This window comes from Anolis sagrei, chromosome 2, assembly GCF_037176765.1.
Source record: "Anolis sagrei isolate rAnoSag1 chromosome 2, rAnoSag1.mat, whole genome shotgun sequence".
NCBI classification, from domain to species: Eukaryota; Metazoa; Chordata; class Lepidosauria; order Squamata; family Dactyloidae; genus Anolis; species Anolis sagrei.
The window spans coordinates 239,005,734-239,294,091 of NC_090022.1; positions in this window are offsets into that span (position 1 = coordinate 239,005,734).

Genomic DNA, 288,358 nt, shown 5'->3' on the forward strand with positions numbered 1-288,358 from the left:
TGGGTTTGGTCAATTGGGTGCAGGTGGATCTCATTGCTGCTGTTATAATGGTTTGCATCTGCCTGCAGTCTTTAGGTATTGGTCTTGGATTTGGTTGGAGGTTTTTGTTTAGGGTCTGATGTCTGATTTCTGAGTTTCCACTATGAAGCTATAATAAAGTAAGCTTCTGCTATAGTATTGTTATTTTTTATTTGATATTATAACTCTGCTGACACCTCATCTCTGATTAAATGGCTCAATGCTATGCAATCCCAGAATGTGTAGTTTGGTGAGGCATCAGCATTCTTTGGCAGAAAAGGCCCCAAACCTTGTCAAACTACAGCCCTCACAATTCCTTAGCATTGAACCAAGGTAATTAAAGTGGATTCATTCCAGGGTTTTCCTTTCCATTGCTAGAAGCTTTGGTCTTCTAACTCAATTGTTTATAATGATGGAATTCTAAGCAGCTAGCAATAGTAATGTATACCTTTTTTGGTTAAATTACAAAGATTTACACTTTTGCCACTGTGGATTACATTCAGCAGCAAATACTATTTTGTTTCAGGATTTTGAAAATTGAGGTGTGCATTAGATTTGATGGCGCATTTGACTCAAGTAAACATTGGTAGGTATTTGTTTAAAATCCACATATGATTGGAAAACTATGCACAAAGGTTTTCTGCTTTGGCTATGAGGAACACTGATATGAAGCCTGGAAATCCTATATCTAAGGGTATAGTAGCTTGATTTGATAAGGATGCTTTGAGACTACAAATGCTTAATGACAATGTATTGTCAGTATGGAGATAGCTGTAGAATTTTGCCTTCATTTGACCATCCCATTGAAAAACATCACAAAGCCCCAATTTCATGAAAAAAGGAAGAAACCATACTTTTTTTTAAAAAAAAAACAAACCCTCTTCCTTGCAAAAAAGCTAAATAGTTATAGGTAATGTATGTTAGGTAAGTTTAATTCAATGCAGCATGCTTGCCCATGTTTGAGAATCTTATTTTTCTGCTCTCTTTAAGAACTGTAGGCAGCAATCCTCCACTGAAACATAATTCTGCTCATTGGATGTTTCAGACTTTTCCCTGCTGGCCTCCTGTGATTCAAACTAAGATAAAGATCTTCATTTCTCAAACCTGGTAAGCCTCTGGAGCCAAATGTAATTATGCCTGAGCACATGGTGGGTACCTCTATTAGCAATCCCGTTCACCCAAATTAACAAGACTTCTATTGATAAAGGACTATTTTTGTCAATCAAGAAGAAACATAGTGAACAATTACATTCCTTCCAGGGACTGAAACTATGTTTGTCTTTCTGGAAACTAGCTGGCAGCCAGTGACTAAGGAATCAGCTCCAGTCCAGGGACTACCAAAATTAGTTACATTGTTCTAGATGGTAGTCTTAAAATCTTTCCTTTTCACAGACTTCATCATAAAGATCTATAGCTATGTATTGCGTTACTTACCAGAGAACCCATTGCATTGGGAGAAGCATCACTGCCTGGCTTCCTCTCATTGGCCTGAAGGCAACATGGAAGCTATTTTTATTGCTGAGGCGGTGGCATGGGTCACTTCGTCTCCGCTTTCCTGATGGAGTCCAGCCAGAAGTTGGTGTATGTCATGAAATGGGATCTGACAGGAAAGAGGAGAGGAAGTGGTGTATGATGGAAAAAGGAGCCCATCCAGTGAGGTGTGTCTTGCACATATTTAATAGGGATGCAATCGGTAAAAAAAAAGTTTCAAAAGTAATTACAAAATTAGGGGGAATTAGCATTTTGTTTCTAAAGTGTTTTGAAAGTATTGTTAGTAAAAAAATTGTTACTATAACAAAATTTTGATACTATTTTGTTATTTCATGCACGGGGGGCTTCCAGGGCTCCTTTCTCCATCATAATTAGAGCTATTGGGGTGAAACTTGTTACAATGGTAGAACACATTTAACACTGTTACCCCACCCCCACGCCAATTTTAGAATGTTTCACTCATCTATTGATTTTGGGTTTTTTTTTGTTTTAACCAAAAAAAAACCTTTTTAAAAAACCATCTACACAAGCTATGTCCTGGAATTTCTCTACAATTATACAACATAACCAGGGCATTATTCCCCTCAAGTTTCAGAAATATTAGCACATCTCCTTTTTGGGGGGAATTATTTATTTTTTGTCAAGCAAAACTTTTTTTAGTTACTATGGCTGGCAGGAGTGCAGTGGGTTGGGATTCACACTTGGAGGACAAGACACATTTTCCACCGCAAGCAAGCTCATCAAGTGTCAGAACATTTGGGTCATTCACAGATTTCTTTTACCAAGATGGTATTATTTTAGAACAGATGGAATATTCCATTTTGGAACTTCAGGGAGGGAGGTTTTCTCTGCCCAAACAAAAGCCCTTGTTTATTTTCTCTAGTTTAATTATTCAACTTCTTAAATTTGATCTTCTTTTCCTAAGACTTGGGGGCATCACAAGTCTCCAACATTGCTGATCTCAGCGATGAGAACACCTGAGTGACACTGCACTCATTTGTTCCCAGGAATGAAGGAATCAATATAGAGATGACTTTGCCCTTCTTTAGGAGATTGGCTCACACCGTCTCACGGGGCTAACTCCAACCGTCCAAATGCTTTGGTCTTTTTTAGTTGAGAAAGTCACTCCTTTTTGAAGTTAGTAACTGAATGGTGGAAAAACAGCTAAGGCAACTCGTGCCAGGGTTAAACAAGTGGTTGTGTTCTTTTTTGCTGGGTTATGCACACAGAGATCACCCTAGCAATCGAAAATGCTGCCAAGACAAGTTATGACTGGGTGAAAAAAGTATTGTGTGCTTTTTGGGTCTATGCACACACAGCACACAGAGAGCCCAGGTAGTAACCATCAAAGATTCCCTGAAATGCAGCAAAAATATAAGTCATAAGGCATAAGGTTCCCACCCACTCCAAAAAAGAATAAACAAGCCCCTGCCTGCCAATGCCTGTCTCGGTGTCTCTACAGCATGTCTCTCTCCTTCTCTTTCCCCAGTGTGAAGAGTCAGCCTCAGCTACAGTTAGCTAATAGCTTACTGTAGCTGAGGCTGATTCTTCACACCTAATGGTGTCTCCTTCTCTCTCTTCTCTGGTGCAACCCTTCTCTGGCCAAGAGGCATGGCAACACATTTCGCTTCACCTTCCACCTCTGTGAATTAAAACTATGTCACTGAGAGTTATGACATTTACGCAACTTACGAAAAAATACTAGACTAAAGTTTGATTCACAATTTTTTGGTACAGACAACACCTGCGCATCTGATAACATGCCGTAAGTATGAATCTAACAAATTTAATCCAATTTATGGCTAGATACAAAAATTTTGCACAGCCTTAATATTTAAGTATAAGCTTTTTCACAAACTTACCACATCTTTTTCTGTGTTTATATTGTGTTCATATTGCAAAAATATTATAGTCTCTGGTTCTTTTTCTTTCAGTTTTAGCCCTGAAAGTCTTCTGCACTTCTGTGCATCTGCACTTCCCACAAAGCCTTTTCTATTCTGTATGTCACATATTTTGGGTTTACTGTGTTTTGGCCTTTTTCACAATTTTTTCATGTCACTTTTTATCGGCAGGACAAAATGATGAACAGCAGTAGACCTTGAAAAAGTAACTTTATGGCCTCCAGTTTTCAGAATCAGCTGGAAATTCTGAGAATTCAAGTCCAAGAATAAACTTTTCTAAGCTCTCTTAGGACATATTTGGGATTTATTTTTTGCTGTCAGAGCTTTTTAGAAAAATATTTAGATATATATATATATAGCAGTTTATGATGAGGTATATAAATTATACTAGTGCATTTGAACAACTGAAACCTAAAATGACTTTCATTTAAACCTTGGCACAACCTTGGATTCACAGAACATTCTTGACCAAATTGCTATCTTTGAGCCTCAATGATCCATAAAATGATTGTAATAATTCCACCTACATCGGTCACAGGAGTTAAATGGGACATCACACTATGGATATAAAAACATGGCATATGTGAATTCATTGAGGCCAACCAAATGTGCATCCAACTATTAAACATTTGTGCTGATGGTACTTGCATAACATTCTGGCATTACATCAATGCTGTCCCAGCTTAATGTTTTGGATGATTGAACTGATGTAGGGATTGTTATTTGCTAGCACAGCAAATCTTAGAGTTGTGTGTAACAGAGATGAACATAAAAGGAATTTTAAATCCCTTTCTGAAACAATCAAGCATTTAAAATTGCCCAAATAGTTAAATATGGGTGTTGAAGGAAAAGTAGGAAGAGATGAATGGAAGCCTAGTAAAGTCAATTGAGTATAATTGTCTTGAATATATGGATACTACTACTACTTCTAATAATTTGTATTTCATTTTTCTCCCAATGACTCAAGAAAGCATAACATTTAAAAATAATAATATGAATAAAACATACAAAAGATTGACATTAAAATGGAATTAATATACAGTATTAAAACCGTTCAAAACAATATTTAATATAATAAAATTAAAAAGATTTTTAAAACTGTTAAAATGGTTATATTTTAAACAATGTAGCATCCCTTAATCATTTCAGAACAGCAATACCATTTTGGCCCCATTGGACTGAGATGTTACCTCAGATGTCCCCACTATTGCTGCCAGACAGCAATGACTTCTCCCTCCTTTTCCCTGGTCATGCAAGCACTTTAAATGTCTTTCTCTCAGCTAGCCTCAAAGGTGCTTTGTATACGAATCCAGAATATCATGGCTATGTCTTTGAATTCCATTCAATGATTATGACCACCCTATTGACTGTCACAGCTATGCCTTTTCCCATGCTTTTTACTGAGCCTCAGAATGGGTTAAAACACTTTACAATGGCCAGTTTACACAGAAAAGTAAAAATACTTTCCGAAACAATGATTTTTCTAAATCATTGCAATGTATTGACTGTGATAAAAGCTACCGAATACTGAATGGTATATATATATATTTACTGGCAAATATATATATATATATATATATATTTGTATTTCATTTTTCTCCCAATGACTCAAGAAAGCATAACATTTAAAAATAATAATATGAATAAAACACACACACACACATATATATATATATATATATTTGTGGGATGATATATATATATATATATATATATATATATATATATATATATATATATATCATCCCACAATGGGGGGAAAGTGATGGAATAGTGTGGCATTCCACGATATTCTGTCTTTTAAAAAGATGGAGAATTTACTCATTTTCATCTTTTAGGATCACCCCTTCCTATTTCTAGCTCAAGCATCTGCTTCATTTTCAGTCACATGGATGAATTTTTTCTCCTCCCTTGCCAGCATATTATTAAAATACTTCTCTTCATGGGATCTCTCCCCCCCCCCCATTTTGAAGCCCTTCTCCCAAGAATACCCACACACTTTTAAAAAGACCTGCTTCAATGGGACTCACATCCTCTTTAAACTACTAATGACATGGAGCATTCAGGGGCATTAGCGGACTACCCACATGAACACCCACACCAAGGACAATACCACATTAGGGCCCATTTCCTTTTTGTGTGACTGCTTCCTGAAGAATTCTTGGAAATGTAGTTTCAGGTAAGAACTTGTGAATTCTCAGTCAGAGATGTTCTCAGCTTCCCTAAATGACATTTCCCAGAATTCTGCAAAAAGCCGCCATACAATAAGAAAATAGGTGTTTCTGCTTTAAAACGTTAATGTGATATCATCTTGAAACATCACAAAATGGAGTACAAACTGACAAATTCACCACTTCCCAACCCAAGGAAAAAGTGCCATTTTTAGGCATGTCTATGTGGAAGGAGAGGAATGGAGTTGATTCCTGCCTATCTTTTAAATCCTCCTGATTCTACACACTGCAGAGACTAAGGGCCTGTCCAGACAGTACCTTTATTGCAATATCTATTGCAATAAAGGAGGGGCTGTCCAGACAACATTCTGGACAATCCCAAATTAATTTGCTACAAACCTGGAAAAACCTGCTTTGTAGTGAATTAATTAGATAGTGGATTTATTCTGTACCTTCTTGGAAGGTGCAGGATAAACCCACTATTTCCAGTGTCTGGACTACAGTCCAGACACCATTCCCAGAGTTTATGGGCTAAATAAGCCCGATAAACTGTGGGAATACCCATCTCCCTTCCCCGAAACCCCCAGACCCCTTAGAAAAGTAACGAAAACTTACTTGGCCTCCATTACAGGCTTCGGCCAGCTCTCCTGGCATTTAGAAATGAAGCACCAGGAGGAGGTGGTTTTCTTCCCCCCGCTCTCCTGATATGTCATTTCTGTGTGCTGGGAGAGCTGGCCAAAGCCTGTAATGGAGGCCGAGTAAGTTTTCGGTACTTTTCTAAGGGGTCTGGGGGCTTCAGGGGAGGGAGGTAGTCCTCCAGATATTCTCTTGGGCTAGTCCCAGCAGAACATCTGGACACCCACCCCAGAAAGCACACACATTCTGGGGTGGGTGTGGACAGGCCCCCAGAAAAATCCGTGTTTTTAAAATGTGGACTATCCTGGAAAAAATTTATTTATTTTATTTACAATGTTTATATACCACTTTTCTCACCCCTGGGGGGACTCAAAGCAGTTAAAGGCCTGTCTGGATCCACCCTGAGTCCCGTGAGCAACCACCGGAAGTAGTTCTGTATCATTTAATGGGCTCTGTGAGATTCTGTCTTTGAGGTGTATACAATGAAGGGAACCCTGAGTCTGATGAGGTCCTAACATAGACATGTTTATGTGATATGAAAAGTCTTCATAGAATGTTAGCTGGCTGCATAAAATAGTTGTTTACTCAATTAATATGAAAATAATGATAAAATTGAGTTTGTATTCTCATTATATATACATGTACTGAAAATTTAGATCTAAAGATACATTGAAGGGGAATGCTGCTATGATTTACCTTTTATTTATAACCTTAAGAATTCAGGTAACCAAAATGGTAAACTGTAAAGAAATCTAGTTAGGTATATATTAACAAGCATATGAAAAAGATAATGCAGTCTTTCTACAAAAATCCTGATACCACTTTAGCTGCCATGGCTCAATGCTATGGAAGCAGGAGAGTTGTAATTTTACAAGGTCTTTAGCCTCATCTGTCAAATAGTGCTGAACTACAACCCAGGATTCCATAGTACTGAGCCATGATAAAGTTGTGTCAATTCTATAGTATGGATGGACCCCAAGATTCTTCTTGCCAGGATTTTTCAACTTTCAAGTAGCAAATCCTTCAACCATTTTTAGATATTGCCAAACACTCTCCCATTCTTTACCTAATTTTAGTTATCTTCAGCCCTACACTTAAAACTTTGGAGATAATAAAATTAAGTTTTCTTCTACCTTGTTGCAAGTGTCCAGAATAATTTCCAGTTTTCTCTATAAACTTGCACTAGTCTGTTGCATTCTTCTGTTGTAAATACCAAACGTGCTTGCAAATGAGTTCTAAGTTTCTGATCTCAGTGTTTGTAAAAGCAACATTTTATGGGGCAAAACACCTCAGCATTAGCGCAGTGTCAGTAATTGTCTAGTAACTGTGGTATGAAAAGAATAAAACAATAAAAGAACGGAACAAGAGATTTGCTGTGGATAGAACTGTATTGTAATATTATAGATATGGGGAGTTGTGTACTCTTCTACCAAAAAGAGAAAACACATCTCTTGAAGACAATGATCTCTAAATGGTGAAGACAACTCAGGAGAAGAAATAGCCTTGGGTGACTGGTGCTCTTCTCTCTTTTCATTGTTTTGTAAGAGATTACATGAGGTCAACTGTAGACACTAGACAGTGTTTACCTTTCATTGAACTTAGATATTTGAACAGAATTAAAACAATTTCAGAACCAGTTAAAACTTTCTGCTAGAAACTGAAAACTGGAATTCAAAGATTTCCTTACCAAGCTACAAATCCAAGGATTTTGCTCCAGGATCTTGAGAACTACACTTCATATTAGTGAAAGTCATGCAAGATTGATATCACTGGGTGATGAAACCAGCCTCTATGAAAGTGTCTAGTGGGGCGATACTATTATGGTGATACCACTAAAACATACGTTATAGAGTCAGTGCTATTAAAGTGCTAGTGCATTTAGGATAGTAGAAAAACAAGAAGTAGAACAGAAAGAAGGAATAGGGATGTCTCAAAATTAACCTTGAGCAGCATCCACCAGTGGTGTTTGGATGGTGGAATAGTGAGATCTACTGAGATCTAGAGCCAATTTTTGGATAGATAGAAAGAAAGAAATGAGGGAGAGAAGATAAAGTTTTGTAGTGGCTATAAGCCACACACTGAGAACAGTAATTGAAAGCTATAGTGCTTATTTTCATTGGAAAAATGAAAATGGCGCTGCTTGTTCTACATATCCAGACTTCATCATTATCAGAGATGAGATAGTGAAGGATTGGATGAAACAGTGGCTTTATCCGCTAACACTACTCTAACAACAACAACAACAACAACAACAACAAACTTTATTTAATACCCTGCCACCATCTCCCCAATGAGGACTCGGGGCGGCTTATATGAGGCCAAGCCCAACACCATAATACAATAAAGTAAAACCAAAACACAATAACAACACAGTAAAATACATACAACATATGAGTACAAAAACAATGAAGCAAAATCATACACAATAAGATAACATAACATAACAATGAGCGGGCTGCATGTGCAAGATAAAAACTAAGACACTAAAAATACTAAAATCAGGATGAGATAGGGATGGTAACTTCATCAGAGATCAAGGTTATTCATGGAAAAAATGGTTGAAGGGCATGAATTTAAAACAAATTGAAAGATTAAAATGGGTTTGTTCAACCATAAAATTATTAATTGGGTTGCCTTGTTTTAAAAAATGCTCTACAACTTCATTAATGTCAAATAAATGATTTGTTGTTTTGTGTAGTAAAACTAGTCACTTGAAGCAGTGTGGGTGTACAAATGAATGCTATTAAGTGATCCAATTTTCATGAAAAATACTATCTATATGGCTCCTGTCACACTGCATGTCTAGAAGGATTTTAAAATAATACCAGTAATACATAGAAATCCCATTTTGATCCTGCTTCTCCAGGTTTGCAGCCCCAACACAATACTACCTTAAGGACAAAGGTGAAAAGTTCTTCAAAGGTGTAGAACTCATTTTGCTGATTGCCAATTAGTATATATAAGGAAAATGGTTTAGGGTCTACATATATAGAGCTATGATTGGACCTTAACTATCATGGCAACATCTTATAGACTCCTGTATCTGGTGAAGCACTAGAACTCTCAGGTTAAGAATTCCAAGTATCATTCCTCAAACTGCAAATCCCAAGATTCCATAGGATATTGCCATGGCAATTAAAGTACAACCATGTATTGTTAAAGGTCCCCTATTCAACAAGAACAGTTAGGAATGAAAATTTGAACCCTCTTCATCCATTACTTTCTACTTAAAACTGATTTTTAGAAATGATTTTCCCCTCCTAGTGGGTCTTGATGACAGAAACGTTTTTTAAAAAACATCTCCCCACTCCAAACCCACTGTTCCATATAAACTTGGCAGCAAACTCTGCACATGTTTGAATTCACCTACTCCAGAGTAACCAAATTAATATTCATTATTCAACATGGGCAATTGTTCATGGCCAAGTATAACTGCCTTTCAGAGATAAAGTCTTGGCAGTGGACCCATAAGTGATTGTGAAGACCTATTCTGGATCCATGTGGTCTTTAACAATGAGGTCTTAGATTTCCAGATGGAAGGTGGCCACAATAAGGATTTGCTTGATGTGCTTTCCTCTTGCCACGTTTCTTCCTTCTGCCCTGTATTCGTGCTTTCTCAAACTCCATGGCACCATTTGTAATAGCTGACCTTCAGTTACAACACTTGCGTGACAGGGCTTCTCGGTTCTTGGTGTTTACACCACCTTTTTAAGGTTAGCGTTAAGCCCATCTTTCAATCTCTTTTGTTGTTCACCAATATTCCAGTGTCAGTATTCAGTACTATTCTAGCACTGTGTGTGTGTCTTCAAGTTGGCTTTTCACTTTGCCAACTCCATGCATTTCATTTACTTAGACAAGAAATCCACAGGAGTGTTTTATCAGTTACTTCTTCTGAAATACAACTTGTGGCACCTTGTATTCCTTGGTGGTCTCCAATTGAAGTGCTAAGGGACTAGCCCTGCTTAACCTACTATAGAAGGGACCCAAAAAGATACCACCTCAAGGAATCCTATACTTAGTTACATAGTATACCTTGAAGTACTCTTCTACTCTTTTTGGATTCACCTTGTAGTACATAAGTGTAGAATCATAACGTTAATGAAAAAAAGTGTGTAGAATCTGAAGGAAGTCATTTCAGCTGTATTTTAATACAATTTTTGTGCATGTTGGAAATAAAAGGTTTGATATTGGTTAACCTTACACATTAAATGGTCTCATTGAATTTCTGAGCTATAATTTCATGTGGCTCCGCCCAATACTCTACTCTTTGGAAGGAGGAATGACCTGGCTCTGGCCTTTCAGTAAATATTTGAAAGGGAAGTTTATACATACAGACAGAGACTCCCTACCAAATAAAATTTCTGCATGACTGGACATTCTAATTGAATAGAGAGCTCACCCAAGTACAAGTGTGCATTAGTTGAATTCATATGCTAATTAAATATCAGAGGAAGGCAAAACTGGAAAAAAAGTGTTCCTAGAAATGTGTGTGATGATGCTCTGCTATTTCACTCATTCTACAATTTTCTGTAAGCAAAATTTGGCTAATCCAATTGTAGCCCAACAGGTTTTATAACTTGTTTAAATCTCTGGAAAGTCATATTGAGTCTTGGGGCTCTTCTAGACAAACCTTAATCTTGAGAGGAACTGGGTTATTTTAACACAGTTCCTCCCAGGATTAAGACCACACCTTCCAAACCCCAAGATTTCCCCAGTGGAGTGGCTATATGCTCTCCCAGGTTAACCAGATGTTGACCCAGGAGGCAATTGAACAAGTCCCCACACTTACATGAGATGTTTGTGCTGCTAGCAGACCTGTCCAGAGAGCTCAAAAATGATGCATCAGAAGATGGGGGGAATCCCCTCCTGACACATCATTTTTGAGCCCCAGGAGAGCTCTCTGAAGGAGCCTGTGCTGCCAGTAGGCCCCTCAGGTAAGTTTTTGGGGAAATGGGGGCTGGGAGGATCCTTAAGGTCTCGATCTTTCCAGGTGTTTTATTAGTCTTGAGCAAACTGGGAAATTCCAGTTTTATTCAGATTAATTTAGTTTTACCTGAGGCATCATTTGGATCCCTCAGGTAAAATTGAGACAGGTCCCATATTTTGTGCCTGTCTGGAAAACCCTTAGTGGATGTTGTCATTTGTCTTCATCTGGAGACATAGCCAGATATACTTATCTGGCTAGTCATCGCTACCTGTTGCCATGTCATGGTGGGGAAACATACCAACTAAAAGGTAAGGTTGTGTTGCTAAATATTGTGTAGATATGCTTGCAGACATTTTACATATCCCTCTGCAGTACCAGATCTTGGCTCCAGTATATTTCATGGCTCATCATGGACTTGAATCTGCATGGCCAAAACTCTACCTTATCACTGTAACAAACGCACGATGCTGACCATGAATTATTATGGAAAGGGATTCAAAAACATGAGCAGGCAATTGAAATTATGGGTTTTTGGAAAATGTGACTCATCTGTTGGGACAAAGTGCTGGAATGGGCCTGTTTTTCTGAGTGAGGTGAAGGTTCATCTTGCTTCCCTAGAGTGCCTTTGCCTTCCAAGTACTTCTTTGTATTTGTATTTTATGACTCACATTGTTCATGGAGGCATTTGTTTCATCAAGCTTGAATGCCAGGCCACAAATGCTGCAGGATTGCAGGAATTGACTCCAAGCAGATTTTATAATCCTTCAGTTTCCACTAGAATCACAGGCTATTTGAGTATCACAAGAGCCCCTAGGTACCAAGAGAAGGAGAATTTGCTGCTAGAAAACAAAAAAACCCCACTCAGTGCTACAGGAAGATTTCCCTTTGAATTGTTTTATTCTCGGGTCTTACTGTGTAAATGGACCAGGCGGGAACAAGTGAGACAATGATGATGGTAAAATTGCCCAGAGATAAAAGATCCACTTCTGTATTCCAGCAACCATTTGAAATGGACAAATTCATTTCAGACACTTATGGTTAGCTACGGGAGACTCAAGAAACAGTGTTCAGAAGAACAGAGATGAATAATAGATGTCTAGAAGCGTTAGCATGGCTAATGCAAATCAGCAAATATAGAATGCAGAATAGCCCAGCTTTTAGGGCTTTTTTTCTTTCTTTTTTGGCAACCACTTAGTCAACTATCTGCCATCTGTTCAGCATGGAGTGGAATAAATGCCTTTTGATATATGTTAATATTGTCCCTGGATCGATGCAGCAATGGAAAGCAGGATGGATGCAAAGCATATTAAAGGGAAACCATAAAACAGAACAGGCTGCAGCTGAATAATCTCAGCAGTTCAGACAGAAAAAATTCCTCAGTAAGGATGGATATGGTTGAAAGGATGCAAGTCTCTCATTGACAGCAGTCACATTCTATGTTGTTACACTTTTAAATGATGTTGTTTCCCTCCTGGCCTTTGCTATGAGCATAATCCATGTGGAAAAGATACCTTAGATAAGAGTGGGTTAGGATGAGATCAGCAGACAACTTCTCTGAACACATCAGTCATTTTCTCTAGGGATGATCAGACTGAAAATGCGATCACTGGAAAGGCCAAACAGAAAAAGTGGAAAGAAATAATTCAGTATGCCCATTCCCACTTTGCATGCTTTATAAACTGTACTCAGTGTTTTAAACATCCTTATATAAGAATAAAAAAGGAAAGACCCTTGTTTATTTCACTGAGCCCACAATGGAGTTTATGTTGTGAACTCAAATTCTTGTTTTCAGAATTTGGATTATTATTATTTATTAAATGGGAGCATTTAAAAAATATTTCTGGGCAACAACTCCCAGAACCTCCTGGGCATGCTGGCTGGGGAATTCTGGGAAGTTGGAACACAAAAGAAATGTTTTGTCCTTTTTTGTTTTACTATTCAGTACCACCAACGAAAATGTAGAAAAAAAATCACATGCACATTCTAGCACTTGGGGTTGCTTCAGTGTTTTAGCTGCCACTGTTGACAGAGGCTTCAAGTTTCTCTTTTCTTTTGTTGAGGAAATGAAAGGGAGTGCAGAGATTCAATGCTGTAATTGAATGTTCTGCTTCAGTTTGTCTGGGTGTGGTCCAAACACTCATAAAATGTAGATCTTATTTCATTAACTTATGGGATTAAAAATGTTTGCTGTTCGAAGGGCGAGCCACACTTTCCACACATGTCAAAATATATCTATTCATGGAGTGTGGGAAAGTTCAGCTCCCAAAGAATCCTGCCTGTTTTTCTTTTCCCAGTGCTTTCTTTGCTACACATCCCTTGACCTTTAACACATTACAGCTGTGAGGGATGTCCCTATAAAGCCACCATACAGCTGTAAACCTTAAATCCCAAGAGGGTGAGATAAAGTCAAAAGTGTATGAGCTCAAACAGAACAGTAAAGCAAGTCCTTGGAGGTCTGCCAATAGAAGAGTGGGCTGTTTCTTTTCTATTTGTATGGATCTTTCTCCACACTGAGGTCAAGAAGAAGTCCATAATTCATTTCAGACCTTGTCAATGTTTAATATACAGTTGTATTATCTACATGTTGCGGGAGCAGGAGGGTTTATGCTGCTTCTATAGTACAGATTTTATATCGCGCTCTTACAGCACTGCCTCCTGCGGAATTGGAGAACTGGGATCCAAGGGGGAGATACAGGGAATGAAAGTAAATACTTCTTCACATGTTAAACTGGAATTCACTCCCACATGATACAGTGAGTGCTGCCATGTATATCATGTCGAAAATGGATTAGATAATCTAATGGCCCCTAATGGCTACTTGTTTTTATTATCTTGAGATTATATATGTGTGTGTATGAATGTATTAGAGGTGTGCAAAATGCCAAAAATCTGTTTTGTTTTGTAGGTGTTTCTAAACTATCTTTAGGTGTCTGTTTTCAAAACCTCAAACATTCGTTAATATTGTGTTTTGTTAATCTGCCCATTTGCACCAATGGGAACACTTCCAGGGCTCATTTCACTGTGATTTTTATGGCGATCAGGATGAAACTTGCTACACTTTTAGGACACATTTACCACTGTAAGCCCCCCCCCCCAAGTTTGAAAATGTTTCACTCATCTAATTTTTGAAATTTTTAAAACATTTTTACAAATAACCTTACAAATACCCTACAAGAGCTATCCCCTTGAATTTCTCTACAATGACACAACATAACCAGGGTATATTCCTCCAAAGTTTCAGAAAGATTCATATATACATAATTTTTAGGGATTTTTTTTTCAGTTTTGGCACATTGGCCAAGTCATTCTCAAACGAATTCTTAGTAAATGGACCCCCCTACCCAAATGAACAATAGTAAAAGGAAAAAGCCCACACATGCAAAAAAAAATGATCCTAAAAGGATTGCTGTGGCTGGCTGCTAGCCTAAGTCTAAATTAGTAATGAAAAGCAATAGCTTCAAAACCAAATACAATGGAGCAAATGCACACTATCCCCTTTCCCTCGGAATGGTAAGAATGCAAGCTTTGCTGGCAAAAGATGCCAGCCAGGGCCCTGCCTCCTCTTTCCCCCTCAGCCATAGAAAATCAATCATGATAACTATATTTAAGAAGCTAGAGCTGATGCGGTCTGTCCAATGTTCCAAATAACCTCAAGACACCTAGATTTTTTTTGTTGCATTGTGTAATTCATTATAAGATTCTGGGATGCAAAATATGAACATTTCAGTTTCTTTTTGATTTTGGTGTGAAAATAAAACACAAAAATCTTAAATGTATATATTGGCAAGCAAAATCAATTGCTCTTAAGGGTGCTAAAAGGTTGCTGGATGCCACATCTTCTAGGTCATTGCTTTCTCCTGTACTGCTGTACATTTTAAATAGAAACCTCCTTGTATTTATATCACAGTGAATTACTTAGTTAGCCCTAAGGAATCTTGGAGAGGGAGCAGAGTTTGTTAATGCTTATCATATTTCTGTCCTTTGATTGTCAATACTACCATCATTTCCTACCATGCTGTTAACCTTTACAAAGTACTGTGAAAACTTGGGAAGAGACTGACTCCTGCTCTGCTCTCTTTTCTGAGCAAAGACATTTTTATTTGAGTGGGCATTTGAGGCTTAATTGGTTGCAGGGTTTCCTTTTTTATGGGGCATGTGTTGTATTTGTATCTTCACTATTATGTTTTCAAATTATTATGCACCTTTTAAAATTAATGACATTTTAATATGACCTTATTAAAATATGTTTGAACTGGTTTTATTTTCAATCGGGATTTTAGCTTGTTTGTTTTTTTAGCCTTGTTATAAGCTACTGTGGGTCTCAGGTCAGGGAAAAGGCAAAATGTAACTGAAAATAAAATATAATGAAACAAATAAAACATGTTCAAGGAAAATAGCAGCAGCTCTATACATACTCCCCCGGAGTTTGGACTGGTGCCAATAACTTTCTATTAATATAGAAGACTTTATGGTATATGTATACATTTTCTAAACATATCTAAATGCAGCCATAATTTCTGCACCCACATCTGTATCTCTAACCCCTCCCAAATTTTCAATGTTTAGATATCTGAAGTCCTCAGCTGGCATTGCTCTGGTGGAGTGGAATCACTCCTTCCTTTTTGTAATGTTCCAGAAGGTACCACAGTGGCATAAGACCTTGTAAATCTCATGAGTGGTGTAACTAAGGCACGTGGACCGTACTGCTAGAGGAAACACTTTCTGCAGCTACTGCACACAATTCTTATCTCTGTTTGGATTTGAAAAATGGATGTGCTCCAAGACTTAGAATTGTCCATATTATCGGGTTCATTGGGTTTTACCATATTGTGCGGGGACATGAGAGAACCCTCCCAAGGATGATAAAAAACAAACATCAAATCATCCGAGCGTCCCCTGGGCAACGTCCTTGCAGATGGCCAATTCTCTCACACCAGAAGTGATTTGCAGTTTCTCAAGTTGCTCCTGACACAACAACAAAAAAACCCACATTGTGAGCACATTTACCCAGATTTTCCATATGAACATTTTCAGAATCAACTGACCAAGAAACCATTCCAGTACCCTCATGGCAAACCTTTGTTTGCCTGCCTGTCTTCTGTGACATCCCATGGATCTACTCTTAGGGTCTGCTTCTGTATCTCAAGGGTTCACTTTGTGGTCACCAGTTTTCCTGAAGTGTCAGAGAAGGGGAACATACTGGCAACTCTCTCTGACAATAGCCTGCCATTGTTTATTTTATTGCATTGTGTTTTTAATCTATGTTTGGGTTTGTCCCCATGTAAGCCGCCGTGAGTCCCTTGGGGAGATGGAGGCGGGGTACAAAGATAAAAGTTCTTATATTATTATTGTAAAGACTTTCCACTTTAGACAGCAGTTCGTGCATCAGTTAAATGGACCTTCTACTCCCTATCAGTTTTCATTATGCTGTCATTATAATGATATTCTATTGTTCTTGAGCTCATTGGAGGAGAAAAGGAAGAAAGGATCTAAATTAACAAATGAAGATTTTCCATCATATTGCATGAGTGCTCCCCATTGTTATTAGCCCTCCCAACTTATGTAAACATATGAGAAAGATAGAACATACATTTCTTAGACAAATAATAAATAAATAAATAAATAAATAAGAGGGAGCAGGAAAAGCTTGATTTAACATATATTGGTTGAGATTCTACCTTGTTGGGTGTAGAGTAAGAGTTCTACATGTGGAACTACGCTGTAGTTCTCCTGCACTCTATACCAGGCTCATAGTTTTGCTGTGGTAACCTCCCTCCCCCCAACTTGACCATTCTATTACTGGTAGAGAGTGGGGAAACTAGAGAAGCATCTGGTATGTCCCCATAGACAATAGCCCATGTTTACACTGGCCGGTAGATCTGAGGTGACAAACACTCTCCCGAACACCCTCTATACAGTCCAGCTGGGCTGAGATAGCATTGGTCCCACTGGGCTGTGACTTAACTGTTTGTATCATCAGTGTCATTCCCAGATGGCTGCAGTGCTCACATGGAGAATGGGACTGAGTTCATCATTTGATGCATGTAACAAACAGGAGCTTACACTAAGCTCTGCAACTGACTGAGAATGGTCATTGCAACATGGGTATGATCCATGTCCTTTTCCCTGCATTGATTAGTTAAAATGTGATGATGGTGGTATCCTGTGTAGAAATCTTATCCAGGACACTTCACATGATGCCAGACATGTTATTCTTTGTCACTCACTAGACAGAGTTGTGAATTTGGTGACGTATTTTATCAAGCAAAACAACTGTTTTTAATGTCATAGTAAAACTGTGCTGGATTTTATGGTTTCTGTTATTGTACTATCCTTTTTGTTTTTGTCACTATGATTTTTATGGTAATGTCATTATGTATTGCATAGTATCCTACAAATGTTCCAGAAGAATTATATGTTTCACTGCTTGGAGTGAACCCAGTGTTGAACTGGGTTCACTCCAAAGTCCATCAACTTCACTAGTATCAATGGTGACACAAGAAAGACCTAATAAGAGTAAAATGGGGCTGATTCTGAACTTGAATTCAAATTCAGACTCCCCCATCCCCAATTATGTCCAGTTTTAGCAATAAAAGAAGAGAATTACAAGTTGGAAAGGATGTGAATGACAGTTCCAATTCATGATCTTCTCTCCCACAGTGCTACTGTAAAGTTGCTGTCAAATAAATCACTGTTAAAATTATGCCATTAGCAATACAAGAAAAGTAGAAAGCTTTCACTGATGGCATTCTGACATTTGGAGCTATCGTTCACTAATTACTTCCAGAATCTCTTGTAAAACAGCTTGAGTTTTAAAAAAAAATGTCCAGCAACATTGTCCCCAAATATGATTATACTTTTTCAACTTCATTTATTCCCTATTCTTTTCCTGGATAAACACACAGATATTTGAAAATGTGTTTTCCAGTTCTCTGCATTGATTGTAAAAAGGGTGTGTGTACGGGGGTGGAATAGTAAATATGAGACATGTGGGATATGCTTGCAGGTTTGTGTGTATACATATTGTTGTAAGAATACAGAATACATACACGGCTTTTCAAATCGTTTATTTTGTGTGACCTTCAAAGGGCCATTGTGCACCAATATAGCAATCCTGCAAAGATCTGTTGGGAAGGTATTTACACAATAGTTAATGTATTTTCCCTTGTGCTCTGAAAAAAAAAAGCTTTTAAAAATTGTACAGACCTTTTCGAATACCCTTTTCTCTTTGCATGATTACCTCTCCCTCCTACACTCAGCTTTGTCTTCGGCTGAACACATTCTTCTTTTCTTCCCTCCAAGGGATTATTTGCATGGAAATTTGCATTTAAATGGATGCAGGAAGTGCATTAACACCACCTTCACTAACAAAGCCACACACATATCTCCCAACCAAAAAAAAACCACAAAAAACCCCACAAAAAACAAACCCAGTAACATAATCATGAGAAATACTTTGACTTGGTATTTATGGATGCTGGAATATCCATATAGAAAAGCAATACTCATCACTTATGATTTTAGGAGTAGTTTCCCTTGATAAATAAATTACTGGCTATTCTTCAAGCACTAAATTAGTGTCAATAAGCCCAGTGTGAAAAGGATCACTAGATAATACAGTGTGATATATACAAAGCAATTGGTTATATTCTGGGAACTCCAATAACAGATGGTACAGAAGTGTTCAAAACTCCTTTAGATATATGATTTGTACAGTTCCAGGAAATAAAACATATAGAATCGTGCCATGCATTTTGTTCTTCCTGGGAAATATCTGACAATGGGAAATGACTTCAATGTAACGTGGGAGGCTCTGCATGTTTGGAAGTGAAATAAATCAGTTCTGACTTGCCTAAGAAGCAATATTATGGTTTGGTTTTATGAGTGTAAAAATGAAGCTGGACTTGGCAACAGGATTCTACTGCAGAATAATGTGCCTCTTTTATTGTTAAGCATAAAATAATTACAATTGTCTGCTCGAATGTATATTATTTATATAGTGATACATGATTTAACATAAATAATTTAGTCAGGATGCAAACTTAATTTCTAATTAACTCTTAGCCCTGTTAGCTTGTAAAGCTGTTTTAGATTAAAAAGCTCTCTATTTTCTATGGAGTCCTTGAGAGGGAGAAACCAAAGTAATTATAGACATTCATTTGGAACATTTTTATATCTAGTGTGGGGAAAGCAGCATCAGTCCAAAATTAGAAACAATAAAAAGATGGAAAGTTAGCAGGTTTGGGGTTATTGCCATAAAGAGCGCCATGGGTGTTCTGTTGTGTTCAGGGAGCTCCCATATCTACAAGGATTTCCTAGCTGACCAAATAAATAAAGAATGTCTCATTAAAAATAGCCAACACAATATGGTCATGTAAAATATCTAGTAAAAATGCAAGTAACACACACTAAAGTCAAAAACAATAAAAAAGAACAAAAAGCAGTATCCAAGAAAAGGGAGCCAACACTTAAAGCAAAATGCAAAGCTGGAGGCAAGTAACTGAAATATATTATACATTTAAACCAGGTGCAATAAAACAAAAGCTAGGAACCAGTGACATACCAACACTGTGGCTCTCACCAGAATAGATAACCTTCCCTTCTCTGTCTCCTTCTGCCCCCCTCAGCATATTTTGGATGTGCAAACAGCTGTTTTGTAGAGGAAGGGAGAAGAAAATCCCAGGTGCTGAATAATCAAGTACATAGTTGAATCTTGGCCTAAACCCATTACAAGAAATGAGTTTGATGAAAAGCATATAAAGAGGATTCCTGACGATTTTCAAATGGAGCCAGTGGACACAGAAGTGGTACTGGGAAAAATTGGCAACTCCCTATATCAGATTGCTAGAGACGTGCTATGGTATATAATTTCATTTGATTAACAGGTCAGGCCATTGGTCTATAAAACAAGTGGAACAGAAAATGGGACAAATTATTAACTAAACCACGAGATCTTAAAATGTGCTTTTGATCATGCCTTTTAAGCTACATCAAACCTTCTGACAGTCAATGGAGAGAGAGAAAAAGACTGGCCTCACTGTCACCCTCAGATATATTGAGAGTATAGGTAATGCTAAGAAAACAATTGCTGATTGTGCAACAAAGCAGGTGAGATGAAAGCAATGTCTGATCTGAATTGCTGTCACTTTTCTGTGCATTTTTTGTCTCAATAAAATAAATGCATAACTGGATGTTATGATGGAACTAGCAGCAATGTGTCTCTTTTAAATACTTTGCCTCAAAAAATATGAAATGTGCTAAATAAAAATCTATAAGCAGCAAAGGAAAATCACCACCACACTCCCTGCTTAATAGGATGAAAAGTAAAATCTATATGTCTCTATCTGGTAATGTGACAAATGATCAAATTAAAGTAAACATCTTGCTTCCAATTAAACATGCACAGCAGTGTTAGAAAAATCTCATTTCACACCTTCAGGATGATAGAGTCCTCCAGATTGAAGTTTCAAATAAACAAGTTTCAGTATATATGTTGTGTCTCCCTTGGACATATTAGCAGGACTGGAGTGCTAGCCTTAAGGAGAGGTTTGGCACACCTGCAGCTCAGTTGGTGCAGCCCAGCTGTCTACACTTAACAAACAGGCTCCCTAGATAAGGTCAGCAGCAAACATTGTATATTCTCTGGGAATCAAGATGATCACCCACTTTGTGAACAACATTCAAGCCAGTACAGAGACCCTGCTCTGTTCTTTAATCCAGACTACTCTTCTATCCACATCCCTGTCACTTTTAATCCACCATCTTCTGGTTTATTCCCTTACTCTTGACCTCTGGACTGCTAATCAACCAAACAGCTGCTTAGTTCCCCCATGTGAATTATGACTATATATATATGAAATAGACTTTGATCCAGAGCTGTTTTGGACACAGCAGCACTAACAATTACATACCATGACATGTACATAGTTTCCCCTTCCCAAACAGGCCTGCCATCAGCGTTCAACAACTTTGATCAAGGTTCCTCTGCCATTAAACTCACCTTTATCAGCATGGGGAAAATATGGCCAACAAGGCCTCTCCCAATATTTTGAATTTTAAAAAGAAAGGTTTATAATCTGTATGACTCCCAAGGGATGGGATAATATGATGGTATAATTTCTTCATGTTTTTACTTGCTCTACTTGTATTTTCTGTCCAAGGGCACATCTACACTGATACATTTTCCCAAAGAAGGGGTGAATCAGTTCTGTGGCTGCTGGATGACAGATGGAGCTGATTCAGCCTCATTAACAAAAGTGACAAGTTGCTGTGAATTCTCCCCAAGAATCTGGATAAAACTGTTACTTTGGACCTGTGTAAGCAGTTATGCTGGCTGTGAGAAAGACTTGGCCTCAACTGTTTACACAGCCATCGATAGGCTTGGGGATGTTGGTTGGTACTTACCATCTCCTTCCCACCTTATTGTAGCAATAGCCAGTGAGGATGCCTAGATAATCAGAGTAGGAAAGGGGAAAATAGAGGGTGATTCCTCCTTTCCCTCTTCTCCCCCTCTACATTGCTCTGGAGCTTCAGCCAATGTTACTCTGGGCAACAAGTGTTAGACACTATCCATGTTGTGTCTATTGGCTGCCATGGGTGGCTGTCTGGCAGTGCTAAATTGGGACACTGATCTTAGCTGCAGCTGAGGGGCTAGTGGTCAAATCAATTCTGGGGCCAGTCAGGAATTTGACACTCTGAATCATCCCTGAGATAAAGTGGCAGCGTAGATATCCCCCAGGAGATACCATGTTTTCCCTTGTTAGAAGAAAAAGCCTCTTGTGGTCCTCAAACAGAGATATCTAAAAGCATGGAGTGTCCCCCATGCCCCTGGGGTTCCTCTTTTCTATTAAACAGATCATATTTCTGTAAAAACAGATAATAAAACAAGAATTATATTCTTAAATAAAATAAAAACACATCACATATAATCTCAAAATTAATAATTTTCTAAAACCTGATCATAATAAATGTATTAGCCATAATATGTCCTGCTTTTTCATATGCAAAAAAGAAGATACCGCTCCTTAAATTTGCATGGGACCTTGAAGAACAAATAGCATGAGAAATATTGTTGGCAAAAAAATTAATAAGGACACAGATTACCATAAAATTATCTAATAAGCTATTTGTGCTGTTAGTGTTTCAATATGTGCAATATTGTAGATATTAGGGCTGGGCGGTTTCGTTTCGTAATTTCGTAATTCGTTAAAAATTCGTTATTTTTTTGATAACGAAGCGATATTGAACCATTCAGGAGCAACTAAAAAACGAAACGAATTTTTCCAATTCTTTTCGTAATTGTTTCGTAATTGATTCGTTATTGATTCGTAAATGTTTCGTTATTATTTCCGCATGTCTGGTGCAAGTTTTAGGGTTGCTGTTTGTTTTCTCAGTGAAAAAAAATATAATTATCACACCAACAGTCAATAACAGAGGGAGAGGGAAGCTTCAGAAGTTTTTTTAGCGTATTGCGCGATCATGGCCACCATTAACGAATCGATTCGTAATCGATTCGTAATTGTTTTATGATTTCCAAAATTTCGTAAATATCGAACTTTTTTTAAGGAAAATTTCGGAATTCTTTTAAATAACGAAACGCAAAAAAACCCCCTAAAAACGAATCGAGTTTAGAAACAAATTTTTCCGTGTTTGGACAGCCCTAGTAGATATGTGTATGCTACTGATTTAATGATAATCCTTTAAGATCTTTCCATATTGAGATGACGTGGGCATATAATAAGATCCTTGTATAAAAGTTTTTTGTGATCATTGAGAAGGAGAGATAAAGAGACAGGAAGTACCAGGTCCATAATTTTACTAATTTCAGATGACCTGACAGACTTTTGCTGTATCTGGGCTTTTAAATCAAATATGGATGTACCAGTTTCTCTATATTCTCACCAAAGGGGGTCTTTCAAATTAGGATTGATGTAACATATATATGGTTTTCAAACATGGTTGACAATGAACAGAAGCCACAGATTTAAATAGAGGTGCAGTCTACAAGGACGGGTCCTCTTTTTGTTCTCTTTTTGGGTGATGCATATATGAAAATCCAAGGATTTAAAGAGGCTCTACTATAGCAGTGTGGTTGTAGCTTGGTAGTCCCACTTGAAATTATCATGGGCCTGTTGGGGCACAGCAAACAGTTTGCTGGCTAGAAAGAAAAACAGAGGGTGAGTCCATTTTCCCTCCACTACAGACTGCAAAACTCATCATAATGATCCCTTTTGCCATCTGTGCCGAAAGGAGGAGGCGTGGAAGGGCTGAGGAGATGAAAACTCCACACTCAGTGAATCAGGACGGCATTGGGAGCCCAGCATATGTTGCTGTTTTCTTTCAGCTGTCACTTCAACAGCATCATTTTGCAAAAGAAAAAAGAAAAAGAAAAGGAAGGCAGAAAAAAATACACAACACAAGTAAACATTTATAAGCCCTTTTCAAGCCACTTTATGGGCAAGGATAAAAGGAGTTATTTTTCTAAATCAGAAAGTATGAGCAATATTTTTTTAAAAGGCTTTCTACTTTCAAACAGATCAAATTAGCAAGAATTGACAGAAGAAAAGGCAGCTATTATAAACGGAAACCATAGTCCTAATAGGATACACATAGCTGTGGAAATCATTAAATCATTCCATTGATTTTTTAAAATACTTTGGTATTCACTGAATGAAATATTCATGTTGAACAATTTGATTTTGTAGGTGCTTTCTGAAATTCTCATCAGCAGCATCTATTTTGCCACAATTCCTTGTGGTTGATTGTTGAAGGAAAAGATAGGTACGGGTGGCCTTGTTCGAGGAGTGACAGGTGGTTTGACTGTTTGTTAGTGATCTTTCATTGAAGAAGTCTTGATGCACATCTTAAAGAACCTCAGATTTTCCCCAGCAAATAGCTTGAAAATACAGTCTTTTTTTCAGGGAGTGGGCATTTGTGGATTTAGAGCATTTGGTTTAGATCCATTTCAGAGCGGTAGTGTTCTAGAGATGGATGAATTAAGCCACTGTTTAGAAAGAGGGCAAGAACTGTTATGTAATTGGAAGAGGTTTAACTTGGAATGAAAGCAGATCCAGTGTTTATCACTTAGTGAAGATGCATCTGCCGTAGATAAGCATTTCACACTACGCAATGGCTTGCTTGTAAATATGTGCTGTCCAATTGTGTCTAACAGCACTACAGTGTTTATCAGGGGACTTCAGATTTAGATTAAGCTGTTACGATGATAAGGTTAAGGTCATATACAAGGATGCAGACAGCTGGAGATCTACGCAGAAACAGCATATCAGTGTCCAATGTCGCAGTCTGGTAGAAAGAGTGCTGCAGTTGTCAGTTTAGGTTTTTTTGTAATCAGATCTGGGTTTTTTTTTAAAGGCTGGCTACTAAATTCTCGCTGTCATGCTCCAAGGCTAGTTATCTTTTGGTTTAAAGTTCAGCAGGTTATATTGCAATTATTTAATTTATATACAATGTTAGATAATAGGATGAAACGAAGGTGGCCTGATACTAGAGTCAATCATGTTTCTGCATTCATTAGCCAGGATTACACTGGTTTAATTCACTAAAGTGGGTGACAGGAAAAAGAAAGGAAGGCATGAGATAAATTAACAGAGTGTAATTGGCAAATTAATTAAAGATAAGATTTTTTTTTGAAAATGTATAGCTCATTTCATTAACGTAAACCATGAATCACAGCATATCAAGGGCATGTGGAGCAAAACTCAAAGAATCACAGATGGAAAGGATTAAGAAGTTACCTAGGCCATCCCCTGCTGCCAAAGAACACAAGCCACTTATGATGAAGGGGAATATTGGATCGATGGTGATTTTCCAAATTAGTGGTGACAAACTCTATCGGTCTAGGTTAGTAATATTGAATGCTTTGTATCATATGCAATACTGTGAAATTTAAGCATTTTTAAGTTCTTGATTTCTAAGGTAATGGAAACATGCTTTTATCCATCTTTGCTGAAATGACTGAGAAGGCTAGATGCATCAGTTTACAAGATTTTCCAAATAAGTCATATTGAATTGTGTTCATTTAGGGCAGAGGTCATCCAGTTTTAATAATAAAGCCCCACTTTATCTCTCCCAAAAGTGACTCAAAGTGGCTTAAGATAAAGCATTACCTTTTAAAATATACAAATATGCAAACATTAAAACAGAATTAAATCTAATTAGTATTTTTAAAAACCACAGTCCATTAAAACGTATTCAAAGTTAAAAATGAAAGCTTACAAGCTTAGGATTTGTGGAAGCTGAATTCCAAAACACCTGGAGGACCAAAGGTTGGGATTACAGATTTAAGAGAACAAGGTTTTACCAAAGGACTGGACACAGCCTTTCCTTCCATTCATTTGAGTGGTCTACATTATATTTGGTAAACATAAAAGTGGAGGAAAGGCAGGAACTTTCCATTTTCCTCCCCACTAAGGGGTATAGTACAGAACTAAGGTACAGTCACTACTATTTGCATTTAAGAACTCCATTAAATCTTGGGAAATATTCAAGTTTTGTATTTGATCCCCCACCAATCAATTGTGACAAGCAGTTAGCTAATACTATATATATAAGCAAGTTCTTATTGGCATTATTGAATTTTGCTGCAATAAATAAGCTCTGTCTCTCACTAGGAGAGCAAATTCCAATGAGTTAACGGTGGGTGATTTTCCAATAATACTTAATATCATTCTGAAACAACTTCTGAATTAAGATTTATGTCCTTTGTTATCCTTATTCATTGTGCTACTGCTATAATACAGCTTGATTGACAACCCCAAGCTCAATGGGTATTTTATGCATATATATTTTTTAAAAAGAATAGAAACCACAAGGAGTCTTTTTCTACATATATGTTTTATTTATTTGCTTTAAACATATATAGAAAGCAGCTGTGAAAGGGCTTCTGTGAATAGATTAAACATTTAGATGTGATATTTCAGAAACCACAATTAAGGTCACTTGCTAAAGGCTACAAAATTCTCTTTTAAAGCCTTTTAAATTTTTAATATGATATATGTGTTCAATGGGACTTATTATCAGATAAGTGTATAAGATACTTTCTTAGTATGCATACATAGAATGGTTTTTGCAATTGCCTTCTTTCCTGGAGATTTTAAAACCAATTAATGTGTGTACAATGTAGATAAGTACTACTCAAAGTGGAGGTTCTTGAAGCAGTGTCATTGTATACCATTGGCAGTCTGCCTGCCTGCAAAACATTTCTAAGAAAGAAAGAAAGAAAGAAAGAAAGAAAGAAAGAAAGAAAGAAAGGGTTATAATCAGGACTTGAAGGCCTGAAATAGACGGCCAGGATATAAAAGAGTGGCTGTGGAGGTGTCAAATATTTTATAAAAAGGAGATTCTTTGTTAGATGGGCAAAAGATGGATATTGATATTAAAAAATAAAGGTTTTAAAGGTTCACAGCTGATGGGGATCTGGAGCCCAGCCAGCTACTAGTAGTACTTGGCCTGCTTGGCTTAATTGGGAGATGTTAAAAATGTTAATATAAAATTGGCACAGTTTCCCCTTTGGAATGGCCATGGCTAATTGCTCTGTATACTTATGTATAAGTCTAGAAATTTTGGACAAATATCAACCCCAAAAACTTGGAATGACTTGTCAACAGGTAAATGTGAGTACTGTATCTTAAGTCTTGTAAAAAAAGGAACCACTTCCTTCTCTGAGTACAGTAGCAAGAACCTAATTCAGGCATGGGCTAACTTTGGCTATCCATGTGTTTTGAATTTCAGCTCCCAGAAATCCCAGCCAGCTTACTGGCTGTTAGAAATTGTGGGAGTTGAAGTCCAAAATACCTGGAGGGCTAAAGTTGGCACATGCTTGGTCTAATTCATCCCATGAGAACCAAAAAGAAGCACTTGCCCTCTCTATTCTCTCCATAATGAGAGAGACGAGAGAGAGGGCCTTTCTTGGTGGTGGCCCCCACTTCAATGCCCTCCCAAGGGAAATAAGACAGGCCATGTCTCTCTCCTCTTTTCATAAGAGCTTGAAGACTTGATGGTTTCACCAGGCCTTTGAGAACGACTAGGATGAGCTCCAGCCCCTGGCCACTGTTAGAATCTGACTTTACGCCCCCTATTCATTACCCTGGAGAGTTCTCCAATAGGCCCTGGAATTGAGCAGTCACAGGCCCCACTATTACTATTGTTGGGGCTGGTTATTGCACTTTACCCATTCCCCTGCCCCCCCCCATTGTCTTGCCTGCACTAGCCCCGGTCCGGCCCTCTTAATTCACCTAAGCCTATTCTAAAATCCTGTCCTGAACAGTAATTTTGCATGAAAGAATATGGTAAGATTGATTATTTATGTATATGTGTTGTTTTGATAATTATATGCTATGTTTTGCTTACTCTGTATGATTTCATGTTTTCTTAAATGAAAACCTCTGTGAGTCCCCTAGGGGAGATAGAACGGTATATAAATAAAGTTTTATTATTATAATGACACCACTTTCAGCCTTTTTGAATACCCAGGTAGGGAAATGTTGGTGGTGGCAGGGGCAGCTATCCCCCTGAGTCGGCATTAGTGCCGACTCAATGACTCTCAACTTATCTATGTATCATATTAAATGACTCTCAACTTATCTATGTATCATATTAAATTCCATACTTTTGATCCCCTAACCTGCCCCCAAATTATACATGAGGTTGATTTATGCATAAGTATATAAGGTAGATTTTAAAAAAATGCAACAAACCCTTTCCTCTAACATTATCCCTCCCTTCAACACAAACAGGCACACACCCACACATTGTTGACAGATCACTGTGAACTGATGGAACATAAAGCAGCATCTTGATAATAATAAAAAAAAAGACCGTATAGGCAAAGTAGTGCTAAAAAATTTAAGACACTCAGAGCAAGCAATAAATTTAGTGCTCCTAAAATATGGATTGAAAAAAGCTTAGGTATAAAAGTAAGAGTTCTTTCTATTATGAGGCACTTGCTTTGATATAGCACAAAAGGTCCCTTAACACCACAAGAACCCAATTATGTAGAATATTTTTGGCTACACCAGCATTTTCCCTTAGCTTTCTGAGTGCACCCCAAAGTGAGACTTTACATTTTGTAATGCTAGAGGACAAACTGTCAGCATTTCTGTAGTGCTGTGAATTGGTACTCCATAGAATTTTAGTGACTGGAAGCCATAGGAACGTATGCTGATGTTATCACCGGATGTTCCTAGGAGAAACAAAGAGGCTGAAGCTATCACTTTAGCAGGCTGCGTAGCTCTTTGCTGCCAGTGAAAAAAGAGTTCAAAAAGGCATTTCCCTCTGTTTCACCCCACCATGCCACCAATACTTCTGCCCATTTACCATAATCCTATTGACATCTTAAGCATGCATATATTCCCTTAGAGAACCCATTATACATTTTTCTCAGTGAGGAACAAAAGCAGAGGCATGCATGTTCTGCCAACACACAAGTGGATGTGTCATGGAGTGTAGCTTGGACCACAGATTGGGTTGCACTTTCAATTGCATTTTAAGCCTGCAAAGTTGTCTTGCCCAGTTGTTGCTGTGCAAGATTGTGTAACTCTGTATTTGGAAATTTATGCTCTAGGACCTTGGCACTGTTTTCACCCCACCATCTTGGAGTCCTGTAAGCAATGTAGCAATTAGCTTTGACTGTGGTGCCAAATATGATCACTCCTAGATAGAGTGGTACTATGATGTATGGTAAGAGTATGTTGAGATACTGTCATGCACTTTAAATTGGGCATTATGGTTGTTGTTGTTGATTGCAGCTAATGCAGAATGTAGATATTGGGTAAGCACCAAACTATGCGCATGTTACAAGCATGTACATATAACACTAATAGTTAGCAAAGCATTTTCAAAGTTTTGCTGTCAATATAGAAAGGTGTAAATATGTGGACACCAGGATAGGTATTAATTGTAGAATGGCTGGAATCATGGCTGAAATCACTGGGTTACTGTGAGTTTTCCGGGCTGTATGGCCATGTTCCAAAGGCATTTTGTTGTATGGTTTTTTTCGTTTGGCAATTGAATGTTTAGCCTTATGTTGGAAACTTCCCTGAGTCCTCTTGGGAAGATAGGGCGATATAGAAATGAAGTATTATTATTATTATTATTATTATTATTATTATTATTATTATTATTCTCTCCTGACATTTCATCCATATCTATAGCAGACATCCTCAGAGGTTGTGAGGTCAGTTGGAAACTAGGCAAGTGAGTATTATATATCTGTGGAATGTCCAGAGTGGGAGAAAGAACTCTTGTCTGCTTGTCTGCAATTGGCTATCTTGATTAGCATTTAATGGCCTTGTAGCCTCAAAGCCTGGCTGGTTGCTGCCTGGGGGATCCTTGGTTGGGATATGTTAGCTGGCCCTTATTGATTCTTGTCTGGAATTCCCTTGGTTTTTTTTTAGTGTTGCTCTTTATTTACTGACCCAATTTTAGAGGGTTTTTTAAAAAAATACTTGTAGTCAGATTTTGTTCATTTTGATGGTTTCCTCCTTTCTGTTGAAAGTGTCCACATGCTTGTGGATTTCAATAGCTTCTTTGTGTAGTCTAACATGGTAGTTGTTAGAGTGGTCCAGCATTTCTGTGTTCTCAAATAATATGCTGTAGAATAGCTTCCCTGAAATTAGTCAATGGGATCTTCATTTGGAAACTTCATTGGTTGTTTCAGAACCATAAGAATGGTAGTATCATGAAAATGGACTTTCTCAGCCCTCATCATTTGTATTTTCCTTTCCCGAGAAGTCCAACACCGAGTTTATCCTCAAATTCCTATCTATAAATGGGTCTGTTTATAAAAGCATTCCCTGGTGGATAATTCTTCTCAACTGTGTTTCTTCTATTGATTGATTTAATTATTTATTATCTTTAAGTGTTTTAAATTGTTTTCATTCATATTGTTTTTAGACCTATTTAGAAGGGTGACCCCCTCCTCCCCTAGCATTCTAATAATCTCAAGTGGTATATCAATAAGCCATAAATAAATAAAATAAAATAAAACAAAGGCAAGGCTTTCTGATAAGGCATTAGTACAGCAAGAAGCCCACGGTATCTAACAGCATCTCAGCTGCATTTTTCCAATCAAATATACAGATGAAAGGCACTGGTAAGGGTTAGGATTGTGCAGCCTCTCCTATCTTGTGAAATCTTTCTCACAAATCCTTGGGCTCATGTGTCCCAGTTTTTCATCTCTGAAATGTTGGGAGACAGGATGGACAGGACAGGACAATGTTGATATATATGTGCACTGCCTAAAAACAAAGAATCAATGCTTCCTACTGTCCATTTTTCTACCCACATATAAATTCATGCAAACTCAGTTGAGAGATTAATCAATTAATCAAAACAATATACATAAGAAAACTAATAAACTACAACTAGGCTTCAGGGTTAACGTAAATTCCGGGGGGGGGGGGGGGCAAAGCATGGATTTCTGTGATGCTCTTAAGCCAGTTTCTGAAAACAATTATTTGCATATATTACATGAACATTCAAATTAAAGGTCTTCCAAATCCTGCTGTAAAAAGCCTGGAAATTATATGCCCTGATTCACTAAGGCTAACCTTTTATGCTCTCTGCAAGTAGAAGTAAATGTGTGTTATATAATTTCTTTTTTGTGAGCCATTTGAACTGATTATTTGTAGGTTGCTTAATAATCAGAAGTAATGTTATGCTAGGCAGAAGTTATATTGTTGTGAAAAAAATGTCAGTCATATAGCAAGGATCATATTAAAGATGGAATGAATACCTTTAAGCTAATGGAAATAAAACCAATAAGCCCTGAAAACAGCAAAGGAAACATTAATTCAGCTGGTGCCCTTTCAGTTCTCCTTAGGAATCATGAATAGCAAATCTCAAATCCTGTTTTGCTCTTGGGAAAAATGGTGCCTGGAATATGATATAAACCATACTGATCAAATAAAAAGTATAGCCTAAGGCTAAAGCAGAAAGAAAGAAGTTACAACAAAGAAAAACAGTGAGTTCTATGAAATGGCACATTTATACACTAACAAAGTAAAATTAGAATTTTCCCCCTATTAACTTATACTGGCAGCAGAAGAAAAAATAGCTATATTATAGACATAATAGAGAATGGAACTAATGGTGAACGAAGGTATATCTGATTCAGACAAATAGAGCTTTTGCGTGTCAATATAATATTTTGCGTTACTGCTGATGTAAAATGCATGCAACAAATACAGAGATATAAAGTGTGTGTTAATGAAAAAAACATAAAATATCAAAACAATCTATAGTGATTTTGCTGCCCTTCAAGGCAAATTGTAATATCAAAGGAGATTTCAGCTGTTTGAAGCCTGATGTCTCTGATAGGTCTATATCGTAAGTACTATTTATTTAAAGAACTTGAAAGAATTCCAAAATATAAGTAGCTAAGAATATCATACCAACCCAGAAAGGGAACAACAGGGACGCAAAGTGAAGGTATTGTTCACCTAGTAAGAATTCTACAATTCTACATTAACATATGTTTTGGACCCAGTCAGGCATGTCAGGTGTTGCATGGGGGCCCGAGGGTTCTCCCTGCCATCGCAGAGGGACTCTCCACTGCCCAGGGCTGTCGAAAAATGGTTTGGTGCCATGGATGGCCACCCTAAATGTCTCCCCAACATGGCACCTACTTTCCCCCCATTGCTTGCCCTGATGTCAGCCAAAGTGACATTGCATTGAGATAGGGGAAGGGGAAGGAAATTGAAGGAAAAAGGAAGAGATCAAGGGCAAGATGGATGGATGGTATCCTTGAAGTGACTGGCTTGACTCTGAAGGAGCTTGGGGTGGTGACAGCTGATAGGGAGGTCTGGCATGGGCTGGTCTATGAGGTCACGAAGAGTGGGAAGCAACTGAATGAATAAACAACAACAAGGGGAAGGGGGAGAGGAGCAAATTCCCCTTCTCTCCTCTTTCTCTCCCAGTACTTCCTATTGTTGTGACTGACATGAGGATGAGTGATGGAGAAAGGATATTGCAACACAAGGTGCCCCTAAATCCTGTCCATTTCAGTTCGCTGACCTCCAGAATGTCTATCTTTAGTCTTGACATCTCACCAATAACAATATCCAGTTTGCCCTGGCTCATAGTTCTTACATTCCAGGTTCCTATAGTGTGTTGATCTTTAGAGCATTGGATTTGTCGTTCACCTCCAGCACCGTCGGCTGCTAGCCTTCCTTTCGGATTTGAGCTAACTGCATCATCACATCTGGGGCTAGTTGAACTTATCCTCTGCTCCTCCCCAGTAGCATTTGGCCATCTTGCGACCTGGGAGTCCTATCTTCCAATGGCATACTGACATATCTCTGGTTGTACTGGTCCATTTAGTTTTCTTGACAAGAATACTGGGGTGGTTTGCCATTGCCTTCCCCAGGGATCGTGCTTGGTCTGACCTCTCTGCCATGACTGTCCCGTCTTGGGTGGCCCTTCCCGGTTTCACTCATTACATCATTGAGGTGCTCAAGCTCCAGCGCCACGACAAGGCAGCAATCTTTTGCTGGAGTTGATATTCTGCCTTGATATTCTGGGTTATATGGCTGTTTGGAAGGAACCTTTGAGGGCCCTTTCAGACAAGCCCTATATCCCAGGATCTAATCCTAGGTTTTCTGTTTATCCTAGGTTATCTGGCAGTGCAGGTTATCTGGCAATGCAGACTCATATAATCCAGTTTAAAGAAGAAAACCTAGGATCAGATTCTGGACTGTCCCACATGTCATTTTAAATATTGTATTTGTTCCCTTTTTAAACTTCAGAATAAGATATGTGCAGTGTGCATAAGAATTTGATCATAAGTGTTTTTTTAAAAAAAACTATGGTCTGGCCCTCCTGACCCCCTGTTTAAAAAGTTTGAGGGCCCCCATTCTAGTGTGATGAAGTACTTATACAGGAGCAGTCCTGTAGCGGGGGGGGGGGGGGGGGTAGGGATTCACCCCCCCCCCCGAAAATTTTCAGGTTAAAAACATTAACCTGGTTTACTTATGAATTTTAACTGGTTAAACAAATCCCCATGCTAAGTCTATGAGACACAAAACATTAAGAGCCCCTCCAGAACTGCAAGCACTATCTCAAGCAAATATTGGCAATTTATTCACACTGTCATTCCTTGCAGCAATACCCGATGTAGTGAAGCAACCAAGTTGGGGGGGGGGGTGTTGAATGCTCTCATTAAGGAGGCCTGACTTGGTGGAGGTGGTTGACAGGGGCAGAGCTGCAGGCTATTGAAGGCTGCTCTGCCCCCTGCTGCACTCTTTGCTTCAGTGTGAGCTAGGAGGCAGGTTTCAACTCCCCCCCAAAAAAATTTCAACCCCCCTTCCCCCGAAATTTTCAAAATCCCCCCCCCCCTGAAATTTTCAACCTTCCCCGAATTTTTTTTTCTGGCTATGGCCCTGTACAGGAGTATGTACAATATATCTCCCAATGCAGGATTTTGACCTAGATTAGACATAAATATCCATTTTAGATTTAAGTAGAAAAAATATTATTAGTGTCTAAGAGCAAATATGAGTTTATGATTTTAGTTCATAAAACGGGATAGTGGGAGGTGTATGGACAAAAATCATTAATCAAAGATATGGAAATTCCATTAATCAAAGGTATGGATATTTTATCCGAAAACAAATATTTTAAAAGCCTGATTGAGCATAAACAACTTTCCTTTTTCTGGTCATAAAATATTAGATCAGGAAAAAAATTCACATCAGTCTTATGTCTTAATCAGAAAAAGAGATGGAGAACTTTAACGGAGGGTAATAAAAATGAACAATTTGTTGATTTCTGAAAAATCTTCCTTTTAAAGTAAAGCTGTTATAAAAGTATCCGAACTTTATCTAGGTAATATGCAATACCCAAACTCTTTTCCTGGGACATTCTGAAGTGAATTATGAACAACAACAATGATTACCAAGCTTATCTTTAAACATTCCTCATCCACCTTTATCCCTGATTCATGAATGCTTTCTACAGTCACACTGATTAGCTATATAAAAGTTTTATAGCCTAACAAGCTTTGTGAGTAGGAAGGGTTAGAGGAAGAGGGTAAGGTTATATTTCTTCACATTTGCTATAGTTTCCAGTGCTATTGCCAGCATCAAAGTTCTCCATCTGAGTGGGAGAAAGCTCTTCTGTTTGGCTTAGCTTAAAAGATGAATTATTTCTGGAAGATTCCCCTCACATCCTTCTTGCTTATCAGCCCCTTGGCTGAAGAAACAATGTTCATTTATTTGCATGTTATCACAGTATGGATTCTTATTGTAGCATGCCAGAATAAAGGTGCTTTTGGCTTTTTCAGGCAGTGCTGGGAAAGAAAGAGGCAGGAATGCCTGAAGAATTCAATTTTTGTAAACTCTTATACAAATTGATTTCCATCTTCCAGATTAATATGTGAACTTTGACACAATAACCTTCTCTGAATTTTGCTAGGCAGTTTTTGGCTCAAGACACAGCCCATAAGTTATTTTAGAATGGTAATTTTGAGATTAAATATATGTATAAGCATATTCATTCAGATATTCTTAAACAATGTATACATCTGATTTTAAGTAAATGTTTGTATACAAAAATATGTATTGTAATTCACCCGTTAATGTGAAAATGGGATGGAATGAATGTATAAATAAACTGATCTGTCTAATGCAGACAGACCTGGGAAATAAAGAATCAAGATCACAGAATTGGATTAAACTGTGGAAAGCATATATTTAGCTGAAGTTTTAGAAATAATCTGCACAAAGAAAAGTGCAGGAAAGCCTAAAAGTTGAATTTAACAAGGAACTTTGTTGATCCTGCCATGGATTTCTTGCCTTGAGTGGTGGGGCACTGGGAATGTCAAATTTACCATTCACTGCCAGGGCCTTGCTATTGTTGATCCAGAGCCAGAAATGGCATGATGCAAGACCAATAGCTCTGTGAAATTGGAGATGGATGTAAGGATAGACTCCACAGTTCTGGATGGACGGGCCTGGTAACCCACAAAGATCATCCAGATGTAGCTGAAAGAGCCCCATAATCCATGACCAATGCAATTTTGGAACAGTTATTCAGATAATGATATGCCCACTGAAGTTGTCCATATCTTAACTATTTCACACTTTTACACCCTATGGACCTCATCACATGATGAATGTTTAGAGTCCTAATATGCTTACTTGTCAACACTGGAAGGCTCCTGTGTTGTGCTAGCTCCAATAGAGCCAGCACACTTATTTCCTGGTTGAGCAATACATCCCCCATGTGAAGAGGGAAGCGTCGCTGTGCCAGAACGGCATGCGGGGCAACGGAGTTGCCCCACTCCCCTGCTGTCTCACTATATTTACAGACAAAATGGCACAGGGTGTGTGTGTGTGTGAGAGAGAGAAATAAGGTCGTTACTGACAACATAGCAGATCTGTTAAAATTGAGGCAGTATACTTGGATTTGCCTGTGCAAAGTAGGCAGAAAACAAACAAATCCTATCAATCATCTTTGCAGATGAGCCAAAGATCTTGCTTGGCCCCAAGAGTGCCTGGGTAGTTCTTCACAGAGCCTGATGAAGACCAGAAGAGGCGCTGCCAGATATGAAGAGGCCCACAATGGGATAAAGCTGGCCTAAGCACTGCACCTCAATGACAGCTTAGCAATATCTTTTTTTCCCCCTCAGGCTAATTCTGAAATCTCCTGGCCAGATCTGGTCAGCCCAGTGAAAGCTGGAATCTCAGGTTCAACACCTTGAATGTACTTTTTTCAGTGGTTCTCAAATTTTAATTCATCAATTGTTTTAGACTTCCATTCACAGAAGCCCTTGCCAGTTGACCAATAGTAATGAATTCTGGGAACTGGAGGCCAAAACATCTGGAGTATCAAAGTTTGGGAGCCATGGTTTCAGATAAACCTTTTGAGATGTTTGCAGTCACACATTGTCCTATAATACCATGATGATCTTTTATTTTTTTAAAAAACTTCTCATGCCTTCTTGCCTTGAAGAACTTCTCAGGAAGGCTTACTTGAAGTGACTAACTAATCAACAGACTACATAAAGCTTTATGTAAGTATAAGTATTTAAATATATATGTATATGTGCATATGTGTCTATATATGGCATTTGTTCAAGTCACTTTTCATCATCTTTTACTAATTCAGTACAATAATATTGACATTATCTGAACTGGCACATGGAGTGCAAAATATCCCTTGGGAAACTTGCAGACTTCCTGTTCTGGCAGCGTCTGCAACATTAACAGAACTATAAGCTGAAAAGAAAAACCACTTAAAGAGTTTTCCTTTCTGACACCTGTGCACTGGGCCAATGCTGTTAGTGCTGATGTGTATTATGATCCCCTTTAGCAAGGGCTCATGTCCAAAAGTAAAAGAAATAGAGGGGACTGAATTTTGAGGAAGTCTGTTGGCAAGAAAGGAGGATATAATCTGTGTTTGTACATCCCATGCAACTGCCAGGAGAGAAGAGTTATATTCAGAGGTACATTTCATTGAGTTAAGTGGAAGTTATTTCCAGGGAAGTATGTTCATTGTAGCAGCCATAGAGATGAAAAAAAAAGGCAAATCGGCATCTCAAACAAACACATCAGCTCATGCTCTCCATTTAAGTGGCCTTCAACTCCACATCAGTTCTCCAAAAACCACAACCTTCCTGTTTTTAAATGAGTGTTTTAAAAGGATGGCAGTGGATATAGCTTTGAGCACAAAGATCTTTCCCATCATGTTTTATTTTCCCCCTTTTCTATTCTTCTATTGGAATAAATGTAGAACAACATTGTGTGATTATACAAGGTGAACTAGACAGTGTTGCCTTTTGTCTATAAACATCCTTTGGCTTCTTTCTGCTTCTTCCATCATTTTTTACTATCAGAATAAAATCCATTAAGAAAGGAACAATGGAAGAGGTCCACAATGCCTTTTGACTGGAAGTATGAGGAGCCATTGGCCTATAGGCACCCTTATATTTGGTACTAATTCATCCATAATGATCTGAGCCTGGAAGCAAATTACAACTTTCCCTGGCTGGAATGTTTAAAAATGAACAAGAAAAATCTCATCGTTGTTCCCATTGGCAACAGAAGATCAATATATTTAATTTCCATCATTTAATACAATGTTACTGACTTTTAGAAGAGACCTTAAATTGGAAAGTATTTAAGAAAAAGAGCAGACAAGCTGTAATATTTTCCCATGGTGCAATATTTCAAGTATTTAGTCAAATACGAAATCTGTAGCCACATTAACAGGGTTTCTGGCAACTTCACTGAAGACACATGCTAATGCAAAACTGGACTGGAGTAATGGAAAGCTGCTAATATATAATGACTTTGATTCCATGTTATTTCTGGAATTTCACTGCCAGCCATGCTGGCTCCGAGTCAGCAATGTTTGTGACCACATTCAAATAATGGATTAGGTTTGGCACTCATTCCAAACTGCTGTCTGCTTCCATGCTTCTTATGTTAAGAATTTCTTTTACCTTGTAAATCCTTTGGCTGTTCAAATTAGCACGGCATAGCACACAACCTAGTCATTTTAAAAAAGAAAAGAAAACCCATTTGAGACAATAGGACTTATCTACACTGTTCCAAATTTGGCTATTCAACATCAAACTGCAACTTCAGGAACTTCTGGGGAAAAAAGTTCAATATGTTACAGGTGGTTTGTGTGCTGCTTTGTGTGCTGCCCACACACTTGTCCATCTCTTCCCTTCACAGGTGGGAGTTTCTGCAAGCTGTCTAATGGTCCTGAAAGCCTGAGGGACTTGCATAAGGTCCATAGCTAAATGTCAAATATATTTTATATGCTCCAAAGTGTGTCAGTGAAAACCACTCAATTATATCCCAGGACTTTTGTTGACGCTGAGGACCCTTTCACACAGCCATATAATTCAGAATATCAAGGCAGATAATCTACAAGGCAAGGGAGCAAACCTGTAGTGGAAACAATGATGTTTTGGAAATAATACATTAAGCAGTTGGGTCCAGGGGGAGGTAGCACCTTTCTTTATTTATTTTGAAGAGCTTATTTTTGAGATCATATGTTAAAACTGGTAAAATAAAACAACATTTAAATATTAAAAATAACCATCATTCACACATGAACACAACAATGGGAGGCAGAAGACTATCTACATGGGCCAAATGAGGCGGGGTAGGGGTGGAACTCTGTGACATCATCATGAAGCATGGGTCTGTTATTCTGTGTTGGAAAAAGTCTTGGGATGTTCTGGAGCTTCCCTGAAACTCCAGAGCTCACCCATACTTTATTCCAGTGTGAATAATTACGCTGCTTCCTATTTGGAAGTGAACATGGCTGTTCAAACAGTCATCCTGCTTTCCATGGGCTCAGGTAGCCTGGAGACATTGAATGGTACTGACCTTTCCCCTGGTTTCATGTGTGGTGGTCACCACTAAGGCCAGATTGATAAGGGGAAGGTAAGGGTGGTAATTCAGTGGTGTTGAACCCATGTGGATGTCATCCAGTTGCCACCCCAGCTTGATGCCACATAATATGGACACCCGTCAGACCCCAAGCTGCCTCAGTGGCTGGCTGGGTGGACTTTGGAGGCGCTCATCCAGAGAACCCTACTCAGGATCAGCACTACCATTTCTGGCTCATGGAGATAGCCTCTCAGTCACAGAGGTCCCCCGCATGGGAAAATGTCCCGAGGTTGTGATCCTGCAATTACATATTTATAGTGCAGTGATGGGTCTGCCTCACCAATTGATTTGTACAATGGATAATTGCATTTCATAATGGATATTGATACACATTCCAAGTTTGTAGTGTGAAAAAATAAATTGCTTCATAGTTGGATTCTACCTATTTTGCTAGATGTAGGTAAAACAGAATATTTTGCATTTGATAGTTTGACTGCAGTAGTTGAATTTTCATCATGACTGCTCAAGGCAAAGATTAGAATGAACATGTTCATTTTATGTAATATTCTCTCCCCCCCCCCCCCCCCCAATATATATCCATGTTGGTGAAAGCAAACTGTAGTCATATCTTCAGGGCTTGATGCTATGGAACTCTTGACTCCTGACTTCTCATATAAACATGCTTATAATGTAAAATACTGTTTTTCATCTTGTTCTTTCATAAAGTACCATTTGGGATTGCTAAATTGTTTCCTCTTGTGCATTCCGTACACCGATGGTATACAAAGTTTGACTCTTTTTATTCATTTTGTTATGTAGTAACATTTAATCTCAGAAACAGCTCAAGAAATCGAAAAGCATAAACAGACAGGTGATTTTTATTTGTTTTATTCCAGAATGGTATTTACAGGACATTGGGAAACATGGTGACCTTATGATATAGTCAGAGCCTAACAGCAAATACTTTTGTTTTGCAAGTTTGCAACAAACAAAACATATCTCTAATCACTACCATACCCAAATATTTTACTCTGATTTGCATGTAATTTTTAAATTAAAATGTCCAATTTTTACTTACATTTGCAATGAACATTTTACCAAATTATAACCCTACGCCTGTGTGTGTGTGTGTGTGTGTATGTATGTAGATGAGAATGAATCAAAACAAGTATGGAAAAAGTTCCCCTACATTTCATTGCCACATTTGCTTTTATTTGGAAAGGATTCTCTCACACAATTTAATATATAAAATCCTATCAGTATAAATGCAAAGTTTGGTTATGAAGAGAAAAAAAGAGACGTCAGCAAATTGATCATGTAGTTGAATGATGTCTATGTAACTACTTTGCCACTGTGCACTAGTATATCTGATTTCTGTTTTTATATGAAAGCTGGGATTTAATTATTTACTAATTTTATCCTTGAAGGAAATAATAAATAATTTTATAAATTTTCTTCCCACTGCCAGCCTTCAAAGACCATGGAGTTTCTTCTTCGTGGTGTCTGTTGAAATAAGCACATGTGATATTTGATGCACCTGTGCAGCAATCATTGGAAAACTCTGACAAGCTGAGAAGGCTTGTGGCTGCCTTCCCTGCCCCTCTTCCCCATGAGGCAATATAAGCCAGATGAGGGGCTGAAGGTGTAGTTCCTTTTTTTCCAGCCGCCTAAACAGCAGCATTTGGGAACCTCTCTGACTATTTATTTATTTATCGTGTTATCAGCAACCATACCATTGTGTTACAATTCTAACAGAACAAAACAAATACACAGATTAAAAAAAACACAAAAAATACACAGATTTTGCAAACTTGGTAGTTGGTTAAATGTCCTTTGACCAGTATCTGGCCACTTGGAGTGCCTCTGGTGTTGCCGCAAGAAGGTCCTCCACTGTGCATGTGGCAGGGCTCAGGTTGCATTGCAGCAGGTGGTCAGTCGTTTGTTCTTCTCCGCACTCGCATGCTGAGGATTCCACCCTGTAGCCCCATTTCTTAAGATTGGCTCTGCATCTCGTGGTGCCAGAGCGCAGTCTGTTCAGCGCCTTCCAAGTCGCCCAGTCTTCTGTGTGCCCAGGGGGGAGTCTCTCATCTGGTATCACCCATGGATTGAGGTGCTGGGTTTGGGCCTGCCACTTTTGGACTCTCGCTTGCTGGGGTGTTCCAGCGAGTGTCTCTGTAGATCTAAGAAAACTATGTCTTGATTTAAGTCGCTGACGTGCTGGCTGATATCCAAACAGGGGATGAGCTGTAGATGCCTCTGCCTTGGTCCTTTCACTATTGGCTGCAACTTCCCGGTGGATGTCAGGTGGTGCAATACCTCTCTGACTGAAATTTCCTAATACGACTTGGTTAGTTTGACTATTCTTCTTTCTCCAACCCTGACTTGGACTGAATACTCGATTCTCCTACTCTCTGGCGCCCTGACGTGGTCTGTATATCATGGCTATGTTTAAAGTGTGTGTCTTGTGGGGGGAACCTCCTTGATACGGATGCTCACACTGTGTGTTTACTTTGTTTGGGAGAAGCACACTTTGTGCAAACTTTCTCTGCCTGCAAGGCTTTTACTCCTCAGGCACGGAAGACCAGAGAGAAGCAGCTTAAAGCTGCATTATGTGAACAGGCTCTCCTCCCCTCTACTTCGCGTGGCAGTCGAGGAGCCTCGGAGCCTCCTCAACTCTCCCTTGGGGACGCGCAGCCACTTACCTCCAAGAGGAAAAGTGTGCCTGCACGGAGCTCCTCGCCGGTGAAGACGGGGGGAAAGAAGAAGCAAAAGACGTGCGGCGTCTCTGCCTCCCGTCGCTCTTCTTCGCCTGGCCGCCACTCTGCTTTGGCAGTGCCGCAGCCTCCTTCTTTGGAGCAGGCCTTGCCGCCGGCGTCCTCCGCTCCTGGCCTGCCCCAAGCTCCCTTGGACGCCCACATGGCACAGGTGCAGGAGGCACTTCTGGTGTCGGCCGGAAGTGCGGGCGGGGCCTCCCTTCCTCTACCGGAGCTGACGCCCCAGCCAAGCCGCCATACGCAGCCCTCCTCAGGCTTGCTGGCTCCAGCGGCGCAATGGGTGCTTGGCTTGTCCAGCCCCAAGCGGGCGCTCCTCCTCCCGGCCGCTGTGCTGCCGCAGGAGTCGAGCAGGGCACGGAGGTCTCCTTCTTCTGCCTCCCGCCACTCCTGGCGTTCGCGTTCACGGAGCCCTTCTCCAAGTCAGCTGTCTTGGGCCTCTCGAGGCCGCAGCCCAGGGCCATATGGCCATTATGCCTCTCCAATGGCACATCTTCCTGCGGAGCACCGCTCTTTTTCTACAACTCAGAGCCATGTGCATTATTCTCCTGGGGGCCGAGCTTATCATCTCACTCCAGTGCAGAATCCAAGGGCTCCTGCTACTTCTGTGCAGCATTGCCTTCCTGCTTCTGTGCCTTTAAATCTCTCGCAGCCACAGGGGATTCATACTCCCTCGCATGCTGCAGAACATGAGGAAGCATTTCTTTCTGACTCTGGGTCTTCTGTAAGCCCTGTCAAGCCTCCAGATGCTGCTGAGCGTATGATACGTATGTCTAAGGCCTTGAATTTGACTCCAAAGAAGGAGCAGCAGCCAGTAGAGGATCCGATGTTTCCTCCTGATGAGCAAATTAGGCAACCTTTGGCGTCTACGTCTTTGCCAGCCCTTCCATACTTGCTCCAGCTTACTAAAAACCCTGATCAGGCTCTGTCAGGAGTGCCAGCGGTTTCTAGAGCATGGGACGCACGCTACCGCATTGACCTTGGATCTGCAGACTGGGTAGCGTGACCACCTAAGCCCAATACAGTGGTGGTGAAGGTAGCAAAGTGTAAACAGTCCTATAAGACTCAAGCTACTCCTCCAGACAAGGAGGGTAGGAAGCTGGAGGCCATGGGGAAGAAGGCCCACGCCAATGCTAGCCTGACAGCTTGAATGGCGCATTATGGGGCATATATGTCCTCCTATAATACTTTTTTGTGGAATAAAATTGGGCCATTTCTGGATCTCCTTTCGCCTTCCCATCAAACTGTGGCTAAGGCTTATCATCGTGAGGCCCTGGTGCTCACTCGTGCCCATAAGGACATGGCTCAGCATACTGCTGACATGGCGGGGAAATTGTTCTCCCTTGCCACATCCATACGACGTCATGCGTGGCTGCGTACCTCCACGCTGACAGAGGAAGGAAGAATGTTGGCAGAAGATATGCCTGCTCATGATGATGGCTTATTCAATCCTGGGACTGATACTAACCTGAAGGAGTCTCAGGAAGTGCTTCAGGCAGCCAATAAGTATGGCTTTACCCAGACTTCTTCTCGGTCTCGCTCCAGAGGCCAGCAGCCTTCTACCTCTTATTCCAGAAGATCTTTTCCATCTTCTTCTCGCACTTCCAACCAGCCAAGAGCTCCACGCTCCCCGAAACGGCAGACACAGTCTTCAACGTGTCAGCAGGGTAAGGGGAAGTTTCAACCCAAGGGCAAGCGTCGTTTTTAGTGACCTCTCCCCTCTCCCTTTTCTACCCTCTTCACTTCCTCACAGGGTGTCTTCCCTTCCACCTTCCACTCAACCACCACCGCTTGTGCGCTTCGGCACATGTTTGGCTGGCTTCTACAAGGCATGGAGATCTATCACCACCGATAAGTGGGTGTTGGATGTGGTTCGCTACGGCTACTCTATTGAGTTCAAGAGTTCTCCCCGCCTTGGTTTTGTTCGAACTACACCGCCTTCGGATGTCCTTTTGGATGAGGTTCGCACCCTCCGCCAGAAAGGGGCAATTGTGCCGCTTCACCCGTATCAGTTTTCTTCTGCTTTTTTCTCCACCTATTTCTTAGTCCCTACGAAGGATGGAGGCCAACGGCCTATTTTGGATCTACATGGTCTTAACCAATACATCCGACCACGCAAGTTTCGTATGGTGACTCTCCAGACCATCTTACCACTTCTTCCTCGTGGGGCATGGTTCGCCACGATAGATCTCAAGGATGCCTACTTCCATGTAGCCATCGCAACACGCCACCACAAGTGTCTCTCCTTCAAGATAGGCGACAAGGCATATTCTTTCCGGGTTCTTCCGTTCGGAATCTGTACTGCACCTTGGGTCTTTACCAAGGTCATGGCAGCGGTGGCGGCTCACTTACGGGTGAAAGGGATTATGGTTTTTCCTTACATTGATGATTGTCTGGTCGTCGGGGCCTCTCGCTCACAACTCCTCCAACATCTGGACTTCACTCTCTCTTTGCTGCAGAGTCTCGGCCTCACGGTGAATGTGCAGAAGTCCCACCTCGAACCGACACAAGACATCTGGTTCATCAGTGCGTGTCTCAATTCCATCGAGCGCAAGGCGTATCTTCCGGAAGAGCGGTTTCACAACCTCCATATCAACATCTTGGAGCTCACTGCTGTCCAGAAAGCGCTCCGAGCATTCGAGCGCTCCCTTCGGGGTCGTGTGGTCCAGGTTCGCAAGGACAACACAACAGCCATCTGGTACCTCAACAAGCAAGGAGGGACACGGTCCCGTTCTCTGCTCCAGTTGGCTCTCGACATCTGGTACTGGCGTATTCCCAGGAAGACCCATCTTGTGGTGTTACATCTGCCCAGTCAGGACAACACGATTGCGGACCACCTCAGCAGAGCTGGGCCCACCAGCCACGAGTGGTCGCTGCACCCTCACGAGACTCGCTTTCTCTTTCAACGGTGGGGATGGCCGGACATCGACCTGTTTGCAGCACCCGACAACGCCAAATGCAAACGCTTCTGTGCCAGGGTACCGCAAGGCACTCCACAGGGATGTCTGGGGGACGCCTTCCTGTACAGTTGGCACAGACCCCTGTTGTACGCTTTTCCACCACTACCTCTTCTCAGCAGAGTGGTGGCCAAGTTGGATGCGGACAGAGCCAATGCCATCCGCATAACGCCTTGGTGGCCGCGACAACCCTGGTTCGCTCTCCTCAAAATCATGGCTCTGGGCGACCATCTCACTCTGAGCAGTCGGCCGGACTTGCTCACACTCCAGGACAGTCATGTCCGTCACCCAGATCTCGCCCTGCTCCGTCTGACAACATGGCGGGTGAGGCCGCTACCTTCCCTCCAGCAGTAACGGCCTTCCTTGATGCGGCACACCGTCCATCAACTCAGTGTTCATATAAAGCGAAGTGGCAGCGCTTTGTTGCGTTTACATGCCAGCATGGTGTGCAACCTCTGCAGGCCCCTACTTCTCTCTTTCTTCAGTTCCTTGCAGCGTTGGCAGACGAGGGCCTGGTCTTGTCTTCGATCAAGTGTTATCTTGCTGCCCTTTCAGCATATCGCCCAGGGAAGGTGGCTCCTCATGGTTTCAGGACCCTCTTGTCCAATTCTTCCTTAGAGGGCACAGGAATCTCCGGCCACCAGTCTCCCCTCCACCTCCCTCTTGGCAGCTTGGTTTAGTGTTGTCAGCATTGATGAAGCCACCTTTTGAACCTCTGGCTACGGCCGATCTTTGTCATCTTTCATGGAAAGTTGCTTTTTTGGTGGCAGTCACCTCAGCTCGCAGATCTAGTGAGTTGTGTGCACTTCGTGTTGATGAGCCCTATCTCCGGTTTCACAAGGACAAGGTGATTCTCAGAACCGACATCGCCTTCCTCCCTAAGGTCACTTCGGCATATCATTTGGCTCAAGACATTGTGCTTCCAGCATTTTTTCAAGCTCCGCAAACAGAGCTTGAGCGGTCACTTCATCTACTTGATGTCTGCAGAGCACTCTCCTTCTACCTTCACAGGATGAAGGACTTCAGGCAGTCTTCCAACCTTTTTGTGAAATACCACACTGACACCAAGGGTCAGCCTGTTTCCCCCCAACACCTCTTGGCATGGGTGGTCTCTACCATTAGACTTGCCTATCAGATGGCGGGCAAAGATCTGCCTGTACATCTGAGGGGCCACTCCACGAGAGCAGTCACTACATCGGCAGCTTATCTTCGTGGAGTTCCATTGGACGACATCTGTCGGGCGGCGATCTGGACCACTCCATTGACATTCGCCACCCATTATAAGATGGACGTCCAGTCCAGGAGACATTCTGTGTTTGGCAGAGTGGTTCTCTTCTCGGCAGTGGCATGACGCCCACCATCCAAGGTTTGTGGCTTGCTAGTCTATCATGTGCTTGTTTCAACAGACACCACGAAGGAGAAATGATGGTTGCTTACCTGTAACCATGTTTCTTCGAGTGATGCTCTGTGAAATTAGCACATCCCCGCCCTTCCTCTCCGCAGATCATGCCTCCAGCCTCGTGCCGCTGCACGGCGGTGGGGAACTACACCTTCAGCCCCTCATCTGGCTTATATTGCCTCATGGGGAAGAGGGGCGGGGAAGGCAGCCACAAGCCTTCTCAGCTTGTCAGAGTTTTCCAATGATTGCTGCACAGGTGCATCAAATATCACATGTGCTAATTTCACAGAGCATCACTCGAAGAAACATGGTTACAGGTAAGCAACCATCATTTCTGAAGCCTATTTACAAATCAGTACAGTAAGTTCATGTATTTCACAAGTTTGTGTTTTAGTTAGACACAGATATCCTTTATGGATGAAAGTAAGGGCAGCAGCAGACCAGATTGCTTGCACTGAACCCCCCCCCCCAATACAGCCCCCCTCTGGACACTAAATTCAGTGGGAAGCCTGGCTATGCGTCTCTTGGCAGATTAAAAGTGATGGAAGCCCAGCTTTTTTCTCAATAGAAGAAAGAGTTTGTTTACTTCTGCCAAGAGAATCAATGAAACCCTGGCTTTCAATGATTCTCTTGGCAGAGAAAGGAGATGAATTCGTATCTTGGAGGAGAAAGGTATATAGCTCCACACAGGTATGCTTCCCAACACATCTGGCACCTGGTGATGATGCTGCTTTTTGGGAGCTTAGGGCAGCCTACACCTCAATTTGTGAGTTTTTCCTTCGGCTACTATCCTTTCTCTGGGGCAGCAGGCGAGTGGAGGTGGTGGTGGAATATTTTTCAGATTTTAGCTACATGTCCACTGTGGAGAAGACCCAACAGATGAAATCTCAAAAAAAAAAAAGTATTCCAGATTTTATGTGGAAATTGTTTTATGTGAAGGATCCTGGGATTGATCCCTCCTGTAATATGCAGGCCTACTGCACTTATTTTATGCAACATTTACATATAGTTGTTTTGCACAGAAAGCAGAATTTTGTACAGTTAAAATACTAATTCTACACAGATTTTTTTTTTACAGAAAAATTGTTTGATGGGCAGAAAATGCTATTTTCTGTGCAAAACAAATATAAACAAACTTATTGTGCACCATAAGTCCCAAACTGAAAATCTTCAGTTCAGGAATCTTTTCATCATGATTTCCCAACACTTGAGAAACATGTATCTTGTACCTCCATCTTTTTTTAATATTGTTCCATCCTTAAGCTTGCAAGAAAAAACAAACGCACTTGAAATGTGGTGATAGACAAGAATTTTATAGATATAATGGACTGTCAAAAACACAGATGAATGGGAATTTGGATCAAGCAAGCAAGAACTCAGATTAGAAGCCAAAATGATTAAACTGAAGCTGTCACACATTGGACATATCATAGTACAATATGATTCACCCAAAAAGACAATAATGCACAATAATATTGAAGGTAATTGTAGAACTGGAAGACTACACTATAGATGGATAGGCTCAATTAAGAAGGACAGGACCTGAGTTTGTAAGACATGAGCAGGATTATGGATGACAGTAGGCTCTGGGAAGACCTCTCAGGCATAGGGTCATAATAAATAATGGCAAAAATATAACCACCACACAGTAATCATTTTATAAGTCTTCCTTCTCACATTTATCAAATGTTTTAACATGGCTATGAAGAGTAAAGAAGGGCTGGAATCCTGTTGGTACATGCATACAGTCCATAACTTGTGGTTGCATTTTCTTTGTGTCTGCAGAGGGAGTCAAAAGCAGCTGCTACATGGAAGAAAGCTAGAAGCTAGCTATTCCTATTGAGGATGGGTCCTCATAGACAAGCTGCTTTGGGAAAGGTGGCTTTGACAATTATCCATGTCATGTAATTACAAAGCAATACCCTGGTCTACAATTTCTCTCATATTCACATGATATAAAATAAAATTTACTACTTTGTTATTTCAAATCAATCTTTTCTTTTCAATCATTCCTTAAATGCAATTTATTTTGGATTACCATTGACAACAATTTTCAGCTATTGCCTCAACCCTGTCCCCTATTCCCACTCCTGCATTACTGAGCATTAGGCCTGGGTAACAACGCAAAAATTTGTTTCTAAAATCGATTTGTAATTGGGGTTTTTTTTGTTTCGATATTTAAAATAATTACAAAATTTTCCCTTAAAAAAGTTCGGTATTAACGAAATTTCGTTAATATTTACAAAACATTTTGTAAAGATGGCGCCCTTTTTTTTCCAATATTTTTTAAATATTTTTTTAATTTAATTATTAATTTAGTAGAATAGGGAGGAGAAATTAAAATTATTATTAAGGAGGGAAGGCAGGCACTCACTCTGGCGGGCCCTCTCGCTCGCCGCTCGCTCACCGCTCGCCCTCTCGCTCACCGCTCGCCCCTCTCGCTCGCCGCTCGCCCCTCTCGCTCGCCACTCACCCCTCTCGCTCGCCGCTCGCCCCTCTCGCTCGCCGCTCGCCCCTCTCGCTCGCCGCTCGCCCCTCTCGCTCGCCGCTCGCCCCTCTCGCTCGCCCCTCTCGCTCGCCGCTCGCCCCTCTCGCTCGCCCCTCTCGCTCGCCGCTCGCCCCTCTCGCTCGCCGCTCGCCCCTCTCGCTCGCCCTCTCGCTCGCTTGCTCAGCCGGCGCCGAGAGAGGAGAGCTCCCAGCAAGCATCGCCAGGCAGCCATCTTACGTATTTCCGAAATGGACGGAAATACAAAATTTTTTGGCGCCTGCCGTTTCGATATTTAAAAACACTTCCGGGTTTAAAAATAAGTTTTGTAATCGTTTTGTAATTGCTAAAATTAACGAATATTTAACGAATTACAAAATTAACAAATGAAACCGCCCAGGCCTACTGAGCATACTTTTCTTTCATCCTTTGAGATGCACATGTATAGAAATCTTAGTAACAAGGAGCAACCCTCATACATTTTGGGATGCTTCCACAGAGGCAACAGAATGCTGTCAGCAACTACAATAGAAGCTATTTATATGTCTGGAGTCAACTACTGAAAATGATCTTTAGACATCTTGCCATAGACTTGGTGTGATTGTTGCAACACTGGGCCATGCACTCTGATAAGAACCTTACAGTACATGAGGGATGATTCACTTCCAGACTACCCATCAGTGGTGAGCACTCAACATCCAGCTGTGAACTTCTACTGCTATTATTTCTAATCAATGATTAGAGATCAGAGAGAGGGAGCTATTTAAAGTCTTATAAGGTTGCTCACAGGAAATGAGTTCTGCTTTGTAGCTTGGAAGGTTTTATATGAAGCAAGACTTATGGTTTTCAGACTGGGAAGCTGCTCTATGGACAAAGCTGTTGTTTGCAGGCTGGGAAGCTGCTACATTGAACTGTAGTTCAGGAATTTGTTGTACTGTGGCTTACTTCTGGCAAGATGTGCATAAAATTTAGTTGTGCTTGTTATGCTTAGTATAAAAATATGCAAATTGGCATGATGAAAGCTTTGTTCCGACTTAATTGTCATATGTACATACAGGATGTAGGAACATTGTCATATGTACATAAAGGATCCAGAGCCAACCCTACAGTTACTTCCTTTGATATTGGTAGGAAACATTGAATATGAGATGCCATTATATCCAAGTACATGTACTTATTAAGCTTTACGTGGCCAGAAGTCCTGCCTTATTAGGGTAGCCAGTTGTGTTAAACATTGTAACAATTTTCAGCCAAACAGAATTACAGCATCAGATCTTTCATATCAACATGAGTAATTACTGGAGCACGTATCCCCAGCTTTCTCTACTTCTATATAACCATGCATGTCTGTTATGGCTCTATTATACATGTATACTTAGAAGGAATCTAAAGGCTTACTTCAGGTTATCCAATAAATTACCAAAGCAGTAGTATCCCTCAAAGGATTCTATCCTGTTGATATGATGAGAAGACTTTAGCATATGTGCCAAGAGTAGTAGATTATCGGACACTCCAAAGTTTAACATAACATATGGGCTGTGGCCCTTCCGTTATTGTTGGATTCATACTCCTATTAGCCCCAGGCAGTATGACCCATGCTCAGGGATTATAGGAGTTGTAGTATAACATCTGAAGAGGCATATGTCCATGTCATAAAGGATTATGAGAACCATGGTAAAATGACTAAGCATCAGACAGCAGTGAGGTTCTATAAACAGTGAGGTAGTGGTTGAAGTTGTTCATTTCATCAGAAACCAGTAAAGTGATTCCCATTGACCTCCAATGGAGAAGGGTCAAAATGATAGAAACCAATTCTCTTAGTTTTTATACAGAGAGATTTATTGTACTGAACCTAAAAATCATGAGAGAACACAGACAAAGGCAGGAAAGATAGCTGAGTAGGACAATCTGTTGATTCCCCCGCCCCACCGCCTCCTTTGTCTGCTTTCAGCATCAAATGATTAAAAGATAAGGAAGCACAATTTCAAAGTCTGAACACCAAGTTCTCTGGAAAGTCAATATATTTTCTTGCTGCAGGCTGCTCTAAGGAAAAGCATGAGGAACGGAAATGAGAAACAGCTGATTGGCTGACAATGAAAGATCAAGCCTTTGGTCTTTGTTAACCTGCCCTGGATTCTAAAAGGTAAATATTGCCTTCTCTGGAGGGAAAAAATTACTTGTGCATTGCAATATAGAGGTGGTCCGTGACAGATTTTGTTAGGGTTTACAATTGTTTTTAACAAAGGGACAGAAATATGTATATTTATATCGTTTCCATTGGTGCAGATAATGGACTTTCATTTCCTTTATAAGAAAAGTCAATTGAGCATGACACTAATATATTTTTCCAAGAAAAGTTAAGTCAACTAAACTGGCAACTTGGTTTAAATTTAAAAAGAGAAGCAATTTCTGTTATAAGCTTTAATGAATGCCATTAAGTGATAACCAAAAAGAAAGATAAAAAAGATGGTAAAGAAAACATCCTTCCTATTCCTCTAAATTATCACGACACCACAATCTGTAGCTATAAAGTTAATTTCCTCAATAATTACATTCTGTTTAAGAATGTGAGTGTTTAAAAGACTGAGAAATGGACAACTGGCGCCGCTTAACTATTGTTGAAAGCTCAAGGATTCTTGCAATTTCCCCTTCATTTTATTGTTCATTTAAAAATGAACCATCTAGAGCCCTACATATCAGGAATTCAGACAAATATCAGAGCAATATTTTGCTTGGAAAACCAAATTCAGTTAACTGGAAGTAAAATCAATTGATTTATTTTCTACTGTTTTTAATAGTGTCTGTATAGCAAAAGGGCTCGGAATATTTCATTTTAGAACTTAAGAAAAGCTTAATTTGTAAATAAAAAATTTAAATTATTCATAATGCAGAGATCATATTCATAGGGTGTGCACATTTCAGTTAATATTTAAGAAATAGTTAATTTAGTTATCAATCAATTTATTAGCAGAAAATAATTAATGCAGCAGAAATAAAAAGAACTGTAGTTATGTGCCTTCAAATTGACAAAGGTTCTCTTGGCTGAGTTTATTCAGATGAAGTTTACCTTTGTCTTCCTCTAAGAATGCAGTTACACTGTAGAATTAATTCAGTTTGACACCACTTTAACTGCCATGGATCAATGCTATGGAATCATGGGAGCTTTACAAGATCTTTAGCCTTTTCTTCCAAAGAGTGCTAAGCTATGCCAGTTAAAGTGGGGTCAAACGGAATTAATTCTATAGTGTATAGAGGCGCACTTCCACTGAGAAAGTGACCTACTGAAGGTCATACAGTGGATTTCCATGGCTGAGAAGAGATTTGAACTGGAGTCTTAGGACCTCATCATACTTACTGAAATTGGAATCCTAGAACACTTCCATGCCATCTTCAGGGCAGAGACCATGCTGGCCATCGCATGACATCATGTTTTTGAACTGTTATTGTTATATGGCTTCAAGTTGATTCTGACTAACAGCAAGTCTCTTGAATTCAACTTGCAAAGAAGTTGGAAGCGAATGATGCTGAAACGGAATGATCATCCTGCTAATCACATAATATGGAACCAGTAGATCACCAGGAACTATCCTATGTGTGCCATTTTTTACCAGAATTCTTCCCAATGCTGCAATGTGCAGGAATGGCAAATAGCAACCATGTGAGAAGCTATTCACATCAGAGGACCTCTGGCTCAATGCTTCTCTCCCAATACTCCTATAAAGGCTTTGGACTTCAAGTCATAGAAGTCCCAGCCAATATGACCAACAGTCAGGATTTAAAGTCCCAAACATCTAAGATCTGAAGTTTGAAAACCACTTCTCTCACTTTCATGACGCCCTGATGCTGACATTGCAGTCCTCAGCAAAACTGCTAAATTTCGTACAGCCATTAACAGTAAGTAGTACACGGTAAACTAAAATAAAGTGAATAGCATGTGCTAAACTGAAATGTTCCTTATGGCAAGTTCCTGTATCAGCAGTATCTGCCCTACAACTTAGCTGCCCCTAATACAAAGGACAGCTGTTCACTAGAATCCTACTCCATCTTCAGCAGAAACCAGTTCAATTAACCAAATGGCTTTATGAGAAGACAGTTAATTATTTACTAGGAGACGTGTGCTCCCTGTCCATATGGACTAAATTCATTCATTGGTTTTGTCCAAAAAGACTTACTTAAAAGGGAAATTACTAGTCATTCAGCAATGCTAGACCAAGAAAAATGGTTTTTGATTTACAATACTTCTTGTATAATTCAGTCTTTGTATCAATCAAATATGATTTCCTGTTTCGGTTCTCCCACTCTTGTTGCTGAATGAGGTTCTCTGCATGAAAAATTCTTCTGGAGTTCATTATCTGGCCAGTCAAACTGTCATTCACTGTTGTGAAATGAAAGGTCCTTCCCATACTCATTACACGAAAAGGCTTTGTGTGATTAAAGGAAGCCAAACCTGTCTTGGTTTTATTTTCCTAAGCTTCATGTATAGAGCAAAAGTTTAAAAGAGGTAGGTTGTACTCATGGAGAAACTCCATGCCAAAGCTGAAGGTCGCTTTTAATTCTTAAAAAAAATACTATATAAAGCAATTGTTCAAGAAATTAGGGTCATTGTCAGTACATGCAACACAAAAATTGAGAAAGGGGGTTGACTGCACTTCCAGGTGGATTTAGTGTATTGCCCTCCAGACAGAGCTATCAACAAGATAGTTCCACTACCTTAAATGCAAGAATGGTCAGTGTTTCAGGCAGGATCTTGTTGTGTTACAGGGCTGAAGATCTTGGAAAGAAGATACTTAGAAAACCCATGCTTAATTGTTCAGTACTTCCTTCCTTGTTCAAGGCCACAGACCAACTGTTCTAGCCTTCTAAGTCCCCTTCCACACAACTGAATAAAGTCCCCCATTATCTGCTTTGAACTGGGTTATATGGCAGTGTGGATTCAAATAACCTAGTTGAGTCCACACTGCCATATAACCAAAGCAAATATTGTGGATTATCTGCCTTGATATTCTGGGTTATATGGCTGTATGGAAGGGCCCCTAGACAAATAATGGAAAACCTGGGATGAAGTACCAATACTCAGAACATTCTGAGAAAATTGACCTATATCAGGGATGGATTTACTGAAAATATTATAGCACCCCAAAATAAGGATAAAGTGCCATGAAATTCTTCACTATATCTTCATAAAAACCCCACCAATTAAGAATAATGTATGGGTTTGTCAAACAAAAGAGGACTACTTTAGTCCTCTTTTGTTTGACTCAATTAATAATTGCAACCAAGTATTACAGTAATCATTGTTTAGAAATAAATTAAATCTACCCTTCCCCCCAACACTTCTACGCAGTCGCATAAACCAAGAGCTGGCAATGGAGATGTGACTCCATATCTTTTATTTATATTTTTGGGACATCTTTATGAACATTAAGCTCCACAGCCCTTCAATCAATGGAGTAGTAATTATATTAGTGTCCATATAGACATTTTACATTTACTCATTAATACAACTGTATCATAACTGACCACAACAGTCAGAAGAGTATTGCCTGTTATTTTACAAAATGTCATCAAAATACTTGTTAGGAGGCAAACTCATTTTCAGTCTCAACTGCAATTTACAGAGTTTCAGGTGCTGATGATAGCTTGTCTGCCTGGTTTAAAACAGCTTCTGATATAACAGAACCTGACATTGTTTATTTCAGCCTATTATGTCTGCTGCATTTACTGAATGCTTCGGTGGAAGAGAAAAATCGAAAGATGGCTATTCATTGTAATGCCAGATGCTTTTATTTATTTATTTAAAGAAATCAATTGTTGCTTGAGCTCAACACATCCAGAGTGACCTTCCACTTTTGATGTCAATGGGGAAAGAATGTTACCTCAGTTTCACAAGGATTGCAAAATGTCTTCAAAAACATTGAAAATCTTAGCTTGATTTCATTTTAGTGTAGGTTCAAACTGGTCTCCGCCTGTAGTAACAATATCACTAAGCAGAATAGCTTGGATGTCACAGGTTGTATGCACAAACATGGAAAGAAACAAAAGATCTCTCTCAGACTCCCTCTTCCTTTCTGCAACATATTGCTTCATTATGAATTTCTTGGCAAGCCCTTTTTATGACTGAAATAATTAGCTGTGTTTAGTATTTATAGCTGGTTATCATGATGCTTTCTGTACTGCTAATTAATTTTATGGCCAGCATGTTTCAAATGCAATTAGTTAGGTATGGCAATGATCATAATATTTTACATATTCAGGGCAACGTTTTGCCCATGTACTGTGAAACTTACTGGTAAACTGAATGTCAGATTCACTTAATGTCTTGTTCTTACCATGAATGCCCATGTAGAACTGTGTGTATATTAACAATTTGAGCTAAATGATTGCAGCAGTCAATGATTCTGAATTGGAATATATATATATATATCCAGAAATCGGGCCATAGTGCCCATCTTTTCAACTGTAGTAATACTGCTAAGCACCCTGGGGCTGCAAAACAAGTATGCCTTCCTTTATTTGGAATGATGTGGTTGAAATGAACCTGAATGTCAAACATGATAAGATACAAATATTTTCTGAAAGGGTTTCCTTATGCATTGCACACAAATATGAGTACGGAGTCCTGATACTATTTTTTTTTAAATGAAAACAGTTTTGAAAGTGGAAGAGTTTGCATGGAAAGGCAGTAAGAAAAGGCATGATTAATTCTTCCCCAAACTGCCACTGTGCCCCTAATCATTCTCCCAGTCATTTCCTTTTAAAATGGATGAGAAATAATCAGGCCTCTATTACTACATTTGCACATAGCATTGCTCAAGTTCATATTTTCAAATGCCTTTTGAGTAGGGAAGAGTTGTTCCTGTAACTTGCAAAGACTTCCCCGGCTATGTATGTGTTTAATTCCTAATTTTCTCACAGTCTTATCTGGATGGGCTTCACATCGACCTCCTGGCTGGACCAGAAGTGGCCAAAGTATGGCCTTTTCTCTCTACAAAGTGTCCCCAAATCCGATTTAGAAGCATGGACAGAATTTCTACCATGTTTTGAGGTCTATGAGGTCAAAAACAATCCTTGTATTTTTTCCCAACTATTGTAGCGCATGCTGAGTATATCACCTGGGGACAGGAAGTTTTTTGAATCAGGAAGTGGATAGCTTATGATCTCTGGTCATGTCTTGTTAAAAATTGTGTCTCCTGGGCCAAAAGGACTCAGGGAGTCCAAAAATAAGATGAAAACATTCAGCATGCCCTATAAGAGATCTGGAGACAAAAATGATTTTTTAAATAGGGGCAGTTACATTGAATAGGAGTAACCAAGATCTTCTGGTGACTCCTAATACAGTCTTCCACAGTTGTCCACCTGTGAGCAAGACACAAACAGGCTAGATTAAATATTACTCATACCCTCTGCCTAAATCTCAGAAGAGCCCAGATTTAAACTGAGACTTCTGTCTTAATTTCTAAATAGGAAAATATGTTCTTCCGTTTGTGTTTGAATGACAAACTGTAACCAACTCTGGTTGGTATTTTGATGCATAATCATACGTTTCCCTGGCACTCCAGTTTATGTCTGTGTTGAGTCCAATATGGTAGGGCTCACTTTCTCTATTATACTTCAGTCAGCTGAAAACTTGGTGGTTAGATTAGGTACTGATATAACTAGAGATGATCATAATACTCATATTTAAAACCATTGAACTGGCTATCAATTAGTTTTTGGGCAAAGTATAATCTGTTGAGAATATAGAAAAGTTCTATATGCTTTATCTCCAGGTTACCTATAGGATCACCTTCTTCCATATTGTCCATCCTGTACATTCAGACACTCGGGGACCTTAGTCCAGTCAACCAGGACAAAGCTGGCAACGCTTTCTCTTTAGGTGCCCCAAGACTATGAAATGACCTGCTGGGAGAGATTTGAAAGCTGGATACACTGTCTGAATTTAAAACAGCACTAAAGACCAGTTGCTTCCAGCATGCCTATCCAGATGGTTTAAAAATTATGAATTTTAAAATATGAATACATTATTTTACTAGATTTGACAGTCACAATATTCATTTCTAATGTAGAATTAATGCAGATTGATACCTATTTAATGATATATCTCAATGCTTTGGAATCACAGGAGTTGTAGTTTTAGAAAGTCCTTCTTAGCTAAATAGTGCTGGTGCCTCACCAAACTACAACTCCCATAGAATTGAACCACAACAGTAAAAGTGCTGTTAAATTGTGTTAATTCTACATTGAAGATATACCTTTAGACTCTTTTTACTTTTCTGAGACTGCTAAAGAAATTGTTTGATATTATTTGCTTTATACGGTCAAACTGGTCTTACAATCAGACTAAAACAATTCTTCTCTATTGGAATCAAATCCCAGTTTGGCTTCAGCTCACTCACTCAAAGGCTGTGATGTCAGGATGAGATACTATTATCAAGGATAGCAGAAATACCATTAAATGGATCATCCTTATTACTCTTCTCTATGTGTGTCTATTGCTCCTGTTTAATTTTTCCTAATGAAAAGAAGAAGAAAATGATTTGTGACTGAATGTCAGCAGTCTTTGTGAAAGAATCCCCACCTGACCTTTTAAAAATATGTATGCGTAATTCATGCCAAACTGTAATATTTACTACAAACATTTTCGTTCACATTTTTTAGGCTTCACCATCAACCCTTCAGACTTTCTCAGCAATAGATTGTATTTATGTCATTCATCCCATTTAGAAAACTTGCAGCACTTCTGTAGCTACAGATGCATTATTACAATTTTACTGGTTCAGGAAATGAGTTCTACAACATTTTTGTATGGTAAATTCTTGGCCTTTAGATTTGCTTTATTAATGGGAAAGCAGATATGCAGGGACCGAATCAACCGGGTTCTTGGGGAGTATAGGAATGCATTTCATAATTCAAAATAAGCAAATTACATGATCTATACAGTCCTTGAATTTTCTCTCCTCTATACGCCAGGTCAAAATTGTAAGCTGACAGCACCCCACCCCATGTTTTGCATTAAGGAAACTTTATGTGACTAACAATCTGTGTATGAATACAGTCTCCAGGGTTCATCAGCCATTTTCATTATTTTAACTCCAGTGTAGAGATTGTCAGGCTTTTGGACTAAAAGGGAGGAAACAGTTCTTGTCAGGCCAAGTCAGCCCTGCAGCGGGTTCATAAAAGGCCATGTTGTCTTCTCAATAATACAATTATTCAGTTGTTCCTCCATTTTTCTGTGTTGCTAATTATTTCTAGGCCATGGCAATCCTAAAGTGAAACTATCTTGGGAGTTTATTGGCAGGATTTGGCCTTTACCTTTCTTTGAGCCTGCAAGATTGTGAGTGGTCCAAAGTTATCCAGTGGGTTTCCATAATTGAGCAATATTCAGTGAATATTCCTGGAACTTGTATAGTTTCTTCATCGCCACTCTTCCAAGTCCTAGTCTTCTGATTTCTTGACTGCAGTCTCCATTCTGATTAAAGACTGAACCAAGGTAATGAAAATCTTGAATTATTTTGGTAACTTCATTGACTACTTTAAAGCTATATCAATAATCTATGGTCATAATTTGTGTATTCTTCTTGTTCAACTGTAAACCTGCCTTTAATAGCAGCTTCCAACATAGCTAGGCCTCTAAGACCAAGATACTAGGTCAAGGAGGCATGATGCAAAACTGCATTATGTCTCCAATGTCATTCACATTTTGCCTTCTTCAGTTCTATTTATTGGCTGGTGGAAAATGAATAGTGTGTCTGAGAAATCTTTAGCTACATAGCTGGAAATGTAGTAACCAGGCACCCTCCAGGACCTACTGAGGATTCTCCACAGGTCCCAGAGGATGACACAATCAATAAATGTTGAGATATAGGAACATAGCTGAAAACATCTCAGCCATTGGGGTACGATCAGCAGGTAAATATTGGTTTCTAGGGTAATGGTGGTAGAGGAGAGTTTGTTCATTGTGGGAAGTCAGTTCAGGATTACTATCTTTTTAACAGCAAAAATTTTACTTACACAGGCAAACGTTGGATGCTAGCCTTAAAACACCAGTGGGATCCTGTGGCTGTTGGTATGTCCTTACACTATAGTAACAACTCTAGTCAGTATATTGAATGGCAAGGAATTGCTGGAGTTGGAATCAGTCAACAATTGCCATGTGACATGTTCCAGAGATGACTAAACCAGAAGTGTTCCAGAAAGTTTTTACAATGTGTTGAAGGTCTATTATAGTGGTAGCAAAACCTGCACTATGCTGAAGTAAACAGGCTAAAGGGGTTTTCTTCTTGGAAGATAATTAAAACACACCAACTATTTAAATGTATGAATAGTACTCTTTTTACCCACTAAATATGAAGCATGTTAAAATGAATAGCGAAATAGGACAAAACCATTGGAGAGGTTTTTAGGGAAAAGAATGGAATCACTAGTGGTGCTTTTCCTTTCAAGATGTCTAGGCTACACAAACAAAACTCTGCAGGTTGCTATAAATGAGCCATCTCAATGCAGCATGAATGGCTTAATAAATGCCAATAGGTTAGTTTAGATTTCTACAATACAACCTTCATACCTTTAAAATGAAACTTCAATGAATAATGTTGAAATACAAACTACAACGTGAGAAAGAAAGCTGCATTAAGACAGTCTTATTATATTTGTGCTTGAAAGCTTTCAAAAAACCATGAAGCATGTGTTTTGTTAGTTTGCATATTCCTGACTAGTTTACACTTAATAAGACAATTTGTCTCTACCCTAAAGGTATTTTCTACTTCTTTACTCTGTCTTTTTATAATCTGTGGCTACAGAAAAGGCATTTCAAAAGAAGTACAATAATCTCTTAGGCTGAAAAATGGCTGGATTTTCACTACATCTTCACCAAACATCAAGGCATTTACATATTTGAAAATTATCTTTTCCAAAGAGCTGTAAAACTGTCCATATAGCTAATAAGTGGTACATTTCTAAATTCCAATTGCTATTTGATGTATAATACAGCAAGTGTGCAGGGGGGGGGGGGCACATAGAAGCAAATAGTGTTATAACTCATGCAATGCTGCTACTTCTGTTGTACTTAGCTATGTGTTTTCGAATGTAAGAAAGCCAACATATCACTTCACTATCACAACAGTGGTTCTTAACCTGTGGACTGCAGACCACCAGTGGGCCACATGGTCGGTGAGCCTCCTTCCTCTTTATTTTATTTATTTTATTTGCTCTCCTTTCACGCCACCTACCACTCTTTCCTTATCGCTGACCATGGCATATGTTCTGTATCAGAAACTAGAGCTGATGTGGTCTATCCAGTGTAATTTTCTGAATTAGCACCCCAAACAGAATCTAAAGTTGACCAAAAACTAATTCGTAACCCTTTCAATTGGAGAGTGGTCCCTGGTCAAGTGGTCCCTTGTCAAAAAAAAAAGAGGCTGGGAACCACTGTATTACAAGATGCCTCTTGCCATGCCTAATAGGTCAAATAACCAACTGGTATGAAGGCTCAGATGGGAAGCACAATCATTCCCAGAAATTATCACATATTATTAATAACTTGTAGCTCCGTCCTAAAATTCTGTATCCAGAATAAAGCCTCCCAGAGATCAGACTAGATATATAAAAACATTTTGTCCTTGGGAGAGCGTGCTTTGCAAATGTGTTTCCCCCAACCCAGTATCAGAAGATATCCTATTGCTATTTCAGGGGCCTCTCTGGATATGTACAAATATGCTCTCATTTTTCAATCTAGCTCACCAATTATTTTGTTTTGTTTTTGCTTTTAAAAAGAAATAAGGCAATGACTTTGTTTGACCTAAATATGAGCCACTTTTGATTCATTGTGGGATTTATCAACTGTGTGCAGATTAAGTGTTCAGAGAAGCAACAATTAACCTTACTGTGTGTTAGCTAATATTAATTATATATCTCCAGCACTTTCTGGTACAAGCATACAGGCGCTTCTAGAAAGGGGTCATACTTAATGTGCTCATTTCGGCAGACAAGAACCTTTGTACTTGCCCTCTCTTGAAAACAAATTTGTTTGTGTTTGACAAGCATAACATTAGCTGTCTTGGCTTCCTTTGGTGGTTGCTGACACTGAGTGAAAATACACTGCAGCTCTTTTCAGCGGTAAACACAAAAGATTCTTCTTGCCAAGGCAGGCCTCAGATTTCAAGAGGGCAAGAAGTTGTCCTCAACTCACCCAATTATATTTCCATCAAACGTGGTTGAAAAATAACACTTAGCTATATCGCTGGAGATGCTCCTCTCCACCCTCTGCTTTTGTTACTCATAAATCTCCTGTAAGATAAAATGCTGAACAGTATGCCAGGGCCAGCAGGGAATACATTAGAAACACCAAATGGATTTCCTTATGCTCCATTAAAGTATATATTTAGAAATACCTGCAGGTATAAAGAAGCACTTACCAAAAGTCAGGTTGTTGTGCTGTGCAATAATTTTCCTGGAAAAAAAAACAAAGAAAAAAGATGGACAAGGAATCGACTTTTCATTTCTTTGAATGCACAGCTTTGTGCATTTACCCACTTTTATTATTTGACACATATTATTAGTAAATGCTTTTTTTCTGCATGATTAGGATGATCTCTGACACATCACCATGAAAGAGGAAATGTGTCTCTAAAAATAAAAGCACAAATAGAGGAGAAAGACATGTGTATATTTGTGTACACAAACTTAGAAATAATTACTATAATTCAAATAGGGATATGATACATTTCATCCTTGGGAGGAAGAATTAATCTGATGTCCAGGTACACAGTGCTGATAGACAACTCCAAGGGCTCTGACTTTCTTTTTTTCAAATTCTTCAGTATCAAAAATGCATGTAATGAATGGCCATTTAAAAGAACATATATCTTCCAAAAAGAGCTGGGTCCTATGACCAATTTACATTTTTTTTAAAACAGACAACATTTTTTTGTGTAGATTGGTCAGAGGACACATTTCTTTTTGGAAGGTGTGCTCTCTATGTATAGTACAAGGTATGTGCAAAAATATATATCCATTTATAAGATTACTTTCAATGTGCTAGTTTTGCTAAAAAGGCAAATGATTTTTTTTCATGTCAGGAGTGACTTGAGAAACTGTAAGTCACTTCTGGTGTGAGAGAATTGGCCATGTGCAAGGACATTGCCCAGGGATTGATTGGATGTTTTTGATGTTTTCCCATTCTTGTGGGAGCCTTCTCTCATGTCCCCACATGGGGAGTTGGAGCTGACAAAGGGAGCTCATCCATGCTCTCCTCGGATTCAAACCTCCAATCTGTTGATCTTCAGTCCTGCCAACACAAAGGTTTAACCCATTGCGCCACCCGGGGCTCCTAGGCAAATTATGATAAACCACTATTCAACGTAGCTCACTGATGGATGGATGGATCATATGCTACATACTGAACAATAAGCTTCTTTCATCTGTACAAAGTACAACACCTTGTACAGACTAATCTGAAGGAAATGTGACATGATTCTTTTCTTCCTTTCCTTCTTTCCACTTTGTTCAGATGGCCACTATCTATGGGATACTATATATGGGACTTTATGGGGCACAATGAGTTAAAACCTTGTGCTGGCAGGGCTGTTGACTGAAAGGTTGGCAGTTTGAATATGGGAAGTGGGGTGAGCTCCCATCTGTCAGCTCCATCTTCTCATGCAGGGATATGAGAGAAGCCTCCCACAGGATGGTGTTTTCTCTGGGCATCTGGGCAATGTCCTTGCAAACAGCCAATTCTCTCACACCAGAAGCAACTTGCAATTTCTCAAGTCACTCCTATTCACACACAATTCATAATTATAGTAGTTTGATGCCACTTTAATTGCCATGACTCAGTTTTACAAATTCTTAGGATTTTTAATCTGTTAGCCCTAGTGATCTAGTTTAGGCATGTAGACTAGATCTTCTGACAAAATAATTCTATGTATTGTCGAAGGCTTTCATGGCTGGAATCACTAGGTTCTTGTGGGTTTTTTCGGGCTATAGGGCCATGTTCTAGAGCAGGGGTCAGGAACCTTCGGCCCTCCAGGTGTGGTGGACTTCAACTCCCACAATTCCTTGGGCCAAGGTAAGCCTTTGGGGCAAATGCCAAGCCTCAAGGAATTGTGGGAGTTGAAGTCCACCACACCTGGAGGGCTGAAGGTTCCCCATGCCTGTTCTAGAGGCATTTCTCCTGACGTTTTGCCTGCATCTATGGCAAGCATCCTCAGAGGTAGTGAGGTCTGTTGGAAATAGGAGGTGATCAGCTGAAACATTCACACCTAGCTCTAGCACAGAAGAGCTCTTTGCCCCACCCCAGCCATTCCACAGATATATAAACCCATTGTCCTATTTCCAACAGACCTCACTACCTCTGAGGATGCTTGCCATAGATGCAGGCGAAACGTCAGGAGAAATGCCTCTAGAACATGGCCCTATAGCCCGAAAAAACTCACAAGAACCTAAAAGAATTCTATCTTGACAAAACTAAACTTTAAAGGAGTTTCCCAAAATACTGAAACAGTTTTTGGTATATAGGTTTAGCACCATGGACCACTCCTTAAATGTTTGGTCTGTCCTAGAGTTCTCTTGACATGGAACCCACCATTAATCATATTGCCATTTGTGACTTATGACTTTAGGAAAAAGTTCAATATATGACACCAAATAGCTGCATATGTGGTAGTGATGGTGATGATGATTTTGCCTATCAGGTTGGCTTCAATGAATGAATATTTATCCAAACCATCATTGTCAGCAATGGTCCTTCTCAGGTCTTGAAAACTCATGGCCATGACTTCATTTATTGAATTAATCCATCTGCAACATGGTCTTCCTGTTTTCCCAATGCCTTTCATTATGTTAATGGGCTTCAGATCAACTTGGATGTATGATAATCATGTGAAAAAGAGACCTTTAAGTCTTCCTGTTGTGAATAGCAGTGCTCAGATCTTGCTAGTAGTACAATTTCATTTGCATATCTTAAATTGTTCCTTCATCCAGTTTTCATAATCCTTCCTCTGAATCTAATCCATTTTAATATATTATGCATTCAGTGTACAAGTTAAACACATATGGTAATATACAACAACCTTGCCTGACCCCCCTCCCCCCGCCCCACTAAGCCAATTGGAAACTAGTCTGGTGGCTAAAAAATGCATGTCACCAAAGCATGTTACAGTGCAAATCAAACAGTTTAAGGTGTATCAAGCAAAGTCACAGAAAAGGCCAAGTTAAATCCCCGAATGTGCTTCATCACATCACATGGCAAAATCAACTCTGCAGAATACAAAGCACGTTATACACATCACCTGTACTGAAGTACATTTTAATATTTGGTGTACGGCCTACCTTAAAATACCCTAAAGGTATGGCTAGGCAGCAGGGGACTATTTGACCCCCACAAATATGTAATTGATTACCTTCGCTGCTAACCATTTTGCCAGAAATGGAAAACAAAACACTGTGGATCCTGGAACCCATTTGTGTCACCCTTCGGTGGTTAATGTAATCATATTCCTAGCTTCAGACCTGTTCCAGTCATGTCAATCTAATCACCCACACAGTGAAACCAGTTTCTCCCAAATCATAAGTGTCAGTCAGTAGTAGAGATGTGCCCTGACATCAGTTACATGACCAGATGTGCCCTGACACAAGTTACATAACAATCAAATGTTGTCTACAAAATCAAAAGCTTAGCTATAATCTATGAAGGACAGAGTAGTAGTCTTTGAAATTCACTGGTGCACTCCATTATCCAATGTGTGTTTGCAATATGTTCTTTAATGCCTCTTCCTTTTTAAAACCCAGCTTGGACACTTGGTATTTTTTGCTACATATATGGTGAAAGCCTTTTTTGTATAACTTTATGCATCACTTTGCTTGCATGGGACATTAATGCAATGATCTGGTGGTGCTGCATTTCCGAGTATCTTCATTTGTTGTGGACAGGAATGTATATTAAGCATTTCCAATCTGTAAGTCATTGTTTTGTTTTTTCCATATTTGTCGGCCAATTTTACTTGGAATTTGAGTGGATTCTGTCTGTGTTGCTTGAACTATGGTATGCCATCTGTTCCTGGTGATATATTTCTCCCAAGTACTTTAAGTGCAGCAGCTTCCACTTCACTTTCTAAAACTGTGTATTCATCTTCAAATGGTTCTTCCTTGAATGAATCTGTCATCCTTTCACTTTACTGAGCATTATTGTCTTTCCAATGAGCTATGCCATCTTATGATTTATCCAAATTACAATAGTTCGCTTTAATTATTTTGGCTTCTGCTAAGAATTCATGCTGGATATATTCTATTGGTCTTTTTGGCAGTCAATGGTATTCACAGAACCCTTTTCCAGCACCACATTTCAAATGAGTTTATATTTTTTACCCATTAGCTTTTTTTTTTACTCTTCAGCTTTCACATTCATATAAGTCAGAAATATTACCACATGGTTTGTCCTGACTTTGATATTCAGTCATATTTTTGCACCTGAAAATCCAATCTGCCTTTCCAAATCTTAGTCTGTTACTTAACTACGTTATTTATTTTCATTAACTGAGCAGAAGTATAGAAAAGTATTATTTCAATGCCTTCATTATTTACTTTAAAGTAATGTAAATAACCTATAGTCATTATTTTCATTTTCTTAACATTCAACTATAAACCTGCTTTTACATGTTCTTCCTTGACTTGAAACAGAAATAATTCTATTTGCTATTTTAAACAAGTAATATGATGTCTCCCACATATCTTACATGGTTGATGTTCACACTTCCTCCCTCTGAGTGTAATCCTTCTTTCCATATGGTATGTTCTTCATGTAAATTAGCGATAAAATGCACTCTTTTCCAACCCTCTTGCCAACTGTAAACTATGCTGTTTCTGATAGTGGACTCTTGTTAAGTGTATGGCTTATGCATCATGACCATCAGGTAGAAAAACTTATTTTTTGTTTTGCCAAATCGTAATCCCAGGTATTTCCTGCTTCTCTGTAACATTCCATGTTGATCTTTTAGAATCTCCACACAGCTGTAGCTGACAATAGACTTTGAATAAAAGACATTTTTAACCAGAAACATTCTTTTATGGCTTCTGATACCTGCTTTCAATAGGTGTAATACTTTATTACCTGGTGCCACTCTGGTCTTTAGAAGTCAAGCTGCATGGCTTCTTTATTTCAACCCAGATGCCATTTTCTATTGAACTACTTGTTTTATAACATCCACCTGGAATACAGCTGAAAATGGAAGGAACTTACCTTTGTACTTATTAACATGTTGACTGAAAAGCAAAGAGATTTTTTAGATCTATGAATGACCCCTCACTAGATTTGTTGGACAGTTCAAGATGCACATTTTCTTTTGTGTAAACGGGTTCTTTGGAATCTCATTCAAAGGGAGAAGCAGATATAGCATATAAGAGACAACACAAGCTTGGAATTATAAATTTGCTTCATTATAATTCAAGCAAAAACAAGTGAGAAACTGTCCTCCATTGAAGCACTGTTGGCCAAGCATCTGGACTTTGCATTCATACATAATTAAGCTTTGGACAGCTGCAGGCTTTTGCAGAGCCACAGGGCAAAGAACGGCACAACACACAGTAAGATGCGTATCAACTGGGCTGCTTATGAAGCATTAAAAGACATCAGTGAGTTTTCTTAAAAGATGGTTTAAGACATCAGTGAGAATGTATAAATGATTGATCGAAGAACATAGGGAAAAACACTTTGCTTCTGAAGATGGTTTTGCAGTAACTGTGGAAATGCATTCTTATTTTAAGCTGAAAATACATTTGCTCAATGATAAACCACTAAAAATATTAAACTTTTGTGCCAATATGTGAAAACCAAAAGGATAAAACAAGAAGTGCATTGCCTCCTGAACCTCATTAGCCATTAAGAGTTAATATGACACAGAGATTACTGCTTTGAAAAGATTAAATATTTAACTGAAGACAAAAATATAACCAGTGCTATTTTTAGTGCATGCTTTATGCCTAGCAGAGTCTGGTCCACAGAGATGGATCCTTCTGTACAATACAAATCACATTAAGCACAAAAAGTTAAGGATAACAGAAGAGAATACTGCTCAACGTACACTCTTCCAATAATAGCAGACTATATGGAGATCATGTGAAAAAATTATAAATCAATGCAGTTTTGAGGTTTTAATACAAAATATTGCTTTCCTATGATGTAGTCCTCTTTGACTTGGATGCTATAATTGATTCAGATCCGGTGGATGTAACTCTGGCCTCTGTACAGCGACAATGGATATTACTACATTTGTGCAACCTGATGATGCAGATGGTATTATTGGAGAGGTAAGAGCCCCTATATGTAGCTTACATAATTTCCCTTCATGGTTCTGCATACGGTAGCCTCCAGTTTCAGGAGTTTCAGGATGAGATGAATTATCTATATAAATTTCAATGTGGTTTCACACCTAGTTATGGGACAGAGACAGCTTTGGTTGCCTTGGTCAATGATCTACATTGGAAACTAGACAAGGGGAATATGTTGGTTCTGCTGGGCCACTTGATGGTTTTTGACACCATCATATCCTTCTGGATTGTTTTGCTGAAATAGAGCTTGGGGGTACTGTTTTACAGTGACTTCACTCCTTTGTGAAGGGGACAACCTAGAAGGTTGAGCTGTGAGATTCCTATGAGGTCCATCAGTGCTCAGTTCTGTTCTGCAGAGTTCAGTGGTACCAGTGTATGGATAGTACGCAGGCTCCATTTCTTCTTTCCACCACAAGCCAGGGAAACTTTATTGATCTTAAATAGTCGTCAGTATGGACTGGATGGGGACAAAGAAATTGACTTAACCAAAATAAGACAGAAGTTCTCATCAAATAAAAGGCAGATATGGAAATAGGATTTCAGTTTGTGCTGGATAGGGTTACATTCCCCTTGAGGATGTAGGTTCACTATTTGAATGTGATATGGACTCAACTCTGAACCTGGAAACCCAGGTTTTGACAGTGGCTAGGAGTGCATTTGAACAGTTAAACATTTCTTTGAGGTGTCAGTTCTGGCCATGATGACACATACCTTAATTACATCCCAGTTTCTATCACATGCTGCCTTTGAAGAGTGTCAACTGTTCCAAAGAGCTGCAGCCAGATTATTATAGGGAACACTCTACTTCCTTGTAACAACAACATCACTGGTCCAGTTATGGGCACAAGCTGTGGTGCTCATTTTGACCTGTAAAACCCTTCCTAACCTACACTTTGAGATCTGCTAGGTAGGTCCTTCTTTCTGTCTCACTTCCCTCACAGGTACATCCGGTGAGAACTTGGGAGAGGGACTTCCAGCGGATGCTCTCAAGATCTGGAACTCTATTTCCAGGGCAGTTAAAGTGCTTCCTTTTTTAAAGCAAGTAAAGACATTTCTATTCCCACAGGTATTTGATGATTTACTGTAGGCAGTCTTACTGGCAAAACACTGTGCTGTATCTTGCCAGGCCCGTAGCCAGGATTTCGTTTCGGGGGGGGGGGGGGGGGAGGCTAAAAAAATTTCAGGAGGGGGTTCGGGGGGGGCCCCTGAGTTTTGGGGGGGGGGCTGAGTCTGAGTGAAAGAGGGTCTAGCCTAGCAAACCTTTTGTATCATTACCCCAATACCTCCATGCATATGGGATATATTGAGTATGGTGATCAGATCATGATATGAATAAACATAACAGTTTGAATAATGCACCAGTAAGGCCTTTTCGTGAACCACCATGAGAATTTGGGGGGGGGGGGCTGAAGCCCCTCAAGCCCCCCCCCCCCCCCGGCTATATGCCTGGATCTTGCTAATTGTTGTGCAGGTGCATGTGCATGCATTTTAATTATATATATTTTAATCCAGTTTGAATTCTTTAAGTGTTTAACCTAATTTTAACTCTTGTATATTGTGCATTTTAACTATATGATTCTTTAAATTTGTAACAAACCACTTATAAACCATTTCAGTCCCAAACTGAGAAAAAGATAGGATGGGAATAAATATATCAACAGTTTCTCTAGCAAAAATGTGATCTAGAGACCCTGGCTCCATCTATGCTGCCATATAAGGTAATCTGAAACTGCATTATATGGCAGGGTAGATGGGGGCCATTGCTGCTGAAATCTTGTTGCCTTCATATTTTGCTGCTTTTGTATAGCAGTAGCTGAAGATTTTTTTCCAGTTAGCTTTGAAAACTAAAGATAAGAACAAAATCGTTTTACTGCCTTTCCACATAGAAAAACACAATAGGATGGCAAGGCAATTGAATCTTCCCTACAGAAAGTGACTATGGCCCCTTCTACACTGCCATATAATCAAAGAAAATAATTTGGATTTTATAGGGCAGTGTAGAAGGGGCCTTGGAAGTAATAATGTTAGGGGTTCTCAAGAGGTCAATAATTTCCAAAATAATTATTCAGAAGCAGACCTTGTAAATATCCCTTGGCTTCCATGAAGGGGGCATTAGACCTCATCTACACTGGCTAGTTAATCCAGAACCCTATCCCGCTGTTCACATTATGCCAAAACCACAAAGTTGTTCTGAAGTGTCAGTTTGTGGAGTGGAGTATCCCCTGAGTTTCTTAATGTGAAACAAAACCAGGTTAATCCAGAATACCGCATTATACCCAGTGAACGTTCATGAATTTTGGGGAAAAGGCATGATTCAATGCATTGTGAATGTGTGCTGTTACAGGTCCATGTAAACATGTCCATAGTTGTGATATTTCTCTGTGCAATTCCCAGAGTGACCTGGACAGATTCTAGATACTGAGCAATCATGAAACAAGTTCACCTGAATGAAACCAGGATTGACTTGTTTCAGTAGAGCAGTGGTTCTCAGCAGACCTTTGGGTCCCCAGGTGATTTTGACCTCAATTCCCAGAAATCGTAACAGCTGGTAAACTGGCTGGGATTTCTGGGAATTGTAGGCCAAAACACCTGGGGACCCACAGGTTGAGAACCACTGCATTAGAGGATGGGCAAAAATTCAAATTGGGAACCACGTGTTAGCAAGTTATTTTTGTTAAAAAAACTCACAAAGGTACATGCAGTCTCTGCAAAGCAATCCTTTTTATACCAGCTGTATGTGCCAATGGAAAAAAATCATTATTAGAAGTACAAGTAGCATAGAAAATAGAGGTTTCAGTCCAAATCAAACTTCACAGGACATTTGCCATGGATTAGAAATGGATTGCACCCCACTGACTTTAATAGACTAAAAAAAACGATGACTTTAGGTTTCTGTAAAATTAATTGGCTATCATATGTAAAGAAGACTGTAGTGGTTTTATTTTTGTTTTCTATTTAGCAGAGTTTCTTCTCCAGTGGCGTCCAGGATGATCTGTATGAAAGGCAAGCAATTAAAGGGATAATCCAGACAGCTACAACAGCATTCGGGTGAAGTTCAGGTTAATTGTACTTGCACACATGATAATTAGTTTATCAATTCTGCTATGTCAGTTGAACCTAATGTCCCATTTACTTCATCTTGGTTCCTTTTTGACCAAGATTTACACAAGCATCCAGCAGTTGGGGGTGGGTGGGTGGATGAAGTCAGTTTAAAATTCCAGTTTTTCATCATTGCACAGGGCTTAACCTTAATGCATTTTTGTTGCTCTTACTTATCTGTGCTGTTCTACCTCTTTAAGCAGTAACATAATCTGCGTGTTTTGGACAGGGTGCTTAACTCAGCATATTCAAAACACTCTGGCAGTGAGGGTGACATTAAAAAGGAACAGTGGTTGGAAAGAATATGGAAACATGTTACCTACTTTAATGTATTAACTTGTCATATATAACAAATGGATCAAGGAGATGTTAGCTTTAGCATCCCTACAAATAAATCTCAAATTATTTTTCTAGTGCTCTCCTCTGCTTCACTGCATTTCTGAAATGGAGCACTATAAACCGTATACACCATGTCCTCTAGATCAGTGTTTCGCAAACTGTTCTCCTCCAGATGTTTTTGACTTCAGCTCCCAGAAATCCCATCCAGTTTACAAGCTGTTAGGAATTGTGGGAGCTGATGTCCAAAACATCTGGAGGAATAGAATTTGAGAAACACTGTTAGATGAATGTGTGAACTGGCACATGTTCTGGCTCTATTCCATTTATCTTTTATCTGTTAAAGCAGCTGACACCTGTTAATGCAAACCTCTCAGTTTGACCTCTATGTTACTAATTAATAGGTTTACTTTACTTATTCATTGATTGGATTAACAGTTAGCCAGAGGCTCATTTCAGACATATACACACCCATGACTGCTTTTTGGGATTATAATAAAATACTGACTGCTGCATACTTGGGCCTTATCTACACTGCCATCTAATTCAGTTTGAAATTGCATTATATAAGTGTAGACTCATATAATGGAGTTAACAGCATTACATGAGTCTATACTGACAATCTCAAACTGTGTTATGTGGTAATGTAGATGAGGCCTTGTCGGAGCCTCCTGAGAGCTGGCATGGTGTAGTGGTTTGAGCATTGCATTATGACTCTGGAGACCAGGGTTTGAATTCCTCCTCAGACATGGGAATCCATTGCCTGGCCCTGAGCAAATCATACTTTCTCAGCCTTAGTGGAAGGCAAAAGCAAAGGAAAATCCCATCTGAGCAAAGCTTGTCCAACCCTTGCCCCCCCCCCCCCAAAACATTATAGGTTCTTCTAAGGGTTGACATAAGTAAAAAATAACTTGATAACACATAGAATAACAATTGATTGGCAGTGACAGGAATAAGGATACTGTTTAGATTAGTGGTTCCTGACCTGTGGGTTGCGGCCCACTGGTGGGCTGCGAGACCTAAAAAAAAGGGTCTGTGGCTCCAGATTATTAAATATGGTTTTTTGTGGGCAAGCAGATGGTGACTACAGGATGACATATGTTCTGTATCAGAAACTAGAGCTGATGTGGTCTATCCAATGCAGTTGTCTGAATCTGTGCCCCAAATAACCAAACTGACCAGGAACCCTGTTCAAAGTGGTTCCTGGTCAAAGTGGTCCCTGGCCAAAAAAAGGTTGGGGACCACTGCTTTAGATCAAAGAAGTCCTGCCATATTATTTATTTGCTCCTGAAAAGTCTCTGCTTAAGTTGGCTCCTGCAATTCATCTCTGCATAATGTTAACATAAATAGTAGTAATGTGTAAAGGGAAAGCAAATATTTAATTCACAGTATCAGGAACACATACATAGACACACAGAGGTTCAGCATAAGTTGGCTGTTTTGATGACTGAGTGGGTATATTATTACAAAGCATTGGTGCTCAACAATATAATGGTATAGCATGTAATTGAATCACTTGTTGAGTTTTTATACTTAAAAGTAAGCATGTGGTGCTCTGATAGAGATCAGGATAAGGAACATCGAGGCTTCCACTTTTGATGTTAAACTTCAGTGTCTCATAGACTTCATCAACTTTTGTGTTGCCAACTCATGCTCCATGGTGTATGCCAAGGAGACACATAGGACGATGAAAAGAAATGTGTGGTACTAAACTTTAGTACAGACCTCCCTCATTTTTAACACATTGCTTTCTGATGACATAACTTTTGCAAATTACATACTGTACAAGTCCCATTCATTTGACAAGGAGTCTACCCTTTCATTAGTTTTCTTGCCAATGAGATTTGCTTGGAACTGCCTGTACAACAGTGCACAGTGCCAAGACTTGCCTACAGATAGAGCAGATCCCTCCTTGAATCACTTTTTAAAGCTTTACCGTGCATGCGAATGGTGTATAGTGTATTATTTACATTTTTCTGTGGCCAGAATTAATTTACAAGCTAAAAAACCTGGGTTCCAATTTTCAGTTCCAGTTTCTGACAGCACTCCAGAATTCCTGTTATGTTCAACTATATATGATGGAAAATGGATTGCCATGGGTTTCTGAGTGCTGCAATCCAGGGCTTGTGGCATCAAACTATTTAAAAATAATAAAAGTCACGAGTTATAGACAAACCCAAAATGCAAGAATTATTTTGTAAAAGATTATAACTGTAATAACTAGCTACCTGGGAAATCTTTATATTACAAATTCTGGTATTCACAAGTTAAACAAGAATCTTGGCAATTCTCTCTCTCTTTCTCTCTCTCTCTTATTTTCTATGTGGGAAATTGTATCAGGATATGATTAGGCATATATAAAAATATATTGTCGAAGGCTTTCATGGCTGGAATCACTAGGTTGTTGTAGGTTTTTTTGGGCTATATGACCATGTTCTAGAAGCACCTTTCACTTGCATCTATGGCAAGCATCCTCAGAGATTGTGAGACCCCACAATCTCTGAAGACGCTTGCCATAGATGCAGGCAAAACATCAGGAGAGAATGCTTCTAGAACATGGCCATATAGCCCAAAAAACCTACAACAATCCTATATAAAAATAGTTCCATGGGAACTTTAAGAACTGGAGAGGCAGATGTTTCTTCTTTCTTTCTGGATTAAAACACCAAAAACTAAAATAATTATTCAAAGGGATACTATCACACAGAAAAAACCAAACGACACAATAAAGAGAAATATGCAGAATGTTTGTTTTTCATGACAATGATCCAGTTCATTAGTTCTAATTTATTCAGGCTGCAAATAGAGATAAAAAGCTTTCCTCAATTATGCACATTGATTTGTAAGCCTCATCTCTTTTCACATCAGTCCATGGGGTATGCCACTCCTAGTTCAAACAGGGTACTGACAGAGAGGAGATGACTTGCTAAGAAGCACTTAGTAAACCCACAATCCAATGCAAGTACAATGCCAGGTCTTGTCACTCTGTTGTACCCTTGCCCACACTGACTGTCCAAGATTTCATGTCCTTCACAAGAAAGCATCTGCTTGATTTCTATATTGACAATCATATCATGGTGTTGACTGACAAGTCAAAGTCAGAAAGATGGTGAAACTGAGATGGATTCTGCATAGCACATCTGACACGCTAGTACGAATGCACATGATTCTGTCAGTACAATTAGGATCACAGCCCTGACTTGGTAATGCAGTCTAAGGAATGAATATATCAAATGACCAATGCCTTTCTGACTTCTGTTTTTCTTCTTGTTTTCTGCAGACCACTTTTGCCTATTTTTTAATTTTGTCATTTCAATAATTCATTTTAAAAGTTTGGTGTTTCTAATAATATGGGATATATTTGAATATATCAGATTTGGTTAGACGCATCAGTCAGGGTCCTCTTCCAGCTATTTCCTTAAGTACTATATTGCATAAGGCAATATATTCCTTAAGTACTATATTGCATAAGGCAACTTTATGTACATATAGAGGCTAGGTTTAGGGTAATTCCATAGAGAGGGGAAGGCACCAATGCCATCTCAGGGGCTAGGTGCCCCTGATCACAATCACCAACATGTTCCCACTCAAAAATTCAAAAAGGCTAGAAGCTGTACCACAGTGGAGAGAGTAGAGAGGGTTGGTGTTTCTTTTAGGTTCTCCTAGGTCAAAGTTGTTGTCTTTTGTCATTATAGTCAGAGGGGGATATTTGCTTTAATGATAAGAGTTAAGGTAGAGAAATCCTATTGACCCATTGATAAGTCAACCCAGGTTTTTTGAGTTGATTTTTGACACAAATTTCTAAACCTATACAGGAGTATATAGGGAATAGTCTATAGGCCCAACAACCCCAAACCTGATGAAAGCTTCATTTACTCGTGCTCTGATTGCCAACAGAATAAGTTTCTTTCTCTTCACACAGCTGATACTCATTAAACTGGGGGAATTATGATAATGGCAATGGTGTCACAATTGTAGTGATCATAACTATGGAATACTTACAGATGAGTAAATCTAAGTAGGAGCCCCCGGTGGCGCAGTGGATAAACCCTTGTGCTGGCAGGACTGAAAACCTACAGGTTGTAAATTTGAATCCGGGGAGAGCGCAGATGAACTCCCTCTGCCAGCTCCAATTCCCCATGTAGGGACATGAGAGAAGCCTCCTACAAGGATGGTAAAATATCAAAACAACTGGGCATCCCCTAGGCAACATCCTTGCAGTTGGCCAATTCTCTCACACCAGAAGCAACTTGCAGTTTCTCAAGTCACTTCTGACATGAAAAGAAAGTAAATCTAAGTAATTATAAATCTAAATAATGGAAATCCAGACTGATTGAAAAGTCCAAGATTTTATTCCTATTCTTCCCAGTTTAATACTAGGTTAAAATAAACCAACATGGGCAAATGCTATAAAAAGTCTCTGAGCTTACATGCATCAGCAACATAAGGAAAAGGAGGTCCAATCTATGAGTGATTAGAGCATGGATGATTCCAGCAGGTTAAAGGGAGGGAGATTGAGTCAGAAGAGGTCACATAGTTAAGTAATTGAGTATATCTAACTAATATATGATAACATTTTTATGCAAAGCACCCTGATGTCTCTCTGCCCCCATCCTTCTTGGTACATTCAAATGTGAGATTACTGCAGAGGAATATTAGTTTTCTCTTGCAGTGGGAAGAATGATTCAAGGAAGAAATAGTTGAAGATTTTTACATCTCAAATGCAGAGGGTAAAAATTGTTACCCAGACATTCAAATTGGGCTCACAGATATTCTGGGTTGTGTATTTCCAACACATCTGAAGGAAAATAATCATCTGATATTAAATCTGCCTTCGGTTGGTTTACATATGTAAAGATATGTACAGAGATTCAGAGATTCACATATCTCAGGGTGAAGGGCCAAAATTAAGTCTATAGCTCAAACTGAAGTGTTTGCAATACATTGCATTTATCACAAATATACTAAAGCAGAAAACATTGCTTATAGACGCTGCCTTGCATCTACCATTATATTTTCAAAATAAACAAAAAAAGATTTATTTGTTCCTGGAATGGAACTGCACCATTTATAAGACCAGACAAGCTTAAAGAGGATCAGAAATCATCTTTCCTCTCAAGAGAAAATAATACAAGTTTAGATTCCATTGAAAATGATTTGTAACAGGCCTCAGGTCCAAAATGAGCACCACATTCATTCTCACAGCCTGAACAGTAGAGCAGACTGTATATATAAAAGAAAATCAATACTAATATTAAAAAAGCAGGTGCATGCAATAAAGACAATAAGATATTGTAAGTCAAACTTTAGGGAGTAAAATTTGTCTTGCCGCATCAAGAAAGAAAAGAAACAAAGCTTTTACGTGCTTCTGGTCTTTGTTTTTGCCATGTCACATTCACATTGTTAAAACAGTGGCCTCCTCAGGAAAATATTTAACCCCTCTCAGTCAGATGATTAACCAAGAGGCACAAGATTAACTTTGAAAACATCCACTATTGACGTTATTAAAACAATTAGAGCCACACAAATCAGAATCCCATGTTTCCTAATAGGGATTATTGCAAAAGAAATGCCCCAAATGTAAAGTCATTACTCCAATTAGACTTCTTCTCATCAATCTTTTATGGTTTGATTCCAATATGGCTAATGTTTTTGTGCTGGAGCAGGAAGCATGATTTTACCTCAAGGTCACATGTCATTCAGTCCAAACCTTTAAGAATAATATGCACCCTTTGTGTTGTAGTCAATTATTCTTTTTTAGCAATCAAAATTCACATTTTTCTCATGTCCATGAATAGAAACAATTTGCATTAGTCAAACAGAAAACAGAAATGCTGTGTAAGGGCTACATTTTAGTAAGTACATTAAATCTAAGCAAACATACCTTGCATTTCATACTGTTTGACACAACACTTAATGCAGTCATTCTCAACCTTCCTAATGCTGTGACCCCTTAATACAGTTCCTCATGTTCCTCATGACTTCCCAACCATAAAATTATTTTTGTTGCTACTCCATAACTGTAATTTTGCTACTGTTATGAAAGGTAATGTAAATATCCAATATGCAGAATATATTTTCATTCACTGAGCCAAATTTGGCAGAAATACCCGATACACCCAAATTTGAATACTGATGAAGTTTGGGGAAAATAGACTTGGCATTTGGGAGTTGTAGTTGCTGGGATTTATAGTTCACTTATAATCAAAGAGCATTCTGAGCCCCATTAATGATAGAATTCGGATCAAACTTCCCACACAGAATCCCCATGACCAACAAAAAATACTGTGTTTTCTGATGGTCTTTGCCAACCCCTCTGACACCCCCTTGTGACTGCCCCAGGGGTTCTGACCCCCAGGTTGAGAAACACTGGCTTAATGTCTTTTGCACTTTCTCTACAAAGAATGCAAATAAAACTAGTGAACGGGTTGACAACCCGCTCCTCTTTTGTAACTGGTATTTCTCTCTCACTACACAGCCACTCAATTGTACCTTCAACTTTTTCCGCATAACAGACCTCAAGTACTCTTCTCCTGTACTTTTTCTATCAATCCTTATACACTAAGAATGTGAAGCATTATCTCAATTTTTTTCTTTTTTGAAGTCTCAAGGAGGTTTCACTTCCTTTATGAGAACAAGACATAGAGTGTTTTGCTTGTGATTCAGGTTTCTGTAAGTCGTTCACAGAAAACTATCCCCTTTCCCCTTTGGAAATTAAACATACACTTGAGCTTGGGGCACGCATTTTACCAGTTATCTGCATCACAGAGGTAAAACCTATCTTATTTCAGTAACAGAAATGCCAGAAGTGAAAATGTAGTGCCTTTCTCTTCCTGAACCTCCATAAAACCAGCTGAGAGAATTTGGACCAAACTGCAAAGCTCTCCAGGAGAGTTCCTATTCTTGAGAAACCTTCTTATTTCTCATGCATTTTTACTTTCAAGGAACATGATGTCTGTTGCTTAGTGACTCAACATGGTACTGCAGCGAACAAAGAAATTTTAATTAACTAAACACTATTAATCCATTTTAAATACAAAGTAAGTCTGATGTACACACACTTATGGATGCCAGGACTGAATTTTCCCTGTCTTGTAACTGGACACACATGCAAATATACTAACTGTACTGACAAATGTGTTATCTCCTATTATTATAAAGGTAATTTGAATTTGAGGTCATGAAGAGTCAGAAGCAACTGAACAAATAAACAACAACAATTTGAATTGAATTTTTTATAAGCTGTCAGGAGTTATTCTCAAAGTTGAGGTAGGCATGCTTCAAAACTGCATTTGACACAGGATGCTTTTTTTATGGAACTTTATTTATTCAGTTTTTAACTAATGTTATTATTGTCCTGTTTACAATGGTTTGTTTCTGTTCCATTCTAAGTATGTTTGTGGTGTGTGAACAGTACAACACTAATGTGCCAAAACTACAAATACTATTAGGGTTTTTTCTTAAGGTTCCTGTGCCTTTAGTCATATATTTCCTGTATTGTCGAAGGCTTTCATGGCCGGATTCACTTGGTCGTTGTGAGTTTTCTGGGCTGTATGGCCATGCTCCAGAAATATTCTCTCCTGACGTTTCACCTGCATCTCTGGCAGGCATCCTCAGAGGTTGTGAGGACTAGAAAGAACTCCCTTCTGAATAACCTTTGTGGTTTAAACCCAATACAGAGTTTAGCATGAATAAGCTTACCAATTACTTTGAAATTCATCTCTTATCTGGTTGTTGGCAGATATTGTGTTGGAAGATATAACACTAAACTAGAATGGACTTTAGCTTTCAATTAGTTTCTCAGTGATTGTGGAAACACAAGACCTCAACAGTGTTCATGTTGGAAACAATCTGCCTCACAGGGTCTTGCTGGATTTCCTGCTTGTTTCTGGCTAGAAAAAAAAACAATGTTATCTATTCTCAGTTGATAAATTAGCAGGTAAATCAGAAAGCAATAATATGACCAATAGGAGCTTTTGGTGCTATTGAGCTAAATATAACAATAAAATGGGGTCCATGGTGGTCTCTATGGTGGTAATTTCCTTTGTCTGCAACAACAATCTGGATGGACCATTGTGATGTTCAACAGAAGTCAAAAGAAGCTGATTATTTCATCTATTTATAAACTGTTCCTTTGTATCCTCCTATCTTTCCATATAGCTCAATGATTCTTGCTGCTTAGTGATTCCAGAAACACAAATATTGCATCCTTTGGTACTTTCTCTTATTAGTGTGATGATTCACAGTAAAATGGACCCTACTGACATGCACGTATCTTTTCAGCTATCTTCCTTTGGTCTTTTTCTAATCCTACACAGAAATGAAGCCATTCCAGACATGAAAGACAAATAATGTTTTGTTTACCACCAAGATAATTTTGGTGCATCTGTGGGGATTTTTTACTTGGCAAAACTACTGGTCCATTGAAGAAAAATGCAGTTGACAATATTGTACAGTTCAGGAATCCATTTTATACATCAATTCTAACGCCCAATTTCTTTATACTGTCAATTTCACACCAGCTACCTATCCACACTGTCAGCCAGATTGAGATCAAAGCTCTTTGGATTTCTTATTCTAGTAAGTCATACTGTTTGACTAGATCTTTAAAAATACTACATAAAGTGACTTGTTCTGCTCTTAACATTTAAAAAAAATGATTTAGGTCATTACCATTTGTATGAAAGATTGCAGCTACAACCAAGAAACTCAAATTGATGTCTAACAGATGTAATTTACAGTGGTGATTAGCTGTCACTGCAGAATAAAATCTGATATTTTAAAATAGCAAGTCTAATATTTTCCTACTAATTACAGCAATTTATATTGCAGAAACAGTTAATGCAGTGTGTGTGTGTGTGTGTGTGTGTGTGCAAGAGAGAGAGAGAGAGAGAGAGAGAGAGAGAGTAGGGAATAGAATAATGGAGTAATGAAGTTTTCTGGTGGGGGAAAAAACGGGCCAAATTGAATTTCAAGCAGTAAAATACAACTCTCACTGGGAATATCTTTAGTCCTATTCATTCTTGTATTTGAGTGCTATAAATTCTTCTCTTTCATTTCCTGAATATTTCACTCATTTAATATTTGTTATACCTTACAGAAAGCCACACTTTACTATGTAAGCAGATCACTTAGCCAAAAACAAACACATTGCACACACAAAGCTCTTGTGATAGCATCTGTATTTTCCTAGCTTTTCCTTTGCTCCCCTCTAAGTCACATAAAATGAAAATAAATTCATGGAAGAACAGTAAGTCTTGTATCTAACATGTTTCAAGATGATCTGTGAAAGTGCCTGCCAGGCTACAAGAACCTGTTATTGCTCCAAAGCAAAGTAACGCAGACACATGCTGGGATTTAACAGTGTGAAATGGGACTGGACCATGAACTCTAGCAATGCACCCAAACCAATGACTTTTCACACATTCCTAGTTCCATTCATCAAGGATAGTAGCTCTATCTGTGTCACATTTTGTGATCTATCGCCCTTTTTGTTTTTGTTACACGTGGTTCATTTCTTGTTTCCTTGCAAGACAGTTTTATCTCATTTTGAAGAGGTGGAAACCTATCCACATTTGATTGGAGAATGAGTCTTGCATCTGTTGACTTCTTCAGTCCATTGTTCTGCAACATTTTAAAACAAAATTTCCCCAGCTCAGTACAATTTATGACAGATCAAATCAAGGGTCTGCAGGTCCAACCTGAGCCTTATTGGGCCAACTGCTAGGCAGGCACACCTATTTCAGAGCTATTAATTTTTTGCTGGGTTAAAATCATTTTTATCCATGTGCTTCACAGCAGGATGTGCTAGTCTCTTTTCCTTTCTTTAAACATTAGCATCTGTTGACTTCAGAATGAACAGCACAATATCTTGCAGGCTTTAGCATATTGTATAAAACATTATGACAGATGGATGGTTCTTATGGAATGTTCCTTGATTATTCTTTTGCTAGAAATGTCAAATGTAAATAAGAAGGAAGCCTTTTTCAATGCTGTGTTTTAGGGAATTAAATAAGTGTGAGACAGATATCTGACAAAGCCCATGGAGAACCTTCTTTGCTATTTATGAATATCTACTGAGAACTTTCTCAGTAAAGAAATTAATATGTGTGCACCTAGTTCATGGTGCTGTAGAGAATCTCCAGTTCAGTACAAGACTCAAATAAAAGGAATATATTGATGATATTGTTTGAAAAGAATTATACAACTATGTGTGCATATAGTGAGCCCCAGGTACCATTGAGGTTTGTCTGTTGATGCTGAAGTCCTGTTATATACAATGGTATAGTAAAATGGTGCCCCTTATATAAAATTGCAAAAACCAGATTTCCCTTTGGGAATTTGAATATTTTTAAGCTGTGGATGGTTGAATCCGTGGTTGCAGAATTTACGGATATGAATGTGTATCATGTGTATTAATTTTAAACTTATTTTAAATGTTTATTTTAATTGTATGTTGTCTTTAAGACATTGAATAGTTGCCTAGGTGTAAAGCCGACTTGAGTCCCCTTCGGGGTTGAGAAGGGTGGGGTATAAATATGGTAAATAAATAAATATGAAGGACCAATCCTATACTTTAACACATCTCTATCTATCTATCTATCTATCTATCTATCTATCTATCTATCTATCTATCTATCATCTATCTATCTATCTAAAATTTGAATTCTACTGGTTATTTTGTCATTTCATAGTTTATATCCCTAAGGAAGTCAATGGTGTCTTCTGTTTTCCCACTCCAACTATTTTCTAGCAGAATTGGATGCTGTGATTTAACAGTACAAAAGGTAAGGTCTGGATCTTTCCAGGTGCTGAACCTGTGGGGATTGAGTCCTGGGACTGTTTCACAGCCATCCCAGTTCTTCAGGCTCCTGGAGTCCAGAAGAATCGACACAGTGAATCACAGTGTTCTCTTGACCATCCTCCAAAAAATCGGGTATCCTAACAAATTTGTGAACATCCTGCGGCTCCTCCATGATGATATGATGACAACAGTCTTGGACAGCAGAGGCTCCCAAAGTGACCCATTTAAGATGGAATCAGGTGTCAAACAGGGATGTGTTATTGCCCCAACTTTATTTTCCATCTTCATCGCTATGATACTTCATCTTGCTGACAGGAAGCTTCCCACTGGAGTGGAAATCATCTATCAGACAGACAGCGAGCTATTTAACCTCAGCAGACTGAAAGCCAAAACCAAGGTTACAACAACATCTGTTACAAAACTCCAATATGCTGATGAGAACGTTGTCTGTGCACATTCAGAAGAAGATCTACAAGCCACTCAAAACACCTTCGCAGAAGCATACGAGAAGCTCGGCCTGTCATTGAACATGAGAAAACCAAAGTGCTTTTCCAGCAGTCACCAGCCAATCCCTCTCCAATGCCAGAAATACAGCTTAATGGTGTAACATTAGAAAATGTTGATCATTTCTGCTACCTTGGCAGACAACTCTCCACAAAAGTCAACATTGACACCGAAATACAACACCGCCTGAGCTCTGCAAGTGCAGCTTTTTTCTGAATGAAGCAGAGAGTGTTTGAGGACATCCATAGGGATACCAAGGTGCTTGTTTATAAAGCTATTGTCCCAACCCTGCTATACGCCTGTGAGACGTGGACTGTCTACAGATGTCACATACAATTCCTGGAATGCTTCCATCAGTGCTGCCTTTGGAAAATCCTGCAAATCTCTTGGGTAGCCAACTGGGCAAATGTCAGCATGCTGGAAGAAACAAAAACCACCAGCATTGAAGTGATGGTCCTCCGCCATCCGGATGCCTGACCACCGTCTCCCAAAGCAGTTGTGGGCAGGAAAAGAAATTTAAAGATGGGCTCAAACCCAATCTTAAAAACTCTGGTATAGACACTGAGAACTGGGAAGCCCTGGCCCTTTAGCGCTACAGCTGGAGGTCAGCTGTGACCAGTAGTGCTGTAGAATTTGAAGAGGCACAGTCACCTACGGACCCACCACCAGTACACTGACCTTGGAAGACTATTCTATTCGGACAACGAGGGATCACCTAAGTAAGTAAGTCCAGAGTAGTAGGAGAGCACCCACCCCTCACCGCAACCTTCTCTTTTTCCCCAGAAAAACTTATTGGAGAGGCCTGGTAGCAGCACAGACCCCTCTGCATAGTACTGCTGATGCACAAAAATTGGATTTCCCTCCTCCCCCCACCTACTGACATCATTTTCGTGCAACAGGAGTTCTGTGCAGAGGGGCTTGCATTGCGAGCAGGCCCATCCAGTAAGCTTTTTGGGGGAGAAATGGGAAGCTTGGGGCCATCTGGCCACCCTTCAAGGGAAAGTTTAGGGTTTGGGTTAGGGGTTATTTTAACTTGCTTCCTCCTGGGTATCTGCCATGCCTGGAAGAGCTCATAGTGGTATAACTTGGACAAAAACCAAAAGCGCTCAGTCAAATTGGTTAGTATGTAGTACAATGTCCCAATGAGTTATGACTGTTACAAACAAATGCCCCATCTACACTGCCATATAATGTAGTTTGAAACAGGATTATATGATGAGGCCAAAGAGACAGAAACTCTCTTTTATTATAATAATAGTCCCTGAACCTGTTACTGTTTCTGTATGCACACAGTTCTTAACTCATGCCCACACGTAGTTGCATAGAACAAGATGTGTATGCTTGTGCTTGTAAAACAAAAAGGGAGTATGTATTGTGAATCAGGATTGCATGTTGTGCATTTTAACTGGGCACACAAAGCTATTTCTGTGATATCTGAATCTCAGCCAGGGGAAGTGATATACAGGGAAAATAGGATTTTCTTCTATCCTAATCTTCCAAATCCAGACTGCATAAAAAATATCAGACCTCTTCCAGAAATCTTAAATGCTTCATACCACCATGACTTCTGGTGACAGAAGGAGAGAAACTGAGATAAAAATTAAGCCAGGTATGAGATGCTGTCCAGTTTAAAGGTTACTCCAGCAAACAGGCAATTAGTGCTTTTCTCTGCAGCAACGAGTTTAGCTCAGAAAGATGTCTCAGACACAGTACAATGGATGAATAAACTGTCTTTGTAATCTCATTTGTCACAAGTCCAGCTGCAGGTGCTTTTCACTGAATTAGCAGAAAATGAATGGCTTCTTTTTAAAGAGGGACAATGGCATGTCGTAAAGCTTTTGAGAGCAACCATTGCAAAAGTCCATTGCCACAAACCATGGGTTCCAGTTACAAATTGCAACAAGTTTGAGTGAAATAACACTGGGAGCACAGTTTTATATAGCTTTGCAGACTGGAAATGTAAATATTTCAACTTTAGTTCTTTCTGTGAGCTCTTTGACAGCTTACAAGAGTTCTTGGAACACAGGCACACAGTGTCACCTGTGTGGCATGGCATTCATAACTAGCACCTCTTTTGCTTTGAAACGTTGTCAGACAGCTGGAGACTTTTCAAAATGCAAGGTCAAATCATGCTAAAATTTTATATACATTTATATTCTACTATTGTCCAAAGATCACAGGCTATGTATGAAGCTTCCACTCCCTTTCATCTTTATAAAGTTATCCTGGGAAAGTTAAGCTTAGACACAATGATTGAAAGAGAATCATAGTTGAGTAAGGTTTTTAACCTAGGTCTACCCATTGATAAGCAAATCATAACCATGACATCACATATGCTCTCACATGATTGTTGATAGGTGGCAAAATACTCTACAAAATAGAATATATAAAGCAAATTGTATGAAGGACCTTATTGGCACACTGAAAAAATTGGACATAAGGAAACAAATATTCTATTCAAGGTTTTGCAATGGATTTTATTTTGCTTGAACTAAATTTGGCTAAGTCTAAAATTGTCTTATTCTAAAACCCGTCCTTTCTCCCATGTACAACCAAATAATAGTAGTAATAATAATACACTTTATTTATATTCTGCTCTATCTCCCTGAGGGGACTCAGAGTGGATTATAGTATACGCATATGCAGGCAAACATTCAATGCCTTTTATACAGTGAACAATGACATACAATACACAAATAAAGGCAAAGGTTTCCCTTTCCATCTCTGGCATCTGCTCAACTCTGTCCATGGGGAGGTGCTCTTGTTTCATTTTTCCATGCCGAGGAGCCTGTTGTCCATAGACTTTCCTAGGGCCCATCCAGACAGCACCTTTATTGTGTTATCTACCACAATAAAGGAGGGGCTGGCCAGACAAAGTTCTGGACAGTCCCAAATTAATTTGCTACAAACCAGGAAAACTCTGGTTTGTAGCAAATTAATTTGATGGTGGATTTATTCCATGCCTTCTTGGAAGGTGCAGGATAAATCCACTATTTCTTGGTCTGGATTGCAGAATACCCACCCCTCTCCCTCTGAGCCCCCAGACCCCTTAGAAAAGTAATAAAAACCTATGTGCCCTCCATTACAAGCCTCGGCTGGCTCTCCCAGCACTTAGAAATGATGCACCAGGAGAGTGGGGGGAGGGCGAGGGGTGGGGGAGGAAAATCGCTCCCCCCACTCTCCTGGTGCATCATTTCTACACTCCGGGAGAGCTGGCCAGTGGCCAAGGCTTGTAGTGGAGGGCATGTAAGTTTTTATTACTTTTCTAAGGGGTCTTGGGGCTTGGGGGGAGAGGGTAGGGAATAGTCCCAAGAGAACATCTGGACACCCACCCCAGAAGGGCGTGCTTTCTGGGGTGGGTGTGGACAGGCCCCCAGAAACATCTGCATTTTTATTTAACACGGATGCTTCTGGGATAAAGGCCTGTCTGAATCTGACCTTGGTCGTGATTGCCGGCATGACTGCAGGGCGCCCTTTTACCTTGCCACCAAGGCAGTACCTCTTGATCTATTCACATTACATGTTTTCGAACTGCTAGGTTGGCAGAAGCTAAAGCTAACAGCATGATCTCGGTCTGACCTGCAGTTTCGAACTGCCAACCTTCCGGTCCGAAGTTTTTCTGCTGCTAGCAGTTTAACCCACTGTGCTACTGCAGTCCCCAAAATTGCTTACAATTTGGATAAAAAAAGAATACATCTGAAATCAATAATAAAGTAATGGAATTATATAAATATCATAGTAAACAGCAACACAGCACTATTTTAAAGCACTTAAAATAGAATTAAAATAGAATGAATGAGAATGAATTAATAATTATTAATAATAATGAATGAATTAATTAATAGAATTAAAATAGAATTAATGAGAATGAAGTACAGGATGAGCATCCTTATTTCAATTTCTGAAATCTGAAATAAGATGGGACCCAAAACTATATAGGTAACTTTTGTGCTACTTTCTGTTCTCAGTAAAGACATCTTAGTCCTTTTTCTCCTCTTCCAATATTCTACTAGACATGAGCCATAGCACAATTTCAACATGACAGGTCCCTGGTGGTATTATTCCACTTGCTGACCCAGGATTAAGTTGATTCATAGTATTACACTTCACATCTTGAATCTTCTCAGTTTTAAGAAACAGGAAACCTTATATTACATTTTATAATGGAAGATAAGATCTTTTTGAATTCTGAAGTCCACCTTTGGTACCGCTGTTTGTGTTTTCACAATCTTAAGACCATGGGAAACACAAGGTATAAGTTTAAGATCCTGAGGCCACCCAGGGCCTGACCTATTAAAGGCTCTGTAGGCTTCTTTTACAAAAAAAAGTGGCATTACTATTTTCTTGTCAACCATCGGTTTGACGGCCCCACATTAGTATTACTGTGTCAACAGAAGCTACATTTAAAAGGGCATAATTATTGTTTAATGTTTAATATTTACACAGTGCTTTCCAAATCTCAGAGCACTCCACAGGATGGGGTGGAAATTACAAAACAATACATCAAAGGGGAAATGAGCACACAAGGCTCCATATAATCTAACCATATATTCCATGTGAAATTAAACAGCTGCCAGATCTACATACAGTATCTATAGTAAATATGGCGCCACGTTGCTCCAATCTAATAAGGGAAATAGTAAATGTGAAACATTGTCTAAAGCCAAATTACATTCATCTCTGTAAGCAAACAAAGACAGCTGGCTCGTTCAAATGGAACTATTAGTAGTGTTAGATCAGCTCCTTTTACGACCCAAGGCAAAAGTCAACAATAATAAGACAAATTATCCATCTCCAAAGGAAAAGATTTAATTTCTTTGGCAACCAATATAAACTGTTACCTTTATAAGCACCATTGATGAAATACTTTGAAGAAAACAGAGATAATGGAAACAAGGTAATTGGAAGAGAAATATAGTAATCCAGTTCTGTAATATACAATTTAAATCCAAGTAAAATCAACTGAATGTTCAAGTCTGCCAAACAGGAGTGGTTAGTGAATGCAGGAACTCTACTCGATTTTATTTCCACCCCACAGCTTGCTCTGAGTTGAAGAGCAGCTCTCTTGTTGAAGTTGTGTGCCTTCAAGTCATTCCAATTTAGTGTAATCCTAAAGTGAAGCTATCACTGGGTTTTCTTAACAAAATTTGTTCACTCGGACGCGTGGGGGAGTCCCTTTGAGGTTGAGGGAACATGAATTCCTTGAGGTCATGGAGTAGGCTTCCATGGCCAAGCAGGAATCCAAATCCTGATCTCCAGAGACATAATCTAATACTCAGGCTACTACACCATGCTGGCTAGCTGGATAGGAGCTCTACTGATTCTGAAAAACTGAAAGGGCATGTGACTACTTCCAGAAGAGTTTCCGTTCAATTCACAGTAGCTGCGCAAGAAGTCACAAAAATAAGAGTGGATCCTTCAGCCCAGCAGTGATGGATCTACTGGCTGTCTTTATTCCATGACTTAGTATTAGTACTGTTGTTCCAAACAACAAGAACCTGTGAACATGATCTGGAATCTTTTTCTGGGTGCAGGTGGTGCTCCCCACAAAGTAGCAGTTTCAAAAAATCAGATCCATATTCAACTTTTTCTACAAGTACATATTTGATTACATAGGTTGTTCCTATTCTTTCCCACATTCTTCCAACATTTTGTGTCCCAGAAATGATACAATAATGATCCAATATTTATTACCAGAAATGATACTATGTAGTACAAAGGACTTTGGTCCAATGATCCTGACTTGACCACCCTGCAAGATTATAAGATTGGAGTGAACTTATTGTGCTTTCACGCACTGAATGCATGGCTTTAGTCATTGAACTCACTAGGAGCTCTGCACATGATTTAGGATTCCTCAAGTATATTTTTAAAATTCTAAAGCTCTCTTTAGATCTCTTTTCTTGATGGAAATTATATCATAAGCATAAGTTTGAGGACAGTATCATTCACAGGAATATAGACATTCCCACCTAGGCTTTCTCAGTGTGCCAATTTTCTGATGGTGAAAATACAAATATGTGTCATTTTTTATTATGAAAGGTTAGTAATCCAAAGAGTAAAATTACTGAATGCAATTTAAAATCAGGATATCTATATCTATATCATCTATATCTATAACTATATCTATCTATATATATATAGGGTGAGGCAGCATAACTTCCTTATTCCAAAACTTAATAAAACCCATTGTATGAATCAGAATTTTTTTTATAATGTAGGTGCATACCTAAAGTTTTGTTTTACGTAGTTTTGAAGATCAAATTAGGTAGGTGACGTCTCCCATTCTCCATTGTCCATACACTGAGTAAACAGATTTCTGGCGTTTGTCATGACTCTTGCCAGCATAGCAGGCATCATGTTGGCAATTTCTTCCTGGATGTTGGACTTCAAATCTTGTAGGGTCCTTGGATGGTTCACATAAACATGGTATTTCCAAAAACCCCATAGAAAAAAATCACAAGGGGCGAAATCTGGAGAGAGGGCTGGCCACTCCAAATCGGCTCGAAAAGTAGGCCTCAACGGCAAAAGCACACTCCTCACTGTTCCAACGCGTGCTGGTGACTGAACTGTGTCAGGACAAAATTTTATACTCCTGCCTCTCAAATGAGACCACTAGCGCTCTGCTACATCTTCAACTGACTGAATGGCATGCATTTTAAAAAGGAAGTTATGCTGCCTCATCTTGTGTATGTGTGTGTGTATAAGGCAAAGGTTGTCCCCTGACATTAAGTTTAGTCATGTCTGACTCTGGGGTGTGGTACTCATCTCCATTTCTAAGCCGAAGAGCTGGCGTTGTCCATAGACACCTCCAAGGTCATGTGGCCGGCATGACTGCATGGAGCACCATGATCTTCCCGCCGGAGCGGTACCTATTGATCTACTCACATTTGCATGTTTTAGAACTGCTAGGGCTGACAGCAGAAGCTCATGCCGCTCCCTGGAATCGAACCTGAGACCTTTCGGTCAACAAGCTCAGCAGCTCAGTGCTTTAGCCCACTGCGCCACCAGGGGCTCCTTATACTCCTGAAACTGACTTTAAACTCATTTAGAGCAGACCTTAGCTGGACACAAACAGAACAAAGCTTGAGTTCACATAAATATAATCATAATAGGAGAATTATGAAACAAATGGAACTCCAGGAATTCTGCCAACTTCACCAACCAAATGGATTTGCTGCTGTAGTTGTGCAGCTCTGTGGATCTGTGTATGCTAGAAAAACAGGATACATGATACTAATTAAGGCTTCTGGTAAGATGCACTTTAAACCACTTGCCTTGCAAACCACTCTAGACTATTTTGCCTTAGAAATCTTACTGTGATACTTAATTTCAGAATACTTCAAAGAGATCATGCAACCATGTTGACTCTCAAAAAGCTGGATAGATTTTTTGAGACAACTTAAATGTTCAGATGTGTCTTATTGAGCAATCCTGTCCTATCAAATTAAGCTGGCATTTCATGTTGAGGTTTTCCTTCTGGCTTCTGTCAGTCGAGAAGGTTTCTGAAAGATCTCAGTGTTGGACAGAGAAGAAACTCAGAAGGAACTTGAAAGCCACACAAAAGAACAACAGAAGGACTTTGTGTGCTTTGTGAATGGTTTTCTGGGATAAGATAAGAAGGAGGAATTCATTCATCTCCCTCATCAGTTTTTATACTAGTAAGATGAAAGAGATTTGGGAAATAAATTGAAATTAAAATAAGTAGTTTTGATGTAAAATTAAACATTTGCTGCTTTCCTTCTACATTCTTGGTTATTTTAATTAATCAGAGTTGGTTTGTTTGTTTTACAAAAACAGATCCTTGGTCAGTTTCTAACAGTAATTATGAAAATTCAGAACCAGTATTTACAGATTCAACATAAAATACAAAACTTTTCTGGAGACCAGGGTTTGAATCCCTGCTTTGCCATGGAAACCAATAGGTGACCTTGGGCAAAGAGTCAAAGAAGCATCATTTATATCTTTAATTTATTTCTGAGAAAGTCATTTGATGATTAAGGTTACAAATCGAGGAACGTCTGACCTTACAAAACAAAAAGAAGTAAACAAATATTTACAAGCTGGAACATGTCCAGAGAAGGGCAATCAAAATGGTAAAAGACCTAGAAGCCAATCTCTATGAGGAACAACTTAGGGAGCTCTGTATGTGTGCAGTCTAGAGAAGAGAAGATTAAGAGGTGACATGATAGACTTGTTTAAATATTTGAGAAGATGTTACATTGAGAAGGGAAAAGCTTTTTTCTGGAGATTAGCACACAGAAAATACATTTAAACTGTAGAATGAATGCAGTTGACACCACTTTAACTACTATGGCTCAATGCTGTGGAATCATAGGAGTTGTAATGTTACAAAGTTTATAGCTTTCTCTACCAATGAATGCTGGTGCTTTACCAAACTACAAGTCCCAGAATTCCATAGCACTGAACACTGGCAGTTAAAGTGGTGTCAAACTGCATTAATTCTACAGTGTAGATTCACCCAGAGCGATGGATTCAATTTGCAGAAAAGAGGTTCCACCTAAACGTTAGGAAGAATGGGTTGTTGTAGGTTTTCTGGGGCTATATGGCCATGTTCTAGAGGCATTCCCTCCTGACATTTTGCCTGCATCTATGGCACGCATCCTCAGAGATTATGAGGAAGAATGTCCTGATGGTAAGAGCTGTTCAACTGTGGAATATGCTGCTGCAGAATGTGGCAGAGTCTCTTTTTCTGGGGGGTTTTAAACAGAGACTAGGTAGCTATCACCTGGAATACTGTGCCCAATTCTGGGGACCACAATGGAAGAGAGATATTGACAAGCTGGAATGTGTCAAGAGGCGGGTGACTAAAATGTTCAAGGGTCTGGAGAACAAGCCCTATGAGGAGTAGCTTAAAGAGCTGGGCATGTTTAGTCTGCAAAAAGAGAAGGCTGAGAGGAGACATGATAGCCATGTATAAATATGTGAGGTGAAGTCATAGGGAAGAGGGAGCAAGCTTATTTTCTGCTGCCCTGGAGACTAGGACACAGAGCTATGGCTTCCAACTATAGGAAAGGAGATTCCACTTGAACATTAGGAAGAACTTACTAACTGTGAGAGCTGTTCAGCAGTGGAACTCTCTACCCCGAAATGTGGTGGAGGCTCCTTCTATGGAGGCTTTTAAACAGAGGCTGAATGGCCATCTGTTGGAGATGCTTTGAATGTGATTGACCTGCTTCTTGGCAGGGGGTTGGACTGGATGGCCCATGAGGTCTCTTCTAACTCTATGATTCTGTCAATCAGGAATCCTTTGACTGTGTGTTCCTGCATGGCAGGATGAGGTTGTACTAGATGGCCCTTGTGGTTCCATTAGTCTATGGCAACTCCTTCACGTTTTTTAATTGAAAAAGCCAATATAATAAGAAGGCAAGTGGTAAAAACATCCAAACCCTTTCACAAAATATTCTGTGCTCAAAAGCAACTTGGAATAGCTGTGATATAAAATGAATGGCAAATACTTCACTGCTCCCTCCTGCCCCCCGCTTTCCTGTAGATATACACTGTTGCCTTTGATCGCTCCAGCAGCGTCGTGCTTGCTCCCCCACCCCACTTGACCATGTAACGATCCTCAGCTTGATTGTCAAACACAATTATTGCTTCGGGTAACAATATGAAAGACAGCTGCAGTGAGGATGGAAGTCAAGCAGAGCAGGACATGGAGGCTGCGGCACCTGCCTCTTGCACGCAAAAGACAGAACAAATTACAACATTTGTCACCAAGGAACTGAGCATCAGCCCCACATGTGACAGTCTTGCAAGCACCGTTTTCATCGTGTGCGCGGGCACCTCTTTTCAAATCTCAAGCAGGGAACAGATGTTTCATCAAAAGACACATTTAAAATAAAGATAATTATGCAGTAAGCAGCTTAATTACATAGGATTATTCAGGTCCATTTAATTGCCTGACAGCCTGAAAGCCTCCAAGTATTGGTGACAGAGACACCCATCTTTAACTGGGTTGCTAAACTCTCCAGGGCTGTGCAACAAATGTTGTTGCATAGTAATTTACAGGATATCAATTCCTGCAATGAGTCGAAGGAAAAGAAGTGTTACGGATTTCTAGCCAGAACCACAACGTTTATATTTGCATAGGCATTCTATTTGCTTCTGTAAAATATTCACAGCTCTGAACTGCAAAAATGGAAGCAAAGTGGTTATGGTGAGTTAAGTATTAATAAAGCTCCTAGCTTTAAATATCATCTAGCAACAGGATATCTTCCAGTTACTGCAATCTTCTGTCAATGCAATTACTATACTTGTAGGACTACCATTACCGCTGCAATTCTTACCAGCACTGCTATCTATTAAGACAATTTTTACCATTCTTTTACAGCCAGATCATTTATTACTGAAGCATCCATTGCATTATAGCCATTTATATATTAGAGAATGAGGAAAAGTACAAATGGCTCATTCATGAGAAGTAATATACATGAATTACTTCTATTAGGGTGGGTAAGGATGCTTTCTAAAAGGCACTGGGGTTTCACAGACATTACTGAATGTATGCATCATATACAACACTTGCTTTTTGATCTTCCAAATATGGCTGCCAGAATGCCATTTTTATGCTCATGATAGTCCCATGCTGAGATTTGGCAAAAAAATCACTGAAATGTGCTTTGAGTGGAATCAGAATCTGGTTTGATTTCACTTTTAATTCATGATTAAAGCATAAACTATGTTATATGGGGCAAGGACAAATAAACTTCAATTTGTTTCCTTGCCTAGAAAAGTATCTGTCTTTAATTTGGATTAGGGCCAATGCATGTGGGTAAAGGACATTTAAACCATCTACCATACAATTTCCCCCTCCATTCAACCTCTCCTCTTCCATTAAGGAACAAAAATAAAACCCCTCGATTTATGCAAATTTAGACTTTTAAAAAATATTGACAGGAATCCACTGGAATAGTTACAAATGCATAACCACCATATTACCTGGCTGCGCAGTGATTCCCAGCCCAATCCCCTCCAGGCCCACCCAGACAAACCCTTTAATGTGCAAGTTCCTGCAAATAAAGGGGGGTTTCCAGATTACATCTCTGAAAAACACAAATTAACTTGCCACAAACCAGGAAAACCCTAGTTTGTGGCAAATTAATTTGTTAGTGCGATTATTCCTCACCTTCTTGGAAGGTGCAAGTTAAACTCACCACTTCCACTGTCTGGACTGTTCCCTCAAAATTCTGGACTTTTGAGGGGGCAATCCAGACAGAAGTCCCACAGTTTTCTGGGCTAAATTTGCCCGGAAAACCGTGAGAACACCAATCTCTTCCCCAAAAGCCCTTTAAAAAACAAAAGAACTTACCCGGCCTCCATTTGGGTAGTGCTGGAGCTCTCCTGGCACATAGAAATGACACTCCAGGAGAAAGGGGGGGGGGGGAAGGAAAATCGCTCCTGCCTCTCCCCCTTCTCCTGGTATGTCATTTTTACATGCCAGGAGAGCTCTGGCACACCTCTAATGGCCGGGTAAGTTCTTTTGTTTTGTAAAGGGTTTTTGGGGACTTTTAGGTAGGGAAGTTAAAATGTCCGAGTGGTCTCCCAGAAAGTTCCAGGAGAACATCTGGACACCCATCCCAGAAAGCACAGACTTTCTATTGTGTGTGCGGATGGGCCCCCAGGAACATTCGTTTTTTTAAAAACACAAATGTTCCTGGGATAAATCCCTGTCTGGGAGCGCCTTCCTTCACTTCCCAAGGAAGCAGCCACTGCAATCAATGGGAATCTGTTCCACTCTCAAATGGAAAATCTAACTGACTTTTCCTGTTTGGATTTTGGATTTTGTTTGGATTTTGGAATATTTGCATATTGGGTTCAATGGGTTCAAAATCTGAAAAAATATTCAAACTACTTCTGGTTCTAAATATTTCAGATAAGCGAGACTCATTACTCAACCTGTAGCATGTCTGAGCTTTTTCTTTTACTCTTTTCTTAACTATGTTACAATGTAGCAATAGCAAATCCAAGTGTAAAACATGTAACTGTCAGATTTTTAAAATAAAAAACAACCTTGAACAGAAGAATATTACATCCCACTTTCTAAAGAAAATGCGATGCTATGAGGGCAATGACAAGCTACTGCAGATTTCTTTTTTATGAAGACACACTGGGAACAATTTCATTAAGCATCATTAAAAATGTCAGGAGAATTATCTTTTGAAGACATCAAAGCTTGTCATTAAAAGAAACCCCTTGGTTAAGACGAAAAAACGAAATGCAATTCAAAGCTAGAGAAAGCTGACTGCCATATATTGGCTTTATTCAAATTACAAAGCTGGATTCATTTTCAATTTTGAAAAGATGTTGTGATGTATCCCGCTCCTCTCCAAAAAGGCTGCTTTGAAGGACTGAGTGGTAAAAATGAAGCTTATTATTGTTCATGGATGGGAGATAGAAGTGCATACCCCACTTCATCATATTTTAAAATATGATCGATAGGAAACATTTGACCGAGCAACATCGGAATATGGTCAATACAACAGATGTTTCTAACATGGAAGAACACAGGAGAACTGCAGCAGTTTGGTTTCACGGAGTCTACTGGTCTCTCTACTCTCACCACTGTTCGGTTAATTGAGTGGAACCTTTTTTGCACTTTGGCCTCAGTTTGCAGGAATTGAAGTAAACCAACAGCAAAAAGTAGAAGGAGGAAAAAGAATCCAGGACATTGTGAACGCAGCTGGAAAGGTGGGGAAACAATGAATTAATGGAAACTGTCCCTACCAACTAAGGACAGCTGGAGGTTATGGAAATGGGTTTCTTACTTAGATATGCACACCCTTTGTTTTTCTCAGCTATTACTGCCATACCGCTCTGCCAGCTGTCAGATAAAGCAGGAACGCTGGGAATATCCCAGTCATCTGGAAAACAGTCCAGTCATCCCCCGATGTACAAATATCTGACTTACAAATGACTAATAGTTAATAACAGAGGTGAGACAACAGGAAGTGAGAGAAATCTACCCCTAGAAAGGGAAATTCACTCATAGAATCAGAGAGTGGGAAGAGACCTCATGGGCCATCCAGTCCAACCCCCTGCCAAGAAGCAGGAAAATTGCATTCAAAGCATTACTCCTAAAAGAGTTATAATGGGGAAAAGGTGCCTCCACTGAAGCTTTCCCAATCCTTCTTTCCTATTTTCCCCCAAAATCCAATCCAATTATCACAAGGACAGAAAGTATTATTATTATTATTATTATTATTATTATTATTACGACAGAAAGTGAGGTGACATCTTCTGAACAGGGGCACAGACAGCAAAACAAAACATCACAGGTGTGTTAACCCTTCCCTATGCTATCCAAACACACACTAACATGTATCTCCCTGGAATTGCACTTTAAAAATGTATCTGTTCTGACTTACATACACATTCAACCTAAGAACAAACCTTCAGAACCTATCTTGTTCATAACTTGGGAACTGCCTATATAGTAGCTCTACACATTACACAAGGAATCCATTCCAGGGCTCTTCATGTAATATGATTTTATTCATATAAACTAGACACTTACTTGTCTTAGCTGAAGTGAACAATATATTGGATTTGTTGTTCTGTTTATTCATTCAGTCGCTTGCTTGCATGCTGGTCGCTTCTGTGGCGAGAGAATCTGCTGTCTACGAAGACGTTGCCCAGGGGATGCCCGCATGTCTTGCAATCCTGCGAGGAGGCTTCTCTCATGTCTACACAAATGACCAGCCACTGCCAGAAGGGACAGAGAGCTTCATCTATGCTGATGATCGTGCCATTACTGCTCAAGCAGGGAGCTTTGAGACTGTAGAACAGAAGCTCTCCGAAGCTCTAGGTGCTCTTACTGCCTACTACAGGGAAAACCAGCTGATCCCTAACCCATCTAAAACACAGACATGTGCCTTTGATTTCAAGAACAGAAAAGCATCCCGAGCTCTGAAGATCACCTGGGAAGGAATCCCACTGGAGCATTGCAGCGCACCCAAATACCTGGGAGTCACCCTGGACCGTGCTCTTACCTACAAGAAGCACTGCCTGAACATCAAGCAAAAAGTGGGTGCTAGAAACAATATCATACAAAAGCTGACTGGCACAACCTGGGGATCACAACCAGATACAGTGAAGACATCTGTCCTTGCGCTGTGCTACTCTGCTGCTGAGTATGCATGCCCAGTGTGGAACACCTCTCACCATACTAAAACAGTGGATGTGACTCTTAATGAGACATGCCGCATTATCACGGGATGTCTGCGCCCTACACCACTGGAGAAATTACACTGCTTAGCCGGCATTGCACCACCTGACATCCGCCGGGAAGTAGCAGCCAATAGTGAAAGGACCAAGGCAGAGACATCTCCAGCTCATCCCCTGTTTGGGTATCAGCCAGCACGCCAACGACTTAAATCTAGACATAGTTTTCTAAGATCTACAGAGACACTCGCTGGAACACCTCAGCAAGCGAGAGTCCAAAAGTGGCAGGCTCAAACCCAGCACCTCAACCAATGGCTGATACCAAATGAGAGACTCCATCCTGGGCACACAGAAGACTGGGCGACTTGGAAGGCATTGAACAGACTGCGCTCTGGCACCACGAGATGCAGAGCCAACCTTCAGAAATGGGGCTACAAAGTAGAATCCTCGACATGCGAGTGTGGAGAAGAACAAACCACTGACCACCTGCTGCAATGCAACCTGAGCCCTGCCACATGCACAATGGAGGACCTTCTTGCAGCAACACCGGAAGCACTCCAAGTGGCCAGATACTGGTCAAAGGACATTTAACCAGCTACCAAACTCACAAGTTGTGTATTTTTCTGTTTGTTTGCTTTGTTCTGTTAGACTGGTTGTTCTGACACGACAAATAAATTCAGTCGCTTCCAACTCTTCATGTCCTCATGGACCAGCCCATGCCAGAGCTCCCTGTCAGCTGTCACCACGCCCAGCTCCTTCAAAGTCCAGCCAGTCACTTCAAGGATACCATCCATCCATCTTGCCCTTGGTCGGCCCCTCTTCCTTTTTCCTTCCATTTTCTCAAGCACCACTGTCTTCTCTAAGCTTGCCTGTCTTCTCATTATGTGGCCAAAGTACTTCATCTTTGCCTGTAATGTCTTGGGCTTTCTGCTAAAGTATACCATAGAATCAAGCAAGAATACAGTGCTGTCTTAATACATAGGTTTGCAAAGCAGTTATCTGGGGGGCCCTATGGGCATAAGGGTCCCATTTAATCTATGCACAGGGCAGAATTTGACACTAATTTTCTGAACACCTGCTTCAACATGTTCCCACTAACTTTGTGGAAAGAGAAAGATAGCCACTTGTAGCGAAGAGTTGATATGTCTGCATTTGCAAGAGAAATTTAACTGTTTTTATTACTTGCAATGTTATGGAAACAGAATATTGTAGTGGACTAGTGGGAGGCAATTAAAGGCTGGAGACAATAATCACTGACAGTGTGCATTTCCATTATTGGAAACTGAGCCTCCTCTGTTTGTCTTCTAAGAATTCTATTTGTGTGGTAAAGGGTTAGAGGAAGTGTAAGAAAGTGAAGCGAGGAAAAAGGAACTGTAGATTTATTACATGGTACCTATAAATATCAGTTTATTATATCAATAATTTACATGTTTATTCTTGTGAGTTGTTGTATAGGCAGGACCAAGTACATTGCTTTGCCCTGGGGTCTATAATACTGTTATGATGGTCTTGCAGGAGGACCTAGCTATGCCTAGAAATGCTAGCATTCTTCATAGAAGTCAAAAATGATTGTGTGGTCAACTTCCAGCCAAACTTTCAGCAGACATGTATAGAATTGAACTGGAAGCCTGGAGAGCATACTTCCCTAGGCTTTGCAAAGTCCTCTTATGCAATGACATGATATTCAAAGCTTTCATAATAAGCAGATCTACCGTATACAGGCAGCCCCCAAGTTATGAACAATTCTTAAGTTGAATTTGTATGTAAATCGGGACAGATATTTTTTTTCAGTGTAACTCCAGCCAAATATATATTGGTTTTGGATAACATAGGGAAGGGTTAACACCCCTGTGGTGCTTGTTTTGTTATCTGTGCCCCTATTCAGAACATTTCACACTTTCTGCCTCTGTGATTTTGAAAAAAAAATGGCTGCTATGGAAACAAGAATTAGTGATAGAGCTTCAGTTGAGACACATTTCTCCCACTCTTTCAGGAGTGAATTTCCCATCCTAGGGGCAGATTTCTCTCACTTCCTGTTGTCTCATTCACTTTCACTCACTTTATTCTCATTCTTAACTCTGAGTCATATGCAAGTCAGACGTTTGTAACTCAGGATCACTATAAATTGGCAAGAACAGCAAATAAGATGATGTCCTGAATCTCACTGTTTACTTATTTACTTACTTTTTATTCTGCTTTTCTCTTGGCTTGGGACAAAGGAGAGCTAGTAATAAAGCTAAAACAAGATAGAGCTAAAAACCTGATTATAAAAATGTTCTGTCATGATTCATTTTAAAAAGTATAAAATCATTTGAAAACATAACAATAAAGATGTGGCATGACTTTTCTGCACTACAAATTAATAATGAAACACCTCTTTAAATAAAAAGGCTTCCACCTGCCAGTGAAAGCAGTGCAGAGGGGTCAGCTCAGCTTTCTGTGGGATTTCCAGAGCAGCCACTAAAAAGGCCTTCTTCCTGTGTGCCTTTACCAGATGGTTTGTGAGACAAAGGATCTTAAAATATGGGTGAGTTCAAACAAGGATCTACAGTCTGAACCTAAAACATGTGGGGCTTTATATGTCACAGAGAGCCTTTTGAATTCTGCCTGGAAACTAATTAATACCCAAGCCCCATCTACATTGCCATATAATTCAGTTTGAAACTGCATCATATGGTCAGTGCAAACTCATATAATGTTGTTGACTGCAGTTAAATTGCATTATTTGAGTCTACACTGTGGGGTTTTTCATGTTCCCCGTAATGAGCTGCAGTCAACACTCTGGATAAAAGTTAAAGATAAGAAAATGCAAATAAACATGCATACATCAGGGGAAACAAGCACAAAAATGCTTGTTTCCCTTTGTGTACACATTTCTCTTTGTGTACACTTTTCCTATATTTGTCATCTCCCCCTCCCTCTATTTACAAAATGAAGTTTTCCTGGCAGAAACTGATCCAAGGAAACAATAAATTCAAGGAATCACAAAGTCATACATGTTACTCTTTAAAGATGTTTCTAGGTACTGATGACACCTCCATTGGAAAAAAATAGCAGAGTGTTGAAAGTGTGCTAGCTGAAAAAGAAAAACATTTCATCCATGTTGATTTCTTCTTTTTTGACCTTAGTGCAAAAGAAATATACATTGTGGAATAGATAGTGCCTTCCATTTTCTTTATTTTTCTGAAGTTAAAAATGGGTATCATGACAGTATTCATCCAACCAGCCAACTTTTAATATGCATGGCTTGCTAAGTTACTATATTGTGATGCCCAAGGTATATTTCCCAGCTGTATGTCATAGTTCAGTGTCATGGTGTTATTGTTTAGCACAGGTTATAAATCAAGATTTATTTTCCACTTTGTTCTTATTAGTAATATAGCCCAAGGAAAACATTTCTCTTGCAAGCTCACAGAATAGCTTCTCCCTCCAGGAACATATATTTTGACAGAAAATGGCCAGACTCAATAAGGAGAGGATAAAATTGAGAAAAAGGAAGGAGGGCATTTGTAGTTGAAAGACTGGGAAGTTGTGTAGTCCCCCCTCTTCTCACTACACATATCTCTCTTATTCTGTCTTTTGAAAGCACCTTTTCATTTGATGGCCTTTCAGAAAGTCTGCCTAAAAGAAAGAAATATCCTTTCTAAGAAATTCTTTATCTTAGGCCCCTTCCAGACAGGGCCCAAAATGCAGGGCCTATCAGACTTTTACCGGACTTTTACCCTTATGATGCCTCCAGTAAATGAGAAACCCTGCTTTGTCCTGAATTAATTGAATACCTCATTACATTCAGATGGATGTTGAGACAGTTGCAATTGGTTCCACACAGGTGTCTGGACTGTCCCGGGTTTAAAAGTTGGAGACCGCCCTCTCACTAAGTTAGATCAACTCTGGGTAAAGAGTCACGCCCTGAGTTAATGTGGATAATCCCACAGTATTTTACATTTTATATGACTAATGATGAATGCTTGGAAAAGCCTATTCTTTTCTAATGCATGTACCCACTTTCTTTAACCATTGGCATTAAAAATGTAGTTACATGTTACATGGTATTGTGTTGTAATGAAGAATCACCTGAAAATAGACACCAAATGTTTCTTATGACATCACTTACCTTGCTGTCACACTGTCAAAAGTGGACATTGGGATTCTTAAAGAGAGCATCTTTCTAAGAATGTCTAGCTCTTCCATTGCGATTCTTTGCTCAGTTTCCAGCAGAAGCTGACCATGGAATCATGCCCGGAGTCCTAGATATTCCTGGAGAGTTGTTCTGTTAGGTTAAAAAAAAAACACCCAGCAGTGTCTTTATTCAGGGTTTTTCACTTTCATGTAGTCCTTTGTCCCTAACTCAACAAAAACGTAGAGCTGATTGTACTTAAGACACTTTGTTTTCCAGGTCCACAGTTCAGTCAAATTGATTCCAAGCCAGAGATGGGGAAAATATTTTTCCCTTATTGTTTTGTATTTTTTTTCATGTTGACATTTAAGAGAAAACAAGCTTTACCCATGGCTAAATACATTTAGATGAGTCATAGAAATGTAGGAAAGTGGACCAGGGAAATAAACCACAAGTCTGATGATTGTAGCATTTTCACCCATTGCAGTTCTATTCCAAGTGGCAACTTCTTTCTTAGTTGATTTTGCCTGCCAGTATCCTGTTGCTGTTCTACTATATGTTATAGTGCAACAGTGATCGAGCTGAAAGAAAAAAGAGTGGGAAAAGGATTGACACTGGTATGCCCTTTGCAGGTTCTTAATGCAAGATCTTTTTCCCCCTCATCACACGGACTAAATCAAATAGCTGCCTTATGACTGCTACTGGAAGCTACAGGCTATAACAAGCACACTGTGTATGTTCTCTTCAAAGGCTGAGATATCTTGGAGAGCTCATGTGACAATGAAGGATGTGTATAAAGCACCTCGATAGATAGATAGATTTTGATTGTAGGGCTCTGTGACAAAGCAAAGTGCAGTACCAGAACTGACAGCAGGTTATATTTTAAGGCATTTCTCAAATTGATACAATCTCAGCAAATCCAGGCATTACCTGGATGAGGAACGGTAGCTAAGACCTTGCTGTTGATTGTGTTAGATGGTGGAGCACTAACAGATCTCAGTTTACAGTTGCTGTTATCCTTGCTGCAATGCAATTTCAATGGACACACCCACCCACAAGGCTTAATGATAATGCTAGGTAAGTAACTGCATACACATAAAAAGCCCAAAAACAGACAGGCTCCATTTTCATTAAATACAGCTTTGAAATGACTGGAAGCTTGGTTTGGGTTGAAATCAGAATGGCGTCATGCACTAAATAGTGGGTTTTTTATTGTCTGCTATACTCCATTTCTGAAATGTCAGCAGTTACAGGATGATCAAAATGTTTGTACTCATCTTACCAAAAGACCCCAAATTGCTCTTCATTATAGTGATGTCCAAAGTTTTGCATAACACTGAAAATGAAGGCTACTTCTTCCACGTTTTATTTCTTTGGAGAAGCAGCAGGGAAAAAGTAGATTGGTGTGGTTGCAGCTTATCTTTTGCAAGAATTTGTGGGAAACTTGCACTTTTGCTTCAAAATTGCTAGTATCATCACCCTTTTCAAAAAGGGACATAGAATAGACTGTGGAAACTATCGACATACTTCCCATTTAACCTCCACCAGAAAAATTCTTAACATTTGGTAAACTGGCTGGGATTTTTGGGAGCTGAAGTCCAAAACACCTGGAGGAGCAGAGTTTGAGAAACACTGATCTAGAGAAATAGCATCATGCCTTGTATTACAGTTTGAGAACAGTGAAAAAGGAAATTCAATCAATACAACATAAATTGCAGTTTGCACTAGCTGCAGCTTCTGAGTCATCTTCAAGGGCAGAATTCACTGCAATAGTCCAATCAACATGTTAAAATGCATGGTGATGGTAAGCTAGGCACTTTGAGCCACAGGGTCCACTTAGGTGTCAAGTGACAAAGATGAACCCAAAAGTACTCCCAACCTACATATCTGATTCTTCTGGTGACAACATCCAGGTCGGGCTTTTTGCCCAGTTCCTGGGGTCTGCAATCTATAGAGCCTCAATCTTATTGGGATCAGCTTTTGTCTATTGACCATCATCCAGAACCAATGATGAGGTATGATGGAATTTCAGTTCAAGGCTGCACAGAGGACCATATATTCTCCATACCAGCATTATAGTACTAGCATATTTTATTATGCTTATGACCTGCTGCCTTACGAAATACAGATCATGAAATACTTAAATTAATACTGCAGGTATAGCTAATAATGATTTTTCTGCCTGGAAAACACAAAAATAGAGTATCTATAAATTTATTCAGGCAATAACATACATACAAACACACATACATACAAACACAGAGACATTTTAAAAAAGAGTCATAATGGCCATGGCATGTAATGATGGCTACATTACCCCTAGCATTAACATCTTCAACTGATTTCTCTATAAACATGTTCATATTAATCAGACAGGGTTTCTTTTTAAGAGATGCATAAGAAATAATTTTTTGATAAGTTTTGGATAAGATTTTTTAAAATAAAAAACTATAGCTGTGGGATTTATATCCATGGTTTCATTTATCCACACCCCAAAAATATGTCCTCTCTAGCTATTTTCTAGGTCCTCCAGCAAGACTCTATTATATTTTGGGGCCAGAAGACCTTCCTTTTTAATAGGGTTCTCAATTATTGAGTAGCACACCTGTATTGCTCTAAATGTATATAATAAATGCATACATGTGTATAAATGAGGCTTCCAAGAGTTGGAATTCATTATATTTTGAAGTTAATATGTTTTCTGTGCCTGCTGTAATAAAACTATAAAAACCTTTAAAAGACAAAGTCCCCATTAAAATAAACATTTTATTGATGGCCTTCCTGATACAGAGCTTGAAACATATCAGGATTTAGATTTATATTACTTGGATCAATACATTTGTCTCTCATGCCTGCTATATTGAGGGTGGTAGACTTTTGTGGTACTCATCTTTTGCTGTGCTAGGCACACTTGATATGCAAGCATGCCTGAGGTTCCCTGATGTTAGTGAAACATGTTGAATTGCACCCAAATGTACCATTGTTCTGACAGAAGAAATAATACTCTGATAGAAAGAGTCTTTTGTTGATGAAACTCTTTTAATCAAGGAAAGGGACTGCTGAATGAACTGAATATATAAGTAAGACTGAAGCTTAAACATTAATTCATGTGGCTACCTCCAGAGCTTTTACACACACACACGTTCACAACAATTTGGTTTCAATTTGAATGTATTATCCTAATCTTGTTAAATCATACAAGACTACAAAGTACAATGAAAGAAAATATGAATGATAGAAAATACAATAATAAGCATTATGATTGTAATACCTTATTATTATAACTCTAGTAGCTTATTATCATTGCACTTTCTGTTCCCATTAAGAACAAACATTCCCTGACTAGCAGGGAAAAATAACTCCTGTTAATGGTAACTGAATGCTGATTTTGAATGTTCAAGTTTATTTTGATGGATCGCACATAGAAATCAGACATCTTGTATTCAAGCTTTTTTCCAGACATATTTGAAAATAGTTTTAACACAATATATAAAATGTTTAGTCTGTCATAACCTTATCTCTTTGTAGTTATGTGCTGTTTGCCAAGGTAAGAAAAGCAGTATAAAGGAGCAAGCAAGTTTTTACCCACATTTTCAGCAATTGAAGCCAATTGAACAACCTCATTGGCCTGGACTTGCTGCAGAACTGTAAGAAAATGTACTGAATGGGGTGAACTTGATCACCATCTTGCATACAAACTCTAGACCAGGGAGACAAGAGAAAAGTATGCTTATTCATATATGACTTAAATACCAATATGCAGAAGCAACATTCTTACCAGATCATTTCTAAGTCAGTTTCATGCTAATTCAGGCATAATGGAAATGTGCAATGTAAGGGGACTGAAAATATGTGTGTATGGCCAATTGTTAGTACCAACTACAATAGATACAGTAAACCAATTAGATTTACCTATATATTGGCTCATCACAGAACTATTGGATAAACGGGTCTGCTGTAGTTTGAACTAATCAACAGATTTTCAGCCAGCATTGTGTGAATCATCTCTAAGTTTCTTTATTATGTATTTCTTAGATTTATGAGCTATATAAAAATAACTCTCAGGGCAACATGTAATAAAAAGAAATAAAATCTAAAATCCATAAACCTCAAATAAAAAGCAGTACAATAAAACAATCAATAAACCCAGGAGAAACCAAAATAGAACAGGCATCGACAGAGTGGGGGGTCTACAAATATTACAAAGTTACAGCTACAATACAATGCAAAAAGAAAAATGGAGTGGATTCAATAGTTTGTGAGAACAAAAGATTTGCTATGAAGTGCTGGAGAGACAATATAGTTGGTTCCAAGACCCTTTTGGGGAGAGTATTTCATAACTAGAAAAGGAGAGAGAAAAAACTACTTTTGAGCAACTGTTCTGTTTTAAGGCACCCAGAACCCAAGAGCATACATCTCCAGTCTGCAAAGGATGACCAGAGAAAGGGAAGGCTAATCCAAAAGTGATTCTAGTATCTGTAGAAGTAGATGCCTGCCCAGATAGTACCTTTTTCCCAGGAGCACCCATAGCAAACAAGAAGGAGGCCAGATGCTGTTCCCAGTAAACACAGAAGCAATTGCTACAAATGGCAAAAACATGAGATTTTCAGGTGTGGTAATATCTCAGTTCTGAGCTAAAAATCCACATTTTTGCACATCTGTATATCCCTGCAATTGGAAATCACAGGATTTTTAACATGGTTTGGTTTTAGATGTTTGTTCCTGATTGGTCGATTCCTGAAAAGAAGGTGACAGTTCAGCAGACTGCAAAAACTTTCTTTGTGTGTCAGAAACTTCATGAAACTCATGGAGGGCACATTTTCTCTGGCCAGGACAAAGTTGTGGCCCCCTAGTCAATGTTGTTCATCTTTTCACAATAAGAGTAATCAGGAACAGACACGTATAACCCAGGAACAACACCCTGTCTGCACAGATAGCCCTGCAGCTTATATAACCCAGGAATGAAACTTATACAATAATTCTTATCTTTGGATATTTGCATCTTGATTTTCTTTTTTCTTTTTTTCTTAAAACAAAAACCCAGACGTCCCATGGCAGTCTTCTTGGGAGCCTTTAAACCCTGCAACAAAACAGCTAGTGTGGACAATGGAGGCAGAAATCCCGGGACCAACAGGTCTGTATGTGGACCTCTTCTGAAGTCTCAGGATTTTTTGCCCTTGATTAAAACCTGCAATTTACTGCTGTCAGAATATTCAAACATGGAGGTGCTAGAAAGATTAGTACAGACTGAAGCTAGAGGACACAGAAATATGAAGCTGCAGATATCACACAAGGATATCAGGAAGTCCTGTATATGCTGTCCACTCCACCAAAATGGCTTAGGCTCAACTAATTTATAGTCAGCAGTACTTAACTCAGCATAGCTCACTTAAGGCAGAGCATCTCTGACATATTTGTTCCTTTCATTTAAGCAGCTGATGTACAACAGGATGCAGAACTTCTATTTCCTTACAAGTGCTGCCAGAAATGGAGCAGGCCACCATCCTCCTGTAGCTCTGATCGTAAATCATCTTCCTCTTGCTCCTGTTGTCCTTCATCTGAGGAAGACTCCTTCAGGTAAGTTGCCCACATACCTCTGTGTAAAAAGGCCCCCAACATTGGGACCTTTTATTATAATATCAAAGTTTGGGAAGAATGTGTAGAAGGGAAACTAGTCCACCTGTTATTTATGTTTGGAACCTTTTGGGTGAAGTAAAATTAGAACATAATTATGACAGGTCTTGATTCTTTAACTTCCTTTACAACTCATTTCCCTTGACTGTCAAAGGTTTCTGACTCATGCCCATCTACCTGAAGAGCTCTTCACTGTTTGGCTCAGTAAAACAAAGGGGATATTCATTGGAGCAAACACTCTTGGATTATGTTGTTGTATCTGAAAGGACACTGCCATGCATTATACAGAAATATTTCAGCTACAACTATGTGGTAAACAATTGGGCTTTATTTACATTTAAATTTATAATAAGGCCTGACTGGCACAGACTCATATAGCTGACAGTGGTCAATGTTTCTGGTTTGTTTCATGTTGGCAGCTTCACAAACAGTGACTTTGAGGGTTTTGTATTTTTGACATGGTTTTCCACACTATAAAAGCCAGTCACCTCACCTACATTTGGATGGGCAGGAAAATGCCCAAAAATTGCAGAAGAACTGAAATTAAAACGAAATCTGAAAACTAAACTATGTACAGTAAGCTAAAATATACATACCATTTTAGCTGACATTAAATTTTTACCCATGCGATGTATTTTCTCTGTGGAGAACCTCTTCTCTTTTTTTTTAGCAGAGTGAAGACTGCATATATTGAGTGGAAATCAGCATAAATGGTTGAATTCGGTTTTAAAACATCTGTTTGAAGGGTTTTCATAAATCATAGAATCACAGAACTGTAAGGACTTCAACTGTCATTTGGTCCAATTCCTTAAGATGGCAATCTGATCTCTGATTAAAGAAATCCAAAGTCGATCACTCTGAGACAGTCTGTTTCATTGTTGAAAAGCTCCTATTGCCAGAACGTTCTTCTGAATGTTTAGGTGAAACATGTTTTCTTTTAATTTGAAACCATTGGTTTGTGTCACTATCTTCTACTTAGACTGTGTCTAAGTATTGTGCTCTAGAGCTGCCTCAGTTACAGCAGAGGAGCACCCCAAAGCCATTTTACTGTTTGGATGGTTGGTTGGGCAGTCAGTGCTTTGTCCTCCTGGGGTCCACCACTATTGCTACTGTCTCACTGACACAAACTTCCTTGCAGAGCCTTGTAGATAACTTTACTGCTAATGTAGTCACACCCACTTACTAAATATTTTTTTCTTAATGCAGTTCAGTGGTTCCCAACCTGTGGTCCATGGACCACCAGTGGTCCGCAAGAACTAAAATATGGTCCGCAGCCTTACTGTTACTACACCATTGCAACGAGGGCAACTCATCTCACAAAACCCTCTTATAGTGCCAAGGCTTATTAAATATTGTTTTTTTGTGGGTGAGCAGATAGCGACTACTGGATGACATATGTTCTGCATCAGAAACTACAGCTGATGTGGTCTATCTAATGCAGTTTTCTGAATCAGCACCCCAAATAACCAAACTAAATCTAAAGTTGACCAAAAACTGATTTGTAACCCTTTTGGTACTAATGTTGGAGAGTGGTCCCTGGTCAAAAAAAAAAAAAAAAAAGGTTGGGAACCACTATGTAGATCATTAAAACTTCTAATAGTCAATGTGTTTTCATCCAAAACCTTTTACCATGACCTGAAATAATTGCAAATTTAAAATGAATATATCTCCACTGCTTCACTGATTATGGATTTAACACTGATTATGGATTTAAGATTTTATAGATGTATTTCTTAAACACATTCACATATTAAATGTCTTTTTGATTAACAGTAGACATCTAGGATTGTTTTTCAAACGCATCCATGCTATTACAGAACTACTTTTGTATACCATTCCTCCTTTAAATGTTTAGAAAATTCTGGAGTGATCTAACAAAAAAAATATCAAAACAGAATTGATCAGAATGTTTCTGTTCTTACCTAAGTGTTTTGAAAAGAAAAAAAATCTTTGTACATAGGTTTTTCTTCAAAATAAAATGAATATGCATTTAAGAGGAAACAGCTGTCATTGTGAGAAAATAGGCAGACTGGTTTCTTAAACTTCTACAGCATACATACATCTACATTTACTGCTGCGTTTCCTTTTTAAACTGCCTTCTTGTAAATATGTTCCCTGCTGGGATGATTTGGCAAGACTGCCTGTGCAGGGAAAACACATTATTCTCTTTCTGTCATCACATCGGTATTGTCAAGCACTCATTTCTAATAACAAGTGCAATGCAATATATGTCGTTACTCATCTTATTATTTTCCTTTTTAAAGAAAATTTGCTAACCTACTCTTTCAGTATCTGGGATGAGACTCTTTTTAGCATGACATCTTGCAAGTCTTTATTGCTGATCCACCTGGATAAGTAAACATTTGAGACACATTGTGTTGGCACTTGCTTCTGAACTACCCCGAAATGGATGAGAGCGGCACAAAGGCACTCTTACACATTATTGTTGGTTTCCATGGCTATCATAAATGAGAGCTTCCTGACAGATTGCACCCTTAGTTAAGAAGTTGATTGTGCTGTTCTGCAAAAAAATTCAATTACACATATGGTTGTCAGGGAAAGTCTCTGCAGTTGAAAGACCCACTGTAATCACCTGGAGAAAAGGTCACTAGTTACAATAACCAGATCCTCTGGATGATCACAACTTAGTTCCTATGGTTGTCAGATGATCCCTGGAAAACAAGAATTGTCCCCCCTTCCCTCAATTCTGATAGAATTTACAGTTAGATATGGGATATTGGTTTCAGTACATCTCTCTGTTCTTTATCCTTTTATTATAATGACATATTGATTGAACCGCTTTGCAGTCTTCTTACATTCCTTTACCACCACATTCACTCTTCTGTCATCTCATCTCCCAGGATAATTCTGATCATCTTCAGGTGTGCTCCATGATCAGACGTGTTTCTGAGCTCTGGGGAATGGTGGACTGTGTTGCTATTAAAGCTTTAAAACTTTTTGACTGGGGTGGGGGGGGGGGAGGAAGAAACATCAAAGAGATCTCAATAATGCTCTCCCCCCTCCCCTCTCTCCCCAGCTGTGCAATCTCTGCCACTTGGCTGAATTATTATATGGGGCACTCTTCTTATATCATTGTCTACATATACATATATATAATCACATACACATTGAATTTAATACTACTGTGGTTATTATTGCCATTAGTTCAATAACAGTTATATCTTGTGCTCAATCCTTGGTGCCACCCTAAATTAAGTTCAGGGTCCCCTCTGAAGAAATAGAGGTGCCCAGTGAGAACTTTCCATCATTGCAACCTTTAATGCACTGTGACTGAGACATTAGACCACAATGTTAGCTTTAAATAATAAAAATTGAATGTCAAATGCAAGACATATTGCTGGTTGGGGAAGGATAAATGATATAATCAGGTACTTTATTCTGGAATATAGAAATAAATACAAAATTATTCACTTGAGCTCCAATCTGCAGATTAAAATGCAGGAGAAATTTCCCATATTAAAATGAAGCACCATTCAGAACAATTCCTCTGTCTAAACTGCAATGGCAATCCTGTAAAACTCCCTCTTACAAAAGTGTGAAATATTTACTTATTTGACAATGTAAGGGATGGCAGGAGGAGAAAGACTAATATAATAATCTAATCAAAGTTTGAATTTTTCCTATAACGTGTTTTATGGGAGCCAGTCTTTAAAAGCAGGAGCTTTGTATTATGTGCTTATGAGTGTCTGCGGAGATTATTTAGGAAGCTTAGAACCATGCTTAAAGAATAAAGGACCCACAATCGTTTACAGTGCAGGCCTTCCTATCTCGCCTAGACACATGGAGATCACAATGCTATCTCATCAGGAAACCCACTGCATCCAGGTGCCTTTTGGAAGAAAAATGTAGAAACATGCGTCTTTGCATTTTGGGAATGATTCAAGGGGGTTATTTTTGAATGAGTAATTAAAGGGAATCAATCTTCTTTGCATTGCCAGTGCCATGAAAGCACCATAGCTGTGCAATAATCGCATGCAATTATTCAACTATCCCTTTGGCAAGGACAACATAATTAGTCCTGGTGGTGTCGAGAGATTCCCTTTTATACCCAACAAATTGGCAGTTTTAATCAAGTGTTGCTGAAAATGTCTCATAACACAAGGAATACAATACGTGAAGGTACAAGGCCCCCAAGCTGTGTGACTCCTATCTACAATGGTACAATTTTACAATGCTAACAACATGATGAATACTACCAATCCCTGTATAAGCTGATTATAATTGCATATCAGTATCAACTCACAATAGTGCTTATTTGTAGAATCCAGGATGTCACCCTATTTATGCCTTGGCAGATGAGCCGCTTTGAGATATTAGCCATCACTCAAATGCTGTTTCCAGAATATCCCTCCAAGCCACAGTCTATGACAGCAATGATGAGTAAGCCTGAAACTCCCTCTCTGAGTGACTCGCTGAGCCATCAGGAAATGTCAAATAGCCCAAAGCCCAGGAACTGCAGAAAACATATGGCAGAGTTAAAAGTGAGTCCATAGTATAACATGTTGTTATGTTAAGCACAGAAATAAATTGCTTCGTACTGAATGTGTTCAAAATTTAAGAGATTATTTCCTTGTGGTGGCAGTTGGTGCCCATCGAGCCTGGAAGAAGGTAGGATGACCAATGGAAACATCCAAAATCATGTGGAGTCAAATTATTTTGATTTAACCCCTCCATCTTGCCTTGTAACAAGTTTCTGCTAGAAGCCTCCAATATTTAATATTCAGCTGAACTGAATAATCTCTTTTATAGTTCAGTAGTCTTTCACACCATAAGGTATAATTCTCTTCCTTCCTCACTCTCATTTTGGACTACAGCTTTCACAGTATCTGGGCCTGCACACACACACACACACACACACACAAAGTTATGAATGTACATGGTGTGCTGTGTGGGCCTGTTTGACCAGAATTATATAGAAGTTGAAATGGCAGGAGGACAGAAGAGGGAGAGCCAAATATAAGTGATGGTAAATGTTTAGGAAAATGAAGGTATTATCCTTGGTCAAACAATCCTTAGTACTTCTATTTATTCCTTTCCTTTTCAAATACTGCTTTTCCTTGAATTAGTTCAGGGTAGCATAATGGATTTTTGCTGCTACATCATTTTCAAAAGAAACATGCCTGTTGGCAGCCCTGAAGGATGATGTCCGGAGCTAACTAAGCTGAGAGCCTCATTGGGACTGAAACCCAGAGTATTTGAGGTCTTATCCAAAGCTGTAACTGCTATGCCAAACTAGCTACTTGGTTCACAACACTTAAACAGATATCCAGGGTGCAATCTCTTTTTTGTTTGGGTTTTTATTAACAACCATACCAGGGCCATAGCCAAGGGGTGTGTGTGTGTTAAGGTTTACACCCACCCCCCGAAATGTGTCAGGTTAAAAAAAAATCTGTTTTACTCATGAATTGGTTAACCAGATAAAATTCATGAGTAACCAGTTTTTTTAACATGACACATTGGGGGAGGGCTGATCCTTAACACATACCCCCTCTGGCTACAGCCCTGAACCATACACAAAATGTATAATTTTACAAGTATTCTAGAATATTTGAAATCTTATACAATGTTGACTGCTGAGCTACACAAAAGACAATGCTTTTGAACATATTGGGAAAGGCAAGTTTCCACATCTTCTCTCGTCTCCTCTCCTACCACCCTACGGAGTTAACTGAGCACATTGTACTTTCAACTCACTTTTCAGCAATTGAGGTAAGCTGAGGAAAAAAGAAGGGGAAGGGTGGAGTCAGAGATCTCATCTACATGGACCACTTAATCTGGGGTCAATCTGGAGGGAAAAGGTGATAGTGGCAGTAGCTTGTGTGGACAGTGGGCCAGTCCTAATTGATCCAGCCCTGCTGTCCACACTGTGCCTAAGCCTTGGGATTGCCACACACCATAGTATCCCCTAGCTTTTCTTTTAATTCAATCACTGTAAATTGCAGAACATTATGTGGACAACCAGGAATAACTCTACAGCACATATGGGTTTTTATGCTCATGTACACCAGTCCAGAGGGAGAATTGGATTTTTTTTATAAAAAATCTGAAAAAGTGATATTGCAATGAATTAACTGCAAAATGGGACAGTTGGAGGATATGTTAAAGTAAATACATAATAGAATAAATGGGGGAAATGGCTTTGCATACTAAAAACAAGGATAGGGATGTTGTTTCCTGGGTGCTATTTTACATTCCAAAGGCACTTCAATTGTAGTTTTTGTAATAAACCTAATTGTGCTACATAAACTTAATCTGACTACAATGTGTCACTGTGGTCTGTCAGAGGGGTGAAATAAAAATGGACCCTCACACCTTGCACATCTTTGTATATGGAACTGGGGAGTGTAGCTTTTGGCATTCTGTTCAGATAGCTTGTCTTTGACCCTTTGGTCCTATTTGTAGATGCACAGAAGGCATATATTCATATGTAACAACAGTACAATATATTTAAAGTATATAAGCTATGTGCAGTATGCAATGCATATCACATAAAGTAAAATTCTTCTCTCTTAATGGCTTCTGAATCCTTAGATTACCGACCACTGGTTTTTGATCATTTTTAAGCATTGGTGTTCTTGGCAAGGAGAAATAAGATGCTCCCCTTTTAATGCCTGAGCTTCCTAAATTTACCATTGAACTTCATACACAAAAATCTTTCCTTGGGCTGCATTCCTATTTTCACTGTTTATGAATCTGTGTGAGGAACTGTTTTGCTTTTGCACATTGACAGAAACATCCATTACTTGTCGCAAAGTGGTGATTTGTTTCATTTTTTCTCCCCTGCAAGCAGTTTGAGAGACAAAAATAGGATAGGAAGGGAAGGAGGGATAGAAGCCTTGCAGTATATATGCACAAGGGGTTTTGTGTATAATCTGAATAACTTCCTTCCCTGCAGAGGTCTCTTATCTTAATGACTTTGCTTAAGAAGTTGTCTTGTCAAACACATTTAAAAGCTTTTGCCTCATATGAATAATGTACAAATGGAAGCAATTTGGCAATAGCCTGACTAGAGATAAAGAAGTGTCTAGGTATGGCAGAGACTTTGAAATGTTGAAAACATCTAAAGTTATGGAATATTGAAAACTTAAAAAAAACCCTGCAATTTCCCAGTGTTAAATTTATCTCTTCCTTATATCACCCCACAGAGTGTAAAATAAGCACCGGTTGATTAATGAATGTACTACATGACAAACCAGAAGCAATGGTTTAACCAATATACAGTTATTTTGAGCAAGAGACAGAGAAAGTGGAGCTGGGTCTCCCATTTGGTAGGGTGCACTTAGGGGGGAACTGGGTGTTTGTAGGGAAGCACTTGTGCTGTTTATTCATATATGTATTTAGTTACATTTTAATGTGGTCAATAACTTAATTGTCTTGCATAGTGGGGTAGAGGAAAGAGTCAGCAAAATGTATTGGGTGAGTCCCAGATACCATGTAATTTTCAATTCATAAAAGACTCTTGTCTCTTTAGCCATTCATGTCCTGAAGATTAATACACTTCTGTTTGGCAGAATGGCTAAAGGACAAGGATGGAGAAAGATGAAGGTTTAAGAAAGATCTACTTCTATGTCTGTTTATGCAGAAGTAACTCCAATTGGATTCAATGATTGTTTAAGAACTGTGGGGTGGAAGCAATACACCACTAGCTCAAATTACAGACTTTTTTTTCTAATTTGACACTCCAGCTATAGAATACTATCCCCTCAACTGTCCAATTGGCACCAAAGCCAATGTCATTGCAGCACCATGTCAAAAAGTGTGTTTTAATTAAAGCCATTGGGACCAAACTCATTTTATCCAAATGTGCTCAACGGTAAGGTTTCAAATTATTTTTAAAAGTTTGAGTTCATTTTGTCATTTGTTGCTGGAAATGTTTTAATGTGATTTAAGTTTTTTAAATTATTGTTTCAAACTGTTACACCTTGATTTTTTTTTGTATACCACCCTGTGAGAACAACAAGTATAGACTGTGATATAAATATTTTAATAAAGAAAGATAGCATGCAAACCTAAATACGTGTACTTGGCAGTGTCTCACTGATCTCAGTCTGTCACTTTTGATTAAACCTGCATGAGCTTCAGTCATCTAGCTGCCATCTTCTGTACATGTAACTTCCAGAAGAAAAGTTGGAATTCCAAATAAACATTCCTAGGATGGGGCTGTATAACTATGAATGTACAGCAATATAACTATATAGCAATATAGACATTTATAAAATAAATTAGCTTAAGGTAAGCCAAAACAATAATTGAACTGGAATGAACATGTAAACATATATATTTAGAAGTGCAACTAAATTGCTCAAGGCTGTCTTATACCCATGTACCCTGAAATCCTATTGAAGAGATCTGAATTCCAAACAAATATGTATAGGATGCAGTGTAACTTTAGCTGGATTTGTCTACAATGTAAGACCACAATCAATAAAACTAAGAGCAAGGATGACTGTTTGAAGACTGGGTTTTTAAAGGAAACCTATCGATCAATAGGAAGCAGTCCAATAAAGAAATTGATTATCTTAAATGATCCAAATTCCATTCAAGGAAAGCAAGTGTCTGTTTTACTAGTATGTCTGCAGTTAGATATTGATTGTTTTACCATGATATTAGGGAGGAGTACTTCCAAAAATTCAAGTGATTCAGAATATGTCAGATTGTGGTCCAAGTGAGGGTTATGTTATCTCATTGTTTTGAGGTGAGTGTCCCTCTGTTTGTATCACAAAAGAACTTGTCGCACATTACATTTACACTCAAGGACCCCTATTGGCTTCCACTCTTTTAAGTCACAGTTCAGAATATGGGAAGGAGATGAATGCTTGAGAAGAAGCTAACTAAAAGAAGTTTGATAATATTCATATCAGATTCCCACCTTTGCTTAATCTCAAAATGTACTCTTCGGCAAGACAATTATCTTTCAGCTAGTTTGCTTTCTGTAATTTTTTTAGGTTATTGCAATGCCATCTAAAGTTGGATCAAAGGAGAGGCTTCAATTTTTTTCAAAGCTCAGGCCTTAGTTCAAGCCTTTTAGTCTTGGATAAGAGTGAATAAGGAAACCATTTTAGTTTACTAAAATGACTTTTTATAATTCTTCAAACTTGATATAGAAAAAAATCTGAGGTGTTTTATCTTTTGACGAATGCAGGGAAGACAAGAATTGTTAGATTTGTCCATCTAGGATCAAATGTTTAAGTACTTAGCTCTCAAAATAATAATTCACCTTCTTAGTGATACCACTACACCCCCCCCCCCCGAAAGCTTCTCATATTTAATGCACATGAAGGCAAACACAAACAACATGGTTCTCTTCATGATTGACCTTGGTAGATGTAAATGGGCAAGGATTTTATTTCCTTTTATACTATTTTCTTTTTTTTCTTTTTCTTTCTTTTTTTTACAGATGTACCTAAATTCACAAATTGCTTCTAATTCAAGATAGAAGGAGGTCCAGATTTTTTAAAGCAAAAAATTCTTGGGAAACCAGTGCTAAGATATTTTCTCATCTCTTCTCTTTGCAACTGCCTGTTCACCATCCCTTTGGCTGCAGTCACGTATCTCAATAAGTTGATAAGCATAGTTTTAAGATCACAGTTTTTACATGCTGTTGTTTTCCAGCATCTAGTATTCAAATAAATGCTGTCTCTAAATATGGAGCTTCCATTTAGCTATTCTAGGTAATAGATAAATATGTTTTCAAAGACAGAGACGGGGAAAGCAGGATGGAGTTAGAATGACGGAATTCAGAGATTCTAAACTGTTCTGAGTTGGCATGACAGCTCAGAATCTCTTGGGCTGTGTGACCAGTGGCTCAAACTACAGTCCATAAAGGAGCTTTTCCAATCTCTTGATGATCCCAAACAAACTTGGGGCAGAGTGGCTAAAACTGGCATTTTCCCTAATGAGAGACATCAGCTCCTGTTGATTGCAAAGATAGAAGCACAATCCTATAAACAGTTTCAGACTCAAGTCATCAGATCAGCAGCCTTGCTGAACAAAACAGTTTCTTCATTCTCTCCTCCTTTTCACATAAACAATTGAGAATACAAAGTGTTTAAATATGGCAACTGTTGTGAGACAGTTTGAACTCGGTTTGTTCACATCTGAATAGGAACTGGATCTGGAAGAATGACCTCGGCCACCTAACATATCTGCAGACAATCATTTGCTGGGAACATGAGAAGAATAAATGGAAAGTAAAGGCTGTTAGACACTCAATAAATCAAGCTTGTTATCTTTAGCTCTTTGTTACTGTAAGAACTAAGTTATTTTAAGTCTCCAATTTTAGCAGCTAGCCAAGTATATTGACAGCAAAGTCATTCACTATAAGTGGAAAGAACAGAACAATAAATGCCTTAATGTTTCTTCTGGGGGTCTAGTTTGCACAACTATTTTCTATTTCCTGTTCTGGAAATGCTGCCATTTATTTAATGAAATTAAAGTTCAGTGAATTATTAAATGGTACTGCAAACAATAATCCTGAAAAAAACATTGAACATAACTACATACAACAATTGACAATCTGAGGTCATCAAAAGGCAGACTTAACAGTGGAAGCTTTCTAATTAGCTTTACAAAGGTTACCCAGATCTTCTCATAAGAACACCTCAGGAATTTCAGACCATCATAACATTAAAATAAAATCAGAAAAGGGCATGAGCCAAGGATCCGTTAGTTCTAAAGATGGATAAACAGACTTTTCTAAAGCAAAAAAAAAAAGTCCACATGTAGAATGGAGTAGCAAGGAACAACCCAATGTTTAGACCAGAAAAATCAAAATAATAGCAGCAAACCCATGCCATTGCTTTTGGATCAAATAGCACAAATCAACAATGGTCTTTGAAAAGAACAACTGGACATAATTAAGTCACTTGCAGAAATCTAGACTCGATAATAAATGTTAAATCAACAGTAAATGAAGCGTAAGTTCACCAAAACCTTGACACAACATGCATTAGAAGTAGAGTCAAGATGAGAAATCTTGAGAAAGCAAGGAGAAAACAACAACATAAAACTGAATGTCTTGACTGGCACTTTAAGAAGACACAGCAAAATTATTTAAGTTAATGTTCTTATAAATGTCTTCTCAAATGTTAAAATGGGAGAAAATCCCACAATATCTGCTTTAAACTGGCTTATCTGAGTCCACACTCAGATAATGTGGGATTTTCTGCCTTGATATTCTGGGATATAGGGCTGTGTGGAAGGGGCCTCAGATTTGCAGAATTGTAAGCTGATCCACCCAATCAGAGACATTTCAAGAAGACCTAAAGTAACCTACATTTGGAGCTTCAACGTAAAATTGTTAATTACAATCAAAACGCAGTTTTGGGCTTTCTATGTTCCTGAAGAGGCTGTAATATTTCTTATAGAAAAAGGTTTGAAGGAGCAAGAGCCTCTCAAAGCCTTGATAATTCCTCAATCTATTTCTGGGTTTTTCTGAGAGGCAAGGAAACAAACGGGTATATCAACACAAGGAGGAAGAAATAAACACTCAGTAATAATACAAATGTTATTATTCAGTTACACAATTACAGAGTTGGAAGAAACCGCAAGAGCCATCCAGTCCAACCCCTTTACATGTAGGAATACACAATTAAAGCTCTCCCAAAATTTTCCCATCCAGCCTTGAGTGCAGAAGACTCCACCACACTGAGAAATACAATAATTATTGAAGGCAATTATTGTAAATAGACTTTTCTGTCAGGTATTTCTTCAACCTGAAGCAGAGTTTCTCTACTCAAACCACTAAACAATATTAAAGTACTGACTACAACCCAAGAAGTGGGTTGTTTTAACCCGCTTTCTCTCATGTTTTAGCTTAGTGTAGAGGGGCCCTGAAAGTCTACTGTATCAAGTGCTAGCTAATCCAAAACAGCTTATGCTCTAGTTTTCCCCCATACATTGTTATGCTTTTCATAGGTAGAGCAGCAGCCTCGAGAGGTGAGTGTCTACTATTATAGAGGCTTATTAGGCAAATTGAGATTCCTGAAAAATCAGAGTTTACAGGAGGGTGGCAAAGTCTCCACTAGAAGAAGTTGTCCTCCTCAGAACTACATGAGCCAAAATAATCCAAGGCCTGGTTTTACCTTGCTTTATGATCCAGTAGTCTCTGGACATCATGTAGACATCAAATAGTTACCTGGCCCAATTCAGGGTTTCTGACCAATGTAAACAGACCTCAGGTCATCAATTTCCCCATACAGAGAATGACAATAGAGGGGACGAGGGCAGAGCATTCCTCTCATGACATGTTTATTCAAATTTGATTAGATAATGCCTGAACAGTACGATGGTTTCAAAGGAAAAAAGATATATTGGATCAGATTGTTAATTCAGGCAATTTACATAAGCAGATGCAAAAAGGACAGCCTGACCTAGAATCTTTTTGAGCACAAGTAAATAGACCAAGGGTGATTCTAGATGGTGAGCTTATAGTGCTATGAGTCAAAAGGGCTTATGTTGCTCTCCCATCTTTCTATGTTTAATGGATACCTCCTTCCCAGAAGAAATATGACAAAACAAGTAGTGAGAAGATACAAATTAAAGATTATTCCATCAGGGCACTCTGTAAAAATCATCAACAAGGCAGGAAATTTGTAAAATGAAACCCTTATCTAGAATTCTCTTAGTTTTCCCTAAAAACATTACTATTGTATATACATAAGTGATTTAGATAAATGATGTTTACTCCTTTTTCTTTGTATATGACATCAGGAAGAGAAGCTGGATCAAGATGACATTGGGAATATGGCCAGAATGTGAAAAGCTTTGGCCAGAAACTTGTTGGGGCATTGTATCTTTGTCAATACACAGTGTATTAGACACTTCTCCCTGGCACTCCATGAAGGCAGCAGTACTATACTTGGCACTTAAATGGATGTCATTGTCACTGAGTATTCATTATTTTCTTTCAGCTTCACAAAGGTGTGCAATTTTTTCTTGGCATACTTTATTTTAACTGTTGGCCACCTGCCATTATGAGGAGGGTTTAAATTTTTATTGTTCTTTACTGGATGCTCAGCTCTTGTGTTCACTAATGGAGTACTAAGAACTATGAAAATAACCTATCAATACTCTCACAAAATAACTGATAAAATTATTGTTATTGATTCTGATCTGCACTACCACCAACTACCTACAACACCCAAGATCTTTTTCAAACCCTCTTAATCAAAAGACCCTCCAGAAGCGAAACACAAAACTTAAAGAGACATATGAAGGAGGTCAAGCTGAAATAGCCCTCCACATCATATGATGCATTCTGACTCTCAGTTAACTCCTGCATTTACCAATGGAGCCAATCAAAACTTTCCCTCGGCCACAGCAACTTTGCTTGCCATCTTGGGTGCAAAATATATTGTGTTCATGCACACAACCTGTGAGGTGTCCTACTTTTCTGTGTTATTAAAGACAGTTTGGTGTTCAAAGTAATCAAAGTACACATGATATACCACTAGTATAGCACAGTTTCTTAGTTTTCTTAGCATCTCAGAAGAAGGCATTATTCCAGAAGTTGCTATTGTTATATCCAATAACCTTATTTATATTTTAATTGACAGTTATATAAGGTTTTCAGTGTCTACCACATCATTTTCCATTTTGTCATCCATTGCATTCTGTTTTATTAATTTCTTAATTTTCTGGAGTAATTGGGTATAAATAACTAGTGACTCATGGGAAAGTTATATTGGAGGACCCAACTGCAGAATCAACATACCACAAAGCTGAGTCTGCACAACTATCTTCCAAGATGGCTCGGTGTTGATGGGTGTTTGCATTGTATGCCACCAAGCCAGTCCAGTACTGGAAGGCATCCGCATGGTTCAGCAATGCCAAACCTGGTTTGGCACTGCTGGATAGCCACCCTTACAGTCCCCCTCATGTCCTGGGTTTAGCAGCAACCAGAGGGTGCAAAATTGCTGGGGTTATTCATCACATGTGGTGGAACTGGCCACAGCACTAGAGTGACACTGGAGAGGGGAGAGGGAAAGAAGGAATCACCCTCTTCTTTTCAGCTGCTTTCTCCGAATGCTCTGGTGCTCTAGCAGCATTTGTAGATGCATTGAGTGATGACTGCCAACATTTTCATGCCCAGTAGTTGCTGCTCAACCAATGACATGGGGAACAGTAAGGGCCATGCTCTGTTCCTGAGCTACCCAAGCCCAGTGGAAGTGGGATGATCATGTTAACAGCTATGGCTAGTTTTGACTCACAAAGTCAAACACTACCACAAAGTGCCAGCAAGCTGTTTTAACAAGGGATAAAGCCATGTTAAGTGGCCTTGCTGGATGTTATGGTAAATTAGTCCTGTGTATCATGTGGAGGTCATGGAGTCTATTCACCCCCACCATGCCTCATATGACCCGAGTAGATGGGAACTAAGTTATGTTATGGCTATAAATTTGATGGCAGACAATGGTATTCCTTTTGTGGCATATTATAAGTGTAACATTAAACAGTTACTTGCATAGCTATGGGATGTCTCCATGCTAGATAGTAGAGTAGGAATTCATTCAGTTGCTGCTTCATATCTCTGCATCTAACTCAATTGAGGATCTTAAGAAAACACACAGCTGTAACAGTAAATAAAAATTATGGAGCCTGTTCTGTCCCCACGCTATCTTATAACTACTTGGAAGGTGAACTGGATAACTACTTGTGCAGGAACAGATTGGAGACTAATCTTTATTTTTTTTTCTTATTGTCTCTTTCTTGTATGGTGCTCAAGTGTCCTAAGATAAACTGACTGGACTTGAATACAGCTCCAACTGAACTTGAATAGAGAACTGACTGGACTTGACTACAGCTCATACTGCTCTAACTGGACTTGAATACAATTCATACAGCTCCGATTGGATTTGAATACAGCTCCAACTGGACGTGCTATTTTGTAAACCTTCTGGCTTTATTTATTTATTTATTTATTTGCTTTACTTCTATACCACCTTTCTCAGCCGAAATGGCGACTCAAGGTGGTTTACATAGCAAAGGTCAACATAACAACAACACGAAGGCAGTTAAAAACACATTATACAAAACATTCAGTCAAAATATATGCCTCAGCAAACAAATCAGAATCAGAATCCGTAATCATAATCCTTTATACCAATTCCTGTGATCAATTGTACCGTATTACTGTATTTCATTGCATTATTTAGCCAAACGCTTGTTCGTAAAGCCAAGTCTTGACTTTCCTCCGGAATGCCAGCAGTGAAGGGGCCTGTCTGATGTCCACAGGTAGGGCGTTCCATAGCCGAGGGGCCACCACCAAGAAGGCCCTGTCTCTCGTCCCCGCCAACCGCGTCTGCGATGCGGGCGGGACCGAGAGCAGGGCCTCCCCAGACGATCTTAATGTCCTGGTCGGTTCATAGGAGGAGATGCGTTTGGAGAGGTAGGTAGGCTTTCTTCTCTCTTCACCTTCCAGTAATGAAAAGATTGACTTTTCCAAGAACCAGAAGTGCCATGCCAGTGGCTCTGCCTCTGAGGGGATTCTTAAAGGGGCTGGGTGACAGAGGCTTCAAATGCAAAGAATCTGGCTAGGCTGACCCCTCCTCCCAGAAACTGTACATAAAATATTAATCCCTCTAAAAAGGGTTTAACTAGGGGTAAACAGTGAGAATCCTCATAGGGCATGACAAGGCCATTTAACAAACTAATTGATTTTCAAAAGTAACTTTACATAGTTGGTTAATTTCATGTGAGAAGAAGGAGAAAAAAGTCTAAAAAAGGTAGGGCCAAAACTATATTGATATTAATTTTTATGAAGAATAAATAGTGAACATTCTTTTTTAAATAAACAAAGCAGCTAGGGGTTCATTTACATATTATAGGGCAGTTGTCAAGTACCAGAAGACTGGTACATAAATGTTAAAAAGCAATCAAAGGTAAATTACATAAAAATGAGGTAGGACTTGAGCTCAGATCTTCAGTGTTTGAATTCCAGATCTCTATGCTTTGACTGAAATATAACTTAAATCCCTTCAATTGCAAGACTTTGCTTGACTGCCTTTACTGTTACAGCCAGACTTTGTGGACAGTCTTTTTCTCCTGAAGGGCGAGTATAGTTGCTCAATGGTGTCAAAGGGGTCTTCACAGACTGATGATTCCTGGATGAAGAAACAGGTGCAGTCATGCCCAGTCAGCAAAGAAAGACATCTTGTTTAAGCAGGCAGTATATTCAAGACAGAGATGCATTACTAGCTAAACAGCGTCCTTATTAGCAGGATAACATCTGGCAGTTCTGCAAGACAGGGTTCATTCCAAAACATTTTATCCAATTGCAAAACTATAAGCATGCTACACTGGGGAACCCAAAGGGACCACGTGCAAGGATTCCGCCGTTTAGCAGCACTCTAATTGCCTCACAGTTGGAAGTTTGTTCTAGTCAGCTACTGTTGTCCTTTTAGACCAAAGTTTTGGTTCCCAGGCACTGCATAGCTTACAATCTTCCTCTACATCCCCTTCCCACTCAGTGATTGAGGACTCTGAAAAAGCTTTAGGATTGCTTTCCAATTTTAATATAAAATATCAACTGCTGGAATCCTGATGTGAGCTACAAGCAGTTTGTTTCAGGGTCTCAGGTTAGATCTTAGTTCAGAGCTTTGCTCCAAGCCCTCCTCCTGTGCTAAAGAATAAGGTCTGCCAGCTGGTATGAAACATATAAATGCTTTCCAACATACTAGTAGCCCCTGCCCAGCAGGAAATCTGTTTTAAAAGGAATCAGTTACAAGGTCTAATCAGGTTTCACAGCCAGATAGGTATGCAGAGAAAAAGATGTGAGACAGCATAAAGAGTTCATACACTCAGCTGCTTTTAAAGCCCCTGTTGACTGTAGCCCTGAGAAAGATGGAATTCCTACTGGTATATATTACAAACTAAATGGCATATTTCCAATTGTTGCCATTATATACCTTCAAGTGAACTTCTTTTGGCTCCACCTCAGGGGCTCCTTGGCTAGATAAGTTCAAAGGGGGAGTATTGCCTTTGCCTTCCACTATATCTGAGAAAGTGTGACTTGCCCAAGATTTTGCCTGGTAGGTTTTCATGGTTCAACATGAATTCAAACCCTAGTAGCCCAAAGCCCTGGTCCAGTATTCAGACTTACTACATGGCTCTAGCTATGTATTTTTACAATACATGCATTGTTTTTTATTGTGTGCCTTCAAGTTATTTCTGACTTATAACAACTCTAAGGTTCAGCAGATATGCCAAACCTCACCATCCAGTGTCATAGTTCAACACTCAAACCATTGCATCACACTGATTTTCTAATACATACAATATAAAATAAATGCAGTGTGTCATGCTCTTGTTTAAGATTATACCAGATTTTCCCATTACAAGATACTCCATTTCATTTGCCCCCAGACACCCACAAACAAGCACAGAGCCTGTTTCCTTCCCCAAATTGTCAATCAGTATTCTGTGTTTTCTGAGATTACCTCACTTTAGGTACCTTTTTTCTTCAATATTTTTCTATTTCTTAGAGTCTCAAGGTTTAAAACTTCCTGTTATCTTTTTTCTGTATATATCTGAAGCTGGCAACATAACACAGAGTGCTTCTTAGTATGCCCAGCCCCAAAGCTCCAGTGACAGGCACCATATTTGTGCCATTTGGCAACGTTCTCCCCCCCCCCCCCCATTTTTTTCTGAAAACCATGAAGGACTGGCAGCTAATGTCTTGGGGAATGGCACTGGTTCAGGGAACACCACTTTGAGTAGCATTCACCAATTGTACTGTTTATTATTGGCACAAATGAGGATGACATAGAGTGATGGCATTAAAAGAAATCCAGCATAATACTAGATTTAAGAACATAAGAGGTACACTGTAAGATCAGGCCATATTTTCACACATTGCTGCATGAGCTTGTATAATTTCCTTTTGAATGTAAACTGGTGGCCATCACTACAACTTGTGGTGCACAGTTCAAGTGCAAATGTGATTTTGGAATTGTGCTTGTTAGCAGCAAGTTCTCATTTCAGTGGCAAGTTTTCTTATAGGAAGATGGATACCATGTCCCTCATTCTTCTTGCCACACAACTGCTAAAATATTAACAATGGGTGACAGTATACTGAAAGAGAAAATGGGGATCAGAGACTGCCCAAGTACACATCATTTTGATGACAAAGATGGGAATCCCTTGGGAACTCACGAGTACAGGCAATTATCCTATCCCATGACACAAAAATACTGATGATGTGTCTGGAAATGCATGAAGCCAGTTACAAATCAACTACAAGGAAAATGGGCAGTTTTACTACAGGAGCCCCTTACTTAAAGATGTTATGGGTGGAGCATCGTGGAATGGGAGGCATCAGATATCATGGGTTGGCTTTAAATAATGCACACAATTTCACCATGAGCTGAGGTTCCTAGATGAACAAGAATCATTGCACTCTGGGAATTACTCTATGTGCACAATGCACATTGGTCCCCCCCCCCCCCCCCACACAGAAAATGGCAGTTTTGTGCAGAAAACAAATTTCCTGTATAGGAAACAGCATTTCCTGTGAAGAATTGCTATTATTGATACACAAATGTTATTTCCTACACAGAAAATGTAAGAAATGATGTAGGAAATGATTTTCAGTACAAAAACAAAAAAAATGTTCTATGTCAAAAAGTCACATGCATAAAAATATCCCAAACTGAATATTCTTTAAAAAACAACATTTTTGACATGTTTTTTGAAATAACGAGAAAGTTATAAAAATAATTTGTACTTGCTTCAAGAACATTTGTGAACATTATGCCTGCATTTTTAAAAAGTAAACCATGTAAATATATTTGTCAGATGTTGAAAGTTCTGTTTGACATTTTTTTTAAAAATGGAATTGACTGTAGGCTAACTTAACAGAATGCAATAACAAAATGACAAAATGGCAGGAAAGCCTAGGCATAGATGACTCAAAGGAATTCTGCCATTGTTTGAAATTTACCATTAAGTGCATCTTTCTCAGACTTTACCTGCAAGAGTACTTGAATCCAATGTTCTGGTTTTTCTTAGAGTAATTTGACATATGGCCCTAGGTGATAAAATAATGGGCTAGCTTAACTTCTTATCTGTTCCTGCTTCTTTGGAACGCCTTTTAGTTTATTCCCTTTCTGCTCATTCCCTAGTGGTAGTATCTTCTGAATAAATGAGCACACATTATGCTTGATGATATATTCTTCTCAACTAAAAGTCATTATTGAGGCTGGAAGATTCTAGAAAAAGCTTAACTGAGCAAGCATTCACTTAAATATAAAAGTTGTCACAGTTATATACTAGGACAGAATCTAAGAAATATGAATATGAATATTTTCTCGGAATAAAAGACACTGAAGAATGAACAAACAGATCTGGAGTGATTTGAGTTCAACTTATAATTAAATGTTAGGTTCTGAATTTGAAACAATTTAAACTTTGTCAATTCCCTAATGAAATATTCCCTAATGAAAAGTGTTTTTGAATAGCTGCTTTTCACCTATTAAACAATATTGTTGTTTATTGCTGAAAAAATGATAAATTAAGATACTGCAGAGACTACCACATATATTCATGTGATGTTTTGAAACTGTGATCTGGTAGTTAACCTAATCTGCTAGATCCTTACAATCAGGAATATTATCAGAATTTTATTAATGTAATTTGTTGTTATTATGTGTTTTCAAGTGGTTTGCTACCTTTGGCAACCCTATGGTGAACATATCACATGTTTTGTTGGCATGATTTGTTTAAATGAAGTTAGAGGCGAAGACAATGTGACTTGACCAAGATCACCCATTCGGTTTCATGCATGAACAGGCATTTAAACCATAGTCATCAGAGTAAGCTTTTTCTAGAGTCCAATGCTCAAATCACTACACCATCCTGATTCAAAAACTATTTTCTGTCTGCCCACTCACATTCTGGAGGCCACTCTATAGTTTTGGAAACAGTGGCACAGGAGACAAAATTAGGCATGGGTGCGTGTAGTCTTAAGTCCTTCCAAACATTGTCAAGGTGACAGTGGTTTGGGTTTAGCATAGCATTGGTTGGCTTTGTATCATTGCAACAGTTCCTTGGTCCATTTTAGCTCTTTGTCTGCTGACAACTGGGAGAAGCAGCCCCACACTTATAAGAAGTACATACAAATAACATATTTTTCTGTTTGGATATTAAAATCCTAGCCAAACTGTCAATTCTGAGATAAAAGTAAAGTGGGAGTATTATTTCATTTCACATACATAGAAGGACTGCATAAGGAATATTTGTTGTAGTAGTGAAAAAGAGCAACAGTACCAAATCCAGGGTGACATTTGGAACTGGGGCGGGGGGGGGGGGGGGGGAGTAGCCTACATGATATAGTGGTTTAAGTGTTGGACTACAACTCTGGAGACCAGAATTTGAATCCCTGCGTAGCCATTGAAATCTACTGGTTAGCCTTGGGAAAATCACACTCTGTCAGCCTCAGAGGAAGGCAAAGGCAAGTCTGTAAACAGATCTTGCTATGCTAATTCTCTTATAATTTCACCTAGGGTCACCACAAATCAGAAATTACTTGAGAAACAAACAGCAACAGCAGCAACCACCATCACCACCACCACTTCAGGCATAATGGAATCAGAAACCATCTTCTCAAATCACCCTCACAAGCCATTGGATTCAACCCCACTGCCCTTTCTTTTCCCAATTACCTCTCCAGGGGGGTAGAAGCAATAATAAAATCAATTTAGTAACCATTCCCATCATTTTACAAGGTCTCTTCTAGGCCATGTTCTTTCAGTTAGAAAATTTTCATTTGAACTTCAATGATATTTGAACCTTTTATCACACATATAAAATTGCAGAATGGATTAGATATTGTCAATGAGTTACTGTTCTTCTCTTTGCAAAAACAGTTTCTCAAAAACCATTTCTCAAACACTTGAAATCTGTCCTACAATCTGGAATTAATCCTGCATGTTATGTAAAACAAGAATAAAACGGATACAAATGGGTCATTGTTAACTGTGAACAACTGCAGTTAAAGTAAAATGGTTATTCTTCTTTAAAATGAAATTATAAAGATACGAATAGTAGACTAGGGTCCTCATCACATTAGCAAATTTCCCTGTTTCTGTATACTGTTAAACTGAAGTTCCACGGTTACCACCACATGAGACTATTTAATTCGGGGTGGTTGCCCAATGGTCCTCAGTGATTTCTTTCAAACATACACCTTATTTGGAGCCAGCAATCTACCAGCGCCAATAATCTGTACATGCCTAGATGTGGGAAAAATCATCAATTTTCCCATGTGATAGCACCCGATCAATTTCACCATGCCAAAATGTTTTATGACATCAGTTGTCAGGCAAAACGTGGGCAGTTCCAACCTTTATCTGTAAATCTCCTAATGGTTTATCATTACTGTCAGTCCCAGAAGATAAAGGTAAGTCCCCCGCCCTTTAAAAGAAATGTTTGGCATTATGGTACCTGGAACCCCGCTCTTGTCTTGATTAACCAATGCATGCATTTTGCACAGTGGGTCTTTTAAAGAAAAGGGGGGGAAGTGGGGTGGGGCAGGGACTCCCCCATTATGTATGACAGCAAATGAAGCAAGTGAATCCGGATAAGAAGAATACACATGATGGGGAGATTTAATTCTCCATTTTATTTAAACATGAGCTAATACTGAACACTGTTTCAAGATCTGGATCAACTGCATTATTGGTCTAATGTGATGAGTTCCTAGAAAGTGGTCTTCATACTAAGTTAACAAAAATATTCATTAGTTTATTAGGTAGGTGAAAAAATCTGTGGATTAATTATCAGTTGTATTTCTCAATCATTTGGCATTTGTGTCATTCAAGAATTTGGTGCAAGGCAAATTTAAACAAATCTTGGAATGAATCTTGTTTCAGGAGGTGGAAATTTCTCATAAGAAACTGTACATAACATATGCTCAAAACTGCCTGCAAAGCTGCTGTGCAGAATCCTCTTCCATATATTTTCTCTAACTCTTGACAGGCAAAACAGAAGCTAATGCTACATTAAAAGGATCTTACCATTTATAGAAAACAAAACAGGAAACTATCATTCATTTCAAGCAACACGGAAGGATGGCTAGATATAAAGTCAGTAGTGACCCTTTGCAACTAATTGCAAAAATGTGCAGTCTGAAATGTTGTTAAATTTCAATATCGTGCTTGAATGTTTCTAAATGGTGTGCATATATTGTTAGGAAGTACATTTTATTTAATAGTCCATTTGGCAGCTAAGTATAGGAGACAGGGACTTTTAAGCTGGAAAAAGAAATAGATGGCACGAAGAAGCTGCTATGAATAAAACCATAGTCTTTTCAAACATTCAAGCACAAGAAATAACCTTGTGTTTTTAGATGTATGGCCTTTGTCTCATTAGGTGTACCTTTAACTGTGATAAACATCCACTTAAATGAATATCATTTCCGTACAATTATGGCAGGATCATACATAATACACTAAGTTCCCCTGGCAGCATATGTGTTAGTCATGAATATTTCATGAGCCATTTTATTCCCAGAGTCAGCTTTAAACAGTGCTCAATCCAATGGCTTTGGTATGTAGGAAATAAAGGTCTTGTCTATAAAAAGATCCCACGGCAATTATGGGAGCTCTGCACTTTATCAAGGAGTTTAACACAATGACCCGCTTGTAATATTAGTCCAGCACCAGTATTAATTTTCCTCTTAATATATATGTAATCACTCACTGTTATTTATCAGTGGATTTTGAGGTGGTGGTGGTGGTGGGGAACAAGGCATGTTTTTTCTCAAGACTGTTTTTCCTTGAATGTAAATATCTTGATTGATACTGGGCAATGCAGGGCAATCGTCTCTAAGGAAAATGCTTGTAGTTATATAATAATGAAGCAGAAATCTACACATGATTCCACACCAGGCAACTTGAGGGGGAGACAGAAATAATATATATCACGGACCATGGAGCATGATTTAAGCAAACTAACAGCTGTTATTGCAATCTGATGACTTTTCCTGCTGTGTGCAATGAGAGGAAATAAAGTCATGCAATTGTATTACAAATAAAAGAAGGCTGTAGCTACAGAAGAAATCCAATACAGTCCCACAGTTTCTGCAAGACCAGTGAGAACACACTACCATGCAAGGGGCAAATGTGATCCCCAAATAACAACGGCTTCAAATTAGATGAATTAATGGCTGTTCACAGTAACACTTCTTTCAGAAAATACCAAAACAGCTGCACATTAAAATACCCAAAAAGAAAACTGTCAACAACTGGCTAGGTGTACTTCTCACACATGATGATCACATATACATCTGTTCCACTGTGTGCTGACACCAGGAGACCCCAGTCAGTGACTGTTCGCATGAGTGGAGAAGTGAAATGGAAGGCACACCTGCAATGTTTGTGTCAGATGTCATGTTTAAAGTGGCTCAAAATCATATAAAATTAATAAGAGAGGTCAAATGCTACTTAGAAATGCAGATCTGGAGAAATGTAAAGCTGCATTTTAACCAAACACACACTGATAGAAAATTCCTTGAAAGCAATTTTGAAATACCTTTATTGCAGTATTTAAAAAGTAGGAAAAAACCTGAAATTTCAAATCACATTGCCATCCATACAGAATCTTTTCCCCATGCAAAAAACACCTTCACAGGAGTAGGAATGGGTTAGCCCCCCCCCCCAACATGCTTGGTGTAAACTATATATTTATTAAGTTATTTATCCCAAGGCAGTTCTATTTGCATTTTTAAATGTCTGTTCAATGTAAAAAAAATTGTTAGTATCTAATTGTCTCTAGCACATGGTTTTTATATTTATAATATGGTATCTTACACATTGGTCCTTGGAAATTAATGCTCCTGATTTCAGTATTTTTTCTCATTAAAGCATTGGGATCAAGATGTCAGTTTTTTTACTGAGATATTGGCTCAAGCCACCACTTTACTGACATGTCCCACTGAATTTTAAATTCATTTTCCAAAGTACTAATACTGGGAAATGATGAAGAAGGAGCCCCTTTTGTACAGATAATGGTTGCAGATTCCTGGTCACATGTTAGATGCTAACTGGGTGTGTGCATGTGCTTTTCTTTCTTTTTTAAAAAGCAAACACACCGAGTTTTATGCAAGCCATTCCCTAGAAGAAAGCGTGTCTTCTTCTTGATGTGCTAAATTAATATTTATGTTGCTAAAATATCAGAGACACTTCTGAAAAAAAGTATTAATATAAAAAAGGTTATAATTATCTTTTTTTATACAGAAGGAAATGTGATGGCAATTGAAATGTAAATCGGAGAGCGCTGGGAGAAATACTTGTTTGCATTGTGCCCGGGGCACCCTGCTTGACTGCCACAGCTGCAATTGATCATTCAAAATCAAAGGGAGCTGGAGATGTCTCTAGTGGCTCAACGTGGGGGTTGGAGGGATGGAGGGGGGGCGGTGAGAAGAGCTGGGAAAGATGCTCTGTTATCAAAAGAGGTGGGGCAGGGGCAACTGGAACAGGGTTTCAAATCTTTCCCTCTGTTGAATTTGCAGCCCTTCAAAGCATTGCCATGATAAATAAATTTTTCAAAACACAGACTCTAAAAGGCACGTTGAATATTTCCCAAACGTTTTCACCTTCCTTTTTTGTTTTCTGTTTTTGTAACAGTAGTGCATTTTGTAACAGTAGATACATTTCAACAAAAGGGATTTTTTAAAAAATTTAAAAATATACATAGGACGTTCTTTGTATTCTTTTGTGGGGTCCTTTTCTTCAAACTGGTAAAACACATGCATCCATTATTCTGAGAGAAAGAAAAAAAGGGGAAATGAAGGGCAAAAACTTGGCAAAAATTAAGATAATTCTTCTGAAGTCGGGCGCTCTCCTAACATGGCTGAAATAAATAGTCTTTCTGGTCCCAACACTCTTATTTATTTTAAATATATACACTGCAATAATAAGAAGGGAAAATTTCATTGTGACACTGCGTACTGCACAATGCGCCAGGGAGCCATTAAATTCTGTTTGGCATACATAAAAAAGATTTAATCACAGATGCCAGTCAGAAACCTAATCCATTAATCTAGCTGTTTCTCTTATAAAAACTGTATTTCAAAAAGCTTCCTCCCCCTTTTCTCAATTAATTTAGTCATCCATTTACATTTTGTGTATTTATCATGTAAATGCACCTTATTTGCAAAAGAAAAGCTCGGGACTCAGTGAAATAAATAGTTATTTCATTAAAAGGGATACAAAAACCCCTGTGATTAGGGTAATTAATTTGCACACTAAAAGCAATCTCCCTAGTTTAGATCATTAATATTGATGGTGTTCGATTTGTTGTTGTTGTTGTTGTTGTTGTTGTTCTGGGTAACATTCCTTGAAATACACTTAGAGAAGTAGCAAGCTGGGATGAAGATGCTGGAACAGGAGTTTGCAGTCAGCACTTGGCTGAGCCTCATTTCAGCCAGACAAAATTTATAACAGAAGATTTTGATACTGATATTTGGATGTGAACTGGGTTACTTGAATCATTCCAGATTGTGGGGCTTGTCACAAGTGTGACTGATTTACGTATGCTGAGCTTGCTTCCTTTGATTGTATTTCATTTTGTTATTTTTTATTTAAATTGGAAGATAACATTACAGGAGATTATACAGTGGTACCTCATGCTGGTGTGCACATCAGTACCAGATAACAAGGCGGCGCCTGCCAATATACCTATTCTTATTAGGTTTTCATCTGCATTATATGGAAATAGCATCATATCCTTCCCAAAATGCCTTTCTAACACAAATTTAATTCAAGGCGAGTAATTTGTTCCTCCTCTGTAGAACAGATGTATTCCAGCAAAGACCTTGCAGTAGAAGTATGAGCTGATGTCAACAGACTTGCAATTTAAGATGAAAGGCAAATGGCCCCATGAGGAGAGGGCCATGGGGTCTCCTGGAATAATTTGGGGTGGTTCAAGATCTGGATATACAAATTGTCTTGAAGCTAGGAGGGTAGCCTTAATCAACAGTTTTCTACATTAGCAAATGTTTCAAGGCTAGCAATCATCATCTAGACAAAGGATGGGGAATTTTTCAACATTAGGAGATTGCATTGCCACCTGAAAGATCATAGATGGTCACATTGTCATGGAAATGTACCAGGAGATATGGATCATATTTCAATGTGTTTTTGGCCCAGGAGAGGCATTTTTTTCTCAGAAAGAGAGAAAACATAGTGAGAGAAAAACAGACAGCTATTCCACCAAGAAACCAATTAAACACATATCTTCTCTTGTCCCCATAATGACCAACATTCTCAACCCTCCTAATGCTGCCACCCCTTAATACAGTTCATCATGTTGTGATGATCCCCAAACATAAAATTATTTTTATTGCTACTTCATAATTGTAATTTTGCTACTATTATTAATCATAATGTAAATATCTGATATGCAAGATGTATTTTCACTCACTGGACTCAATTTGACACAAATACTCAATATGCCCAAATTTGAATATTGGAGGGGTTAGAGGGAGGATTGATTTTGTCATTTGGGAGTTGTAGTTGCTGGGATTTATTGTTAACCTACAATCAAAGATGATTCTGAACTATACCAACAATGGAATTGAACCAAAATTGGCACATAGGACTCCCATGACCAACAGAAAATACTGGAAGTCCTGGGGGGAATTGACCTTGAGTTTGGGAGCTGTAGTTAACCTACCTTCAGAGAGCACTGTGGACTCAAATAATTATGCATCTGGACCAAACTTAGCACAAATACTCAATATGCCTGTTCTGTCGCCACTGGGTCCGAACAAAATGTCTTTATTCTATAGAACGCACACTTTAAACCCAGTGGGAAGCCGGGGTGCCCGAAGAGAGATTGTTAGAGACTTCCAAAAGTAATGGGCTTTAGAGTCTTTAAAAGTACAACAAAGTCTTTATTAAGGAACAAATCTTCAAACAAAACTTCACGGCTTTACTATTCAAGTCTTTAAGAGCCTGGCACTAACTTGGTTTGACTGTACTATCTCATAAGGAAGAACTCTTTATAATCCCTCCCAGGCCATCCATCACCTAGGCCTCGCTGGTCTGGGTAATGCTGCCGATCCCCAAATGCGTCTGGAAACCGAGTAACCTACCAGACGAAGCTAGAAGATGTTTAGCTGGAATTCTGTGGTTCTGCAGTGGTGTCCTGTGGAAACTTCAGGGCTGTTTTCCCCTCTGGTGCTATGAGGCTGAGAGGCTGTGAGCTCTCAGCCAGAGCCTTTGGGACCTTTTCCTTCTGTTTCCCTGGAACTGGATGGTCAGTGGATGACTTCTGGATGGTCGCTGGATGGACCCCGGATGGCTGTTTCTATTTCCCCGGAAGGTTTTGAGGAATGAAGCCTTTCTACGGGACTAGCTGATCTGCGTCCTATAGACTGGCTTCCTTGTGTGACTGAAAATAGGCCCCTTCCCTCCAAAAGGCAAAAAGGGGGCGGGACCAGGGATCCTAACTATAACTGGCAGGTGGCTTACCCTATAAATGCAAATTATAACAGGAAACCCCCTGCTGCAAAATCCCAAGCATGGGTTTGCACACAAACGGACTTCCGGTTCCGGTATGGTGGCAAGCAGCTGGAAACGCAGAGCTGCTCTACCTTATTTTGAAATCAGAGGAATCTGGTGCCATCCCCTCACTAAATCATCTACAAACTGAGGGATGAGAGACCCCCGAGCTTTAGGCTCCCCATAGAGGGTCACAGAGCTGGGGAAAGAGCCAGGAAGGCGGAGGAAAGGCGGAGGAAAGGCTGAAGCAGGGGAAGAAGGAGAAGCGGTCGCCATTACACCACAGCCGACCAACCTGCAGCCTCTGCAGCCTCTGCGGTCTCCGCGAGCTCTTCAGGGGCTGTCTCCCCCTCCATCGCTGGGCCGCCGCTGTCGCCGTTGCCGCCGTCTCCATCGGGCCCCCGTTGGCTCTCTGCTGGGCGCTGCCGGGCCTCCGCTCCCGCTGAGGCGCGGCCGCCATCATCGCTGGGTCGCCATCCGGAGGGGGGTCGCCGCCGCCCACTGTGGAGGCCGGACGCCGCCGGGCCGCCACTGTTGCAGCCGCCGGACCACTATCAGGCCGGCCAGACCGGCCAGACCATCGCCAGACCATCGCCACTAGGCCGCGGCCGACGCTGGGCCGGCGCCGCCGTCGCGGGTGCCGCGACCGCCATTGCGACCGGGCCGCGGCCGACACCATCGCTGGGCCGCTGCCACCGCCGCCTGGAGGAGATCTTCGCCGCCCCGCGGCGGGCCTGCAGCTGGCTGGGAGCACCACCGGGCCCCACCGGTCCTCCGCTGAGCCGGCCAGCCCATCGCCAAGCCGCCGCGGGTCCGCAGCCACCAGGCGGGTCCGCAGCCACCAGCTGCCGCGGTCCCCACTACTAACAGGCCGCGACCGTTGCCGCGACCGACATCAACGTTAGGCCGCGGCCGCCGCCACCCAGACGAAACCATCGCCCTCTACAGGGGCTAGACCGCAATTGCAGTGGCCGCCCTCTACAGGGGCTAGGCCGCAACTGCAATTAGGCCGCCGCCGCGACCTCTTCACCATCAGGCCGCTGCTGAGTGGTCAACCACCTTTGCCGCCAGGCCGTCGCCGCTGCCGCTCGGGGCAAGACCATCATCACCCTGGGGTCAGAGACCGAACAACCGCCGAAAAACCCCAAGCCTCAAGCCCTCGTTAGAGAGGGCTCGGCCAGCCGGATTACCGCCGTCGCTGCTTGGCCCCGCTGACCATCGAGGCGGCTTGGTCGGAGGGAGAGGCCGAGTGCTGTCTGGCCTCACCCATCAGTCTATTGGACCGCCAAACCACCGCCATCATCAGCTGTAAATTGGAGAGGCCGGATGCTGGGTCGCCGCCGCTGAGCCACCGCCGCCGATCCGCCGCCGCCGCCGTCCGCCGCCGGTCGCTGGGTGTAGAGACCGGATGTTCCTGGCCTCCGCAACCGCCGCCGGTGGGAAAGTCATCGTCACTGGGCCGGCTGGGTTGTTGGGCCGCTGTCGGACCGCTGAGCCGTTCCACCCTGGGCGAGCCCGATTTCACTGAGCGCCATTTCGAACTGGCCACGGCTGCGTAGCCTTTTCATTAGATCTTTAAGTAGGCTCCTTCGCTGTTATTTACTGAGCAAAGTGTGACCAACCATCTGTGCTGCCCCACCCCCGAGTTATCAACTCCAGAAGCCTATCCGCTGGTTCACCAACCATCTGGAGTCTCATTAGAGTCTCACTGGGGTCATAGCAATATTTAGTTAATATCGTATAATATCAACTAGCACTTTCCGATAGTCATTGTTTGTCATCTGTTAACATTGCAATAAGAACGATTTAGAACACCTAGGCGCCTGCCATCTGCTGCTAGATTGCACCAGCACTTTCACCCCTGCCCTGTCCCTCTGTGCCGCACTTTATATCGCTAAGTAGAGCACTTTAGACCTAGCACTTTATTAATGTGCCTTTGATTGTGTTTTGCTACTAAGAAATTTACGATCATCCTCGCTCACTGACGGACTGCTCCAGAAACCCTTGCACTTTAAGAACTAGCTATACCAATATTACCACCTGCATCGCTGCTACCCATGTGGTCCCCTGCCCCCCTTTGGATACTGTTTATGTTGCTCTGGTGTGGGGGAGGGGGCGGGAGAGGAGGTAGTCCGGAGCCTGGGTTTGAGAGTGTGGTAGGGAGGGGGGAGGAGGGGGAGGGGGGATGCTGGCAAGAACCAATAAACTTAACAACAAGCATAGGAGAAAGCACTTTTATGGCTCAGAACTGCGGCATGGAGGGGGGGAGGTGTTCCACTAGCCGAGGGGCCCCCATAGAGGTCGTGGTGGGAAGGAGGAGATGCGGGAGAAGGAGACCTCGAATTCGGCCTGATTCGGACCGCTTTTCCAAATTAATTATTCCCAATAGGTCTCCTAAGGTAATTTGGTGTAACCAGGTGAGTGGGCCCTCTGGCTTGAAGGTGGTGTTGTTGAACGCCAGGTCTGTCAACGGGAAAACAACTTGGATTCAGGACTTAATCCTGGAGGAGCGGGCAGATCTGGCGTGCATCACGGAGACCTGGCTGGATGAAGCGGGGGGCGTAAATCTCTCCCAGCTTTGTCCTCCAGGTTTCTCCGTGCAACACCAACCGAGAGCCGGAGGACAGGGAGGCGGGGTCGCAGTGGTCTATAGAGATACCATCCATCTAACCAGGAGCCCCATCCCGCAGACCACAAATTTTGAATGCGTCCACCTGAGGGTGGGTGACCGGGACAGAATAGGGATTCTGCTAGTGTACCGTCCACCTCGCTGCACTACAGTCTCCCTACCTGAGCTAGCGGGGGTGGTCTCGAGCCTGGCGGTGGAGTCCCAACGGCTTCTTGTGCTGGGGGACTTCAACATCCACGCCGAGGCAACCCTCACAGGTGCGGCTCAGGACTTCATGTCCGCCATGGCAACCATGGGGCTGTCCCAACAAATAACTGGCCCCACCCACTGTGCTGGACACACATTGGACTTGGTTTTCTGCCAGGGATGGGAGCAGGGTGGCGGTGTGGAGGAGTTGTCCATCTCTCCGTTGCCATGGACCGACCACTTCCTGATTAGATTTAGGCTCACTGCGCCCCCTAACCTCCGCAAGGGTGGGGGACCCATTAAGATGGTCCGCCCCAGGAGGCTAATGGATCCGAACGGATTCCTGACGGCTCTTGGGGAGTTTCCCACCACCGCGGTAGGCGACAATGTCGAGGCCTTGGTCGCTCTCTGGAATGGGGAGATGACCAGGGCTATTGACATGATCGCTCCGGAACGTCCCCTCTCAAGTAACCGAGCTAAACCAGCCCCTTGGTTCACCGAGGAGCTGGCAGCGATGAAGCGAAGGAAGAGGGTTCTAGAGAGCGTGTGGCGATCGGACCCAAGCGAGTCAAACCGAGCACGGTTTGTGTCCTTTTTGAGGGCATATGCCGCGGCAATAAAAGCCGCAAAGAAAACCTTCTTTGCGGCCACTATTGCGTCTGCAAAGAACCGTCCGGCGGAGTTGTTCCGGGTTGTCAGAGGCCTTTTAACTCCCCCGACTGGTGGGAGCCCTGACAACTCGGCAACGCGCTGTGAAGCATTTGCTCGGTTCTTTGCAGACAAAGTCGCTTTGATCCGTTCTGGGCTGGACGCCACATTAGATGCAGTCTCCGTGGATGTGACACAAGCACCTGCTTGTCAGATTTTGTTGGATTCTTTTCAGTTTGTGAAACCCGAGGATGTGGACAAGGTACTTGGAGGAATGAGACCCACCACGTCCATCCTAGACCCCTGCCCATCCTGGCTTCTTAAGGAGGCCAGAGGGGGATTGGCCGAGTGGGTAACAGTGGTGGTTAACGCCTCCCTTCGGGAAGGCAAGATTCCAGCGAGCCTAAAACAGGCTGTTATAAAGCCGCTGTTGAAGAAACCATCACTTGACCCCACTAAATTGGACAACTTTCGGCCTGTTTCCAATCTTCCCTTCTTGGGCAAAGTCATGGAAAGCGTGGTGGCCTCACAACTCCAGGTATTCTTGAGAGACACGGATTATCTGGATCCGGCACAGTCTGGTTTCAGACCGGGACATGGTACCGAGACGGTCTTGGTCGCCTTAGTGGATGATCTGCGCCGGGAGCTAGACAGGGGGAGTGTGTCCCTGTTGGTGCTCCTGGACCTCTCAGCGGCCTTCGATACCATCGACCACGGTATTCTTCTGGGGCGCCTTGCAGAGATGGGCCTCGGGGGCACTGCCTTGCAGTGGCTCCGGTCATTTCTGGAGGGTCGTACTCAGAAGGTGTTACTGGGGGACTCCTGTTCAACGCCGCAGCCGTTGACCTGTGGCGTTCCTCAGGGCTCCATCTTGTCCCCCTTGCTGTTTAACATCTACATGAAGCCGCTGGGTGAGATCATCCGGAGTTTCGGGGTGCGGTGTCACCTGTACGCAGATGACGTCCAACTCTGTCACTCCTTCCCACCTGCTACTAAGGAGGCCGTCGAAGTCCTGAACCGGTGCCTGGCCGCTGTAATGGTCTGGATGAGGGCGAACAAACTGAAATTAAATCCAGACAAGACAGAGGTACTCCTGGTCAGTCGCAAGGCCGAACAGGGTATAGGGTTACAGCCTGTGCTGGACGGGGTCGCACTCCCCTTGAAGGCGCAGGTTCGCAGCTTGGGTGTGACCCTGGACTCATCGCTGAGCCTGGAGCCCCAGGTTTCAGCGGTGACCAGGGGAGCATTTGCACAGCTTAAGCTCGTGCGCCAGCTGCGCCCGTATCTTGGGAAGTCTGACTTGGCCACGGTGGTACACGCTTTGGTCACATCCCGCCTCGACTACTGCAACGCTCTCTACGTGGGGCTGCCCTTGAAGACGGTCCGGAAGCTCCAGCTAGTCCAGCGCGCGGCAGCCATGTTGTTAACGGGAGCTGGACGCAGAGAGCATACAACGCCCCTGCTGTCCCAGCTCCACTGGCTGCCGATTTGCTACCGGGCCCAATTTAAGGTGCTGGTGTTATCCTACAAAGCCCTAAACGGTTCCGGCCCAAAATACCTTGCAGACCGCATCTCGGCCTACGAGCCCACGAGGGCCTTGAGATCATCCGGGGAGGCCCTTCTCTCGGTCCCGCCTGCCTCACAGGCACGTTTGGCGGGGACGAGGGAGCGGGCCTTCTCGGTGGTGGCCCCCCGGCTATGGAACACCCTCCCTGCTGAAGTTAGACAGGCGCCCTCTTTGATGGCCTTTCGTAGGGGCCTGAAAACATGGCTCTTCGAGCAGGCCTTCAACTGAGTGTATTTAAATGACAATGGAATGAACTAGGACTACGAATTTTGGCTATGACCCCAGGACTTGACGAAGCGGACTTTTAGTATAAGTGTATGTTATGTTGTAGTTGTCTGGTTTGTTATCGTTATGGCTCTCTGTATACTGTCTTTTTGTTGTTGTTCACCGCCCCGAGTCGCCCTCGGGCTGAGAGGGGCGGTCAATAAATGCAAGAAATAAATAATAATAAAATAAATAAACATATAAACACAGCAAATAAATCTGTAGCTCCTGGAACAGCTGTTCCAGAACACTCCTGGCCTAGATTTCTCAATGATGAGAAATCTACACTATAACAATGACAAATCAGATTTGGCAATAAACAATTACCCCTTCAATAACAACACAACATCACAAATAGGTCTGTGCAACACAGAAACATTGCCATTTTGGCACACTCTTAGTTTCACCTTCCTTACTAATCCATCTGGACTTGGCAAGGTCTCTGTAACTTTGGCCAAAGGCCACTTGAAGCGAGGTATGGAGTCTTTGAGCAAAACAATGTTCCCAACTTGGAGGTTGGGCTTGGAGTCTTTCCACTTCCTGCGACTCTGGAGTTGAGCCAAGTACTCTGCCTTCCAGCGTCTCCAAAATTGGTTGGCAAGAGTTTGAGTTTGTTTCCAGAGTACCTTGTAAGACTTTTCAGGAACAGGGTGCGTAATTTCCTGCCATTCAGAAGTCTTTGAGTCAAAATGGATGCAGGAGTGAGAAGCTGTGGAGTATCAGAATCTGTGGTGATGGGCACCAATAGGCGACTATTTACAATTGCTGTCACCTCCGCCATCAAAGTGATCAAAACATCGTGAGTCAAATTCTTACACTCTATCACCTTGACGTGAATGGCTCAACAAATGAAGATGACTGAAAGGAAATGCCTAATCTCTCTCCTAAATGTCTGAGCTAATTGGATAGCTAGCACAATAGCACAGAGTCCTAACCTAAGGACAGTGGTGTGAGGTGGAGCAATCTTAGCCTTGGCCTTAGCAAAACCTAAAGTGCAAGAACTAGAGTCTTTGCGTCTGGCATAAGCCACAGCTGTGATAGCTTTCTCAGAAGCGTTGCAAAAGACATGGAGTTCGGTGTGCTAGCTCTGTAAAGGACTCCTGGCCGTGAATTGGCGTGGGATGCTCAGCTGGTGTAAAACTTGAGCCTGACCGATTTGCTGTTTGGTCTTGTGATCACGCTGTAACTTGCGTCTCAAAGACTGCAGTCTCGTCTTGACTACCTGTCTGTTAGGAGGCAAGGTAGGCCGGTCTGTTTTGAAGGGCAAAGGGGCGATCCAGTTCCCTTCCTCGCTGAGAGTCACCTCGGAGTTCATGATGTTCAGGAATTCTTGTTCATCTCGGGAGAGCGCTGTGTTCTTGTCGTCCTGGGATACATCGCAGATGGATGAAAACTCAGATGAAACTCCTTGGCAGCAAACAGAAATGTGGCTGAGGCAACTTTGCATGAGGGTGACTCTGCCACAGCTGAGGGTGTTGGGCTGACCTGGACACAGAGAAGATGGAGGATGCATTCTGTTGACACATACAGGTCCCTGTATGGTCCATCCTAAAGGAGTCTTCTGCGCCAGAGGTGCACCAGGAGGGCCTCTCTTCTCAGCTCGGACGCTCATCAAGCTGGGGCAGTTGGATCCAATGAGCAGGACTATGTCAATGCCCGGCTCAAAGGGTGGAATGAGGTCCTGTAGTCCTTTCAGGTGAGGATGCGCTTGCATCATCTCTCTGGTAGCAATCTGGTCCTTATTGCGTGGGATGGACGCACACTCAATAAGGTCAGGCAACTCAAAACGAATGTCTTTGCCACATGGTGAAATGATAAATCCAGACGCAACGCGGCCCTGTCTTCGTTGTTTGCCTGTACAAGTAGAAATACAATAGTCAATAGTCTTTGCCTGCCCCTTAAAGATTTTGAAGAAGTCAGGGGTGGCCAGGGAACCGTCACTTTGGTTGTCAAGGGCCACGTACATTTTCTTCTTCATCCAAGGCTTGCTGGCAGGAAAAACCTCTGCCAAACAAATGGGGTGGCAAATCCTAGTTTTCTTTGGGCTGCCGCACAGCTGTATGCAGGCCACAGAGGGTGCCTCAGTGCCCGATGAAGGTCCAGCTGAATCTTCTGGGGAGAGTTGACTGGTGGCCCCGCTCTTGACCTTGGAGGGCACGAAATCCTTGTCATGCATAACTGAGCAATGCCTTTCGGATTGGCACACCTCGCACTTCACCTTTTCTTTGCATGACTTTGACTGGTGGGGAGTTGCACCGCAGCACCTGAAGCAGATCCTGGATCTTTTGAGGATCTCGACCTTGTCTGCGTGAGGCTTCTTGGCAAACTCTCTGCAGTCGGCCAAACTGTGGGGCTTTGCATGCAGTGGGCACAAAACATCCTCGGGGTCAGCTGGAGATGAGTTGGTCTCCGTGGACTTGACGGCGATGATTCTTTTGGTGCCACTATCTGCAGGTTTCTTAGGGTCTTTGATGGGCCTGTCCATCCTTGGGGTCCCATAAAGAGTTGGAAATCCTGTCTGTGGGTCGTTGAACTGCATGGCTGCATTTGTGACGAAATCTACAAGATGTGCGAACGGTGGGTAGACCTGATGGTTGGCCTGCTTGAATCTGAAGACTTCTTTGCCCCACTCTTCTTGTAAGGAGAATGGCAGCTTCTGGATGATGGCAGTTTGGGACAGGTGTTGGTCCAGGCAGGCAAACCCTGGAAGTTGTGGATTTCCCTTGGCGGCCTGAAGCTCAATCAATAAGTCTGACAAGTCCCAAAGCTGTTCAAAGTCTTTTGGTTTGAGCACTGGGAACTTATGAAGTCTGTCCATCAGCGAGGCTTCAATTTGGGTGCTGGTCCCGTAGCGCTGATCAAGCCTCGTCCATGCAGTGTCCAACGCTCTGTCTGGTTGATCGATGAGAGCGGAGAAAATCCTTCTCACCTGCTGAGCTGACACTGGACCAAGCCAGGCGATCAAAAGAGTCAATTGTTCCTCAGAGGAGAGTCTTAAACTCTGAATGGCTCGCTGAAAAGTCTTTTTCCAAAGTAGGAAATCTTCTGGCCGGTCAGAGAATTTCTCCACACCTTTGTCCCTCAAATCTTTCTTCGGGTTCCTGAACAAAGACTCAAGCTGCAACTGAGGAGTCTGAAGGAACGGAAGGGGTGTTTTGTCAGGGGTGAAGGTGAAGTTCTTCTGAAATCTAGAAGGTCCATTCCAGGGGACACCTGCGGCCTCAGGAATGGGTGAAACCCTGGTTTCTGGGCTAGGCTTTGGTACCTGAGTTGGTGGCTGTGGGCTCCTGGCCCTGAATTGCTCGACCAGCCTGTGTGGCGCGATGTTGCTGTCCGCATGCACCAGCTTGCCGTCTTGGAAACCAACATGGGCTGGCAGAAGAGGCGTGGTTGGAGGTGTTGGCAAACGGTTGACATTTTCTTGAGACAATTCTCCTTGCAGCGCCTTTGCCAAGATGTTAGCACAGACCCTCTTCTGTGCTGCCTCCTGCTGGATGCGCGACAACTTTAGCTTCGCCTCTAACTCGGCTTGCGCCTGCTTCTGCTTTGTCTCTAACTCTAGTTGAGCCCGCTCGAAGTTCAGGCCTAGATCTGCCGCTGCTGCTTCAGCTTCCGCCTTGAGAATGTTTTCTTGCAGTTTGAAACGCCTTGTTTCGCTGTTGTAAAAGGCCGCCATAGATGAGGAGCTGCTTCTGGAGACAGACGATCCTGATGCGGAGCCATGTCTGCTGCTATGCCTCCTGCTGGTGTGGCTGTGCTTGCTTTGGCCAGAAGCACCTCCCTGACTGCTCTGTACACTTAAAGCCTTTGGGGAACCTGAGATGTGAGCCATGACAGCAAATTGCCCAAACAGTATAGCAATACAGGTAAAATGCCAATTGGAGCAATCAGTATATCAATAACCAGCAGCCAATGGAACACACAATATGGAAATGCAGTAATAAAGCAGTCAGTGAATCAATGCAAGTATAGCAAGCAATATATCAATGCAATTTCAATAAGATGCAGCAAACAGCATAAAAATGCAATTGCAACAACAAATACAGCAAGCAATGTAACAGTGCAATTGGCACACACAAATGGCTTACCACTTTAAGGCAAAGAATAAACATAGCAGACGTAATAATTTAAATGCACATCAAACTCTTGCTGAAAGGCTGCAAAAAGCCAAAGGCGATTGCAAAAAAACCCTTTCCAGGAATCTGGAAGCCAAGCACCAAAGGCTTCTGCAGAGCTGAGCTTCAAAAAGGGCGGGAAAAGCTTGCTCCTGTCTGGAAACTGTAGCTGGAACAAACTGTTGCAATTCCATGCAGACCTGCTGTGCAAAAGCTGAAGGAGAAATGTAGCAACTTGCAAACTGAGTAGATCTTCAAAATGGTGGGAAGAGAGCTGAAGCAAAGAAGGAGGCTGCCAGCCCCTCCCTTCTGGTCTTCCAAAATGGCCGAAAATGAAGAAGCACGAACAGATGGGCTCCTCTTCAAGATGGCCGAAACTCCTCAGACACACACAGATGGATGCTGGTAATAAAGGCTTAAAATGACTGGTACAGGCTTCTTTATACACTGTTTGTAACTCTAAAAGTCCTTTTTCTTTTACTCCCGGGTGACAAAGGTCACCAGCATCATTCCTCAATGTTCTGTCGCCACTGGGTCCAAACAAAATGTCTTTATTCTATAGAACGCACACTTTAAACCCAGTGGGAAGCCGGGGTGCCCGAAGAGAGATTGTTAGAGACTTCCAAAAGTAATGGGCTTTAGAGTCTTTAAAAGTACAACAAAGTCTTTATTAAGGAACAAATCTTCATACAAAACTTCACGGCTTTACTATTCAAGTCTTTAAGAGCCTGGCACTAACTTGGTTTGACTGTACTATCTCATAAGGAAGAACTCTTTATAATCCCTCCCAGGCCATCCATCACCTAGGCCTCGCTGGTCTGGGTAATGCTGCCGATCCCCAAATGCGTCTGGAAACCGAGTAACCTACCAGACGAAGCTAGAAGATGTTTAGCTGGAATTCTGTGGTTCTGCAGTGGTGTCCTGTGGAAACTTCAGGGCTGTTTTCCCCTCTGGTGCTGTGAGGCTGAGAGGCTGTGAGCTCTCAGCCAGAGCCTTTGGGACCTTTTCCTTCTGTTTCCTTGGAACTGGATGGTCAGTGGATGACCTCTGGATGGTCGCTGGATGGACCCCGGATGGCTGTTTCTATTTCCCCGGAAGGTTTTGAGGAATTAAGCCTTTCTACGGGACTAGCTGATCTGCGTCCTATAGACTGGCTTCCTTGTGTGACTGAAAATAGGCCCCTTCCCTCCAAAAAGCAAAAAGGGGGCGGGACCTGGGATCCTAACTATAACTGGCAGGTGGCTTACCCTATAAATGCAAATTATAACAGGAAACCCCCTGCTGCAAAATCCCAAGCATGGGTTTGCACACAAACATATAAACACAGCAAATAAATCTGTAGCTCCTGGAACAGCTGTTCCAGAACAATGCCCAAATGTGAACACTGGTGGACTTTGGCGAAAATAGATCTTGACATTTGGGGATTGTAGTTGCTGGGATTTAAAGTTCACTTACAATCAAAGATTCGTCTGAACCCTACCAATGAGAGAATTGGACCAAACTTCCCACTCAGAACCCCCTTGACCAACAGAAAAAATGTGTTTTCTTATAATCTTTGGTGACCCTCACAGGGGTCCCAGCCCCCAGGTCGATAAATAGTGCACTAGAGAATGAATCTACTTTAAATCCTATTGCTGCCTCCTTCAGGATTCTGGGGTTTATAGTTTAGGGAGGTGCTTTTAACAGACCCACTAAACTACAAACCCCAGAATTCTGCAGGAAGCAGAACTGGATTTAAAGTGGATCCATTCTCTGGTGTGATGAGGTCCTAAGACTCCATCACATTTCTGTTAAATTCCATGTTGTTCCTTCCTCACACATCCACGTGTTTATAAAAATGTGTGTATATTGAGAATGTATTCCATGTATCTGAAAAAAATGGTACTTAATCCATAAAACGGTATGCTAAAATTAATTTATTAGACTTTAGAGTGCTCCAAAGCACTCTTTTTTATACTAATTAGTACATCTATGTCTCTGAAAATCTACATGATCCAATAAGTGTTTGTCAGCAAAGGAAGACATCCCACATAGAGACATCCTTCACTGAAGCCTAGCTAAAATTCCTAAATTAAAACACGCTTTAGCCTAAATCCAATTGTTAATCCCTACTAGAACAGGGATTTGCAAAATTGTTGACTGACCATTAAGTTATGGATTAAATGGATCTAGTTTGCCTGAGATTAGTTATTTAATTGGGCCCAGAGTAATCATTTCAGATCATGCATAGTGTGAAGTATATCCATTCCTTACTTTCCAGCATCTATTCTAAATGGAAAGAATTAATTTAGGAATTTATTGGTCATATCACATCACAGCATCCCAGATCATAAGCATTTTATCTCTAGTGATGCTGAAATTTTGGATGAAGTCCCAGTGTATCTGGGTCACTTTAACCCAGAAGCTTCACACAGCTTTTGTTTTTCATCCTTTGAACTAAATTGCTAAGGTCCAGTAATCCAGAAACAGAGCAAACAAGGATAGGAATGTCAGCAATTCTTTTGCACCAGTGTTTCTAGTCATGCCAGCTTTTAATCTGTTTTTTGAACCATGGATAACAATTGTCATTTGTGCTGATGTCTCACTCTGTCTTTTTCATTCCCAGGAAAGTAAAAGGATGGCATCGTGGTATGGATTAATAAAACAAACTGTAACTGAATCAATAAAAAATAACAGTAATGATGACTGGGCACACTAAATTTCATGAGTTACATTCCCCTTAATGGCAGAGATCTACAAACAGTTAATACTCATGCACACATTCTGTAGTTTCACTTGAACTGAGTAGTCAAGTATGGTAACATACGTGCTACCTTCTAAGGGTCAGGCATTTGTATCTTGTTATTTTTATTAGATTAATGTAATATATTCATTGCAAGGCTTCCTTGTAGATTTTACAGGAGCTCTATGAATTTTGATGCCATATTATAGAATAATAGAATTATAAAGTTGGAAGAAACCACAAGGGCCATCCAGTCCAACCTCCTGCCATCAGGAACACACAATCAAAACACTCCCAACAGATGACCATCTAACCACTGCTTAAAAATATTCAGGAAGGAGACTCCACTAGACTCCAAGGCAGAATAATTCCATTTGCTGAACAGCTCTTACTGTCAAAAAGTTTTTCCTTATGTTTAGGTGGAATCTCTTTTCCTGCAATTCGAATCCTTTTGTTTGCATCTTTCTGGATCCAATTAGATTCCACCCTATGTGTAAACATCCCATATATCCTTTGACTTCATACCACTCTGTTTATACCCATGAAAGCTTATGGTAAAATAAAAACCAGTTAGTCTTCAAGATGCTGCTACATTCATCCCCCACTCCTTTCCTTTCTCCTTTTTATGCTACCCTATTCGCTCAATCTACCTCAGATTTCCCATAAACATTATTTATATAAAGAGCAGAATTTCTAGTTAGAAAAAACAATGATGTAAAGGCAGTACAATTTGTTACCACTCCCTAAAGCATACTTTACACCAGAATTCTATCATAAATGGAACATGTGTTTTAGGTAACATTACATCTGTTATTTTATAATATGGAGGCATTTAAAGAACCCTAAACAAAATGAAATAAATTAATTCAATTTTGCTGTCTTCTACTTTATTCAGAACACATGCTCCATTGAGATATATATATCCACCATTATCATTCCATAATAATTGGTATCCATAATAGTTCTTAGTATGGTAACAACAAAATCCATGATATCATTATGAAATCACTTTCTACCTGTATTTCAGAACTGGCTGCAAAAAACAGTGCAGAAGGAAATTAGCTTCATGCTGAGAAAAGGCAGCAGGACTGTAAACGTGTTTCCTTTTATCTGCTGCTAGCAAATAGAAAGAAGGGACAGAAATCCAAATTCTGATATTTCAGAATCTCTCAGGTAATTGGTATATCTTATTTATGGCTGCTGTACATTTCAACTGTGATTACTCTGTAAATAAATGCATATAACAGAGGCCCTTGGGAACTAAAAAATTCACCGAAACTGCTGAGAGGTTGCACAAGTAAAGCTATTCATGATACAAACCTTACTATAAAAGCACCAATTCACATAGAGAGACATTCACTTTCACTGAACCATCCTGTTGCCCACTTAGTTTGTATCCGTAGGTATTTTTGAAAATCGTATATGCTTTGGGATCATGTTTTGTCTCTTCCTTTCCTCTAGAAGCTGAAAGCAATCAGCATCAAGGTTTATTATTGTGGTGGTTGATGGCATTTCAAACTTGCTTCAGTCCTTCTGTCCATGGATATTAAATGTATAGAGTATTAGGGCTGCCATTTTAAATACCTGGATCTGAATCTCCAGTTTTAATGAGCCATCTCCAAACAGGTGATAAAGGAACAAGTTCTCCACTTTTGGTGGACTTTGTTCCAGGCAAGAAGAAAGAGATGTGTACAAATCCCCAGCTCAACTGGTAGCTGGTACCCCCAGCTGGTAGACCAGCAGTTTTAGTGGTGGACTGGCCAGGGTGTCAGCTTGCCTAATGTCAAGTGGTCCCCCTTAAATATTAGAAAATCCATCCTAATATTTATTTAAAATTAAGAGAAATAATTAAACATTCAATTATAGCAATCTGATTGAAATATATAAATATATAAAAGAACAATAAAGATATAACAAACCACAGCTCTAATTATCAAAAGAGCAAACCGCATCCCTTTTAAAACTGAAAATTAAGAAGAAGAAAAAAGAAAAAAAAAGGACGGGGGCCAGAGCTGGCTGTGGAGGTGAAGAAACAACTTTTATCAAATTGAGAAGAGATGGGAGGAAAGATAAAGTGAGAGGAGACATATTGTGTATATGTTGTAGTAGAGCCTGTAAGTAACGTTGCAAGTGGTAGTATGGGTGTCAGAAGGGGGAAAAGGAGTGCTCGTGAGCAAGAGTTAGATGAGGAACAACAAAGGAAAAGGATCCGGGATATACTTATGGCACCTACCGATGAAGACTCATTCAAAGGGTTTTCTGATAACGAAGGGTCAATGAGTGAGGGAGAGGAACGAGATACAGTGGATGTGAATAGGGGAACTAAGAGGGTTACTCGGGAGCAAGAATCAGATGAGGAGCAACAAAGGAAGAAGATCCGGGATATATTTACTGCTCCCACAAATGAAGAGTCATTTGTAGGGTTTTCTGGGAGTGATGGGTTAGAGAGTGATGAAAGTGAGGATGACACATTGGACTGGACTAAGGTACAAGAGGTACAAGATGCATGTGCAGAGCCAACGTCTAGTGACACGTTTGTGGGGTTTTCTGGTGGTGGGGATTGGCAGTCGGGAGATACTTCTGAGTCTTGGGGGGATCTAAGTCTTGACAGAAGATTGAGGAGTTGGAGGGATGAGCATTGGAGTTCATGTGTGGAGTCAAGGAGAGCTGTAAGAGATGATGACGGGGCGGAGGTCAGCTCATCTTCGGATGATGGAGGTGTAAGATAAAAGTAGACTTTGAAATGGAGAATCTTTGCAGAAGACAAAGTATTGGTTTCGTGCCTTGAGTTTTGTTGCTGCCTATTTCATGTTGGTATTGGGTTCTAGATCTGCAGGTTGCTGCTTCCGTTCATGTGTGCTTCGACTCGGCTTAGATTCTCGTGAGTGCGGATTTCCCCTTCTTTGACTTTGGACCGGTTTAGGCTATGACGCTGCCTACGAGGATTTTGGAACCTTGTAACTTTGGACTTGGCTTACTATGACTCCGAACTTCGTTTGACTACGTCTTCTTCCTTGTGGCTCTTTATTTGTTTACCCTTTACTTGCTGTGTTATTTTGTGTGACTTTTGAAGTGCTTTGTTTTAATCTGCATCTTTTCTCCGGATAATCCGGATTACTGCTGCAGTTTATCTTTTGAACGAGAACTGGTTTCTACTTTTGTGTTTTGACCAAAGGCATTGAGTTAAATGTCTCTGAATCCCTTTTGCTTTGTTTAAATAAACTCTACTTTTGGACATACTCTTGAGTCTGGGTGTCTGGGTTCTGACAGTATAACTGACCTTGAATGAGAGTTTGTTGTGTCTAAGCTCCCACCTTCTTTAAACAAAGGAAACAAATGAGTCTAATGGCCAGAAGGTCGCAGGGAAGCTAACAGACACTGGATACAGGAAACAGGAAGTGAAAAGAAGACATACCATAGAGAAAGGAAGTGAGAAGAAAGAGGGAAGAAAATAAATAAACCATAGAGACAAATCCTAGACAACATGGAAATAGGAGAAGAAAAACTAAACATTTAAAAATTAAAATTAAAAAATAATAGAACAAGCAAGAGGCGACAGTGGGACGGCGGCGGAGACAAGACAGATGGGCAACGAGTGGCAATGACAACAGAGATGACAGACGGGGAAGCAGGATTGGCAGAACAGCGAAGGAAGGAAGAAGCGACGGTGGAGACAGGATCGAGGCGGTGGCGAATGGCAGAGACGGCAACGAGATCGGTGGGGTGTTTGTATGGTGGCAAAAGTGGCGAGGGAGTGAACAATAGAGTGGGTACCAGGACATAGATGATGTGAGAGTGAACAGGGAAGCAAAGGAAAGAAAAGTCAGTGGTAGAGTCAAGGGGATAAAATGGGGAAAATCTGAGAGACAAGTCACAATAAAGAAGAAACACAGAAATCCTACATTAATATTATATAAAATTACATACACAAAACAATTGATTCAGTGACTCTATAGAAATTCTATGAAATATTATTATAGATACCTCTAAAATAATACAGTTTACACAAATTAATAAATCTGTCGAACAAAGTTTTATAAAACCCTGTTTTACAAAGATATACAAATTTCTAATCAATAAAGTAATAAATTAATAAAAAATACAGATTCAGAGAAATAGTGAACACAAATATTAAATCAATATATATTTAATTTATTATAAATTCATTGAATTACAAACTGGCTACATACAAGACAAAACCTGAGAAAGATGTCCCAAAAATACAACAAAGAAGACAATCCGTCCCTGAGAACCCAAATCCGAAGGATATAATGAGACAAATACTAAGACTGTCTGAAAACCAAAAAATATCTCAAGAAAACCAGAAGCTATTCCAAGAAAAAATGTTTAACATGAAGAAGGAGCTCTTAGTAGAATTAAGTGACATGAAAAAAAATATAAATTCACTCCAACAAGATGCAATGAAATTAAACAAGATAAAAAGAAATTAGAACAATCACAAGATAAATTGCAGGTTAAAATGGAAAAAATTGGAGACTATGAGTAGTAAATTGGAAGCAAGACAGAAAAAACTAGAATTGAGAGAGGCAGAACTTTAACTTAGATACAGAAATATAAAAGAAGAATTGAATGAAAATATAAAAAATATGCAAGATAACAGCTGAATTGATGAAATGCTCAGAGGAAGAATTGTCTGAAACCATAGAAAAATCTTATAGAATTATGACCGACTTTGCAAAGAAAAATAAAGTAGCCAAAGACGTCATTGTCCACTTCACTAGAAGAAATTTAAGAGAAGAGATCCTGAGGGAAAACAATAAAAACCCTCAATACTACAAAGGGAAAAAATCCTTATTTTGAAAGAACACCCACCAAGCATTCTAACTAAGAGAAAGAAATATATGTTCCTGGCAGATCTACTAAAGAAAAACCAAATTTGCTTTAGGTGGGAAAGAATAGAAGGAATGATGATTTCTTATAAAGAGGAGAAATTGTGGATAATGTCAGAGGAAAAAGCCAAGGATTTCTATAAAAGATTGATGAGGGACTTGGAAAGAGATACGACACCTGACGAACAAAGCAACAGAGAATCCAAAAGAGCAAGATTCCTCTTTCCAACTTTGATGACCACAACCTTGACCCCGTTCACCCCTAAACTGGATTTAGATGCACCAGATGAAATTACACAATAAAAACCAATGACGCAACTAAAGGTCTGGAGTAATAATATCAATGGCTTGAACTCTCCAAATAAACAGAAAAAGGTGTTTAATCAAATAAAAAAGGGGGAAATATGATTTAGTGGCACTACAAGAAATCAAAAATAAATATCACATAAATAAAAAACAAATATCAAATTTAACTGAAAAAAATATAGGTAAAGAATACTACTCCTCTGCGAGCGAAAAGAAAAGAGGGGTGGTGATCTATGTTAATCCAAAATTAGAATCTAATCTTGCCTTTAAAGACCAGGAAGGAAGAATGATTGGAATAAATATAAAACAAAATGGTCAGAATTTGCTCTTCTGCAACATTTACGCCCCAAATGGACCAAAAACAAAATTTATCAAGGATCTGAGGGAAATTTTACTCAATCAAAACTTTGATAACCTAGTTATTGTCGGTGATTTTAACAAGGTAATAGATACTAAAATGGACAAATCAATTCAAAAGAAAAAACTAGGCACTAAAATGAACCAACTCCCCAAAGCTTTTTTAAACTTAAGAGAAGAATTCAACTTAAATGATCTATGGAGGAAGACACACCCTAAAGATAAGGACTTTACTTTTTTTTTCAGTCACGTTAATGGCACAGTTAGTTTAATTGGATGCTGCATTGATTTATTCCCTATTTCTATGTCTATTTTACTACCTTTTTTTACAATAACTACAAATGAATCAGTGTGTACATAAATACCCAGATTGTATATGCTGAATTTTTCCACTTTTAAACTGATTTATATATTGTATTGCATTCCTCGGCCTAGCAGAATATGAATAGAAGTTATATAAATATGTTAAAATATGTTTTTAAGAAACCAGGAATTATGTTGTGACCATACAGTATCATTTTAAATGTGGTGTATATGTGTGGTTGTGGCTCTCATAAGCATAGTCATCTTTCTTTTCCCCACTCTCTCCCATGATTTCAATTACATTTCTCAAGGTGTGAATGTTGCTGTTGATTATTTTCCTACTCACAATGTATGCAGAGCTGTGCTTAACTTGAAGTGCTTTCAGAAGTAAATTCTTGTATTTGACCTTCGTGATATAATTACATTTGTATAGCCAGGATTAATGAGCCAATTATTTTTGACAAAATAGCTAGCACATAACCCTGTTTGCTGTTCTTTGGTGTTTTGTATTGCTAACAAATGAGAAGCCTTCCCATTGCTAGTTTAGAATTTGATTGGCTTCTATATTAGTAATCTATTCTCAAGGAATTAGCAACAATATAAAATCTGGGTTGTTTGGGTTGAATTGTTCTCTGCTGATAGCAAAAAATGTAGAAGAAAAAGACAAAGGGGAAGAATTCAGAAAAACACCATTTGTAAAAGTAGCCCATATACTGCAATGCTTGTCCATAATTATGATACTTATCATTATTATGATTGTTACAAAATTCAGGGGTAAATTGATATTGTCATAGGTAACACATTCTTACCACAACAGACAAAAATTAGTAGAGTGGGGCTATGTTGTGGATTAAAACATACCTACTCAATTTCGTGAATGTGGCATGAAGTAGCATAATTCAGGTGTCAGAGTGTTAGACTAAACCCCTGCTAAACTATGGAAACCACTGTGTTGCCTTGGGCAAATGACACTCTTCTTCGCCTAGAAGACAATGGTAGATCTCCTCTGAATATGTCTTGCCAAAACAAAATCCCTCCCCTATAATAGAGTCACCATAAGTTGACTTGACAGTACTTAACAAGTGTGACATTTGTCTTCACAGCTACAACTCCCAGAGGTACAGTAGCAAAAATGGGCTTCAAATGATATACATATACATCCCCTACACATTGGCACATGTACATTTGGTCAGAATGCAAAGGATCTGTAAAGGACATCTCCTGTTTAGACATTGACTAGAACTATAGGTGATGGATGGGTGAGCTGCTATGTACAATACAGTACATCAGATACTTCATCCAATACACCCCCATCATAGAGAACTCCATTGCAAGGAACTAGAGCGCACAAATGAGGAACTATAATGGAGGAGTGCTTATACAAATAGCAAACAGTCAAGGCTTATATCCAAAAGAAGAGTGTTTGCTTGCTTCTTGACTGGTCTTTTTGTATCTACTAGGGATGTGCGATCCTTTAAAATGGTTCAAAAGTCATTGCAAAACTGGAGGATGCTGATGTTTCATTTCCAAAGTGTTTGTAAAGTATAGTTACTGAAAACTTCATTACTATAATGAGAGTAACGAAATGTCATTTCTATTTCATTATAGTAATTGCACATAATTACTATAATTGGGGAAACTTTAGGGGCTTCTTTCTCCCTTATTTATTTATTTATTATTTATTTATTAGATGCACTTATTGACCGCCATTCTCAGCCCTTACGGGCGACTCACGGCGGTGTACAGTACACATAAAAAGACATAAAAAGACAGTTACAGAGGCCAGTATCAACAACATATGACTATACAACAAATACAAACTACATAAAAATCCGCTTCGTCTCTTAGTAGAATCATAGCCAGTCTCATTTTCCTTGTACCATTCCAGTTCTCATTACCGTAATGTTGTTGCTTAGCACTTAATTAAATGCCCTCTCGAACAGCCAGGTCTTAAGGCTTTTTCGAAAGGACATGAGGGAGGGCGCCTGTCTGATGTGTGCCGGGAGAGTGTTCCACAGCCGGGGGGCCACCACCGAGAAGGCCCTCTCCCTCGTCCCCGCCAGCCGTGCCTGTGATGCAGGCGGGATCGAGAGAAGGGCCTCCCCAGACGATCTCAAGGTCCTCGTGGGCTCGTAGGCCAAGATGCGGTCAGAAAGGTATTTTGGGCCGGAACCGTTTAGGGCTTTGTAGGCCAAGACCAGCACCTTGAATTGGGTCCGGCAGCAAATCGGCAGCCAGTGGAGCTGGGACAACAGGGGCGTTGTGTGCTCCCTGCTACCCGCTCCAGTTAGTAACATGGCTGCCGCACGCTGGACCAGCTGAAGCTTCCGGGCCGTCTTCAAGGGCAGCCCCACGTAGAGAGCGTTGCAGTAATCCAGGCGGGATGTGACAAGAGCGTGTACCACCGTGGCCAAGTCAGACTTCCCGAGATACGGGCGCAGCTGGCGCACGAGCCTAAGCTGTGCAAATGCTCCCCTGGTCACCGCTGAAACCTGGGGGTCCAGGCTCAACGATGAGTCCAGGGTCACACCCAGACTGCGAACCTGCGCCTTCAAGGGGAGTGCGACCCCGTCCAGCACAGGCTGTAACCCTATATCCCGTTCGGCCTTGCGACTGACCAGGAGTACCTCTGTCTTGTCTGGATTTAGTTTCAGTTTGTTCGCCCTCATCCAGACCGTTACAGCGGCCAGGCACCGGTTCAGGACCTCGACAGCCTCCTTAGTAGCAGGTGGGAAGGAGTGACAGAGTTGGACATCATCTGCGTACAGATGACACCACACCCCGAAACTCCGGATGATCTCACCCAGCGGCTTCATGTAGATGTTAAACAGCATGGGGGACAGTATGGAACCCTGTGGCACCCCACAAGTCAAAGGTTGTGGTGCGGAACAGGAGTCCCCCAATGACACCTTCTGGGTGCGACCCTCCAGAAATGACCGGAGCCACCGCAAAGCAATGCCTCCAAGACCCATTTCTGCAAGGCGCCCCAGAAGGATACCGTGGTCGACGGTATCGAAGGCCGCTGAGAGGTCCAGGAGCACCAACAGGGACACACTCCCCCTGTCTAGCTCCCGGCGCAGATCATCCACTAAGGCGACCAAGACCGTCTCGGTACCATGCCCCGGTCTGAAGCCAGACTGTGCCGGATCCAGATAATCCGTGTCTCTCAAGAATACCTGGAGTTGTGAGGCCACCACGCTTTCCATGACTTTGCCCAAAAAGGGGAGATTGGAAACAGGCCGAAAGTTGTCCAATTTAGTGGGGTCCAGTGATGGCTTCTTCAACAGCGGCTTTATAATAGCCTGTTTTAGGCCCGCTGGAATCTTGCCTTCCCGAAGGGAGGCATTCACCACCACTGTTACCCACTCGGCCAATCCCCCTCTGGCCTCTCTCAGAAGCCAGGATGGGCAGGGGTCTAGGATGGACGTGGTGGGCCTCATTCCTCCAAGTATCTTGTCCACATCCTCGGGTTTCACAAACTGAAAAGAATCCAACAAAATAGGACAAGCAGGTGCTCTCGTTACATCCACAGAGTCTGCATCTAACGCGGCGTCCAGCCCGGAACGGATCAAGGCGACTTTGTCTGCGAAGAACCGAGCAAATGCTTCACAGCGCGCGACCGAATTGTCAGGGCTCCCACCTGCAGAGGCGGGAGTTAAAAGACCTCTGACAATCCGAAACAGCTCTGCCGGACGGTTCTTTGCAGACGCAATAGTGGCCGCAAAGAAAGTTTTCTTTGCGGTCTTTATTGCCGCGGCATATGCCCTAAGAAGGACACAAACCGTGCTCGGTTTGACTCGCTCGGTTCCGAACGCCACACGCTCTCTAGTTCCCTCTTCCTTCGCTTCATAGCTGCCAGCTCCTCAGTAAACCAAGGGGCTGGTTTAGCTCGGCTACTTGAGAGGGGACGTTCCGGAGCAATCATGTCAATAGCCCTGGTCTCCCCATTCCAGAGAGCCACCAAGGCTTCGACATGGTCACCTACCGAGGTGGCGGGAAAATCCCCAAGAGCCGTCAGGAAGCCATTCGGATCCATCAGTCTCCTGGGGCGGACCATCTTAATGGGTCCTCCACCTTTGCAGAGGTTAGGGGGCGCAGTGAGCCTAAATCTGATCAGGAAGTGGTCGGTCCATGGCAACGGAGAGATGGACAACTCCTCCACACCGCCACCCTGTTCCCATCCCTGACAGAAAACCAAATCCAATGTGTGTCCAGCACAGTGGGTGGGGCCAGATATTTGTTGGGACAGCCCCATGGTTGCCATGGCAGACATGAAGTCCTGAGCCGCGCCTGTGAGGGTCGTCTCGGCATGGACGTTGAAGTCTCCCAGCACAAGAAGCCGTTGAGACTTCAATGCCAGGCTCGAGACCACCCCCGCTAGCTCAGGTAGGGAGACTGTAGTGCAGCGAGGTGGACGGTACACTACTAGAATCCCTATACTGTCCCGGTCACCCACCCTCAGGTAGACGCTTTCGAAATTTGCGGTCTGCGGGATGGGGCACCTGGTCAGATGGATGGAGTCCCTATAGACCACTGCGACCCCGCCTCCCCGCCCTCCGGATCTAGGTTGGTGCTGCACGGAGAAACCCGGAGGACAAAGCTGGGTCAGATTTACTCCTCCAGCTTCATCCAACCAGGTCTCCGTGATGCACGCCAGATCTGCCCGTTCGTCCAGGATTAAGTCCTGGATCCAGGTCGTTTTTCCGTTGACAGATCTGGCGTTCAACAGCACCACCTTCAGACCGGAGGGTCCGCTCACCTGGTTACACCAATTTACCTTAGGAGACCGATTTGGAATTTTGATTATAGATAAGTGGTCCGAATTTGGCCGAATTTGAGGTCTCCTTTTCCCGCATCTCCTCCTTCCCACCACGACCTCTATGGGGGCCCCTCGGCTAGTGGAACACCTCCCCTCCTCCATGCCGCTATTTCTGGCTAGGGTCTTAATCACACTTTCACCAGCTGTTTGGGATGTTGGCGTTTTATCTTGCCAATTGTGCTGGCCTTCTTCATCCCCCCTCCTCCCCTCATTGTTTCCCACAGGTTCCAGCCCACTACCTCCCCTGCCCCTTCCACCAGATAATAGTGACAGAGACAGTAAGCATAGGAGGGTGGGGGACCACATGGATGGAAATATTGTACAGCTATTGGGGTGAAACTCACTACGATGGTAGAACACATTTACCACTCTTAGCCCCCCAAATTTCAGAATGTTTTACTTATCCACAAATACTTATAAAAACAACATTATTTTAATAATAAAGATAATATGTTTCTAGTTTGAAAGCATTATTTCCTATTTAATTGTGTAGTCCTTATTTCGAAAGTTGTAGTTCTACCTTGCCATATATATTTCTGAAAGCAGTGTGTTCAAACCATTATGCTATCTTACTATTTCTAATTATTCAGATTATTCTAATCCTTTTTCTGATGTTTTATTTGATATTTTATTCACAGAGTTACACACTTATACATTATATAGTCAAATATAATAAAACATTCCTATTTTATGCAGAGATAATTTTGGTTGATCATATTCATAACAAGTTGGCATCTTTACTTACAGCTACCACTTTGTGTAATCTTTTATGTATAATTCAATCTTTTATATATTTCAGTTTTCCCAACTTCCAAATTGCATGAAAATAGTCTTATTAAGGATGGAACAAATAGTTGGACATATTTAAAAAGTTGCTTAATGAAATGGTCCTGGAAGATTGATAAAGAAAATCATGGACTGATTAGAATCACTGCTGTTTGTTATTTCTGTTGCACATTTCAAAAACTTTTTTTCCATAGGAGAAAGCATTTTTCGTTCAGGAAACAACATATTTAATGTATAAAACAGAATTTTCAGTACACAAATACTGTTTTCTTTGATGAAAATGCTGTCTCCTCTTCAGAAAACTGTTTTCTGTATTTTAAGAAATGCATGAAATTGAGAAAAACATAGTATTAGAACAAGCATTTGGAACAGATCCACAGATTTAAAAAGTAAAAATAAAATAGAAGAAATGTTAACATCAGGAAAATATGGTCAGGTTTGCTTTCCAAACATTCCTAATTTATTTTGATCACACATTCACTGAGCAGCAGTGTTTGCCAACCTACAAAAGACACCCCTGTATTTAATAAGCTTCATGAACTGGAAAATGAAAGTCACATAGTATACTGTGTAATAAACTCATGTATTATTCACCACCAGATCTGTACTTTTTTTTACACAGCATGTCAAATTGTGGACACTCATAGGTTTTCTTTTTAAAGAATGCATATCCCTTGCTTTCCTCTTCTCATATGAGAATAAGTGCCAGTATTCCCTCCTGTCAGCAAAATGTCCTAGCAGTAAACAACTTCAGGCGAAACCTCTTATCCCCACATTGCATTCAGATTCCCTGTCTCTGGGAGAAATGTTCAGCTTCTTGCCTGAGGACTTGCAATTGATTCTCTCCACTCTTTGAATCTACTGTCCAGCAGTGTACACTATTGGGAAACCTAACACATTTCATTTTGTACTAGGATTATTATGTCGCAGAGACAAGTAAGAAAAATATTTGGCGTCCATGTATAGAAGGAGAGAGATGAGAGGATGAAAGTTTGTTTTTTTCTGCTGTGTTTCAGCATAAATCAGGTATCATTGGGACCTAAAGGGGAGGAAAAAATATCCTATGAGTGAGAAGAAGGAAAGGGTTGATCAGTGAATTATACTGTTCACATATCTCCAAAATGAGGTTTGGTAAACATTGAGTATTAGGGACTTGTAGTAGTAGGAGAAATGGGGATGCTCCCTTGATGTTAGAAGAAGATCATTCAGATGATGCTGAATTTTGCCTGTTTTTTTTTTCCATGTCAGGAGTGACTTGAGAAACTGCAAGTTGTTTCTGGTGTGAAAGAATTGGCTGTTTGTAAGGACGTTGCCCAGGGGATGCCTAGATGTTTGACATTTTACCATCCTTTTGGGAGGCTTCTCTCATGTCTCCACATGGGAAGCTGGAGCTGACAGAGGGAGTTCATCTGCATTCTCCCTGGATTCAAACCTGCAACCTGTTGGTCTTCAGTCCTGCCGGCACAAGGATTTTAACCATTGTACCACCAGGGGTAATTTTGCCTGTTCTAACATATATATTTTTCTTCTTGCTATGTAATCTACATAATATCTTATTATTATATTAGGATGCGCTTTTCCTACCCATTCCTTCTAAAAGTGGGAAGGTCATAACCAGGAGATCTGATGTGTTACACTTAGCTGCACTTCAATTCTCATGGATATGACCCAGCATATTCAAAAACGTGGGCCATGCTGAAACAGAGAAATAACTTCAGCAAACCCTTGTGCAAAAACAAAATTATTTATGTGGATTTTGCATAATTTCTCAGGCAGGTCTTTCCCCTGGGTCAAAAACAATCTTATTTTCAGTAATAAAACTTTTCTGTTAGCAGAGAGGGACTTTTGGCGGCAAAGCAGACTCCCCTCTCCCACTTTTAAAACAAAGATTTGATGGATAGTTTTGTGTCTTTGCAAAGAATTGGTTTCTAAACAACTTATCAAGAAAATCATAAGAACAAATTTAATTTTGAATAAAAGACTTTAAGTGGCTCAAGAAATAATTTTTGTTCAAAATGAATCAGATTTTGTTTTGTTTTTTTGCAAAATAAAGTAAAATGCTTTCTCAAGTAGAATTCCTTTTAGTTATCATTAGCGTGTCTCTGTGTGTGTTTAAGCAGTCAATGCCATTTCTCTTAGGCAGGCAAGATTTTATGATGCCAGATTATATCCTTCCCAAAGCCTTTATAGCTCCTTAAAAATCAATTTCTTCGGAAACAATGATCATGCATCAGTTCAGAGTGATTGCGAAACCATGACTTAGCCTGGCAAATGGCATCAAAATGTCAGCTGAAATGAAAGACACACAGCACTGGGCTTATCAGAGAAAGTGCAAATGATTCATGTAGCATCATAAATAAATACCACTATGCTAAGGCAGACTTAACAACAGCAGTGATACTCTTACCACTAGCAGTTCATTCTAAAGCACCTGTAATAGGAGCTTTATTTGATGACAGCAACATACAGAACATACAGAAAGATAAGGAATTTTGTTAACACTCATATTTCAAGGTCACCAACACTGAATCTCTTAAGTGAACTCTGAGCATGGGGCAATCTGATAGTGTATGCACTAATGTATCATCCTAAATACTGATGCTTCTAAGGAAAATGGATATTGAGCTTAAAATGCTGGATACTGACTATTCACTAAATGAACAAGTGAACACACAGAAAATGAAAACATAATGGTACATACCCAGAGTAACAGATGCCATCATATTAAGTAAACAAGGATGCTTTTGTTGTATATAAAATTTTTGTTTGCCATCCAGCAATATAAATATAACAGTGTTGTTAATGCATCTCAGTACTAAAAAGTATTATATATATTCATGTGAAGGTCAAGGACAGGTTTCTGGAACAAAATTATGGATATGATATGACCCATGGATAAATTGAGGGTCATTCCACAGAGAGGGGGAAGCACTAATATCACCTGGGAAACAGCTGCCTCTTACTACTTCTGCCATTTCCCCACCCAGACATTCAAAAAGGTCAAAAGTAATGCAATGATTGAGAGACCTTCTCCCATGCAATTAATAAGTGTCCTAGGGAATCGCCTTACTCTCATGTTTCGTCTTAGCTCTGTTTTGTAAGAAGATGGAAATAAACTCTCTCATATCATACCATGCATGTTGCTTACCATTTTAAAGCATCTGAAAGCACATTCTTCCCCATCACATGCTAAAACCCTATCTCCTCCCATTCCATTAGATTGGTTGTGCAATTGACTTTAAACATACAGAAAATAATGTTATAATGAAAACATGTTTTCTTGCAGAGAAGAGCAAACGTGATTATGGAGAGGTGCAAGTCTTTGTTCACTGGATGTTTTTCTTAAAGGAAGAAAGATACCATGTAACTTAATCTTCTTGTTGCACAACTGCTCCGTGAACTATATCTGCAAGAAGTACAGTGCCTAGAAAGGAGAATAAAGACCATGCAGGCTCTTTCCTTCCTTGCCATATGCTACCAGTAATGGCAGGTGAAAGTATACAGAACTGTTTCTCAATCTGTGCTCCTCAAGATGTTTTGGGCTTCAACACCCAGAAATTATGGCTAGCTGTTAGGAATTGTGGGAACAGAGAAGCACAGTTTGAGAAACTCTGGTATATAGGAAAAGACTGCCCACAATTACATGTCATTCTGATGACAAAGATGGGGACACCTCGGGAACTCACGATTAAAGGCGATTTCCCCATCCCATGACAAAGAAAGTGGTGATGATTCACCTGGAGATGTTTAAATCCAGTTCAAAATTGACTACAAAGAAAATGGTAAGAACATAGTCTTTCAGTGAATACCTTTTGCTTAAAAATGGTACAGGAGAACTGTTGTGTGATGGGAACCATCAGATAATGTGGGTTTGCCTTAAATAATGCTCACAACTTCACCATGGGAGAAGGTCTTTAGATTCTCCCAGGATGGACTAAGCTCTTGTCTTCCACCACTATACTCAGAAAAGGGGATAGTTTCTTTCTTTCTTTCTTTCTTTCTTTCTTTCTTTCTTTCTTTAAATAAGAGTTAAGGTACAGAAGTCACATGGACCTGTAGATAAGTTGATCTAGCTGTTTGGACTAAATTTTCTAGACTTATGCTTGAGTATATAGGGGTACCTTATAAATAAATGAATAACATACTTTGTAACTGAGTACTCACTAGCTCTTGATGCTGAAGGCTCCAAAAGAAAGTAAAAATGATGATCTCACAACACAGGCAGGCAGATGAGTAAGTAAGCATTTCTATAGTCCCCATGACACCAGGTATAGCTACACTGTAGAATTAATACAGTTTGATAACATTTGAACTGCCCTGGCTCAATGCTAAGGAATCCTAGGAGTTGTAGTTTTACAAGGTCTTTCACATTCTATGCCAAAGGGTGCTTGTGTAAAATAAAAAGAAAAGTACTAAATTCAAATTCTGATTCTCAAAAATGTGCGTGCGCGTGCGTGCGTGTTGCACACTGCAAAAAGACATTGCAATTTATTTGAAAGGTAAAATATTGCACTTTCTCACTTGTTAGAAAATGCTTAGTCAGGGGATATTCCCAGACTGAAGGCCACAAAACAATATGTGGGGTCACACGCAGCCTCAAGCAACACTTTAACCAGGTATGAACTAAATGAATAAATGCTTACAGAAATAGATATCTGCTTTCAGTCTTATTCAGGTTTCTAATCTGCTGCTTCTGCCACTTCTGTCTCTGTGATGAACTAAAATGTGATGTATTAACATAAAAAGAACTAGTAAATAGCTTTTCAGGACTGGACTTGAAAAGTCACTCTGCAAATAAATTGAATAAGATCTTTTCAGTCACAAAGCAAACAAATACATACAATAATCTTGTCTTACAGCCATACATTCGCTCACATGTTGTATACCATTAGCTTGTCCAGTCAGCATTTCTGCAAACATTGCATAATTTATGCCTTCTTTCTCCTGGAGAAGTAAGGGTAGATTTGGCATAAACAAAATATTGATCTGAAAGACTTAGGAGGAAACATCTGAGTAATAGCTAATTGTCTCTTCCAGACTACAGACATTTTAGAGACCTTCTAAAATGCCACTGCATTATGTTCTCTGTATATAACTGACACAGTGGAAAGGAAGAGATCTTGGGACTCAGACAATTTGCCTATATTTAGCTCTATTAATATCATTAAACAGGAAATTCAGTGACATGGCAGCTAAAAGCTAGAGATGAACTAACCAGCACTTTATCTTCTGTTGCCAAGGACTACATGATGAACTCTGCGGTGACCTAAATTTATTACAGAATAGCACTTACTGTTGCACCCTCTGCAGCAATTACACCACATTAGGCAAAGAAGCAGATCTCAAGAGGAAATGTCTTTTCTTTTAATCAAGTAATAAAAAACCTCCAAGTAGACAAATAAATAAAATAAAATCTCCAGTATATGCCCAGTAAGTCTGTAACATCATATCTAACCACAGTTCATGTTGAGGGAAGATCCACTTTAGAGAGGTCATGATTAGAGAACTTGTCATGATTATGGAATTTGCCCCATTAATCTCTGCAGGCAATATTTAGTCCAGTCGATTTTAACCTGCATTGTAGTATCTCTTCTCTCTCTCATTATAAAATTTCATATATAATAATCAAAGATTCGGGTTTAAATCAACCTGGCTGGATGACGAAGATTAAACGAAGCAATTCCAAAGGCAGTGAGGTTCTATAGGCATACTTGTAGGCACACAAACATATTACTCTTTTGAAGTACAGTTTCTGCAATCTTCCAGGCTGTTGTCTGGGGGATTCTGGGAATTGAATCCCAAAATAGTAACTTTGCTAAATTCTATTTGTGGTCCTGAACAGATGAGTGCACAAGGATGTGAACTGCTCTTCGGTCTGTTAAGATAAAAGGTGACTTATTCTCCCACATGCCCCCTTCCTGGGGCAGTCTTCCTGGCATACATAATTTTCTTCTGGTTGAAAAAAGAGGGGGAAAGGGAGGGGGGAGAGAACATTGCATGGAGAAAAGAAAAAGTACTGCCACATTTATCCTAGGTCACATAGAGGTCACATTAGAGGCAGCAGCTGCCATAAATTTATTATGTCTCCCGCCATAAGACTGGTGGTTGCCTGGCTCAAATTTGTCCTGATAGAAACTAATTGAGTGAGTTGGACATATATTCAATTAAATAAGTCCAAACCAGAATTTTTTTCTGATTTTTAATTTTTTGTTTTGGAACACCTATATTTGTATCTATATAATGAATGGGGCGAGTCACATATAAAATGCTCAATAATTTTTCCACAGGGAGCCCTAAATGGGAAGAGAGAAGGCGGAGAAGGTGAGGGGAACTCTGCTAACACACGGCTCTTGTAAAAAGCATATGACCCAGATATTTTTCCAGCTGCCGGCACACTTTCTGCCCTTTTTGCAAAGTAGCTGGAAGGAAATAGGAAAATCCCCCCTCCAGTGCATTTTTTTCATTCTTTCTGGGATGGATACAGGGGTCACTCCATGTTGCCTTTGTGGCCATTTCCAATGAGCTTGGCTTACTGTGCACAGGAATTATCCAAACAAAAGGTCATCATGGAAGAGTTTGGGATGTCTGTTTTTCATTGGGTCCTCCACTTCCCCCTATTATTATTATTATTATTATTATTATTAATAATAATAATAGATTTATTTCTTGCCCACCTCTCCTCATAGCTCAAGGCAGGTTACAGCATTACCAAAACATAAATAAACTCATAATGCCTCTAGAACATGGCCATATAGCCCGGAAAAAACCTACAACTCAGTGATTCCAGCCATGAAAGCCTTCGACAATACTTTAAACTCATAATAATTTTAAATTGATATTTTTCTTTCCTTGAGGTGAAACTCAGCTGGTACTGGGCATGTGACTTTCCTCAAAGGCACAAATGGGTGGTTGGCAACAAAACCCTTTTTTAAAAAAGTGTTGTAGATTTTGGATTTCCAGATAAGGGATAGCCAACCTACATTAAAGGCAGGGGTTGTACGAAATGGCATTAGCTTACACAGGGAATGAAAACATCTGCACTCCTCAAACAGTATCCTGACCTACAACTATTTGAGTTGAGTTTAGGGATCCATTTCATATTAAAGAACAAAATGGCTTCTTATAAAAGTGTTTTCATATGGGTTCAGCAGGTTGTGTTCATAGCCCTATAGCGTGTTGTTTCTTGCTGCTAGCAGTTTTTACCACTCTCACTTTACACACAAATGGATTTTAGGTTAAGGTTGGAAAACCCATGGCTTTCCAGACATTGTTGGACTGCAATTTTCACCATCCCTCCAGCAGTGAAGGATAGTGGGAGTTACAGTCTAGCCTTTCAAAGGCCACAAATTGTCCATTTCTGATTTGAAAGGAAAAATATAATTTGTTATGCTTTTTATCTTAGTCTTGACATTGTTTTTTTGTGTTGTGGTCTTGTGAATACAGTTGATAAGGAAACGAAAATCAAAGCAACAAGTAAAACCTAAAAGTGGAAACATGATGATTGGCATGACAGCAATCAGGCAACAGCACAGAAAACAAATCCAACTGTTTCAAAGATTCCTAACAGAATTTAATGATAGTTATGGGAACAGATGATTATTGCATATGTGTAGTGAGTGATTGAAAGTCGACTTTATTTTCTACCAATTTACCTGTTCAAATAGCAATCACATTTTCTTTTAGTAGGTAAGGATTCAGACTTTTTCACAGTGCTGTACTTGTGTTGTTTTCTTTTTGGTTTTGTGTCTGTGTGTATGTTACTGCTTACTGAATCTCAGAATGATTATAACAACTCCAGTTTTATTGCCCAACGGGATCCTTTTGGCAGCTGAGAAATTCCCCTGCTGTTATTATCTAATGTGCTTTCATGATTATTTGTGCGAGGGCTCAGCACTATAAAGGACTTCGACATAAGCAAGTGTCTGCATCAGCCTACACAGGGAAAAATATATCAAAGCAATGTTAACATGAGGATGGAGGGAAGCGCAGATTTATTTAGCCTCTCAGTCTTGGGTGTAATCTATCAAGCACTGCTTTGGTAGAAACTCCATTCATTTCAATGGTGCTTGAGTAACAACATTACTTGGTGGATTACACCTTCACTTTGTAATTTTCTGTCTAGTAGACACTGAAGGACAGTGTTTCGGTGTGATGTAAATGCATAATGGTGACTTTCTGGAGACATTGAAGATTTTCCTGTTCTATCACATCTTTCTTCAGGCTGTCTAGGAACTGATTCTATTTTATCTGTCTCTCTGCCTTTATTGCTTTTGATCTGTATAACCTGTTTGTATTTTGCTTGTTACTGTTGCTATATATCGCTTAATTTTGTTATAGATTCTTTTATAGGTTGTTTGTGGGGAATGTTTTTATTTCTTGTTTTAGGGAATTTCTAGCATACAACTCCCCTGTTGCGTCACCTCCACTGGCTGCCAGTGTGCTACCAAGCACAATTCAAAGTGCTGGCTTTATCTTATAAATCCCTAAATGGTTCCGGCCATGACTACCTATGAACCCTATGAACCAGCTCGGGGACTAAGATCATCTGGGGAGGCCCTTCTCTTGGTCCCATCTGCCTCACAAGTATGGCTGGCAGTGATGAGAGACAGAGCCATCTAAGTGGTGGCCCCTCAGTTGTGGAACTCCCTCCCTAGTGACATCATGTTAGCCCCCTCCCTACTAGCCTTCAGGAAGAGAGTAAAAACCTGGCTCTGGGAGCAGGCTTTCAAAAATTAGAGCAATGCAGTATTCCAAGCATAGAATTATGTGCAATTTGACCTTGCAATGGCCTTAGACCTTGAACCCTGGATGGCATGTTTTTAATTTTGAATGTATTTTAATCATGTCTACTACGATGTAATTTTAAACTATTTTAACGTAAATTTGTTGTTTTGAAGCCCTGTGTGAGTTATAAAAACTCTACTGAAATATATGACTGAGAGATTTGTAACAGATTTAGCCATATGTTTCATTATGGTCTCATCTCTTCTAATATTATTCTCACATTATCAATATTTAACAATCAATAGTTTAAAATTAAAAACCAATGAGGCTAATCACTCATAGTGTTAACTCGCTTTTACAAGAATGCGAAATGGTCTTAACTACCAGTGACTCTTACCATACTCTGTTTTGGTGAGGGCACATATATATGTTCAGTACTCAATGACTGGAGCATCAATTACATGCAACAAAGAGCCATCACAAAACAAACATGACATAAAGAGCTTTCACACACCGAACATCGCATTAAACACATTTTTCTCCATCAATGAAAACAGTCCACACATTGAGTTGCTAGTTACAGTCGCCTTCCAATGTATTGTTATCATTCTTGGAACATACTGATGTAGTACTAAAAGAGATTTTAGTCTGTTTTTTTAAGCATAGTAAGTCATAAAGGAACCCAGTAGCACATTTGAGATTAACTAGGAAGAAAACATTTCTAGCATGAACTCATGAAGACTCAGATTACTTTCATGATGGGATTCATAACTAAATCCAGAAAAGCTTATGCCAAAAATTTCTCCTTTCCTGTTACTCTCAAAGGTGCTACTGGATTATTTTATGCTTTTCTAACACAAAGGAAGCCATCCTGGAACGAATCTACATGAATAGGACAATTGGGGAAAAATGTGAAATCACAATGACAGTGGAAATACAGCACCAGAAATTCTAAATTTGGCTGCAGGGGAGAACAGTTGGCCAAAAAGCAGAAGAAGGATAACATCATTGAAGACATTTTTCCAAATCATGTCTAAAGTAACAGCCATATCTATATTTGGAGTCTGCACAAGGTTTTTGTTTTTTGATGGAATCTGGAAACCTCAATGTATGAATCATCATGACTCCAAAACAAGTGATGGGGGTAAGGAAACCTACATACAACAAGTGAGAGTGAAGTACTCACAGAAAGAACTACTTTATATACTCATGTAGAGGCCTAGACATTTTAGTAACAAAATTGACCCCCCAAAGTGTGGGTTGACTTATCATGGGTCAATTTATGTTCTGTACTTTGACTTTTATCAAATAAGTCCAACTTATACCTGAGTATATGTGATAGCTCTAATCTTTCTTATCTATGCATTTCGTAATGTGACATCAGGCAGTCACTGTCTCTCAAATTAGTCTATATAAGAATGAGTTTATAAGAATGTGTATGCTTTTTTAAATTGATATGTGTATCTGCAAATTTGTAGTACTGGAATAAAGCATTAGTCTGACAAAAAAAAATGAGTTTATAAGATTGTTTCTGGGTTATTTTACTCTAGTACTCTTACAAGTATATTTACTCAATTCTACAACTATAATTCTTTGGTCTATAATCCATCCATCCCCAGAATCTGGACTCAAGGCAGCTAAGAACGGAAACTGTAAACCTGTTGAAAAGTAAATCCGGAAATGTGCTTATTAGGAATATTTAGAATTATTAGTGCAGGAGACGAAGAAATTTGTCATATTGCTTTGTTGCTGTGAGGTTAATAATACCCGAAACATGGAAGGGGGGAAAAGAGCTAACTACTGGAGAGACAAATTAGTAGATTATATCCAAATAGCCAAACTGACAAATAGCAGCAGGGGAGAAAATAATGAAGAATTTCCAAAAAATGAAGGTTGGCACTTGGATATCTGGAAAAGAAGACAAAAGTAGATTTGAAGATAGCCATAAAGGGGATTTAATGACAGAAGAGATGTGGGTAGTTGTGGGTTAGTAACGTGATCCATATTGATGGGTGTTGAAAATCATGGGGGTCAGGCTCACGGGTATGGGGTTAGAGGGACAATAAATGTTAAAGTATAATAACTACAGTCAAATTTGATTTTTCATATGTTTAACGAACAATGACTATATCAGTCTGTGAACTTGCTTGCTATTTTGTATATCTTTTTAATTTTATTTTTATTTTTTCTGTTTTTTGTTTTTCTGTTGTCTCTTTTGTTTCTTGGGCACACTATAATAAATAAAATAAAAATTTAAAAAATAAAATAAACAAATTTTAAAAAATTAAACAAATTAAACATTTTTTTAAAAAAATACAAGTAAACTCTTATTATCAACAGGTCCAAAACAAATCTTGAAGATCTTCAGCAACATGTGGTGCTGGGAGGAAAGACGCTCCTTATTGAACACTCTGATGAGGATTAAAAAGGTACTGATAAAACAAAAAGGACTATGAGCTATGAGAATGGCTACCCTCAGCAGGCAGCCCCATGGGACTAGCTAGCATTTTATACACCATACCATACAGCGTTTAACCCAATGATGCCTTCAAGTAGATATTAAATAAGCTTCCTTCCTTTTCTCCAAGCCCAGATGATTCTATATGATTCTAAAGGAAAGATATGAGGGTAGGGGGGAGACCCTTTACTACCTCCCACTAGCTTCCTCCCTTTCTCTGTGGTATCATTTGAAGCCTGCTTTCCAAAACAGAAGTTGAACAAATGAATCCTTCTGTCCTCACTTTCAGTTGTCAGCAGCGCTGCAGTGTGAGATGAAATAAATTGCCAGGCACTTTCATCTTCTATAATCAGCTCAGCACAGCTGAGTACACCCACAACCCTGTGAGCTGTCTCTGCCAGCACTAATTCTATGTGGAATGGGAAGTCTTTGTTAGTACCACATTTCCAATGTTATACACAGGAGTGGGTTTTATTATTATTTGGGGGGATTTCTCCCCCTCTCTTTCATGCTTCTTTCTCCCTGATAAGCTATTGTAGAATCCATTTTCCACAGGAGAGAAGCTTTTAGGTGGGGCTATTATTTACAAGATACTTCTGAAGTTGGGTGTTTTCCTTCTCAACATGCACATCACAATTGCTTACTTAGGGACATTACAGTTCTAAATCAGAGTTGATTCAGAGAAATCCATTGGACCAATCTCACAGCAAGTCTCTTTCCCCTCTTTTAAAAAGGGACTTTGGAAGCTTCAAAAGTGATTGCAATTGCAGCAACACAAAATATTAACTACAATTATTTTTCTTATTTCTGTACACACTTTAGAAGAAAAGAAGACCTTAATTTAAAAATAAATACACAGTAGTTGAAATTAGGGGACAACGACGATGAAGAAGATAATTATCTCCTTTCAGTTTTGGAAGTAAGAGAAAAACCAAGAAAATAATTGGGGTGTTGTGAGTTTTCCGAGCTGTATGGTCATGTTCCAGAAGCATTATATCTGATGTTTCGCCCACATCTATGGCAGGCATCCTCAGAGGTTGAGGAATCTGTTGGAAACTAGGTTTATATATCTGTGGAATATCCAGGGTGGGAAAAAGAACTCTTGTCTGTTTGAGGCAGGTGTGAATGCTGCAAATGGCCACCTTGATTGGCATTTAATGGCCTTGCAGCTTCAATGCCTAGCTGTTGCTGCCTTGGGAAACCTTTATTGGGAGGTGTTAGCTGACCCTGATGTATTCTTGCCTCTAAAACCTCTAAAATCAGAACAGTAAATAAAGAGCAACACCCCAAAAGCAGGGGAATTCCAGACAAGAATACAGAGACCAAAAAGTTTGCTATGGAAAGTTTGCAATCAGGGCATTAGGACAGCAGCATCTTCCATATGAGTTCTCCAGAAACAGGTATCCATAGACAGGCTGCCTTCAGTATTAGGAGTAGCATATCAACATTGTGATTAGTAGCCATTTATAACCAACTCTTCCATGAATATTTCCATTCCTTTTTCAAAAATGTTCAGATTAATAGCCATAATGATATCTTCTGTTTCCGAATTCTATAGTTTAACAAGGACTCCCAAATGCTGGATTCTCCCCACTGCTATGATTTTAAGCCATTGACTTGGGGCTTTTTCTTTTAAAAAAAATCACTCTTCCCCATATATAAGCCGATCAACATATTTATCCATGTAAATAGCATATTCAATTCCCAACCTTTTACAAAAATGAATACCAACCACCTCCATTTTTTTCTTTTAAGAAAACATCACTTTTAAAAAGATATGGTCAGGAAGGGAGTAACTTTTTAATTTTCATAATGATTAAGCCATCCTGATTAGGGTGCAAGGACTATGCCAGCTTCACTACTTCACAAGGGCCAACCAAGCAAGACTCCTCCAGAGTCCCCTGAGGCCCTTTCAAATGACATGATTATTCTTCTGTGATTTTTCTATAACTGGCATAGCTCTATGGAGTGGAATTCTAAGAATGTGAAGTTTAGGGAGAGAGATTTGGAATTTCTGTCCTGCCATAGGAATAACAAGAGCAGGCACAAGATATGAGATTAAACAAGGGCAACTTTATTCATTGCTACCTATTTAATTGTTTTTTTACTGATGAACAAAATTAAAAAGGGGGGGGGGAGCACTCTGATGTGGGAGGAAATTGTATTCTGAACTAGAATTGTAGTGCTGTACCAAATTGTAAAGCCCAGGATTTCATGGGACACAGTCAGGTTGGAATTACAGCTTAAAAGATCCCTGGAAATGCGAAGAACCAGTTGGCTCTTCCAAGATGTGTATGTTTTCACACTTATCATAAAAATGGATATGCTTATCTATTTTTTGTATCGGAAATGAACCAAGGGTACAGTTGTTATGTATTTAAAAAACACAAAGTTTAAAAAACTTGATATTATACAAAATGTCCTTTGACCAGTAGCTGGCCATTTGGAGTACCTCTGGTGTTGCTATAAGGAGGTCCTCCATTGTGCATGTGGCAGGGCTCTGACTGCCCTGCAATAGGTGGTCTGTGGTTTGCTCTTCTCCACTCTTGCATGTCATGGACTCCACTTTGTGGCCCCATTTCTTAAGGTTGGCTCTGCATCTCATGGTGCTGGAACACAGTCTGTTCAGCACCTTACAAGTTGCCCAGTCTTCTGTGTGCCCAGGGGGGGGATCTCTCATTTGGTATCAGCCATGGCTTGAGGTTCTGGGTTTTAGTCTGCCACTTTTGGACTTTCACTTGTTGAGGTATTCCTGCAAGTATTTCTGTAGATCTTAGAAAACTGTTTCTTGATTTAAAGCGTTGGTGTGCTGGCTGATATCTGAACAGGGGATGGGCCAGAGATGTCACTGCCTTGGTACTTTCATTATTGCCTGCTACTTCCTGGCAGATGTCAAGTGGTGCAATACTGGCTAAACAGTATAATTTCTCCAGTGGTGTAGGGTGCAAATATCCTGTGATAATGCAGCACGTCTCATTAAGAGCAACATCCATTGTTTTAGCGTGGTGAGATGTGTTCCACACTGGGCATGCTTACTCAGCAACAGAGTAGCAAAGTGCTGGAGATGCTGAATTCACAGCAGTCTCACCCTTCAAAATTGACCTGCATATCAATTTTACCCGTATATTTGTGTTAATGCCTGACTGGCATTATACATCAAAATGAATACAGTTTGTTACAATTTGCTGCCAGTTCAGTCTTACTAAAGTACTCTATGTTTGTTTTAAAGTTTTTCACTCCTTGTTTACATTATATGAATCTTGTCACAATATAGAATTGTTTTTTCCCCCTCAACTGTAGCTTTATGACAGATACTGATTTATAGCAACGTGTACTAAGGAATCAAGACAGGTATGGTACTTAAAATCAAACTCAGTCTGTATCTAACATTTCAAACCAGCATTTGCCAAGTCTGCTAGCAAAGCAAAAGATTCCTCACAATCTGAATTCCAGCATTTCAAAATCTGATGGCAATATTTTCAAATGTTATTCACAATATTGGCTTCTTTGTTTCTAATCCAAAATAGGTATAAACCCATATTTTCTATGGCTCCTCAATTAAGATGAAGAGTTCGTGTTCGCAGCCATGTCAGCCCTTGTCAGTGGAATTTGCCACTTTATTGAGCTTTCTGTCAGGTCTTAAATTATTTTCTTTCCTTGCCCCATCTCCAAACCCTGGGTGAAAAGTACATTGATTTGTGAACACAAGGCTAATGAACTGAGCCAGAAGTGCTAGGGTTTCAGCTCTCTTTGCAGAGAGAGAAAAAGTAAAAATAAAAAAAATCACACTGTAAAAACAAACTCTGCACAAGAGCTGTCTCTAAACCCAACAAGATCCGACAAATGTTAATTTTTGTCTCACTTCTTCGTTGAGTGTTTATATTACAAAAATGTTGTGAGCTATGCTATAATCCATTTCTCTCTCTTCTTCTCTGGCATAATATCAGCACCCAAACAGTTGTGGCCAATTTATGAGGAGATAAGGAGGGAGAGAGCTGACAAGGCCTCCTGTCAAGGGGGGAAAAAAAAGATTTTATGTCTTCTTTAGTTCAAAGACGCTCCTCTGACTCAGGTTGGTGGGATTTTATCTACACACTTGCTTTCTTTTTCTTAAAAGAAAACCCAACATGAGGTTGTTTGTGTCTGTTTGGGTTCTGCCAGATGGAAAGGTTTACTCATTAGAGGCAGCTGTTTTAGCAAATTACCTCACTCAGTATAATGACAGAGTTATAACAGACTATTGAAGAAAATCCTTTCATTTCCCAGTGAGATCATGATAAGTAGAAACAAGTTCAATGAGATGTTTGATTTACTTTGGAAGGTATTCAGTCAGACACATGGGATCCAGTTGGAGACAATGAGATATTTCTTTTGTTCAGTTTTAGTTTTACAAATGCATATATTTATATATTGAATGTTTGTCCTTGCTTTGAAATCATCGCCACACAATCCTATACTTACCTATGGGACTTAACATTCAAGTGAGTGTGCCAAGGAATGTAGCTCAAAGTATTTAGTATTTCCTCTCTTCATTGTTTCATGTTACAACTGGAAGGCCAGGATGGAGGAAATTGCTTCCAATGCAGTGTTAAATATAGGAGGGTGGGAAATAGAAACATAAAAATGACTTCATTCAATTTTTACTTTTTATTTGCATAGAGTGCAGTAAAATATGTGAAAAGCTACAAGGATGTCATAAATCTACCTTGCGTGAATTGAAAGATTATTTTAGGACATTACCAGTGATGAATGTCTTTCGCTGAATCTCCCCAAAATGATGGGAAGTTGCCCAAGAGACTAATAATCCTGGACAGAATAACAAGTGTTCTTTTCTTGAAAATTTTAAGTGAACCATATCTCTTAATGAAAAGATCATATCCTGAGAGAACCTCTAGGTTTGCCTAAATGTGGTAGACTCACCCAAGACCTGCTGCTCATGTTGTTTCAATATCCAAGCCTTTAAAGACACTTAATTTTAATTTTGCTGTTTTTTGAGGTATTTAATCTTATTCTATGTATGTGACCTACAATACGTATAACTATTCGTGGTCATTTTCTTATGTGTATAAGATGAAATAAAAATGAATTGGATTCCATCTCCAAGTTAACTTATTATGGACATAGATGACTCAATAATAGAACCAATTCAAAGCACAAAAATCTTATATTCCCTTTTTCCTTCATCAACATAAATAGCCTTAACACTCATAAGAAAAAGGTGAATATGTTTTGACATTCAAATTCTTACTGTTGTTTCTTAAACAAAATTAGGTGTAGACTTTATTAGCTTAGAATTGAGTCATTCTTTCTTTGATAAACCATCAAAATCTGTACTTTTCACAAGAATTGTTTCTGCAAGCACCAATAACAAAGAGTTCATCTGAGGATTGGATATTCTCCCTATCCCCTTCTAGTACTAAATGCTGTGTTTCATTGTTTTCTTAATTTTATTAGCTAAATTTATATCCTGCCTTTGCCACCAATAAATGTTGTGTTGTAGTAGAGCCTGTGAGTAACATTACAAACAGTAGTATGGATGCCAGGGGGGGGGGGGAAGGGTTCCTCGGGAGCAGGAATCTGATGATGAACAGCAGAGAAGAAGGATCCGGGACATATTTACAGCACCTACAGATGAGGAGTCATTTGAGGGATTCTTTGGGGATGATGGATCTAGTAGTATGGGTGCCAGAAGGGGGGAAAGGGTTACTCGGGAGCATGAGCAACAAAGAAAAAGGATCATATTTACAGCATCTACAGATGAGGAGTCATTTGAGGGATTCTCTGGGGATGATGGGTCAATGAGTGAAGGAGAAGAAGGAGACACCATGGATTGGACTAAGATAAGAGAAGTGCAAGCTATTTGTGAGGAGCCAACAACTAGTGATACCTTTATGGGGTTCTCTGGAGGTGAAGACTGGCAATCAGGGGATCCAACGGAGTCTTGGGGGGACCTAAGTCTTGACAGGAGATGGAGGACTTGGAGGGAAAGACAAGGGAATTCACATGAAGAGCTGGGAGCAGCTGCAGGGGATAATGGTGGGGCAGTGGTCAGTTCATCTTCTGATTATGATTTGCAAATAAAAGTGGGTTCAGGGATGATGGGTCCTTGCAGAAGGCAAGGTGTTGGTGAGTGTTCATGTGTTGGGTGCTGTGTATTGAAAAGGATTCTTTTAGACTTGCTGCTGCCTGTTTTGTGTTCAGCATTGGATCTGCAGTTTGGATCTCCTGATCGTTTGCATGTTATTGACCCGGATTGGCTTCTCGTGAATGTGGACTTCTCCCTTGCTGGACCTGGACCGATCTGGCTAAAGATGCTACTTCTGCGGATACTGGAGCAGTGCTGTTTCGGATATCTCCCGCTTCAACCCTGGACTTTGGCTGATGACACTTCCTGTGGCCCCTCCTTTTGTTAACCATTTGTGTACTGTGCCTTTTGGTTTTCCCTCAGAGTCCTTTGTTTGGTTAGTTCCTTTTGCATCCATTTAACCTGAATTACATTTCTGTTTACCTTTTGGACCAGATCTGGTTTGTTTCTTGAGTTTTGACCAGTGTCACTGCATTTAAGTACTTCTGCGTTCTTTTTCTTTTGTTTTAATAAACTCTGTTTTGAAGTCACTTTTGAGTCTGGCCCTTTAAGGTGTCTGTGATTCTAACATTTTGAGATTGTAAATGGCCATCCCTGCTCTCCCATGATGTGAGACTGAAAGAGAAAGAGAGTTAAGAATATTCAGTGAGCTTCATGTATTAGAGAGTACTAGAACCCAGACTTTTCAGATCCTAGCCCAGTATTTAACCTCTACACCAGTGGTTCTCAACCTGTGTGTTCCCAGGTGTTTTTGCCTACAACTGCCAGAAATCCCAACCAGTTTACCAGCTGTTAAGATTTCTGGGAGTTGAAGGCCAAAACATTTGGGGACCCAACCACTGCCCTATACCCTCCTAATTTATGTTGTAGAGTTACTATGGACCTCATCACATGGATGAAATCCAGCAGAGTGATTCACTAGTCTCTGTGGTGAATCTGGGCATCATCAAGGCAGAAGTGGGGCAATCCTGGAGCCCCAGTTGGCAGCTGTCATCACATGGCTGACACACACAGAAGCCCTGTTGTTCCTTATGAAACATGGGGCTTCTGTCTTGACAGCATCAGTGTTCTTCCATGCTGACACTCCAGTTCACCCACGGTGCCCACTGGAAGTCATCCTACATTGTCTGATGGTCAACTTGGGTTTCCATGGATGAACTGGGGCAGAAGCATACTAGAATGCTATTTTTTCCTGTGTAATAAGGCTGTATGCATTTAAGAATAATGCACAATAAGCTAAAACTCAGCGGGCAATACTTTCTTCTATTTTGGTAACAGCCCATTAAGGCAGGGAAGGGAATTTTGTGGCTCTCTGGAGACTAAATCCCATTGGTAGTTCCATCTGTTGTAGAACCCATTAAACCAATTATTGAATTGAGTCAATATTTAAGTTGGTTTATTCTGGTTGAAGCTACCAAATGTATTCAGGCCTAGATTGTTAGACTGTGACCTTAAGCAATCCTAGCCAGCATAACTAGTGCTGAGAAATGCAGGAAAATGCAATTCATCATCTTTAGGGACACCCAGTTCAAGGTACTGGCTTAAGTCTAATGATTTTTAAGAAAAATGGAGGAGAGGGGTCCCATGCTACATAATAATCGAGATTTCATTTCAGGGTTGCATCAATGAACCTAGAAGCTTATTTCTGTACAAAAATGCAGAGGATCTGGTTTAAAAGGAACTAAAACCACATTCGTTCTGAGACCAATTCAATCCTTGAATTTGCTCTCAATAGATATGCATCTAACAAAAGTAATCTTATAAAAATCAAAGGCATGTTCAGTCATGGATTTTTCTTGTGCACCATTCTATAAGATGGATACAAATGCTAAAGTTGAAGGTAAACTATATGAATTATTTAGTTCTTTTAACTGAAGTGTGGGGATTAAAAATTATGGTTTCCACCAACCAATTCATAACAGCAAAATATGTTTCTTTTGCAAAAGCTCAAATGTTGCCAATTCTATAAAGTAGTCTTTACAGATGGTAGACATTAAGCATCATTTGCAGCTATACAACTGTGTTCAGAATCATTTTGGCTATATAGACCATTCTTATTTCTGTTGATGTTTAAAGCTTGCTCTATTTTGTATGAAAAAAAGTTTGTTAAGCAGATATCTTCACTGCAAGAAATTGCCAGTTTATTTCAATGCAATTTTCAATGAACTGTATAATTGTGTATTTAATAACATGTACTTTTCAAAACATGGCCTAAATATTTTAAAAGCACCAGCTCCTGTCTGATTTTGGAAGCTAAGCAGAATCAATCCTGATTAGTATTTGGATGGGATTGTTGCACTCCAGGCTAGGAAGAAGCCCTCTGACTTAACAACACCACACAGTTGAGTAAATATGCAAGTAGTTTATTGAAGGTAATTTTGAAAGCATTAGCAATAAAAAAAACACTCCAAAGAAGCAGGTAAATCCAAGTAAGTAGAAAGATAAGCAACAAATAATCCAGGAAAGAAATCCATCAGAATACATGAAAAATTAACCAAAAACCTTCCAAGGTAAAACTCCAAACAAGAATCATGGAATCAAGTAAGGTATAACATGAATATATCCAAAGCAAGACTGCAAGGTTTGCCGTGAGGTCTTGATTCAGTTCCAATGTTGCTTTGTCTGACCACAGATTCTGTACTTGGCACTTATATCCCCTAATCTATTCAATATCCCCACCAGAAACAGGTTACTTTTCAGCCTTGAATCTGTTATCAATTTCTCTCTCAACCTGGCAGATTGCCTGAAAGTTTGTTGTGCTGTTCTGTTCTGTATGAAAACAAGCTTTCTATCTTCTGGCAGCTGGGCCAGGTGCCGAGCTTTTCTCAGGCTCAAAGACCTGGGAATTTTCTGGTAACAATTCAGACCCTCTTCCAGAGACAATCCCATCATCACCAAACTCTTCAGGAACATTCTTATCAGCAAATACACTTTGAACAGGAATCCCATTGTCATTGTCTGCATCTATGGACCATGATATATTATAACATAGTGCAATACTAGATCATCAGGATGAGGAGAAGGGAGGTGGCTTGTTGGGTGGGGAGAGTTCCATTGGTCGGGGGGGCCCCATCAAGGCAATGATGGGAAGGGGGAGATATGGGAAAGGGAGATCTAATCAACCAATTCAGCTAATTCAGGAAAAAGCTTTTAAAATTCCAAAATGTTCTCCTGACATGCGAAATCGGATGGCTCCTCCAGTTTAAGGGTGCTGCTGCTGAATGCCAGGTCTGTCAATGGAAAAACAACAACCATCCAGGATTTAATCCTGGATGAAAAGGCAGATCTGGCGTGCATTACAGAGACTTGGTTGGACGAGACTGGGGGAGTTAATCTTACCCAGCATTGTCCACCAGGTTACACCGTGCAGCATCTGCTGAGATCGAGGTGGGGTTGCAGTAGTCTATAAAGACACTATCTCCCTGATCAGGTGCCCTATCCCACAGTCAACCTTATATGAATGTGTCTACCTAAAGTTAGGAGACCGGGACAGATTAGGGATACTGTTAGTGTACCGACCACCCCGCTGCATTACAATCTCCCTACCTGAGCTAGCAGGGGTAGTCTCGGGCCTGGCATTGGAATCCCAGTGGTTCTTAGTGCTGGGGGACTTCAATGTCCATGCAGAGGCTACCCTTTCAGGAGCGGCTCAGGACTTCATGGCCGCCATGGCAACTATGGGGCTGTTTCAACTAGTATCTGACCCTACCCACTGTGTTGGACATACATTAGATCTGGTTTTCTGCCAGGGATGGGATAATGGTGGCAGTGTGGAGGGGCTTTCTCCATTGCCATGGACTGACCACCACCTGATCAGGTTTAGGCTGTCTGCACCCCCTAACCTCTGCAGGGGTGGTGGACCCATTAGGATGGTCCACCCCAGGAGACTTATGGATCCAGAGGAATTCCTGATGGCTCTTGGGGAATTTCCCATCACCTCGGTAGGTGATTCTGTCAATGCCCTGGTTTTTCTTTGGAATGAGTTGACTAGGGCAATAGACATGATCGCTCTGGAGCGCCCCCTCTTAAGTAGCCGAGCTAAACAATCTCCTTAGTTCAACGAGGAGCTGGCAGCGATGAAGCAAACAACGAGGCGGCTAGAGAGCATGTGGAGGAAAAAGCCTAGTGAATCAAACCGAACACGGCTATGCCTTTATCTAAGGGCGTATGCCGCAGCAATAGACACCATGAAAAATTCCTTCTATTCGGCTAATATTGCATCCTCAACGAACCATCCGACGGAGCTATTTCAAGTTGTCAGAGGGTTGTTGAACCCCACATCCCAGGACGGGTCCCCTGACGACTCGGCAGCCCACTGTGAAGCATTTGCTCAGTTCTTTGAGGACAAAGTCACTTTGATCCACTCTGGCTTTGACACCATGTTAACGGCAATATCTGAGGATGTAACACGAGCACCTGCTTGTCCAGTTTTGATGGATTCATTTCAATCTGTTCAGCTCGAGGATGTGGACAAGATTCTTGGAGAGGCGAGAGCGACCACATGCATCCTAGACCCCGTCCCATCCTGGCTTGTAAAGGAGGCCAGAGGGGTTTGGCAGAGTGGGTTAAGGTGGTGGTTAATGCCTCCCTTCGGAAAGGCTACATTCCAACGAGCTTAAAACAAGCTGTTATAAAACCACTGTTGAAAAACCATCACTGGACCCAACTCAATTCATCAGCTATTGGCCAGTTTCCAATCTCCCCTATTTGGGCAAAGTCCTGGAAAGTGTGGTTGCCTCGCAACTCCAGGAATTCTTGGTAGACACTGATTTTCTAGATCCGGCACAGTCTGGCTTTAGGCTGGGACATGGTACTGAGACAGCCTTGGTCACCTTAGTTGATGATCTTCGCCGGGAGCTAGACAGGGGGAGTGTGTCCCTGTTAGTTCTGCTGGACCTCTCATCGGCCTTCAAGTCCTAAACCGGTGCTTAGCCGCTGTAACGGACTGGATGAGGGTGAAAAAATTGAAATTAAATCCAGACAAGACAGAAGTACTCCTGGTCAGTCGTATGGCCGAACAGGGCATAGGGTTACAGCCTGTGCTTGACGGGGTTGCACTCCCTCTCAAGGCGCAGGATCGCAGCTTGGGAGTGATCCTGGACTCATCACTGAGTCCAGAACCCCAGGTCTCAGCGGTGGCTGGAGGAGCTTTTGTACAATTAAAAGCTTGTACACCAGCTGCGCCCATACCTTGAGAAGTCTGATTTGGCCACGGTGGTCCACACTCTGGTTACATCCCGTATTGACTACTGCAACACTCTCTACGTGGGGTTGCCTCTGAAGTCTGCCCGGAAGCTGCAATTAGTCCAACGTTCGGCAGCCAGATTACTAATGGGAGCAGGGTACAGGGAGCATACAACTCCTTTGTTATGCCAGCTCCACTGGCTGCCAATTAGCTTCCGAGCACAATTCAAAGTGCTGGTTTTAACATACAAAACCCTATGCGGTTCTGGCCCAGTTTACCTGTCCGAATGTATTCTCCCCTATGAATCACCAAGACAATTAAGATCTTCTGGTGGGGCCCTGCTATCGGTCCCACCACTTTTGCAATCGCATCTGACGGGAATGAGAAACAGGGCCTTTTCTGTGGTGGCCCCTCGGCTATGAAACTTTCTCCCGATTGAGATCAGATATGCCCCATCCTCCTGTCCTTCAGGAAGCTGGTGAAATCCTGGCTATGGAAGGAAGCATTCCCAGAGTAATGGGTGAAACCAGCTACAGAACAAAGTTATCGATCACACATACGGACTGAGTTGGACATCATTTTATATTGGCGATTTGGCTTATTTGTAATCTTAATCGATATATATTTTAACTCATTATTAAATATTGTTTTTAGAGTGTACTATTAGCATTGAATCCTTGCTGTAAGCCGGTCTGAGTCCCTCTACGGAGGTTGAGAAGATCAGGTTATAAAAGTTTTAAATAAATAAATAAATAAAATCTAAAGCACCTTCATCATTAGAAACAGCACTGTCATTCCCAACATCCAGAGTGTCCTGATCATTAGACACAATCACAGGCTGAACTCCAACAGGGATAAATATTAGGCCTGGGCGGTTTCGTTTCGTTAATTCGTAATTCGTTAATCATTTGTTAATTTTTTCAATTACAAAATGATAACGAACCATTCTGGAGCAATTATTTAAAAAAACGAATTTTTAAATACGTTTTGTAAATGCTTCGTATTTCGTTATTGTGTTCGTTTCGTTATTGTTTTGAGGTCGTTTCGTTATTATTTCCGCATGTCTGGGCCAGTTTTATGGTTTAATTAGTGAAAAAAAATTATAATATCATACCAACAGTCAACAACAGAGGGAGAGGGAAGCTTCAGAAGTTTTTGGAGGTTTTTTAGCGTATTTCGCGGTCGCGTCCGCCATTAACGAATCGATTCGTTATTGTTTCGGATATCGATTCGTTAATTTTTTTACCATTTACGAAATTTCGTAAATACTGAACTTTTTTAAGGGAAAATTTTGTAATTATTTTAAATATCGAAACAAAAAAAAACCCAAATACAAAACGATTTTAGAAACAATTTTTTCCGTTGTTACCCAGGCCTAATAAATATACAGTGAATTCCAGGTATTGCAAACTATATTTTAGTGGAAGGAACTGGCAAAACCACCTATCAATATTTCTTGTCTGAGAAAACCTTCATGGGGACACCATAAGTTGAGAGACACCTTAGAGGCACAACACACACACTTATTAAAGGGTTCAGTTAGATCAGTGGTTCTCAACCTGTGGGTCCCCAGGTGTTTTGGCCTACAATTCCCAGAAATCCCACTCAATTTACCAGCTGTTAGGATTTCTGGGTGTTGAAGGTTAAAACATCTAGGGACCCATAGGCTGAGAACCACTGAATTAGATGGATCCAAACTTTCCCCTTCCTTATGTTCCCCATTTTCCTTTATGTGTTGTCATTACAGATTGTAAGGTTTCAGAGAAGAATTTCTTTTTCTTGGTAAAACAGAAGAAAGAAGGATATTATAGATACTATGGCACACAGGATAAAGTAAGAAGCACTCTTTTTTACCACACCAATTCTCGGTATTATACAAGCAATAACCTCCCCCCACCCTCTCCTTTCCTTCCTTTCCCACTGATCAGGTAGCTACCTCCATGGTACTCAGAGTCGAGGAGCGTCTCCATTCTTCCCTCTTTTATTTCCTTTTATTTCTAGCTTTTCTTTGCCTCTTGACTCCTTTCTCTCTCCCCCTCCCAAATAGGGGATGCTGAGGAAGCCCAGAATCTAAAACTTCAGAAAAGGTGGATATGAGGCAAGGCAAGATTAATTGCAACATCACTCTTATTTTAGGCACACTGACTGTGCCCTGTGAGGCAGATGCTGCTGTGTGGGAAGGTAGGGCAGGAAGGAGGGTTCTTTCCAAACCTCTGGTGTATCTACCAAGATGTTTTCTCCTTCCCTCCTATTTTCCCCACTGAACTTGCAAACAGTACACATGAAAGAGATCTAGGGGTCCTACAACCCTCATCACATTGCCTTTTTTCTCTATCTGAGAATGGTTAGCCAATGCAGCGAGCATGAAGCCTGCCAGATCCCATCACATGATACACAGCTAGGTCGCTGGGCCAACAAGCTGTTCTGAACATAGAACTCTGAACATAGGAGACTACCCATGTTCAGATTGAAAATACTGGGGACAGCAAGCCGGAAAGGTACCCTTTCCAGTGTGTGATGGGCAAACAGGTGATGCAGGCGATGGGGGTTGCTGGGTGACAGATTTGTCCCCCTGCCCCATGATTTCCGCTGCTGCCCTATGGATTCCCCACTGTCCTCCATATCAAGGACTGCCATGTGATGAGATTCATAGCCGGGCTGGTAGCACAACTGGTTAATCAGCTGCAATAAATCACTGCCAACCGAAAGGTGGCAAGTTCGAAGCTCGAGTCGGGGTTGAGGGCCCAACTGTTAATAGCTGTTTTAAAAAAGCTGTTTAAAAAATGCCCAGCTCACTGTTGACCTAAGCAGTTCGAAAACAGCTGTGAGCTGTGAATAGAGGAATTAGGGACCGCTTAAAGTGGGGAGGTTAATTTATGACATCATAAAAATGCTGGAGAGCAAGGAGGAAATACTACAATCAAAAAGGTTCGACGTCATAGTGGACCAAGCGACAGCTCTCCCTGTGACTGAATCGAGCAACCTCCAGGATCCGAAATGGAAGAACTGCCGAATTGCCTCTATCTACCTGTATGTCTTGTATGTCAAAAACAGCATGTTTGCCATGTATATGTACATTGTGATCTGCCCTGAATTCCCTTCGGGGTGAGAAGGGCGGAATATAAATACCGTAAATAAATGAATAAATAAATAAAACTTCAAGCTAAACATGAGTCAACAGTTTGATGCAGCAGCTAAAAAGGTCAATGTGATTCTAAGCTCCATCAAGAATAGTGTCTAAATCAAGGAAAGAAATAACACCACTCTATTTGGGGCACCAAAATTCAAGCTGGGTTCCGAGAAGGGCAACCAAGTCCTATGAGGAACATCTAGGAAGCTGGGTATGTGCAGCATGAAGAGAAAGTTGAGAGGGAACATGATAACCATATTTAAAAATCTGAAAAGATGTCACATTGAAGAGGGAACAAAGTTGTTTTCTGTTCTTTTTTTCATGTCAGAAGTACCTTGAGAAACTGCAAGTTGCTTCTGGTGTGAGAGAATTGGCTGTCTGCAAAGAAGTTGCCCAGGGGATGCCTGGATGTTTTTCCATCCTGTGGGAGGCATCTCTTATGTCCCCTCATGGGAAGCTGGAGCTGACAGACAGGAGCTCACCCCATTTCACAGATTTGAACCACCAACCTCCAGGCCAGCAGTTCAGCCAACACAACGAGTTAACCCATTGCACCACTGCAGCTCCTTTTCTGCTTCTCCGCTTGTAGGAAAACAGATAGGAAAAGAGATTCCCTTAAATATTAGAAAGAACTTCCTGTGGGTAAGAGCGGCTCAGCAATGGAATATGCTGTCTTGGAGTGTGGTAGAAGCTGAGGCTGGATGGCTATCTGTTGAAAATGCCTTGATTGTGTTTTCCTGCATGGCAAGACATTGGACTGGATGGCTCTTGTTGTCTCTTCCAACTCTATGATTTGATCATACTAAATCTTATTTTGAATGCTCACTCCTCTGCATCTCTTTTTGGTTTCTTCCCGTTTCTTGTGACTATCTTTTTCATAACTAATTCTTTTCTTCTCCCACTGGGCAAGGACTACCTTAGCCCAAGCAGAGATAGTGGGCTAACAAAGGTGGAGGAAAATGATGATGGCAGCAATGTTGCTGGTGCTGAAGCACGAGTTATATAAATACTTAAAAGACTTTTCTGGTTATGTTTAGTCTGCAAATAGCAGGTGTAGCTTTTACTTTGAAAGCTTTTGTAGCCAGGCAAAAATGTGGATGAGTGGAAAGTTCTGCAAAATGATGTTGCTTTGCAAGATAAGGAAATGTTTAATTAGGAGGAGTTCATATCAGAGGCTTGGTGCAGCCATGGATCTGCAAAGTTCTCTTTTTTAAAGAACATGATCAGAGGTGATCAGGGATAAAGGATTAACATTTTGCTTTATAGTGGAGATAAGGACAACCCACAATAGATGTCACTGGCCTCAGAACTCACTGCAGAAGTGGGTTGTCATTACCGCATGGCAGAAATCACTTTGTAAAATGGTTTGCAGGCACATTCAAAAGCCTTAAAATTGGATTTTACCATTATCCAATGCTACAACTTAAACATGCCTGGAAGATTGATTTGCAGCAAGTTTAGGACCTCTTGCGGTGGTAAGATTTTTCATTCATGTCTAGGGATCCTCCAATGCTACTTAAAGTCTCATACAGTAATATCCTAAATGGATGTGAAAGAACATAGTAAATTTTTGAAATAACCCTCTGTATAACAGAACATGGGCAGGTATTTTTACCTCACCCATATTTCTGGTTCTATGCTGCCAAAGAAAGAAACCACTTTTAAAGCAGGCGGAGAAGGCTGGCAGGAGAAAATCCTCTGTGGATGTGGTTCACTCTTGCAGGCAGGCATGATGGCCCTGGAGTGCAGGTAAAATATGTTTTCAAGGCATTCTCCTTATCCTTTCTTCACACAAGAGCTACTGTTTTATATAAATCACAGGGAAGTCTGTTGGTATCTAACATTCTCCTTTTCTGCAAGCAGTTCTTAGCTGAGGAAATATTTTCCAGAAGCAAATATGAATCCCAGCAGGGTCTGTCAGATAACGCCTCCGCTGCTGACTGAATCATTGTACAGACATACCACATTATGCACAAGGTCTGTCCCAATATATGAGCCATGGGGCTTTTTAAAAACAACTGCCTTAAAAGACATTAAGGCAACTACCTGCTTGACTTCCCTTTTCTGTGTGATAGCTCCAGAAAGCCTTGTAGGCGAATCATCCTTCTCTAGGGATTCATTGGGACTGAAATGATATTTCTTGGTAAAACTGCCTCAGAACAAAACAGAGGAACAAATTCATAACGATATTCCTTTGTTTGGTATATTACCATTCTAATCATATATTATAGCTAGCTGTATACTTTCTTAAAAGGCTAGTATTTCATCTGCCTCCTTTGCCTTGTAGGAACCCTGCTGGTGAAACGACGGATAGTGATAAAGCTAATGGCCTCTCTCCTACTCCCACTTTGGAGGAAGAAATGAAAGGACATATTGCACACGGCGACTTCCCATCATTTCTCTCTCCTTTCTTCTTTTCTGTGTGTTTTAAAAAAGACAAAAGATCCCAAAACGATTTTGGCGATGGCAATCCTGATGCACTGGGTGGCCGTCATTAATATTTATTCTGAGATTAATATTGATAAGCAAAAGGCGCAGCTTGCTGTGTTGCCTACCCTTTGAGTTCCTTGTTTTTCAAGCAGCTTGCCATGAGATTGCATCTTTCTCTGTACCCACAGCTTTAGAGAGCTCTGGCTGGGCTCCAGCTCACTTATGCTTAAATGGACACTCAAGCTTCGACGGACACACAGCTAAATAGAGGCCAATAATTCAATACAGTATGACTGTGCTGGGGCTGCTAGTAAATCCATCAAGCAGTAAATATCATCTGAAGCCAATGCAAGCTTTTATCTTTCCAATTTTGTGTATGTCTGTGTGAAGCCCAGGCATTCAGCGAATCATGTAATTTATTCTGCAGCGCACAGCCTCGGCTGTCTCAGACACATCATATTGACTTTCCCCCCCATCTGTCAGGAGTAGTCAGCAGCACACTCCTTGCTATTCCACCCGCCCCACCCCACCCTTCGTGCAAGTGCATCCCATTTCATTTCATTTGCTTATTTGCTCGTTTGTTTGTTTATCTGCATGCTCCCAGCACGACTGGACAAGGACACATTTCTTTCTGAGCGGCAAATGCTAAAGGGAAGGGAAGGTGAGGGAGTGGAGAGAATGAGAGAGAACATCTGAATGTCATTACAGCAAGCATGTTAAACATTTGTCCAAACCAGTTTGTTAAATCAGCAGAGGCGCTTCCAAGCAACTGCATGTAATGGTTCACAAAGGGCTCCCTACTGCAATGTTTTTATTAAGCTGAAAATATGCCCTGTTATTTTCTTTTGCTCTTTAGGTCAGCCAGGATGGCAGCATAATGTAAATAATACTGAACAGCTGAGCTTATTGAATTATGATGTGTGTTTGGGTGGATAATACACATACACAGAAGATGAAATTGATAAAGGTTACAAGGGCAAATCCCCCCTCCACAGTCTGTTGCTCTGTGTGTGTGTGTTTGCCTTGCTACGCTGCATGCATGCACACAAGCACAGTGTGATGCAGCTGAAAGCCTCTGAAATTCGTGCCCCACCTCATAAGAGAGATTATATCCCTGAGGAGGACAGATGGCAGCACCACTGACCTCATTTGCAGGGGTTAACCATAGAGCTGAAGCAAATGGTGCTTTGCAGATTTGCAAATCAAATTCATCCCCCTTTCCCTGTCCCAATTCATGATTCAAATTCACACATTAGGGAGGAAAAACAGATTTGGACGTTTGCTTTGTTTAATGCACTGAACTTGGATGCATGGTCTGCCTTCAGACTATCACTCCAAAGCAAATAAACTCAAATAGTTCCAGTTGAAACTATCTGAGTTTTAAAGAATCCAATGGAATTATTGGCTAGTTCCTTTCCCCTGTGGTTAGTCCAACACATCTGGAGGGTGCTAGATTGGAGAGGTTATAGAAGACAGAGTTCTACAAACATAGATTTAGACACACCCATAGAGAGAGACGCATTTTATTTTTGCTTAATGGTTGTTTATCCCCATTCTGGTCTTCATTGAATCACACAGGCATTTAGGTTCCATAGGAGTAGTATTATTCATCCTCTTTTAATCTCCCCCATCAAAACATACTGAAGTTTCTTTTGTGAATTGTGGCCTCCATTCATAAATATTTCCATGTACAAGACCCACACACTTTCATTTGTCTATCAACTCCCTTCCTCCATTTACATTTATAGGCTCCAATTAACACTAGGCATTCCTATCAATCCGGCATCTTGATGTATGAAAAATACACATCTACTGTCAAAGCTGGTCATGAGAAGTGTATAGGGTTACAGTAAAAACAAAATAAAGCTAGAACATGAAGACAACATTCTTAAAAGGTAAGCTTTTTCTTTTCTTCATCTTACTTGCTTCTGAACTGCATGAACTCACCCTGCTAACTGTTCGTACAATACAGTGGAGTGAAAAACAGACAATTAGATCAGCCGTGACATCTTGGTCAAATTGGTGTAAACATGGTGTCCCTAGAGACAGGGATAAGGAAAGACTCACACTTCACCAGTGACATGCAATTGTCATTTATTGATTCATATACAGCAACATCAGTGTGCAGCATACCAAAGGACAGATCCCTGCCCTGAGACACTTACAGTCTACTTGTATTGTGTTGAGAGCTTTTCTTCCAACAATCGTACTCCTGGAAGGAAGACATTTGTATTAAACAGAATGAAAGAGTTTGTTTAAAAAATGAATTACATTCTTGTACAATGTTTTGATATTTATCTGGTTTTAATAATCTAGTGTTAGACTTCATCTCTCAGAAACCCTAGCCAGCATCACCAATAATTAGAGATTCTGAACCTAGAAATTCTAAATAGCTGGAGGGTCAAAGTGTGTGACATTGATCTATGTTTTACCTGTACCTTTCCCCTCCTCTTCCATCCTAAAACTGTTTCTCCTATGTTTTAATGAGCCTTCCTTCATCTTCTGCATCCTCTTTATGCTCTGCAACATCCATAGCCCCCATCCCAGACTCACCATAACATTGTGGTAGTCACTGCCCGCTCTCTCAGGAGAGTGGAAGAGATTAGTGAATTGTCTGGCACTGTTCTAAAAGCCAGATGCAGAGCAATGGCACATTTGAAAAACCCCAGTGGATCTCTGAAGAAGATGCCTTTTTGCAGGTCTACATTTTCCACATTTTCCACAAGCAATGGAATACCCATGGAAGCAAGGGGCCTCTCAAAACAAAATAGTGAGTTCTGGGGCAATAACCAGGAAGCCATAGTGGAATCTTCTATCTAGACCTCCCCCACATAGTCTTTTGGCTATAGAATACATAACTTCTACAATATGAGAATAAAAAATGAATTCCTGCCTTAAGGGTAACAAGAACCTTGCATCAGGCTATTCTATTATTAGTTAGGACATCCTTAAGTCCTTGGAGATAGAATAAAAATAAGACAAATAAATGGGGCAGGTTAACAGTTTGAAGCTAGATATTAGTTTACATGCCATTTCCTATTCCTAAATCAGGAAAGTTTACCAACCAGCGCAATCTGTACGCTTCTTGAATACTTCTAACATTCACAATATTCCATTCAAATTGAGAATGCATCGCGCTTGTGATATATAAATGAATTTTGGTATGAGTTCATTTGATCAAAAAATGCCTTCTACTTGTTATACAAATAAAATTTATGATAAACTGATATGCCTATTTTATACTTGCATGGTGCATATTACTCAAACTGTGTACACAGAACAGTGAATTGTTGAATAGTGAAAATGATAGAAGCATTTTAAAATGTGTTGTTATTGTTAATTTACATCACACCTTTCTTCCAAGGTGTGATGGAAGGACTGAAGAATGGTAAGTACATATTTTAAAATAATGCAGATTAAAAATGACACATAACCTTCAATCAAAGTATAAATATTAGGCCTGGGTAACAACGGAAAAATTTGTTTCTAAAATTGATTTGTATTTGGGGGGTTTTTTGTTTCGATATTTAAAATAATTACAAAATTTTCCCTTAAAAAAGTTCGGTATTTACGAAATTTCGTAAATATTTACGAATCGTTTTGTTAAGATGGCGCCCGCGTTAGCGCATGTGCAAAGCATTTACAAAATTTCGTTATTCGTAAAACCGTCAATAACGAATCGATTATTAAGGTTATTTTTTGAATTTTTTGAAGAATAAAAGAGAAATATTTTTCAGAAATATTTAAAAATGGAAAATTAACAAAAAACTTGCCCTCTTGTGGAGCGAACACAGCCACAGGACAGGGAGAAACGCACACACAGGCACACAAGATTCTTTTCTTTTTTTAGATTATTTTTTGAATTTTTTGAAGAATAAAAGAAAGGTATTTTTCAAAAATATTTAAAAATGGAAAATTAACAAAATGCTCGCCCTGCTGTGGAGCAAACAGCCACAGGACAGGGACAAACGATAGCACACAGCCACAGAAGGGTCTTTTCTTTTTTTAGAATATTTTTTGATTTTTTTTTAAGAATAAAAGAAAGGTATTTTTCAAAAATATTTAAAAATGGAAAATTAACAAAATGCTCGCCCTGCTGTGGAGCAAACAGCCACAAGACAGGGACAAACGATAGCACACAGCCACAGAAGGGTCTTTTCTTTTTTTAGAATATTTTTTGATTTTTTTAAGAGTAAAAGAAAGGTATTTTTCAAAAATATTTAAAAATGGAAAATTAACAAATTAACAAAAACCGCCCTCGCTCTCCCAACAACAGAATTAAGGATTGCAAAAATGAAAGCAAATGAATCAATGCAAGGAATGAATCCAAGCTTAGCCAACCAAGCCAAGCCAATCCAAGCCGCCCTCCCGGACCTCCCGTCTTCTCTTCTCCCTCGCCTCCGCAACAATGAGCAATGAGGCCACGCGGAGCCGCTTTTAAAGGGCTGCCTGCCCAATCACAATCAGCCATGGTGCACTGCTTGGGTGCTTGGGAGCGCCGGATTGGCTCCCAGGGCACCCAGCATCCTCCATCCCATTTCCGAAACGGGCGGAAGCTCGTAAAAAGTATGGAGGATGCCGTTTCGTTATTGAAAAACCCTTCCGGGTTTGAAAATATATTTTGAAATCATTTTGTAATTGTTAAATATAACGAATATTTAACGAATTACAAAATTAACGAACGAAACCGCCCAGGCCTAATAAATATAACATTATTTTAAAAGTAATTAAACAATGTAAATATTGAAAAACATTAACATTTATCAAAAGACTATGCAAACCATAAAATAGCACTGTGTATCATTAACGCTTATGTCATTCAGTTTATAAATTGTTTTAAATTGTCCATGGATGTACAAGGAGGGAGCAGCTCCCAAGAAGGCCCTTAGAGGTCAAAGAAAGATACGATCATTTGGATAGCCTAAATCAAAGTTGTATAACAACCTCATCAGACAGGATGAAATCAGTGTCCTAGGATGCTTTAATCCTTTCTTGGGGATAGAGGCTGATGCTGGACATCACACAATGTCATGTGATTTCCAGCATAGGCTCCACTCCTAACTGGTGTGAAGGCATCACCAGATGCTTTCCTGGCAACATGGGAGTTTCCCCACCGGGACGATTCTTTCCCCATGTGATGGGAAAAGCATCACAAGAGGAAGCAGAATGCGAGGTGACAGATTTGTCTTGTTGCTCCCTCTTTTCTCACCAGAAGCCATGCTTTGCCTGGCCTTTCTGATAAGGTAAGGCTTCTCATATCATCGCCAGAACTTTTGAATGGAAACAGATCAACTTCCAGGGAAGCTATTGCAATCAGAGAGGTGTATGCTGTTTATAGCCAACCACACCTAGAAATCTGGCTGTAGCTCTTTGGACTGATTGAGGTTTCTGCGCACTTTCGAAGACAACCCCATGAATGGCTCATTATTGTAATGGAAATGATAATGTAACCAAAACATATGTTATTATGTTCAGATATTTCTTGTTCATTTAGTATAATCCTTTATACATCACCTTTTTCCACCTTACATTAATTACGTATCTGCATTGCTCTGAACTAAATAAGCCCTCTGCATTTCTGGGGCATTGCGTACCTGAAGTGTTAATCCATGAGTCTAAATCTGTTGTCTTTCACTATATATGCAATTAAATTTACTTCTAAATATTCTGAGCGGGAATTGATGAGCTCTGCTGCTATTTGTTTTGCATACATAGATGAGTTAGTCCTCTGTAGGCCAAGATGTAAGTATTTATTTCAAATAAAACATAGGTGATTTCCTTACAGCCCAAAGCTGTCAAGCTATGAGTATAGTCTACAAAGTACTGAACATGAGAAATCCAAATGTAAGATGAAGAGCAGGTGGAGAAACTTGGAGCTTTGAGGAGACATTAATGGGTTGGTGGAATTAATTTTACATTAAACTTTTATTTACAAACACATATCTCTCTTCCCACCTTCCTTACCATACAGGTACATACAGCATTCAAACTAGAATGCACACTTGAACTTCCATTCATTTTTGCCTAATCTACATTTTACTGTATGTTTTTTATTTCAGCACATGGCAAATTGGTGAGCTGTCTCTCCATCCCAGCCCCTATCTCCCCACCCCCAAATATCAAGAGGAAAAGTAAAACAACAAATTAAAAGGCAAAGCTCTGGACCGTTTTCCAACACCTGAGAGCAGTTAATGTTGCAATAGTCAGGAAACATAATCAATTATTCAAAATGAAATGAATATGTAACAATGGCCTTCACCAATAGATACTGGATTCATATTTCCAAGTGAACAAACTCAAGGGGGACAAAACCACCAGAGGGATTCTGGCTATGTATACACTGTAAAATACACAAACAGAGCCTAGAGCAAAGCACTGTTATGGCTGCCCTTTGCAGTTATGTTATTTTGTGTGCTCATCTCAAGCTGGAGATCTGACAATGGCAATACATGCACTATGGCTCTCTCTGTTTGGAAATCCTCACTCCCTTTTCTGCCCAGTATGTATTTCTCTTGTCAACTCAATACAAGCACAATGGGCCTTTCTTGTTTTCTTTTCTTCTTCTGGGGTGGTGCCTGCTGTTATTGTGAGAAAATGATATCAAAGGGCGTTCAACCTTTTCCTTGGGCTGTCATTGTAATGAATAAAACCTGCTATTTGGGCTTGTTTACACAGAAGAAAATGTAGCTGATGGATTTTTAAAAAATCTGGGTGTTTCAAGTTTTATTCTACATTATATAACTGAAGGTCTTATGCTGCCTATAAGAGCAAGTCCTAACTACAACATAAGAAAGTTATATTATGTAGGAAGGTGGGGTGCTGAGGTATATATGTGGCCTCCAGACTTCAGAGAGTTGCCAATCCCTGATTTAGAGAAATGTTTCCAAAGACAGGACACCACGATCAAAATGAATTAATTGATGCTCATTTAGCATGGAGCACCACAGGAAAACTTGGAGAAAGGTCCAGATGTTGTATAGACCACTGCAGAACTCTGATACTAAATTTGAGTTTCTGTCATTCCATCTCTAGTTGAAGTATTTGGTTCAAAATTTTAACAATAACATGTTTCTTTGTCTCTATTCTGGGTCTATGAGCCCATTCCAAGTCTTACTGTAAGCAACGATCCCTTTTATATTCAAGACATGGTTGCAGTACTACAGTCAACTAGTAACAGAATTAAAACGAGGTTCCATGCCCCAAATATTTCATACGGTGCTGCATTATCCTGGATGAATAAGATGTTCTTATTTCAGCTTGAACTGAATGTATTCATGAAAATACTATATATTAGTGTTCAGAGGCCACAATATTATCAAGGTGCCAGCTGCCAATATTTCAGGGATCATTTTTGTTTCTGGAGGTATGTTATACTGGCCTCATGTGCCTTTTTTGTTGATGAAATGGTAGAGCTATGTGTATTAGGAAAAAATATTCTCAAGACATGTATTACTAGAAGCACCAGGACATTGAAGGGTTAAGATGATGCCTGGGTCAGTGCTCAGACATGCCAGGCTGGAGAGGACCTCCGGTCAAGTCATGTCATGTCTGGAGGTTTGGAATGGAGATAAAGGATTCTGTATATAAGCCAGTGACATATGATCATACTTTCTCTTTCATCATTGATCTCCTGTTGTGAATACCTGAGAGAGTAACTTGTAAATAAAGACTTTAAACCATCCGGCTGGGCAGAAACTGTAGCACAAGTGTACCTAATTCAAAGGATAGCAGAGAAGGAAAGAGCAAGAAGAGTTTGCTCCTTTTCAAGAAAATTCAGAGAATCTGTAGCTGCAAGATAAAGGAAGTAAAGTCTAGTCCCATAGGTTTTTGGGGACTCCTCCCCTTTAACAGTTTTGTTTTCCTGGAAATTATTGAACACAGTAATTACACCAATTTCTGTATAAAAAATGAAAATAGAAAAAAGATAATGTATCAATGCCAGCTATCAAAGCTCCTGCTACATTAAAACTGAACCTGCCATTAACTGGGGTAATTGAGAGAGGCTAATCAATATGGCAATTAATAGAATATTTATGGCTATTCCTCCACTGCGCCCATCACAAAACCCCAATATAAAAATAGGAAGTGTTTAATGGCATAGAAGCTCCTCAAAACATCAGTAGTATACTACTTGTTGTCAACACTAGCAGGGGAGACTACTGTGTTTGAAACAGAACATCACTAAAAATAATGGATTATATGCAAATTTGATCACACTGAAGTAGGCACATTGAAATCAAAAAGACAGAAGAAAGAATAAACTTATGTGTCAGTATGTTAAACATTACTAAATGATGTCCAACTCATCCCAAAACACCTGTTGGTGTTGAAGATATCATAGACATAATCACAAAATCACAGCAATGGAGAATGCCCAATAATAAAGTATCTCCTGATGTAAACACAATGGAGTAAACACAACACAGAGGAAATAGAAGGGTGGAAAGACAGCTTGCACAGGTGAATGGGATGTTCAGGTATTAAAAACATGTCCTAACCTAACCACAATTATCCTCGATCAAACGCATTAGATAGGGTACTTTTCAATGGCATGCACCACTTCCTTTATAGTTTTATGATGGATCTCACCAGCTCCTATCTCACAACATAGAAGTACTTCTGGTGGGGCTCCATCATAAAACTATAGAGGAAACAGCGCATGTCCCAGCGGCAGTGCATGGGATGCTTCCTGTGTTCAATTGCAGTCAATGGTGGGAATCTGGGTGGGATGAGATAGGGGGGAAGCAGAGAGATGTGAGGTGTGGGGTGACAGGTTCCCTATGTATCCTGCCAGGCACTGCCAGATTCATCATGATGTGTAGCAATTTTGGCAGCCCATCTGATGAGGTCCTTAGTTTCCCAACTCATGGATGTAGAGATTTCAGGGGCAGGAGGAGTGGAAGAATGAAGATGATGTGCAGGAAGAAGAATATGATAGTACTAGATACTAGTAATAATCTTGCTTTGCAGGCATTCAAGTCAAGTAAATTAACAATAAACATCAGAAGAGGGAGGATACCAAGGGGTACTTCAAGATGTCATGGTGAGGACCACTGCTGGGGAAAACAATGTAGGAAACAAGGGTCTGATGAAGTCATCTGGACACTTAGTAAAAAGAAAACAGAAGTCTTATTCATGAAGGACTTCATCCCATGAGTGCGGGGGGGGGGGGGGGGGCTAGGGAGGATTCAGGAAAGCATAGGAAACTGTCCTTCATTTGTTGTCATCTTTTCCCATATTCTGGGATTGCTAGCCATCTCATATTCTTTCCTCACCTTCTGCCTATCTTTCCTATTTTAGAACCTGACTCCTAAAGATGGACCTAAAGATGGACAGTTTTAATAAACCAGAAGTGCCCTTACGACATGTGATGGCCTCTATGGGACTCTTGTAGGGCTCCATTTCCACATTGCATGGGAAAGGAGCCAAAAGACTGTCTGATGACGTCTTCATAGCATCAAGCTCCCTATGTAACAGAAATGTGTGGATTTGTTCTATTTTAACTTTGACTAAACTTTGGACCAGCTGAAAATTGAATCAAACAAAGAAAACAGGGTGTGTACTGAAATAGATATTTGTTCACATTACCATAACTGCCATCACATTGTTCTTGTTGAGGCATTCTGCTAAATTTGGGATATATGCATGTCTTATCACACCAAAAGCAGCAAATGGGAAACATATACTTGGCAAAATTTCAAGAATTTAAATAGTTGATTATTTAAAGATATTCTCTGCCAGCAGTTCTTTGTGCAGACTGCATGTCTGCTTGGTCTGATATTTTGGAATAAGGGGAAAGTGTCTAGGGAAATACTCCTTGTCACCCTGGATTCTTTAAATTAAGTAAGCATGGCATTTGTCAACATAGTTAACAAGTCTGCTAGCTCTTATTTCATGAACCATCATTTAAAGAGTTACATTTCATTTGCTGAAAGGTCACTTCACTCTGGAGATGTAAAACTGATATTTAAGATGGTTTGTTTTTATTCAGCTGTGGCTTTTTCATTACAGTAATAGTTATCATATGAAAGAACAGAATTGCATAAGTACATGCAACTACCGGGTGGATATTTTTCTGTATACTGTGACCTGGTTTAGCAAATAAAATAGACATAATATAGAAAAAAAGAATGCTCATTTAAAGTGAAGCTGAAGGCTAAAGTACATGTGATCCTCCATTACATGTCTTTTATCACTAGTGATTTCTTCATTTATTGGTTTTTCACAAAACAAAATTGCAGAGGTTGTTTAGGAAGAAGCTTAACCCTTTCCCATGCTCTCTTTTTCACCAAAAATATCCCCCTCAGCTGTTCTTTTCCTTCCCTCCCTGTCTCTTCAAAAGTAGCTCATCTTATCCCTTGCAAGCCAGAAAACATAGCAGCTGGGAATTTTAGTAGAGAAACAGCACAAGATGAAAGAGACTGATGCTCTCTGCCCTTCAGCCATTTTCCATTTGAATCTGTGCTCTCCACAGTTGAATTTTGTTAAAACACATATGCAGACAAAACAAACTATACATTGCTGAACCATGTATTTTTGACCCTTCTTTCATTCACAATCACACAAATCTGCGCAGTGGATCCCTACAGTCTGCACTGACCTGAGCTCTCTACTATTTTCCAAAAGAATTTTCTGCCTTGTTTGCCAAACAGGTTATAACCTTGGTGGAAGTATAAGGCATAACAAAGAAGGCATATAGTGAAAAATTACCTAGGGAAAATGCTCTGGAATAAGAGTGATCCCAAGAAGAGAACTCAGGCACCCTAAACTGAGGGCTGTGCCTGGAAGATGTTATCCTGCAAATTGCCTGATATCAGAGAATAGGGTACAAAAACCTAGACAATTCCATCACCCATAAAACAACAATGAAGAAGGAATAGGGAGTTGGACAATAGTCTTCACATTCATTCTTCTTCATTCTTCTTCTTGTCACTTAGCTGCTTCTGTGGAGTCCAGTTTTCCATTTTCTGTGCAACTGTTTCACAGTGCCTTCTTGGCTCATGATGTTTGTCTGCTTGGCTGCACAATGGCAAAAAGGGGGGTGGATGTGGGTTGACCACCTATTTATACAGTGGAAATCCAGTCTTTGCCCAGTCTCTTTCTTCCTACATGGACATAAAGGATGCATCCAAAGAGTCCCTTTAGAGTGGGAGTTCCCACACTTTAAGGTGGGCTATCCAGATGATGTCCCACAGAAAAATAAATTCATTCACCACAAAACCCTGGTTTGTCATGAATTAATTTGTTGGTGGATTTATTCCATGCCTTCTTGGAACATGCGGGACAAGCCTACTACTTTACTCTCTGGACTGCTCCCTCAAAAGTTCTGGACATTTGAGGGGGCAGTCCAGACAGTAGTCCCGCATTCTTCTGAGCTAAATTCCAGAACATGGCAAGGACAACCTCCTCCTCAAAACCTCCCCAACCCCCTTTTAAAAATTAAAGAACTTACCTAGGAATGATGCATCTTGAAAAAGGGGGAGGAGGAAAATTGATCCTAGTCCCCTCCCCGCTTCTCTAGGCACATCATTCCTACATGCCAGGAGGGCTCCAACACCATGCTAATGGCAGCTGGGTAAGTTCTTTTATTTTTAAATGGGGTTTGGGGGAGTTTAAGGAAGGAGGTTAGGGTGTCCGGATGTTCTCCCTGAAGGTTCAATGAGCGCATCTGGACACCCACCCCAGAAAGCACATGCTTTCTGGATCATGTGTGGATTAGGACCCGAGAACATTCATGTTTTTAAAACACGAATACTGCCAGTTTAAAGGGCTGTCTGGAGTGCCCAAAGTGTATGCTCTACACTTTATAGAATCATGAGAGACCCCAGGTTTGTTATTAATCAGCTATGGTTTCTTTTGGTGAAGATAGCACTTGAGACTAACATTCAAAGCGTCATAAACATGCACATTACTTACAGGTGTACAAGAAAAACATAACTGAAAACAAAAAGCATGTAAACCTACTCCCCAGTGGTGCACAATGGTGTTTGATAGTTTTCATGTCAATGGAACAGTGAAATTATTATTGCTATAGTGAATTCTAGCCACTATTATTGCTAGTACTATTACTTTTCCTTTTTCAAAAAGAACAACTTTGTGTATATTATTCAAGAATATTGAATTATTCAGGCTAACAGATCCAAGTAATTCTAGCCTAAACAACAGAAACTACCCATTTTGATTCAGTACATAAGCCACTGAGTAATAAATATTCAAGTATTTCTGCATAAATAAAACTGATTTATGCTCGCCCATAACAAAAGGCTTTGAGATCCTTTCCCCTCCATGATGCCCAAATGATCTTCCTTTCTGCTTGATCAATAATTTTTTGGCTGAACAGTGCAACGTTTAATGTAGTTCTAGAGAAGAAATTCACCAAATACGGGGGGGGGGGGGGGGGGCACAAAAAAAGAGAATAATACAGTTTTCTGCAGTGCCAGACTAATGACCCTTAAGTGGTTTGGGGGAGTGCGGCATGCTGTATAGTCTGCTTGTCTTTTAGAAAGAGATCGTGGTCCATGTAATAAGAAGCAGCCACTTGTATGGATTACAGTTGTGAGCTGGGAGTCAAATCTGTATGTAGTGCCTAATTTTATGATTATGGCTAGCAACTGGCATACTAAGCTTTATCCCTAATCCACATTCCATTCACATTTACTTAAATGTATTTGCTCACCTCCTTCCCTTCCCTGACAGCTTATAGAGATTCTAGCTTGGGGAAAAAAGGATGTTTTAATCATCTTCATCTTTTCTCCTGCTGTTTTTGTGGAGCTCCTTGTGTCATCAAAAAGACATTGATCAAATACTGACAGGTAGGACAGAAAGCTATTTACTTTGAAACGGTAGGAGGGATTTGTTGGGTAGGGAAGCACAGTTTAAAATCTGCATTCGGTGGTACTTACATTAGCCAAGCTATTCATAACTCTACTTGAGCAAGTCCCTAAAGAGTCAGATGAGTGGGCTTAAATTTCCTTCCAGAAATGTCATTTTTAAAAAAATCTTCAGTGTAAAATGGCAAAAGGAAGACCAAAACATAAGTTAACTTGCTTGAGAAAAGAAGAGGATTATTGAACAATAATTAATGAGAAATGTAAAAGCAAGGCCTCCCTTGCTTAGGATTATTTGCTGTCATTTCAAATCAACTGGCTTTAAATCCATTTAAAGCACAGCTGATGTTGAAATGAAGCCTTTTGCTGCTGACTTTCTTGTCAAAAGGAAGACAGGGAAGGCAAAGAAGTAAGGCAAATCACTTTAGGATTTTTGTATGAGCTATTATAATTGGTAGGCAGCTTTGAGAAGGCACTTGTTTTTAAACTAGTGTGGGGTCATGTAACTTTGTTACTCCATCTTCAGGTCCCATTAAGTGACAATACCAATTCCTTTTGCACTAACTTTCATCTCATGTGCCAATGCTTGCCTTTCAGCTCTAGCTTTTTTATTATTATTCTTATTTCGCTGAAGGATTTGAAATAGAATCTTAGATACCACTGTCACGTTTTCATTATGTTGCCATTTCTATCTTTTGATGGGAAATCAGTTTCACATTGTGCTATTCTTATCTTCTTTACCAAGGTTGAAAAAGGAACAAAAAAGAAAGGAAGAACCTTTTCAGATTAAGTGGGCCCAGTATGAGAGCACTTTCAAATGGAGGGGAAAAGCTGGGAGATGCATTATGATCTGAATGCTTTACTTTAAAAAGGACTATGATACTGAAGTAGTCAAATCTCCGAAGTCTAAGCAAAACTATTGATGTGCACAATATATAAGGTCCTGTCAATTAATAAGAATATTTCTTTGGAAACTTGACAATGCCTTTTGGGAGGCACCTGAAGGATACCCTTTTAGATCATATGAATCAGGGCAAAGAATACATTTATGTGAAATGCTTTCTTTATGCCTTTTCAGGGTATTACTCTACAGCCTCCTAGTCTTACTCACTGAACATGAATGAGGAAAATCTATTATTAAGCATTAAAATGGAAGATAATAACCCCCTGCAGCTGATTAGCAGTAGCATAGCAACCAGCATACAACTTTGTATAAAAATCCATGCATTTGCCTTTAAGCTTGTGTTCCCCCCACCCCCAATCTCTTTTTAATGTGTTTTGAATCATTTGATGATGGTGTGAGACAGATGCCTTTTGGAGAAGGAGGCTAAGCACATATTATTTGTAAGTGTGGTGCTTTTCAGAAGATAGCTATAAGCCTAATGCCCCTGAGAAATTATAGTGCATATCGTTTCCTTCATGTATTTGGCAAAGGTTTGCATTCTCTCCCTGCCACCCAGTTGCCCCCAGTGTGAACACAGATCATTCAGATAAACAAAAAAGTGAAGTCACAAAATGCTGTCAACCGAACGGAAGAAAGCCCTGTTGGATGAGAACAAAGGCCAAACTCAACAAGTAATCTGTTTCCATCAGGAGAAGCCCACTGACAGAATATAAGTGCAGTAGTTCAAGATACGTATTCTATTTGGTCAATTCTTCTCTCTATTAGATTGTCATAGCACATAGTAGTCTCATTCACTGTTGTGATTAGAAACTCTACAGAATTCACCTGCTACAACATAACAGAAAACAGTGCTAGCCAGAATAAGTTAATATGACTTCAGAAAATAAAACTTTAATATTGCCTTTTCAGATACTGATGCAAAATAACATAGAGATGACTTGTTTGCTTTCAAGTAGTTTCTGATTTATGGTGACTCTATCATAGGGTTTTCAAGGCTAAGAGTGTGGGTTTTGATGGCCAAAGAATGAATCAAACACTGGTCTCTAGAGCTGTAGTCAGCACCGTGCATGCTCTCAATTACACCGTTAAACCATTCTTGCTCTCAATGCAGGGACACACATACACACAAATGTTTCTATTACACAGTGATGACTGCATGGGCATTGTCTTGCAGCTCAGAAGGAGCTGTAGTAGTGAATACTCCCATATATTTTGGATGACACATCCCATAGTTCCTTGGCATTGCCATGTAAAAAATAGCCTTTTGCATAAAACACGCATGTGTGGATTCTGCACAGAAGAGAACCTCAGCTATAGCATTTCCTGACTGTTTTCTGTGCAAAATAAACACATACAAATGTTGTGTAAAATCATTCCCAAACTGCAATGACTTCCTGCAGATTATTTTAATCAGGGTTTCATGACACTTGAAAAATTATTTTCAACCATTTCACAGATATTTTTTAAATTTTTCTTCATCTATAGAAAAACATGTTCTTCTTAATGTAGCAACACACATAATTTTGTGCACAATGCAACAATACTGTAGCCTTGGACCCTAACTATAGCATATGTAGTGAATGGAGACAAGGCCAGCACCAGCAATGTGCTTTGCTAGAATCTTAGCCCTAGAAGCTGCCTACATATGTTGGGTGTTGACATCAGCCCTTTGTCTGAATAAGAAGAGATTTCTCTAATCAGACAAAGGTGTCTGTATCTAATCTGACCATCTGTTTTCCTTTTCTAGGTTAAGTCATACAAAATTAACTAAGGATTGTTTTAAAGTGTCTTGGGATTAAATGTGTAGCTTCAAGGAATTGTCATGCAATCAAATTGATCCAAAGGGTTCAAGGAAGTTGGAAATTGATTGGAAGTCTACAAACATTTACATAATGCTTAGAAGAATATGAAGGCTAATAATAATACTGTGCAGATATATGCCTGTCTCGGTGTATCTAGCTACAGAAAAAGAGCTGCATGTGCTTCCAATCATCAACCCATTCTCCAGAAACATGGAAATGGTCATGTGGGATGGTTGGGGGCTGCATTGTTTAAAAGGTGGGGAAAATATAGATATATAGATGTAGAGATGTAGTAATGTCTGTATAGCTATATCTCCTGGTCCAGGATCTCAACTACTACATAATCCAGACAACATATCATTCAGAAAGTGGGTGAGAATATGGAGCAAACCACAACTTTGAACCCATGTAAACAGTTAGATCAGTTCTAAGACTGAACCAGCCACAACCGTTTACATGCTGATTCCATATTCTTTAGATTTGAGCAGTCTCAGGATGGCACTCAGATGCCCTCATTCTCATCATCACAGTGACCAGTGGCTACAACATGGTTTTTATTGGTCACTTTTCACTGAGAGTGATACTGGGGAGTGCAGACAGGCTTTGTGAAAGTGGAAGTGAGAATATGGACAGTTATTCTCAATTACTGGCTACACCTATCCTTCTCCCCACATGGTCTTGCCCCTCTAATCATGAGAGACAACTTCCAGTTCACATGTGGCAGCAAAGATCACAACTCTAGGGTTCTCCCAAGGACAATTGTTAAGCATGAGATGGGACCAAGCCAAAGATCTCATTAAGCCACGGATCCTGGACATAGAGTGCCAATCTGACCTAGCCTGCTCCCCAGCCTTTATTGTTAGGGAAGCCACTAGATACCTCACTGCTCCCATGGCATACCTAACAGACCTGGAGATGCCCAAACACTGAAGGGCTTTTACCCTGGCAAGATGCCATGCCCTCCCATCGAGGGGAGGTATTGGAAAGCCCTTTCAAGCAGAGACTATGCCCCTGTGAGTCTGGTCATGTAGAAACAACTGAGCACGTGCTTCTTCAATGCGTGTTCTACAGAGATCTTAGAACTAGTCTCATTACACCATGGCTTCTAAAATACCCAGGGTGCAGTGAAAAATATTATTCCACCCTGCTGCTTTCGGACTCTAACACTACAATAACTTACAGTGTTGCTAAGTTCTGTGCTACTGCACCTAAAATTAAATGGATGATGATTGACCCCACAAGGCAACACCCTGTTGGGAATGTAGTTAGAGCAACATATTACAGATTAAATGCTACTAGACTTGCAATGTGCCTCTCCCTCCCCCCCCCCAGTGTTTTTGACCCCTCCTATCAATCTCTCCCCTCCCCCCAAACTCGGCTACGGGCCTGTTTGGAATGTGTTGGACATGAGATGGATACTATGGATTGCCATGAAGATTAATAAGTAAGATCAAAAAGAAGTCAAGTCTAAACTCTTATTACAACCAACATGACTAACCGAGAGTATTGTAAAGGTAAAGTTTTCCCCTGACATTAAGTCCAGTCATATCTGACTCTGGGGGTAGGTGCTCATCTCCATTTCTAAGCCGAAGAGCTGACGTTGTCTGTAGACACCTCCAAGGTCATGTGGCTGGCCTGACTACATGGAGCACTGTTACTTTCCCACCACTGCGGTACCTATTGATCTACTCACATTTGCATGTTTTCAAATTGCTAGGTTGGCAGAAGCTGGGGCTGAAAGCAGCAGCTCACACCACTCCTCGGTTTCAAACTTGCAACCTTTCGGTCAACAAGTTTAGCAGCTTGGTGGTTTAACCCACTGTGAAAAGATGACAATGTTCCATAATGTTGAAAGCAGTATTGAAAGAGGAAGACCACATTACAGAAAGGAATCCCTGACTTTGAACTTTCAAGACCTGAGCAAGGCTGTTTATGACCAAGGCTCTTGGAGATCTTTCATCTGTAGGGTTACCATAGGTCAAAACTAACTTGATGGCAAATAACAGCAAAAAAAAAAAAACCCTAGGATAATAGTTTTTCAGTGATTTCTAACCAAAATTAATTTATACTTAAAGACTTTCATGGCTGGAATCACTGGGGTGTTGTATGGTTTCTGGGGTGTATGGCCATGTTCTAGAAGCATTCTTTTCTAATGTTTCACCTGAATCTGTGGCTGGCATCTTCAAAGGATCTGATGGTAGTAGCACAAGTGGAGTATATATACCTGTGGAATGCCTAGGGTGGGAGAAAAGAACCATTGTGTATTAAACAAGTATAAAGAGTGCAATTAGCAAGATAGATTTGTATATGTTGAGTGGGATCCACCTATTAGCATGTCAGTAACCATGAAGATAGCATAGTCAATTAATAAGGGCATCTTCATAGAAGTCTCCTGACCTTGGTTCCCTTTGAATTGTTTGATTCCAGTGTCTAGAGACTTCCTTTATCTGGGTGGTGTCTAGCCCTTGATTGCTTGCTGCATGAAAACCTCATGTGTCTGGGCAATGTTCATTAGTCTTGATTCTAGTGTTTTTCAATACTGACAGCCAAACTTTTGAGGGGTGCACACAGAAAGAACACATAAATGTATCAACCTGCAACAAATTAAATGTATTTTTTTGGAAAATTGGAATCTCCATAACCTTTTGGAAAATTGCTATTAATAACCATTTGGGAAAACCAGGAATCTTTACAGGCTTTTGGAAGTGTGATCATTTTGGAGATTAATTGACATCTACACTATTTGGAATAATCATTACCCTTGAAAAGACATGAGCTTGTTAAAAAACATAACCTTTTGTAAAGTATGATATTCCTGGAAAGAGGTATAAACTCGCTTGAATCAACCTTCTCCTTAATGTTAAAACTAGTATTCATGCAAGGCAATTAGGTTCCTCAGCTATTAAACTGATATACCTAGATATTTCTTTGAACTGTTAAAATAAAGAAACAGTAGAGTTTCAAAACTGTTATTTCAGTTGCCCCAAAACATCTATCTCCCTTAAAACATCTTGGTTTAAATCATGTTCTCAAGAGACCAAAAATAAAGTAGTCTTTGTTAAAATATAGTTGGTTTACTCACAAACTTCATGTATTCAGCATACAGGTGCATTGCATATCAATCCAGTTACAGCTAGGATTCTCCGTAGTGGCCCCGTGACTCTGGAACACCCTCCCCAAAGATTTTAGACAGGCCCCTACATTGGCAGTCTTCAGAAAGAACCTGAAGACCTGGCTATTCCGATGTGCCTTCCCAGATTAGGAAATCTCCACTACCAAGTCCCATAAGCACTTTACTAGAACCAATGATTGCTGCACATAGCACACCGGACTTGCCCTAGAAGCCTCATATTCACCCCTGTCACATCAGCACTTTTAATTTTGTACCCATTACTCTGACCTGGCCCAGTTCTATTGTGCTTTAGTGTATTGCCTGTTGTTCATTTTGCTTTATTTTGTTTTAATTGTTTGATTTGCTTAGATTGTATTGTTATATTGTGTGTTGAGGCCTTGGCCTGTGTAAGTTGCATCAAGTCCTTCAGGAGATGCTAGCGGGGTACAAATAAAGTTTAATAATAATAATAATAATAAAAGTAGTTTCTCTGTGCAGTAATTTCTCTTTCTTATAATCAACAGTCCATAGCCTAAAGTATTCCTCTATTCTGAGAGTCTAGCAGAGTCTGTAAAGAATTCTGTTTCTACTACTTCTAAAAGCATACTGCTTCTAAAATGGATTCTGAGTTCTGAACAGTCCCAGGTCTGATCACATGGTCTACAGCCCCTCCCACAACATAAGAGTTAAGGAAAAACCGCATACCAAACACACACATACAGTACAGTAAGCAATCTGAATTATATACATAACAAATTACTAGTGGAGGTTGCTTTTTCCATCATGCTTCTAAGAAATACTGACTCTGCTGCCTAGTTCCAGCTTCAAAATGAAATTGTTCAGATTCAAATTCCAAGGATTAAAACAATATGATGTCACGTTTTTCTACAAGACAACCCACTAGCAGCTGTGTTTGGAGGAGAAGGGGCTGAAGGGGCTAAGAGGAAATAAAATGAATTTTAAACTTTCTGTGAATGTACAGAGGAGAGAGAGGATATGACATTTTTATTAAAACAGATAAAGAAGTGCTATCAGGACAGCAGCGTTCTATTGCCTGCTGAGTCTAGTAATGAGGAATTGGGGCTTGGTAAATGGTCATGTCAGAATGAACCTATGAATCCACAGTGAGAGGTGTAAGGCAAATTCATTCTCTTGCAGAACATCATGTTATGAAACATTTAAGAAAATCCTACCATTTAAAAAATGGTTTAAAGTAACTCACATGCTGCTGTCCCTCCACCCATCTGTTTGTAGCTGTGGATGGAAATTATCTATGAGCATTAAGATAAGAATTAGAAGCATATGACCATCTCCTAAAAGGGAGATATATTTTTTCCATCCCTAATTGGGTGCCATCTCTGATTACTTAAACATGTTGCAGTTATGGAAGGATTACACTCACTGCTGCTCTTTTTTAACATGCAAAGGTTGTAATCCTAGAAACCCGCACAGAAACCCGCACGTGTTTTAAGAATTTCAGAGTTGGAACAAAACAAAACTGAGGGTCACCTCAATAACTTACCATGGAAATTGGGGATTACCTGATCCTCTTGTAATCAGAATGATGCTTACAGTATGAACTCTCTGTATCTATGGGTGATACATTCAAAAAGCCCCATGGATGTTTGAAAATGTGGATAATAGTGAACCCTATATTTTGACTATATGTGGCCCAAAAGCATACCACAAGAATTACATTGGAGGAGCTAAAGAGACCCACAAACATTTCCGGGTGTGTGTGTATTTTTTGGAGTATGAGAAATCCACAGACAAGGGGATTGTACTGTATGCCATTTTATGGGATTTATTTGTGCTTTGGATCAGGCTTTGTCTATCTTTGACTTCTACTTCATTCCCTGCCCTCCCTGCACTTATACTTCAGGTCTGCATAGTAGGAGAAGCTGAATAGCATCCACCTTCTGAGTTGATTAGAGTGCTGAAATGGTCCCTTTTTCCATTTGGCAGGACTAGCTGATTCAGCTCAGAAGAGGGAGGAGTGGTCTGACATTTGTAACAGGCCATCAGTAAAGTGGAACAGCTCAAACACAGTACTTAAAATTCAGAGCATTAAAGAGTTATGACAGTGAAGTATGCTCTGGATGAGTCGAAGCAGTAAGCATGAAAAATGTAAAATATATTAGCTCCCTTTTAGAGGTAGGGCAGGCTTGCTCATCCTTCGAATATTTGATTTTGTAATTTTCTGTGCATTCGTTTCAGAAAAGTAATTATTTTTTGTATGAGTACGTTTGCCAATAAAATGTCACATAAGCTAAGAGGAGGACAGTAAAACACATCATGCTACATTTTTTCACATGAAATGGCAATGGATTTAACATTGGGTAATTACAGAAGCCTAGAGAGAAATACAGTGTAATGAACAATATTATGCATTATGCCATAATACAAAGCACTCATATGGCTCTTCTTTCATGTGCTGCCTTTGCACTTCTGAAGGCCAACATTTGAAAAGCCTAGTGTTAGTGTAGTGCATATTAAATGCAGGTATTTGTGCTTCCCTCTTCCCCAAATAAGGAGGGAGGGTGGCAAGAAAATGTACCAGCAGGCAATATAGCAGTTGCACACAAAATGTCTATTCTGGCAGGCAATTATCCATGCTGAAAAGGCAGATATTTCTGTGAAAGTCGGGTTTGGGGAGGGGAGCATGCCAGTATATCATTCTAGTCAATGTAGCTTTTTTTAGGATGTGCTGTGAAATTACATCTGTAATTCCCAATACGGCTGAGATGTTTTAAGAATGAATAATGTGCTCTGAAATTCTGAATTATGCCTGTGTCCTTGTGACAATATGTGTGGGGAAAGGCTTAAATAAGTGCGTGCAGGGGGTATGGAAGAGAGAAAGAAAGAAAAATGCCCTACAGAAATGTCAGCCCAGACCTGTGATGTCCCTTCAATGGCAATAGAAGTAAATTCCAATCCTGTCCTTCAAGGATTACAGAAAATATTAGCACAGTGTAAAGAGAAGTCTACAATTCTCCAGACTTAGACTTTCAAAAAGGCTTCAATGAAATGAAGGGGTCAAGGCATTGAGCCCCGTCAACTCACGTCTCTTTAGCTCTTCAGCAGTTTCCCTTTGATATTTCGGTTCTGACTTTGGACAGGAGCTTCAATTGGAGTTCACAACCAAGTGATTTTATGCTAAGAGCAACTTTGCTTGGCAGCAGGAGCTGACACGCAAGGCGCCATTCTTATGAAGGACCAAATATGCCTTCTAAGTTAGAGACTGTAATAAAGCTCTACTAGAGGGAAGAAAACCCCAGTTCTTGACCTCATACCTGAATGAAATAGTTCTCTAAGTTGTTCCTTTTTCTTACTATTTCTAGATGAATTTGTAGCTCTCTTCAGCAGACCAAATAATTTCAGCATAATTGCTTTAGAATCAAGACTCATGTCTACATGGGCCAAATAAAACATTTTCATTTAAACCTGCTGTGAACAGCCCACACAAATTATCATGAGTTATGCATTAAAAGCACTTCTTCCAGTGTTTGATCCTTTACAAGAAGGAGATTATTCCAAGGTTGCCGGGAAACACCAGGGTAATCCTGGTGTTTTTAATGTGTGGACAGCTGGTTTGGGCAGAATAGGAGATCCCATACATCAAAAGGATCCACATTGTTTTTCTGGATAGAAGCAGCTCCCTGGCATAGTCTGCTGCTGATATCACTTCTGGAGATCACATGCTTGGGTGCTCTGCTCTAACATGAGGGTGGTGTCTTGCAGTTAGTTTCCCTTTGGCTGAAATTTGGTAGGAGGGGGGAGGGGGCTACAGCTGGTGTTTACCTTGGCACCGAATTTGAGAGTAAAGGATGGGTCCCTGGAAAGGCCTCTCTAGGTTGAGCTCATGGGGGGGGGGCAGGAAAAGGGGTTATCCTTGAGGTTTGAATGGCTGGTTGAGCCTCTTTCCCAAGGTTGTAGGGCCTGGGGTGGGAATCCCCTGGGGTGGTGGCCTTCCAGTGTGATCATACCAGAGTGAGCAAACCATTTAAGTTGGATTTACACTAGGGATTTGGTGATTCATCTAGGATGCGGAGGGTGGGGTGGCGGCATTGGATTTGACATCTGTCCTTTAGCAGAACACCTGAATCATGTTCCTCCCTCTCAAATGATTGGTAACTGCCCAGGTATGATCACTTTGAAAGTTAGGTCAATAAAACGGCCAATTATTTATCTAATAATAATAATAATGATAATGATAATCTTTATTTCTACCCCGCCACCATCTCCCCGATGGGGACTCGGAGCGACTTACATGGGGCCACGCCCGGACAACATAATACAGCAATAAAATCAAAGCATATACAACAGACAACAACATTATCAAAATGACATTAAAATAATAATAAAATAAAATAAAATAAAATAAAAACTCCGATAGACACAATCACGATAGAGATGACAATGGGCGGGCCACATATTCGGATAAAAAACAATTAACAAACTATGATGAGATAAAATAGGAGCAGGACGTTTAAATGGAATTCATAAAACACACAGAGTTGTGGGACAGAACATCGTATTTGGAGGGCATGAACTTAGCTGAAAACGTTGAGGAGATGTAAAATATAATGTTGTGCATCTACTTGCCAAAGGTGCAGCGGAAAAGCCAGGTTTTGAGGTTCTTGAGGTACATCTGTGTCTGGCCTCGTTATTTCATGGTAGAACTTCAATTATCAATCCATTCATAGCCATTTCTTACTTCCTACCAAAGCCATGTGAATATGCCTGATACATACTGAATATTGTCTTTGTCTTGACACAATGTTGCCCCATAGACAACATATAACTTCCTTTTAAATACAGCTAGCCATTCTGGCTGGGGGATAATGGGACTTTTTCTTGTCTTTAATTGTTACATTATCATAAAGATCTATGCAACTGAGAAGGAATTCGACACATTATCCTCATATCTACCCTGTTCAATTACATGCCGCATGATGGTTCCCTTTTTTTTTAAAGGGCTTATTTTTCTCTGTCAAAGCATGCTGGTGGCTCACCAAACAACAAATTCCAGGATTTGATAGCACTGAATCAAAGACATTAAAATGGTGTCAAACTGCATTAATTCTACAGCATAGATGCACCCTATATCTTAATAACACCCAATACATTATGTGATTAAGCCTAACCGAAGTTTATAGTGTACTGTTAAAGGCTTATTTGGACTACAGCTTCCAGAATTCTGCAAACAGTATTCTTTCTAGTTGGAGGATTCAGGATACTGTAGTCCAAAAAAATAAAATAACCTCCAAGTCTAATATTATGAACAAACAAAGCAAAGCTTGTTTCATTTATTGAGCAATTAATCAGCCTTTAGAAATGTGTAACAGCCATTCACAACCGAAAAACCATTTCAACAAGGAAGCTTGGAGGTGTTCTATTGCCTATTGGTTTGTATAAAATGACTTATTAAATGTTTATCATTTTCCAGTAAAGCTCTCTTAGGAGAAGATGTAATTTGTCACCCTTCAGCCAAAGAGTGCAATTTTTGCTCAAATGGTGTGGGAGAGAGAGCTCTAATATTTTTGCACCCAATGAGCTTTGTGCTTTTCCTGTTCAGTTTGTGCCAGCAATCAGCTTTGAACAAGCAAGATATTTATTTATGGATGAACAAAACACTTGCCATTACCTAGGATGAGATGTGCCTGGAGAGAACCCTACACATTGCAGATTACTTCAATTCAAGTGCTACTCTTCTCATTCAAATCCAGGACTCCTTCAGGTCTAACACTGTTTGCAATCCTGTATGGCTTATTATAACATCACTGGGCCACAAAAAGATCTATGTGAGGCTGAGCTATATATCACATTCTATCTGATTTTCTGAGAAGCATCAGTGTCTTTTTAATTGTTTGGTTTTAAATTTTATATAAGAAGCATTTTAATTTTTTTCTAAAGGTTTTTTAAGTTTATTGTAATAATATTTTTATTCAATATAGAGGTGAAATAAAATACATACCCAAGCATTGACAATGACAAATAAATAGAGGGGCCTCAGTTTCTGGTCTCAATTTAATTTAGTTCTAAGAAATTAAAAATGCATTGCTGGCACTTCCCCCCCCCCCCAAAAAAAAAAACAAACCCCAAAGGTTATTTGCACAACAAAAGCCCTGGTGTCCTTTTATCTGTAATGTGAAGGAATTAACACAGAGAAAAAGCACTTCCATGCCTGTAAAAATTATCCAGTTTTGTTGAAAATTAACAATGTTACAGCCATTTGTTGATTTTCCATTGATGGCCCATGGGGAAGCAGAAAGCCGATTTAGCTCTGGTCCGAAAAGAGAGCTCACAGGATTCAGAGAACTTAAACCAGCAAAACACTTTGAGATCAAACCAAAGCCTTTAATGTCATTACTTCCAGAAGACCACCTCCATCCAGGATTCTACACTTTCCTCTAAATTGTAAGTCCTTTAAGGTTAGACTTCTCATTCAAATCCAGGACTCCTTCAGGTCTTCAAGAGGACATGCTAAGTTTGTCCTGTTTTCATTGATTGTAGAATTCATAGAAATAAATGTCTTGGCTTATTGCTAGAGTTGTGTTTAGGCACAGTAGTTGTCAACCTGGCCCAAGAGTCTCTGGTTTGAGGGATCTGTAGTTCATCAGTCACAAGGGGCTTGGAAATCCTGGATTATGTGTTTCAAGCTTCATGCCTGGGACCATGTAATTCCTACGTTGGAACCATTAAGCCCTCCAGGTTACTACTAGGCTCTATAGCAGTGTTTCTCAACCTGAGGGTCGGGCTCCCTGGAGGGGGTCACGCGGGGGTGTCTGAGGACTCGCCAAAACTTTCAGAGTATTTTCTGTTGGTTATGGGGGTTCTGTGTGGGAAGTTTGGCCCAATTCTATTGTTGGTGGGGTTCAGAATGCTCTTTGATTGTAAGTGAACTATAAATCCCAGCAACTACAACTCCCAAATGACAAAATAAACCCCCCTTCTAACCACACCAGTATTCAAATTTGGTCCACTGAATAAAAATACATCCTGCATATCAGATATTTACATTACAATTCATAACAGTAGCAAAATTACAGTCATGAAGTAGCAACCATGTTGGGGCTCACCACAACATGAGGAACTGTATTAAGGGGTCACAGCATCAGGAAAGTTGAAAACCTCTGCTCTATAGTCATTTATTTTTTATTTGTCGTGTCAGGACAACCAGTCAAATTATATTACATTTCTAACGGAACAAAGCAAACAAGCAGACAAAACACAAAATGTGTGAGTTTGGTAGTTGATTAAATGTCCTTTGGCCAGTATCTGGCCACTTGGAGTGCTTCTGGTGTTGCTGCAAGAAGGTCCTCCATTGTGCATGTGGCAGGGCTCAGGTTGCATTGCAGCAGGTGGTCAGTGGTTTGCTCCTCTCCACACTCGCATGTCGAGGATTACCACTTTGTAGCCCCATTTCTGAAGGTTGGCTCTGCATCTCGTGGTGCCCTAGCGCAGTCTGTTCAGTGCCTTCCAAGTCACCCAGTCCTCTGTGTGCCCAAGGGGAGTCTCTCATTTGGTATCAGCCATTGGTTGAGGTTCTGGGTTTGAGCCTGCCACTTTTGGACTCTCGCTTGCTGAGGTGTTCCAGTGAGTGTCTCTGTAGATCTTAGAAAACTATTTCTAGATTTAAGTCATTGACTTGAAGGCTGATACCCAAACAGGGGATGAGCTGGAGATGTCTCTGCCTTGGTCCTTTCACTATTGGCTGCTACTTCCCGGTGGATGTCAGGTGGTGCAATGCCGGCTAAGCAGTGTAATTTCTCCAGTGGTGTAGGGCGCAGACACCCCGTGATAATGTGGCATGTCTCATTAAGAGCCACATCCACTGTTTTAGCGTGGTGAGATGTGTTTCACACTGGGCATGCATACTCAGCAGCAGAGTAGCACAGTGCAAGGGCAGATGTCTTCACTGTATCTGGTTGTGATCCCCAGGTTGTGCCAGTCAGCTATCATATGATATTGTTTCTAGCATCCACTTTTTGCTTGATGTTCAGGCAGTGCTTCTTGTAGGTAAGAGCATGGTCCAGAGTGACTCCCAGGTATTTGGGTGCGCTGCAATGCTCCAGTGGGATTCCTTCCCAGGTGATCATCAAAGCTTGGGATGCTTCTCTGCTCTTGAGATGAAAGGCACATGTCTGTGTTTTGGATGGGTTGGGGATCAGCTGGTTTTCCCTGTAATAGGCAGTAAGAGCACCTAGAGCTTCGGAGAGCTTCTGTTCAACCATCTCAAAGCTCCCTGCTTGAGCAGTAATGGCACGATCATCAGCATAGATGAAACTCTCTGTCCCTTCTGGCAGTGGCTGGTCATTTGTTCTATAGTCATGATGACAGATCCTGGTTTAGATCCAAGGTATTTCAGATGGCTTTCAAACAAATATGATCATGAGCATAGATGCTTTCTGAATTACAAAAGTAGGTTAACCCAACTTTGTGGTCTTTGCTCAATGCTACAAACTACACAACCCCTGGAGACAATATCCTATCTAGTTTTTGTATACTTGATCACTCCACACCACCCACAAGACATCTAACCTAGTTTTTGCATGTTGAATCTTGAATTCATTGCTTACTGTGTCTGTTAAATAGCACCTGGTGCAAGCAAGATAATCATGTATTATTAATTTTTCTACACCTTTTCTGTATGTGTGTGTACTGACAAAGGTTACACAGTTAGAACCAACCATTTGCCCTTCACTTTTCCAAAATCCCTATAATGGAATTGTCTGCGAGAATAAATCATGTCTTTCTCCTCAGCCATTCCTTTCCTCTGCTTTACAGGATAATTGAACACTTTAAATATTTATGGTCCTCATTTTTAGACAGTAGGCACCCAACTGTGTATGAAACATGCAGATGAAACTAGATAGTGCCTAAATGTGAAAAAGAGACTAAGATCATTATTTGGGCACTCAAAGTAATACATAGATTTTATAGGCAGGGAGATATCAGAGATTTTACAAGATTAGAGAAGAGGACAGTCTTGAAATTGCAGGTCAATTCCAGTATTCCCATTCAGTAGCAGAGTTAGCCTATAGTAGTATGCTGTGTTTGCAAAATCCATCTATTTTAAGGGAGGGGAGGGAAATGTGCAGATTATGAGCTTCGTAGCCTCAGTCTATTTTTATGGCTCCGAAGTCCCTGTAAGCACACATTTTTAAAAACTAGGTGGAAAAAAACCAAAAGGTCAAACACAGATCCTGTATGCATCCAGGAGAGACAGGTTGCTTTAAAACACCTCATCCTCCCCAAACCACCAACAAACTCTTCAGTCACAAATAAAAGAGAATTGTGGGTTTTCAACCCCAAATGAAGCAGTGCAACCTGCTGTGGGTGTGCAGGGATGAAAATTCCTCTTGAATAGACATCATGGCAGTAAAGAGTGTACTTCTCTGAGTTTATGACATGATGTCTTGTAGCACATACATCTCTATAAATACATGTAGTCATCTAGCCTACTTCTGATTTTATGGAAAGTCCCTTTGGGAGATGAAACAAGACATAGAGACAGTCATCCCACTTTATTTAAGTTTATCCCTATTGGTTGTTTTAAGCCTATGTTACTATTATAGGAAAGAGTTCAGATAAAATTTGGTATTTATTTATTTATTTATTTATTTATTTATTTTTATCTGTGTTCCCCAAAGATTAAATCCTTAAAGAACATTATCACTAAATGATGATGTGCTATCGCGTGCTGGGTTCCTATAAAAGACTATAAGCAGGACTTAATTTCTGTGAGCCCAACGAGATGCCGGGGTTGCCTCAGAGAGAGGTTTTTGGGGATTTTCCTGAAAAGATGGGCTTCAAAGTCTTTAAAGATGCAACAAATAACAAAGCTTCAATGATTGGATTCAAAGTTTTCTTAATAAAGTGTTGACTTTCTCAATCTTGCCCCCAAGGGCAGGCAACTGTTCCTTCACTGTTGATGACTGGCTGAAGCGCTGTGGGACTGGATCCCTAGCAAGAGAGCTGAGAGGCTGTAAGTTCCTCAGCAAACTGTAAAATCCCCAGCAAAAGCTGTGCTGAGACTGTATATCCCTGGCCAAGCTATGGGGCTATTTCTCCCCAGCCAAGCTGTAAATGATGAAGCCTTTTACAGGAGGTCCTGGTTTAAGTCCTGTAAGAAAGACTTCTCTGTGTGGACTGACCTAAAATGGCTCCTATTCCCTCCAAAACCCAAAAAGGGGGCGGAACTAGGGAACCTAATGATAATTGACAGGTCATTGACCCAATAACTGCAAAGTAAGGAAAGCCATCTAACTGCAAATGCATAGAACTTTAAAAAACATACAACACTCAACAAATAGCAAGATAAGCTGGAGGTCCTGGTACGGCCGTACCAGAACAATGGTAGATTAAGTGTCACAACAGAAAGTCATGAAAATAAGTCTGTGTCCTTTTTTAGTGTAGAATCTACACTTTCAGTTCTCAAATGGTTTCCAAACCATTTTGAACCCTGAACAGTAGAATAAGACAAGATCAATCAGATAAAGTCATTTGGCTCTGCATGAAAAATGCCTACACTAATAATTTCATCTTCACATAGATGATATTGTCTCATGGCTGATTGCACAAATTTCATGGACATGAATGTCATCTCAAAACAGAAATAGAACAAAAATGTTAATTCAGGTGCCCTTTTCACAAACCACAAGTCACACAGGGTCCAAAAGGACAGGAGAGGGAATCATGCAGTCTTCCAGATCTGGTTGGATTGCAACTCCCAGCAACCCTAGTCTTCATAGCCAATTGTAAGGAAGTTGATAGTAACAGTCTAAAAATATTTGGAGAGCTGCTTAATTCCTACCATGTTTTATGATGTGGGAAATTCAAGCTGTGGTATGTTTGTAAGAAAAGTAACTGTGAATGGCACTGACCTTGTTGTTTTGTTTGTGTGTGGTTTTGTGTGTACTAAAGGCAACTGCATCTCATTAGAACCATAGGATTAGAAGAGATCCCAAAAGCCATCCAGTCTAATCCATTTCTGACATGCAGGAATACGCAATCAAAACAGTCTTCACAGATGGCCATCCTGTTTATAAACCTCCCAAGTAGCAAACTGCATCACACTCTGGGCAGCATATTGTCAAACAGGCCCCTTTCACACAGCTGTATAAAATCCACATTGAACTACATTATATGGCAGTGTGGATTCAGATAATTCAGTTCAAAACAGGTATTGTGGGTCATCTGCCTTGATATTCTGGGTTAACTGGCTGTGTGGAAGGGCCCTATAATGTTACCTCTTAACCTTCTCTTCTGAAGGCTAAGCATACACACTTCCCTAAATTGCTCCTCATAAGGCTTGGCTTCCAGAACATTTATAACTGATTAATAGCCTCTAGCTTTGAGATGAAACAAATCCAAATGGGATGAACTTTTCCCCCCTCAGGACTCATCTATATAATATGTATGTATTGTATCTACACATCTTTTATATAAGGGGGAAATCATATGTAAGTATTGCAATATTATTCACACCAGATGTGTACAGTGTGATCACTCTTTTATGTCTTGGCTCAATAAGCCAGCTTTCTGGTTTGAAAGTTATATTCTTCTTCTATGTAGGTTGCCTTGTTAGGGGATACTTAGATATGTTTTTAAAAAATATATTCAACTTGACAGGTCAAATATACTTCTCAGTTTTATCTTTCTTCCTTATTCCAAAGCAGTTTTGTTCCAGATAAAGGAGATAATTTGTACATAGCAAAGTAAAGAAAGATTTCACAGAGCTTTATTTTTTTGAAAACTGGAGAATGAATAACATACATGCCTTTGAGTATAATATGGAAAAAGAGGAAGAACTGAAGATGCATGCCCTTAGAATTCATAAGGCCGGGATGAACTTAGTATGTTTAAACAACAAAACATGGGCAATTGGGCTTCTGACACTTAGGGTTTTGGCCCTCATGTAAAAAAGTCTTATATCTGTTAATGAATTATGCATGCATTTTGGAAGAGTTTAATGGAGCTATTCATTTGCCTTTGCACTCTGTTCTGAAACTCAGAACTGTGTTTTTCAAGCCCTAGGAAACACTGCTGTTTCTGCTAATTACCAGTGAGAAATGGAGGAAGGAAGAAGCAATTGGCTACTCTAGGCTCAGTGGGAAAATAAATGGAGGGTGTATTCCATCCACGAATACAACCTGTTTAACACCATCACCACCACCAAATTAAATCCAGCCACCACTTAATGGTCTTAATCACCTTCCTATTTTCCCTACTAGTAAACAGCTGTTGGCTTGAAGCCACAAAAGTGTGAGAGCAGATCACACTATTGTACAAGTGGCGTAAACTTTCTACCTATTTTTATCCAAATAATATGGAAATTCAAGGTTTATTGAACAGTGCCCAAAGCAGCTCTTGACCCAGATGTTCAAATTAGCATCTGGGCAAATCTTGAAAAGTTAGTTTAAAAAATAATGACTGTAATAGTATGCTGAAGTCATGTGAAAATGAGCAGTGTTGGGATAGTATTCTGAGACCCACCCATTGCTCACTTGGGGATGATTTTAGCATCTCATAGTATTTATTTTGCTTGAGAGTAGCTTTGCTGATCTTTCCATGATGGGGAGCTGGAAATAGATGAGTGAGAGAACTGATTTCTACTCATCTGAATAGTTTTTCTCTAGTGTCACTTAACTTTAAAAAAATCAGTTTTTTGCTGCTTACGCCTATAAATATGACTACAATGCAGACTAGAGTCTCTCCCAATAGCTTGCTCTAAGGACTCTATATCATAATATGGAAGATGATTTTAATGAGGGGTTGTGGAGTGGCAAACCCTTATGGCACCTTTAGGGGCACCTACAAGCAGGAAAGTCAGCCAGTCAGGATTCACTCAGACCCCTTCCACACAACTGTATAAAATCCACATTGAACTGGATTTTATGGCAGTGTGGACTCAGATAACCTAGGTCAAAGCAGATATTGTGGATTATCTGCCTTGATATTCTGGGTTAAATGGTTATGTGGAAGGGGCCTTAGTTATACAAAGCTGAGTCTTTGCTGAACTTGGGAGGGATTTTCACTCAGGGCTACAGGGCAAGAATAAAATGAGATAACCAAATTGCATTTTAGCCAATACCTTTGTTAGATAAAGATCAAGAGAGAAAGGCAAATCAGGTGGCAAAGAGGTATTGGCAACAGCCCTGACTGTAACAGTTGCAATGGACTCAGTTATGATACAGGAAGTGTTACAGTGGTGGCATCAATTGTCTGCCACTGAAATTGGTAGCTGGGGAAAGTTACCAACTACCCTTCTCAGGATTAACTGTGGGGGAGGATTTCTGAAATCAGAGGCTAGGAAAAGTTACCAACTCCCCTTCTCAAAACTAATAGTGGGGAAGGATTTTTGATGGCTTTCAGATTGGTCACTAATCTCTTTGAGCCAGCTGGAATGGGACAGTACTTGGGGAATGTGAAATAAGTTCAGTGCACTATGTGGTCTTGAGGAGAAGGAGGAGTGATCATCTGTCGCACAACATTTGCTTATTCAACTTTCAGATCTAGTTCAATAAAGTTTGGGACAACCCAGACTGGCATTTAGAAAGAAAGTTCAGAAAGTGGAATGGCTATTTGTTATTCTACTTTGGTTCATCACTACAATGCATTTATTGCATCTTTCTATATTTGTTTATGTGTTTTGTATACAGTAGTTTATTTGCTCACAGCTATATAGGACTGAAACAAGTCATTCGTTGGAGTGATATTAGGATTGTAATAACCCGAATTGAAGAATACATTAATTTATGTAGAGTCATGAAAATTCTCGTGCCTTCTTTGGGCTGAGCATGCCATATTCTAGACTTTGAAGAATGCAACCAGCATGGTCTTAACTCTGGTAACAAATCCCCTGCTCCATCATCCACAAATCAGCTGTTCCTCATTAGCAGCTGCTAGTAGGCACCCATACAGGAAGCATAGGGAGATAGGCTATGGACCCTTCCACACAGCCCTATATCCCAGAATATCAAGGGAGAAAATCCCACATTATCCAGGGTCCCTTCCACACAGCCCTATATCCCAGAATATCAAATCCCACAATATCTGCTTTGAACTGATAATGTGGGATTTTCTGCCTTGATATTCTGGGATATAGGGCTGTGTGGAAGGGGCCATAGGTTATCTGAGTCCACTTTGCCATATATTCCAATGTGGACTCTGATAACCCAGTTCAAAGCAGATATTGTGGAATTTTCTGCCTTGATATTCTGGGATATAAGACTGTGTGGAAGGGCCCTAACAGACCTCATTCCTGTTTCCTCCTTTCTTTTACAGTCTTTTTGTTTTTCAGAAAGAAGTAGGCACCAAGGGAAGTAATAGGGCTTTATTTTTGTTTCCTCTTTACAGCTTACATTGAAATTCGAAAGAGAAGTATGATTTAAATAGCTCCCTGTCTCTGGCTTGACAGACTACAATTATGCCATTGTAAAAGTAATGATATGTTTCATTTATTTTCATGTGTTATTTTAATAGAACATTTGGAGAGGAGGGATTTCACTTTGGAAACTACAGGATACAGCTGAAAAGTGGTGTGGCGAATAGCAGTGAGCTGAGAACATTTAAGAAACATCTGTGATGTTCAGTTTTAGTAACAATGAAAGTAATGGCTCCATTTTGTTTCTCATGGCACACCATGTTTGCATTCCAAACAGCTTCAAAGATTCCCCGACACATGCATAATATTCTTATCCCTCTTTTAATTCTAAGTGCTGCTTGTCATAGCAGAAATGCCTACTGCACATTTCGCTGCTGGACACATTTTAGAAATACTCTAGGAAATATAACAAAATATCATCCTTCATCCTAGATTAGACTGTTATATGAGTCCCTTTGGGGGTTTAATATAAATAACGTCCCACACGTGTTCACTAAACTAGGTACAATGAATTAAAGCCTGAGTTAACTAGTCATAGGACATTAAATAAACTATGCATTGAGACTTGGGTTCAATTTTCCAACTTTTTTCTTTTGTCCTGAAACCAGAGACCATGACAAGGAACTGTGGCAGGATTATCAACAGCAACAGACCATCTGGTTTTTCAAAGTGGAGTTAGGTGTTTCCTTCTCCTTCATGATCCTAGTGGTTTATACAACATTGCCACAGCTGCCATTTGGATTTGCGGAAGTGATGGTCTGCCACATCTTGTTACTTTGGGGGTGCTCTTAATTGTTTGGGCCACCTTGAAACTGTGTTTTCATGCACAAAGTAGCACCACAAAGTGAAAAATGTAGGGTTTTCACATAAATGGAGGGTGTGTAAAGAGACTTGGGGTCTAGGGAAGCAAAGAGCTGCATGAGTGAGGGCACTATTTCCCATTTTCTGCCTATACTACATCATTGTCAGTTGCTAGGTCTTCAGAAGGACTATGTTAACTTAAACTATGTGTCTTCAGGGCAATCCAGAATCACATCTCCCAGTTGGTGCATTACCTCTCTCTCTAGAGGAGGATCCTTTTACACAATGGTTCCCAACCTTTGGTCCTCCAGGTGTTTTGGACTTCAGCTCCCATGATTCCTAACAGCTGGTAAGCTAACTGGGATTTCTGGGAATTGGAGTCCAAAACCCCTGGAGGACCAAAGGTTGGGAACAACTGCTTTAACATGATATGGAGATCCTTCTTTGAATGAGGCATTGTGGGGTGATGTGCATTTGTGCAGCCTGAAGGAGTTCTGTAGGTGCAAAATAAGAGTAGTTGGCAAGAAGAGCAAAAAGTTGAATTTAGACCAGATAATATAAGAGGTGTTAGGGAATATGGAAGGCTGATGAGACAAGAACTACACAAGACTCATGAATACTGTACAATTGTCACCTTTGTGTTAAAGTCATTATAAAAATCAGGATGTTTTGTACCCAACATGCATATCTTTTGAATAACAATATTTTCAAACCTGCAACTGGCACAGAAGAGCTTTAACACTTTCTTTCTTTCTTTGCTATGATCCTATGGGGGAAAATTCACCTGCAATTGGTATTTGCATACCAGCTGCACATTAAAAAACTTTGTCCCAAACCTTTCTCATATTATCCTTCAGATATTAGAAGGACACTTTTTATAAGCACCCTTTGAAATGTTTTAACCCCCCCCCCCCCCACTCCATTAACCTAAACTCGCTAATTAAACATTGCTTTCACTTAAGACAGATAAGAAACAGATGTCTAGTAATTCGGAGTAATTGTTTAGAAATCGATTTTGTTCTGCCCACTTAGATATTAAATTCACATTATGTGCATTTATTGATAGCACATGAAAGAAATTATTAGTAGCAGATTAACTTGGCTGAAGAGCATTGTATCCTACTTTTCAACATGTTTGCTTGAACAAATAGAACTGTTGTCTCTTCAAGATAGATATCCAGGAAATGTGTATTTCCTTCACTTCACTAATATTTCCTCCAGCTTTCTTCAGGGACAAGTGCTTCAGCAGTTAGACTTGTGAATTAGGCCCATGTTTACCTTAAAGTGAGTAATCAAAACAACGCATGAAATCCTGCATCAGGATACATAGCTATGGAGCCGTAGTGACAAAGATGTAGCTATATCCTCTGATGATACTCTAAAACTTACTTTTTAGTAGCACAGCCTTTAAAACATATCAATGTCCATGTCATCATAAAGTGAGGGAATGAGCTGATATGCACCTAACTCTTCCTATAGTTCAGCATTAAGGGATAGACATTTGATCATTGTTCTGTTCCCTGAGCTAACTCTCCTCAGGTACCCTATTCTTGGCAAGAACAGTTGGAAACTCACAACAAAAGGTGTTACATAAACAAAAAGGAATTTAATTGTATTGAACATCAACAACCCAACTCCTCCCAGGGTCTGACCAACAAATGATTACTTGATGGAACAGATGGAAGCTTAGAACGTAACTAAGTTTCTCTCAATTTATCCCAAAGGTATCTTATTTCTAGCCTCTTTTCTGTGTCCTTTGTCCACATTTCTGTCAACATCTCCCGTTTCGGTCTTTTTTCTTCTTCAAACTATAGACTTTGTTCCTCCAAACTTGTTTCTCCAAGTCTTAAACTGGTTTCCTCAATCTTTTACATGGAAGATAAAACTGCCTCTAGGCTGCTTGGCACAATCAAGATGACTAGCTGCAAAAGAATTGCTGACGAGGACTGCAAGCTCTGCCACTGGGGAGGGGGGGTCTTTAAGGGGCAGGGTCTAATTAAGGTTCCTTCTCACAGAAAACTATACAAAAAGGAACTAAACCCATTCTCAATAAAGGGACAACTGATGCTCAACAAACAAAACAGTAAAAGCCTCTGTGCGGGCACAACAACTATTATATACACAATGATAACAAATGTGATTTGTGATGTCATAAAGTAGATTCATAGCATAGTTATTACTGAAAATAATGTCAAACATTGTTCACTAAATGGAAATGGGGAATGCTATGACAAACAGACATATTTCACCACTTGTGGGTGTACTTCTCTTTGTTTACTAAGCATATCCCATTTTTTAACCTAGAATCCACAATTCTAAATGCTTTCTTCATAATACTGAATTGTATTTCTCCCTCTTTCAGGCAAGGCATGACAAGGACAGTTTCACAAGAGATTAATGTCACTTCTGTTCACATGTGACTAGCACATACATTTGTTGTGCTTAAAATGAGAAAGAAGTTCCATTGGTACTGGATTTCCATAACACCTGCATATCATAAAACAAAACATGATAGTACACAGGCAACATACACATAATTTCCTCCACAGAAATGACTTTTCTCTATGAACACTGTATTGTGTATGGCACTCCCGAGTTACTTCACATTTGGGACTAAGATCTGGATGGGACAAATAATTCAGTAACTATTTTTGTGCCAAGAAAAATGGGACAGCTGGCCATTTCTCATATTAGATTAATAGAAAGTGCATTACAGTTTTGTCTGGCAAAGGAGCAATAAAAGCTCATGCCTTACATTTTCCTTACCCATAATTATATTTTAAGTATATCCAACTCCCTTTGCCAGGTTTAGCTCTTGACCTAAAGGCAACCTTTGAACAAATGTGCATGCTCAGATAACTTTGAAACATGATCTGCATTTTCTTTGGTGTTGGGAAATGTAAATCAGGACAGTGAGTGAATAACTGCTTGGCTGTGCTATGAAATGTAATTTTTTGTGATGGCAGGGTCAGATTTTATATGTTTAGGCCCCTTCCACATAGCTGTATAAAATCCACATTGAACTGGATTATATGGCAGTGAGTGTAGACTCAGTAACACAGTTCAAAGCAGATATTGTGAATTACCTGCCTTTATATTCCGGATTATATGACTGTGTGGAAGGGCCCTGATTAAAACTAGACTATGTAGAACATTCACCTACACATGAAATGCTTTTCAGGGAAGGAGGTATAGGGATCATTGGTTTCCCAATGACCATTAATTTGAGTTCCACTTTGGAAGAAAAGGCAGAATATCAATAGACAGATTGATTCAACAAATTGCTGGCTTTGCTGTTGCTATTAAAGGGAGACTTTTTTCTTCCATTTTTTTTCTATCCACAATTAATCTTTCAGGGCAAAATAAAAAAAGGGCAAACTCATTTTGCATTATCTGTGGATATTGATTTAGGCTGTGTGTGTGGATTCAGAACCTGGTCTTCCAGAGTTGTATTCCAATCTTTTATGGAATTAGGGAGATCAAGATGGAATTCACTGCGTAGCACCATAACAACAATTTGATCTAATTGTATTTTTAATCAATTTTATGTTTATATTTAGTTTGTTTATCTGTCTTATCTGCCTCAATTTCCATTTTCGGAACTCCATATTAAATCCATTAAACAATATACTTCTGGGCTTTGTAGTGAGTGAGCCGGGGCAGCAGAACAAAAAACTAAGACCCATTTGGTGGAATCCTGTATCAATTGGATTCCTTCCCAAATAAGATGCTGTTGATTTCTAGCTCATTTTTATTTTAATTAGCTTTTGAGAAATGGTCTTTCATCCCTATTTTAAATGGTAATATCCTTTTTATCAGCATGATAACTTTATTTTGTTGCTTTAGAGTTAAAAATCTTTTGATATTTGTTTTAGATCTTTTAATTGTAATCCACCATGAAAAAAACTCTTTGTTATGAAATGTGGTGTGCCCAAATCTCAGTGAACCCAAATCAATATGATAATTTCCCTTATTAATTCAATATGGTATTAATTCAGTCATGCAAAATATAACTTCCCTCTGATGCTAAGTTTTCATATGTGGAAAAAGTGAATAACAACATGATGTTGATTCCCAGGAAATTGTTAAACCTTTGACTTCCAAAATGTCCAGCTTCACAGGAGGGCAATGTTCCTACTTCTTTAATGCTTGTAGAATGAGAAAGATATGGTGATTGCAGCTTGACATAGATATGGGAAAAATGAAGCTGATCTATTATGTATATTTTTATGACAAAAAGTTACGAATCCTCCTTTGCAACCGGTCTGCACTTTCCTACCTGGAATGTGAAATCATTGAACTCTGCATCACATACATCTGTATTTGTAACTTCAAATGAAAATTGTGAATATCTCTTTATATCTCATTTTTGAGGCAATCTACTTAACTGCTTTCCTCCCAGTAAAGTTCATGATAACTGAGCCATAAAAATCCACCCTGGGATTCATATGGGTATGGCTACCTGGAACACACTTGTCTCCTTTCCATCATACATCAGTGGAAAGGCAGCCTGTCTTCAGTGTGATATCCACACAATCCCAGGAAAGGGTTAGGAGAAAAGTGCATGATCTGTGTCCAGAAAGCTCCAGGTTGATCCTTTTAATCTCCAGGTTGGATTTACTTCATGATATCCTCCAGATGTTTTGAATTTACAACTCTCATACTCTGTTTTCATTTTCTATGCTGGCTGGAGTTATGGGAGTTGAAATGGAAGACATATCATGGCACTAAATTGTCAACTTTTGTTAACTTCAGGGTAGATAGGTGAAATAAATACCAAGATTTCTGTCCCAGTAATGAGAGAATTCCCTCTTCTATATATCCATTAAAGGGACAGGAGGCCTGGCCTTTATTTCATCTTCTAGTCCCTTATCTGGTGACAAATTGATACATCTGATGTTATTTATTTTGTAATTTGTTTTTGGCGTGTTTCAACTTTTCTCTTCTATACATATTTTTAAAAGAAACAAATTGTTTAGCCAATCATTAAACAGTAGAATTGTATATTCAAAATTAATGTTCATTTTAAATTAACAAGTACTGTAAATTCCAATACCTTCAAAGCATTTCCCACTGTGGATGTAAAGAAGATGTTCAACATGCAATATATCTGTTGTAGTTAGCTTTGGTCTATTTCAGTTTAGGTCACTGGACTAAATGACTTGAGACCTATAGGCCTTTTTTCCAGTTCTGTAATCTCATGACATAGACAATGAGAAGAGTTTGTAAGACAAATTACAAATATCAGCCAAAACAACCATTTAAAGCCACTCATTTATTTTCTCTTATAAAGGAAATGATTTGCTTAATTGCATTTTGTGTATATATGCATTTAAGCCAGCTTTTAACATTTGTTCTGCTCATTCATTTTACTGCATATGATTGAAATTTAAGCCATATTTCTTAGCTGTGATCTCTCACTTCAAAGTCATACAGCTTTGTTTCTATTTTCTGAATGAATGACTACATCCAAACTTACAAAATATATAATGACATACAGACATGAATGTTTTGAAAGGGATTTGAAAATGTGTACATCTGGAGTTTCAATTAGAATAAACATTATAAAATTCATTTCTGAGGACTTTATCACATAAGGCTGATAAAGTGCAAAGAGAACAGGATATAAGTGTCTTCATATGGAGCTTACATTGTGTCTCTCACATAGCTGCATTGCATTTGACTCGTGATTGGGTTGTCTCTTTTTAACAACAGGAAAAACCCATCAATGTATATCTAATACTGCTGTTCTTCCACCACTTTTCCTTGTATGATAATATCTTTCCTCTACAGTCCCAATATTGTGAAGCAGAGAAAGACTTTGCAAGAATGCCAAAATTGAGCAATGGCAGCAAAATAGCTCATTCACAGGGTAAGGCAAGCATAAGTAGGAACTTAGAAAGCAAGGTTTTTCAGAAAACTAATAGCAGAAATATACTTCAACAACAATATATCCCTGTTTACTTAAAGAATGCTATTGTAATGGGACAACAGGCTGATGTGATAAAATCCTAAATCAGGTGAAAGTATTATAATCAGTTAAAATGTAATCTACTTAGAAAGAATTTAAGAAACCTGTTATTATTCAGAATATTTTTGTTATATTAGAAAGGCAATAAGGGAATATTAATGCAAGATTATATTACATTATTGTAAGAAAATCACTGCGTGAATATTATGCTTGGAAGTCTTAATACATTTCCAATCCATGGCACATGTGCTTGAGTTAATTTGTAAGTCTATTCCATTTCTATACTACATTATTATTATTATTAGTAGTAGTAGTAGTAATGGTAGTATTAATAGTAATTTCTAAAATTCTGCATGAAAATTTACATTTAAATTCTTAGGTTGGAATGTAGGCATGGAACAGATTCATTGAAATCAATGGAGTATATGTCACATGTGGTGCCCAACATGTCCCATTAATTTCAATGTCTCTCCTCTCAATACAACTAAAGTTTGTTGTATTGAGAGGAGAGACATTGAAATTTATTATAAACTGCTGAAAATATTTTGTCTTAAAATATTCATTTCTCTTCTTAATACTAATATTATTATTAGAATTACAAAACCCAATGGGTAATGATATTCTACTCTCTGCATTAGTTCTAGAGATCAGTATGCTTTCCATGGTAAATGACATCCCTGGAGACCTAACCAGCATCAACCATAAGACCAACCATAATTCACATCACAGTGCTCAAGCAGTATCAGAAATGAAAATACATCTACACTATAGAATTAAAGTGTTTTGACGCCACTTTAACTAGCATGGCTCAATGGTACATAATTTGTAGTTTCATGAGGGACAAGCAATCTTTGATAGATAAGGCTAAAGATCTTGGGAAACTATTACTTCCATTAAGCCCACAGCCAGGAAAAGAAATCGGGAGTGGTTGAAACTTTTTTTTAGCAAATCATGAAGTGTAGGTCCATAACATAAAATAATTCAAATTATATGATTCATTTTATATTTTATATAGACTTAATTAAATCAAATTTCTATTTTATTTACAAAGTTTCAAGTCTAAAAAACCCTGAAAATGACTCTGAATTGGCAATTTAGCAGTTACAAAAGAATACCACAACATCTGTTAGAAACACTTGAAAACTATGTCAATATACTTTGACAGAAATCAGGCTCCATTGTGCAAGACACTCAAGTGTGCAAGTCCAGTCAGTCTTTCTTACTTATTGTGCTTCTTATGTATGTTTTCAAACGTTTCAGAGTTGAAAATGACCTTTCATTTGTAGCTGTTGACACTGGCAATATTGCAGAAATCTGAAGAAATTTCTTCACATTTGGGAAAAAACAGACCATCACAGACAAGATATTTTTCCAGTACATTTGATGGTTTTTCTGAAAGTGTAATCTTTTCTCATTTTCATACACCACGGGTCAAATTCTTCTATCAGTATGTCAGTATCTTGTAGGTATTCATTGTAAAGTTCTGTGCATTTGTTTGAGTTGGATTTTAAATGGGCACAATTTTGACTTGGGGATCTCTGAAGTCAATGGTGCTTCAGGATCTAATTAGTCCTTCTCCCTTCCCCCTCAAATATGAAAAAAAATATCCCAAAGCAAGTAAATGCAAACAGAAATCTTTTTATCATCTTGCGTGTCCATTCAAGTACAAACTTTTAATAAAGTCCAAACTGGAAGATTGATAGCTCTGAAATGGTCATTAAAAAGTTTCCATTTCAAGTGTAATGATCTAGTTAACATATTAGTTCCATCTGGCAGGTTGAGGTTTCAGCTGGCATGAGAAAAATCCAGTATGCCACTCTTGGCATTTTTTCCCTTGCTAGATGTTTGACCACACTAATGTTGCCCTATGTGTAATGATTAATGGGAGAAGCACAGAATAACTGGATAAGATTCCATTGTTATTTGACCTCACCTTTTTAGCATATCATATTTTCAAAGAAGGCTATAGGGCAGATTAATAAATATCATGTTTTAAAAGAGGTATCAAGAGTTCTTCCTATTACTGGGATATGGTGAAGCTAGATTAGAACTGGATTGAATATAAACTTAATCATGCATAGAATAAATCCACTGGAATCAATGTGACTTCAATTAATCATTAGTTTGTAACTGCATTATATGGTCAGTGCAGACTGCCCTGAACAACATTATAATGCAGTGTAGATCCAGTCCTTGTGAAGAGAATCGACTTGATAAATCTGAGCAGAAGCAATCTCACTAAATGCTGGAGTGGAGTCTATAGAAGAAAGAATATCAACCCAAATTTGTAGTTCAAGAAATAAAGCCTTTTAATAATAAGGAAATTGATTAGATCTGAATAGAGGTTTTGATTTAATAGTTGCTGAAAGTATTGAAAGCAATGCAAATGTTCAGTGACTTGAACACAGGTTAAGGACAACTATTATAATAATTAATGCAAAGAAATAAAAGATGACAGCAAAAAAAAAAAAAAGGAGGAACAAGGGGCTTCTTCCACAAGACATGAGAAAACAAAGGAACATTTAAATCAAAGGTGGGAATGGTCTATGAGCAACAAGTGAACACATTACATGGCCAAATAGAAATAAGAAGATGAAAACGGTAGACTGAAGTACTATATGAAAAAGATTAATCATAACAATAACTGATCAGTGAAAAATCATAATTAAGATAGACCTCCAATTTCAGAAAGTGAAATAGAAGCTGCATTCAGAACACTTAGGGGCACAAATGCATAGATCCTAGCGCAAATTGAGCATGAGCACTAGAAGCCAAAATGGCTAAACTAAGAATGTTGAAGATATTGTGAGAAGACATGACTCATTAGAAAAAACAATAATACTTGGTAGAATAAGAGGAAGACTGCATTGCAGATGGATAGACTCCATCAAGCAAGACCTGAGCAGGGATGTTGATTATGGTGATTTCGAGGCCTCTTGTTCATAAGGTCACCCTAAATCAAAGTTCACTTAACTGAAGCTAACAACACATGGAGGGTTGGTTACACACCACCACACTGAATGTAACAACTGACATCTCCATGTTTAAACGTAATCTTGAGGCCCTAGAATCAAAGTCAGGAAAGCATTTTAAGGGCAAAAGGTTAAGGTGGACATTTGCCCCAAGGTTTGGAATTGCCAGACCAACCTGGATAGGGGATCCATCATAATAATTATTAAACATAATGGATTTCAGTGGATCAGCTCCAAACTTAACTAAATCTTGCTATATTTTGGAAGGTTGATTACAGGTACTTCTAGCCAATAACAGCTCAGTTGTTCATCATTTTTAAGATTTACTTTTTAAATCTAATATGATTGTCCATGGATTCCAGTCCTTATTTTGATTTAACATTAAAGCCAAGAAGACTGCTGTGTTATAAACACCTTCTCGTAATTAGCAATCTTTGCATGCTTCTACTCAGTAATTATAGTTGCATTTTAACTTCTGGCTTGTTTTGTTTTCCGCGTTAATCTCTTCATGAATCACTCTAACCTACGGCCATTTTTCTTATTTCTTCTCTCTCCTCCATTAGATCATGTATTTGGTTATGAACAAGCATTTCAAGTAATCCTGCTATACATTTTACAAAGAAAACTAAGCTTATTTCTTTTCTCAACAGGATCCAGAAATGGGGGGGCATAACACTGGTTTGTTATTCAACTTTTGCTCTCTCTACTTCAGAGATCCAGTATTGTTTCTCACATTTCCCAATACACTTACTTGGGAGCAAGCTCCATTTAAAACAGTAGACTTTTTCTGAGTTAATATTCATAGAACTGTGCTGTAAAAAAGCATTAGCTTCTTGTTCTTGAAAGTACCTGTTTCTCTTTTGAAGAAATTGGCTTTTCACCCTCTATATAGTTTATTTCTCAAACAATGCAACATAGCAGAATAAGGGCACAAGATACATCAGAATGCCAAATGAGTTCACTTGCACAGTATGCAGAAAGCACTTCAACTACATTATTTGCCTAGCTTCCACAGGGAGTTGTGAAAGGTCTTAAATTTTAACATGCTTGGCCTACTTCCACCTGGCCTTCATTCAAAGCCATTGCCTGGCTGCTTACTGAATGCAGAGTGGGAAATCAGTCATTATATTAAGAACCGATGGCCAATTATTCTAATTCATTTTATTTTTCAGCTGGTCTGTTTTTAATCTGGAAGCAGACCAAACTGAAAATTTCTGAGGTTTGATGCAAGGGAATTTAAATCTCTGTTTCAGACTAAACACACTTCAAGTTTCCAAAGCTGTTGTTTTTATAGCTATTAGGCCACCTGGTGATGCTACAGAAGATCCATGACATCACCAATGCCTGTTCCTTTTGTTTTTGATAGATTGTATCAAAGTCTTTAAATCCATACCATCTCTCAGATAAAGTACATATAGGTGGTGCATCATAATTAAAACAAAGAGTCTTAAATACTCTGATCTCTAAAGCTTAGCCAGGTCAACTCTGATTAGTACTCAGTTGGGAGACTACCAGTGAATATCAAGTACTGTAACCTATATTTCAGAGGAAGGAATTGACTAAACCACCTCTGAAATCCATTTCATCACCATAAGTCAGCAGGTAACTTGAATTAACATACCCAAAGACACAGAGCTATACAATAAATTAGACAGCATTAAGAAAAAAAATATGTATCATAATTCAATAAATGGTCATGGTAAATCAATAACATTCAACTTGTAGCAGACATATTTTTTTCCAGAAAAAAGAATGTCTCTGCGAGAAAGAGTTTTTCTCCAGCTGTCCTTTCACACTGCCCATTTTTGCACTATGATTCCACTTTGAATTGCAATTACAACAGTCAATGGAATTCTAGGATTTGCAGCTCAGGAAGAAGAATTTAGAATTCTCTATTGGAGGGCTGTAGTCCATTACCATGATGAAAAAGCACCAGGATTCCATAAATGTTGCCATGGCAGTTAAAAGGTGCATCTACACTGTAGAATTAATGCAGTTTGACATCACTTTAATCGTTATGGTCCAATGCTATGGAATCATGGGAGTTGGTTCTATAGTATTGAGGCTGGATCTACACTGCCATTTAATCCAGATTATCAAAGCAAATAATCCACATTATCTGCTTTGAACTGGATTAAACCAGTCTACACTGCCATATAATCCAATTCAAAGCAGATAATATGGATTTTATATGACAGTGTAGAATGGGTCTGTGACACAGCAGTCAAAGTGGCATCAAACTACAGCTGGATCTACACTACCATATAATCCCGTTTCCAAATCCAGATTATTTGCTTTGAACTGGATCATATGAGTCTACCTCCTTGGCTAGCGACACTGTCGACGCTCTGGTCTCTGGCTGGAATAGCGAGTTGACCAGGGCAATCGACACTATCGCTCCGGAACGCCCCCTCTCGAGTAACCGAGCTAAACCAGCCTCTTGGTTCACTGAGGAGCTGGCAGCGATGAAGCGAAAGAAGAGGAGGTTAGAGTGCGTGTGGTGCCAGAATCCCACCAATCCAGCCCAAACACACCTGAGGGCCTTTTTAAGGTCCTACGGTGTGGCAATAACGGCAGCCCAGAAAACATTCATCACAGCCAATATTGCATCAGCGAAGAACCGTCCAGCGGAGCTTTTCCGAGTTGTCAGAGGCCTGTTAAATCCGCCAAAAAGCGAGGCCTCGGATAACTCGGTGGCTCGCTGTGAAGCATTTGCTCGATCTTTCGCGGATAAAATTGAGCGGATTCGGTCAGGTTTTGACGTCACATTAACGGCAGTCTCTGGGGATGTAACGAGAGCATCTGCTTGTCCAGTTTTGTTGGATTCGTTTCAATTGGTTCAGCTTGAGGATGTGGACAGGATTCTTGGAGAGGTGCGACCCACCACATGCATCCTAGACCCCTGCCCTTCCTGGCTGATCAAGGAAGCCAGAGGGGGTTTGGCAGGGTGGGTGAAGGTGATGGTTAATACCTCCTTACAGGAAGGAAAATTTCCAGCGAGCTTGAAACAAGCTATTATAAAACCGCTGTTGAAGAAACCATCACTGGATCCCACCCAATTCGACAACTATCGGCCAGTTTCCAATCTCCCCTATTTGGGCAAAGTCATGGAACGTGTGGTGGTGACACAACTCCAGGAGTTTCTGGTAGACACTGATTATCTAGACCCGGCACAGTCTGGCTTCAGGCCGGGACATGGAACTGAGACAGCCTTGGTCGCCTTGGTAGATGATCTACGCAGGGAACTAGACAGGGGGAGTGTGTCCCTGTTGGTTCTGCTGGACCTCTCAGCGGCCTTCGATACCGTCGATCACGGTATCCTTCTGGGTCGCCTCATGGACATGGGGCTCGGAGGCACTGCTCTGCGGTGGCTTCGATCCTTCCTTGAGGGACGGACCCAGAAGGTGTCATTGGGTGACACCTGTTCGACTCCACAACCGTTGTTGTGTGGAGTCCCACAGGGTTCAATTCTGTCCCCGATGTTATTTAACATCTACATGAAGCCGCTGGGAGAGATCATTCGGAGTTTCGGACTAAGATGTTATCTCTATGCAGATGATGTCCAAATCTGTCACTCCTTTCACCTGTCACCAAGGAGGCTGTCCAGACCTTGAACCGGTGTTTAGCCGCTGTGTCGGACTGGATGAGAGCTAACAAATTGAAATTGAATCCAGACAAGACAGAGGTCCTACTGGTCAGTCGTAAGGCCGAACAGGGTATAGGGTTACAGCCTGTGTTAGACGGGGTTACACTCCCCCTGAAGACGCAGGTTCGTAGCTTGGGAGTGATCCTGGACTCATCGCTGAGCCTGGAACCCCAGGTCTCAGCGGTGGCCGGGAGAGCTTTCGCACAATTAAAACTTGTGCGCCAGCTGCGCCCGTACCTTGGGAAGTCTGATCTGGCCACGGTGGTCCACGCTCTTGTCACATCCCGGTTGGATTACTGCAACGCACTCTACGTGGGGTTGCCTTTGAAGACTGCTCGGAAACTGCAATTAGTCCAGCGAGAAGCAGCCAGATTGCTCACCGGAGCAGCGTACAGGGAGCATACCACCCCCCTGTTGCGCCAGCTCCACTGGCTGCCGATCCAATTCCGAGCACAATTCAAAGTGCTGGTTTTGACCTACAAAACCCTATACGGTTCCGGCCCAGTGTATTTGTCCGAACGGATCTCCCTCTACATCCCACCTCGAAGCTTAAGATCTTCTGGGGAGGCCCTGCTCTCGACCCCACCACTCTCACAAGTGAGGTTGGCGGGGACGAGGAGCAGGGCCTTCTCGGTGGTGGCCCCCCACCTGTGGAACTCACTCCCCGGGGAGATTAGATCGGCGACCTCCCTCCTGGCATTCAGGAAAAAACTAAAGACCTGGGTTTGGGACCAAGCCTTTGGACACACTGGCAGTTAAATTAAGGATCTGACGACAGACAAGGACAATGGAGTGGAATGTTATATGGACTCTGTACCCGAGCATGAGACTGTCTTAATATTTTATTATGCGTTGATGTTTTTAATTCTAATTGTTGAATTGTTTATTGCTTTTTGTATTTGTATTACTGTCAATTGTTAGGCATTTAATTATGCCTCCTCTGTAAGCCGCCCTGAGTCCCCCCCGGGGTGAGAAGGGCGGGGTATAAGTAAATGAAATAAATAAATAAATAAATATAATCCAACTCAAAGCAGATAATCTGGATGCAGAAACTGGATTATATGGCAGTGTAAATGGGGCCTTGCTTAATTATACAGCATAGATGCACCCAGAGTGCCATATCAATGTAGTTGCCAGGTCAACATTTGTAAGCTGTGACACAACCAGAATGGCTTCTTATGATGATTGCAGTGGTCAACAGAAAAGTCCGTCTTTTATAGTCACTCATCTACCTTAGGACTCTTCCACAAAGACATATAACCAAAATATCAAGTTAAAAATAATACTTGAAAGCTAAATGATAAATTTGTAAGAGTAGTCTGACACTGGTCAAATATAAGTAGTTACATAAAACAGGATGTTTACATTATGAATATAATTGCTCACCAATTTCCTTCCCAAAGAGAGCAATAAGTAATTTTATCATTTTTCTTTGTGATGTAAAGTATTTTGAAAATTGTACAAAATTCTCCACAAAAAGTTGCAAATGTCATTTTTGCATAGAAAACAGCATTTCACTGAGTGCATTACCTTGCTAATGCCAACTAAATCTGAACACCTTTACTTTTTTCTGTACAGAAAGACATGCCAATTTTTCAAAACATGATGCTTTCAGCAAAGATTCCCATCAATCAAGGTTTCTTCTTATCAGGATTTCCCAACACTTGAGATGTTCCAATATTCTTTCCACCCCAAACTAGGTGTGAGTAGATTATGTTTTTGGTCCTATCAAAAGAGGCAAAAGGCATTTCCTGTTGCCACTCTAGCCTGCTGTTTCCCTTTAAATTATGACAAATGCAATTTCAAACAGTGTGTGGGTGCATGACCTTACTAAACACCAACTAAATCTGAACACCATTACTTACAGTTTATGATTCCAAAAATCTGGAGAATTAATCTCTTAGGACAGTGGTTCTCAACCTGTGGGTCCCCAGGTGTTTTGGCCTACAATTCCCAGAAATCTCAGCCAGTTTACCAGCTATTAGGAGTAGAAGGGCAAAACATCTGAGGACTTACAGGTTGAGAACCATTGCCTTAGGATATATTGCATGCAGTTGAGCAGGAACAGCAACTGTATTTTTGGAGTTTCTTCATGCCCCCCACATTTACCAGCTGATGAGGCCGTGAATATGGGGGACATTAATTCATTGGGGAAAGGAAAAAACTTTGTGCTGGAAATTCAGATATTTTACAAAAACAGGAGGAAAGAGACAGTTATTATGTCTCCACATTCAGATGCTTACCTCCCATGGGTTGGATCCAGCATTTCCTTCCATCTCCTGAGTAAAGCTCCTCTCTGATTGCTCAAAATAGAGGTGATTTTCTATACTTCTTCCTCCATTACTGCACTTCCAATCCCATCCAAGAAAATATAGGAAAGCATAACGGAAAATACAAGAAAGAATAAAGTTTTTTAAAAAACTTCTTCCCATTTTGAATGCTGGAAATGTTTTTGCAAATCAGAAAAAGGCCTTCACCAATGCAAGAAGCTCTTTCATCCTTGGAAGTAAATTCTGGCTCAAATTCTATTTTCAGCTCTTCTACCTTAATTTGTTATTCACTCATTTATTAGTTTCACAGATGTGCATATTTAAAAATTACTTCAATAAATATGTGAAACGGGAAAGATAGGCCATTGTTGGAATAATATCTAAGCTTTTATATTTAAATGCATTTCTCTGTATGCTTTCCTCTGTAATGTGCGCCTTGACTTTATTTCGACTACTATTGTATCTGTCATGATTTCAGTAAAAAAATTCAGATATTAATGTTAGTGTTAACGATATTTTCATATGCAGAATGTTTAACATTATAGACATTCAGATGTAAATTTTTCATTTGACCTTTGTTATATGGACATGTTTGTATAACCTGGGTTAATGAGACAAATATACATGGTGTTTGTGTGTGTGTTTGTGTGTAACTCTGTACACATGCACACACAATAGCTGGCACATAATGCTGCTTGATTTTCTTTGCTATTTGGTACTGTTAGCAAATGACAAGCCTGCCAGTGGTAATTTCTACTTTGATCGGATTTAGAATCTATAATATATCTTAAAATATAGTATTGTTGCTTATTATCAGGCTTTTTGCTCTGCAACAATGTTTTAATTTCTTTTTTATGCTTAGATTATTATTTATAGACATATTGTATACTTCCACAGAATCTATAAGAACAAAAGGAAATGTAGGCAATGATTTAATGAATAGATAATACTATTTTTTTTAAAAAAAGTGAAGGGTGAAGGTCTTTCTTATAGAAAGCAAATAAAATTCTGATGAATCAAGATTTCTTTTTTAAAATATGTCTATAAAACTATTTTCCTTGTTTTTAAACATACATAACTTAAGAACCAATGCAGACTGTGTTGTGTTACATTTTAAATGCTCTACACCCCCCCCCCCCCAAAAAAAACCCCAAATAGGTTCAGGGAGGCCAAACTGCATTGTGACTTTAACCCCTTGCCCTTGCAGCTGAGAGAAAAGATTCTATTGGGAGCAATTACAATTGCAAATAGCTCACTGCAATTAGCAGGCATGGGGTAATTTGGATTGGGACCATGGCAGGGGCAAAGGGTTAAAGCAGCCTTGGTCCTACCAAATTAAGTGGTGCCCTTTAATTCGGAGACAGAAGGCAAAAGACTGAAAGACCTTTGTGCTCAATAATACTTTATTGATTTTTAAAAAACATAGTCTAACCCCAATGTCCACACCTGCTTGCTGTACAATGGTAAAATCACATCTTGAGCAAAATTAGAATTGGATGTGTCTTATTAGAATATTCAGTTTTTCAATATTAATTAAAATATGTTTTAAAATGTGTCGCATAAATTAAAAAAAGCCTGAGATATTTGAATTGACATTTGAAATGTTGACCTATTGAGTTGTTTCATCATTCCAGCTCCATATATTTGTAGAAACTGTTGATTTTCACCTGGTCTTTGAGTGTATTATTTCATTGTTATCTTATTTCCATCCCAACTGATGTGCAGAAATTGAATATATTGTGTTTCTATAGAAAACTGAAATGGGAAAAAAATATTTTTTAATTTTCTTTGCTAAGAATTTTTAAACAAATAAATAATAGGACTGTGCAAATCTTTGTGTGCAACTCATATGTCAGATCTAATTCATTAGATTCATACATAAGAAGCAATATTAAGAAACACGAGGGGTGGCCACACAAAAAACTTAAGTCTCAATACACTGGCCTATGACTTTCAGATGAGTTATGTAAATCTCATAAATGACTCCAGGTCTCCATTGCGGGTGCTCCTTCTCCCCCAAAAGGGCTGGGTTTGGTTCCCCCAAAGGGCTCTGGGAAAAGTGAAGCCAGAGTGGAGGCAGAAGCCCTGCTCTTTTCCCCAAGGGGCGGGGGGCTGGATGGACAGACAAGAAGCCCCTCCGGCACATGATCAGCCCAGGGAGAGACAGGCAGAGACCACACTCACACTGAGGCTTTAACGTGGGCAGCCGCAGTATTCTGAAGCAAGTGGAATTCTGGGAAATGTAGTTTAGGGTGGGGTCTTTTGAATTGGAGGCAATGCAGCATGAGTGTTTTAAAAGTAACTTCAGCTTAGAGAGGGAAAACCCAAGTGCTGCTGACCTAGAAGCAATGCAACACCCGCATTTTAAAAGTAACTTCTCCAACTTGGAGAGGGAAAACTCAAGCACTTTAATGAGGGGAATTAAGCAGAATTCTGGGAAATGTAGTTTAGGGTTAGGATTAAGGTTAGTTCCTTGCCTTCCCAAACTACATTTCCCAGAATTCTGCTTACCACCTTGTGCTGCCTCCCCCCCCCCCCCTCCTCTTCCCTAAAAGTTTTGGTGGGATTGGATTGGATTGGATCGCCCTTGGAGCCTTCCAGTGAAATAGTACAGTTAAGTTTATGCTGGTTAAAATTCCCTAAAAATCAGTGGATGGGCAAATCTTTATGAAACCTGTGGGGAATGATGCCTTGGTTATGTTGTATAATTGAAAATAAAAATTAAGGAGATAGCTGTTGTATTTCTTTTTTTAAAAAAGTTCATAAAAACCTTTTAACATTCCCAAAAATCAGTGGATGAGTGATTTGTTCTGAATTAAGGGAGAGGGGTAAATAGTGGTAAATGAGTTTTACCATTGTAGCAAGTTTCATCCTGGTGGTTCTAAAAATGAGGGAGAAAGGAGCCCTGGAAGCGCCTCCTCTTGCACAATTACTTAACAAAAGAGGAGCAAAAAAATTGTTATATCATTATAGTTATGATACAGACCCCTAATGATATTTTAGAAACACTTTAGTAATGATTCGCTGCCATCCCTAATTTAGTAATGTGTATTGAAACTTTTTTTTTCATTGATCGCACAGGCCTAAAAATAATGCAATTCATATTTTAAAATTCTGGGCTGTCAAGAGATGGCTGACAAGGTAGCAGAAATGGACAGCATTTTCTAGCCTTCCACCATTAAACTGTATTGCTGGCCTTGCAGAGAGATTGGTTGGTGCCTGCTTGTAGAGCACTCTGGTTTTCTCAGTGTTGAGAGGCCAAGCTTTTCATATGCTTCTGCAAAGGAGTTTAAAGTGGCTTGTAGGTCTTCCTCTGAATGAGCACAGATTATATTATCATCAGCATATTGGAGTTCTATAAGAGAAGTTGCTGTGACCTTGGTTTTGGGTTTCAGTCTGCTGAGGTTAAATACCTTGCCATCTGTCCAATAGATTTCCACACCAGTGGGAAGCTTCCATCAACAAGATGTAGAATCATAGCAAGGAAGATAGAAAATAAGATTGACCCTTGATCCCACCTTAAATGGTTCACTATGGAGCTGTTGCTGTCCAAGACTGTTGTCATCATGGAGGAGCTCCAGGATGTTCACAAATTTATCAGGCATCCAATTTTCAAGAGGATGGTCCAGAGAGCATTACGATTAACAGTGTCGAAAGGCCCTTGTAAAATCAATGAGTGCCATGTATAAAGGTTGATATTGTTCCCTGCATTTTTCTTGGAGCTGTTATGCAGTGAAAATCACATCCACTGTTCCTCTGGAAGGGCAGAAGCCATTCAGGGATTCAGGGAGAATGTCTTCTTAAATAGGTAGAAGGTGACAATCATCATGACAAGGTGATGATTCGGTGAAGGGGAGAAATAAGTAAATGTAATACAGAACCACTTTCTTATTGTATCTTTCAATACAGCACTCCTATTTGCTCTAAGGGCTTTCCCAAAGGAAGCAGCTGCCGAATTCAACCAAAATTAGACCATTGTCTTGATGCTTTGCTTAAAGGCACTGACAAATAGACATTGGGAGCAAAAGAATATGTTCCCTCTTTATTTTTCTCTTTGTAATTTTACAAAAGCTGTAACATTTAAAGATCATACGTGCAGCTTTTATCTGAACGAGAAAAAGGTTTGATGAGCTGAATTGATATTTCAGATGGCTTAATTCACCTTTCAAATAAAAGCTCTTTGAAAGCATATTTTTCAAAAGATCAAAAACGTACATTGATTTGGAAGGGGAGTGAAAGGGGAAGAGAATGGAGAAAAGAAGAGAATGTCATCTAGTTAGCCAAATGGTAACTAGTAGGAGGCATAATGTTTTCTGATGTTGGTAGAAGATGGAATACATGCTATGATTTAAACTTTATTTTTTAAAAGATAGAATTGCATACAGATTCAGATGCATGCAATGGAGCTTAAAGAGACTTCTTCACCCCTACTCCCTAATGGAAGCTTTCCCAGACCTTCACAAATGCTACAGAGAAAGTCAGAGAATCCCTGTTAAATATAGTAAGCTGTGATCTATATTATCCTGCCCTATGAAGCAATAGATTTAAATAGCATGGGATGGTAGATGAGGGATTGCCATGAAAAGCATTAATCCACTTTTACAGCAACAAAATATTTAGATACTTTTAATGGGTAAAAGGAGAATAGCATAATCTGATGTAGCTAAATCTATGAAGAGCCTTGTAGTCCACACTATTGAATGACAGTGTGATTGTTATGTTGTAATAATAATAATAATAATAATAATAATAATAATAATAATAATTCTTACCCATCTCCTCTTGTGGCTCAAGGTGGGTAACAACGTTGCTAAAAACACATAATCATCTAAAACATTCCAAAAATACACATATTAAAACATATTTCTACAAAATAAATATTAAATCACACAGAACAAACATTAATCATAAGACACAAATTTAAAATTTGTGATTAAAAATAGCTGGGTAATCCTCCTGGAAGAGATATGTTTTAAGATGGTTTTAAAATTCCAACAGATCATTTAGCTGTTGGAGCTCTTCTGGCAGGTTGTTCCACAGTCTTGGGGCGGCCGATGAAAAGTCCTCTGGGTGACAATGGCCAGTCATATTCTGACAGGCTGGAGTAGCCGGCCCCCAGATGACCTAAATGTTCAGGACCAATTGTACAGGAGAAGGACCCAAACTATGCAGGGCTCTAAGGTCAAAAGGATTTTCTTTTAAACCTTTTTTTGCTTTTAAAACTTGAAGTGCCAGCCCTACCCACCTACCAGTACCTACTTCCTTACTTGCAGTTTGCACTCCTGCACTAGCAGCCTATGCCCCCCCTCCCCAAAAATATGACGGAAAGACAAGCCTTGCCAGTTTCCCCATTGATATGAATGGACCAAATGTTCTAGAAACAGAAACAGAAATTGAACTCCAGATCCCAAATTATGAATCTGAATGGCCCCCTCCAAATCTCCCAAAATTTAAAAACAAAAACAGAATGGATTTCTGCCATTTCTTACACCCCTATGGTCTAAACTAGTACAGCTTCTTTTAAACAGGATGGAACATTCTTCTAATAATTTGTTGTATTTTAGATCAAATTGCATCTCCTCCCTGGATGACCAGCCAAAAGGGGCAGAGATCTAGAAAGCAGCTTGTTTTCCTTATTTGCCCCAGCAGTTTGTCTACATCAATAGTGCTCATCAATTGAAACCTATCCAGTGTATTCCCACTCAGAGAGTTGCTGGACACCTCATTGTTGGGTTCTGCTCCAATGATTGCATCTAAGTCAGCTCTTATGCAAGCCAACTTATAAAAGCATCACAGTGAGTTACTGACGGTTCCAATAATGAGATCAGAGGGGAGGTTACTTGAGTTAAGCTTCTCACCTCTCTGAACAGCTCAGCAGAATATGAATCTGCAGGTGCAATGCATGCAGAGAACAAAGCTATCTTCACTGTACGTATTGCCACCTTAAAGGAGCAAATGTTCCCTCTATATGGTATCTTGTCACATAAAAGTTTAGTTTTCCACCATCTGTGCTCTAGTCATCATCCTTTCTGTTTCGTTTCCCTGAGGATCTCTGTATACCAGGGGGCCTGATTTGTAATGGGTCAGAGGATGTTTGTCAGCAATTGTGTCAATAGCCTTGGTTAGAGTCTGATTCCATTTATTGATCAAGGATCCAACAGGATCATCTGTGATGCCAGCCATAACACCCTTCAAGGCCTCCTGGAATCTCAGAGGATCCATTAACCTTTGAGGAAGTACCATTTTAATATGTCCTCCATCCTTACAGAGGTGGCTCGTAACTATGATACAAGGAGTATAACATGAACTCCCAAGCTGCACCTGATAAACCAGTCTCCAGTGGTATGCTAATCTGGAGTTCATATGATCTAGTATCCTCTGTGTAATGGAATATGAATCCCACGCCACAGATAAAACTCTGTCTATTATATTTTGCAACAAAAGAGGACAGGAATTATACTGTCAAGGCAGGTATAATATCCTATTTTTTCATGTTCATAACATCATTTATATGAATTTCTCTGTGTTAGTTTTTCTCTTTGTAGCAAGGTTGTGTGTCTGCATAGTACATAAAGTTGTGTTGAAATTTTCCAATTCATTACTTACTGATACAGCCTTTCAGACTTTTGCTGAATGACACACATCCAATGCAAATTGTTGTTTGAGGGCTTCTGAGCTTCTTGGAGTCAACTGTACATACAGTTCAGACTGGTTTGCTCTATTGTTTCCATACCTAGGTGGCCATTTGTGTTGGAAAGACCTTTCAGAAGCTTCAAGTGACATGTAATAATATTCAAGATCAAAACTAAACAGGAGGCACGTTGGCCAAAATAAAATATCATTGCCTGAAACTGCACATGTTGTTGCTTCAACATCCTATGAGAGTGCTGTTCTCCCTGCTCATCTGCCAAGTCTGTAGACAATGAGAACCTCTGCTATTTGAAAAACATCAACGTATGTTAAGCCTGTTACCAATTACTGAATGTGAACTATGTGTCTAGCACTACAAAAATGCTTTAAGACCTAATCATTTTTAGTGCCCAGTGATTAAACACCACATATACAACAAAGATGGTCTGAACCTTATCCCCTGAAATAAAACAGGTTGTTCTATGGGGAACATGTAAAGTCTTTTGTCATTTTTAACCAAGTTAACACATTTTTTCCAAGAGTTTACCTGCAAATCAACCTCTGTATAACTTCCTATTTGGAAAACGTCTTCTTCTGGCCTCAAAGGGGTAATGAAACCCTGAAGAGCCTTGTGGGTCTCATAAAGGATCTAGCAGCATATCATAAGTCCCCTTCGCAATATATACTATGGAAGGGAAAGCTGACAGATATAAAACAGATAGATTAGATAGACAAAACGGATAGGCAGACAAGGTATTCAGATAGTGTTCTCATCTCAATTTTTTAAAATATATATATATATAAATACTGAACATATTAATTGGTCTTTCTGAATGTAATAAGAATATTGTGATCTTGGTATGCACAGTGCAAGACTGTGCCTAAGAAAGTCAGCTTGGAGGCCAATGTCATGAAATTTCCTGACAAAAGCTTATGTGCTGACAAAGTGCCTCTTTGCAACTATTAACTGAAATAAGTTGCTCTGTTTCCTTACAAAATAGTGAAATGAAATGGACAAATTCACAAACAAAGAACAAGATATATGTCAAACAAACAGAACATTATGTGAAGGCGAGCCTTTTAAAAAAAACCGATGTAGATTAAAGAACAAATAACATTCTCTAGACTTGAGGGATGTTCTATTTGTCATCTGAAGGTAAAACTATCTAGCGTGAGCTTTGATCATGGGTAATGGATTCTTTCTGACTCGTTGTCAACCTGAAAATTAAAATGCCACATTGGGAAAGCACACAAGCAGCTGTAGAAAGGAAAGATTAATCATTTGCTCCAACTAATGAAGACATCATCATCCATGTAAATCAAACCAATCCAAGATCATTATCAGCTGAATTTTCATTAGAAATCAAAATGCCTTTATCCACCCATGAAAAATACCAGCATGCAAACAACAATATATCCTTTCCCTTATGGCATTCTCCCTCCCTCATTCTCTTTTTTTTCTCACAGCTCTAATAACCCTGAAATGATCAGATAAACAGACTTTGCTCATTTTATGAGATACTGTAACAGAAAAAGCTAAAACAAAAAGCACTGTGCTCATGAATGCTAAATTATTCAGATATTTAAATTAATTACATAGTTACAGAATGATTGCATCCTTTTATCCCCAACCAAGTAATGCAACCCCACGCAGATACAGAAGGGAGAAGGGAGGGAGAAGTTGAGAGGGGAAAGGAAGAGAGAGAGAGAGATTAGGAGAAACAGCTGAGATTGATTAATTTTCATCTTCACCTACAATTAAATATTAATTTGCATGAAAATTCTGAGTCCTGTGTCCATCTCAGTTGCTATGTTTAAATCAAGGATTTTGAAATGATACCTAATTATGCCATGAGATTTGGAGGAAAGGGTGTTTTTCAGAATAGTAAATATTAATAACATGCAAAGTTGGTAGAATACAACATACAGTAGACATTATGAACATTAGCTCTGTAGCTCTGTAACACCAAGTCTTGGTTTCACTATTACACTATGCCAGTGGTTCTCAACCTGTGTTTTGGCCTACAACTCCCAGAAATCTCAGCCAGTTTACCAGCTGATAGGATTTCTGGGAGTTGAAGGCCAAAAACATCTGGGGGCCCCAGGTTGAGAACCACTGCACTATGCCTTGCAGAAGTATTTACCAATCTTTCACTCTTAACATTTTGTTGCAGTACATTATATTTGAATGGATTTAATTAATTCTTATCTTTTTTATGAACATGGGACTTTGTACTGTGAAGGTGCAAAATAATGCAATTGATGCAACAAAATAAAAGCAAACTGACACTTGTTGCTTTCTTAAGTATTCATCCCTTTGAGTCAGTATCTGATTGGAAACATCTTTGGTAGTAACTCCAACTGTGTTTTTGGGTAAGTTTCTCTCAGCTCTTGCCATTCTTCTTAGCAAAACTCTTCTATATCTGTCAGGTTGGATGGAAACCATTGGTAAAAAGCACATGTCAAGCCTTGCTGCAGAATCTGAATTGCACTGAGGGCTTGACTGGGCCATTCTAAAACATCCAGGTTCTTATTTTAAATCACTCCAGTGTTACATGGTCACACTTAACAGCTTACAACCTTTCCAAAACCTTCAGTCCAAAGAGGCTTTTCACACACATTTACTCTATATTCCACATACCTTTTCTAAACTCCATGTGGCCTTTGACATAGCTTTTTTTTTCAGACACTGGCCTTTTCCTAGATTAATGTTGCCTTGTTTGATAAATCCTAGATTTGTGGAACATCTTGATAATTGTGCCCCATGGCTGGTTTCTCCACAATTAATTTCTCTAGCAATTCTCCACTATGTTCTCAGTTGTATCCCAGATTGATGCTATTTTTGATGGTCAGCTATCTCTAGGCAGAAACATAGTTGAACCATGTTTTAGCCATTTTAATAACATATCTAATAGTGTTCTGGGGTGTTTTAATAGAAAAAACAACCCTAATTGGGTATTTCCAAAAATGTTTGGATATCTCTTTAGTCTTCATTATGCCATTTGTTTATACATTTTCCAGCCAACTTTAGGGCCTTTAGAAATAGATAGAATATTTCATGGTCTGAGTTGTGGAGGCAGTGGCTTGAACAAGAGCTTAACTAAATGTGTCACAGCAAAATTGAATATTAATGTAACCAAATGCCAGATTACTTTTGCTTATTTAACTTTTGTGACACAATAAAAATATTTTTCACCTTCACACTGCTGAGTGTCAATTCCAGCAACATGTGGAAAGGGCAAAGGGAAATGTGTGAATACTTCTGCAAGGGTATCACTGAAAAACAATGAGATTTAAATTTCTGAGACATATCATGCCATAATTTCCCTGAAAAGTCTTTTCACTTGTGCAGACTTTAAGCAATGATATCTTAAATAGACACATTTAAAAATAAATGTCAAATTCTTTGGAATGATATAGAAACAATGGTCCATCTCCCCAACCCCAAATGCACATTCATTTCCGAGAGTCATCTTTCCCTAAAGAGTATACAAAAAAAAAAGCAGACACACAATATGGATATTCTACAGCACTATAACATGCAAAGTTGTAAATAATGGATAGAATTCTGTGGAAGACATATAAGAACATAACTATTGCAGGCACTCAGGCATGGGAGTGGGGTTTACATCTCTTTATGATTTCTCATACCTTACAGAAACAAGTATCCAGTACATCCCTCCATAAAGGCGCTAATTTGGCTCACAACAACCACTGTGATAGGGCATATCTCTATTTTCCAATCATTTTCCAACTGCCTTTCACCACAAAGGGAAGAATGACAACACTCTACCCTTAACATAAGAGTACTGTTTCGATTCTCAAGAATAGTGAGGTTGAATTGAGGAAGATCTTCACAGGTGATAAGTGGCCTGGAAGTGAAATCTGTGCTTCACATGTTTCCAAATGTTGTGTTCAGGGAGAAATAGCCAAGCAGAAGGAACGGTTTCTGCTGTCTTCCAAAAATATACTAGGCGAGACAAGCTCAGTACGAGGTAGGATCTCAGCCATTAGCTTCAGGTTTCACTTTTCATGTACAGGACAAAAATGTCTTCACAGATATATTTTTATTACCATTGGTAACAGTTTTGTCTCAATGAACATAACACAAATCTCATGCCAGTTTCCTGCAAATCATTATACTGAAAAGCAGAAAAGCAGAGTACTTATACTCTGATTACCCTAGTTTTGGCAGAACGATTTGGGATTCTCATTGGGATCAGTATTTACAAAAAAAACAAACAAAAAAAAAACACCCAGCAACATTATACCAAATGCTATTTCAGAATCCAACTCTGACCCAAATTCTAACTTCCAATACAATAGTATTATAATGGGGATCAGAAAATATTCCACAACTCACTGGTACAACATTAAAAATCCTAGTGCAAATGGGCTAAGAATTTCTTAGAAAAAACATGGGAAAGAGTTGCACATTTGACACAATATGAGTTATATAGAAATTCATTTATTATTAACTAATGAACAAGCAGTCTTCCCCACCATCCCTACCAAGGATCAATCTTTTTTTTTTCATTCCACTATACAATCCAGAGCCAGAAGGCCAATAATCACACTGATAACAGTTATCAATATATGTCAGGCTGCAAAAAAGCCACTGCTGCCTTGGGCAACACATTAGATCAACTGAACATCTGGGATGAACACATGAAAGAACACACATAAAGCAGAATAACAATTAGATTGTGGTGCATTTCAGACCCACCCTCTCAAAAAAAAAAGAGAGAGAAGAAAGAAACATGAGATAGCAATTTCTGTAATGTCAGCATAAACAGGAGCTAGATGGTTACTGAGAATCCTAAAAATTAAATTAGGATGCCATTTCCAGTATATCTTTTTGTGTCTCTTTCTCCAAGTAAGAAAGAGTCTGTAAAAAGGAATCTTCACTGACACCTGAATAAACATTACTTCATACACAGCTCCAACCAAGTAAAAACCCTTGAATATGCCAACAATTCATGCGGGGAGTGTAATCTTTGAAACTCCTTACCATGCACAATTTCCAAAACATGTAGCGCTTGCCCTACAGGATAGTATAGCATTGAAGAAGCTTTTAAACATTATGGGTCACTAAGCTAAATTAGTTCCACTTAGTTCACATTGAAATCAGTCCAACTTAATGAGTGGGGATTTTGTTCAGGTCCCTTTGATAAAACCTTGTCAAAATCTACAAGTATTTTCATAAGCAGAATGGAAAGTATGCAGTTGTCCAACCTGGTCATGCCAGGCTAGATGTGGATACAACAGTGTGTCCCACCGCTTTGGTCACTGCCCTCAACTCTGTCTTTAGCCTTCTATGTTCTTCTAGAAAATATGAAGGACACTCTCCATGTCTACTTGAAGATGAATCATGTCCCTAGACCTGTGTTTCTCAAAGTCTGCTCCTCCAGGTATTTTGCACTCCAGCTCCCATAAATCCCAGCCAATTTACCAGCTGTTGGGAACTGTGGGAGCTGACATCCAAAACATCTGGAGGAGCAAAGTTTGGGAAACACTGCTATACACAATAGGAAGATCTACGTCATATTTTTGGTAAACAAAACAGTATTTTTCCTGCCCTATAAATTAATTGTGCCCAACATAATATCATTACTGACTATTCAGCTAAGTAGATTATACTCTTTTTGAGTCTAGCAAGAATGGCAGGGAACACAAGTAATGTCTCTTGATTCTGTAACAGGTTGTCCGTCAATTTATCTATCTAACCATTTCTTAACTCACCTTCAGCGATGTTATCCATGTATTTAATGTAACATAGAGACAATTTCAATCTGGGATTGTTTCTTTTTCCTTCTCCACTAGCCCGTATCCCCATTCTAAATAACTTAATGGGTCCCCTTAGACTTTTAAAATTCGTTTGATTTGTTTTATGACATGTGTGTCAATGGTTCACAGTCCTTGGAGTCCAGCATTCAATTTTAGAAATAATTCCCTTTTTATGGTGCAATTAGGACTCTGTATCTCTCCTCAGGACTGCGACGTAAGTGTGAAAAACTATAAGTCGTGAAAAGATTGTTTCCTGTTTTCTCTGACACAGTAACCTGTAAGAATTTGTGTAGATGCAATGATGCTGCAAACTGCATTTGCACATGGACATAATGTGATCACATTGCTATCTTTAGATATTAAATAAACAATGTTGAAACAGTTCAGAAAAGACAAATATTTTTCTAGATACAGAAAGGGAAAAAAACAACTACTAAATCATAAGGATTTCAATTTCTGCCAAACATGTGAAATATTTGATTAGACGTTTAACAAAAATTGTTCAATTTGAGACTCATGTCTTAGAGCAAGCACAGAAAATCAAACTTGCTTTGATTATTTATGCTTCAGTTCAAGATATGTAGGATGCAATTCTGCCTCCACTCTTGAAACTCAATTTCTATACTCTGAGGAAAAAACAAGCATGACTGACTGGAGTATACATTTTTGTCAGAATCATCATTTGTAAACATTTGTAATTCACTAAAGTATCTTTCTAGTAAACTCTTTCAACAACAACCTTTTCAACCATATTATGGTTGTCTGATAATACCTGTTTTTGAATCAGAATCAGAATAAAGAACAAAGGTCTTAAGTTGAAAACCATGAACAAGAAATGGCTTCATATAAAAGACTTATAACCTAAATACTTTTAATCTATTGAAATGGAAATGCATGCACAAATAAATGTGAAACAGGCTATAGTATATGGGAAAAAGCAATGGATGAAGGTACATTCAGAAATGCTAGGGAGAAAAGGAAAGAAAAATAAAATGTCACAAGGATCAATTGGGTTCAGCCAGGGTAAATAGATATATGTTAAAGTGATGTCAAACAGGATAACAGAGGAATGGAACTTGGGAAGAGGATTCAGGGAAAACATAGAAAGAGTACTTTACTAGAAAGAAGTCTGGGAGGAGCAGGATATGAGCTTTCTAGGTTTTCTGCACTGTCCATTGCCTTTTCTGACCTTCCTTCTGATCTTAGACTGGCACTATTGTCACTGTTGATGTCACTGTTCCTGACTTTCGTTTGTTTGTTTTTTTCTAATCTGTAAATTAGTTTTTCTGTAGTAGCCCTAACCACAATCCTTGCATTTAACACAAAAACTGAAATACTACTGGTCCTTTACATATAGATATGTTCTCTTACAAGAAGCAGTTGAACATTCTTATCTAATGTGCAATGCCATCCTTCTGTTAAATGCCCAAATAGTGGCATTCGGGATACTCTGGCATGAAAAAAATATATACTGGGAGGGGAGGCATCATTGTGCAAGGAGGTACGGAATAAATTTTAAAAGGTTCTATTTTTATTTATTTTTAAAAGGCTATATTGTGTATTGCTGTTTAGAAATCTATCATATTCATTATGTTATGTCTATGATTGTTGTTATGTCCACAAACCCTCAGATCACAACATGGACAGTGAAGGTGGTTTCAGAAAAGGAGGAAATACCATGGATCATATTACAAACATACATGGATAATGGAATGCACCAAAGAATTTTAGAAGAAAATCAACCTGTGCTTTTAAACTATAGCAAAGCTTTTGATTATCTAGATCATGAAAATCTATGAAACACTCTAAAAAAAGAAAGGAGTGAAACAACATCTGATTGTCCTGATGTGTAACATAGATCCTGTAGAAGAGGCCACCGCCAAGTCAAAATATGGAGATATAGAATTCTAAACATTTCTCCCTTATTTCCAAACCTTAGATTTCATAACATGAAAACATAGCAGTTAAAATGGAATATGGTACTATAATTGTGTATTATGAAAGGACCCCTGAACTAATCAACATATTCCAAAATCTGGCAAAAAAAATCCCAAATCCAAACCACATATGGTCGCAAATATTTTGCATAAGGGACACTTAAGCTGTATCACAATGTACAACATTTAAAAATATTTGTACATATTTTGCTAATTTTCAGTTACATTGTTGCCCTTTCTATAGAGTCAAAACTGCTTTTAAACCCTTATCATTAAGAACCCAAGAATCTGCTCTGAACTGGTCAAAGAGGGGAGGGAGAGGGGAGGAAGGGGCCCAAAGAAGAGGTATGGAAAAAATCCTGTAGGTCATGTGAGTGCCTCTAATGATAATGGGCATAAACCATTTTTATGCATTTCTCATTGCACCACCACAGAATCAACATATCTTGTATCATTCGGTCATGACTACATAGATGTGTATTCATGTGTCTCATTTCCAGATAGGTTTTGCTTGCTCTCATCCTCTTAATGCTATTCAATTCCATATTACCAGCATTCATTTTGAAAAATCCCAGAGATTAGACATCTTTAGTAATAATTATATGTTATGATTAAATACTAGGAAATATATCATTATGTTCATCCCCAAATAATCTTCCTTTATTCTCCTGCTCATCTCATTCAACTGCAAATATTAATTCATCCAAATCCTAGGGTTTAGGAAATAATTCTTATTGATTCCCCTTGACAAAATGTACTGTTCATCCGGAAGCCTTTCATACCCTTGCTTGACCTGGATATAGAAAACACTCTGTGTTGCCATCAATATTTCACTTCCTCTAGCCTATCATTTTTCTCTAGACTCTTTTATTATTTGAGTTAGGAAACATGATAGACTGCTAGATATTGGCAAGCCCTGATTAAAATTCATTTCACATAGCTGGCTGACTGCCTCAAAGGAGCAAAGGTTCTAAGAGTAGAAAAATCAAGATCTTTGAGGTGTTAAACATGAAAAATGGCTCTTTGTTTGATAAGTAGCATTTGGGATTTTTCTTTTCTTTTTGACCCAACAACTCAGTGTTATTGAGGACCTAAAAACCCAAGTTTCAGTTTTGTCATCTTTAGATTCTTCTGACAGTTAAACTACTATATGACAAGTACCATTTACCCTCACCAAATTTCTATAACTTACCAAAAGAAAGAGGAAGGCATAATAAGCTTGTGACACAGATAAATGATTTTTGACACACTCACCTTCTTTTGTTCTATCAAAGAAACAGCCCCATTTTAATGAAGACTTATATCTTTTCCATGCCATTTGTTGTCCTTTCCACCCCCCACCCCCACTCACCCATCGGCAGCAGAAATACTTTTATTCACTACTTCATCTCCAAGCTGACAAGTAACAGCTTGAAGACAGGCATTTGGAATATAAAATGATGGAGAAGGAAACAATATAGTGTAATGACAGGAATATTGGTGCTGAACGTGGCTTCAGTTCTTTTTACAGCTAGGAGACCATCTATACTGCAGAATTATATCTTGATACCACTTTATCTGACATAGCTTCATCCTATGGAATCTTGAAATTTGTCATTTGCTGTGATGCCAAAGCTTTCTGACAGAGTAGGGAACCACCTCACAAAAGTACAGATCACAGAGTTCCATAGCATTGAGCTATTGAGGTTAATGTGCCATCATATTACTATAATTCTGCAGTGTGGCTACAACAATGGAGACCTGGAATAAATCAATCTAAACCGTTTCACATTTCACATGATTGTTGTGACAACAAAATATTTCCTTCCACAACCACTGGCTACAGAGGAGTGCTTGTTTCAAGTGAAAAGTGGTCAAGGTGCTTCTATTTGCTGGATTGGATATAGGAATTAAGTCTGTTTCACCAGTGCTGAAGTTTCTGACCTAACACAAAGCTTGCTTCTGGTAGTATGGCTAAGATCTCAGTTATAACAATTTTGGTGAGAGGGCAATAGGTGGGGGAGCCACCTACATTGAGCACTTATCACAAAGGGTACATGAATCATCTTTGCGGCAGCTAAATAAACAATAAGGGTGTGCATTTTGAATAAATCCCATTCCATTTTTGGTGTTCAGTTTTCAGGTGTCCCTTTCTGTTTGTTTGTTTGTTTGTTTTTAGAGCTGCCCAAGTTTGGGAGGGCAACTAATTTTATTCCTTTGTGATGAGGTCATCTGTTATCCAAATATTTTCTATGTGGTCCACCCTGTTGCTTTTCCTGTTAAGTAATCCTTTTAATATTGTAAACAAAAAAACTTGAGGCAAAATGCTTAAAATGCAGGTGGCAAGATGAAGCATCTAGAAATTTATATATGTCATTTTATTGACCTAAAACATAGTAGTATTGAGTACAAGAAAGGCAATATACCAAAAGACTGAGGAAGGATGCCATGTGGTGGGAATATCTTACCATAGAATATGTCAACCAGCTCTCTTCTAAAAGTAGGGCCCTAAATTCAAAAGGAATTTGCAGTAGCTGAATAAACTTCTGAAATGCATCCTAAAATTGAAAAAGGTTTTCCAGAATATGTAAAATGGGGAACCTGTGTAAAATGGGGTTTGCAAATGTCTTAGGAGTGAAATTCCAAGTCTCTCTTTCCTCCCACCAGATTAATCCTGTTGCCAGTACGCCCCCCCCCCCCTGCCCTGAATTTCAGTCAAAGCATCTCTGGTCAGATCTTAATCATGTTTCATTGTGACTATTACAAATGTCATGCCCTCTAGTCTTCTTTCTCATCCTAAAGCTTAGATGTCTGTTGAGAGTTCTTCTATCTAAATTATTTAGCTTGCTCACCACTGTATCTGCTTTTGCAAACTTTGTAAAATGATGCCACAAGAGAATTACATGTGGAGCAAACCAACTTTACATTATATTCAGAGTGATCTCAAAATACAAGTTATATTATTGCCTCAGCTTTCTGCTGTTGGTTCCCAGAAACAATTTCACCAATGTTCATGGACAACTTAGTTACGTATATTATTCAGTCACCTCTATCTCTACAATTTGTTTAACTTGCTTCTTTTTATGTCACATCATATTGAAACTTCTAACTTTCTCTTTTAATCAGGTGATATGGCACTGTTGCAAAAAATTGTGTCCTCTGCCCACTACTATTAGAGGCACTCCATTTGTTATAGCATCATGTGGTGCTATATCCACATCAGGGACTACCACTAGTGGAGGAGACAAAGGGAAACAACACAAGTGGCTATGCTGAAACTGCATAAGGGGAGGAAGAAGAATGTGATGCAACAGTGTTATTTGAGACATTAGCCTGTGAAAGAATCAGAACTAGTTCATTAAACTGTCTATTAATGTAGGCTACCTTTAGTAAGTGCTACAAGAATTCTGCAAATTTTCTGCCAATATCTCAAACTATAGAACCTTTTCACCTTTAGTCACAGACGTCCAGTAGTACTTTAGCTCTGAAACATGGGTGCTGATTAAGACCATGCTGTTTCATTTTTTAAACCTTATTATGCTAGATTTATGCATGAAGAGTTCCTTAAATAATTATATTTCATACCACTCATGCATAGTAGATAACTGGAAATATCCCAATCAGCTTTTCAAACCCCAATGGGATTGATACAATGTGAGAAACAATATTTATGTCCAAACATACTCATCAAATAAAATAATCAAGGAATCTAAATTTCAAATAATGTGATTCAGTGCCATAGTCTTTGTGCCAACCCTTCAAGCCTTGGTTTACATTCCTCTTGGCTAGGCTACAAAATTCACACATCCAAAGAACATCAGTAGTTAGTAAGCATATCCTTTAGCTGCTGTATCTAATTCTCTCTTTTTTAAAAAAACCTATGGTAGAAGAGTTCATCTATGTAATAGTTAGGTTTTTTGTTATTAAAACAAGAACAACTAAAAGTCCGTATAAAGTTTTATAATTAGGGAGAAAAATATATATGTATATGCTCATTGTTTCAGAATATCCATCATACATAAAACAGGATTAGATTTTAAGGAAGGATCCATGAAAATTGGAGGAAGAAACATCAGCAATTTAAGTTACAAAATGACATATTACTAGAAGAATACAGCAATGACTTGGAATGATTATTGAAGAAAATTAAGGGGGAAAGTGCAAAGGCATATTTACAGTTAAACATTAAGAAAACAAATATAATGAGCACAGGTGATTTGCACCAAGAAATGATGAAGACATTGAAATGGTTCAAGATTTTCCATATCTTGATTCAGTCATTAATCAAAACAGAGACAGCAGTCAAACAATCAGAAGATGATTGGGGATTTTGTTTCTTCATCTTTACCCTTTCAAGTCCTTCCATCTGAAAGCTATTGAATACTAAAGTTAGGATTGTCCCTGCCATTGTATTCCCAATTTCTATGTTTAGTTTGGAAAGCTGGACTGTGAAGAAAGATGATAGGAAACAAATCAACTCACTTGAAATGTGACACTGGAAAAGAGTCTGAGGATACTGTGGACTCAGGCATGTAGCCGGGGGGGGGGGGGGCTTGGGGGCTTCATCCCCCCCCCCCCCGAAATTCTCATGGTAGTTCGCAAAAAGGCCTTACTGTTGCATTATTTAAACAGTTATGTTTATTCATATTATGATCGGATCATCCTACTCAATATATCCCATATGCATGGGGGTATTGGGGTAACGATACAAAAGGTTTGCTAGGGTGGACCCTCTTTCACTCGGACTCAGCCCCCCCCCCCCCCGAAACAAACTCAGCCTCCCTCAATTGAAATCCTGGCTACGGGCCTGTGTGGACTACTAAAAAGACAAATAAATGGGTCCTAGAACACATTAGGGGTGTAGGGATTTGGAGAAATTCACCAATCCAACAGCCGGATTGTTAAAAACATACTGGGTGGGGGGCACCCAAAGCCTTAACTGGAATGGATCATGACCAGCTGGATCTTTCGCCTAATGAGGGCAATAGGGCTGAACAGTACTTAACCTAAGAGAAGATGGAGATCGCAGAATGTGCAAATCAGGCAAGAGTGAGGACCTGGTGGCTCCTCTTCTTTCCCAGCAATCTCCTCCATCCCATCCAGACTGCCCCCCCTCCCCACCCAGCAGAGTGCCAGCTTGAGGCAAATAAGCCTGGGAAAAGATACCCAGGGGGAGGGGATAAAATGGCAGCAAAGGATTTCCTAGGGCCCCACTGGAAATTTGCTTTCCCAGTGGCACTTTGCATGGCATGGGCATTGAAGAAGCCTCTGTGTTACCTCTCCAGGCATGATGGGAATTGAGGTTTCTCTCTCTCATGTGTCTTTCTCAGAGGTCTGCTTGACTGTGTACATTCTCCTCCCCTCTTGCCATATGCCCTGGCTGGGACTTCAATTATCAGAACCCCCCCCCCCTTTTTTTTTAACTTTAAAGATTTCCCAAAAATCAGTGGATTGGTGAAACTTCTGAAAATTTTCAGGCTTGCAGTTATAAATGTGACTTATGAGTGAGGCAAGTTTAATCATGATAGGCCTACACATTATGGAGAAAGGAGACTCTAAGGTTTTCCCATTGGCACCAATGGGTCAAACCTTATAGGAACAAAGATGGCACCCTCCTTCCTGATTTCAGGAATTTACCAGAAAATGGAATGGGGGGGGGGGAGGCAAAACAGAACCGAAAATGGAACTGAAAACAGAACCGAAAACGGAATAGTTTGGGGGCATTGTGCACACCCCTAGAACATATCAGGTTTGAGAAATCCTTAGAAGCCAAGATGACTAAACTGATATTATCACACTTTGAACATATCATGAGACATTAGACAACATGATTCTGTAGAAAAGACACTAATTTTTGGTAAGGTAAAAGGCACTAGAAAACTAAGAAGATTGCCTTCCAGATGCATAGACTCAAACAAGTAAACCAAAGTACAGAGTTCTCACGATCTGAGCAACACTGCTGATGGTCAGATGACCTGGAGATACCTTATTTTTAGAGCCACCACAACTCTAAAATCATCATGTCTATTTTATGATGATAGTTAAATAAAGGCCCCTAAAAGAACATTTTTATGTAAGTGGTCTATCTCTTGAAGATAACACCATCTCATCCCAGTAGTGCTAACAGTACCCAGTGGTTTTTGCTTTCTTCATTGGATTTACTAATGATAATGAAGTAAGGAAAAAACTGAATTATTGATAAAACAGCCATAGTATTATTTCTAAAGTCTTCTATTTAACAAAATTGCTATTTCCATTAATAATTAACAGACAGAAGGTAAGATTACCTTTGCAGGAAGCAGTTTCTTCTTACTGTACACTGAATTTGCTAAAATGTAAATTAAGTTGGAATACTACAATTAAGAGTCAGACCAAATGTCTGGAATGAAATTCGGCAAACTAACAGTATTGTCTTTCATTAAAATACTTTATTTTATTATGTTGCTTTCACTCCTATAAAAGTCATATAATATGTCTATAATTATATGTGAAAAAAAGATGTCTCAGTGCTACTTATTTAAAAGACTCTAGGATGCTTCATCTTTTGCATGCCTATTCAATAAAGAAGTGCATTAAGTTCAGTAGAATTTACCCTAGATAAGTGTATACAGTCTTGCAGCCTTAAAGCATTGTTATGCCTGCCTGAGTCACAGTCTATTAAAATTGCAACTATTTTTTAAAATACACACTTCAAAATGTATAAAGAACAGCATGGATCTAAATGTATTTCTAGAATTATTGGTCCATGAGAAAAGGCATGACATCCTGCTTGGAGCCATAAAAACTCCCAGCTGTTTGACTCTATGAAGAAACTATATTGGATTTTACATTATATAATTTCCAACCCTGTTGTCAACAAGCACCGTATGTTACTTTATATTCTACTCATTGCAAACCTCCATAATTCCTCATGGTACAACCAGGTAAAATATAGCCTTCTCTACTGACACTACTTATTGTTTTTTTGTCTCCTATAAATGATTTGTGTCTATGTTTTGAATTTCAGTAGATGAGAGGGAGAGCATTTCCATAAGCTTTCAAAGAAAACCACATATTCAGTGGAACACCCAGCTCCATGTCTCAAGAAACAGAATAAAAAACATTTTGACTTCTATGTTCCCCATTTCTTGCTCTATAGTGACTTTGTACCAAAATACCCAAGCCTACACTTTTTATTCATACTTGAAAGATACTACCACATTACTGAAACAAGCTCCCCAACAGCCCAACAGAGGCCCATAAGAAGAGGAATGATACACTATTGCTATGTGTTCCCTACTTCCCTGAACAGTGAAAGTTTGGCTTCCATTTTGATTTGGCTTATTTACAAGCAGATCATAAATGGATGTGTAAGCAGGATGTGCACACCTAGCAGGCATAAGACCTGCTTCCTCACATGAATCAGAGCTTCAGAGAGACATGTCAAGTTCATCTGACAGGCACTGTTCCTTTACAAATCTCACCACTGGTCACCACATGCTAAGCTGGCAGGCTACACTTGGTGGTTTAGTTGCTTTATTTATATGTTTGCTTTATTTTCCATTTTGCTTTATTTTTGGCACTTGCTCCGTCAGTATACCACTGCTGCTCCGAGACTCTTTTCCCCCTTCAGCTATTTGGTTCTTTGGCACCAGCTTCAACAATACTGCAGCTCCCTTGTAACCTTTTCTTTCCCTAAAAATCTCTAGCTGTGAATTGAGTACAACTGTGAGCTAATATATAAAATGATACTCCTAATGCCACCATAGTTGTATCCGGATCTAAACCATCACTACCTTAGCCAGTCAAGAGGCGTGTGTGTGAAGAGTAACTATATTTTAGAAAAACACAATAAAATACAAAATACTCAAATCAGTTATTTGCCAGTTGTCAATGGAAGTTATTTTGGTGATGATAATATTTATGTGCATGTGGTGTGCATGCACACACAGCATGATCAACAATAAATACATTATATAATACAGTATTGTAAAACTGAATGGATAAGATTTACTGCCTTGTCAATCCATTAATTTCCTTTGGAGGATCCACTTCTTGGGTGAAGTGAAAGTGAGGACCAGTTAGCCTATTCGGGAATGTAGAGGAGAGTTCCCACCTTTTAACTGTGTGTGTGTGTGTGTGTGAGTATGGATTATTCAGGGAACATAGGGAGCAACCAAGGAGGCAACCAGCCACTGCTACATTAATAGGTAGCAAGATCTACAAAGTGGGAGAGAGTAAAGAGTGCTGGTTGCCTCTAAACTGTTCCTATCTCAAATAATCTGGATAGTCTCAACCCATTTTCTTTTTCCTAGAAGAGAAATGACATTGGGGGAATCAGTACTTTCTGTGCCTTCCCTTGGCTCTTCCCTCCTCCCTCCAACAGGCTCCAGGTTAATGGCTTTTTAGTTCCCTTTAACACTTGCTGTTTTAAGAATTTCTCCTTTGATGGTATTTTCCACCGTGTTAGACTGTATCCTTCAGATCTCTCACTAGTCTACAGTTTGGATTTTCCACACTTGACTGCCTGAAGGTGATCAATAATTTCTTTCATTAGAGATTTGCATTTATTTCAAGGCAAATCTTTGACTTGACTTGCAAAGTTCTACAGTAAGAATTTAACTAGAATATTTTTTATTAAAAAATAAAAGTCCAGCATATGCATGAGATAGGTACCAATTTATTTCCTACTTTTACAATTGTTTACATGTTCCCTGCTTTTAGCGGCTTAATAAGTGTTATAGAATTATAAACATACCTTTTAATGAAATCTTAGGTTTTCTCTCCTCAGTCAAACTCAAAGCAATTCAAACACCATTTGCACCACTATTAAAACAAGTAGTGTGCCATATGGTGAGCTGGAGAAATTTACTTTTTGAAAGTATAGTTGCTAGAATCCTAAAACCAGCAAGGACACTGATTGGGTAGACTAAAGGATTCTTGGAAGTATAGTCCAAAAAGTCACTGCTGCGAACTCTGACCAGGTGCCTGGCTCCTTCTAGATTAAAAAGCTCTGTCCCCCACCCTTTCCACATTTCAACACTCCAAAATATCCTCTAATATTTTACAGATGAAAACCAGAACATATGTGAACCAAAATAACAATTTGGGAACTCTTCAGAATAATACTGCTGGATCAGAAAATCAGAGCCCACCAGGTCATGTATCTTTTTGCCAAGAGCACCCTGTGTGGCCCTGGGAAAACCAAACAGAAAAAACTTCTCTCTCATCTTGTTTGCCACAAGTGTCTTGTATCAAGAATATACTGATTAACTTGGTGCAAACTAGGAGGAGGAGCGGTCAGTGATGTTTGGTTCAGTGCATTCATTTTCTAGTCTAGTGGTCCTGTCTTGGATCTATTCTATTGCCACTGTTAAATCTGCATATATTCAAATCTTATAACTTTTGAAATCTCCCATCCAACTGGAGTTTCTGGAACATTATGTAATGCTTAAAAATACATAAGCATTCATAACACATGTGAGTTTCCCTAATGCATACATGTTGGGCCCCTTCCACACAGCTGTATAAAATCCCACAAAATCTGCGTTGAACTTCTTTATCTGAGTCCACACTCAGATAATGTTGGATTTTCTTCCTTGATATTCTGGGATACAGGGCTGTGTAGAAGGGCTCCCAGTTCAAAGCAGGTATTGTGGATTATGTGCTTTAATCTTCTGGGTTATATGGCTGTTGGAAGGGCCCTAAAATACGTTTTGAGTTGAGATTCCATTCATAGAACTGTAAAATTAGATTGATTTGCTTAGATATGCAGATCATTGTTTTCACTATCCATGTTTGCACCTTAAGTGTTGTTGGAATACAGCTAGCATTAGTCCAAGTCACTTAGCCTAGGGATGATAGGAATGGCAGCCCAAAAATATTTGGGGTCCTGAAGATGGGATTCATTGATCTAGTCCCAGATTTCAGAACACCATACTCTTTAAATTATCTTCAGTTTGTCCCATTTATCAAGAAGTAGATTTTGTTCTTTTCTGTACTGCAAGGGAAGAAGCAGAACTAGTCAATTCTGCTTTGGTAATATCTCACCTGGAATACTGTTATTAAATTATTATTATTATTATTATTATTATTATTATTATTATTATTATTTACTTTTATCCCGCTTTTCTTCCACGGGTGGGACTCAAAGCGGTGAACAGAATAGATAAAACAAAACCACATAATACAGAAAATCATCATCCCATCAACCCAACAAATAAATAACATATAAACATATAAACAAGTTCTGGGTACCACAGTTCTGCTCTTCCATCTAAATACATTTCTTTATTATAAGAGCTGTTCAACAGCAGAAGAGGGCCCCTTCCACACAGCTGTATACAATCAACATTGGACTGGATTACATGGTAGATTGGACTCAGATAACCCCATTCAAAGCAGATATTGTGGATTATCTGCCTTGATATTCTGGGTTATTTGTTTGTATAGGCCCTAGGTTGTCTCAGAAGATTTGGGCTTTCCTTCTTTGGAGGTCTTTAACAAAGGCTCAATGGACACTTGTCAGGAATGCTTTAGTTGTGTGTTCCTGCATGTCAAGGGTTGGATTAGGTGGTGTTTGTGGTCCCTTCCAATTCAAAGTTCTATCATTCTAAGTCCTTACTGACACAAACAAACAATACATTAAAATCACTTGAATGTAATTATTTTCTATATCTTGACTTGTGACAACCTGATCTAACCAACTCTATATAATATCTACTTTATATTGTAATAAGGAAGAGCCTCCCAATCTATCATTTTTAAAGTTGAAAGTAGAAAGGGACTTCTGCCAATTTCTGTTTTTTAAAAATAAATCTAGGCTTGAATCCATTGATTCATGTTCACGATAGGTTCATGTTCATGCCCTTTCACACAGCCATATCATCCAGAATATCAAGGCAGAAAATCCCACAGTATCTACTTTGAACTGGGTTATCTCACTCCCTGCCATATATTCCAGTTTAAAGCAGAAAATGTGGGATTTTATTCAGCTGTGTGGAAGGGACCTGTGTCCATCTCTCTGATCTAAAAGAGACAACCCTTCCCCTGTAATTACTTTGTTTATCTTTAGACATTTTCTGACACATGTCTAATCACAACTATTGGCTCTATTTGCTGAATGATATTCTTAAAACACATAGATTGTAGCAAGTATATGGAATATTGTGCTGAAGGTCAGGGAAACAATAGAAAGCATTCCAGTAGAAGACTTCTCTAGAAATGAACTGTTCAACATATTACAAGGTTAAAGATCATGACACTTGTGATGCATCTGGTGTTCTCAACAAAACTGTTGTTCTAATTCATCAGTAGTGAGATCAAGGCTGTGCCTTTTTCAATTAGTTGGTGACACTGACTGCAAGCATGTCAAAATAGCCTGCAGGCATGTCATTTACATCACAGGTTAATATACAAAGTAATAGGAATAAATTATTGTAGACTGAAAGTCACTATTTTTTTCTATTATGCACATTTGAAGCTATATTCACATCAAGGATCTACATTATCTTCCACACCTTCTCAATCTAGATTTTAATGGAATAAAGTCCCAAGTGTTCTGCATGTCACCCAATGTGAAATAAATGCCAGTCTATTTCCTGTTAGAGGTATAAACATGGATAAACCAATTGTAAAGGGGAAAATACATCCTCTGAAGTGCACTCTAAGAATATTGGAAAAAAATTAGGGTTCAATAGTTATTTTCCTTGCATGATCTCAAGATCAGGTGCATTCAAGTTTTATGTAAAAACTTGTTTCTTCTTCCCAAAGCTAGACCACAAGCGGAAAAAAGAGAGAAGGAAAGTGGAAAGGAAGGGCAGAAAGAAAGAATCTAATTTCGCTATGGGAGTTGTTATAAATAATCACCTGTAATTCAAAATGATTAGAAACAAAAATGCATAATCAATTGCAGAAAATATTTTGAAAGATAATAAGAGAACTGATTGACAATGGGAGTTAGAAACCAAATTGCCATTGACTTCATTTTACCCCTTTTAATTATGTATTAAATTGATAAATAAAATCAAATCAGGACATTAGGTTCTAAAAGGCTCTAAAAACATGTTCTGGCATGGCAATCATCCAGAATAGCCACTCATCACACCAATCTGTTCCTCGAGTGCTTGAAAAAATATTTTGCTGCTGCTCCTCCCAGTTTGTGCATTGCACCTCTTCATCCATGTCTCCCCTTTTCCCCGCCCCCAGAAGAATTATGTAACTCTGTGAATTCAGTCTCATGAGACTGGGTCTTCATACATCATCATCATCATGATTATTATTATATCCCCCTTTTATCTCAATCGAGATATAAAGCAGCTGAATTATTTTTGCAAGTTCACAAGCACTGTCCCTTTAAACACAGTAAATCTGAATTTAAAAGAAAAGATGCATTCCACAATCACTAGCCATTCCCTGGTTTATGTATTTTGCAAGGGGGAGTTCTACTTCTCACTGTCAAACCAGCTTAGGCTGGAGTTTACACCAGCCAGCTTCCAGAAAATTGCTGGAACATATGAAAAAGAATAAAGAAAAGTTAGTAAACAATAGGAAATGGCTAAGAGGGCAAATCCCTATCAATGCCCAGAAGTAGCAGTGAAATCGCACAACTCGATACATTAAAAATAATGAAGCCACTAGGACAAAAGAGAAAGATATGGTCTTGTCAAAGAAACAGAGATATCTATAACCAACAACAAAACGAAAGTTGCAGACTGTTATCCACACCGGGTTGTGTTATCATTAGCTATGTTAATCTGTTTACAGTTGAAAATAAGTCACAAGAAGAAAATACATAAGATATACAGAGTTTGTATCTTCACTCTTTCATTTGCATTTTCCAAACAAAGAATAAATATTGGGAAAATATTTACACAGTCTTAGAATTGTCCTTGAGAACATAAACTATCGTCCAAAATATTGTCCATATAATCCAAAATTATATCCGACAAGGGTCCCCGGGTTTAGATGCCTTGTTTCAGGGACTTCCCTTTCTTCAGGATTTCTATGACTTCTTTATAAAAGTGTGTGGTTCACAATAAATCCATTATCAACGGTACGAAGCTGGACCTACAGTTTGGTTTTCGATAGTGAGCTCAAATCATTGCAAAAAAAGATATCACAGCACTATGCCCCTTTTATACCTGCACGCTTTGTCCTTTAGAAGCATCGTCATTTTATTTCTGTCCCAAGAAAAGGTCATCTTACAATGGATGCCTCATGCAAATAATTAAGAAAAATAAAAGTGATTTTTCCTCAGCCTGGATTTTAAGGTTTCTCAATTGATTAGAACATACTTATTATTTTTTAAAATGCATAATTGCAGAAATTGTATGCATCCAACTCCTTAATAAAGAATTTATCTTTGTAATTATTTCAACTCTTTAAAATGTTTATTGACTTTCTATAAAATGTGACATTTTATAAAATGAAGGCTCTCCTTCAGTTGACATTTAAGAAGCCTCACAGAAAGAAAAGAACATTTTTAGTGTTTGTTCTACTTCACTGGATAGCATTTTGGAAGCACAATAACACTGAGGAGTGTACACATCGGTAGGTGGAAAGATTTGTCCTGTGTCCTGAAGATAATTTGCGATGGTTAGGGAATCCATTCATTCTGAAATGATGGAAAATCTGAGTTGAAAACCTGTCCACAACCCTACTGTCATCACATCAGAAAAGATGTGTACTAGTGACACACAAATATCCAAAATTTGCATTGTCTCTTTCTTTTTTTGAAATATTTTTTTATTTTATTAGTGTAATATAGGATTACATGGAAAGTGGGGGAATATTTTAAAGAAGATAGAAAAGTAGGAAATGAAAGAAAGGGGGGGGGGAATCCATCCCATATCGTCTTTGGGATTTAAAAAAGAAAATAAAAAATTAAAAAATGCATTGTCTCTAAGTCTCTCTTTTCTGAGCAATCATTAGGACAAAGATGGGCAAGTTCTGAAGTTCCATAAACCATTTCTATCCACCCTTGAATTTTGGCAGTGAAACCTCCCTCCTATCAATTTCCTTGTGGAAAACATTGGGTCCCCAAGTGATAAATAACATCCTCAGATTTAACAAATTACCATTTAAATATAGTTCCCTCCTAGAAATTTTGTGTAAATTGAAAACTAGATTTCAAAGGAACATTTTCTGTGCCTCCACTGCAGTTGCACCTGCAAAAAAGAGATGTAGATTTGGGAGAGTATATTGTACTGTATTTAAATGAGAAATCATAACTACTTCAGAGGATTCTGGAACTGCAATTTTCCATTGTGCTGGCAAGAGTTTTGTTTGGTGGTTTTAGTGTTTTTGTGTTTTCTATTATTATTTTGAAGTAGCAGTGGATTTTGAGGTAGGGACAGGAGAACTAATGCCATGAGTCTTGGGGTTCATATAGCTGCTAGGCTGCAGCTTACCTAGACCTTACAATAGATGAACAAAAGGAAGTCACGTTTGCTTGAGGTGACAATGAAATGAGGCATTTGCCTTTTCTGACTAGGGGTGCATCTAGGCTGTAGAATTAATACAATTTGGCACCACTAAAATTGCCATGGTTCAATGCCATTGAATCATGTAGTTTGGTGAGGCACCAGCACTATTTGGCAGAGAAGGCTAAAGACCTTGTAAAATGACAAATTCCATGAGTCCTTGGCATAGAGCTATGGCAGTTAAAGTAGTGTCAAACTGTATTCATTCTACAGTGTTGAAGTACCAAGAAAAAAAGTAAGAATCTAATTAAATATTGCACTGCTTTTTTTTTTTTTTAGTGTTAGGAGCAACTTGAGAAACTGCAAGTTGCTTCTGGTGTGAGAGAATTGGCTGTCTGCAAGGATGTTGCCTTCTCTCATGTCTCTGCATGGAGCTGGAGCTGACGGAGGGAGCTCATCCATGCTCTCCCCTTATTCAAACCTCTGACTTGTCAGTCTTCAGTCCTACCAGCTCAAGGGTTTAACCTATTGCACCACTAGCAATACAGTATAATTGGCAATCACATTATACATTGTTTTGAAAGCAGATCTTTGAGGATCTTTCAAATAACCCTCTTTAACTGCCTTGATTGTATCTTATGGAATCCTGGGGCTTGTAGTTTTGTGAGGCACTGTTGCTCTCTGGCTGAGTCTTCTAAACACCTCTCTCTGAACTTCAAATCCCTGAACTGCAAATCCATAGCAATGATGAAAGTAAATATAAACTGAGAATTCATCACGTCAAGGTACAGAGAAATTAAATTTAGTAAGGGGAACATATCAGCAAGAGGTTTAATAATTTAAATATTTAGATCATACTTTGTAGAAATCAGATCTTTTTTTGCTGGATATGATGGAAGAACAGATCGAGAAGGAATATGTGAGAATAATGCAATATATTTGTATAGCTGTCAGATTGTTGTATGTGTAAAAATGGAATATGATTACCTGCCACAGCAGGATGTGTTAATGAAATAGCATGCCTTTGTTAAGAAGGACAAATTAATTATTTTAGTTAGAGAAAAATTATAAAACAATTTCAACACAATTTGGGATTATTAATTGCAGGATAATTGAGACAAATTATGTGAGATTTTGTTAGTGAGAAATTATTAGTGAGATTTGAGGAGGAGCAGGATCAAATAAAATGCTGAGGCTCATTTATAGTTCTTTAGGAAAGGAGTCAGATACATTAATATATCTAAAACACTAATTGGAAAGTTGGATGCGATTATTCTGGTTTATTCCTTTTTTGTTTTTCTTTTACATATGTGTTTTAGTTAAATGTTGTTATTTGTAGAGGTATGGTTCTTTTTTGTCTTCTACAATTCTACCTTTCGATTTATGGCGATCTTATAAATTTCATAAGGTTTTCTTAAGCAAGTAATACTCAGAGGTGGTTTTGCCATTTTTATTTCAGAAGTATAGCCTAAAGCACTGCTTCTTAAACAGTGGGTCCTGACCCCTTAGCTCAATGTTGGGGTCATGAAAAAATTGGCCATAGTAAAAAGATACTGATCATCTAGTGACTGTTTTATACAATTACATGACTCTGTTAATAAAATGGGCAGAAAATACTTTAGCTGTACTTCACAAAAAGGGAAATCAGCCTGTTTAAAAAGCAAATGTTGATTTATTACACTATGTAATACAATTTTGTTCCTGGGTTATAAACATCAATTCCTAATTGGTTCTATCATAAAAACATAAGAAAAGTTTATTGAACTAAAAAATGTTATTTTTGCGGGACATCCTGCAGCATATTTTACTATAGTTTTCTGTGAATATCTCAGAGTCTCAACCAATTCAAAATAGTTTGTGGCAGCCATAAAAACCAAGTTTCTGGAGTATAACAACTAATTTTAAGGTAAGTACCACACAATTAAAAAGGAAATAATACTTTTGAACCACAAATTGATTTTTTTTCAAATTTTGTCACATAGTAAGCAATTTTCATACCTATTTTATATACCAGTATACCTGGGTAATTCTTGGGCAGAAAGGAGTCATGAATAAAAAAGGTTTAAGAAGCCCTAGCCTAAATCACCTAGTATTATCCAATTGCTAACAAAAGCCGACCCTGTTTAGCTTCCAAGAACAGAGAGGATTTGATGTCTTAATTTAGGGCACATGTGTCAAACTCAAGGCCTGTGGGCTGAATTTGGACTGCCATTTCATTTTATGTTGCCCTCCAGATGCTGCACTACAACTTCTGTATTTCTCATTAGACTTTATGACTAGAACTGATGGGAGTTGTGACACAGTAACATCTAAAAGACTGCAACTGATGGCGGAGGGCCCCCGCCAACGATTGGCCTGCACTGCAGCGGAGAGTTCCGCAGTTCCTGGTTGTCACAATTGGAAGAAACTGATGAAATGTGCTCCAGCAGGCAGCTCAATAATAAGACTGCACTCAGCCTTTCTTTGCTTTCCCTTCTCCCTACATTGTAACATTCCCTAATAAAGCACTTGAAACTTGCAACATTTAATCTTTCCGCTTGATACTTTTGTATCTTTCCTGCCTCAGACTAATTCAACATTAAAATAACCCTTTTTCCAGGCTCCGGAGAGTCGTGGGCCTGCGGGGAGGTGCCTCCAGGCACCCCCCGGACCAAGGATCTGTGTTCACCCAATTCGCGGATACTGAAACCGCCATTTTGGACCCCAGTAACCACTAAAACAGTAATATGGCGGATCGGCGCCGTTCTAATTTTGTATTTTTCTGCTATTAATTCTAATACTAACTGCTATCTCGCTTTCCCCATTTTGGGCTCCTGCGCTCGGGGAATAATTGTTTTGTTTAAAGTGTTATTATTAGACAGCAAACAGCTGATTGACAAAACTCTGCTGGCTCGGTGAAAGCAGCCTGTTATTCCCTTGCTACCACTCGTTCCTGCTCGTGCCCTGCCATCAGGGGCTTGCTGTGGGCACCCGCAGGAGGACCCGGAGAAGCGGCCAGGCCGGCCCCCGGCCCCAGCGCAGAAGATCTAGTTCGCCAAGGGCCGGACAATGGATTCTGTTGCTTCCTGACCCAGCGCACATAACTGGGTTCCTGTTTCCTCTTTGTGAACTCTCTGACTTATGCACTGGACTATGGACTCTGCTACTACCCAACCCAGCGCCCATCACTGGACTTCTGCCTTTTCTTATTGACTCTCTGCTTCATGAACTGAACTGTTTGCCACATCCCTGGCCACGAACTTCCTTCTGGTGCTTGCCTTGAAATGCAAGCAGCCTCCGTTTCCACGCACCTTTGCCAAAGGACTATGAGATCTCCAGTTTGCGTTATAATAAAGATCCAATATTGTAATAAACTTTGCTTGGGATGGGGATGGGATTGCCTTATGAAATGTATGAATGTAATGAAATATCATATGGAATGTACCCTGATTCCCCTTCCCGCTTCTCCTCTTTGACCCTTGCCCCAAAAGGAATGTGACCTGAGGATTACTGTGACAGGGAGGAAATCTTTTGTCCTCCCGAAACGGTTCATATTTACATTTGCATGGGCCGTGTGGTTGATCCCTTCTCAAACTAACTTTCAGAGCAGACAGTAAGGGAGGGAAGGGTCAACATAAACTCAGGAAGAAAAGACTGATTGAATCATTTTTAGGTATTTGTTGATCCCCCTTTTTACAAGGCCCTGAGGTCCAAATACCATCAAAAGCTCCTTTTCATACTTCCTCCCAAATCCAATCATAGACCAGGAAACTCATTGTTCCCCTATCTGTCACCCCGCCGGTGAGGACAAAGCCTCACATTTCAGCTGGCGGATGCCCCCTGGGCTCATCATTTCCTCTGAACTGTCAAGCTTCGTCCCGCCTCCTGGCTGCCGATTGGTCCATCTTCAGAGGTGCTAGGAAGGCACTGATTGGCCTCCCAGAGGCAGCGGAGCCCGCTGATTGGTCCGGAGGCGAGGCATGCTGCCAAGCCTCCTCCCAGCTGTTTCACAGCCAGCCAATCAGCACGAAGCCGGCTGACAGAGGGCGGGCGGGATTTTTGAAACTGTTTTCCTTTGTCTGTGTACTATAAAAATGCTTGGAAATTCTGTAAAATTATGCTTGTGGTGGAATGATCCCTGCAATTGCATCCTTTTCAGCTGAATTGCAGAAATAAACGCCTCGGTCACTGAACCTCTTCAGCCTCTGGTGAGATTAATTTTTAATATTTCTCGTTCTTTGGATTGGCTTTCGCTGGCTGCTCACCGAGGTCAACGGACCCCTTTAGCGGTCTTCAGGGATCTCTCCCGCTGGGAGACCCCCAAAAAGAGCTCGATATCACAACTTGTTTAGTTTAGTGGTGTTTGAATTTAGATACAAGGCTTGAGGATATAATGTCTGACTTTAAAATGTCCTTGAACTTTTCCTCAGCCTTAGAGTAACAAGTGCTGTTGAGTTGCAATTCCTATTATCCCTAGTCTGTATGGTGGACAATCAAAAGTGATGGGAGTTGGCATTCAATAACACCTGGGGACCCAAATTGGGTAAAAATTAAAGAGCACCAACCACTATGTAAAAAAAGATATAGCTGGCCCCCTGTATCCATGGCTTCTCCATCCATGGATCCAACGACCCTTTGAAGGCAAGCATAAGACTGATGTGGCCCTTGATGAATATGGGTTTGATGCACCTCATGTAGAGTATTTAATACAGGGTCTTTATCCAGTTTAAAATACTTTCTGAAATACAGCACAACTGCTTATATCACAGAAGAAGAGTAGTCAGATGGGGTGTTTTGTTTTTGTTTTGTTTTGTTTTGTTTTTTAAAAAAGGAATAAGCAAGCATAGTCTAGTCTGCAGTGTGCAAAACAAATTAAAGAAGGAAAGGGGAAAATAAGGCAAAGGATGAGGTTAAAGGTATCTGGGAATGTTCAAAGCAATTCCGTCATTATTCGTTGATAGTTGTAGTTCGAATGACTTTAAAATGTCTTCTCCAGTGCTTGAAAAATAATAAAATTTAATTTTAGTGCCTACAGTTAAGAGTAGAGAAAAACGTTGTGTTTTACACCTTTGTGCATGCAAATAAAGTTTGCAAACCTTGCCTTGTGAAGTATGTAGTCATGTCTCTAGCTCTCTGAAATGAGGTGGGTGTCAGGTCAAAGAGATTTTTTATATTCCTAATGTAAAGTACTTCTTTTTTTAAAAAAAAACTTTAAACGAGTTCTCGGCAGCAGCTGCTCAAACTTTTAAATGATAATTGCATGCAAGTGAATGATATTCTTCCTGAACAATCTTCTGAATAGAATACCGATCTTAAACATTTCAAAAGCCTGTATTCTTTCATTTGCAGGTTTAGGTTTCCTTCAAAAGGAACAATCATTTCAATACTTTCTTGAATCAAAGTCTTCAAAAAGGTAGATAACAAAAGGAGTATTTGATAAAGATCTAAAGACATGGCAAAACCTTTGATATATAATGAAATAATAGTGAATCACCTTTCCACAGCCATAAATGAGACAATCTATCTTTTAAAAATAACATTATCTCCTTGGAATATTTTACAGGCATATAGGTTACCTCTTGTATTTGCAGTTGAAATAAAAACCACCTCTGTGAATCTGAATTAATGTATTATTCTTTATGCCTATAACTCAATCTGGCACTTCAGCCCACCTCTGATTAACATGTATTACTCTTTATATTAATATTATGCTCAATTGTGCTCACAATCAGACCCTTAAGCATTTAAAAGAGGTTAAAAATCATTTTCTCACTTTTGCAAAATGCAGTAGATCAAATTAGCATTCGAATGACCTAACTGAGAAAAAAACATTCACAAAACGGAGTTTAAAATAGACCGGCAGTAAGAAGGTGGTTGTAAGAGATTTAAAGTAGAAACTGACCAGGCATGACATATTAACCTTATATTTTTAGCAGGACACAAAAGACTTAAAATAAGCAGAGGTAAATAGAAGTATGCTAGTTGTAGCCATTGCCAAATTAAAGTTGTATGAATTTGATATTGTGCATAAAACTTATAGTGATCCATGTGTCATTTGATACATATCTTCTTGCAAATAAATGCTACCTGAATGGCATTTGTTCCCATCTGGGTAGAATGAATCAGAAATGCTGGTCCAGTCCACCAAGACTTGCACAATTATTATTCAATCTTACACAATCATAAGCCGTTTGCATTATTTGACAAAGTCTTGTCTGTTCTTGGCTCATCCTGTGGTCTCAAATGCTGAAATGAAACCTGTCCTATGCTCCAGCTAACATAGGGCAATTTGAACCAGCCATTGATAGTGAGATCCGGGTCACGGATAGCAAAACCCAGAGCGTAGATACCAAGGTCTGATAAGCAGATACTGGTACCGGGCCCCCTGTGGACCCGTGCCCCTGGTGAGATGAAGAAGCTACCCCATGTTCCCAATTCAAGAAATCTCGCCAAGTTGAAGAAGAAGCCACAAAGGTAATTTTATTTCGATCCTGCTAGAAAGGATGGCAGCTCGCAGTAAGCCTCAAAAGGAAGCTGAGACACTGTATGTAATAGATTGTCCTACTCTGAAGGGTTGATGTGAAAGGGTTGCTGCATAAAGGTTGGTTTAAAAGGAAGAAACCAGGCCCCGGCCATGTTGTTGGAACATACTGAGGGGGTGGAGCTACCAGGCAGTCTCTAAAGCCAGAAGTACAGCCTGTTAAAAATTGGAGGGGAAAAGCTCAGATGGGCAGAGCCAGAACTGAAGCAAGAAGACAGAAGCAATTTTTAAGTTAGTTAGGGTTGTGGAGAGTGAAGAGGTTGAACGTGTAGTGGTGAAGGGAACGGTTTTTTAATAGTTGTCTCTTTGAGGAACTATAGTTAACTAGACTCTAAGTTTAGAGTGCTGTGTAGAAAGGAAACTTTTAAGAAGGATAGTAAAAGATTCCTGTTCAAAGTTTGTGAGTGGAACCTGTTCTAAAGCCATACGAGTTTGAATTACCAACTCTGTAGCCAAGAAGAGCCTAGCACATTACTGCAACCATTACGCTTATTTTGCCTGTTTAAGTAAATAAACAACATTTTCCTGTTTTGAACCAACTCTGTGTGCCTTTCATACATTTCAATAAAGAAGATGGCATGTGGTAATAATATTACTGGCAGCTAGTACGAGGATTGAATGAAAAGTAATGCATCCACCTTTGTAACTCCTCAACAGATGGCGATACTGGTATGCGGCAGGTACTGGCTTGTTCAGTAGACTCTCCTCTGCAGTTCCATTTTGGAGTGAAGCCTTAGCACTGAACAGTTGTGTTGTTAAAGTTCGAAGTATGGAACCCTGCGCAGACGGTCAGTCAATGTGATTTAAGCAATGTGCAGTCATGAATTCTTGACAGCAGAAGGTGTCACCCCAAAGGAGATTCATCGGAGAATGCAAGCTTTGATTGTGATTGTGTTGATGTAACTACTGTGCATCATTGGGAGAGTAAGTTTAAAGATGTTGAGGTGGGAACATCTGACTTGCATGACAAACAAAGAGTAGGATGTCCTGTGACAGCAACTACTGAGTTTCACAAGCAAAAGGTTGACAGATTGATTCAGGACAATCGTCGTATCAGAGAGAAATTTCAAGCATATTTGGCATTTCACAAGAATGTGTGGGTCTCATTATTGCTTTGCTTGGCTATAGGAAGATCTGTGCATGATGGATTGCGGAAACAGAATGTCGACTTCTTCCCTGATGGTTTCAGAAAACTTGTTCATTGTTGGCAGAAATGTATCCAATTGTCTGGTGATTATGTGGAAAAGTAAACAGTGGTAGTTAAAGAGCACATTCTAAGGATTTTGTAAACACCCTGACCTCAATTCAAATTGGGTTTTAACACTTGTGCAAAAGAGACCCCAGAAAGACCATCTTTATTTAGAGATGCAGATTCATGGCAATCTTCTTTTGCCTCTTCATCTTACTTATCCAATTCTAGAGTGGGGGTTATCACACCCTCTAGAATTCTGATAATACGTCTATTATCAGAAATGCAAAGTTTGGCAGTTTAAACTACTTTACCAGGTGTTAATATCCTTACAATACTGCTGGACATAAGAGAAGGAGAGATGTACTGGCCTTCAAAATGGCCAAGGAAATCCATAAGATATGGTTAGGAGAACCTCACTTCCATTTCCACCAAATATTGTGTAACTGTACATGACAGTTACAGAACAATTACAGTGGTGGCTTATAACTTGTACATCATTAAAGCTGTGAAACTCTTCTGGCTTTCAAACTGAATGTAAAAGGAGCTTTCCAATGCTCAGAATTCTATTCCCAAATTAGGTTCCGCACTTTGAATGTTGTTTATTCATCCATAGATCTCCTATTACTACTGGAACCACAGTTGTTTTCTTTTCATAAATTGACAGATTGTGATTCAAATCCTCTCAGGTGAAGACACCATCATCATTGCATTGCCACAACTATTATCATCACATTTATACATACTTCACTTTACCCTAAAACCAGAAATCAAGGCAATTAGTCATCTGAAACTGACACACTACATTCAATTTGAGGGGGCAAGCTGTATGATGACTATTGTATTATAATAAATATGGGAAAAGTTTGTCTCCAAGGAACAGAACATAAATCAGAGATGAGTGGATATTTTCACAATGCCATGGGGTAGAAGCAGGCAAATGAATAAACTGGCTTCTCTCATTCCTCTGTCTAAACCCTACTGTGAGAAAAGTTCACAGTTTAATGAACTGCAAACCAAGAACAGAAACAGTACGGTGAGTGAGAGTATTGTGAAGATTGAGCTGCAGGTGAAACTGAACATTATTTACATGATATGGGCAGAGTTTTTGGACCTTTTTTTAAAAAAAAGAAAGAACCCCAATCTATTAAAACCAGCAAGAGGCCAACGCAAATATAATTTTTTTAAAAAAAATTCAGGAATATCCTCAATCAGAATTGGCAACCTTACATACTACTGTTAAGTTGTAATACTGTTATTTACTCCTCTTTATAGTGGTAGCAGATATAATTTATTAATATCAATAGCACTGTCAGGGTATAAATGCAAATGAAAAGATGAATCCTGTCCTAAGAACAAAAGAGAGAGAAAGAGATAAAGCCAAACTTTCATGCCTTCTTGACAAGCAATTAATGACATTGTCAGTGGACACAGCATGATTGAGAAGATCTCTAATGCAGCTTCTAAAAAGTCCTATCAGTGAGTTTATCCTTGAGTACATTGCACATTCATAGCCTCCATATGTCCTGCAGTTCCATACTGTGCATATTGCCATTTTATTTGATGGGTTCATGGTGGGCATGACCACTATATATTTACAGATGAAGAGATATGTTTAAGATATGTTTAAGGAATGTGACTGAAGGAAGAAAGAATAATCCAATATGATAAAGATAAAGTGCAACTTAAAAGCAGTTGGAAGCATGTTCAATTAAATAAAAACCTTCATCAAGAACCTACATCATAGCTGAATGCATGACTGCCTTATATCAAGAAAAAGGCAGGATAAAAATAAGTAAATTAAATAAATAAACAAACAAATAAACTGTGCATTTTATCTCACAAACTTGCTATTCCACTACAGCTGCCCTTGATAGTGGCTACATATTACACTGAGTACCCCTGATATCACCTCTTGCTGCCATGCCGAGCTCATATGGTGAGGAGGAAGAGGTGCTAGAAGGGCCAGTTGAGGAAATAGAGGTGAGCAACACCCAACATGTTTCCGTCCCCTCCCACCAGTGATCTGATATGGGACAAGGAATTGTCACAGAGGTGACACCACAGATAACCGGCAAGGGTTGGAAACATTATCTTAATTCACCATGATAGCTAGCAGAATAGATTTCCTGTTGCTTGTGAGATTACTGACTACTAAAGAAAATTTGGCAGGGCTATTTTTGATTGTGTCAATAGCATTTTGAGTACAGAGCTGAATATGGAGCAGTCATTCATTCATACATTTAGATTATGGATTTATAGGTGCAGTATTGCATTCTAGCCTTCATTTTACATAACCCATGCCTCATTTTTGCAAGCACTACTTGAAATGCATGGTAGCCTTACAATAGCTGCTAATTTGACTGCCTCTCTAAATGTGTGGGTACTTCAATACGAAGCAAGAAATACACTTAGAAAAATGTTTCACACCAACTTCTCTCATGTTGTGTGTGTGTGTTTGTTCAAGTCACCTGTTGACTTATAGCAACCCCATTAATTGCAAAGGGTTTCCTTAGGCAAGAAATACTCAAGAGGTGGGTTTGCCAGTTCCTTTCTCTGAAATATTACCTCTTTAAATATTATCTTCTTTTCTTGCTTTCTTTTAGCGTTTTTATTCTGTTCTGCTTACACAATCTCACACACTTTCGCACACACCATATGCAGAAAACCAAATTTCATGATGATTCCACAGTAGGTGTCTCTCCTAATTAAACAGATGGTGTCAATTCAGCTTTGATGAGGAAGATACTTTAATTTACTAAAAGGTATTCAATGTCACATGTCATTCAAAATCATTAATTTTACATAAAGAATGCTTTCTGACTGCCAAGAGTGTTATTCCCTCTGCCAATCTTCCAAGCTGAAAGGAAAAAAAAGTACTGGGAGCTATAATCAAATGACTATGTCTGTGCGTATGTCGATATACCCATGCACCCATGTGCACAATTTTCCTCCACATTTGCTTTCATGTTGCCATTGTCTTCTTGTAAGGAGAAATATCAAACATCACGCAGAAATGTACAGGGTCAACTCAAAGAAGCATGAATATAGCAGGACTTAACAGCTTCCCACCACACACAACACAGACTCATCATCATATGGATGAGTCTTCTTTTACTACTACAGCTCATTGCCTAACCAGAGGAGGTCAGTTATATTTAGATTTTTGAAACAAACCATCTGTGGCAGCATATTGTTGAAAAAAGCTCTTCCGTTGCAAAATACACTCCCAATCTCTCTAGGTTTTTGAATAGCTTGATATTTTTGTTTGAGAGGGGGACAACAGAAGACTCATTAGGAACTTGACTAGAAATTTTACTAGATGTGTCATCTACTGTTTTGCTAAGAAGCTTAGTGCAGGAGTAGGCGAAGTAAGCTGAAAGTGGTTCCCACCTTCTTTCTATGGGATCCCTATGACTCCCTGGAATGCCACCAAACCACTAGATGAGAGGTGGGGGAAATGCAACCAATGTGTCACATATGACCCCTAGACCCTGAATTCCTACCCTCCCCCCCCCCCAACCAGTCTCCTCCAATCAACATTTTAAAAAAAAGTACAGTTTTGGGGAAATAACTTTGGTTAATGCTGCAGAACATTTTTACCAGATTTTTTTCCAATATTGCTGAAAAGAGATGGTGAGGTTTAGGGATCTCATAACACCTTTCCTCATAATTTTGCTCAGAAACATTGCTCACAAGCCTGGAGAACCACTGACAAGGTAAACTCTGCCAGATAGGTTATTTCTTTCCTATGTGCCTAGTATTACCTTCTTTGATTTTGCCACCATTATGACATGTAGTTGACTTCTTGCCATCCTTCTGGAGCTACTGCAAACTTGTGGCATTTTCTCAACTACTTTTAATGAGTGTTGTAACACTAATGGGGTTTGACTGATGAGTTTTGGTGTCAATATTTTTCTTTTTTAAAAAAAGAAAGTACAGATTGTGTATATCTGCAGTTGACTCATTGTCTCTGGCTTCTGAACTAAGGAAAACTAGGGGAGGAGACAGTGTGAAAAATGCCAAAGTCGATTTACATATTCGAGGGGGGGTGGGAACCTTGGGTGGCATCCTGTAGTACAGTTCTGGATTAGTACTTACAAATTTGTATACAACTTTGTTACATGTCCATGATGGCGACACTATTGCTACACATGTAAATAGTCCTGAAATCCACATTCTTTATCATAGAGGTCTGTGGCATAGGTAATAGAATGTTTCACAATGAGGCAGCTAGCCTCTGCCCACACTTATCCATGTTGAAAAGTTTAATGTCATCACATCGCAACTCAAGAATGAGAGGGAGTTTCATTCCAAAGTGCCCCACTTGCTCCTGCTGTGGTCCTTTATCTCATAGAGGAGTTCCCTTGAGTTTAAGGTAGATTCCATAGGTCAGTTCCTTAGGGCATACATACCTTTGTTTACATAGGCATGGATGTTATGAAGGATCTCAGGTAAACCTATCATATGTGTTCAGAGATGTGTTCAGAGGTGTGTTCAGAGGTGGTTGCCTTTGCCTTCTTTTGTGGCTGAGAGAATTGACTTGCCCAAGGTCACCCAATGAGTTTCCATGCTCAAGCAGGGACTCAGAGCCTTGGGCCCCTTCTGTACTGCCATATAAAATCCAGATTATCTGATTTGAACTGGTTTTTATGGCAGTGTAGACTCATATATAGTTCAAAGCAGATCATGTGGATTTTCTGATTTGATAATCTGGATTATATGGCAGTGTAGAAGGGGCCTTGGATTTCAGTGTCAAGGTCCAAACCCCAAACCATTACGCTATACTGGCAAAATAATCTTGATTTTTAAAGCCACATAGGCCCTTCTACTCTGCTCTATATCCCAGGATCTGATCCCAGATTATATTGCAGTGTAGACAAATAATCCAGTTCAAAGCAGAAAATCTGGGATTAGTGTAAATCCAGCCTCAGTCTTGTTTTGCAAAGACTGCCTAACAATATTCAGTTTGCATTGTGAAAATGCTTGCATTGCTATGTCAAAACTGTCTTCATAACAATGAACTATTTAATAAGAAAGCAAATGAATGAAATTAAGGACCCACTTTAATTTATAGTGAACAGTTCAGGACTTAGTTAAGCCATTTCTACTGGTTTCTCATCACTAAACAAGCTTGTGAATGTCTATTTTTTTAAACTTGTGGCAGTTTGTTTGTGTCCCATAGATTGGTCAAGCCTTGATGTGCGCAATGTCAATAGCTTCATGGGTTACTACAGTATGGGTTACTTTGCACAGTGCCTTGTCTATTTCAAGGATATAATGGTGAAGACGAGATGAAGCGTGAGTGGCAGAGGAGACACTAGAATAAATGTTTTAAGAAATTGTTATTTCTATGACTTCCAGGGCTCATTTCTTACATAAGCTTCCCTGCAGTGCAGGCACCAGCTCACCTGGTACATTCCTATCATTGCCAGCAGGCACCTGGCTTTTGAGAATGCTTTATTAAAAATGCCCTGAAGTTATAAAAATCAAACTTTGAAAGAGAGCAGAAGGGGGCTGCTGGAGTAAGCTGTAGATCAAAGGGGATGCTATTCCCATTGCCACTAGGAACTAAAAACCTGCTCTTTCTCAAGACATTGCTTGTGAAAAATGATTCCTTCATTACCAGCAAAGGGAGAAGATGAGAAAGCCCCAGAGTTTGGAACATTGTTCTTAAAAGTGAACTAGTAATTTGTGACTCATTAGCCAATAATGTTTAGAACACTGTTGCAATTACTCACTATTTAAAGGATGACATATTTCTGGCATATTACCTTTTTCTTACATTTTTAATTTCAAAAAATACACATAAAAGTACAAAAAGCCCAGCACCCCCCCCCCAATGCTATAATTATACACTATAAAATAACCTGACATGATTTCCTATTACTCTTTCAAAATAACTTCATTATACCCTCATTGTCACAAAAATCTGAGTGATTTCACTTCTTCTAATGCCTTACTTTCAAGTCAATATAGGCCTTATCTTTCCCACAGTTCCCATGTTTTGAGTTACCCTACCTCTTCTATGATCTCTGCCAAATTTCTCCATGATTGTGAATACATTCAGTCAGAATGATACACAGACTGCACTTACAAATATATTTATTATTATTTTGATAGTTTGAAGGTTTTCGCTTCTTTGGCTCAACTTCCTCACTCTCTGCCCAGGCCCGTAGCCAGGATTTTGATTCGGGGGGTGCTGAATTTGATTCAGGGGGGAGGGGCTGAGTTTGATTCAAAGGGGGGGGCTGAGGATCTACCCTAGCAAACGTTTTGTATCATTATCTCAATAGCCCCATGCATATGGGATATATTGAGCATGGTGATCAGATCATGATATGAATAAACATAACAGTTTAAATAATGTACCAGTAAGGCCTTCTCGTGGACCGACCTGAGAATTTGGGGGGGGGGGGGCTGAAGTCCCTCAAGCCTCCCCCCCCCCCAGGGCTACATGCCTGTCTCTGCCCCATTCTCCTATGACCTTGTCACACGTGCCGCTGAAGATGTCCCAGATCACTGCGCCTTGCTGGCAGTCGTGCAGTGAGCATGGGGACCTGTCTCCCCATGGCCCGTTCCATCATGGCTTCCCCCCTCTTCCTCATCACATTGGAGGGAAGCCCTTTTTCAGTAGCTCTAACCATCTTTCTTTATGGAAAGACAGAGAGGCTGTAGCTACCTGCCATTGCCATTTTTGCAGCTGCGGCAACACTTCAGCCATGGAGCTGCCCCAGAAGTATGAGTTTTATCCAGAAAGTAAGGCATGCAGTTCTCATGGGGATTTTTTGCGGGAGAAGTTGGTATCACTGCCGTGTAGTAGGAAGCCAGCAGAAGCGAATGAGCAGTGCCAGTCGTCAGTAGCTCATAGTCTGGTATTGTAGTGAAGGTTAGCAATGAGCGTCCTCATTCTGTTTCCCTCCAAGTGCGAAGTTCTAGTTGTAATATGCTACCGAAATGCTAAGAGTATGAACGTCGCTGTGATTCATCACAAAATATTTCAGTATATGGAGAGGACGTAATGTCAAGACAACATGTGACAAAATATGTACATAATATATTGTGAGACCATGAAGAAACTTCGCAGAGCCATCTAAAACAAATGTCCTGGGATGCTGATGGCGGGAATCTGTCTCCTTCATGACAATGCGCATCCGCACACCACTCATGCAACACAAGAGTTGTTGACTTCATTTGTTTGGGATGTTTTAAGCCACCTCTCTGACAGCCCCAATCTCACACCTAGTGACTATCATCTATTCACTAAATTGAAGGAACACCTTGGTGGAAAACACTTTTCCAATGACAACAAGATGGAAATTGAAGTGACAAACTGGCTAAAAAAGATGGAAGGAAACTTATATGACACAGGCTTCAGAAACTCATCCCACAGATGACAAAATGGTGATTATGTGGTAAAATAATGTAATGCCTACGCTACAATCCATGTAAGATTTATTAAAAAATATTCATTTTTTGTATTTAAAAAAATCTTGTAACCTTACTTTCCAGATAATCGTTGTAGTTATCCAGAGTGTGATAGTAGCTATCAGGCTCTGTGGTCAAACCCTAAAAATCCAGCTGTCACTGCTGAAAAAAGGTACATTTGAAGAGGTTCTTAGAATTGTATCCCTGAGCATTTGTGAAGTATGCCTTCTCTCTCGTAATTTTAACATTTCAATTGAAAAGTTTTTTGTTTTACATAACTTTTGGAATGTTAGTTTGCAATTGTTTTGTTTTGGGGTTTTGTATTGGTCAGTTTGCTTTGCATTATATGTGTGGAGTGTAGTTGCATATTATTTGGATTACCTTTTTTTGCAATTGTATTGAACTGTTCTGTATTTTGTTGTTTCTCCTTCTCTGTGTATGTTGTATGTGTATACATTAGTTTTAGTTGTTTTTTCTCCAAAGTGTCAATGTACATTTGATTGTGCTATATCAACAAATTTTGAAAATAATAATACACTATGACACACATACACCTTATCCATGGAGAATACACTCCAAGAGCCTGAAACCATGGGTAATAATGAACCCTATATTTGGACTATATCTGATCTGGAATTATACTATAAAATCTTACTGGAGGACCTAGAGAGACCCACAAAATACTTCCGGGGGCAATATCTTTATGTGTGTGGGCAAGTGAAACTGAATCTGAACTCTGTGCTTCGTATTACCACCAAATCTACCTATATCAATTGTATGAAGCAATCTCTGGAAAAACCACTTCGTAATGAAGATTCCTATAGCATGGCATGAACGCTTGCTCCCCTGCTCTTTAAAATGAAAGTTTTATACACTATATATATTTTTATTCAACAATTTTGGCATGGTTAAGGCTCTGCTTAGGCTTGTTTCCCATACATCTTCTGACATATGAAATCTTTCACCTGATTACAAAATCCATGCACACCATGTCAGATGTAAAGGATGCACCAATATTTCCCAAATACAGATTTCATTGTATGAGACATACAAATCTTCAAGCTGCCCACTTCTGTTTATTTTGCAGCATATCCAACAAGTTCTCACTGCCTTTTGGCAAGCAAGCTGAGAAGTAGACACTAAACAGAACAGAAATGTTTAACTCTAGGAGAATGTATTCATAATGAAATATTTGAATCTAAGCAGCTGTGGATGCCAGTTGCAGAGAGGGGGAGAAGAAGAAATATTATAGCTCCACTCTAGCACACTGAATCTACCCAAATCCTATGGTCTTTGAGGAATTGTACTTTTTACACAGTTTATCCCTAAATATTAAAAGAGATTACATAAAAGGGGGAGCTTTATTTATTTGTCGTGTCAGAGCAACCAGACCATTATATTACATTTCTAACAGAACAAAGCAAACAAATAGAAAAATACAAAACTTGTGAGTTTGGTAGTTGGTTAAATGTCCTTTGACCAGTATTTGGCCACTTGGAGTGCTTCTGGTGTTGCTGCAAGAAGGTCCTCCATTGTGCACATGGCGGGGCTCAGGTTGCATTGCAGCAGGTGGTCAGTGGTTTGCTCTTCTCCACATTCGCATGTCGTGGATTCCACTTTGTAGCCCCATTTCTGAAGGTTGGCTCTGCATCTCGTGGTGCCAGAGCTCAGTCAGTTCAGTGCCTTCCAAGGGGGAGCTAATACCTACCTTATCCTCAGCAGGGTGATTCAACTTGATGTAGACACATGGTTTCTGCCGAATATCACAACACAACATCACAAAATTAGAGTTTAATTGTTTACAAAACCTTTTCAATTGCCTTCTTAGTGACTGCCTCTGAGCTTTGTAATTCCATTTTCTATTGAAACTTGAATAACCTCTTCTTTGCTGCCTTTCCATTGGCAGGCAAATACATTTTTTCCACTAGCTTTCTGTACTGATTTCATTGTGCTGTTTTGTAACAGCTTTGAATGCTTAAAGTTGTTGTGATTGTTCCATCTGAATGTTCGTCTTTTGTATGTTTTAGCAATTTGTTGTTGTTGAATGCCTTCAGGTCATGGTGTCTTTCAGATATACCAAGTTATATTTTATGGTGCTGTGCAGATACAATTTACACTCATAGAAGGGATAAATTAGTACTAGACCAGTTTTTATTGTTTTGTTATGTACCTTCATTTCAATTCTGATCTATTACATGCTATCATAAAAGATTCTTGCCACGTTTTATTCAAAAGTCTACTATTGTGACACTTTAAAGCTAGGAGAGGGTGACCAGAAAATGCACATATTTTCATGATTGTATATCCCTGCAGTCAAGAAAAACATGTGATTTAGTTTGTACTCTGGTGTGGACTACTCCAGCACATGTGCGCATTTTAAAATCCTAAAACAACTGATCTGGGCGGTAAACAAATGGAGCCATAGACACACAAGTTGCTAAATGGAAGCACAATTGGAAAGCAATTACAATGAGAACTCTCTGCAACCATTCCTTTGTTCTGATGTTTATTAAATTGAATTTGCAGGATGGTGAGGAGAGATAATAAGAAATCTACTTGTGTGTGCATTTAAATATCCACATGAGCACATCTCAGAGCATTTTTTTAAAAAACTAAACTTTCACCAGATGTCCCCTTGCAGATTTCTAAAATCTACTACAAATGAAAGTGTCAGGATGGTGAGATTTACCAGATTTACCAGATTTACCATTTACCAGAACTGTCAGGTCTGTGTTTGGACTTGATGTCAGGTCTTGTAATTTTTTGTCCCACTTATTTGTCTAGCATTTTGACATTGTCTGGAAGATGTATTGTCGAAGGCTTTCATGGCTGGAATCACTAGGTTCTTGTGGGTTTTTTCGGGCTATAGAGCCATGTTCTAGAGGCATTTCTCCTGATGTTTCGCCTGCATCTATGGCAAGCATCCTCAGAGGTAGTGAGGTCTGTTGGAATTAGGACAATGGGTTTATATATCTGTGGAATGGCTGGGGTGGGGCAAGGAGCTCTTCCCTGCTGCAGTTAGGTGTGAATGTTTCAGCTGATCACCTTCATTAGCATTTGAAGGCCTGCCTGAGCCTGGGAAAATCTCTTGCTGGGAGGTGTTAATCTGTGCCTGGTTGTTTCCTCTCTGTTGTTTTGCTGTTGTAATTTTAGAGTTTTTTAATACTGGTAGCCAGATTTTGTTCATTTTCATGGTCTCTTCCTTTCTGTTGAAATTGTCCACATGCTTGTGGATTTCAATGGCTTCTCTGTGTAGTCTGACATGGTGGTTGTTGGTGTGGTCCAGCATTTCTGTGTTCTCAAATAATATGCTGTGTCCAGGCTGGTTCATCAGGTGCTCTGCTATGGCTGACTTCTCTGGTTGAAGTAGTCTGCAGTGCCTTTCATGTTCCTTGATGCGTGTCTGGGCGCTGCGTTTGGTGGTCCCTATGTAGAGTTGTCCACAGCTGCATGGTATACGGTAGACTCCTGCAGAGGTGAGAGGATCCCTCTTGTCCTTTGCTGAACGTAGCATTTGTTGGATTTTCCTGGTGGGTTTGTAGATTGTTTGTATGTTGTGTTTCCTCATCAGCTTCCCTATGCGGTCAGTGATTCCCTTGATGTATGGCAGGAACACTTTTCCTCTGGGTGGAAAACCCACAAGAACCTATTGTCTGGAAGCACCCTCAGTTTACTCTGGATTAATCCGAGGCATCATTTGGATGCCTCATGTTAATCCAAAACCCATCACACATTTTGGGATTATGGGGAAGGGCCTTGAGGATAAATGTAATCATCAACAATGGAGTCACAGGCTAATTAATGTATACATTTGGAACACAAAACAGTATGAGACTGACAATTTAGATACAAGCAGGGAGCAATATTTCAACTGCCTTGTTTAGTTATGCAAGCACTCTGTACAGATCCTTCTCTTGTGGGCCCATCTTTACAAAAGGCCCCTAACCAGACAGAACAGTTCTGCTGGTCAGCTTTTTGCATAATCGATGTACACTGTAGAATGACTGCAGTTTAACAACATTTTAATGGCTCAATGCTATAGAATTCTGGAATTTGCAGATGGGTGAGGCACCAGCATCCTTTGCAAGAGAAAACTAAAGACTTTTAAAAACTACAACTCCCACAATTCCATGACATTAAGCCATGGCAGCTAAAGTGGTGTCTAATTGCATTAATTCTACATTATAGATGTATCTCTAGTCAATTAGGATTAATTGTGCATTAAATTCATAATTATACCAAAATACAACCTGAAGAACATTCTTTTAGAATTTAACAATATTGTGTGTGTGTGTGTTTGTATACACACACACACACACACACACACAGTTAAATGTCAAAGGAATGATCTTCAGGTTGTATTTTGGTACAATTATGAATTTAATATTCTTTTTTAACTTGACTCTGATTTTAATATTAGCAGAATGGAGCTTCTCCTTCTTCTGCTTCCAATCATGTAGTTTATTTGATTTCTATATTGGCCTTTAGGTGATGTCCATGTATAAAGTCACTTCTTGAATTGCTTGAAGAATGTATTTGTGAAAAAAAAGTGTTTTAATGTTTTCTTGCTTTTAATTTTTTTTAATGTACATGCCTATTTTCTATTGTCTGTTGACAGCTTCAAATTGCTGCCGATTGCAAGGCTGCTCTAAGTCCATTTCAAGGTTGAGAAGGGAGGGATATAAATATAGTAAATAAATAAATAATAAATTTTACTGTCAACATTCAGTCACTCACTATCCTGTTCCATTTTTTGATGCTAGGCCAAATTCCCTAATAATGTCTGGTTCTGCTCTTTTTCCTACATTTATGTTACAACTGCCTATCATAGCTGGTGTATGATCATTTCTTTTACACTCCAGTAGAATCTTTCATTTTCTTCTTCTACCTTTGTAATTGGAGCATAAATTTGGATTATTATCATATATGTTTTTCCTGAAGTTTTAGTGATACATTGAAGCCCGATGATGGTACAATCCAAAATTAAAGAAAATATACGAACATCCAAATTAGAAGATACTCAGTGAACTACTGGGGAGGAGAAGATGATAGGTACAAGTAGGATAATGGCTAATTATTCAAGTGGACTCTTGTTGAAATAATGTCTGACTGTTGACATGCTCAGTGGTGAGACAAAAGTCCAAAGCTATACAACACACATTATAAAAATGTGGATTAGGAGAAGCTTGACACCATAAGACATGAAATGTAACACATAAACATTGCAATACATGAAGTAAAGCAAATAGGAACAGGATATTTGCAGTCAGAGAACTGCAATGTTTTACTCAGGAAGTGAAACTACAATGGGTGGCAATAATACTGAAGAGCAATATAGAAAAAGAGTGAGAGGATACAATGCAAAATCTTACATTAGAGACAAGTTGCATATTTTTGCTTGAAAATCAGAAAATGTAAATTATTTAAGATGGATGCCAGCTAAACCTATCATTTATTTTCAGGTTTCCAAGATACTGATGACAAAAGATGGCTGCTTTGAAGAATTTTATTTCCTGTACAAGTGTCTACCATATCTACTGCACTGCAGACAGGCATTATTCATTCTGCTTCTCTGTAACCTATCTTCCTTTCATCCTCCTTAAACTGAATAGTTGCACTGTCAAAGAAATGATGTTTTCTTTTGTTAAGTTATATTCATAATGTGATTTACTTATACCTTTCTAACTGGAAAAACAATTACAAGTTATTCATTATTTGTTCAAATCCAGATTTTGCACAATATCATTAACATATAGAGTTTATAGGACCCCATTGTCTGAAAAGAAAGCTTTTCACACCTTTAAATTCTGTTTTCCTGTCATCGTAGGCTGAAAGAGATATTAATGGCAGTAAGAGCTGAAATAAAAATCGTTGCAAGAGAATTAGCTGCTACAAATAACACTTTTAAAGTCCTACTAGGATCTTGAAATAGCTATTATAAACATTTGTGCTTGCTATGGCTTGCAGTTAAACTTTAAAAATAGCACTTAAATATGCATGTTAATAACATCCACAAGGCATTTCTTTCAAGCCTGTTTGGGCTGTTGAAGGGTTTAATTTAACCACGGCATTCATTTATGTCTAGCAGTTAGAATTTCCCTTTAGCTCAGAGGAGCTGGGGGGTTGAACTATGATCTAATTGGTGAGGAATGAAGAATGTTTTTCATGTTTTATAGACAACATGAATCCCGATCATTTTACATCGGTAAATTATAGACCACTCTACTCACTCCATCTCCCTCTGGCTGCCCAAAACCATCTCTCATTAAGCTATAAAAATAACTTGCAGTATTTGGGAGCTCCTAAAAAGCTTCCATGCCAGACAGTTGTATTTTTGTATCACTAATGCACAATCACTAGTCAGTTCAGAGCCCGTTAGCTTCTTTATTGGCTCTAAGTAAATTAATTTATAGCTACACCTACATGTCAGAGGGGACATATGGGGAAGTCAGCCTGCTAGAAGGAACAGTAATTTATTATTGATTTTTTTCCCCCAGCTTCTTTCTAAAAGCAGCTACAATTCAGCAACCCTTCAGTTTTGTCTTCTACATCACAAATGATCTACAGGACATGGCTGGTGTGACAAAGCGGCTCCAGTGGGTAAAGTAAAGAACATAAAAGTCATGATTGCATTACTTATTTGTAGTCTGAGACAACCATGAGTAGTTTTTAGAACATGCAAACATACACCAAAGTAAGACAGAAAATTATGCCCTTTAAATGGATAATTTGACTTCGAAAAGAAACCATATTGATCAATTTGCACATAGGAATGCTTTGTTTTTTAAAGTATAATATGTGTGTTAATACGCTCCCAATCAAGCAGAAATATATTTCAAGAGTATTGGTGCTTTTTGTCACTATGACAAATCATAGTATTTTCATATAGCAGTAATTTACTTGGGAATTTGAAGCAAACATTAGATTTAAGAGGTAATGAACTGAAGTAGCTACTTAAATTCCTCATTGTCCAGTGTTTTAAGGACAAGGTAGAAAGAATTTGTCTCGCCTGTCTCCTCCTAAGTTTCTAGCTGAAGTATGAAAGTGGCAACCTCTTTTGAACAGGAATTTACTACTATCTTTCTTTGTGAGTCAAAGGAGGAAAACATTACTCGGTCTTCTGCTGTGGCCTTTTCACCAAAGCAGAAATGCGAACAACTACATCCACAACTATAAGGTTATCAGTCATATTGCCAATAGTAACTTCAGAGAGGGTTGGTGATGAAAAGAGATAATGACCTTGTTACCAAAAATAAAAATTGAGACACCCAATTTTACAGGGAAACTTAATACCCCACTGGCTCCATCTGCCAGGCTAACAGGTGGTTGGCTTTAATATCATTTGAAAACAAAAGCAACTAGGGCCCCCTCCACACAGCTGAATAAAATCCTACATTATCTGCTTTGAACTGGAATATATGGCAGTGCGGACTGAGAGAACCCAGTTCAAAGCAGATATTGTGGTATTTTCTGCTTTGATATTCTGGGTTATATGGCTGTGTTGAAAGGCCCTAGGAGACACTATGATTCCTGGAAATCCTCCATTTCCCCATAGATCCTTCTAAAATCCTGATTCTTTGAGGAATATCTTAAGTTTGATTGCTAAAACAAGGGCCAGTATTTTCCAACTGCTCTAGAGGCAGATCTGGGCATTCCTTGTTCATACAGCTTAGGTCCAGCCTATTTAGCAGATCGTATCTCCCACTATGAACCTGCCCAGGCTCTGAGATCCTCACAACCCCTGAGGATGCTTGCCATAGATGCAGGCAAAACATCAGAAGAGAATGCTTCTGGAACATGGCCATACAGCCCGGAAAACACACAACAACCTACTTGAAAGGCTCTGTAATTTTTTTTAAAAGCCATGTATATTGTTTTGAGCTTTTTGAAGGAAGACAACAGCAAAAAAAAAAAAAAAGACTATCATAAGAACTGAACATCCTGCCTAGTCTAGAAAAAATGTATTCTTTTTATTTTCTGACAAAAAATGCTATTTGCCTGTCTGTCTCTAGCCATCCAACCAGCCACCCAGACAACCTTAATGTGTTCAAGGTTCAAATGATTGGCAACACCCGTAACCTATCAGATCCCAAGGGACTTCAAGGCTGCATTGGATTCATTTCACATAATTTTATATTGCTTTTTATGTGCATACATGTGGGATCAACTTAGCACATATTCAAAAATATTCAGCCAGACACTTAAAGAAATGGGCCAGAATTTGTTTGGGCAATCGCAAATATGTCACCAACAGATTCCATCGTCAATTGCTACATAGTCACAATCACTCTGCAGCCTCTTGTTTAGGAACTACATAGGGACTGAAAATCCTCAAACCACCATTTAGCAGTAAGCAGTTTTTGGGATTGACAGGAATCCATTCCTTGTTGTTTGGGAAGCAGCCACCTGACACTCGCACCTACCCCTAGAGCCAGAGGGATTTGAGATTCTTTTTCTACCTTTCTTGTGCTGGGAATCTTTCAGAGGAAGGGTGATAATGTCAGGCAACTATTTCTTGATCAACAGAAAAATGTACCTCTATAAATCCCAGTAGCTGCTTACAAGTAATTGGGATAGAGGTGATGGTCATGTCAGAATTAATTAAGAAGCAACATCATTGCAATACTATGTAGGATAGATCATATAGGAATCCAGTGGTGGTTGCAGACATTCTTATAATTCTAGTAACACTTTTGAAGCCAACAATATATCAAGGATATGGTCCTAAATTGTCACAGGTGTTCCAGGTCATATTCTAGTTGTTCACACTTCACACATTTCTCCATTTGTGTGAATGATTCAGAATTACCCTGACTGAATGTTATTTGTTAAAAGTTAATAGAAGCCAGAATGGATGTCCAGAAGCCAGAATGGATGTCCAAAGAACTTCTAACTGTGCTAAGACACAAAAGAGACATGCACAAGAAGTGGAAAAAGAGAGAAATCACCAAAGAAGAATTCAAACAAATAGCCAACACCTGTAGGGAAAAGGTCCACAAGGCTAAAGCAAAAAACGAGCTCAGACTTGCCAGGGACATTAAAAACAATAAAAAGGGCTTCTATTCTTATGTCAGTAGAAAAAGGAAAAACAAGGAGGCGATAGGACCTCTTCGCGGAGAAGATGGGGCAATGCTGACAGGGGATAGGGAAAAGGCAGAACTACTTAATGCCTTCTTTGCCTCGGTCTTCTCACAAAAAGAGAGTCTTCAACCTGAGCAAGATGGAGTGGATGAGGGGTTGGAGGACATCCAACCCCAAATTGGGAAAGAAGTCGTCCAGGAATACCTGGCCGCTCTTAATGAGTTCAAGTCCCCAGGGCCAGATCAACTACACCCCAGAGTATTGAAGGAACTAGCGGAAGTCATTTCGGAACCATTGGCAACCATCTTTGAGAGTTCTTGGAGAACGGGAGAAGTTCCAGCAGATTGGAGGAGGGCCAATGTGGTCCCAATCTTCAAGAAGGGAAAAAAGGATGACCCAAACAACTACCGTCCGGTCAATGAAGTTCAACAGTGACAAATGCAAGATACTCCACTTTGGCAGAAAAAATGAAATGCAAAGATACAGAATGGGGGATGCCTGGCTCAAGAGCAGTACGTGTGAAAAAGATCTTGGAGTCCTCGTGGACAACAAGTTAAACATGAGCCAACAATGTGATGTGGCGGCAAAAAAAGCCAATGGGATTTTGGCCTGCATCAATAGGAGCATAGTGTCTAGATCTAAGGAAGTAATGCTACCCCTCTATTCTGCTTTGGTTAGACCACATCTGGAATATTGTGTCCAGTTCTGGACACCACAATTCAAGAGAGATATTGACAAGCTGGAATGTGTCCAGAGGAGGGCGACTAAAATGATCAAGCGTCTGGAGAACAAGCCCTATGAGGAGCGGCTTAGGGAACTGGGCATGTTTAGCCTGAAGAAGAGAAGGCTGAGAGGGGATATGATAGCCATGTATAAATATGTGAGAGGAAGCCACAGGGAGGAGGGAGCAAGCTTGTTTTCTGCTTCCTTGGAGACTAGGACGCGTAACAATGGCTTCCAACTACAAGAGAGGAGATTCCATCTGAACATTAGGAAGAACTTCCTGACTGTGAGAGCCGTTCAGCAGTGGAACTCTCTGCCCCGGAGTGTGGTGGAGGCTCCTTCTTTGGAAGCTTTTAAGCAGAGGCTGGATGGCCATCTGTCAGGGGTGATTTGAATGCAATATTCCTGCTTCTTGGCAGGGGGTTGGACTGGATGGCCCATGAGGTCTCTTCCAACTCTTTGATTCTATGATTCTATGAATAGAAAAACAATCCTTGATGTGAAGCACACCAACAATTTCTGGCTGCCATAATGTAAAGTTCCTAGAAGTGGTATCCAACCACATTATAACAAGTTATAGATGACTGTAATTATCCCAAGTTATTACAGCCAATATGAAATAGGAAAAAATGATGCACAGTTAAGGGGAAACTTGATTAATACTGGCTTGGCATTACAAAATGCAACCAGTCAGTATGACAGAAAATAATTATGGTGTGTAAAACTGTAATTTAATAAAATTTTAAAAGGTGATGATACAGCATGTCATTAGAATGTATTGATGCTTCCATCAAAATAATCTGAGACCCTCAGCTTCTAAGGATTTTAAAAAATAATTTTATCATTTTGGTCTTTATCTTTGTTCAAGCTAGTATATTGGTAATCTGTTTTGCAGAGACTTTGCTCAAGATGCTGAAAGTCCTGCTCAAACTGAGCTGTATGCATGTTGAATTTTAATAGGCTAGATTGTCTCTTTTAATAAGTATTTTTGTGCAAACTGATTATGTTAAAATGAGCTATGATTGAATTATTTCTAAGCTATTGTTTGGGATTATTTGTTATTTTATTACCACAAGATTTCTATAAAGATATTTATCATTTTAAAATGTTTAAAATAACATAATTTCAGCCAGAAAGAATTTACATAAGTAGTAAATTACAGATCCTGATTGATTCATTATAAACTTTACACCAGATTGGTGTCTCTCCTCCTCCTTTTAATTGGAATTTCCCCTCTCTTCTGTATTTTAAGTAGGTTTTTTTTGCAAAGATGAAACTAAAAATCGGTTGTATAAAATTATTTTGGTTTTTTTTTTAAAGCCAACAGTGCCACCTTAAAAATATTTTTCCCAGTACAAAGCAATGTGCAGCCCTGTCCCAAGGCATGTGTTTCACCAAGCAGGTGAAGCATATTGGTCTATTTCCCATGAAAGACATATATCCTGTTGATTGATATGCTACTTGAGTTTTACTGATTGTGAGTGTTTATCTCTAAGGAGATAGACATCCATATGCTTGTTTATCTTTCCTGAATTACAGTAAAACACCTAGGAAAGGTGATATCCAAATAAAGAGAGGGCTTCTTGGTGGCTGCTCCCAAGCACTGAAATTTGTTTTCCAAACAAATGATATAGGATCCCATCTTTTTGTCGGAAAGCGGAGATCTTTTTCTTTCATTGGGCCTTTGATTTCTAATTGCTCAGACAGGAATGTGCTATATCGTTTATTTTTAACCTTTTAATCATCTTGCTTTTAACTGCTTTCAGTTCTACTGTTC